Here is a 205,730-nt window from a genome sequence, read left to right on the forward strand (position 1 = left end):
TCCACACAAAGGGCCATGCCCTCCAATTGCCACCAACCTGCCCGATTAAATGCACTCCCCATCCCCATTGGGAATCATAGAATCATAGAAACATTCAGCGCAGAAGAGGCCCTTCAGCCCATCGAGTCTGCACTGACACACGAAAAACAAAACTCCCACCTAATCCCATCTTCCAGCACTTGGCCCATGGCCCTGAATGTTATGACGTGCCAAGTGCTCATCCAGGTACTTTTTAAAGGATGTGAGGCATCCCACCTCCACCACCCTCCCAGGCAGCGCATTCTAGACCCTCACCATCCTCTGGGTAAAAAACATTTTCCTCACATCCCCCCTGAACCTCCTGTCCCTCACCTTGAACCTCTGTCCCCTCATGACTGACCCTTCAACTAAGGGGAACAGCTGCTCCTTATCCACTCTGTCCATGGGAAAGGGCATTAAATTCCAACCCCCTGCCCTTGTCTGCACTCTTGGGTACCAGCTAATGGTAGAATTTAAACTTGATTTATAACATCTGGAATTGCAAGTGGGTATCAGTAAGATCGAACATTAAATTGTTGTCATTTGTCATAAAAGTCGATCTGGTTCACTAATATCCTAATATCACCGAGATAACAAGGACACCTATGTCAGAGTCCTATTTATTGACCACAGCTCAGCCTTCAACACCATTATTCCCAAGAAACTCATCTCCAAATTCCATGGCCTGGGGCTTGGCTCCTCCCTCTGCGACTGGATCCTGAACTTCCTAACTCACAGACCACAATCAGTAAGGATAGGCAACAACACCTCCTCCACGATCATCCTCAACACCAGTACCCCACAAGGCTGTGTTCTCAGCCCCCTACTATACTCCTTATACAGCTATGACTGTGTGGCCAAATTCCCCTCCAATTCAATTTTCAAGTTTGCTGGGTCGGATCACAAACAATGACGAGACAGAGTACAGAAATAAGATAGAGAATCTGGTGAACTGGTGCGGCAACAATAATCTCTCCCTCAATGTCAACAAAACAAAGGAGAATGTCAACGACTTTCCAGGAAGTGTAAAGGAGAACATGCCCCTGTCTACATCAATGGGGATGAAGTAGAAAGGGTCGAGAGCTTCAAGGTTTTAGGTGTCCAGATCACCAACAACCTGTCCTGGTCCCCCCGTGCCGATGCTATACTTAAGAAAGCCCACCAACACCTCTACTTTCTCAAAAGACTAAGGAAATTTGGCATGTCAGCTACAACTCTCACCAACTTTTACAATGCACCATAGAAAACATTCTTTCTGGTTGTATCACAGCTTGGTATGGCTCCTGCTCTGCCCAAGACTACAAGGAACTACAAAAGGTCGTGAATGTAGCCCAATCCATCACGCAAACCAGCCTCCTATCCATTGGCTCTGTCTACACTACACGCTGCCTCGGCAAAGCAGCCAGCATAATTAAAGACCCCGAGCACCCCTGGACATTCTCTCTTCCACCTTCTTCCATCGGGAAAATGGTACAAAAGTCTGAGGTCACGTATCAACCAAATCAAGAACAGCTTCTTCCCTGCTGCTGTCAGACTTTTGAATGGACTTACCTTGCATTAAGTTGATCTTTCTCTACACCCTAGCTATGACTGTAACATTACATTCTGCACCCTCTCGTTTCCTTCTCTATGAACGGTATGTTTGTCTGTATAGCGCGCAAGAAACAATACTTTTCACTGTATACTGATACATAGAACATAGAACATAGAAAGCCACAGCACAAACAGGCCCTTCGGCCCACAAGTTGCGCCGATCACATCCCCACCTCTAGGCCTATCTATAGCCCTCAATCCCATTAAATCCCATGTACTCATCCAGAAGTCTCTTAAAAGACCCCAACGAGTTTGCCTCCACCACCACCGACGTCAGCCGATTCCACTCACCCACCACCCTCTGAGTGAAAAACTTACCCCTGACATCTCCTCTGTACCTGCCCCCCAGCACCTTAAACTTGTGTCCTCTCGTAGCAACCATTTCAGCCCTTGGAAATAGCCTCTGAGAGTCTACCCTATCCAGACCTCTCAACATCTTGTAAACCTCTATCAGGTCACCTCTCATCCTTCGTCTCTCCAGGGAGAAGAGACCAAGCTCCCTCAACCTATCCTCATAAGGCATGCCCCCCAATCCAGGCAACATCCTTGTAAATCTCCTCTGCACCCTTTCAATGGCTTCAACATCTTTCCTGTAATGAGGTGACCAGAACTGCGCGCAGTACTCCAAGTGGGGTCTAACCAGGGTCCTATAAAGCTGCAGCATTATCTCCCGACTCCTAAACTCAATCCCTCGATTAATGAAGGCCAGTACGCCGTACGCCTTCTTGACCGCATCCTCCACCTGCGAGGCCGATTTAAGAGTCCTATGGACCCGGACCCCAAGGTCCTTCTGATCCTCTACACTGCTAAGAATGGTACCCTTCATATTATACTGCTGCTTCATCCCATTGGATCTGCCAAAATGGATCACCACACACTTATCCGGGTTGAAGTCCATCTGCCACTTCTCCGCCCAGTCTTGCATTCTATCTATGTCTCGCTGCAACTTCTGACATCCCTCCAAACTATCCACAACACCACCTACCTTGGTGTCGTCAGCAAACTTACCAACCCATCCCTCCACTTCCTCATCCAGGTCATTTATGAAAGTGACAAACAGCAAGGGTCCCAGAACAGATCCCTGGGGCACTCCACTGGTCACTGACCTCCATGCAGAGAAAGACTCCTCCACAGCCACTCTCTGCCTTCTGCAGGCAAGCCAGTTCTGGATCCACAAGGCAACAGCCCCTTGGATCCCATGCCCCCTCACTTTCTCAAGAAGTCTTGCATGGGGGACCTTATCGAACGCCTTGCTGAAGTCCATATAGACCACATCCACCGCTCTTCCTTCGTCAATGTGTTTGGTCACATTTTCAAAGAACTCAACCAGGCTCGTAAGGCACGACCTGCCCTTGACAAAGCCGTGCTGACGACTTTTGATCATACTAAACTTCTCTAGATGATCATAAATCCTGTCTCTCAGGATCCTCTCCATCAACTTACCAACCACTGAGGTTAGACTCACCGGTCGGTAATTTCCCGGGCTGTCCCTGTTCCCTTTCTTGAATATAGGGACCACATCTGCAATCCTCCAATCCTCCGGAACCTCTCCCGTCTCCATCGACGATGCAAAGATCATCGCCAAAGGCTCCGCAATCTCCTCCCTCGCCTCCCACAGTAACCTGGGGTACATCCCATCCGGTCCCGGCGACTTACCAACCTTGATGCCATTCAATAGTTCCAACACATCCTCTTTCTTTATGTCCACATGCTCGATCCTTTCTGTCCACCGCAAACCAGCAGTACAACCACCCAGATCCCTTTCCACCGTGAATACCGAGGTAAAGTATTCATTAAGCAGCTCCGCCATTTCTAACGGTTCCGCACAAACTTTTCCCCCTTCACCTTTTAAGGGTCCTATGCCTTCACATCTCATCCTTTTACTCTTGACATATTTGTAGAAAGCCTTGGGATTCTCCTTAATCTTACCCGCCAAGGTCTTCTCATGACCCCTTCTCGCTCTCCTAATTTCCTTCTTAAGCTCCTTCCTACATCCCGTATACTCCTCTAAATCCTTAACACCTCCTAGCTCTCTGAACCTTCTGTACGCCTCTCTTTTCTTATTCACCAGGTTCATCACAACCTTCGTGCACCACGGTTCCCGTACCCTACCAACACCCCCCTGTCTCATCGGAACGTTGTCATGCAGAGCTCCAGACAAACATTCCTTGAAAATCCTCCACTTTCCTTCGGTACTTTTTCCCAAGAATGCCTCCTTCCAATTTACCCGTCTAATTTCCTCCCTGATGACACTGTATTTCCCTTTACTCCAGAGAAACACTTTCCTAGCCTGCCTGATCCTATCTCTTTCCAATGGTATCGTGAAGGAGATAGAATTATGATCGCTATCCCCAAGATGCTCACCCACCGAGAGATCCTCCACCTGTCCAGGTTCATTAGCCAGCACCAGATCAAGTACAGCCTCTCCTCTAGTAGGCTTATCCACATACTGTGTCAGGAAACTCTCCTGGACACACCTAACAAACTCCTCTCCATCCAAACCCCTAGCCCTAGGGATATTCCAATCTATGTTTGGGAAATTAAAATCTCCCATCACGACAACTCTGTTATTCCTACATCTCTCCAGGATCTGTTTCCCCATCTGCTCCTCAACATCTCTGTTACTATTGGGCGGCCTATAGAAAACACCCAGCAACGTTACCGACCCCTTCCTGTTCCTAACCTCCACCCACAGAGACTCCGTAGTCAATCCCTCCACGGCGTCCACCTTCTCTACAGCCGTGACACTATCCCTGATCAACAGTGCCACTCCCCCCCCCTCTCTTGCCTCCCTCCCTGTCCTTCCTGAAACATCTAAAACCCGGCACCTGAAGCACCCAGTCCTGTCCCTGAGACATCCAAGTCTCCGTAATGGCCACCCCATCACAATTCGAAGCAGCAATCCACGCTCTAAGCTCATCCACTTTATTCACTACACTCCTGGCATTAAAATAGACACATCTCAGACCTTCAGCCTGAGCACTTCCCTTCTCCATCACTCGTCTAACCTCCCTCTTACCCTGTTTACATTCCTTATCTATTTGCGAGCTAACCTCCTCGCTCTCAGTCCCCTCATTTCGATTCCCTCCCCCCAACCTTTCTAGTTTAAAGTCTCTCCAGTAGCCTTAGCCAACCTTCCCGCCAGGATATTGGTCCCCCTGGGATTCAAGTGCCACCCGTCTTTTTTAAACAGGTCACACCTGCCCCTAAAGAGGTCCCAATGATCCAAGTACCCAAATCCTTGTCCCTTGCTCCAGTCCTTCAGCCACGCATTCATTCTCCACCGATTCCTGTTCTCACTCTCCCGCGGCACAGGCAGCAATCCCGAGATTACTACCTTTGCATTCCTCTTTCTCAGCTGTCTACCTAACTCCCTATATTCTCTTTTCATGACCCCTTCCCTCTTCCTACCTATGTCAGCAGTACCTATATGCATCACGACCTTCGGCTCCTCTCCCTCCCCCTTCAGGATTTCTGGGACTCGACCAGAGACATCCCGGACCCCTGCACCAGGGAGGCAAACCACCATCCGAGAGTCCCGTCTGTGTCCGCAAAAACGCCTATCTGACCCCCTCACCGTAGAGTCCCCAATTAGCACTACCCTCCTTTCCTTACCCTTTTGCACTACTGGGCCAGGCTCAGCTCCAGAGACACTGCCACCGCTGCTTCCCCCAGGTGGGCTGTCCACCCCAGTAGTACTCAGACAGGAGTACTTATTATTAAGGGGCACATCCACCGGGGTGCTCACCATCAACCGAGCTTTCTCCTTCCTCACTGTTACCCAGTTACCCTCCTCCCGTGGTCCCGGTGTGACCACCTGCCGATAGCTCCTGTCAATGACCTCCTCACTATCCCTAACCCGGCGAAGGTCCTCGAGCTGCAATTCCAGTTCCCTAACATGGTCCCTTAGGAACCGCAGCTCAACACACCCAGCACAGATATGGTCGTCCGGGAGGCTAGGAGCCTCCAGGACCTCCCACATCCTACATTGGGAACAACATACTGGCCTCACACTCATAATTGCCCCTTTAAACACACAGGGGGAAAAATAGTGAATGAAAATTTTAAACTTACCTTTCCTCCTCCTGTTTTCTCCAAAGCCCTGCTCTCACTGGGTCTTTTTTTTTAGGTTAGAGGAGGAGGGAGGGTGGGATACTCTACAAGTGTAGAGTATCGGGATTCCTCTCTGTTCCAATTTATTGGGGGAAAAAAAAAATCTCTCTCTCCCAGACCTCCCTGCGCGACCACATGTGACAATAATAAATCAAATCAAATCAATTTTACGGAAGGAAATCTGCCATACTTACCTGGTCTGACCTAGATGCGACTCCAGAGTGACAGCAATGTGGTTGTCCTCTGAAGTTCAAGGGTAATAAGGGATGGGCAACAAATGTTGGCCTTGCCAGTGATGCCTTTAAAGATTCCATGATACTATTTAAAGCTAAGAACAATGCGTTATCCGAGTGCACTGACCAATATTTATCTTTCAGCCATCACATAGGAGTAAGAGAAACATGGGTGGACCATTCAGTCCCTTCCAGTTAAATGGTTGCACCTCAACTCTATTCACTTTAACTTTGCGTCATTTCCATTCTTCTACCTTTTTTTATTCATTTGGGAAACATGGGCGTCGCTGGCTGGCCAGCATTTATTGCCCATCCCTAGTTGCCCTTGTTCAGAGAATAGTTGAGAGTCAACCACATTCTGGATCTGGAGTCACATGTAGACCAGACCAGGTAAGGACGGCAGATTTCCTTCCCTAAAGGACATTAGTGAACCAGTTGGGTTTTTCCGACAATCGACAATGGTTTCATGGTCATTGGTGGATTCTTAATTCCAGATATTTTGTTATTGAATTAAAATTCCATCGTCTGCTGTGGCGGGATACAAACCCGGGTCTGCAAAACATCAGCTGAGTTTTTGGATTAATTGCCGAGCGATAATACCACCAGGCCATCACCTCCCCGCGCTGAGAGACACATGAGGCAGACATGCTTACATCTGTCTCCATAGCTAACCTATCCCGGATCAAGCAGGTTTCTAGCTTGTTGCCATAGCTGTATCTTGAAGGAGTGCCATTCCAATCAAGCCTGGCTAACCAGGAGACTCTTACTGCCTGCATAGGCAGATTGAAAGGATCAACTCCTTTGGGCAGGTTGTGGATGCACCTTCTGTCAGCATCAAGTAATCAGATTCAGGGACGGCACGGTGGCACAGTGGTCAGCATTGCTGCCTCACAGTGCCAGGGACCTGGGTTCGATTCCCGGCTTGGTTCACTGTCTGTGTGGAGTTTGCACATTCTCTCCATGTCTGCGTGGGTTTCCTCCGGGTGCTCTGGTTTCCTCCCACAGTCCAAAGGTGTGCGGGTTAAGTGGATTGGCTATGTTAGTGTCAGTGGGACTAGCTAGGGTAAATGCATGGGGTTATGGGGATAGGGCCCGTGTGGGATTGTGGTCGGTGCAGACTCAACAGGCCGAATTCTTCTGCACTGTAGGATTCTAATCAAGAGTGGGACTCGAACCCAGAGCTCGTGGTGCAGAGGCAGGGACACTACCCACTGCGCCACAAGACCTCTCTTGATGCCATTACCCAACAACAATCCTATGGTCTCAGTTTTGAAAGTTCCAATTGAACCCCCTGCATTCACAGCCATTTGAGGCAGAGTTCTGGATTTCTACTATCCTTGGGATGGGAACGGTGCTTCCCGATTTTACTGCCTACACCAGGGATTGGCAATTCTTTTTTCAGTGAAGAATATTTTTTTTTCAAAAAAATTGCCCAAAATAAAAACCAGCAGGAAGGAGCCACAAGGCTCAAAAACCAAAAACCTGGCAAATTGCCAAGTGTCTCTCATAGCAAGCATTACTGTGACAAATGGAGAAATAAATCAAATTTGATAGATCTAATTTTGAACAAAGTAAAAAGTGTTTGTGCATAAAATTAGTTTTTCAGCAAAGCTGGACTTGGTTGAGGCGTTTTCATTGAATCATAGAATCCCTACAGTACAGAAGGAGGCCATTCGTCCCACTGAGTCTGCACCGGCCACAATCCCACCCAGGCCCTATTCCCGTAACCCCACATATTTACTCCACTGACACTTGGGTCAATTTAGCATGGCCCAATCGACCTAACTTGCACATCTTTGGACTGGCGGAGGAAATTGGAGCACCCGGAGGAAACCCACGCAGACACGGGGAGAACGTGCAAACTCCACACTGACAGATCAAGATAAAAGATGAAAGATAAAGTTTACTTATTAGTCACAAGTAAGGCTTACATTAACATTGCAATGAAGTTACTGTGAAATTCCCCGAGTGGCCACACTCCGGCGCCTGTTCGGGTCAATGCACCCTAGCCAGCACGCCTTTTGGAGTATGGGAGGAAACCGGAGCACCTGGAGGAAACCCACGCAGACACAGGGAGAACGTGCAAACTCCACACAGTCACCTGAAGCTGGAATTGAACCGACCAAGTCGAACATGACTCCTCATTGGAACAGCTCTGAAGAAGAGTCATGTTCAACTCTAAACACTGGGTGAGATTCTCTGACCTCCCCGCAGTGTTTCTCTCAGTGACGGGAGGTGGTGTGCCGTTCGCTGGCATCTTCTGGTCATGCTGCTCTCAATGGGACTTCCTACCGAAGCCACCCCATGCTGCCGGGAAACCCTGCGTTGCACTGCTGATGGGGCCAGAGGATCCTCCTGGCGTGAACAGCCAGAGAATTCTGACCATTAACTCTGTTTCTCCCTCCCACAGATGCTGCCAGAACTGCTGAGTGTTAATTTCAGATTGCCAACATCTGCAGCATTTTGCTCTTACTTAAGCGAATGTGATCTCCCAGGGTCCTGGACTCGAACCCCAGGGAATATTATGAAGCCCGACTAGATCACAACAATTCTTCTATTTTGCACAAATGTGAGGAAAGAATGCTTCATTCCAGGAGCAATTCTGCTGACAAATCAGGGATCTTTTATCAAAACAAGTTTTATTCATAACACAATTTAAATATAAATCTAACAAAATGAAGCAGCTGAGCCATAAACAGTTGAACAACATTTGAAAAAAATGAAATGGAACAACTTTAATTTCTAACTTATCACTGTTTCAGTTCCAAATAAGCAATATTTCTCTTACAGACTTACAATGTGACTTTAAATACAGTTAGCACCCATAAATACACTTGCTATGAAGAGTGTACACCATTTTGAAGCCTTCAAAAAGGCTTTTATTTTCAGAGCAGCTTGCAGACCTATCTTTAAACAAAACCCCAGCCAGAACTCAAAAGCTGTTCTCTCTGTTACAAACTTAGCTTATCTCATTGACCATATCATCACATGGCCCCCACATAGCTAAACCCACATTCCATTCATTTAATCAAAAAACCCGGAGACCTCTTTTTTTGTCAACAAAAGCCCATTCGCTCTTTCTTATTAAACATTACATGTCTAAAAGAAGTAATTATTCTGCTCTTCCAGCATCTGAGCTGTATGTTTTCCCAGACACACCGACTGCCTGCAGAACAGAGCTGAATGTGCAAACAGTCCCCTTAAACATAAATATACCTACAGCAATGGCACACTATCATCACAGATCCTATTGGTGCCCCTTCTTGGATGGGTGAGCTAAGATTACCTCTTTTATCTGTCATTATCAGTGAATGAGGGGTAATGGGCCGAATGGCCTCCTTTTGTACTTGTAGGCATTCTATGATTCAATGAAAATGCCTCAACCAAGTCCAACTTTGCTGAAAAACTAATTTTATGCACGAACACTTTTTACTTTATTCACTGAGGCACAGACACAGGATTAATGCAAGGAGCAAAAGGGAGAAGGGTCGAAGCAAGGTTTTAAGATAACAGGCCAGCAGGATGTGGAGTGATTTGCCTCAGGTGGCTATAAAAGTCTTGCCCATCACAAAATTTAAGGGGGAGTTTGACCGTGTAATAAAGTAAATAAGAAGCAAATCTGTCTGGAAGGTTGATAATCAGAAGACACAAAATTAGATTGACTGACAGAAGATCCATCAGGGAAGTAAGGAGGATTTTTATTTTTACATAGTGAGTCGTTATGATCTGAAACAGCGGTGGAAGACAATTCAACAATAATTTTCAAAACGGAATTAGACATCTGCAGGAGAAAGGGAAAATTTGCAAAGCACTGGGGAGAGAGCATGGGGTGGGGGTTGCGGGGGGGGAATGACTAATTGGAAAGCTCCTTCCATGAGCCATAACAAACACAATGGGCTGAATGGCCACCTTCTCTATGGTTCTATACCAAGTATATGTTTATACCACATCCACAATCTACTGTCCCTGGTGACCACAGAACTGATCCCACCCTGGTAGGACCGGGCTGGCTGTAAAACAGGTCCTCACTCTTGATGTTGTGACGATACTGTGCCTTGAAAAAATGTATCTGTGTCATGCTTCATATGAACAGACTGTTTTGTACTTCAGGTCTGATTTACTGTGCCAATTGTCTGCAACTGGCAGTCCACATACTGATAATGCAGAAGAGTAATTGCTCCTAACTATTGGGGTGTTTGTTTTAATCTGAGTTAATGCAGTTTTTGTTTTGGGTTGTCCCCTGAAGTTTCAGAGCAGGGTTTAATTTGGTTGACTGACAAGTCATGTGAATGGGTGGGGCCAGGCTTACGGAGAGGCAAGCTGGACCAAGGAGCGGCACAGGCTTGGAGGGCCGAAGGGCCTGTTTCCTGTGCTGTACTGTTCTATGTTCTTTGTTCTGGCAGTTGCTGCTTGAATTTGATCAGAGCAGTAGCTCTTTCTCTCTCTCTCTCTAGAAACTGAAGTCTGGGACCTGCTAGAAAATAAGTGTCTCTCTCCAGAGATCTGCACAAGGTAGGGGTTTTCTCCCTCTCTCCTTCTGTGGACTTCTAATGTGTGAAGACAAGTCTTTTTCTAGAGTTCTGCTGTTGAAGACAGGTCTTTCTCTGGAGGCTGCTGTTTGAGAGTCAGAAGGCAGGTGTCCTTCTCTGTATCCCTGTCCAAAGATGTTAAAAGGCTGGAAGATTAGCAACTCACAAAAGCCTGTGTGTTTTGCTAACTGATTCTGAAGAGGGGTTTACATCTGTGGGGATATTGCTTAAATTGGAACTAATAGAGATAGCTAGCAGTTAAGAATTACATTATCATGTTTAAGTATGTCAACTGGTAAAAGTTATGCTCGTTATTTTTGTTATAGTTGAACTGTATTGTTAAATGAAGTTTGTTTTAATAAATGCTTCCTAGTGGGTCAATAGAATCACACCTGGAGTTTAAAGTTTAAAGTTTATTTATTAGTGTCACAAGTAGGCTTGCATTAACACCGCAATGAAGTTACCGTGAAAATCCCCTAGCCGCCACACTCTGACGCTTGTTCAGGTACACTGAGGGAGAATTTAGCACGGCCAATGCACCTAACCAGTACATTTTTCGGACTGTGGAAGGAAACTGGAGCACCCGGAGGAAACCCACGCAGACACGGGAAGAACGTGCAGACTCCGCACAGACAGTGACCCAAGTTGGGAATCAAACCTGGGTCCCCTCGGCACTGTGAGGCAGCAGTGTTAACCACTGTGCCACCATGACAGTCTAATGTCTCATGCAAGTTGGCACATCCCACAGGGCAGCACCCCCTCAATACCCCACTGGAGTGGTCAGCCTAGATTTTGTGCTCCAGCATCTACCACTGAGTTGGGACCCTTAGCCTTCAGATTCTGAGACACGACTGCTACTCAATCCTGGTTAAAGAAAAATACAGTCACATGGAATTAACTGCGAAGACTGGGGAGAGGTAACTCCAGCACAGGCACCTCAAGGTGAATGGCCTTCTGTAATCGCAATGGTTTGAATTATATTCTGCGCAGTGTGCCTGGCTGTTAACAGTAGTTCCTGAATTTCCGAACACCTGGTGTAAGGTAAGCAGCTGCCAAAAGTTTCAACGAATGAGGGTTTATTAAATCAGACTGTGGTGGTGGAGCGGGGGACGGGGGGGAGGAGAGGGGGATGTTGGGGGGGGAACGCGGGGGGCGCGGGGGGACATGAGAGGAATTGTAAATATCGCCAGCATCAGTGGACAATGGAGTTGCTGCTTTGTTTGGCTCCAGGTTGTATGGGGTGGTATAATTTCACATCTGCTTTCGATTAACACAAATCTGCAGCAACTCACCAGAACGCTCCATCCCACCTACAACCAGAAACTCTACTAAAGTTAAATAGGGTCAATTCCCAAAACAAACATGCCTCTTGCAAACACTCTTTCTGTCGCTGCTGATGTTAACACTCCCAATTATTTGTGGGGGGTGCGTGTGGAATACAAACTTCATCGCTATTTATGTTGGCTGAGTGCCAACTCACAGCGCCGAGGACCCGGGTTCAATTCCAGCCTCGGGTCACAGTCTGTGTGGAGTTTGTACATTCTCCCCGTGTCTGCGTGGGTTTCCTCCGGGTGCTCCGGTTTCCTCCCGCACTCCAAAGATGTGAGGGATTGGCCATGCTAAATTGCCGCTTTGTGTCATGGGGACTAGTTAGGGTAAATACATGGGGTTACAGGGATAGGGCCTGGGTGAGATTGTTGTCTGTGCTGGCTCGATGGGCTGAATGGCCTCTTTCTTCACTGCAGGGATTCTAACTATTGAACCCCATGTAAATTAAGGAGCTGTTGGATTGTCGTAAAGCCACAACACCAATTGGTTCACTAAATGTCCCAGAGAGAAGGAAATCTGCTGTCCTTACCTGATCTGGTCAACAAGTGAGTTCAGTCTCACTGGGGTGGCTCTGCTATCTCCACCTCCACACATACTGCTGCAGTTCAGGAAGGCAGCACCTCACCATCTTCTCAAGGGTAACTGAGGATTGTCAGTAAATGCTGAGGAAGCACGGGTCCTAAAATGAATATAAAGAAATAGTACTTTGATATTGCGAAGCATTTTGAGATGTGATATGCTACGATATAAATATGAGTATTGTTAACTAGGGAATGTTTTGATGGTTGTATGTACGGACACTCAATGTAGTTGTGATGATTCCCACCCCTGTATACTCCCAGTGACATTGTCATCGATCTGGCTCCATGCTATCCTTGAAATCAAAACTGAGAAAGTTGGGAAGGGATTTTCACAATTAGAATCATAGAATCCCTACAGTGCAGAAGAGGCCATTCGGCCCATCGGGCCTGCACCGACTCCCTGACAAAGTATCTTACCCAGGCCCTTTCCCCCGCCCTTTCCCTGTATCCCTACACATTTACCAAGGCTCATCCATCTAACCCACACATCTTGGGACACTAAGGGAACAGTTTAGCCTGGCCAATGCACCTAATTGGTGAACGGTTGTGTCATATTTCATATGATATTTTATTGACCCCCCAGGTCTGCTCCCTCACTAAGATCATCCACTGCCGCCTCTGTAATATCACCTGTGTCTACTCCTTCCTCAGTCTTGCTGCTATTAAAACCTTCATTCCTGGCTGTGTTATCTCCAGACTCGACCATTCCAATGAACTCATGGTCAGCCTCCCAAATTCCGCCTTGCGTAAATCCTGAATTCATCCATGCGCTAAATCACCCTGAATCCCAGTCATCCTCCCTCCTCCCACACCTCCATGCTTCTGGACCATTTTGGCTCCCATTCCAGCAACACTGTGATTTTAACATTAACATCCTTGTGCTTAAATTCCTCCATGGCTTCACTGCTCTCCTATCTCTGCAACCTCCTTCAACCCCACGACCTTGTGCTCCTCCAATTCTGGTCTTCTGTACGGCTCCATTACTCCACCATTGGCAGCAAGGCCTTCGGCTGCCAGTCCTAACACCTCGGTGCCTGATAACACGCCCGGGAAGTGGCTTTGGGCATTTTATCATGCTCAAGGTGCTATAGAAATGCAGGTGGCTATTGCTGAATAAATTGCTGAATTTTTCTGTTGTTGTTGCCGAGTTTTGTTTTGAATTAAACAAAAGCATAGCAGACAACAGCTTTGTGGCACATTCCCCATGGCAACACCTCGCCCAATCAGAGTTAACTTGCCAACCAATCAGCACCCTTTTCTCAAGCAGTATAAATTGTTGCTCCCTTTGAAATTTGGAATTTTTGCATCTGTCCTGATGAATGCAAGATTAAAAACTTCGGCAGCATGTCTCCTTTTTTAGCAATGCTCAATTTCTGTACTACCAAGTGACAGGTCGATATTGCGGCATTAATTTAGGTTAAGAGTATCTCCATTTATATACCCGGTGTCAAAACAGCAGACAGCACATAGCTGAGTAAGCTGCTAATGTTGCCCACTGCCGTTTCACTATTGGTAAGGATGAAAGGAAACCTTCACCAAAAACTGACAATGTCATTGCACACAGCAACCAGAGGAATTCTAATGCATTACGTTAGATATTCAGAAATAACACAGGTATTGCAAACAAACAAACTTTAAGGACTGTAGCCTAGAAACAGTTAATAGTGATACCAGTGGGCCAGCATGTTCATCTGTTGCTATGACATTTCTTTTGCCTGCTATTTTAACACAGATGTTAAACTATTTTACTGACACATGTAAGATCTGTACACTTGCTTCCTTGTGTTTAGAGCTCTGTTGGGAACTCGGGTATATCTTAAGCATGAAAAGACAGCGCTCACCAGATCCCTCGATATCTTCTGTGTTCAGTGGGCACCACAATGGATTGGTAGTATTCTAGATCATCTGGGCAAATTAGAGACATAGAGATTGCTCATCCCCAAAGAGCAGTAAAGGTTATCTAGTTTTCCCTCTACCATCCTTCTAGTCACATGATAAGGGAAGGCAGTGGCGCAGTGGTATTGTCACTGAACTAGTAATCCAAAGACCCAGGGTAAGATCTGGGGAACTGGATTCAAATCCCACCACGGCAGATGGTGAAATCTGAATTCAATAAAAATCTGGAATTAAAAGTCTAATGATGACCGTGAAACCATTGTCGTAAACGTCTGATTCACGATTTGATTTATTATTGTCATTAACATACAGTGAAAAGTATTGTTTCTTGCGCGCAATACAGACAAAACATACCGTTCATAGAGAAGGAAACAAGAGAGTGCAGAATGGAGTGTTACAGTCATAGCTAGGGTGTAGAGAAAGATCCACTTTAATGCAAGGTAGGTCCATTCAAAAGTCTGACAGCAGCAGGGAAGAAGCTGTTCTTGAGTCGATGGTTATGTGACCTCAGACTTTTGTATCTTTTTCCTGACAGAAGGTGGAAGAAGAGAGAATGTCCGGGGTGCGTGGGGTCCTTAATTATGCTGGCTGCTTGGCCGAGGCAGCGGGAAGTGTAGACAGAGTCACTGGATGGGAGGCTGGTTTGCGTGATGGACTGGGCTACATCTTTCTCCCAAGCACACTACACCCAGCATGTGACACAGCTCAGTTACCTTCAATGCTCCTTCAGATTTTCACCTCCATTGGCTGTTTCTCTTTGTGAAGGTAGGTTCCACCCACAGCGCTGCCATCTCCGCCTCAAATGCAGCAAGGAGGCAGTGGCAGTCCTGACTCCACCCCAGCTTGAATGGGGATCAAACCCAACACTGATGGTGCCAATCTGATCCACACCCGCTGTGTAGCCAACTGACCCAACCGAGCCCCCACTCCCCCAAGGAGTCAGAGTTGCTTTGGCAACATGCAGTTCTACATACATGTCTTGGAGCTATGGAAGTGAAGATAGATATATAAACGATCTGGAAGAAGATGTAACTGGGGTGATCAGTAAGTTTGCGGACGACACAAAAATGGCTGGACTTGCAGATAGTGAGGAACATTGTCAGAGGCTACAGAAGGATATAGATAGGCTGGAAATTTGGGCAAAGAAATGGCAGATGGAGTTCAATCCAGATAATTGCGAAGTGCTGCATTTTGGTAGAATTAACATAGGGGGGATAAATGGCAGAACCATAAAGGGTGTAGATACGTAGAGGGACCTGGGTGTGCAAGTCCACAGATCCTTGAAGGTGACGTCACAGGTGAAGGTAGTGAATAAGGCATATGGCATGCTTGCCTTTATAGGACAGGGCATAGAGTATAAAAGTTGGGGTCTGATGTTGCAGCTGTATAGAACGTTGGTTCGGTCGCATTTGGAATACTGCGCCCAGTTCTGGTCGCCACACTACCAGAAGGACGTGGAGGCTTTAGAGAGAGTGCAGAGGAGGTTTACCAGGATGTTGCCGGGTGTGGAAGGGCTTAGTTATGAGGAGAGATTGGGTAAACTGGGGTTGTTCTCACTGGAAAGACGGAGGATGAGGGGTGACCTAATAGAGGTGTATAAAATTATGAAAGGCATAGATAGGGTGAACGGTGGAAAGCTTTTTCCCAGGTCAGTGGTGACGTTCACGAGGGGTCATAGGTTCAAGGTGAGGGGGGGGAGGTTTAACACGGATATCAGAAGGACGTATTTTACACAGAGGGTGGTGGGCCTGGAATGCGCTGCCGGGCAAGGTGGTGGAGGCGGACACACTGGGAACGTTTAAGACTTATCTAGATAGCCACATGAATGGAGTGGGAATGGAGGGATACAAAAGAATCATAGAATCATAGAATCATAGAAACCCTACAGTGCAGAAGGAGGCCATTCGGCCCATCGAGTCTGCACCGACCACAATCCCACCCAGGCCCTACCCCCACATATTTACCTGCTAATCCCTCTAACCTACGCATCTCAGGGGCAATTTTAACCTGGCCAATCAACCTAACCCGCACATCTTTGGACTGTGGGAGGAAACCGGAGCACCCGGAGGAAACCCACGCAAACACGAGGAGAATGTGCAAACTCCACACAGACAGTGACCCGAGCCGGGACTCGAACCCGGGACCCTGGAGCTGTGAAGCAGCAGTGCTAACCACTGTGCTACCGTGCCGCCATAAAATCAATCAATTTTCCCATACGCGACATGAGGAAGCTCAATGAGTGTTTCTGCCTGGTTTCGAACCAGGGACCTTTCGCGTGTTAGGCGAATGGTCTAGTTTGGACCAGGGAGCGGCGCGGGTTTGGAGGGCCGAAGGGCCTGTTCCTGTGCTGCATTGTTCTTTGTTCTTTATAGAGACTCCCATACTCTTTCCATCACATGGCTGACCAGAAATCTCTCCCACTCTTACCCTATGCCATTGGTGTGTGTTGCAAGGATTTGGAAGTTACCACTCACCCTTTTTGGCCACATTATGAACACAATTTCCTTGGCCATCAAGTCCTGCAGTCAGACTTGAACATGGAGCTTCTGTCTCAGAGGCAGAGACACTATCCACTGCATCACAAGACCTCCTTTCCCATTGACTGCTAGAGAATCAAAGATCAGAAGAGATGTATAAATGGCTGCTGAGCCACTTTCACCCATCTTATAGGAGCTGCCAAAGGCAAAGCTTTCCTCCAAAACCGTGGAAACATCTGCAAGTGATTTATCTTTAATATAAATCCAGTCAACAATTCCCCGAGGCCACTGGATGTTGATATTTGGCCCATCTAAAAGATAAAACCTCATCACTGCAAATGAGAGAAAAAGGCCGAACAAGATGGAACTTGGGCTAACATCACAAAATCAAATAGCTCAAAAGTGGCCACTCAGCCCATCACACTTATGCCAGCTCTCTGAAAGAGCTGTCCAATAGACCCTTCTCTTTCTGCCCAGCTCTTTGACATTTTCCCTTTCAACTCTTTATCCAATTCCCTTCTGAAGGTTTCCACCGTTCTTTCAGGCAGTCCTTCCCAGATCGTAACACATCTGATGTTGGCATGTTGCAGTTCACTCAGGGAGTATGGGTTGCTATGGTAACTTGTACTTTTACACGCATGTTGTAGTCTAGAGCTATGGATAGTGGTGGGAGAGGCTCCAATTTCCTTTCTTTCATGTGGGAGGAACTTGGGATCTCTCCCATTTTATTCCTGCCATTGGTGTGTGTTGGGAGGATTGACAAGTTGATACTGCTTAGCAATGTTGTAAAAATACGTTCCTTGGCCATCTAGTCCTGTCGTGGGCCTCATAACCAGGGCTCTTGGCTCAAAGGCAGAATGTTACCCACTGTACCTCAAGACTCATCCACAGCATGTGTAGCTCTTAATTTTAAAAGGGCAGAGTATTTGGAGGCAGTCTAGAGACGGTTCACTCGGTTGATCCCGGGTATGGAAGGATTTTCTTATGAAAGTTTATTTATTAGTCACAATTAAATCTTACATTAACACTGCAATGAAGTTACTATGCATTGAGGAGAGGTTCAGTTGGCTGGGCCTGTACTCATTGGAGTTAGAAGAATGAGAGGCCTCCTGAGGGGTTGTGAGTGTATTGGGATTGTGAGTGTATTGGGGTTGAGTGTATTGGGGTTGTGAGTGTATTGGGGTTGAGTGTATTGGGGTTGTGAGTGTATTGGGGTTGAGTGTATTGGGGTTGTGAGTGTATTGGGGTTGTGAGTGTATTGGGGTTGTGAGTGTATTGGGGTTGTGAGTGTATTGGGGTTGTGAGTGTATTGGGGTTGAGTGTATTGGAGTTGTGTGTATTGGAGTTGTGAGTGTATTGGGGTTGTAAGTGTATTGGGGTTGTGAGTGTATTGGGGTTGTGAGTGTATTGGGGCTGAGTGTATTGGGGTTGTGAGTGTATTGGAGTTGAGTGTATTGGGGTTGTGAGTGTATTGGAGTTGTGAATGTATTGGAGTTGTGAGTGTATTGGGGTTGTGAGTGTATTGGAGTTGTGAGTGTATTGGGGTTGTGAGTGTGTTGGGGTTGAGTGTATTGGAGTTGTGAGTGTATTGGAGTTGTGAGTGTATTGGGGTTGTGAGTGTATTGGGGATGTGACTGTATTGGGGTTGTGAGTGTATTGGGGTTGTAAGTGTATTGGGGTTGTGAGTGTATTGGGGTTGAGTGTATTGGAGTTGTGAGTGTATTGGGGTTGTGTGTGTATTGGGGTTGTGAGTGTATTGGGGTTGTGAGTGTATTGGGGTTGTGAGTTATTGGAGTTGTGAGTGTATTGGGGTTGTGAGTGTATTGGAGTTGTGAGTGTATTGGGGTTGAGTGTATTGGGGTTGTGAGTGTATTGGGGTTGAGTGTATTGGGGTTGTGAGTGTATTGGGGTTGTGAGTGTATTGGGGTTGTGAGTGTATTGGGGTTGAGTGTATTGGAGTTGTGAGTGTATTGGAGTTGTGAGTGTATTGGGGTTTTAAGTGTATTGGGGTTGTGAGTGTATTGGGGTTGTGAGTGTATTGGGGCTGAGTGTATTGGGGTTGTGAGTGTATTGGAGTTGTGAGTGTATTGGGGCTGAGTGTATTGGGGTTGTGAGTGTATTGGAGTTGTGAATGTATTGGAGTTGTGAGTGTATTGGGGTTGTGAGTGTATTGGAGTTGTGAGTGTATTGGGGTTGTGAGTGTGTTGGGGTTGAGTGTATTGGAGTTGTGAGTGTATTGGAGTTGTGAGTGTATTGGGGTTGTGAGTGTATTGGGGATGTGACTGTATTGGGGTTGTGAGTGTATTGGGGTTGTAAGTGTATTGGGGTTGTGAGTGTATTGGGGTTGAGTGTATTGGAGTTGTGAGTGTATTGGGGTTGTGCGTTATTGGGGTTGTGAGTTATTGGGGTTGTGAGTTATTGGAGTTGTGAGTGTATTGGGGTTGTGAGTGTATTGGGGTTGTAAGTGTATTGGGGTTGTGAGTGTATTGGGGTTGAGTGTATTGGAGTTGTGAGTGTATTGGAGTTGTGAGTGTATTGGTGTTTTGAGTTATTGGGGTTGTGAGTTATTGGGGTTGTGAGTGTATTGGGGTTGTGAGTGTATTGGGGTTGTGAGTGTATTGGGGTTGAGTGTATTGGAGTTGTGAGTGTATTGGAGTTGTGAGTGTATTGGGGTTGTGAGTTATTGGGGTTGTGAGTTATTGGAGTTGTGAGTGTATTGGAGTTGTGAGTGTATTGGGGTTGTGAGTGTATTGGAGTTGTGAGTGTATTGGGGTTGTGAGTGTATTGGGGTTGTGAGTGTATTGGGGTTGTGATGTGTATTGAAGTTGTGAGTGTATTGAGGTTGTGAGTGTATTGGAGTTGTGAGTGTATTGGAGCTGTGAGTGTATTGAGGTTGTGAGTGTATTGGGGTTGTGAGTGTATTGAGGTTGTGAGTGTATTGGGGATGTGAGTGTATTGGGGTTGTGAGTTATTGGGGGTGTGAGTGTATTGGGGTTGTGTGTGTATTGGGGTTGTGAGTGTATTGGGGTTGTGAGTTATTGGAGTTGTGAGTGTATTGGGGTTGTGAGTGTATTGGGGTTGTGAGTGTATTGGGGGTGTGAGTGTATTGAGGTTGTGAGTTATTGGGGTTGTGAGTTATTGGGGTTGTGAGTGTATTGGGGTTGTGAGTTATTGGGGTTGTGAGTGTATTGGGGGTGTGAGTTATTGGGGTTGTGAGTGTATTGGGGTTGTGAGTTATTGGGGTTGTGAGTGTATTGGGGGTGTGAGTTATTGGGGGTGTGAGTGTATTGGGGGTGTGAGTGTATTGGGGTTGTGAGTGTATTGGGGGTGTGAGTTATTGGGGGTGTGAGTGTATTGGGGGTGTGAGTGTATTGGGGTTGTGAGTTATTGGGGTTGTGAGTGTATTGGGGTTGTGAGTTATTGGGGGTGTGAGTGTATTGAGGTTGTGAGTGTATTGGGGGTGTGAGTGTATTGGGGTTGTGAGTTATTGGGGGTGTGTGTATTGGAGTTGTGAGTCTATTGGAATTGTGAGTGTATTGGAGTGGTTATCCCTCCCTCTCTCCGCTATTATTTAGGCAGCAGTAGGCTGTGTCTGTCCACACTGGCAGGAGCGAGTGGGGAAGTCAGAAAGTGCTGCGGGAAATCGATGAAAAGGCAACAGCTGAGCAAGCCATGCCCCGGATCGCATGGAATGCGGTAGACGGTGAGCGAACGGGACTTTTATGGAAACTTGCTACGGGGGGGAGACGTAATTTTACCCAAACGACATTGAGGGTGGTCAGTGGTTGAAGTCTACACAGCAGCTCCCGGCTCAGTGTAAAGAAATCCTTTGGATTATCCTCTCCAGTGCTGTCGAGAATCAAAACGCGCCTATATTGGAGAAGGTAAGTTCTCAACTTAAAACCAGATTGAAGAACAGAGAGAATGTGGATATCAATATCGGACTGTACAAGTGAAGGAATAAGTGAGTTTAGAATTCTAACCACACACATGTGGGTGAATCCTTCTGCTTCGAGTTATTTCTATATTTAAAACAGAGTAGGGTTGGATTGAGTGGATGGAAATCTCCTTGTGTCCCTCTCCGAGAATTTGTAATGTCCCCGAATATGGAGGAAGACAGCAGCTGTCGGTGTCAGCTCCCCTGCCCTGTCTGTGTGTGTCCTTCGTTAAAGATCGGATCAGCTCACAGACTGTGTAGCACCCCCGCACCCCCCGAAGCAGCTTAACAGAGTCCCCTTCCTAGAATCGCCTCTCTGCCTTGTGGCTAAGATCAGGGGGTCAGATCAGCCCAAGATCAGGTGGAATGCCTTATCTTGTCAGCTTGGATCTTGTTTGTCGCTCTTGTGGGGACCATGAACTGGATTCAATTTGAATTTGATTTTTTTTGGAGCTTGCAGTGAGATGGGTTCAGGGCTTGCTCTGTCCATTCTGTAACTTTGTGAAAGGAATAAATTAAAGTCCCATCCCAGCCTTTGCCTGATCCTTCTCCGCCCCCCAATGCCCCTGTTCCTTCTTTAGAAGCTATTACTAGGCATCGTGGCTTCATTGTTGAAGTCTGATCTTTAAGTATTTCATTTAATGGCGGCACGGTGGCACAGTGGGTTAGCGCTGCTGCCTCACGGCGCAAGGGACCTGGGTTCGATTCCCGTGCTTGGATCACTGTCTGTGCGGAGTCTGCACATTCTCCCAGTCTCTGCGTGGGTTTCCTCCGGGTGCTCCGGTTTCCTCCCACAGTCCAAAAGACGTGCTGGTTAAGCGCATTGGCCATGCTAAATTCTCCCTCAGTGTAACCCAAACAGGCGCCGGAGCCTGTCAACTAGTGGATTTTCACAGTAACTTCATTGCAGTGTTAATGGAAGCCTACTTGTGACACTAATAAATAGACTTAGACTTTGGAGCTTAACCCTTGCTGCAACTCCAAAACCCTTTTTCATCACCCCAGACACTTTTCACAAGACACACTAGGTGACTAGGTTTATTGTACAAAGTGTCCGTGACTAGGCTGGTATTGACATTCTCCCTGGGTGGGAAGGTGGGGGGAGGGTGCGGGGGGGGGGGGGGGGGGGGGGTGGGAGGGTGCGGGGGGGGTGGGGGTGGGAGGGTGCGGGGGTGGGGGGGTGCGGGGGGGGGGGGGGGAACCTGCCCTCAGATAGTGCCTACCACATCCCTAAGTGCTTTACAGTCAATCCACTGCTATTTTTTAAATAAATGCGAAATGCAGATGTCCAGCATCTGAAGTAAAAACAGAAAAAGCTGAATAAACTCAGCAGGTCTGACAGCATCTGTAGAGAGAGAAACAGAGTTAATGCTTCTGGTCCATAAGAATTTAAAAAAGCAATGTGGTTGACTGTTACAGTACCTCTCTGAAATGGCCTAACAAGCCACTCAGTTCAAGGGCAATTAGGGATGGGCAAAAAATGCTGACCCAGCCAGCGACGCCCACATCCCATGAAGGAATAAAAAAGGTAGAAATGTAAAGAATTATATCGTTGGACCGGGGATGGAGAAGGGAAGAAGCTATTTTTTGATGTTTAGTCACTGTTGCAATGTACAGAATGCGGAGGTCCAATCTGCCACAAACAGCAATGATACAATGAGCAGATGATTTGTTATTAGTCATGCCGATTGAGGGATAAGTGTTAAACCAAGACACCACATCGATTGCCCCAGCTCTACTTTGAAATTGGAATCATTCACATCTTTAGGGGAGGTGATGGCCTAGTGGCATCATCGCTAGACTATTAATCCAGAAACTCAGCTAATGTTCTGAGGACCCGGGTTCGAATCCCGCCATAGCAGATGGAGGAATTTGAATTCAATAAAAAATGTAGGAATCTACTGATTACCATGAAACTGTTGTTGATTGTCGGAAAAACCCATCTGGTTCACTAATATCCTTCAGGGAAGGAAATCTGACGTCCTTACCTGATCTGGCCCACATGTGACTCCAGAGCCACAGCAATGTGGTTGACTCTCAACTGCCCTCCAAGGGCAACTAGCGATGGGCAATAAATACTGGCCCAGCCAGCGACACCCATGTCCCATGAATGAATAAAAGAAAACATCCACACATGTGACACGGACAGGGCCTTGGTTTGACCCCACCTCCAACAACGTAAGCACTCCACCAGTACCGCACTGGCATGCCAGCCTGAGTGACGCGCTCAAATCCCTGAAGTGGGAAGTGGATTCACAACCAACTAACCTGGAGGTGAGAATGCTACCACAGAATTGTTATAGTGCAGAAGGAGGCCATTTGGCCCATCGTATCTGCACCGGCTCCCCAAAGAGCAATTCACCCACTACCATTACCCCACCCTCTTTGATTTGATTTAATTTTGATTTGATTTATTATTGTCACATGTATTAACATACAGTGAAAAGTATTGTTTCTTGCACGCTATGCAGAGAAAGCATACCGGTCATAGAGAAGGAAAGAAGAGAGCGCAGAATGTAGTGTTAAGTCATAGCTAGGGTTTAGAGAAAGAGCAACTTAATGCAAGGTAGGTCCATTCAAAAGTCTGACAGCAGCGGGGAAGAAGCTGTTCTTGAATCAGTTCGTACGTGACCTCAGACTTTTGTATCTTTTTCCCGACGGAAGAAGGTGGAAGAGAGAATGTCTGGGGTGCATGGAGTCTTTGATTATGCTGGCTGCTTTTCCGAAACAGCAGGAAATGTAAACAGAGTCAATGGATGGGAGGCTGGTTTGCGTGATGGACTGGGCTACATTTAGTAGTTCCTTGCGGTCTTGGGCAGAGCAGGAGCCATACCAAGCTGTGATTGATACAATGGTGCATCTGTAAAAGTTGGTGAGAGTCGTAGCGGACATGCCAAATTTCCTTCGTCTTCTGAGAAAGTAGAGGTGTTGGTGGGCTTTCTTAACTATAGTGTCAGCATGGGGGGACCAGGACAGGCTGTTGGTGATCTGGACACCTAAAAACTTGAAGCTCTCGACCCTTTCTACTTTGTCCTGATAACCCTGCACATTCTTCCTTTCCAGATAACAATATAATACCCATGCAACCAAGCAACATGTGCAGAGAATATCTTGCAGAATCCATGTGCAGATGAGGCAATTATCTCCGATTTAAAATCTTTCTGGAATATCAGGGCTATTTTTGGTTCATGGATTTCTTGAGATGTGTTTCGACCTGGGAGACCAGATTGAAAATAATATTCTTCATCATTTATTGAAAGCACTTCTGGGCCAAACCTCTTGCAAAATTCTTTAATTGATACAGTGCCTTTTTAAAATTCATTCATGGGACATGGGCGTCGCTGGCTGGCCAGCATTTATTGCCCATCTCTAGTTGCCCGAGGGCAGATGAGAGTCAACCACATTGCTGTGGCTCTGGGGTCACATGTAGGCCAGACCAGGTAAGGGCGGCAGATTTCCTTCCCTAAAGGACATTTACAGCAATATTTATTCATCCCCTTGTCATCATAACAGCGACTTGTCTTTACTTAGTGCCTTTAACAGGAATATACAAAATTGGCAGGCACGGAAAGGCCAGCTGGTCTATCTAACCTACCCTACACACTATGGTTGCTGGGCCATCATGGCTAAACACTCTTTGGCAAGGGAGAGGAGGTTGTGGAATGTGCACGAGAGTACAGATTGAAGGAGTGCTGAATTCTTGGAAAGTTCTGGGTGGCACAGTGGCACTGCTACCTCACAGTGCCAGGGACCCGGGTTCCATTCGGGCCTCAGGTGACTGTGTGGAGCCTACATGTTCTCCCCGTGTCTGCGTGGGTTTCTTCTAGGTGCTCCGGTTTCCTCCCACAGTCCAAAAATGTGTGGGTTAGGTGGTCTGGCCGTGGTAAATGCACAGGATTTCAGGGATAGGGAGGGTGGGCCTAGGTAAGAGGCTCTTTTGGAGAGTCCATGCAGACTTGGTGGACCTCCTTCTGCACTGTAGGGACTCTAAGGTTGTGCAGGGCCGGAGGAGGTTACAGGGTCAGGGAGGAAAGCCATGATCAAGATGAGATTTTTTAAAAATCAAGCTATTGTTGGACTCGGAGCCAATGTTGGTCGAGCGAGCACTGGGGTGATGGACAAACGAGGTCTGGTGTGAGTTAGAATGTGGGGTGGCAGGGTGACACAGTGATGAGCACTGCTGCCTTACAGCACCAGGGACCCGGGTTCGATTCCCGGCTTGGGTCACTGTGTGGAGTCTGCACGTTTCCCCGTGTCTGTGTGGGTTTCCTCCGGGTGCTCCGGTTTCCTCCCACAGTCAGAATGGTGTGCTGGTTAGGTGCATGGGCTATGCTAAATTCTCCCTTAGTGAACCCGAACAGGCACTGGAGTGTGGCGACTAGGGGATTTTCACGGTAACTTCAATGCAGTGTGAATGTAAGCCTACTTGTGACACTAATAAATAAGCTTTAAACTTTAGAATTTTGGGTAAATTCAAATCTGGAGTGTGGAAGATGGAAGTCCAACCAGGAGTGCATCGGAAAAATTTAGAGGGAACATAAACATAGATACTAGCGACAGAAAATGTTGGATAAACTCAGCAGGTCTGGCAGCGTCTGTGGAAAGAGGGACAGAGTTAACGGTTCAAGTCCAATATGACTTTTCTTCGTAACTGTGAGTTCTGAAGAAGTGTCGTACTGGACTCAAAGTTAACTTAGTTTCTCTCTCTCCACTGCTGGACCTGCTGAGTTTTTCCAGCATTTTCTGTTTTTATTTCAGATTTTCAACATCCGCTGTATTTTACTTTTATTAAAAACATAGGTTAGCATTTGGCAGCAAATGAGCCGAGGCAGGCAGGAGACAGGTGACGTGAGGGAGGAACAATACATTTCGGGAGGTCTGTATAAAACCATACTGGAGTTGGGAGATATCTTGGACATGTTTCTGTGATAAATTCTGCTTTTTAAATTGCTGCTTTATATCCATTCATTAGCAGGCGACCCGTGGCATTGCTCAGTTCATGGAAACAAACAGTAAGAGATGTTAGTCCATTTAATGCACAGAGTATTATCAGTCATGCTCATCTATAGGTCATAGGATCCCACAGTACAGCAGGAGGCCATTCGGCCCATTGAGTCTGTACCGACCACAATCCCACCCAGGCCCTATTCCCATAACCTCACACATTTACCCTGCTAATCCCCCCTGACACTACGGGGCAATTTAGCATGGTCAATCAATCTACCCGCACATCTTTGGACTGTGGGAGGAAACCGGGGCACCCAGAGGAAACCCACGCAGGCACGGGGAGAATATGCAGATTCCACACAGACAGTGACCCAAGGCCGGAATTGAACCCGGGTTCCTGGCGCTGTGAGGCAGCCGTGCTAACCACTGTGCCACCGTGCCATCCCACGATAGTGATCAAACAAGTAAACAAGGTGTGACAGAGAAACAAGTAGTAACTCTTCAGCAAGTGTCTGCTTTATGCAAGACTTTTAATATTTCACAGCAACATAATATGTGTTCTTCCAGAGCAGTGCAACTTCAGAAGACATAAGTGCGAGACGTGGTTAACATCTGCCATTCTTCACACTTTGACGTTTAAGTGGATGTTCCAGAGAAAAGGCTGTCTCGACTCGGGTATAATGGGGAAATCACTGGGAACTTAATTGGAGAAAGGAATTAGCAGAGGCTTAGCACTCAGCTAGCTGCAGTGTTTGGCAGTATGGGAATTGGAGGGAGCAAGATAGGCCCAAAAATCAAACTTGGACAATTTACCTCTGGTGGAGCTAGCGAATTGAATTTCTAAGATAAAATTCAAGTCTAATACAGATCAAGAACAGAAGTTTTGAGTGTAGATGACCCTTCGAAACACTGGCTCTATTCTCTCCCCACAGATGCTGTCAGACCTGCTGAGATTTTCCAGCATTTTCTGTTTTTGTTTGTAGTTGAATTTCTAATTGCCTTGTCCTCACAACCCAATCAGCAATGCCAATGTTCTGAAAGCTTACCCATTTATTTGTGAATGTCCCTGTATTCAGGATCTTATCCTGCAGTCTCTGAAGTTCCAGAGACAGATTGGCACCAACCCTCACTGTTACCGTGTGCCCCACTGTCCATACCTTACCCTTCGGCAGGCAGTGCAATCTGAAGCTTACTTCTCCCAGTAAACTGATCAATTTGGTCCTTCTGTAATGTACATCACTCTGCCTTCATCTGCACAAACCTTTTCATTAATAAATGCTCCCCAAATTAGATTTTGTAGTTTAAAAAATTCATTTATCGGATGTGGGTGTCGCTGGCTGGCCAACATTTATTGCTAATCCCTAGTTGCCCCTGAGAAGGTTGTGGTGAGTCACCTTCTTGAATAGCTGCAGTCCCTGTGGTGCAGGTACACCCACAATGCTGTTAGGGAGGGAGTGCCAGGATTTTGACCCATTGACAGTGAAGGAACGGTGATATATTTCCCAGTTAGGACGGTGAGTGACTTGGAGGGGAACTTCCAAGTGGTGGTGTTCCCATGTATCTGCTGCCTTCTAGATGGAAGTGGTCATGGGTTTGGAAGATGCTGTCTAAGAATCTTTGGTGAATTGCTGCAGTGTATCTTGTAGACGGTACACACTGCTGCCACTCTGCGTTGGCGGTGGAGGGGTTGAATGTTTGTGGAAGGGGTAGCAATCAAATGGTTCTGCATTCTCCTGGATGGGTGAGCAGAGTTTTTCACAATTCTATTGTAAATCTTATAGATGTGTTTGACTTGTATATTGAAGAGGAGGACTCTGTATTCAAGAACCTGACCTCTCACCAAATACAAGGCAAGCACAGTGCAGCTCTTAAAAAATATTCACATTTGGCAGTCCCTCTCTCAATGCTGTAGTTAAAGAAAGAAAGAACTAGCATTTATATAGCAACCATCACACTTCCTGGGGTGAACCTTATGGGCAACCATTTTGTCTGATCCCAAAACAGCAGTGGGATCAATGACGAGATAATCTGTTCTTGGTGGAGCTGATTTGAGCTATAAACATTGAACAGATAACCCTTTGGGATAAATATTGGCCAATACACTGGAGAGAGCTCCTCGTCTGTCTTTGAATAGTGGGGTGTGCTCTTTTGTGTCCACCTGACATTGGCAGGTGAGAACTCAATTTCAGTTTTTCACCCAAATGATAGTAGCCCTGATAGTGCTGCATTCCTGATGTGGAAATGCCGGCGTTGGACTGGGGTAAACACAGTAAGAAGTTTAACAACACCAGGTTAAAGTCCAACAGGTTTATTTGGTAGCAAAAGCCACACAAGCTTTCGGAGCCCCCAGTACTACCCTGCAGTGTCAGCCTGGATTCTGTACTCAAGACACTAGATTGTAGCTTCTATGCACGAAAGGCACATTTGTTGACCAACATAAAGTGGACAATTCCAGGTGTGATTGCAGGTCTGTGTTAAGTTAGCTAATCTCAAGAGTTGGCACGCAGGCTATAACTGGCTGCAGTGGGGCTGAACAAGGGAAAGGGAGGGGCTGCCACTGATCATTATCCAATGACATCCGACAGAAAGTGAGTCCAATAGGATATCAGTTGAGGATGTGACTGTAGTGGACAGTGATGCCCTCTCCAGTTGAGTAACTGACTGAAGCACAATGTCCAGGCTCACAGATGAAGAAAGTGGGGCTGGAGACTGCTGTAGAACTAACAAGCCCAGGAGAAGTCAGTCCAAATGGAAATCTCCAGGTTTGGATTGCTAACCACAAACTAATGGCCTTTTTGCAAAAATGGCATTGTTTACTCTCGACTTTAAGGGAGCCATTTGCAGAGATTTTGATTTGATTTGATTTATTATTGTCACATGTATTAGTATACAGTGAAAAGTATTGTTTCTTGTGCACTATACAGACAAAGCATACCATTCATAGAGAAGGAAAGGAGAGAGTGCAGAATGTAGTGTTACAGTCATAGCTAGGGTGTAGAGAAAGATCAACTTAATGCGAGGTAGGTCCATTCAAAAGTCTGACAGCAGCAGGGAAGAAGCTGTTCTTGAGTCGGTTGGTACGTGACCTCAGACTTTTGCATCTTTTTCCTAATGGAAAAAGCTGGAAGAGAGAATGTGCGGGGTGCATGGGGTCCTTGATTCTGCTGGCTGCTTTTCCGAGGCAGCGGGTAGTGTAGACAGAGCCAATAGATGGGAGGCTGGTTTGCGTGATAGATTGGGTAAAAAAGACTGCAACAACTTGCAATTATGTAATGCCTGAAATATAGTAAAACATCCCAGAATACTTCACTGGAGCGTAATCAGACAATATTCATTGCTACGCCACTTAAGATAATAGGACGGGTGAAAACAAAGTTTTGGTCAAAGATGTAGGTTTTGAGGAACATCATAAATGAGAGAGAGGGGGAGAGACATGGAGAGATTAGGGAGGGAATTCCAGAGCTGATAGCCCAGATGGCTGGAGCCATGGTGACCAATGGAGAGGAGGGATGCTCAGAATTGGAGGAATGCAGAGTTTCTGATAGGTTGTGGGACGGGAGGAGGCGACAGAGGCAGGGCAGGGCCGAGGCGAGGGAGGGATTTGAACGCGAGGATGAGAACTTTCAAGTTGAACCGTCACTGGATAGGGAGCCAAAGCAAACGTTACGTACCAGCAAACAAACATTTGTAAATAATCTGCTGACGTCCAATGACTTTGTTACTCATGAAGCGGATTGGTGTCCTGACAGAAATGAACAGCAGACGTGTCAGGCACCCATCTGTACCAGGCTCAACATTCCTGTCAGACACATGTCACTGCCCTTTTACATCAGCTTTCTAAAATAGCCCGTGCATCTGAATATCATTCCTTTGGACATGATCAATTACTCCACATCTTGACTTTCAGCTGTGCACGTTACTCTGATGCCCCATCGACATCAAGACTGTGACCAATTTAAATACCAGCTCATATTCCAATCAACTGTAAATCTAAAGAGAATATCAATGTGCGCTGGCAATGGGGTGATTTCAATATATTCCAGACAATCAGTTTGGCTAACAAGGTGGATCAAGATGACAGGGGAATTACCCTTGTGTTAAGCATGGGAATACAGTCCTTCTCTGGTTCATAATTGGCCCTGCTGCCTAGTCTGCATAATCAGTTCTTCATTTTTCTCTAAGTTTCAGAGAGTTAGAAGCTTTCTCACAGAAATAGGCCAGTCAAACTCTCCAGCCTGTTCTGCCATTCAGTTAGAACATACCTAATCAGCTTTACTCTGTATACATGTCTTGGTCCGTAACCATTAATAGCAAAAAATCTGCCAATCACAGTTTTGAAGTTTTCAACTAATGTCCGGCCTCCAAAGCCTTTTATTTTGAGGAGAAAGTTTCCAACTTTCACAAATTTTCCAAACCTTGTGTCAAGTATTTGTTGACATAAGCTCCGAACGGATTCGCCCTAAGGTTGAGATTATGGCCTCTTGTTCTGAATATTCTCCCAGAGGTTAACAATTCTTCTCCATCAACCCTAATCCTTTGATCAACTTAAACACCTCAATTATATCTTCTATACTCCAGGGAATATATACTGAAGAAATCATTATATATACACATACAAAATGTGCATTTTTTTTTTAACTTGCACCAATCTCATTTTATACACTGTATCAACTTTAAATATAGAAACACAGAAGCAGGAGGAGGCCATTCGCCCCTTCGAACCTGCTCTGCCATTCATTATGATCATGGCTGATCATCAAATTCAATATCATGATCCCCCCCTTCCTCCCATATCCCTTGATTCCTTTAGCCCCAAGAGCTACATTTAATTTCGTGTTGAAATCAGACAACGTTTTGGTCTCAACTACTTTCTGTGGTCGTGAATTCCACACATTCACCACCCTCTGGGTGAAGAAATTTCTCCTCACCTCAGTTCTAAAAGGTTTACCCCTTATCCTCAAACTATGACCCCCAGTTCTGGATTCCCTCACCATTGAGAACATTCTTTCTGAATCTACCCTGTCTAACCCTGTTAGAATTTAATAAGTTTCTCTGAGATCCTCTCTCACTCTTCTGAACTCCAGTGAATATATTTCTAACTGACTTTGTCTCTCCTCATATGACAGACCTGCCATCCCAGGAATCAGCCTGGTAAAGCTTCTTGTTCTGGATATTCGCCCATCAGAGGTTAACAATCCTTCTCCATCAACCCAATCAAATCCTTTGCTCAACTTAAATACCTGAATTATATCTTCTGTAGAGCTTCAATACTCCAGGGAATATACACAAAAGGAGGCACGTTAGCACAGTGGTTAGCACTGCTGCCTCACAGCACCAGGGACCTGGCCTTGGGTCACTGTATGTGTGGAGTCTGCACATTCTCCCTGTGTCTGCATGGGTTTCTTCCAGGTCCTCCAGTTTCTTCCCACACTCCAGGTCGTATGGCCATGCTAAATGTGTAGGTTTACAGGGATATTACAGGGAATACAGGGATTACTGGGTAAGACGTGCTGTCAGAGAGTCAGTGCAGACTCGATGGGCCGAACGATCTCTTCTGCACTGTAGGGATTCAAAAACAAATATTATGTTTACACATATAAAAAATGTGCATTTAACTCGCTCATTTCGCACACTGTTTCAACTTTAAATGATGCACTTATCAACATTGTAGAATCATCATTGGAAAATAAAGCATGTAAAATGTTAAAGATATGCCCACTTCCTCTCAGTTAATGTTTGGGTTTCTGATAACCGGCAGCCCATCCTCACCTGCAGGGAGAGGAGGCAGGAATTTATTTACAAGAGATCATTTATAACAAATCAATGGTGACTCGATGTGGCTCGAAGTAACAAGGGATTTATCGGCAATGATAAATGAGAATTTACAACAAAAGGTCAGATTGAATCCACAATGCGACTATACAACTAGATAACTCTCCTCCCAGGTTCGAACTGCGGGACCACCGTGCTGCCACAGTGTTTTTTTAGTTTATTTATTAGTGTAATGAAGTTACACTGCAATGAAGTTACTGTGAAAATCCCCTAGTCGCCACACTCGGGCGCCTGTTCGGGTATGCTGAGGGAGAATTTAGCACGGCCAATGCATCTAACCCGCACGTCTTTCGGACTGTGGGAGGAAACTGGAACGCCCGGAGGAAACCCACGCAGACACGGGGAGAACATGCAGACTCCGCACAGTGACCCAAGGCTGGAATTGAACTCGGTTCCCTGGTGTTGTGAGTTAACAGTGCTAACCACTGTGCCACCATGCCGCCCCACAGTGGAATGCTTACTGAATGCAAGCATTCTATAATGGAATGCTCACTCAAAGATCACAGAATCATTGTAGGGCAGGAGGAGGCCATTCAGCCCACCGAGTCTGCACTGGCTCTCCGAAAGAGCATTCTGCCGAGTCCCACTCCCTCGCCTTATCACCGTAACCTGTGCATTCTTTCAGATAGCAATCCAATTCCCTGTTGAACACCTCGATCGAACCTGCCTCCGCCACCCTCTCAGGAAATTCATTCCAGATTCCAACCACCCCCCTGAGTGAAAAGCTTTCCCCTCACTTCACTTTTCCTCCTTTTGCCAATTATATTTAATCTGCGCTCCCCAGTTTCTGATGCTCTCCTGATGCAATAGAAAAGTATCTATAAACTGAAAATATAACAAGTAGTCAGCGGGGATTCCAAAAGGAAAGGTTGTAGTTGACCAACTTTATCGAATTCTTTGGAGGAATAGCAGTGTGGCCTTTGAGAAAATGATGTACATGACTGAAAGTTTGGACACGTGGAGGCAGTGGACATGTAGCAGGGGGATAAAGCTGGCTACAAAGCAGACACCAGAAAATCGGGGTCACAGGTCATTACTTGGATGAACAAAATGTGGGAAGTGGTCTTTTACTAGGATGGATGTTGGTGCCACTGTTGTGGGCTAATTATATAAAGGGAATGGGGAGGCAATGGCCTGGCGGTATTATCGCTAATCCAGAAACTCAGCTAATGTTCTGGGGGACCTGGGTTCGAATCCTGCTACGCCAGATGGTGGAATTTGAATTCAATAAAACAATATCTGGAATTAAGAATCTACTGATGACCATGAAACCATTGTCGATTGTCGGAAAAACCCATCTGGTTCATTAATGTCCTTTTAGGGAAGGAAATCTGCTGTCCTTACCCCACCTGGCCTACACGTGACTCCAGAGCCACAGCAATGTGGTTGACTCTCAACTGCCCTCCAAGGGGCAGCTAGGGGTGGGCAATAAATGCTGGCTAGCCAGCGACGCCCATGTCCCATGAATGAATAAAACAAAAAATTTGGGCCTGTGAGTCAGAAGTACAATTTCAAAAAATTTGCGGAGTACACTAAATGTGAGGCTGCAGTTAATGGAGAGTGGGACAAGATACTGGAAGGCATTAATAAATCTGGAAGAATGAGGGTCACATTGGCCAATGAACGTTCCGATAGTCAAGTGTTAGGTAATACCTTTTTGGTAAAAACAACAAAGAGGTTACATACTCCTTGGAAAATAAATGTTTAAGTAGAATTGAGGGACTGGGGGTACAGATAATTAAATCATAATAGAAGTGGCAGGGATTGATAAGGTCATTTTCTGAAAGATGAAGAAAGCATTAGGGTTCATTTTGAAGCAATGTCTCCTTATTAGTAAAGATTAAACAGGACAGAAAAGACTGAGACCCTGATAGAGGTCTTCAAGAGTATAAAATAGTTTGATAGGGTAGCTAAGGAGGCGATGTTCTCACCTGCAGGTGAGGTCAGATTAGGGGCCGTAAGTACAAGATAATTCCGAATAAATTCAATCAGAAATTCAGGAGAAACGTACGTATCCAAAGAGTGGTTTGAATATGGGACCTGCAACCTCAAGTAGTATTTGAGGTGAATACTCCAGACCCATTTTTTAATTAATTCTTTCAATGGATGTGGGCGTCCCTGGCAAGGCCAGCATTTGGTGCCCAACCCTAATTATCCTTGAACTGTGTCTCTTCCTCAGCCAGTTCAGAGGGCAGTTAAGAGCGAGAGAATCCCTATAGTGCAGAAGTGGGCCATTTGGCCCATCAAGTCCACACTGACTCTCCAACAGAGCATCTTACCCAGGCTCACACATGCCCTATCTCCATAACTCCACATATTTACCGCCGCTAATCCCCTAACCTACACATCTTGGGAAACCAAGGGGCAATTTAGCACGGCCAATTCACCTAACCTGCACATCATTGAACTGTGGAGTTCATGGAGTCATCTTTGGAGTCAAACACATTGCTGTGGCTCTGGAGTCACGTGTAGGCTAGACCAGGTAAGGATGCCAGATATCCTTCCTGGGATTTTACAACAATCAATGATGGTTGTCATGGCAATCATCACCAAGGTAGCTTTATATTCCAGATTTATTTTTCATTTATAGTGAAGCTCGGTAAAGGCTTGAGGGGGAAAGGAATAGAATTATATTTTGATAGGGTTAAGCAGAGAGAATTGGGAACATAAATCAGCATAGACCTTTTTCTATTTCTTTCATGGGATGTGGCCATTGTTGGCAAGGCTAATATTTGTTACCCATTCCTAATCACCCTTGAGAAGGTAGAGGTGAACTGCCTTCTTGAACCGCTGCAGTCCTTCTGCTGTAGATACACCCACAGTGCTGTTAGGAAGGGAGTTCCAGAAGTTAGACCCAGCAGCGGTGAAGGAACAGTGATATTGTTCCAAGTCAGGATGGTGTGTGGCTTGGAGGGGAACTTGCAGGTGATGCTGTTATTGCATCTGCTGCCCTTGTCTTTCTAGTTGGTGGAGATCGCTGGTTTGGAAGGTGCTGTCGAAGGAGCCTTGGTGAGCTGCTGCAGTGCATCCTGTAGATGGGTACATACTGCTGCCACTGTGTGTCAGTGGTGGAGGGAGTGAATGTTCGTGGATGGGGTGCTGATTGAGAGGACTGCTTTGTCCTGGATGATGTTGAACTTGAGTGTTGTTGGTGCTACATTCAACCAGACAAGTGGAGAGTATCCATCACACTTGTGTCTTGTAGATGATGGACAGGCTTTGGGAAGTCAGAAGCTGAGTTACTCTCCAAAGAATGCCAAGCTTCTGACCTGCTCTTGTCGCCACAGTATTTATATGTCTAGTCCAGCTCAGTTCCTGGTCAATGACAAGTTCCCATGATGTTGACAATGGGGGATTCAGCAATGGTAATGATATTGAATGTCAAGAGGCGATGGTTAGATTCTCTTTTGCTGGAGATCATAGAATCATAGAATCATAGAATCATTGCCTCGAACTTGTGCGCACGACTGTTACTTGCCACTGGTCAGTCGAAGCCTGAATGTTGTCCAGGTCTTTCTGTGTATGGTTGTAGGCTGCTTCAGTATCTGAGGAGCCACGAATAGAGCTGAATGTTAGCAAACATTCCCAATTTGGAGCTTAAAATGGAAGGAAGGTCAGTGATGAAGTAACTGAAAGTGGTTGAGCCTCGGAGGAACTCATGCAATGAGGTCCTGTTACATCAAGCGCTGTATATTCAATGCAACTTTCTGTCATTCAGAGTATCATAGAATCCCAACAGTGCAGAATGAGGCCATTCGGCCCATTGAGTCTGCACTGACTCTCCGACAGAGCATCCAACCCAGGTCCTTTTCCCGTAACCCCATGTATTAGGGTGGCATGGTGGCACAGTGGTTAGCACCGCTGCCTCACAGCGCCAGGGACCCGCATTTGATTCCTGGCTTGGGGTCACTGTCTGTGCAGAGTTTGCACGTTCTCCCCGTGTCTGCGTGGGTTTCCTTCGGGTGCTCCGGTTTCCTCCGACAGCCCGAAAGATATGCTGGTTAGCTGCATTGGCCATGCTAAATTCTCCCTCAGTGTACCCGAACAGACTTCGGAGTGTGGCGACTGGGGAATTTTCACAGTAACTTCATTGCAGTGTTAATGCAAGCCTACTTGTGACACTAATAAATAAACTTAATTGATTTATTATTGTCACATGTATTAGTACACAGTGAAAAGTATTGTTTCTTGTGCACTATACAAAGCATACCGTTCATAGAGAAGGAAAGGAAAGAGTGCAGAATGTAGTGTTACAGTCATAGCGAGGATGTAGAGAAAGATCAACTTAATTTGAGGTAGATTCATTCAAGAGTCGAATGACAGCTGGGAAGAAGCTGTTCTTGAGTCGGTTGGTACGTGTCCTCAGACTTATGTATCTTTTTCCTGACGGAAGAAGGTGGAAGAGAGCATGTCTGGGGTACATGGGGTCCTGGCTAATTTATCCTGCTAATCCCCCTAACCAAAACATCTTGGGATACTAAGAGGCAATTTAGCATGGCCAATACACCTAACCTGCACATCTTTGGACTGTGGGAGGAAACCCACGCAGACCCGGGGAGAACGTGCAGACTCCACACCTGAGGCCGGGAATCGAACCCGGGTCCCTGGCGCTGTGAGGCAGCAGTGTTAACCACTGTGCCACCGTGCCAGCACATGATAGGTGTTTTTATGACAAAATGATTTGATAGGGTAGCTAGTTTATTTCCTCTGTTGGAGGAGTCCAGAGCAAGGGGACATTAGCTTTCAAATTTGAGCTTTACATTTAGGAGAGAAATCGGGCAGCATATCATTCAAAGGGAATTCTCTCCCACAAGGTTATCCAGGCCAGGATGTTTTATGGGGAGACGATGGCCTATTGGTATTATTGCTAGACTATTAATCCAGAAACTCAGCTAATTTTCTGGTGATCCAGAATTTGAACTCAGTAAAACAAATCTGGAATTAAGAATCTACTGATGACCATGAAACCATTGTCGATGGTCGGAAAAACCCATCTGGTTCACTAATGTCCTTTTAGGGAAAGAAATCTGCCATCCTTACCTGGTCTGGCCTACACGTGACTCCAGAGCCACAGCAATGTGGTTGACTCTCAACTGCCCTCAGGTAAGTAGGGATGGGCAATAAATGCTGGTCAGCCAGTGACACCCATGCCCCAATCATGAATAAAAGAAAGGTTTGATTGTTGCCCTGTTATAGTCATAGATGTGGAGATGCCGGCGTTGGACTGGGGTAAACACAGTAAGAAGTTTAACAACACCAGGTTAAAGTCCAACAGGTTTATTTGGTAGCAAAAGCCACACAAGCTTTCGAGGCTCTAAGCCCCTTCTTCAGGTGAGTGGGAATTCTGTTCACAAACAGAACTTATAAAGACACAGACTCAATTTACATGAATAATGGTTGGAATGCGAATACTTACAACTAATCCAGTCTTTAAGAAACAAAACAATGGGAGTGGAGAGAGCATCAAGACAGGCTAAAAAGATGTGTATTGTCTCCAGACAAGACAGCCAGTGAAACTCTGCAGGTCCACGCAACTGTGGGAGTTACAAATAGTGTGACATAAACCCAATATCCCGGTTGAGGCCGTCCTTGTGTGTGCGGAACTTGGCTATCAGTTTCTGCTCAGCGACTCTGCGCTGTCGTGTGTCGCGAAGGCCGCCTTGGAGAACGCTTACCCGAATATCAGACGCTGCGACAACGGATGAATGAACACCGCTCGACAATCACCAGGCAAGACTGTTCTCTTCCTGTTGGGGAGCACTTCAGCGGTCACGGGCATTCGGCCTCTGATATTCGGGTAAGCGTTCTCCAAGGCGGCCTTCGCGACACACGACAGCGCAGAGTCGCTGAGCAGAAACTGATAGCCAAGTTCCGCACACACAAGGACGGCCTCAACCGGGATATTGGGTTTATGTCACACTATTTGTAACTCCCACAGTTGCGTGGACCTGCAGAGTTTCACTGGCTGTCTTGTCTGGAGACAATACACATCTTTTTAGCCTGTCTTGATGCTCTCTCCACTCCCATTGTTTTGTTTCTTAAAGACTGGATTAGTTGTAAGTATTCGCATTCCAACCATTATTCATGTAAATTGAGTCTGTGTCTTTATAAGTTCTGTTTGTGAACAGAATTCCCACTCACCTGAAGAAGGGGCTTAGAGCCTCGAAAGCTTGTGTGGCTTTTGCTACCAAATAAACCTGTTGGACTTTAACCTGGTGTTGTTAAACTTCTTACTATAGTCATAGAATCAGAGAGGTTTACAGCATGGAAACAGGATTTCAGCCCAACTTGTCCATGCCGCCTTTTTTTTTAAACCCCTAAGCTAATCCTAATTGCCCGCGTTTGGCCCATATCCCTCTATACCCATCTTACCAATTGTAACTGTCTAAATACTTTTTAAAAGACAAAATTGTACCCGCCTCTACTACTACCTCTGTTGTTCCAGACACTCACCACCCTCTGCGTGAAAAAATTGCCCTCTGGACAGTTTTGTATCTCTCCCCTCTCACCTTAAACCTATGCCCTCTAATTTTAGCCTCCCCTACCTTTGGGAAAAGATATTGACTATCGAGCTGATCTATGCCCCTCATTATTTTATAGACCTCTATAAGATCACCCCTCAGCCTTCTACGCTCCAGAGATAAAATAGAACATAGAACAGTACAGCACAGAACAGGCCCTTCGGCCCACGATGTTGTGCCGAGCTTTATCTGAAACCCAGATCAAGCTATTTCCTCCCTATCATCCCGAAGTACTCCATGTGCCTATCCAATAGCTTCTTAAATGTTCCTAAAGTTTCTGACTCCACAATCCCTGCAGGCAGTCCATTCCACACCCCAACCACTCTCTGAGTAAAAAACCTACCTCGGACATCCTTCCTATATCTCCCACCATGAACCCTATAGTTATGCCCCCTAGTTACCGCTCCATTCACCCGAGGAAATAGTCTTTGAACGTTCACTCTATCTATCCCCCTCATCATCTTATAAACCTCTATCAAGTCTCCTCTCAACCTCCTCCGCTCCGAAGAGAAAAGCCCAAGTTCCCTCAACCTTTCCTCATAAGACCTACCCTCCAAACCAGGCAGCATCCTGGTAAATCTCCTTTGCACTCTTTCCAGTGTCTCCACATCCTTCTTGTAGTGAGGTGACCAGAACTGCACACAATATTCCAAATGTGGTCTCACCAAGGTCCTGTACAGTTGCAGCATAACCCCACGGCTCTTAAACTCAAACCCCCTGTTAATGAACACCAACACACTATAGGCCTTCTTCACGGCTCTATCCACTTGAGTGGCAACCTTCAGAGATCTATGGATATGAACTCCAAGATCTCTCTGTTCCTCCACATTCTTCAGAACCCTACCTTTGACCCTGTAATCCACATTTAAATTTGTCCTACCAAAATGAATCACCTCGCATTTGTCAGGGTTAAACTCCATTTGCCATTTTTCAGCCCAGCTCTGCATCCTATCTATATCTCTTTGCAGCCTACAACAGCCCTCCACCTCATCCACTACTCCACCAATCTTGGTGTCATCAGCAAATTTACTGATCCACCCTTCAGCCCCCTCCTCCAAGTCATTTATAAAAATTACAAATAGCAGAGGACCAAGCACTGATCCCTGTGGCACTCCGCTGGTAACCGGTTTCCAGTCCGAAAATTTTCCATCACCACCACCCTCTGTCTTCTGTTAGATAGCCAGTTACCTATCCAATCGGCCAAACTTCCCTCTATCCCACACATCCTTACTTTCTTCATAAGCCGACCGTGGGGTCTTTATCAAACGCCTTACTAAAATCCATGTATATGACATCAACTGCACTACCTTCATCAACACATCTACCTCCTCAAAAAATTCTATCAAATTTGTGAGGCAAGACTTGCCCTTCACAAATCCATGCTGACTATCCCGGATTAATCCGCATCTTTCTCAATGGTCGTAAATCCTATCCCTAGGGACCTTTTCCATCAACTTACCGACCACCGAAGTAAGACTAACCGGCCTATAATTACCAGGGTCATTTCTATTCCCTTTCTTAAACAGAGGAACAACATTCGCCACTCTCCAGTCCTCTGGCACCACCCCCGTGGACAGTGAGGACCCAAAGATCAATGCCAAAGGCTCTGCTATCTCACCCCTTGCCTCCCAAAGAATCCTAGGATATATTTCATTGGGCCCAGGGGACTTATCAACTTTCAGTTTATTCAAAATTGCTAGTACATCTTCCCTCCGAACATCTACTTCCTCCAGCCTATCAGCCTGTGACACCCTCTCTTCCTCAAAAACATGGCCCCTCTCCTTGGTGAACACCGAAGAAAAGTATTCATTCATCACCTCTCCTATCTCTTCTGACTCCATGCACAAATTCCCACTGCCGTCCTTGACCGGCCCCAACCTCACCCTGGTCATTCTTTTATTCCTCACATAAAAATCCCGGTCTATCAAATCATCAAGTCCCGGTAGCATCCTAGTAAATCTTTTCTGCACTCTATCTAATTTAATAATATCCTTTCTATAATAGGGTGACCAGAACTGCACACAGTATTCCAAGTGCGGCCTTACCAATGTCTTGTACAACTTCAACAAGACGTCCCAACTCCTGTATTCAATGTTCTGACCAATGAAACCAAGCATGTTGAATGCCTCCTTCACCACTCTGAGCACCTGTGACTCCACTTTCAAGGATCTATGAACCTGTACCCCTAGATCTCTTTGTTCTGTAACTCTCCCCAACGCCCTACCATTAACTGAGTAAGTCCTGCCCTGGTTCAATCTACCAAAATGCATCACCTCGCGTTTGTCTAAATTAAACTCCATCTGCCATTTGTCAGCCCACTGGCTTCATTCGGGTGAACAATCGGGTTATTCAAATTGACTTCACGAGTGCTTGAATTAGGGGGGAAATGAACTGACCTTTCTGCTCTGATCCACTGATCTCTACTGGAAAGTTTGCAAGTCTGGCTGAGGACAGCATTGGTGGTGATACCCCAACAGTCAAACAACCTGTCAAACCCATTGGGATTTCACAGTAGCTACAATCCCTACCCCATGTATTTGAAAAGGCCTTTTGTTGCTTTTGCTTTTATATAACACATTGCAAAATATCTTCAGACAGGATTATGGTCAAACAGAACTTGACACCAGCCTCACCTGGATATATCAGGACAGATGACTAAAAGATTGATCATAGAGTTAAGTTTTGAGGTGGGTTGCAAAGGGGGAGAGAGAAGGCTTAAGTTTTCAGTTTAAGTTTATTTATTAGTGTCACAAGTAGGTTTACATTAACACTGCAATGAAGTTACTGTGAAAATCCCCTAGCCGCCACATTCGAGCACCTGTTTGGGTACACTGAGGGAGAATTTAACATGGCCAATGCACCTAACCAGCACGTCTTTCAGACTGTGGGAGGAAACCGCAGCACCCGGAGGAAACCCACGCAGACACGGGGAGAACGTGCAGACTCCGCACAGGCAGTGACCCAAGTCGGGAATCAAACCCGGGTCCCTGGGGCTGTGAGACAGCAGTGCTAATCAGAGGATGGAGAGGATTCGGTTGAGAATTCCAGAGCTTTGAGCTGAGACAACTGAAAATATAAAATGGTAAAGTGAAGCAAATCAGGGGGCAGAATTGTGAGGTTGCAGGAGATGACAGAGATTGGGAGGGAGAAGGTGACTGAGGGACTTGCAAAGAAAGACAAAGGCGTTGCTTGAGCCAATGAAGGTCAGAGACGACATGGATGGTGGGTGAATGGGGTTTGGTCCCAAACCAGAAAACCTCTCCTGCACAGCTTGATGAAATAGCGAGCATGAACCAACATTTGATTTGATTTAATTTGATTTGCTTTATTATTGTCACATGTATTAGTATACAGTGAAAAGTATTGTTTCTTGCACGCTATACAGACAAAGCATACCGTTCATAGAGAAGGAAAGGAGAGAGTGCAGAATGTAGTGTTACAGACATAGCTAGGGTGTAAAGAAAGATCAAATTAAAGTTTTTTTTAAAGTTTTATTTTATTAGTGTCACAAGTGGTCTTACATTAACACTGCAATGAAGTTTACTGTGAAAATCCCCTTGATACGAGGTAAGTCCTTTCAAAAGTCTGATGGTAGCAGGGAAGAAGCTGTTTTTGGTTGCTATGTGACCTCAGACTTTTTATCTTTTTCCTGGCGGAAGAAGGTGGAAGAGAGTATGTCCGGGGTGCGGGGTGCTGGCTACTTTTCTGAAGCAGTGGGAAGTGTAGACAGAGTCAATGGGTGGGAGGCTGGTTTGTATGATGGATTGGGCTACATTCGCAATCCTTTATAGTTCCTTGTGGTCTTGGGCAGAGCAGGAGCCATACCAAGCTGTGATATGACTCTTGCTCTGCCGCAAGAAACTACAAAGGGTCGTGAATGAAGCCCAATCCATCACACAAACCAGTCTCCCACCCATTGACTCTGTCTACACTTCCCGCTGCCTCGGAAAAGCAGCCAGCATAATTAAGGACCCCATGCACCCCGGACATTCTCTCTTCCACCTTCTTCCATTAAAAGTAGTTGCCAGATTTTGGTACAAAGATACTTCTGAGAATCTAATGATCATGCGGAGTAGATGATGAAAAGACATTTGCTCTTGTGAGAAAATTGTTGGGAGTGGGTGGATGGTGGGGGAGAAAAGTTGGAGAAATAACATTCTGACGTGGTATCTCCAAGAAATCTTAACGAGCGGCAATGTACAATCATAAAACTGTGGATGAAGCAAAGCATCATCAGTCAAGTCGATCTGACTGAAGATTTAGTCCAGCGCCTTCCAGGAGTACTATTTTTAGAATTGAGCACTGACTAAAGGCATGTAGCGATATGTAGGGCAATGTGTAATATTAGCAATCATAGTTCAACAACTCTAATTAGGTATTATCTAAGGAGGTGCACAAGGATTCAGTTTCATCTGTGTCAGTCTAAAATTAATATGTCCAAAAATTAAATCAACGGCAAAAACTCACTCTGAATCCACAGAATGTAAACTCGGATCTGAAACGCTGGGATGACTTGGCCATGTTTGCCAGTCTACATTTTAATGTTAGCTGTTGTGAACGCTCTGAATCACAAGGTCCCGGCTTCAACCCCCCACTCCCGACACTTGAGCACGTGATGCAGTCGGACTCTCCGGTACACAACTCCTGTGGGGGTGCATGAATGGGAGGCGCCGCCTTCTAGCTGAGATATTAAACCGAGACCCCCACCGACTGTCCGGGTGGAATGTTGTAGATTATACAGCGTTAGACGAAGGATGGAGGGGGGGGGAGGGGGGGGAGTTTCTCTGGGGCCCTGGAAAACAGCCCTCCTTCCACCAAGAACAGATGAATTTGCCATTTATTTTGCTTGCTGCTACTGGAGCCTTGCTGTGTGCAAATTGGCAGCTGCTTTTAGAAACGTAGAAGATAGGAGCAGGAGGAGGCCATTCAGCCCTTCGAGCCTGCTCCGCCATTCATTATAATCATAGCTGACCAATTCAGTAGCCTGATCCTGCCTCCCGCCTTCCCCCCAATATCCTTTGAACCCCTTCACCCCAAGAGCTATATCTGACTGCTTCTTGAGAACATTCAATGTTTTGGCCTCAATTACTTTGTGGTAGCAATTGTTTGATTAAAGTTGATTTATTAGTGTCACAAGTAGGCTTACATTAACACTGCAATGAAGTTACTGTGAAAATCCCCTAGTCACCACACTTTGGCGCCTGCTCGGGTACACTGAGGGAGAATTTAGCATGGCCGATGCACCTAACCTGCACATCTTTGGAGCATGGGTGGAAACCGGAGCACCCGGGGGAAACCCACGCAGACATGGGGAGAATGCACAGACTCCACACAGACAGTGACCCAAGCCGAGAATCGAACCCGGGTCCCTGGCGCTGTGAGGCAGCAGTGCTAACTACTGTGCCACCGTGCCACCCCAACAATGGGTGACCACATTCAGAAACAATCCTCCGGCTGTTAACCACTTTGGGACATTTTGGAGATACGAGGAGGTGACGTGGAAATGTAAGTTTACCCCATCTTTCCTCTGTCCAATATCCCCAATAGAGAGATCGGGCGGGATTTTATGGGCGCTTGTCCTGAAACTGTAAAATCCTGCCCGAGATCAACGGACCTTTCCATGGTCCACACCTCGCCCGCTCCGATTCCTGTGATGGGCGGGATGGTAAAATGTACCCCATCAACTCATTTGCATTTTACAGGTTAAGATCAATGAAAATGAATGATGTACTCATGTGTTAATATCACAAACTTCACTCCTTGTTAATTCTTCTGTTGCAATTATTTCTTAATCTCAACTAAATGACGTGTCATTCTGGAAAATCTAAAGTTTTGATAAAGGGTCATCTGGACTCGAAACGTCAGCTCTTTTCTCTCCTTACAGATGTTGCCAGACCTGCTGAGATTTTCCAGCATTTTCTCTTTTGGTTTCAGATTCCAGCATCTGCAGTAATTTGCTTTTATTAAATGATGCATCATATTCCTGCTGCACAGTGCGCCTTATACAGTGTGGATGGTATATTGGGGATGGTGGTGTACATGGTGTTGTTGTAGGATGTACATGATATAATATTGATGGTGTCAGTGAAGACCTCAGTGGGTGGTCATTGCTGCCCTTTTACAAATTGCCCCAGGCCCAAATGAGGGGATCCCACGTTCATGGTGCTGAGTAACAGCCAACGGCAAAATCAAAGAACAAAGAACAAAGAACAGTACAGCACAGGAAACAGGCCCTTCGGGCCCTCCAAGCCTGTGTCGCTCCTTGGTCCAACTAGACCAATCGTTTGTATCCCTCCATTCCCAGGCTGCTCATGTGACTATCCAGGTAAGTCTTAAATGATGTCAGCGTGCCTGCCTCCACCACCCTACTTGGCAGCGCATTCCAGGCCCCCACCACCCTCTGTGTAAAAAACGTCCCTCTGATGTCTGAGTTATACTTCGCCCCTCTCAGCTTGAGCCCGTGACCCCTCGTGATCGTCACCTCCGACCTGGGAAAAAGCTTCCCACTGTTCACCCTATCTATGCCCTTCATAATCTTGTACACCTCTATTAGATCTCCCCTCATTCTCCGTCTTTCCAAGGAGAACAACCCCAGTCTACCCAATCTCTCCTCATAGCTAAGAATCACCAGATTCTCGGTGGTAATAGTGGAAGAGCTGGAACCTCATAGGACAACAGCTGCTGACAGGCACAGGATTTTGATTTTGATTTGATTTATTGTCACATGTATTAGTTTGCAGTGAAAAGTATTGTTTCTTGCGCGCTATACAGACAAAGCATACCGTTCATAGAGAAGGAAAGGAGAGAGCACAGAATGTAGTGTTACAGTCATAGCGAGGGTGTAGAGAAAGATGAACTTAATGCGAGAACCTTAGTCCTCGAGCACACATGAGGAAGGCGGGAATCCATCTCACCGATTCGTTTCCTAATCATATTACTCATTGAAATTGGAAAAGGGAGGCTCTTACGGGCATCTGGAGAAGAAAGCGTAGGACTGCACAGTGTGGAGAAATGAGCTCAAATCTTGCCTTTGGGCAGATCACCACCGCAGAGTAATAGAGCCGACATGGTATGGTGATCTAGTGTGTAATGTGTATGGTATAGTTCAGTAATGAGTCAGCTTTGCTCAGTGTGTATTGTTCTGCACCGACTCTGGTGATTGATTCCAGGGGTAACTTACATGGAAACATAGAAGATAGGAGCAGGAGGAGGCCATTTGGCCCATTGAGCCTGCTCAGCCAGTCATCACGACCATGGCTGATCATCCAACTCAATAGCCTAATCCTGCTTTCGCCCCATAACCTTTGATCCCATTCGGCCCAAGTGCTATATCAATGTAACTGTGGTACAAAGAGCTGGCATGGGCTCAATGGGCTCAATGGCCAACCTCTGTGCCATAAAATAGAAACACAGAAAGTAGGAGCAAGAGGAGGCCATTTCGAGCCTGCTCCACCATTCAATCTGATCTTGGCTGATCCTCTATTCCAATGCCACACTGCCTGGGGTCTCATTGTACCCCTTAGCACCTACAGAATCTAGAAATCCATGACTTATTACAGCTACTGTTCTGGTGTGGTGCGTTATGCTGCCCTGTGTCAATGCCCAGCAACTTTTGGATGTGTCACTTGAGGTTTTAGAACCATAGAATCCAATAGTGCAGGAAGAGGCCATTCAGCCCATCGGGTCTGCGTTGACTCTCTGAAAAAGCATCTTGCCAAGCCCTCCCCTCCACCCTATCCACATAATCCTGCACATTTAGAACAGCTAATCCACCTAACCTGCACATGTTTCGGACTGTGGGAGAAAACCCACGCAGGCATGGGGAGAACGTTTTGATGGATGGTGCAAGAAAAGAAAAGAGAGACTTGCATTTATTTAGCATCTTTCACAACCTTTACAGCCAATGATGTATAACCACTGTTGTAATGTGCGAAACCAAGCAGCTAATTTGCACACAGCAAACTCTGACAAAAAAGCAATGGGATAACGGCCAAATGATCTGTTTTTGGGACTTTGATTAAGGAATAAATGTTGGTCAAGACATCAGGAAAAACATCCACTTCTCTTGGTCGAAATAGCACCATGGGATCTCTTGTATCCAACTGAGAGAACAGAGACCTTTGCTCAACATCTCGCCTGAAAGACAGTGCCTCCAACAATGCAGCACTCCCTCAATACTGCACTGCAGTGTCACTCTACACTTTGTAGACTATGACTCAAAAACCGACTGTTATTCAGAGACAATGTGACTCACTGAGCCACGGTTGTGTTCAGTCTGCTATTTGCACAGCACCATAGTCAGAAAAGATCAGTAGTAAAGGATACAACTCAAACAAAAGGGAATTAACGAACACTGAAATGTTCTCAAAACACAGGACTAATTATCTTGCTGCTGATCAGTTGCAATATATGTTGGGTTGAGAACACTGCGCACCCATATGGGCTCCCAGGAATGTCAGTACATTTTGACTTTGCAAGCTTGTAGGATTTTCCTAGATGGCATTCCCACTTTTACAAAGTCCAGCACTGAATTGCAGTCGGCATCAGTCCCACTTCAGCCATCGTTCCTGTGCTCACTGACCTACTTTAGTTCCTGATCGAGCAACATCCAAGTTTAAAATTCTCATCCTTATCTCAAATCTACCCCCCCCCTCCCCCGCCACTCTCAACCTCTGACCTATAATCCTTGAAATTCTCTACACTCCTCCAATTCTGGCTTTTTGTGCACCACTGGTTTCCTTTGCCTCACTATATAGCGGCTGTGCCTTCAGCTGTTAACTCCGGTAATGATTTTGTGCCTTTAAGAAATGTATTTATGCCATGTTTCTTATAAGGGGTATGTTTAAAATTCAGCTCTGTTTATAGAGTGCTGATCTGTCTGCTCCAGGCTGAGAATGCAGGAGAATAATTGATCCTAGATGATGGGGTGTTTGTTTTCATTGGAGCTAATGCATTTGATTTATTTTTGGTTTTTCCCCTGGGGTTTCGGAGTAGGGTTTAATTAGGTTGATTGACAAGAGACAGAGTCACGTGATTTGCGGAGCTGGGCTGTGTTCATTTGGGGTTCAATGGAAGAATTCTCGCCTGCATGTGGGAGGCCCAGGTTTGATTCCTGGACAATTCAAAGCCCCTTCTTTTTGGGTGGTACGGTGGCACAGTGGTTTTTTAGTATTTGACTAAAGTTTAAAGTTTATTAGTCACAAGTAGTCTTACATTAACACTGCAATGAAGTTACTGTGAAAATTCCCTAGTGGCCACACTCCGGCACCTGTTCAGGTACACTGAGGGAGAATTTGGCATGGCCAATTCACCTAACCTGCACATCCTTGGACTGCTGCCTCACAGCGCCAGGGACCCGGGTTCGATTCCCGGCTTGGGTCACTGTCTATGCAGAGTCTACACGTTCTCCCCGTGTCTGCGTGGGTTTCCTCCGGGTGCTCCGGTTTCCTCCCACAGTTCGAAAGATGTGCTGGTTAGGTGCATTGGCCCATGCTAAATTCTCCCTTAGTGTACCCCAACAGGCGTCGGAGTGTGGCGACTAGGAGATTTTCTTCATTTCAATGCTAATGTAAGCCTACTTGTGACACTGATAAATAAACTTTAAAAGGCTAACAGGGAAAAACAGGCAGTTTCTGCTTGCATCTGAAAGAAGCTAGAAGTGTCTTTCTCTCTCTCTCTCTGGAGGCTGTTGGTTGAATGTCAGAAGACAGGTGTCTCTCTCTCTCTCTATCTCCGGGGTGATTAAGGCTCTCGGACTGTTAACAAGTAAAAACGCGCAAGTCTGTGTTGTTTGCTAACTGGTTTTGAAGAGGATTTTTAGTCTATGAGGAATATTGCTTAAATTGGAACTAATAGAGATAGGTTAGCAGTTATGAATTGTATCTTGTCATGCTTAAGTATTTCAATTGGTAAAAGTTAAGCTACTTCATCTGTTAGCGGCTCTTAAACTGTATTGTTAAATACAATTTGTTTTGATAAAGCTTCCTAGTGTGTCAATAGAACCTCACCTGGAGTGAAGCACCTTATCTTCATGCTAATGCCAAAATCAAACAATAGTTGAGGTCTAGTCTAAATAATGTATGTCAGATCTGGCCCCTAAAGCCCCAAGCTCTGGAATTTCATCCCTACCTCATGGACTGGATACAGCACAGCAGGTGGCCATTCAGTCCATTGTGTCCATGCTGGATCTCTACCAGAGTAACTCAACTCAACTTCTCGCAATCCCCCGTTCCCCTGCTCTTTCCCCAAAGCCTGGTAAATTTGTCCTCTCTGCTGATTGAATCTGTCTCCACCACACTTAGTGCATTTCAGATCCTGCACACTTTGATTTGATTTATTATTGTCACATGTATTAGAATACAGTGAAAAGTATTGTTTCTTGTGTGCTATACAAACAAAGCATACCGTTCATAGAGAAGGAAAGGAGAGAGTGCAGAATGTAGTGTTACAGCCATAGCTAGGGTGTGGAGAAAGATCAACTTAATATGAAGTAGGTCCATCCGAAAGTCTGATGGCAGCAGGGAAGAAGCTGTTCTTGGGTCAGTTGATACGTGACTTCAGACTTTTGTATCTTTTTCTGATGGAAGAAAGTGGAGGAGAGTATATCCGGGGTGCGTGGGGTCCTTGATTATGTTGGCTGCTTTTCTGAGGCAGCAGGAAGTGTAGACAGTATCAATGGATGGGAGGCTGATTTGAGTAATGGGTTGGGCTTCATTCACAATCCTTTGTAGTTCCTTGCGGTCTTGGGCAGAGCAGGAGCCATACCAAGCTGTGATACAACCAGAAAGAATGCTTTCTATGGTGCATCTACAAAGGTTGCTGAGAGTCATAGCTGACATTCCAAATTTCCTTAATCTTTTGAGAAAGTAGAGGCATTGGTGGGCTTTCTTAACTATAGTGTCAGCATGGAGGGACCAGAACAGGTTGCTGGTGATCTGGACACCCAAAACATGAAGCTCTCAACCATTTGCACTTCATCTCCGTTGATGTAGACGGGGCAAAAATGTAGATTTGTTGCGCAAAATTGCCATTGGTTCCTTGGCTTTCACTTTATATCAGTGTCCACCAATGGGAACAGTTTCTCTCTGTTGACTCTGTCTAGACCCATCATGGTTTTGAACAAATCTTCTTGCAACCTTCTCTTCTTAAAGGATAACAACTCCAGCTTCTCCAAACTAAACACAGAACCAAAATTCCTCAACCCTGGAACTATTCTCAGAAATCCTTTCTGCATCTTCTCTGAAGCCTTTGAATCTCTCCTGAAATGTGTTGCTCAGAAGTGAATACAATACACTGGTTGATGCTGAGCCAGTACACAAGAAATATTCATCATAAGCTCCTTGCTTTGGTACTCTCTATTTCTCAACCTGGACTGCCACCGTCAACAATGTATACACATATATTCCAAGCTCGCTCTGTGCCTGCACCCCCTTTATATCACTTTAGCTCATTCTTCCTACCAAAATGTATTACTTCTCTACATTAAATTTCATTTGCCACCTGTTTGCCCATCCCACCAGCCTGTCAATGTTCCTCTGAAGTCCATCATTGGACCCCCTCATGTTTCACAATACTTCCAAGTTTTGTATCATCTGCAAATTTTGAAATTTGTTTTACTTTATTTATTGTCATAAGTAGGCTTACATTAACACTGCAATGTGAAGTTAGTGTGAAAGTCCCCTAGTCGCCACACTCTGGCACCTGTTCAGGTACACCGAGGGAGAACTTAGCATGGCCAATGCGCCTAACCAGCACGCCTTTCGGACTGTGGGAGAAAACCGGAGCACCTGGAGGAAACCCACGCAGACATGGGGAGAACGCGCAGACTGCACACAGACAGTGACCCAAGCCGGGAATCAAACTGGCGCTGTGAGGCAGCAGTGCTAACCACTGTGCTAGGAATTAGTCACGTGAATTTTGCTGAACTGCTTCTAATGTCCTTTCTTAAAGGAGGAGGCCTGAAGTGTACACAGTGCTCTCAATGTGGTCTCACCAATGCCCTGTATAACTGTAGCAAAACCCCAACTTTTATATTTCACTCCCCTTGCAATAAACGTTTCATTTGTCTTCCTAGTCGCTTGTTGTACCTGTATACAAACTGTTCCTGATTCGTATACCAGGACATCCAGATGCCTCTGTACCTCAGGGTTTCTGCATTCTCTCCCCACCTAAATAATATTAGGATAGCACGGTGGCACAGTGGTTAGCACTGCTGCCTCACAGAGCCAGGGACTCGGGTTCAATTCCTGGCTTGGGTCACTATCTGTGTGAAGTTTGTACGTTCTCCCCGTGTCTGCGTGGGTTTCCTCCGGGTGATCCAGTTTCCTCCCACAGTCCAAAAGACGTGCTGGTTAGGTGCTAAATTCTCTCTCAGTGTACCCGAACAGGCGCCAGAATGTGGCAACGAGGGGATTTTCACAGTAACTTCATTGCAGTGTTAATGCAAGCCTACTTGTGAAACTAATAAATAAACATTAACTTAGAATGGGGATACTTTTCCCAATGAGAAAAGATTGGGAGAGGTTGGGCTTGTATCCATTGGAGTTTAGAAGAATGAGAGGTGATCTTATGAAACATGAATGACTGGGGGTGCTCCGGTTTCCTCCCACAGTCCAAAGGACGTGCAGGCTAGGTGCATGGGCCATGCTAAATTCTCCCTTAGTGTATCCAAACAGACGCCGGAGTGTGGTGACTAGGGGATTTTCACAGTAACTTCATTGCAGTGTTAATGTAAGCCTACTTGAGAGTAATAAATAAACTTTAATATATTTATTTTATTCTGGTTGTGGCTGAGGGTTGAAATGTTGTAAAAAGCCTCTGTTTCAGGATATCTTCACTAATATCATTTAATGTAGGAGTGTCTGCGGCTGTCTTCAAATGCTCAAAGCTGCTGTGACGCCTTTGAAAATGTAATTCACAGACTGGAATGAGATGGCGATCAGTTTGCAGGGCCTAACATTTTTCAGTGTTGCGTTGCAGAGGAATCTGAATTGCCTCTTAACCTTATCCTGGCTATTTCAATACCACACATACCACAGCCCAAAGAATTCTCTTGGACATGTGAGAAGAGACTGAGAGAAAGATGGGACAGGGAGACCGAGGGAGAGACCGAGACACAGACAGAGCCACAGACACAGAGGCAGAGCGGTTAAGTGCTGTAAGCCGGAAATAGATATTTTGTTGGACTCTTAATTCCTGACTGATGGACAATGACAGGACTTCTGAAATGCTGCACATCATTTCTAATATATTTACACAAAGGTTGTCATCTTGTACAATGAGCATGGTGTTACAACACAGGACATTTTGAGATTCACCACATGTAATCAGCCTCTTTCCCCTTATTCCAATCACCGTTGTTCTTTGCCTATCTAGAATCATAGAGACCCTACAGTGCAGAAGGAGACCATTCAGCCCATTGAACCTGCACCCACCCAGGCCCTATCCCACTAACCCCCTAACGGTCATAGAATCATAGAAACCCTACAGTGCAGAAAGAGGCCATTTGGCCCATCGAGTCTGCACCGACCACAATCCCACCCAGGCCCTACCCCCATATCCCTCCATATTTCACCCGTTAATCCACACATCTCAGGACACTAAGGGACAATTTTAGCATGGCCAATCAACCTAACCTGCACATCTTTGGACTGTGGGAGGAAACCGGAGCACCCGGAGGAAACCCACGCAGACACGGGGAAAACGCGCAAACTCCACACAGGCAGTGACCCGAGGCTGGAATTGAACCGGGTCCCTGGCACTATGAGGCAGCAATGCTAACACTGTGTCACCCGATATATTTTTTTATTGAATTCAAATGGCACCATCTGCTATGGTGGGATTCGAACCCGGGTCCCCAGAACATTAGCTGAGTTTCTGGATTAATAGTCGAGCGATAATACCACTAGGCCATCGCCTACCTTTGCTCCCTCGTAGCTTGCGCCTGCTGGATCTTGTTGATTACATTGCAGGCTGAGAATCGGGTGGACAATGTATTTATTATTCATAGAATGTGGGGTGGGGAAGGGTCATTGTCAAAGCTGCTGTTTATTGCCCATCCCAGGGCGCACAGAGATGGTGGTGGTGGTGGTGGTGATGGTGGGGGTGGTGGTGATTCCCCTCCACCCTCCCACCGCAGTATGACACTTTTTTTATTCATTCATGGGATGTGGGTATTGCTGATTGGGCCAGCATTTATTGCCCATCCTTGAGGACATTTATGAGTCAACCACATTGCTGTGGGCCTGGAGTCACATGGAGGTAAGGACAGCAGATTTCCTTCCCTGAAGGACATTAGATGGGTTTTTACGACAATCGATTCACGGTCATCATCAGACTTTTAATTCCAGATTTTTTTTTTAATTGAATTCAAATTTTGCCATCTGCAGTGGCAGGATTTGAACCTGGTTCCCAGAGTTGGATCTCTGGACTAACTAGTCCAACAACAATACCAATGCGCCACCACCTTCCCGGTCATAGAGAAGTTCAGAGTCCAGCGTATTGGTGTGGGGTCTGGAGCCACCTGCAGGCCAGACTGAATAAGGACGGCAGGTTTCCTTCCCAGGAGGGGAATGGTGGGCCAGTTGGATTTTTACAACAATACGATTGGTTCATTGTCACTTAAACCTTCCCTATTTCTAGATTTTGAAAACCGAGTTAAAATTCTCATTACCACAGGAAGTAGTTGATGCCAAAACATTGAATGTATTCAAGAGGCGGCTGGATATAGCACTTGGGGCGAATGGGATCAAAGGTTATGGGGAGAAAGCAGGATGAGGCTATTGTGTTGGACGATCAGCCGTGACCGTAATGAATGGTGGAGCAGGCTCGAAGGGCCGAATGGCCTCCTCCTGCTTCTATCTTCGATGTTTCTATGTAAAGAGGTGTGGTGGATTTTGAACTCAATCTCTAGATGACAGGTAATGTAGCCACGACACTCGCATGCCCTGTGGTCAGGGTCTCCTGGGTTCGTTGAATTGATTCATCTTCTGCAACTTGACGATGGGATCAAATGCTGAAGAACAATAAGTAACGTCTCATTTCTCTTTAGGTGTGAGGCAAAGCTGAAGGAGCTTAATCAGAAAACCAGGTCTGAGAAGAGCGAGAAGCAACCATGACAGACGTGGCGCAGAAAGCCCAGGTGAGTCCGGTGTGGCTGCGTGTGAACTAGTTCCCCCGGAGGCCATGTTCTGCTTCTTCTATGAATAAAGCTCCTTGCAAAAATCTGCTGGGGTTGAAGTTATACAATGGTGCATCGATATTGACCAAACTGCCCGCATCCGTGTGAAATTCCTCTCTCTACTAACTTAAGTCAATGGAATTCATTAACCCGTTTGTTATATATCGCACTCATATCGCACAGCTCAACTTCAACCTTTAACTCAACCATAATAGGCACATTGCTTAAGAACAAAGAACAAAGAAAATTACAGCACAGGAACAGGCCCTTCGGCCCTCCAAGCCTGCACCGACCGTGCTGCCCGACTGAATTAAAACCCCCGACCCTTCCGGGGACCATATCCCTCTATTCCCATCCTGTTCCTGTATTTGTCAAGATGCCCCTTATCGCTTGGAAGATGCAACAGAATAACTGGTGAGGTGCCCAAAGTGGTGGGGGTTGGCGGAAAACCACATTGGTGCAACAGGGCGGGGTACCCCACCCCTTCCAAAAGCTGTGACCAAGGAATCTGCTTTTGGAGCAGTGCAGCAAGAGGCCTTGGCTGTGTCCAGCTAAGGTCTCCACCCAGCCAGATCCTGAAAGTGAAGGCTACTGTTCCCCAACATCATCCAATGTCCCTGAACCTGAGCAGCAGAAAATGGACAAACACAGGCCACAAAAAGACATAGATAAAAATCTGTCGCCAAATAACGTTATATGGCTATAAACAATACAATAGAATCAGTTGAAATTAAAAGCAAATTACTGCGGATGCTGGAATCTGAAACCAAAAGAGAAAACGTTGGAAAATCTCAGCAGGTCTGGCAGCATCTGTAAGGAGAGAAAAGAGCTGATGTTTCGAGTCCAGATGACCCTTTGTCAAAGCTGTTGACCCTTTCTCAAAGACGCTTTGACAAAGGGTCACCTGGACTCGAAACGTCAGCTCTTTTCTCTCCTTACAGATGCTGCCAGACCTGCTGAGATTTTCCAGCATTTTCTCTTTTGGTTTCAGTTGAAATTAATTTCTCTCACTAATCCTGAAATGATTCGGCGTTCTATAGACAAGAGCCAGCTTCACGGTCTGAACACAGAACAATTATTTTCTAATCTTCGCCTGCCCATTAGCTGGCCTGAAGCCATTTAGCAGGTGCAGTGAAAGAATGTTTCTTGAGGTAACAATAATGATCTTTTTAAAAATGTATTCATGGGATGTGGGCATCATTGGCTGGGCCAACATTTATTGCCCATCCCTATTTTCCCTTGAATTGTGGACAGTTAAGAGTCAGCCACATTCATAGAATCCGATGTTGGTCTGAGGAATTGGGTGAGTCATAGAATCCCTACAGTGCAGAAGGAGACCATTCTGCCCATCGAGTCTGCACCGACCACAATCCCACCCAGGCCCTATTCCCGTAACCCCTCATATTTACCCTGCTAATCCCCCTGACACTAGGGTCAATTTATCATGGCCAATCAACCTAACCCGTGCATCTTTGGATTGTGGGAGGAAACCGGAGCACCCGGAGGAAACCCACGCAGACCCGGAGAGAAGTGCAAACTCCACACAGACAGTGACCCGAGGCTGGAATTGAACCCGGGTCCCTGGTGCTGTGAGGCAGCAATGCTAACCACTGTGCCACCATGCCATCCATTGCTGTGGCTCTGGAGTCACATGTAGGCCAGACTGGGTAAGGATGGCAGAATTCCTTCCCTAGAAGAGATCAGTGAACCAGATGGGTTTTTACAACAATCGACAATGGTTTCACAGTCATCATTAGACTTTTAATCCCAGATTTTTATTGAATTCAAATATCACCATCTGCCATGGTGGGATTCGAACCCGGATCCCCAGCGCATTGCCCTGAGTCTCTGCATTACTAGTCCAATGACAATACCACTACGCCACTACGTCCCCTGATATGTGGTGACAGATGGCTTGAATAACAGAGTAAGTGTGAAACTGTCCCTGGACCATCCAGACTAACTACAAGAATGTCATCATTGGCTCCCTCCATTGAATCCCGACAGTGAAGGAGGAGGCCGTTTGGCCCTTTGGACTTGCACCAACCCTCCAAAAGAGCACTCTACCTCAGCCCAGTCCCTCGCCCTATCTCCGTGATCCCATTGCGGCCAATCCACATAACTTGGACGTCTTTGGACACTAAGGGGCAATTTAGCATGGTCACTCCACCTAACCTGCAGGTCTTTGGACTGTGGGAGAAAACCGGAGCACCCGGAGGAAACCGGAGCACCCGGAGGAAACCCACGCTGACACGGGGAGAGCATGCAGACTCCACACTGACAATTACCCAAGGCCAGAATTGAACCCGGGTCCTTGGCGCTGTGAGGCAGCAGTGCTAACCACTGTCCCACCCATTTTGAGGGTAATGTCTACTCAGAGTTTCTGCTGTGGTTCATGTGACTGAACCGGACGCTTCTCAACCCACAACGATCTTTGGGCATGTGGGACAGGATTCCCATGAGGAAGTGGGATGCAGAGAGCAGGATTTACTCCATTTTCTTTCCCTCTCTGCTGCCGCTCTGCCTTCACCATTAAGATGTTGGGACTCAAAGTGATGGGCAAGTTTTAAAGTTCCAAAGTTTATTTATTATTGTCACAAGTCGGCTTCCATTAACACTGCAATGAAATTACTGTGAATATTCCCTAGTCGCCACACTCCGGCACCTGTTCGGGTACACTGAGAGAGAATTTCAGACTGTGGGAGGAAACTGGAGCACCCGGAGGAAACCCACGCAGACACGGGGAGAATGTGCAGATTTCACACAGACAGTGACCTGAGGCCGGGAATCGAACCCGGGTCCCTGGCGCTGTGAGGCAGCAGCACTAACCACTGTGCCACCGTGCCGCCCCATTTGTTAATGGGCATTTGTTGCCCATTCCTAATTGCCATGTCGCCCTTTTGAGTAATTGGTAGGTAGCAAGCTCCTCCCAGTCATTGTCAGTGCCAGCACACTTCAGAGCTTCAGAGCACCTTTGAAGCATTTTCTTTGTCCTCCCTTGGAAGACTGGCCATTTGAAAGGTGAGAAAACAGGACCTGGTGGGGAGGATGGTTTTTGGTCATCTGGACACAAGGTACACTCCAAAGTTGATTTTGTAGGCAATTTGCCTGAAATCTTGTGGCGTTGCCTTGAAGAAGGGAACTAACATTTGTGTGACAGTTCCTCTCCCCTTCCTCATTAAATCCAGAGAATGGGGCGGAGACGGTGCTGATGGAATTTCTCTCGTCCTGTGTCACTGCCACACTGACCAGGTCTCACCGCAGTACGGTGACAACAGCGGCTCTGTACATGAGCACTTTGGTTGACTTGTGGAGGTCTTTACATAGAATCACACATAGAATCATTTACATAGAAACGCTCGCTGCTGGGTCTTGTAGAAGGCAAAGCGAGCTCTGCTGGTCCTGTGTGGGATCTCCAGGTCAATCTTTTGAGAGGCAGTTATCAAGAAATCGGAAATGCTGGCAAGACTTACATTTATTCCCAAGTCTCTCCAGAAACGGGAAAGCAGAATATTTGGCCAACCAGACGTGAATCGATAATGAGTTTTGTTTCAGCAAAATTCAAGATCAGACTGAGTTTCCTGGAGGGGAAATTGCAGAGATGGAGGGAGGAATTACAAATCTGGTGCAGAGTGGACAACATAATAGCAGACTTCCACAAAGTGTGGATCATGTATATTTACGGAAGTCAGATTAGTTTTGACACAGAGACGAGTGAGGTTAAAGAGTTCTCCATCTGGACGATATTTAATCCTGACACCAACGAGCAGTTGATCTTTGATGAGATGAATAGCCAGTATCGGGCAGATTTCTAAATAGTTATGGGGTGCCTAAAACACAGCCTTGTTTGACACCAGTCTGGATTGTGAGGGTGTCTGTTTCAGATCTGCCACTCAAGACGGTTACAAATAGCAATGGAAGAACTCCAGAAACACCCCGCACTAAAACACACTATAGGGGTTCTGTGACTCTATGCAAGTGTGTTTTAGTGCGGGGTGTTCCTGGAGTTCTTCCATTGCTATTTGTAACCGTCTTGAGTGGCAGATCTGAAACAGACACCCTCACAATCCAGACTGGTGTCAAACAAGGCTGTGTTTTAGGCACCCCATAACTATTTAGAAATCTGCCCGATACTGGCTATTCATCTCGTCAAAGATCAACTGCACTGACAACAATCCCACCCAGGCCCTATCCCTGCAACCCCACGTATTTACCTGCTAAATCACCTTAGGCGGCACAGTGGTTAGCACTGCTGCCTCACAGCGCCAGGGACCCGGGTTCGATTCCCGGCTTCACTGTCTGGCGGAGTCTGCACGTTCTTCCCATGTCTGTGTGGGTTTCCTTCGGATGCTCCAGTTTCCTCCCACAGTCTGAAAGTTAGGTGCATTGACCTGAACAGACGCCGGAGTGTGGCGACTAGGGGATTTCCACAGTAACTTCATTGCAGTGTTAATGTAGGCCTATTTGTGACACTGATAAATAAACTTCTTTTACTTTGCTAATTTGCCTGACACTAAGGGTGAATTTAGCACGGCCACTGAGAACAAAGAAGAAATTGACTGAGTCTCAGTACTTTAGTCAGGTTGTAAAAAGAGGCAGCAGAACTATAAGTAAGTACAAAGCTTGCTTTTTTTGTTAAAACTCTGGGACAAAATGCAAACTTGATTTTTGGGACATGCAAGTCTTGCAGGCAAGGCTTACATCCCTAATTCCCCTGAGATTTGATAAACTCAGTAGGGCTTGCTAGGCCACTTCATTCATTAGTTAAGAGTCAGCCATGTTGGGTGTGGGACTGAATGCGGAGACCGGAGCTATGGCCAGGCAAAATTTCCTTCCATTAAAATCCTGTTAGTGGCTCCAGGGGTGAAGGACTTCAGTCATAAGAACATAAGAAATAGGAGCAGGAGTAGGCCATCTAGCCCCTCGAGCCTGCCCCACCATTCAATAAGATCATGGCTGATCTGAAGTGGATCAGTTCCACTTACCTGCCTGATCCCTATAACCCCTAATTCCCTTACCGATCAGGAATCCATCTATCCGTGATTTAAACATATTCAACGAGGTAGCCTCCGCCACTTCAGTGGGCAGAGAATTCCAGAGATTCACCACCCTCTGAGAGAAGAAGTTCCTCCTCAACTCTGTCCTAAACTGACCCCCCTTTATTTTGAGGCTGTGCCCTCTAGTTCTAGCTTCCTTTCTAAGAGGAAAGAATCTCTCCACCTCTACCCTATCCAGCCCCTTCATTATCTTATAGGTCTCTATAAGATCCCCCCTCAGCCTTCTAAATTCCAATGAGTACAAACCCAATCTGCTCAGTCTCTCCTCATAATCAACACTCCTCATCTCTGGTATCAACCTGGTGAACCTTCTCTGCACTCCCTCCAATGCCAATATATCCTTCCGGAAATAAGGGGACCAATACTGCACACAGTATTCCAGCTGCGGCCTCACCAATGCCCTGTACAGATGCAGCAAGACATCTCTGCTTTTATATTCTATCCCCCTTGCGATATAGGCCAACATCCCATTTGCCTTCTTGATCACCTGTTGCACCTGCAGACTGGGTTTTTGCGTCTCATGCACAAGGACCCCCAGGTCCCTCTGCACAGTAGCAGTCGTTCTCCTTGGAGAATCATAGAATTCCTACAGTGCAGGAGGAGACCGTTTGGCCCATCCAGTCTACACTGACTCTCCGACCGAGCGTCTTACCCAGGCCCTATCCCCATAACCCCATGTATTTACCCCCTCCCTATACCTACACATCTTGGCACACTCAGGAGCAATTTAGCCTGGCCAATCCACCTAACCCGCACAACTTTGGATTGTGGGAGGAAACCGGAGCATCGGGGTAAAACCCACGCAGGCACGGGGAGAACGTGCAGACTCCACACCGACAGTGACCTAAGGCCGGAATCGAACCCGGGTCCCTGGCGCTGTGAGGCAGCAATGCCACCATGAAAAGAGAAGGAAAAGATTTAATAGAGGTGTTCAAATCATGAGAGTCGGACAGAGCAGATCAAGAGAACCTGTTCCCTTTGGCAGAAGGATGGAGAACCCAAATTTAAGGTGATTAACGAAAGGACTGTGGGCAAAATCCTTTTTACAAAGTGAATGGTTAGGATTTGGAATGCACTGCCTGGGTGTGTAGTGGGGACAGACGCAGTTGTGGCTTTCAAGAGAAATTTGAATAAACAGTTGAAGGGAAACAATTGCAGAACTATGAGGGAGGGGCAGAGAGGAGGGATAACTGAGTTAGGTGGCATGGTGGCACAGTGGTTAGCACTACTGCCTCACAGCGCCAGGGACCCGGGTTCAATTCCCGGCTTGGCTTACTGTCTGTATGGAGTTTGCACATTCTCCCGTGTCTGCGTGGGTTTCCTCCGGGTGCTCCAGTTTCCACTCAGTCTAGAAGTGTACAAATTGGGTGGATTGGCCATATAAATTGCCCCTTAATGTCCCAATATGTGCAAATTAGGGGGATTAGTGAGGTTACGGGGATAGGGCCTGGGTAATGCAATGTCGGAGAGTCAATGCAGCCCTGATGGGCCGAATGGCCTCTTTCTGAACTGTAGGGATTGTATCGATTCTTTGGGTGGAATATTCCTGTCCCGCCCACTGCGGGAATCGTCCGGGCGGGACAGGACCGTGCAAAGGTCCGTTGACCTCGGGCGGGACTTTCCAGTCTTGGGGCGAACGTGCCGGAGAGTCGGTCTTGTGAGGAGCCAGCATGGACCCATTGGGCCGAAAGGCCTCCTATTGGGCTACAATTCCAGTGCCTGTTTTAAAAAGATCAACCAGTTAATTTCCATTATGTTGCAGACAGGGAGGGTAACCTTGATGCTAACTGGTTGGAATCTGGAGACGGTCTATATCATATCCACTGCACCTTACACATCTCTACCAATTATCGCTTTGAAGAACTCCAGGAGGACGTTTAACAAGCAGCTGATTTGATATTAATATTTTACATAATCCTGTAAAATCAAAATTGCCTCCAGGGAGTCAAGACCAAGTGTGATATTCCGGTGAGGTAGAATTGGTCTAACATTCAAGGCTATGGGCCAAGTGCTGGCAAGTGGGATTAGGTGGGCAAATCAGTGCCTTTCATGCATCGGTGCAGACTCGATGGGCCAAAGGGCCTCTCCTGCACTGTAGTATTCTGTGATTCTGGAGGTAATCATTACAGCTGGCCATGGCTTTTTTTGGGGCAGCATGATGGCGCAGTGGTTAGCACTGCTGCCCCGCAGCTCCAGGGGCCCGGGTTCAATTCTGACCGTGGGTCAGTGTGAGGAATTTGCACGTTCTCCCCGTGTCTGCGTGGGTTTCCTCCGGGTGCTCCCACAGTCCGAAAGATGTGCGAGCTAGGTGGATTGGCCGTGCTAAGTTGTCCCAAGATGTATAGGTTAGGGGGATTAGTGGGTGAAATATGTGGGGTTATGGGGTAAGAGTCAGTGCAGACTCGATGGGCTGCATTCATAGAATCCCCTACAGTGCAGAAGGAGGCCATTCGGCCCCATCAAGTCTGCACTGTAGGGATTCTATGATTCTATGAATTCAATCCCTACTTCAATAGCATGCATTTGTTTGCCCTTTTACTTTGAGATTATAGCCGAACGGATGACAGTTTTGGAAGCAGGGAAGTTAAGTTTCTCAGAGTATTGGAGTTTCACTGCAACACAGTCTAAAGGAGTCAATAGTTGGTGCAAGAGCGCCAACTTTGGTGGGAAGTTGTGGTTGCAGTTGAACAAGTTTGTTTGGCTGCACACAGAGACACCGCAAATATGAGACAGAAATAGTCAACACTGGTTAATTCACCCATCAGTCGTGCCTGGAGATCGCAGTGCTATGAATGACTGGCATTGATCGACACTCAATTTATATAATGAGTGAGATGTTTCCTAATATTCTCCAAAATCAACGATGTTGGTCCCGCTGACAGCACTGGTGGATTTTTACGCCACAAAGTGCGGGACGTGGTGCAGAAAGGAGGCAGGCAGGGGTTCCATGATGCATCGCTGGTGGGCGGCCTCTGGTTCACTCGCTCTGCCCACCTTCGAGGGTCTGGGTGCCATTTTTAAAGAGTGCCCCAGCACACAGTGAGCACACCAGGTAACATTCTTCACTCAGGTGCACCTCCGTCATCAAACTGGCATCACCATGGCACCCACTCACATGACCCCCCCCCCCCCCCCCCCACCCCTCCGAGTGCTGTGCTCGCTCCCAGAACTCCTCTTGGAGCAATGCTCACCAGGTGCATGGGAGCAATCGTGTGTTATACCATTGACAGGGGGAGGACAGCGGGGAATGAGGCCACTGACAGGGGGACAGCGGGAAACATGATCACTGACAAGAGGATGACAGCAGGAAACGCAGACACTGAGGGGGGGACAGTGGGAAACGCAATCACTGAGGGGAGGACAGCGGGAAACACGGTCACCGACAGGGGGAAGGGACAATCAATCCCTGCCTTTACCTTGCGTGAAACGCAACTTTGTCCTTCTCATGAGATTTCCGCTCTCATCGCCACCTGGTGTGAACGGGAGCGGAAAATCGCAGCCATATGTAACTATCCTCCACTTACTGCATTCCTGACAGCGTAAACAATCCCTGTGCTGTAGTTCTGCCCATGTTGCTGAATAAACAGACCATTAGCAATAAGTCCCACAACCAACACATTGACGCAGTGGTGCCAGCGATTTGATTTGAGTTTATGTGTCAGTTACCATTATAATCGTCGATATAGGAATTTAGAATAGGAGTGGGAAGGTGCAAGAGAGGTGAGCGGAAGAGGCTGACAGAAAAGTGTGAGGATGTTAGGTTTCAGAGACAGGAACAGGATGCAGTCATAAAGAATTCCTCAGTTGTAGTTATTGAAGTCTCTGTCACCACATGGTTAATCAGAGCCACCAAGCAGTGTCAGGATGTTGTTGTTCCAATGTTGCGTGCATCTATAGATGAATGAGTTAATCAGGTAACGTTCTTGCCACTAAGACGCCAAGTTGTGGGTTCAAGTCCCATGCCAGATATTTGAGCAGCAATATCAAGGCTGACACTCCAGTGATGGGCCACTGTACGGCCTCCCAGGCGAGATATTAAACTGAAGCCCTGACTTTCCCTCTTGGGTCAATTTTGGGGCGGCACAGTGGTTAGCACTGCTGCCTCACAGCGCCAGGGACCCGGGTTCGATTCCCGGCTAGGGTCACTGTCTGTGCGGAGTTTGCACATTCTCCTCGTGTCTGCGTGGGTTTCCTCCGGGTGCTCTGGTTTCCTCCCACAGTCCAAAGATGGGAGCTAAAGCTAAATTCTTCCTCAGTGCAGCCGAACAGGCGCCGGAGTGTGGCAACTACGGGATTTTCACAGTAACTTCATTGCAGTGTTAATGTGAGCCTACTTGTGACTAATAAATAAATTTTAACTTTACTTTTTAAGAAAATTACCCTCCAGCCTTTTGTATTTCACAGAGAGAGTTCTACCAGTTTCTGGCTAATCCTTATCCCTCGACCAAATCCATTTCAGCTAGAAATTGTTTTGCGCTGAGCTGCTCGATATGAAGCCTCCGGCATGGCCCCCAGGTGGCTCCTGGGTAAGGAGGAACAAGGGGAGAGCCAATCAGAGCGGCAAAGGTCCAAATGGGTTGTCCAATGAGCCAGATGGGTTTTTATGACAATCACTGATGGTTTCATGGTTACCGTTACTGCGAGTACTTTCCAAGATTTTACTCATTGAATTTAAATTCTACCAGCTGCCATGGTATGGCATAATGTTGGAAATGGCCTCTTTCTGCACTGTAGGGTTTTCTATGATTCTTTCTATCTCTCGCCAAAGGCACACCGTGGGACGGCACGGTGGCACAGTGGTTGGCACTGCTGCCTCACAATGCCAGGGACTCGGGTTCGATTCCTGGCTCGGGCCACTGTCTGTGCGGAGTCTGCACATTCTCCCTGTGTCCGCGTGCGTTTCCCTCAGGTGCTCCAGTTTCCTCCCACATTCCAAAAGACGTGCTGGTTAGGGTGCATTGGCCGTGCTAAATTCTCTCTCAGTGTACCCGAACAGATGCCGGAGTGTGACGACTGGGGGATTTTCACAGCAACTTCATTGCAGTGTTGATGTAAACCTGCTTGTGACATGAATAAAATAAACTTAAAAACTCAGTCTTAAAAGTTATTTACTTATGTAGGGACCACCCATAAATATGCCAAATCCCCTGGAGTAACTTCCTCAGCTTCAACTTTCTCAAAGATGAAACTTTCCTGTACCATCTCTTGACTCTGGATACCTCAGTTATTGTTCTGGTTATTTTTAATACTTCTGAGCTAATCTGCTTATTGCTTCTATTGGCACAAGACTCCGCAGGGGACCACTGTAGATTCTTCCACTACTTTCAAACAAAGCAATTTTCCAGCTTCTGTACTCTCACAAAATCCAAACTGAGATTAAGCTTCACCAGCATGAGGAATGGAGAATTTGTTTTTTTACTCTGCTTCCAGTCATCGCCCTCAACTATCTTCTCTTGGTGAGTTACAAGCTGTGCACACCGATTCCAAGTTGCAATTAATTCTCAGAAAATACCCAGATAAATTGAAACCAGAGAATTTCCCTCTAGCACCCATGTCCATGACAACATAGTAAGAGTTTTAACAACACCAAGTTAAAGTCCAACAGGTTTATTTGGTAGCAAATGCCATTAGCTTTCGGAGCGCTGCTCCTTCGTCAGATGGAGTGGAAATGTGCTCTCAAACAGTGCACACAGAGACACAAAATCAAGTTACAGAACACTGATTAGCATGCAAATCCCTACAACCAGCCAGATCTTAAAGATACAGACAATGTGGGTGGAGGGAGCATTAAGCACAGGTTAAAGAGATGTGTATTGTCTCCAGACAGGACAGCCAAGTTCCACACACATGAGGACGGCCTAAACCGGGATGTTGCATTTATGTCACATTATCAGTAACCCCCACAGCTTGCCTCCTGGACTTGCAGAATCTCACTGGCTGTCCTGTCTGGAGACAATACACATCTCTTTAACCTGTGCTTAATGCTCCCTCCACCCACATTGTCTGTATCTTTAAGACCTGGTTGGTTGTAGGGATTCGCATTCTAATCAGTATTCTGTAACTTGATTTTGTGTCTCTGTGCCCTGTTTGAGAGCACATTTGCACTCCATCTGACAAAGGAGCAGCGCTCCGAAAGCTAATGGCATTTGCTACCAAATAAACCTGTTGGACTTTAACTGGGTGTTGTTAAAACTCTTACTATGTTCACCCCAGTCCAATGCCGGCATCTCCACATCATGACAACATAGCCTCCTTTGAGCTGTCTTCAAACCGACCTTTAGATTAATTATCATATATGCTGTATGCTTTTAAACTAATTACGTTCTAACTCCCAAAACACCGACATCTCTCTGGAATGCCCTTCTTTACAAGCATTGCAGATGTCATGTTTCCAGTTCTTTAGCGAGGTCAGTTCACCCGTTTTTTGTACCTTTTATCTCTTCTATTCTGACTTTATGAAACAAAGCTGGATCACCTTTTGAACTGCCATTTCTTGAGGTGTTTTGGCAATCTCTAAAGCTCAACATTTTAATTCTCTCAGCTTTTACAACTTTATTCTTCATTCACATGAACAATGTTGACATGAACAATGAATTAGATTTTCACCACGCTGTTGAATGATTGCTTGAAGCAACAATGCAGGTTTGTGAATTGATTGACCCGGGAGCTGAATACAAAAACACCATTCAAATTCAGCGCAAGTGCACAGGCGGCACTGTGGCTGCAGGTGTCGTTTATGTCTGATGTTTTATAGTTTAATCCTATGGTTTTCACGGTTTCCTCCAGGTGCTCAAGTTTCCTCCCACAATCCAAAGATGTGCGGGTTAGGTGGATTGGCCATGCTAAATTGCCCCTTAGTGTCAGGGGGATTAGCCGGGTAAATACGTGTGGTTATGGGGATAGGCCTGGGCGGAATTGTTGTCAGGGCAGGCTCAATGGGCCGAATGGCCTCCTTCTGCAATGTAGGGATTCTATGAATCACCAAGAAACATGAATACCCTCTTGAGACCCGTGACAAATAGCAGCACACTTGCAAAAATGACTGCACTCATTTCATTAAGGTGATGTTGACTGTTTGACAGCTGATTATCACAGAATTTCTGGGGTATAGGATTCTTGAAGGACTGTGCTAGATTCCCTAGACAGGCAGGAAATTAAACACCCTTGTAAATATCCCTTGGGGTACCTCACGAATCCCAGTTTAAGGTGGCGTGGTGGCACAGTGGTTAGCACTGCTGCCTCACAGCTCCAGGAACCTGGGTTCGATCCTCAGTTTGGGTCACTGTCTGTGTGGAGTCTGCACGTTCTCCCCGTGTCTGCGTGGGTTTCCTCCGGGTGCTCCGGTTTCCTCCTACAGTCCAAAGACGTGCTGGTTAGGGTGCATTGGCCATGCTAAATTCTCCCTCAGTGTACCCGAACAGGTGCAAGAGTGTGGCAACTAGGGGATTTTCACAGTAACTTCACTGCAGTGTGAATGTAAGCCTACTTGTGACTAATAAATAAACTTTAATTTCGAAACTTTGTGGGGCGGATGAAACACTAACCGTGCATCCAAACGCCATTGTATGCCACTGTTGGACTCATGTAAATGTTTTCCCACCAATCTCCCAGTCTAATGCTGTTTGGCTAATTGACTTGTAACTGCCTGGGAGCTGATTAATTCCTTTGTGTGGGCTGCATGACATTGTAAACCTGCTTGTAGCCTCTCTTTTGCACCAGCTTTCCACGATTTAAGCTTGGATTTATAATTCAATAATTATTTAAAGAGGAGTGTAGTCATTTTTGGAATGAATGGAGGGCTTCTTGCTTCTGGCGCCAGCGGATTGACATGTTCCTTTGCAATAACAGCAACCAATGTATCGGAACATTTCTTTGCTATCTTATTTTCATTAAGGTCTTATTAATGCAACAAGAACCTAACGTACAAATTGTAGCCATTATTATAATAATGTGAAATCAAAATACTGCGGATGCTGGAATCTGAAACAGAAAATGCTGGAAAATCTCAGCAGGTCTGACAGCACCTGTGCAGAGAAACAAAGGATCATGCTGACTCGAAACGTTGGCTCTATTCTCTCTCCACAGATGCTGTCAGACCTTAAGTTCATAGGATCATAAGATATAGGAGCAGAATTAGGCCATTCGGCCCATGGAGTCCACTCCGCCATTCGATCATGGCTGATATGCTCCTCATCCCCATTTTCCTATGAGTTCACCTGCTAATATTTTCCAGCATTTTCCGTTTGCGTGCGAGCCATTATTATGTGAGATACACAAACCTTGGTGGAAAAAACATTAAGGCGATTTCAATTGATCAGTTGGAAATAATTGAAAACGTGAAATCTTAGCACTTCATTCCTTAAATCCTCTACCATCTCGTTAATAATTCTCATCGGCCTACATCTTTTTATTAAGCTCTGCCATTTATCTTTTTCTTTCCCCCTTCCTTTCTCTGTCTCTTTTTTTTTCTTCTTCTTCCTGACCCACGTAGATACTTCTCTCTACATCTAAATCCGTTCATAAATCATACGTGCCAAAGCTGACAAAGGGGGATGTTAAGACTAAGTTCGAAGCCATGCAAAAAGCACGGGAGGAGAGGAGCAAGAGGAGATCCGGTGAAGAGAGGAAGAGGAGAAACGAACAGTATAAGAAGGAGAAAGAATGGACAAAGATAAAACAGGAGGTCACTCAGCCTATAGATTGTATCCTCTTTACCCTCTGCCCTCCTTCTGATCGGTTAAAGATTGTTCCTTAGTTATACTTTCCAGATGGTCAGCAGATCTGAGGAAATTCCTTTTAATTAATCCTCAAGATGCATATATCATCGGCAAAGCTGATATTTAGTGCCCAACTCTAATTTTGATTTTGATTTGATTTGATTTATTATTGTCACACGTATTAGTATACAGTGAAAAGTATTGTTTCTTGCGCGCTGTACAGACAAAACATACCATTCATAGAGAAGGAAAGGAGAGGGTGCAGAATGTAGTGTTACAGTCATAGCTAGGGTGTAGAGAAAGATCAACTTAATGCAAGGTCGGCCCATTCAAAGGTCTGACAGCAGCAGGGAAGAAGCTGTTCTTGAGTCGGTTGGTACGTGACCTCAAACTTCTGTATCTTTCTCCTGACGGAAGAAGGTGGAAGAGAGAATGTCCGGGGTGCGTGGGATCCTTGATTATGCTGCTGCTTTGCTGAGGCAGGAAGTGTAGACAGAGTCAATGGATGGGAGGCTGGTTTGCGTGATGGATTGGGCTACATTCACGACCTTTTGTAGTTCCTTGCAGTCTTGGGTAGAGCAGGAGCCATACCAAGCTGTGATACAACCAGAAAGAATGCTTTCTATGGTGCATCTGTAAAGGTTGGTGAGAGTCATAGCTGACATGCCAAATTTCCTTAGTCTTCTGAGAGCCCTCACTGATGAGCTATCTGTAGTATTCAATTTTTCTGCGCTTGATTATGACAGTCTGTTTACTATTGACTTTCACGGTGTTTGATTAGTTAAGGCTGGTAAAAAAGTAAACAAACTATAGAAAGAACTGGGGGAGACATTTTAAAGCGTTGTCAATAAAACCTGTTCGTCAATTTTTCAGACTTGCCCGTCACTGGTAATTTGATAGACCAGCTGTACATGGTCCATTGCAATGGTCCATTGACTCTGGGTGGGAATTTCAAGTCCTGTCCAAAATCCTACCCAGAGAAACTAGTGTCATCTCAGCACGTTCCAGACACCCACCACTCTCTGCGTGAAAAACGTACCCCGCACGTCTCCCTTTAACTTCCCCCCTTCTCACTTTGAACCTGTGCCCCCTTGTAATTGACACTTTCCACGTCCTTCTGGTAGTATGGTGATGAGAACTGCATGCAATACTCCAAATGCAGCCTAACCAAGGTTTTATATAGCAGCAACATGATTTCCCAACTCCTGTACTCAATGCCCCAGATGATGAAGGCAAGCATGCCTTCTTAATCACCTTGGCCACCTTTGTTGCCACTTTTAGGGAACTGTGGACCTGCACGCCCAGATCCCTCTGTATGTTAATGTTCCTGAGGGTTCCGCCATGTTTAGTATAATTCACAGCTAAATTTGATCCTCCAAAATGCATCACCGTGGATTTGTCCGGATTAAACAGATAATTTGACGGACCAGCAACAGGTCCATTGACTTTGGGTGGGAATTTCACGTCCTGTCCAAAATCCTACCCAGAGAAACTAGTGTCATCTCTACATACTCTGAACATACAATACCACCTTCATGGTCGGCACGGTGGCACAGTGCATTTTGGAGGATTAGCTATGAATTATAATGTAAATGGCAGAACCCTTAGGAACATTAACATACAGAGGGATCTGGGCGTGCAGGTCCACAGTTCTTTAAAAGTGGCAACACAGATGGCCAAGGTGATTAAGAAGGCCTATGGCATGCTTGCCTTCCATCAGCCAGGGCATTGAGTGCAGGATTGGGAAATTATGTTGCAGCTATATAAAACCTTGCTCAGGCCGCATTTGGAGTATTGCATGCAGTTCTGGTCACCACGTTATCAGAAGGACGTGGAAGCTTTGGAGAGAGTGGAAAGAAGGTTCACCAGGATGTTGCCCAGTCTCGAGGGTGTTGACTATGAGAAGAGGTTGAATAAACTAGGATTGTTTTTACTGGAAAAGCACTGCTGCCTCACAGCGCCAGGAGCCCAGATTCAACTCCGGCTTTGGGTGACTATTAGGTGCGGAATTTGCACATTCTCTGCCTGGGTTTCCTCCGGGTGCACCAGTTTCCTCCCACCTTCCAAAAATGTGCGGGTTAGAGGGATTGGCCATGCTAAATTGCTCCTTAGTGTCCCAAGATGTGGACGTTAGATGGATTAGCCATAGCGAAAGTGCAGGGTTATGGGGATAGGGCAGGGGAGAGAGCCTGGGTAAGACACTGTCAGAGAGTCGGTGCAGATTCGATGGGCCAAATGGCCTCCTTCTGCACTGTAGAGGTTCTATGAGTCTTGAACTATGGCTGTCAGTGTGGTGAAGGCACTCCCACTGTGCTGTTAGGTAAAGACTTCCAGGATTGTGACCCACTGGCTTTCAAGGAACAGCGATATATTTACAAGTCTGCATGGTCAGCGAAATAAAGAACAAAGAAGTACAGTACAGCGCAGGAACAGGCCCTTTGGCCCTCCAAGCCTGTGCTGATCGTGATGCCCTAAATAAAAAATACCTTCTGCCCTCACTCGGTCCGTATCCCTCTATTCCCTCCCTATTCATGTACCCATCCAGATGCCTCTTAAATGTTGCTAATGTGCCTGCTTCCGCCACCTCCTCTGGCAGTGCATTCCAGGCACCGACCAGACTCTGCGTGAAAAATTTCCCCCGCACATCTCCCTTAAACTTTCCCCCTTCTCACCTTGAATCTCTGTCCCTTTGTAATTGACACTTCCACCCTGGGGAAATTCCTCTGACTATCCACTCTGTCTACGCCTCTCATAATTTTGCAGATCTCTATCCGGTCTCTCCTCAATCTCCGTCTTTCCAGTGAAAATAATCCTAATTTATTCAACCTCTTCTCATAGCCAACACCCTCGAGACCAGGCAACATCCTGGTGAACCATCTTTGCACTCTCCCCAAAGCTTCCACGTCCTTTGGGTAGTGTGGTGATGAGAACTGCACTCCAAATGTGGCCTAACCAAGGTTTTATATAGCTGCAACATGATTTCCCAACTCCTGTACTCAATGACCCGGCAGATGAAGATAAGCATGCCATATGCCTTCTTAATCACCTTGGCCACCTGTGTTGCCACTTTTAGGGAACTGTGGACCTGCACACCCAGATCTCTCTGTATGTTAATGTTCCGAAGGGTTCTGCCATGTATAGTATAATTCACACCTAAATTTGATCCTCCAAAACGCATCACCTCACATTTTTCCGGATTGAACTCCATCTGTCATTTCTGTGCCCAAGTCTCCAATCTATATCCTGTTGTATCCTCTGACAATCCTCAGCACTATCAGCAACTCTGCTAATCTTTGTGTCATCCACAAACTTATTAATCAGACCACCCACATTTTCCTCCAGATTATTTATATATATATTACAAACAACAGAGGTCCCAGCACTGATCCCTGTGGAACACCACTAGCTACAGGTCTCCATTCTGAATAACACCCTTCCACCACTACTCTCTATTATCTATAACCAAGCCAGTTCTGTATCCATCTAGCCAGCTCACTCCAAATCCCATGTGATTTTAGTTTTTGCACCAGTCTGCCATGTGCGACCTTATCAAACGCCTTGCTAAAGTCCATATAAGCTACATCCACAGCCCTTCCCTCATCGATTTTCTTTGTCACCTCTTCAAAAAACTCAATCAGGTTGGTGAGACATGACCTTCCCTGTACAAAACCGTGCTGCCTGTCACTCACTACTCCATTTTCCTCCAGATGTGCATATATCCTGTCCCTCAGTATCTTCTCCAAAAGCTTCCCCACCACTGATGCCAGGCTCACCGGCCTATAATTTGCTGGATTATCCCTGCTTCCTTTCTTAAACAAGGGAACAACACTGGTTATTGTCCAGTCCTCTGGAACCTCACCTGTGATCAAAGAGGATGTGACGATATCTGTTAAGACCCCAGCTATTCCTCCCTTGCCTCCTGTAGTAACCTGGAATAAATCCCATCCGGCCCCGGGGACTGGTCTACCTTAATTTAGGATATGCGACACTTCCTCCTTGGATATATTGGCGATGGAGGGAAACTTGGGAGTGGTGGTGTTCCCATGCATGTCTTTCTGAATGGTGGAGCTTGTGGCCTCAGGATGCGCAATTGGAGAAACTTTGGTGAGTTTCAGTAATGCATCCTGTAGATGTCTCACACTGCAGCCAGGGTGCACCGGTGGCGGTGGGAGTGGGTGTTTTGAGGTGGTAAAGATGGACTTTTGTCTTCCTGGGCAAACCAGTTTCACTTTGCTTTTGCCTCACATATTGCGATTCTGCAAATAACATTAACATTACAGGAAGAACAGCTTTTGGAGGAAGGGATTGGAGCACAAGAGTAAAGGATCCATTACACAGGGCATTGGTGAGGCCACACTTGGAGTATAGTGTGCAGTTTGGTCTCCTTACCTAAAGGACATATTACACTACAGGGACTTCAACAAGGGTTCAGTGGACCAGTCCATGGGAGGAGTTCTCTGAGAAGGGAGTAAGTAGACTAGGCTGAAGTATAATTCTGGGGAGTGTGAAGTTATTCACTTTGGTGGTAAAAATATAAAAACAGAATACCTATTGAAAAGGTGAGAAAGTTGATGCTTAGACAGACTTGGGCTGCTTGTACAAAGAACACAAAGTTACCACGCAGGTGAGGCAAGCAGTGAGGAAGGGAAGTGGTATGTATTACAAGGTGATTGGAGTACAGGAATAAATCATTCTTGCTGTGGTTGGACAGAGTTTTGGTGAGACCACGTCTGGAATACTGTGTATTTGCATTGGAGAAAGTACAGCAAAGGTTCACTAAATTGATGAGGGGGTGGTCTAAAATGGGAGACTGAGTAAATTGAGCTTATATATTTAGAATGAGAGGTGATCTCATTGAAATCTACAAAATTCTGAAGGGTTTTGCTAGGACAGACGCTGAGTGAATTTTTTCTGCTTGTCGGGGAGTCTAAACTATTTGGCGGGGGTGGGGCGTGGGGGTGGGGGGAGGGAGGGGGGGGGGGGGGTGGACACTGTCCCAGGATAACAGTGTGATCATTTAGGACTGAGATGAGGAGAAATTGCTTGACTCAAAGGGTTGGGAGTGTTTGGAATTCTTTACCCCAAGAGGGTTGTGGGTGCTCCATCTTTGACGATATTTAAGGCAAGGATAGTTGGATTTTTCGTGTCTTAGGGGGGATGATATGGGGAGCGGGTGGGAAAGTGGAGCTGAAGCCCAATATCAGCCATGATCCGATTGAATGGCGGAGCAAGTTCGATGTTCTACTCCTGCTCCTATTTCATGTGTTCACCCTTTGGTTTGCTTTGCCCAATTCTCTCTTTCCCAATTCTGTTTAATCAAATGCCAGAGAGCATTCAAGATCACCTGGCCCCTTACGTTGTGTTCCAGTGTTGTAATAGAGTCACCATATCATCATTCAGTGGTTAGCACGGCTGCCTCACAGCGCCAGGGACCCGGGTTTGATTCCCGGCTTGGGTCAATGTCTGTGGGGAATCTGCATGTTCTCCCCGTGTTTGCGTGGGTTTCCTCCGGGTGCTCCGGTTTCCTCCCACAGTCCAAAAGACATGCTGGTTAGGCGCATTGGCCATGCTAAATTCTCCCTCAGTGTGCCCGAACAGGCGCCGGAGTGTGGCGACGAGGGGATTTTCACAGTAACTTAGAGTCATAGAGGTTTACAGCATGGAAAACAGGCCCTTCGGCCCAACTTGTCCATGCCGCCCTTTTTTTTTAAACCCCTAAGCTAATCCCAATTGCCCACATTTGGCCCATATCCCTCTATACCCATCTTATCCATGTAACTATCTAAATGCTTTTTAAAAGACAAAATTGTACCCGCCTCTACTACTACCTCTGGCAGCTTGTTCCCGACACTCACCAGCCTCTGTGAAAAAATTGCCCCTCTGGACACTTTTGTATCTCTCCCCTCTCACTTAAACCTATGCCCTCTAGTTTTAGACTCCCGTGCCTTTGGGAAAAGATATTGACTATCCAGCTGATCTGTGCCCCTCATTATTTTATAGACCTCTATGGGATCACCCCTCAGCCTCCTACGCTCCAGAACAAAAAGTCCCAGTCTATCCAGCCTCTCCTTATAACTCAAACCATCAAGTCCCGGTAGTATCCTAGTAAATCTTTTCTGCGCTCTTTCTAGTTTAATAATATCATTTCTATAATAGGGTGACCAGAATTCCACACAGTATCCCAAGTGTGGCCTTACCAATGTCTTGTACAACTTCAACAAGATATTCCAATTCCTGTATTCAATGTTCTGACCGATGAAACCAAGCATGCCGAATGTCTTCTTCACCACTCTGTCCACCTGTGACTCCACTTTCAAGGAGCTATGAACATGTACCCCTAGATCTCTTTGTTCTGTAACTCTCCCCAGTGCCCTACCATTAACTGAGTAAGTCCTGCCCTTGTTCAATCTACCAAAATGCATCACCTCACATTTGTCTAAATTAAACTCCATCTGCCATTCGTCAGCCCACTGGCCCAATTGATCAAGATCCCGTTGCAATTGGAGATAACTTTCTTCACTGTCCACTATGCCACCAATCTTGGTGTCATCTGCAAACTTACTAACCATGCCCCCTATATTCTCATCCAAATCATTAATATAAATGGCGAATAACAGTGGACCCAGCACTGATCCCTGAGGCACACCGCTGGTCACAGGCCTCCAGTTTGAAAAACAACCCTCTACAACCAACCTCTGGCTTCTGTCAAGAAGCCAATTTTGTATCCATTTAGATACCTCACCCTGGATCCCGTGAGATTTAACCTTATGCAACAACCTACCATGCGGTACCTTATCAAAGGCCTTGCTAAAGTCCATGTAGACAACATCATTGCAGTGTTAATGTAAGCCTACTTGTGACACTAATAAATAAACTTTAAATGTTAGTACTGGACCTGAGTGGTTTGGACCGAGTGTTTTAACAAACGATACTGATCCTCTCGATCTATTACAGCTGAGAGAGCTTCTCGCCTCAGATGAAGATGATGAGAACAAAGCAAGTGAACTGAAGAAGGCGTACGTCCCCAAACTGACAGGTAATGAAGAGTGAAATCGCTCTGACCCAAAATTCAAGCAGCCACTTGTTGTGTAAAAACTGGGGACAGAAAGAGACGAACGACCCTTGTGCCTTCCTCTATCCACAGGGACAGTTAAGGGCAAGTTTGAGGAAATGGCAAAGGTAAGGCAGGAGGAGGAGAAGAAAAGAATGGAGGAAGAGCGGAAGAGAAGGATTCAGCAGGACATCCTGGAGAAGAGGAAGTTACAGCGTGAGCTCGCAAAAAAAGCTGCAGAGGTACTGAGACTTTCCAAATTTCCTTAGAACTCTGACCTGGAATCCACTTTGTGCAACATTATTATTGTGCAGTATTAGGGCGGCACGGTGGCACAGTGGTTAGCACTGTTGCCTCACAGTGCCAGGGACCTGGGTTCAATGCCCGGCTTGGGTCACTGTCTGTATGGAGTCTGCACGTTCTCCCCGTGTCTGCGTGGGTTTCCTCCGGTGCTACGGTTTCCTCCCACAATCTGAAAGACGTGCTGGTTAGGGTGCATTGGCCATGCTAAATTCTCCCTCAGTGTCCCTGAATAGGCGCCGGAGTGTGGCGACTAGGGGATTTTCACAGTAATTTCATTGCAGTGTTAACGTAAGCCTTGTGACACGAATAAATAAACTTAAACTTTTAATGGAATCCTGTCCCTATTTTGTTTATATTTGTGACATTCCAATAACATATTCATGTTTTGAAACCTGTTAGAACAGGTGTAGGCAATTCAGCCCCTTGATTCTATCCCATCTTTCCATGGCTAACCTGTATCTCAACTCCCATTTATCAACCCAGGTTCCATACCCCATAACCCACTTGCCAAGCAAAAATCTATCAAGCTCAAACTTTCCATTGACATCCAGGCTCAACTCCTGAGGTGCTGCATCCAGAAATGAACCCAAGATGGTGTTACAATAACAGTTTGCATTTATTTAGCCACTTAACACAACAGAATATCCCAAGGCACTTCAGAAAGGAGTGCAAATTCCAGGACATGGAAGAGAGAGATTGGGGGATATCTGGAGTGAGGGATTTTCAGAATATTCTTAAGGGAGAAAGAGTGTGTACGTGTGTGTGTGTGAGGGTTATTCAAGAGAATAGACCCTGAATTAGCTGAAGTCTGTGTTACCTCTGCTTGGGGGAAAGATGGGGACAGATCCATTAAAGACAGGGCCAAATGTTTCAAATTTAGTGACAGATTGAAAGGAAGACTTGCATTGACTTTTGATCAAGCGATTTACAGTCAATGAAACAAGAATGAAGGATAGTCATTATAGGAAAGTAGGAAGTCTGACAACCAGTTTGAACACAGTAAGATCCCACAAACAGCAATGTATCAAATAATTTGTTCTTTTAGTTTGAGCGTCAAACATTGACCAGGATACTGGAGAGAATTCTAGTTCTAAAATAGCCTGTTCCATGATGAGTTCCAAAATGCATTATTGATTTGATTTATTATTGTCACATATATTAGTATATAGTGAAAAGTATTGTTTCTTGCGCGCTATACAGACAAAGCATACCAAACATAGAGAAGGAAATGAGAGAGTGCAGAATGTAGAGTTACAGTCATAGCTAGGGTGTAGAGAAAGATCAACTTAATGCAAGGTAAGTCCATTCAAAAGCCTGACAGCAGCAGGGAAGAAGCTGTTCTTGAGTCGATTGGTACGTGACCTCAGACTTTTGTATCTTTTTCCCGACGGAAGAAGGTGGAAGAATGTCCAGGGTGCGTGGGGTCCTTAATTGGAAGAAACTGTTCCAAATACACTATGAACCCATCCTACAGGCTATTATTGCCAATTTGATTCATCCAATTTAGATGAAGATTAACATCTCCCATGATTATTGCAGTCCCTTTATGACTTCCTATTATTTCTTGATTTATACTCAGTCCTACAGGGGTAGCTGTTCGGGGGCCTAGAAACCATTCCCACTGGTGACTTCTTTCCCTTGCTATTTCTTATGTCCACCCAAACTAATTCTACATTTTGATCCTCTGAACCAAGATCATTTCTCACTGCTGTATGGATTTCATTTTTTATTAACAAAGCTACTACGCCCCCTTTACCTTTCTACCTCTCCTTCCAAAATAGCAAATAACTTTGACCATGGCTGGGACCTGAATATTCCATTTCGCTGTTGCTATCATATTATACTCTCTATCTGCGCCATGAATTCATGCATCTGGTTACAAATGGGTTCAGATAACGAACCTTTAAATTCTGTCCTTTTCGCATTTATCTCAATTGAATTCCATATGGGTTCGAACAAGGTGGCAAAAATATGGGTGAATCTTGACTGTCAATCAATCAAGTTACAACGAGGCTGTTTGCTTTCCAATTAGTGACACAAGGCGGGGCACCATGAGAATGGGCCAATGACAGGAGCTTGAGGGCAGGTCCTTAAGTGGGAGGTCATGTGGTAAAACCTTCCCGAACGCTATCCAGAGTTGGCAACGTGAATCTGGATGCGAGTCCTTTGCTGATGTTTTATAATCGCTCGTTCTAGAGCTAATTTGCTTACGTTCTGCATCAAAAGGATAAAGATGAGGCGCCGGAGAACTCAGCCGCCTGCAAGGGTGAAGTCCGTCCCGGGAAGTTAAAACTCAGCTTTGAAGAAATAGAAAGGCGGAGGCAGGATGACGGGAGGAGAAAAACAGAGGAGGAAGCAAAGCGACGCATCGAGGAGGAAAAGGCAGCTTTTGCTGAAGCGAGGAAGGTTGGAACTTAAAGCTACAGCTCGCACTCGTTATCCGTGTACAATGTGGCACAGTGGTTAGCATTGCTGCCTCACAACGCCAGGGACCCGGGTTCGATTCCCGGCTTGGGTCACTGTCTGTGTGGAGTTTGCACATTCTCCCCGTGTCTGCGTGGGTTTCCTCCCACAGTCTGAAAGATGTGCTGGTTAGGTGAATTGGCCATGCTAAATTCTCCAAATGTAAGCGAACAGACGCCGGAGTGTGGCACCTCGGAGATTTTCACAATAACTTCATTGCAGTGTTAATGTAAGCCCACTTGTGACTAATAGATAAACTTAAAAATCAGCTTCTCGCTTCCAGACTGAGCATCAAGCCTGCCTGAGATCATCAGTTTGAGGTTCCCCTAGATATTCTAACAGCCACAGAGCTCATTTATATCCTGCTGCTGAGGTGCCTGCCCAGTACAGATGGGAAGAGGCAGGAATGGGGACCAACTTTGAGCTGTATCGTCTCCCACGTGTTCCCAACTCTCCATCGAGGCGGCAGCTTCGTAGGTGGCAAGGTTCAGGGTTAATCTGGGGCATCAGAAGCGCAGTCTTTCCCCGTGGCTCCCAGGAGAACTCCCGTGCCTCCTGGACCTGCTCAAGATAAGGTTTTGGGCTCATCTTGGAGAACATAGGAACATGGGAATTAGAAGTGGGAGAAGGCAATTCAGCCCTTAAAGCCCACTCCAGCAATTTAACATGATCATGGCCGATCTTATCCTAGTCTCAGCTCCTCTTTCCTGCCTGCTTCCCATCGCTCTTTATCCCGCTTTTCTTCAGAAACATATCTATCTCTTTCTTGAGCAGTTCCTCTTCTTCCTCACCCAGGTTTTCTTAAGCAGGGTGTCAGGGCAGGTGCCCACATTGCGGGTCATTGGCGTCCTGATGAGATTAACATATTAACGAAGTTGCATCCTGAGTCAGCCAAAGGAAAAGGTTCAGTTAAGATAGCGGCAGGTGGGAATGGGACAGTAACACTTTGCATTTGTATTTGAACTGTGGGCTGTCTCAATTCCCACTGGGTAGGGTGGGTCAGAATATCCTCCTCTGCACAGTGGTTAACAATGTTGCCTCACAGCGCCAGGGATCTGGGTTCGATTCCTGGCTTGGATTGCTGTCTATGTGGAGTTTGCGTGTGCTCCCCGTGTCTGCGTGGGTTTCCTCCCACAGTCCAAAGATATGCAGGTTAGGTGGATTGGCCAAGCTAATTTGCCCCTACGTGTCAGGGGGATTAGCAGGGTTAAGATTTGGGGTGATGGGGATAGGGCCTGAGTGGGATTGTCAGTGATGGGCCCAATGGCCTCCTTCTGCACTGTAGGGAGTCTATCACTCAGTGAATGCATATTGGAATCTGGACAGTCTTAATTCAATAGCTGGTGGGCAAGGACAAAAAGCAGATCATGGATTCAAGTTCCATCTTCAGGGTCTGAAAGTCTGAACCAGAATGATACAACACAGGAGACCATTCTGCCCCTCATATCCATGTTGGCTCTTTGAAAGAGTTGTCCAATTACTCTCACCCTTCCCCCATTGACCCCGAAATCGTTTTGCTCCATTTATAAGATCTGGGATCTCCTTTGCATTTTAACAACGTTATCTTCTTGAGCTCTCTGACCACTTCCAAATTTTACTGCAAGATGTAAACAAGAAACTCTCACTTAGAGCGATATAGATCTGAAATAGTCTGCCAGGCGAAAGGCATTCAAAAATGGGGTTGGTGACTAAACGGGGAGTTTGGATGTTACGAGAATGACCTTCAGGGGGCTGAGTGGCCTAGTTACTTTTCTCCTGCCGTTGCCTTGTCGATCACCCTAATCTGATGATTCCTTTCTACTCAGTCTCTAGCTGAAGATGAAGACGATCTACCCAGTCTGAGTGTGGCTCAGAAGGACCCAATGCGGCCCGGGAAACTAAAGCTAAGTTTCGAGGAGCTGGAGAGGCAGCGGCGTGAGGAGGAGCAGCGCAAAGCAGAGGAGGAGGCTCGCAAGCGCTTGGAGGAAGAGAGGAAGCAATTTGCCGAAGCTCGGAGAAACATGGTAGGTACTTGCTTTGTATCTCACGTTGTATCGATCACTGAAAAGCAGCGAGTGATTACTGACATCTAGAAAGGTGTGAATTTCCTCAGTAACAAGTTCTCGCCGATAGACTGCAGCGGAAAATCTATGGAAAATGTGGTTTCGGATTAGGGTTAGGCCAAGCAATTTGGGTGGCGCAATGGTTAGCACTGCTGCCTCACAGTGCCAGGGACTCGGGTTCGATTCCTGGCTTGGGTCACTGTGCGGAATCTGCACGTTTTTCCCCGTGTCTGTGTGGGTTTCCTCCGGGCGCACTGGTTTCCTCCCACAGCATAAAGATGTGCGGATTGGATTGATTGATCATGCTAAATTGCCCCTTCGTGTCCAAAGATTTGTAGTTTAGGTGGGTTGGCCATGCTAAATTGTCCCTTATGTCAAAGGGATTAGCAGGGTAAATATGTGGGGTGACGGGGATAGGGCCGAGGTGGGATTGTCATGGGTGCAGGCCCGATGGGCCGAATGGCCTCTTTCTGCACTATGGGGATTCTTTCATTCTATAAACGAGGGACAGTACACCCTCCCAACCACCAGCCCAGTGGGTGTGACTGGATGGATACCAGGCAGGCTCACTGACCAGTGGGCAGCTTTCCCTGCCTAGTTTCTTACATGAGCAGATCCCAGGTGATCCAATTCTCTTACAGCAATACAGAGAGATCCACCCCTATTCAGTGCAACTGGCAAAGCAGGGTTGATCGGCATGGCAGACCATTGTGTGAGAGAGATTAACCTGACCTATCAACTTCCCAGGGGTTACCATTGATCAGAAACTGAACTGGACTAGCCTTTTAAATATTATGGCCAAAACAGCAGCTCAGAGGCTAGGAGTCCTATCCTGTGGAGATTAGCTCACCTCCTGACACTCCAAAATCTGCCCACCATCTACAAGGTACAAGTCAGGAGTGTGATGGAATATTCTCTACTTGCCTGGATGAGTGCAGCTCCAACGCTCAAAAAGCTCAACTCCATTCAGGATAAAGCAACCGGCTTGACTGGCTCCCCATACACAAGCATTCACTCTCTCCAACGCACAGTGGCAGCCCAGTGTGTACCATCTACAAGATGCACTGCAGCAACTTACCAAGGCTCCTTAGGCAGCACTTTCCGAACCCACGACCTCTAGCTACCATCCAGAAGGACAAGGGCAGCAGACGCTGGGGAACACCAGCACCTGGAGGTTCCCCTCCAAGTCACTCACCATCCTGACTTGGAAATGTGTCGCTGTTCCTTCACTGTCGCTGGGTCAAAATCCTGGAATTCCCTCCATAACAGCACTGTGGATGAACGGACACCACATGGACTGCAGCGATTCAAGAAGGCAGCTCCCTTCTCAAGGGCAGCTCAAGATGGACAATGAATGCTGTCCTAGCCAGCGATGCCCACATCCTATGAATGAATAATAATTTGAAAAATCCAGCATGGAAATGCTTATGCAAGGAGGAGTGTCTGGAATAGTAGCCGTTCCAGAGGAGTCACAAATATTTCTAATCATTCACTTTATTTATTCACAGCAACTTCATTGCAGTGTTAATGTAAGCCTACTTGTGACACTAATAAATAAACTTTCTCATTTTTATTTTAAATCCTTGAATATTGGTATTGCAACGAGACACCATTAATTACTTGGTCAGTAGACTCCGAGAGCTAAATATTACTGATGGACAGAATCAGTAATCCAGGGTCCATCATTAATCCACTTATTGCCATTATTATATCAATCCAAGCGTTGCAGATGGTCCTTGAATCGTAGAATCCCTACAGTGCAGAAGGAGGCCATTCGGCCCATCGAATCTACACCGACCACAATCCCACCCAGGCCCTATTCCCGTAACCCCACACATTTACCCTGCTAATCCCTTGACACTAGGGTCAATTTAGCATGGCCAATTCACCTAACCCGCACATCTTTGGAGTATGGGAGGAAACCCATGCAGACACAGGGAGAATGGGTAAACTCCACACAGATAGTAACCCAAGGTCGGTATCGAATACTGGTCCCTGGCGCTGTGAGGTAGCAGTGCTAACCACTGTGCCACCGTGCTACCCTTGAACTGCAACAAGCCCAAACGTAAAGGGGACCTCTGAAGAGCAAAGATGGGCCATGCTTAAGCTGTACAGTCTGAAAGGAAAGCAGCTAATGGGCTTCACTGAGATTATTGAACATTGAATGGCATGGATAAAATAAAACCGGATTATATTTCTATCAATACATTAAATGAAAAGCCAATGCAAAATGCACAATACAAAATTCCTTGATCAAAGAATGATTCTGTGATTTGTCAGAGACACAATATTGGAGGCAAAGGAGGAACCCATCTATGTAGAAGATAAAGTTTATTTATTAGTCACAAGTTGGCTTACGTTAACACTGCAATGAAGTTACTGTGAAAATCCCCTAGTCGCCACACTCCAGAGCCTATTTGGGACTTTTCATGAACCTTTCATAACCTCAGGACGTCTCAAACTACCTTGGGGTCCGGGTCCATAGGACTCTTAAATCGGCCTCGCAGGTGGAGGATGCGGTCAAGAAGGCGTACGGCGTACTAGCCTTCATTAATCGAGGGATTGAGTTTAGGAGTCGGGTGATAATGCTGCAGCTTTATAGGACCCTGGTTAGACCCCACTTGGAGTACTGCGCGCAGTTCTGGTCACCTCATTACAGGAAAGATGTTGAAGCCATTGAAAGGGTGCAGAGGAGATTTACAAGGATGTTGCCTGGATTGGGGGGCATGCCTTATGAGGATAGGTTGAGGGAGCTTGGTCTCTTCTCCCTGGAGAGACGAAGGATGAGAGGTGACCTGATAGAGGTTTACAAGATGTTGAGAGGTCTGGATAGGGTAGACTCTCAGAGGCTATTTCCAAGGGCTGAAATGGTTGCTACGAGAGGACACAGGTTTAAGGTGCTGGGGGGTAGGTACAGAGGAGATGTCAGGGGTAAGTTTTTCACTCAGAGGGTGGTGGGTGAGTGGAATCGGCTGACGCGGTGGTGGTGGAGGCAAACTCGTTGGGGTCTTTTAAGAGACTTCTGGATGAGTACATGGGATTTAATGGGATTGAGGGCTATAGATAGGCCTAGAGGTAGGGATATGATCAGCGCAACTTGTGGGCCGAAGGGCCTGTTTGTGATGTGGCTTTCTATGTTCTATGTTCTAAATACTTTTGATGTGTAGTTACTGTTATGATGTAAGGAAAGGTAGCAATCAATTTGCACTCAGCAAGCTCCCATAAACAGCAATAAGATATTGACCAGCTCATTCTGTGCAATCCCATTTGTAATGTTGAGGGATAAATATTGGATTTTCGAATCCTAGCTCTTCAAATTATAAAGAGCTGGATTCATGTCCTTTTTTGGAATTTTCACCATTTCAAATAAAGAGTCCTTCACATACCACCAGGATAAGGTCAGGATTTACCAAAAAAAAATTGCTTTAAATTTCTGTCAGGACACTACGGCGCAAATATTGTTGCATTTGTTTGAGATTCTGAGCTCCTATTTTAATGGGGACTTTATCCCATTTATTTTATGGAGAGATCATTAACATGACTGTGTCATTTAAGGAGTTGGAGTTAGGCTGGGATTTACAGAAGGACCTGTTGCAAATAGTCGATCTTGTCGAAAACAGAATCCATGACTGAAACTACAGAAAAGTTTCCCAATGAAAATAGAATTAGTCATTAGGTTGTACAGTACGAGTATTGCTGAAAAAGAGAGACATGTTGAAGCTTTCATCTTGCGCTCAATAGGACACTTCACAAGAATACCAGTACAAGGGATAAACAATAATTTATACTGTATGAGAAGAGAATGCTGATTGATTGGCAAGTGGACTCTGATTGGTCGAGGCATTGCCATGGAGAGTGCACCAGTTGATGGTGATTGATAGTTAACTGTCAAGCAATGTTTGACATTTAAACCAGGCAGTTTGACCCTATTGCTCCTGCAAAATGCAATAAGTGGATGATAGTTGTCTAATCTAAATTAACTATTTCTCCCAGAATACGCAGTGAGTGGAGGATAGTGACGTAACGGAAATTATTTCTCCCACAAAATGACGGGTGCGGAGGAACGTTTACATCATCAAAATTAATTATTTCTCCCACAAGATGCAGCGAGTGGTGGATAGTTACACACAAATTATCTACATAACATCTATCCCAGTCACAAAGCAGTGCAGTCTCCAGGTGTGTTTGACAGGGAAATTACCCAATTGTCTTGAGTCTCGCTGGTCATCCCTGCAAGGTGGTAACAGACGAAGCACAGGCACCTTCAGCATTCCCATGCTGTAATTTCATAACTTTCAGAACTGTGGGCCAAGTGCCGGCAGATGGGATTAGATGGGAGTTCAGGTGTTTCTAATGTGTTGGTGCAGACTTGACAGGTCAAAGGGTCTCTTCTGTGCTGTATGATTCTAGTTTCAAAGCCACGGATTTTTTTGACCTTTGGAGGCAGCCATGTGTTACGTTTCTCTGGCAGTGCCATGTACAAGACGGACCTCTCTCTGAGAAGTGCTCACTTTCCTTTGCTCCAGGAAGATTTGAGGAGGGTTTCTATTCAGACTTGGAAGGAAGGGATCATTGGGTGAGATCCAAGACAGGTAGTCTATTCACTGAAGCCTGTTTGATGCTTATGGCTAAAGATCATAGAAATCATAGAAACCCTACAGTACAGAAAGAGGCCATTCGGCCCATCGAGTCTGCACCGACCACAATCCCACCCAGGCCCTACCCCCATATCCCTACATATTTTACCCACTAATCCCTCTAATCTACGCATCCCAGGACACTAAGGGGCAATTTTAGCATGTCCAATCAACCTAACCCGCACATCTTTGGACTGTGGGAGGAAACCGGAGCACCCGGAGGAAACCCACGCAGACACGGGGAGAATGTGCAAACTCCACACAGACAGTGACCCAAGCCGGGAATCGAACCCAGGCTCCTGGAGCTGTGAAGCAGCAGTGCTAACCACTGTGCTACCGTGCCGCCCTCCAACTCCACCCCTTACTGAACCTTAACCTCAGTCCTTCCTCTTGGTCAGTATTTTAAGATATGGCACGCCATTTTAATGGATAGCAGAAAACACTATAGGCTCTACCTCACTGAGCAAATTATTTCAATTTATCATCTACCACTAATGGTAGCAGCCTAGAGTTTAAGTACTCTTGGCTGAAGAGTTGTACAGTACGAGTATTGCTGAAAAAGAGACATGTTGAAGCTTTTATCTTGCGCTCAATAACCACCGTTGACTTACAGGGAGAAGGAGCAAAAGCCTTTCCAAGACAGTTCATCATATTCATCTCTGATGAAGGGTCATCCAGACACGAAACATTGGCTCTATTCTCTCTCCACAGATGCTGTCAGACCTTCTGAGATTTGTTTTTGTTTCAGATTTCAGCATCTGCAGTAATTTGCTTTTATCAGATTCATCTGCTGCGCTGAGACAAGTCAACTTGGTGGATAGGTATTCAAAACCAGAATTCTCGTGAATCAAATGTCAGTTGGGGAGCATTTAGGGGACAGTGATCATTTTATCACAAGGTTCAGGCTAGCTATGGGAATGGAGGAGGGCCAACCTGGAGTAAGAATAATTAATTGGGGGAAGAAAAACAATATCAGTGGGCGGGGGGGGAGGTTGGGTGGGGGGGGTGGGGGGGGGCGGAATGATTCCAATTGATCTGGGCCCGATTCAAAGGTTGGCAACCAGAACAGTTTCCGAAGGCAAGACCAGAAGACATAGGAGCAGAAGTAGGCCATTTGGCCCATTGAGTTTAAGTTTATTTATTAGTGTCACAAGTAGGCTTACGTTAACACTGCAATGAAGTTACTGTGAAAATCCCCGAGTCGCCACACTCCAGCGCCTGTTCGGGTAACACTGAGGGAGAATTTAGCATGGCCAATGTACCCAAACCAACACGTCTTTCAGATTGTGGGAGGAAACTGGAGCACCCGGGGGAAACCCACGCAGACGTGCTGTTCAGACGGCACAGACAGTGACCCAAGCCGGGAATCGAACCCAGGTCCCTGGCGGTGTGAAGCAGCAGTGCTAACCACCGTGCCACCCCAGTCTGCTCTGCCATTCAATATCATTACGCATCTGATATAATCCTCAACTCCACTTTCCCACCTTAGCCCCCAACCCTTGGTCCCTTTACTGATTAAAAATCTGTCTCTCTCAGCCTCGAACATACTTAACGACCCAGCCTCTACAGTAAAGAATTCCACAGAGTCACCATCCTCAGGAGAAATTCCTCTTCATCACTGGCTTAAATGGACAACCCCTTACTCTGAGATTATGCTCCAAGACAGTCCCACAAGGGAAAACAACCTCTCAGCATCTACCCTGTCAAACCCCCTGAGAATCTGAAATGTCTCAGTAAGGTCGCCTCGCATCCCTTTAAACTCCAATGAGCACAGGCCCAATCTACTCAACCTCTACCCATAAGCAAACCTCTCCATTCCCAGAATCAACCTACTGAACCTTCTCTGGACTGCCTCCAACGCCAGTATATCTTTCCTTAGATGAGGGGACTAAAACTGTTCATAGTATTCCAGGTGTGGCCTAACTCATGCCTTATATAGATTCAGCAAGGCGCTGCTATTTTTATACTCCGTTCCCTTTGAAATAAAGGCCAACATTCCATTTGCCTTTTCTATTTGGGAGAATGTGTTGCTTTTTGGGCAGAAGACAAGGTATATTCCCACAAAGCTGGATAGACAGGACAAACAAATCCAGAGCTGCCTGCACGACACAAGAGATAGAGATTAAGATGAAGGAGAAAAAGTGAATTTATGACCAATCTCAGGTGGATAAGACAATTGAGAACCAAGCTGAATCTGGAAGGTTAAGAGGGGAACTGATAAAGTAAATTAGAGAAGCAAAGAGTGTAGGAGAAGAGACAGGCAGCTCACATCAAAGGCAACCCAGAAGTCTTCTATTGGCAATGGTGTTAAAGGTCTCAGACTCAAAGCATGTTAACAGAGTTAAGATACAGGCCAGTCATAATCTAATTCAATGATGAAGCAGGCTTGAGAGGTTAAGTTGACTAACTGGGATGAGGAACCAACATTATTAACCAAACTTGAGCCATGCTTCCTACAGTCCTAGCATTTCAGGAATGATATCGTGAGACCAGTTATCTTCATGCTTACATTCAGTGAAGCCAACATAACATTTTATCTTTTATTATAATTCCCCAACGTAACTCCTTTGACTTTAGTGGTTCCATTATTGAAGTGATATTTACAGCTGTTAAGAGTTATCCAATGTCCTAATTATTTTTTAAGAGTCCAGACCAGGATAGCATTCTGAAGGAGCATGCAAGTTCACACGAGGATGATTATGGACCTGGCGAAGTAAGGCATAATTTATTAAAAAGTACAAATACTGTGTAAGCAAGAATGTTAACGTTAAACCCAGCACCTCCTTATAGTGTATCTCACTTCCACATAAGGCACGCCTCACTTTTAGTACGGCTTAAACCTCACCTAGATTTTTGTTTGCCGTGAATGCCGATTGCGGACTGGTCCCACTGAGAGTCCGGACGGGGAAAATGGTAAAAGGCAAACTCATGCAGGCATTTGTGATCAAGAATTGGCCTTACAAGATGGCCGACAAAAAGATCAGCTGTCCCATCAAGTCTTGACGGTGGCTGGAGAATTGTGAATATATACATCCAACCGCAAAGACCTCCCACAACCATCCAATCTTCCGGGTGACCAAAAAAAAAGTTAAGCCTGGCGCCAATAAGCGAAAAAAAAATTGGAAAATTCCTCTTCAAATACCAGTTCACCCTCTTCAAGAGATCACATTTGCTGCTTAAATTCCGGTCCTGCTGCGCTGAAAAGTGTATGTTTAAAGTTTATTTGTTCATCACAAATAGGCTTACATTAACACTGCAATGAAGTTACTGTGAAAATCCCCGAGTCACCACACTCTGGCGCCTGTTCGGGTACACTGAGGGAGAATTTAGCATGGCCAATGCACCGAACCAGCAGGTCTTTCGGACTGTGGGAGGAAACCGGAGCACCTGGAGGAAACCCACGTAGACACGGGGAGAACATGCAAACTCCACACAGACAGTGACCCGAGCTGGGAATCGAACCCGGGTCCCTAGCGCTGTGAGGCAGCAGTGCTAACCACTGTGCCGCTGTGTTGCATGAGACCCAAGTTTGGTGCCTCTACTACAATCTAGTAAGATGCAGAAACTTACCACCTACATGGCCATTCACAGCACTGATGGCTCCAGGACCGTACAGCACTGAACATAACTATTCATGAAGGAGGGAGTAATATTTCTCAGTGTCCAACACTTCAAAACACTTTCAATATCGAACAGTCGATCCTTAATAATTATAGACCACCTACACTCACTAAATGCCAAACAAGAGTTTGCCTTTTGGCGGGCAGGGAAGTGTGTCTCAGATGAGTAAACATTACAAATTTGAAAAGATGTTTTCACACAAAGGTTGCTTTTTCCCGCCACCACTCCCCCTCCCTCCCCAAATAGGAATTTGATGATGAGCCAACCGATGCCAAAAGAACATCTTTAGATTCCGATGATGTGCACTGCCCACGCAAATTGGAAATCAACTTCGAAGAACTTTTGAAACAAAAGATGGAGGAAGAGAAAAGACGGACAGAAGAGGAGCGAAGGCAGAAACTAGAACAGGAGAAACAAGAATTTGAACAACAACGACAGGAAATGGGAGAGGTGGGTAGAGTAAAGTTTGCGGTGAGGTTGATTTGGCACGCGGTGAGTGGCAGGTGAGGGGCACATCGTACTTCGACTGCTGATTCAGCCGCGAACTCGCTCGCTTCCAAAGCAGAAGATCGTGAGCTCGAGTCCGGCTCATGAAACTTGAGCACAAAATCTCAGTTGACACTCCCAGTGTGGAACTGAGGGGGTGCTGCACTGCCAGAGGTGCCGTCTTTTGGGTGAGTTATTAAACCAAGACTCCTGTTGGCCCTCTTGTGGATATGGTGAATATTTTTCCCTCAGTTGAATGTATGGTGGTTTGTCAGTTATGTTAGATATAGCTCTTGGGGCTAAAGAGATCGAGGGACATGAGAGGAAGGCGGGATCAGGATATTGAATTCAATGATCAGCCATGATCAAAATGAATGGCGGAGCAGGCTTGAAGGGCCGAATGGCCTACTCCAGCTTCTATGTTTTTATGTTCCACCACCAATAATCCAGAACCCTGGACTAAAGAGGATGTGAATTTGAGAATTTGAATTCTGTTTACAAAGAATCTGGAAATAAAAAGCTGGGATCAGAAAAAGTGACTGAGAAACAATCAGATTATAATTAATCCTTAAGGGAAGAATTCCTGCCGTTTTTAACTAGTCTGGCCTATCTATGACTCCAGCCATACACAATGTGGTCAACTCTTAGCTATCCACTGAAATAGCCTTGGGGGAAAAAAAAGCCACGCGGTTGTGGACGATTGAAGACCAACATAAATATTAACCTTTATGCCATCCACACATTCCGAGAATGAGCAATTAATAGTGGGGATGAGGCGGGCGGAGATGTTAAAAGTCTCCAGTCATGTACCTCCAGCCCAATTCCTGAATCTCTGCCATTGACTCTCTTTCAGGATGAAGTCAACGAGAGCACGGAAGTTGTGAGCACAGAGTACGAAGAGTTAATTCGGCTAAAACGAACAGGCTCCATTCAAGCCAAGAACCTAAAGTCAAAGTTTGAAAAGATCGGTAAGCTCTCTGAGGAGGAAATACAGAAGAAGATCGAAGACGAAAGGGCCAAGAGGAGAGCCGAAGACCTGGAGATAAAGGAAAGAGAATCTGAGCGATTCAAAGAGGTAATCTTCCGTTTGGTAGAAAACGGATTTGACTCGATCACAGAGTCTTGTCCCTGATGTTTCGGGATGAATTCCATTTGTCACCAACTCTCTTGGCTCAGTTGTAGAGTCATAGAGGTTTACAGCATGGAAACAGACCCTTCGGCCCAATTTGTCCATGCCGCCCTCTTTTTAAAACTCCAAAGCTAATCCCAATTGCCCGCATTTGGTCCACATCCCTCTATACCCATCGTACCCACGTAACTGTCTAAATGGATTTTAAAAGACAAAATTGTACCTGCCTCTACTACTACCTCTGGCAACATGTTCCAGACACTCACCACCCTGTGTGTGAAAAAATTGCCCCTCTGGACATTTTTGTATCTCTCCCCTCTCACCTCAGCCTATGCCCTCTAGTTTTAGACTCCCCTACCTTTGGGAAAAGATGTTGACTATCTAGCTGATCTGTGCCCCTCATTATTTTATAGACCTCTATAAGATCACCCCTCAGCCTCTTATGCTCCAGAGAAAAAAGTCCCAGTCTATCCAGCCTCTCATTATAACTCAAATCATCAAGACCCGGTAGCATCCTAGTAAACCTTTTCTGCACTCTTTCTAGTTTAATAATATCCTTAAGTTGGTGGCACTTCTGCCTCTGTGTCAAGAGATTCTGGGCTTATCCTGACCCCAGGAATTAAGCTCGTTTAAAATGGGACACCATTGTGGTCGTGGAGCATTGTTGCGCACCAGAAAGATCGCATCCTAAAATGCGATGTCAAAGATAGATCTCATCTATGTTCCCAGGCAAGATCCCAGGATTCCATACAATGCAGAGAGGTCATCCGGGCCATTGAGTCTGCACCAACTCTCTGCTCTATCCCCGTAACCCCGCCTGTGGCTTATCCAGCTAACCTAGAATACTAGGGGACAATTTAGCATGGCCAATCCACCTAACCTACACATCTTTGGAGGGTGGGAAGGAACCATAGCACCCAGAGGAAACCCACGCAGACACGGGAGAACTGTGCAGACTCCACGCAGACAGTGGCCGAAGCCAAGAATCGAACCAGGGTCCCTGGCGCTGTGAGGCAGCAGTGCTAACCACTGCGCCACCGTGCAGTTGAGACTTTGGAATTGTCTGTCCCAGCCAATATTCGTCCCTCAGTTAACATAACCATAATCAGACTAACCTGTCACTTTCTTTTTGAGGATGGCTCTCACATTTGCCAACATGATATGCCACTGCATCATTCTTTTAAGGAATTGCATCATTTTGATAGAATAAGGAGCTGTTTAAAGGCGCTTCCCTTTTCTACATGAGCAGCCATAGAGTCAGAGGTTTACAGCATGGAAACAGGCCCTTCAACCCAACTTGTCCATGCCACCCTTTTTTTTAAAGTCCAAATTGCCTGCGTTTGGCCCATATCCCTCTATACCCATCTTACCCATAACTGTCTAAATGCTTTTTAAAAGACAAAATTGTACCCACCTCTAGTACTACCTCTGGCAGCTTGTTCCAGACACTCATAAGAACATAAGAACTAGGAGCAGGAGTAGGCCATCTGGCCCCTCGAGCCTGTTCCGCCATTCAATAAGAATCATGGCTGATCTTTTCGTGGACTCAGCTCCACTTACCCACCCGCTCACCATAACCCTTAATTCCTTTACTGTTCAAACATTTATCTATCCTTGCCTTAAAAACATTCAATGAGGTAGCCTCAACTGCTTCACTGGGCAGGGAATTCCACAGATTCACAACCCTTTGTGTGAAGAAGTTCCTCCCCAATTCAGTCCTAAATCGGCTTTCCCTTATTTTGAGGTTATGCCCCCTAGTTCTAGTTTCATCCGCCAGTGGAAACAACTTCCCTGCTTCCATCTTATCTATTCCCTCCATAATCTTATATGTTTCTATAAGATCTCCCCTCATTCTTCTGAATTCCAATGAGTATAGCCCCAGTCTACTCAGTCTCTCCTCATAAGCCAATCCGCTCAACTCCGGAATCAACCGAGTGAATCTCCTCTGCACCCCCTCCAGTGCCAGTATATCCTTTCTCAAGTAAGGAGACCAAAACTGTACACAGTACTCCAGGTGTGGCCTCACCAGCACCTGATACAGCTGCAATATAACCTCGCTGTTTTTAAACTCCATCCCTCTAGCAATAAAGGACAAAATTCCATTTGCCTTCTTAATTACCTGCTGCACCTGCAAACCAACTCCTTGAGATTCCTGCACAAGGACACCCAGGTCCCTTTGCACAGCAGCATGCTGCAATTTTTTACCATTTAAATAATGGTCCATTTTGCTGTTATTCCTACCAAAATGGATGACCTCACATTTACCAACATTGTACTCAATCTGCCAGACCATCGCCCAGTCACTTAGACTATCTATATACGTTGCAGACTTTCAGCGTCCTCTGCGCACTTTGCTCTGCCACCCATCTTAGTGTCATCTGTGAATTTTGACACACTACACTTGGTCCCCAACTCCAAATCATCTATGTTAATTGTAAATAATTGCGATCCTAACACTAACCCGTGTGAAAAAAACTGCCCCTCTGGACCCTTTTGTATCTCTCCCCTCTCACCTTAAACCTATGCCCTCTAGTTTTAGACTCCCCTACCTTTGGGAAAAGATGTTGACTATCTAGCTGATCTATGCCCCTCGTTATTTTATAGACCTATATAAGATCACCCCTCAGCCTTCTATGCTCCAGGGAAAAAAGTTCCATTCTATCCAGCCTCTTCTTATAACTCAAACCATCAAGTCCCGGTGGCATCCTGGTAAATCTTTTCTGCACTCTTTCTAGTTTAATAATATCCTGTATTCTATCATTTTAAAGTTGCAGCTTGCAACTTAGTGGGAAGCACTCCTGCTTCTGAGTCAGAACGTTGGACTTGAGCCCCACCTCAGACACTTGAGCACAAAACCTAGGCTGGCACATCAGTACAGGATGGAGAGAGTGCTGTACTGTCAGAGGTGCTGGGTTTCACGCAGAAGATTTTGAACAGCACAGTGGTTAACACTGCTGCCTCACAGTGCCAGGGACCCACGTTCGATTCCAGCCTTGGGTGACTGTGTGGAGTTTGCATGTTCTCTCCATGTCTGTGTGGGTTTCCTCCATGTGCTTCATTTTCCTCCAACAGTCCAAAGATGTGGTCAGGTGGATTGGCTATGCTAAATTGCACCGTTGTGTCTTAAGATGTGCAGGTTAGGTGGATTGTCCATGCTAAATTGCCCCTTAGTGTCCAAAGATGTGTAGGTTAGATGCCATAAGGTGGTTAAACGCCAAAACATTGAATGTGTTCAAGAGGCGGCTGGATATAGCACTTGGGGCGAATGGGATCAAAGGTTATGGGGAGAAAGCAGGATTAGGCTATTGAGTTGGATGATCAGCCATGATCGTATGGCGGAGCAGGCTTGAAGAGCCACTTTTTGCTCCTATCTTCTATGTTTCTATGGATTAGCCATGGTAAATGTGTGGGGTTACAGGGAGAGGGCCTGGATAAGATACCCTGTCAGAGAGTCGGTGCAGACTTGATGGACTGAATGGTCTCTTCTACACTGTTAGGATTCTATGATGATATGTGTGCCTTCTTAGATGGATGCAAAAGGTCCCACAGCACCAGGTTGGAGAAGGGGAGTTCACCCATGTCTTGGTCAATATATTTCCTTCAACCAACATCAATCATCTCCTATCTTATTGCTGTTTGTGGGGCCTTGCTGTGTGCAAATTGGCCACCTTATATCCTGATATTACAGCAGTGAGTCCGTTTGAAAAGTACTTTGTTGACGTCATTTTTGTTTTTGGGACATTGAGATTGAGAAAGATGCTACAGAAATGCAAATCTTTTATTCACACCCATTGAAAAATCCAACAGCACAGATCATCTGAGGAGTTTTGAATAAACTGAAGGTCGATAAGTCCCCTGGGCCTGATGAAATATATCCCAGGATTCTTTGGGAGGCAAGGGATGAGATTGCAGAGCCTTTGGCTTTGATCTTTGGGTCCTCACTGTCCACGGGGATGGTGCCAGAGGACTGGAGAGTGGCGAATGTTGTTCCTCTGTTTAAGAAAGGGAATAGAAATGACCCTGGTAATTATAGACCGGTTAGTCTTACTTCGGTGGTTGGTAAATTGATGGAAAAGGTCCTTAGGGATGGGATTTACGACCATTTAGAAAGATGCGGATTAATCCGGGATAGTCGGCACGGATTCGTGAAGGGCAAGTCGTGCCTCACAAATTTGATTGAATTTTTTGAGGAGGTAACTAAGTGTGTTGATGAAGGTAGGGCAGTTGATGTCATATACATGGATTTTAGTAAGGCGTTTGATAAGGTCCCCCATGGTCGGCTTATGATGAAAGTAAGGAGGTGTGGGATAGAGGGAAAGTTGGCCGATTGGATAGGTAACTGGCTATCTGATCGAAGACAGAGGGTGGTGGTGGATGGAAAATTTTCAGACTGGAGGCAGGTTGCTAGCGGAGTGCCACAGGGATCAGTGCTTGGTCCTCTGCTCTTTGTGATTTTTATTAATGACTTAGAGGAGGGGGCTGAAGGGTGGATCAGTAAATTTGCTGATGACACCAAGATTGGTGGAGTAGTGGATGAGGTGGAGGGCTGTTGTAGGCTGCAAAGAGACATAGATAGGATGCAAAGCTGGGCTGAAAAATGGCAAATGGAGTTTAACCCTGATAAATGTGAGGTGATTCATTTTGGTAGGACTAATTTAAATGAGGATTACAGGGTCAAAGGTAGGGTTCTGAAGACTGTGGAGGAACAGAGATCTTGGGGTCCATATCCACAGATCTCTAAAGGTTGCCACTCAAGTGGACAGAGCTGTGAAGAAGGCCTATAGTGTGTTAGCTTTTATTAACAGTGGGTTGGAGTTTAAGAGCCGTGGGGTTATGCTGCAACTGTACAGGACCTTGGTGAGACCACATTTGGAATATTGTGTGCAGTTCTGGTCACCTCACTATAAGAAGGATGTGGAAGCGCTGGAAAGAGTGCAGAGGAGATTTACCAGGATGCTGCCTGGTTTGGAGGGTAGGTCTTATGAGGAAAGGTTGAGGGAGCTAGGGCTGTTCTCTCTGGAGCGGAGGAGGCTGAGGGGAGACTTAATAGAGGTTTATAAAATGATGAAGGGATAGAGTGAACGTTCAAAGACTATTTCCTCGGGTGGATGGAGCTATTACAAGGGGGCATAACTATAGGGTTCATGGTGGGAGATATAGGAAGGATATCAGAGGTAGGTTCTTTGTGCAGAGAGTGGTTGGGGTGTGGAATGGACTGTCTGCAGTGATAGTGGAGTCAGACACTTTAGGAACATTTAAGCGGTTATTGGATAGGCACATGGAGCACACCAGGATGATAGGGAGTGGGATAGCTTGATCTTGGTTTCAGATAAAGCTCGGCACAACATCGTGGGCCGAAGGGCCTGTTCTGTGCTGTACTGTTCTATGTTCTATGAGTTAAGTTTCTGACAATCAAATCACTGATGATTTTGAAAAACAGACTTTTTGAGTCCTCAGTTAAGTTCAAAGAATGGCTCAGTTGGCTGTGGTTTTGTGGTAACGAGGACACAAGAAGGTAGCCAAGCACATTGTGATATTCAATCTTTATTTGCTTAAAAGAATATTGAAATACAATACAGCATAGTCTCAGAACTGGAGGCTGCCAGTTAACAGGTCCCTCCTGGTAAGACTAGACCTCTGAAAGCCAATGCAATTGATCATCTTGCATTCAGATAGCAAGATGGTGATCTATCACACTTTATACCAGGTTTCAATTCACATTCAGTCACTGTAGCCCGAATTTGCATGACCTTCTAATTATTCAGTTTATTTCAAAAGGCCAGTAAACACTGGCTCCAACATCCAGATCTTGGTGAATAGGAAACAGTGAATGAATTGTGTGTTCTGCCTGATGTGGGGTATACAGCAGTTCCCACTCCCTGCCACTGGATGGCACCATTCCTCAGGAAGAGGAAAAGGAAAGCTTTCAAACTCTGTTTTGTCACAACTCTAAAAAAAGGATGGAGTTGGTGTGACGAATGCACAACTTTCATGTTCTTACAGGAACTTTGACAACCTCACAGAATCCCTAGAGGGCAGAAAGAGGCCATTCAGCCCACGGAGTCTGCACTGACTCTCTGACAGAGCATCCCACCCAGGGCCCTATCCCCGTAACCTACACGCCTTTGGGCACTAAGAGGCAATTCACCATGGCCAATACATCCAAGATGTGGAGATGCCGGTGTTGGACTGGGGTGAACACAGTAAGAAGTCTCACAACACCAGGTTAACGTCCAACAGGTTTATTTGGTAGCAAATACCATAAGCTTTTGGAGTGCTGCTCCTTTGTCAGATGGAGTGGAAATGTGCTCTCAAACAGTGCACAGAGACACAAAATCAAGTTACAGAATACTGATTAGAATGCGAATCCCTACAGCCAGTCAGGTCTTAAAGGTACAATGTGGGTGGAGGGAGCATTAAACACAGGTTAAAGAGATGTGTATTGTCCCCAGACAGAACGGCTAGTGAGATTCTGCAAGTCCAGGAGGCACAGAATCTCACTGGCTGTCCTGTCTGGGGACAATACACATCTCTTTAACCTGTGCTTAATGCTCCCTCCACTCACATTGTCTGTATCTTTAAGACCTGGCTGGCTGTAGGGATTCGCATTCTAATCAGTATTCTGTACTTGATTTTGTGTCTCTGTGCCCTGTTTGAGAGCAGATTTCCACTCCACCTGACGAAGGAGCAGTGCTCCGAAAGCTTATGGTATTTGCTACCAAATAAACCTGTTGGACTTTAACCTGGTGTTGTGAGACTTCTTACTCAATACATCCAAGTCATTTATATGACTAAGTGGTGAAGCTAAAGTTTAACTTTACATTCCCTGATTTTTAAAAAAATTATTTGTTCATGGGATATAGTAAGGCCAGCAGTTATTGCTTCCCCTCCCCCCACTAATTGGCCTTGACGAGGTAGCGATGAGCTGAAGTCCATGCCGTGCAGGTGCATTCATCCTCCTGTTTGAGTCAAAATCCCGAGACTTTCGCCCTGAGACAGTGAAGCAACTGTGATGCAATTCCAAATCTGGATGGTGTACAGAATGGAGGGCCGGGGGGGGGTTAGTCATGGATGGTTGTGCTCCAAAGCTTTCACTGCCCTTGTCCTTCTAGGTGATAGTGCTCATCGGTTTGGAAGGTGCGGTCAAAGGAACCTTGGCAAGCTGCTGCAGAGCTTCTTGTAGATGGTAGACATGATGTGGAGATGCCGGGTTTGGACTGGGGTGGGCACAGTAAGAAGTCTCACAACACCAGGTTAAAGTCCAACAGGTTTATTTGGAATCACAAGCTTTCGGAGCGCTGCTCCTTCATCAGGACTCACCTGGTGACTTCTTGTAGATGGTACACACTGCTGAATGTGCCAGTGGTGGTAGGAATGAACATTCCAACTGGTGGAAGGGTGCCCATCAAGGCGACTGCTTTGTCCTCAACTGAATCTACTTCCACCACATTCTCAAGACAGAGCATTCCAGATCTTAACCACTTATTGAATATTGTCATCAGCCACTTTTAATTCGGTATCCTCTATTTCTCGATCCTTCCACCCAATGCAAAATATTTCTCATTACTATGTTCAGATCCTGAATACTTCGATCAGATGTCCTCCCCAATCTATGAAATTGAAGTTCTTCTGGACTGGAAATATTTTCCTGAATCTTTCCTGCACCCGCTCTAACATTTGTCACATCCTTCTACCAGTGTGCTGCCCAGAACTGACAAAATACTCCAGTTGAGGCCAAACTAGTTTCTTATAAAAGGTTTATCAGCTTTTTGCTTTTTTCCCCTCTATGCCCTTATTCATGGTCCAAGAACCCACAAGTCTTTATAACCATTTTCTCAACCTGCCCTGTTGCAGTCAATGATTTGTGTGTATATATTATATATATATGTAAAATCTCCATGTCACTGTTCCTGTACCCTCTTTAGAATTACCCTTTATTTGAACGTACTTCACACTTCACTGCCACATGTAGATCCACTCCGCCCTATGCCCACGTCCTCACTTTTATCCTCCTTACTGTTCACAATACTTTCAACTGCAAATTTTGTAATTGTATTCCATTGACACAAGTATAAATCAAGAACAGCGGTCCTAGAACCAACCTAAAGAACCTTCCTTCCCCCAAATCTAAAAAAGGTACTGATCAGAAATCTATTTCCTTAACTCAGCCAACTTTCTAAAAACCATGTTCATTCCCTGTTTACATTTCAGTGGAGGGACCATGAGATGGGATGAGAGCATTTACCCGAAAGGTACCGTCAAAACTGCGGTTCTTAAGACGTGGATTCAATTATATTTTACACTTGCAGGAAGAAATAGGAGAGGTCACAAAGGAGGCCAAAAGAGACGATGCTCCATTTACTCACAAGGTCGATATGCGAGCTCGCTTTGAGCAAATGGCTAAAGCAAGAGAGGATGAGGAAAAGAGAAGAATTGAAGAGCAGAAATTTCAACGGATGCAATTTGAGCAGAAGGAAATTGATGCAGCATTGCAAAAGGTATTTTTTATTTCAAAATAATTTCTGAAACACAAGCATTCTGTCAATGTTTCCTCCAAAATGTTACCTAATGAGAACTCAGGTGAAACTTTATCCTCAGGATATGGAACTTGATACCACATGGAGTAATTGAAGCAAATTGTAAAGATGGATTTATGGGGAAGCTTTGCAAGTACAAGGTGAAAATAGAATATAGGGATTTTGTTACATGCAGTGAGTGATGGGAATTGCGTAAGATGTAGGAGCAGTAATAGGCCATTCAGCCCATTGTGTTTGCTCTGCCATTCAAGGGGAGGGAGGGGGGGGCGGAAATGGAGGCACAGTGATGTCATGGGAATGCTAATCCTGAGGGTTATGCTTGGACGATATGGATTCAAATCCCATGGTGGCACTGGGAGGAATTTGAATTCCTTTCCCACCAGGATACTGACATCGGACAAGGCAATATGCTGTGGTACTCAAAACTCCTTGGGTCGGCACGGTGGCACTGTAGTTAGCACTGCTGCCTCACAGCGCCAGGGACACAGGTTCAATTCCCAGCTTGGGTCACTGCCTGTGTGCAGTTTGCACATCCTCCCCGTATCTGTGTGGGTTTCCTCTGGGTGCTCCAGTTTCCCCTCACGGTCCAAAGATGCGCGGGTTAGGTTGACTGGCTATGCTAAATTGACTCTAGTGTTAGAGGATTAGCAGGATAAATAAGTGGGGTTGTGGGAATAGGGCCTGGGTGGGATTGTAATTGGTGCAGACCCAATGGGCCAAATGGCTTCGTTCTGCACTGCAGGAATTCTATGATTCTAGATCATGACTGATCTGATAATCCTCAACTTCATTTTCCCACCGTATCCCCATAACCCTGGATTCCCTTACTGATTATAAATCTCGGCCTGGAACATGCTTAATGACCCAGCCTCTACAATTCCCTCTGTGGTAAAGAATTCCACAGATTCACTACCCGCTGGAAGAAATTCCATCTGTCGTAAATGGGTGAAACCCTTCATCTGGAATTATGCCCTCTGGTCTTAAGACTCTCCCACAGGGGAAACACTCAACAGCTACTGTCGAGCCCCTTGAGAATCCTGTGTGCTTCAATAAGGTCGCCTCTCATTCTTCTAGACTCCAATGATTACAGATCCAACCTACTCAACAGCTGGGATCAACCTAGTGAACCTTCTGTGGAATGCCTCCAATTCCAGTATATCTTTCCTGCGATAAGGGGACCAAAACTATTCGAGGTGTGATCCAACGACTGCCTTGGGTGGCACGGTAGCAGTGGTTAGCACTGCTGCCCACCCAGGTTCAATTCCTGGCTTGGGTCACTGTCTGTGCAGAGTCTGCACCTTCTCCCCATGTTTGCATGGGTTTCCTCTGGGTACTCCAGTTTCCTCCCACAGTCTGAAAGACGTGCTGGTTACATGCATTGGCTATGCTATATTCTCTCCGTGTACCCAAACAAGCGCCGGAGCGACTCTGGGATTTTCACAGTAACTTCATTGCTGTGTTAACGTAAGCCTACTTGTTTGACTAATAAATAAACAAGCTAATGTTGTGTAATTTTAAGCAAGATTTCACTGTTTTTAATGTTCCATTCCCTTTGAAACAAAGCCAGTGGCATTTTCTTTCCCTATCACCTGCTGAATGTGCACTGACATACATTAGTTCGGCCAAGCGGCCTATTCGTACCCTCGATGGGATAATCAAGGAAAAACCCGAAATGGCCGGAGGCTGAAAATAAATGTCAAAAGTAAATCAGGATGCAGTGATTCGATAATATCAAACTTATGTTATTTGAAAGAGAAAAGGACAGAATTAGTTTTATATAGTGCCATTTATTTCATGTCCCCAAAACCCTTAGAGCCAATTAACTATTTTTTGAGGCACACTTACTGTTGGAAAACAGGAAATGCAGCGTTCAATCTGTACACTATTAAGCTCCCACAAAAAGCAGTACAATTAGATAAAACATTTTTGAGGTTTAGATATTTGTGAGGAAACCACAAAAAACTCCTGTTCTTGTTCGATATAGCACCATGAAGGGGCAGGCGGGTCTTTGGTGCAACATCTCACCCTGAAAATCATTCTTATGCCGTGCAACACTGCCTCAGTATGGTCACTGCCTCTTTAACATTGTAGTTGTTTCCTGAAAAGTGCAGCTTTAAATGCAACAAGATTCAACAAATCAGATTTTCAGATTGTGGGGAAAAAATATACCCTGCATTTAAATATTGTACACTGTTAAATTACTACATGAAAGAAAGTATTTAAAATGAAAATTCTTAAATAAAGCAGCCCCCTTTCTACTTACCACCTGCTCACCGTCCCTACTGCTTCTCACCTCTCCCTGACCCCTCGGCTTACCAGCAATTGTACTTTCCGACCCACCTGCTGGCTGACACCCTCCCACAGGTCCCTTCTCATTCCCACAAGCACTGTTAGCAAGGGCTCGGGAGATGAGCCTCGAGACGTAGGATGCAACCTACAGATCGAGAGCAGCTTCGCATTGTGAGGTCAGCCAGTTTTGCGTTGAGGGGTCACGGAAGTAAGTCGCAAGCGAGAACGGCGAAGTGTGGGAGAGTCAGCCAGGAGGGTGGGTCGCCAGTGACTGGGAGAGGCCGCTCCAAAATGGCACTGAGCAGATCACAAGATCACACCCAGAGAGTGAAACATTAATGGAAATCCACACACTAGATGTAAATATCGGCCCCAGTGAAAAAATGGGACTTATAGCAGGGCTTGCTGCATTTCCATGAAATATTAGCCTAGATTTAGTGCCCAAATCTTCTGGATGTGCAATCTACCATCTGAGCCACATTGTTTTTGTTTGTTTCCTGGCGCTTGCTGGTGCTCCAGGAGCAAGCACATTACTTGCAGCAGAGTGGTTAGCACTGCAACCTCACAGTGGAGAGACCTGGGTTCGATTCTCGGCTTGGGTCACTGTCTGTATGGAGTCTGCACATTCTCCCCCGGTGTCGGGGGGGGGAAGGATCGTCCAACAGACGTGCTGGTTGGGTGCACTGGCCATGCTAAATTCTCCCTCAGTGTACCCGAACAGGCACTGGAGTGTGGCGACTGGGGGATTTCCACAGTAACTCCATTGCAGTGTTAATGTAAGCCTACTTGTGACACTGATAAACTTTAAACATTATAGCTGCATGTTTATGTTGATGATACAAAGCTAGTTCTCAACCACACACTCTGTACTCTATCCCCTCTTGAAACTTTCTTCAGCTTAATATAGGAAAGACTGAAGCCTTTGTTAAGTTCCCACCAAAAGCTTCCAATGGTTTAAGACATTTACAGACTGAATGAATTCATGATGGGGTCTGAATTCCAGATTCGCTAGTTCAGTAACATAGAATCATAGAAACCCTACAGTACAGAGAGGCCATTCGGCCCATCGAGTCTGCACCGACCACAATCCCACCCAAGCCCTCCCCCCATATCCCTACGTATTTTACCCGCTAATCCACGCATCCCAGGACACTAAGGGACAATTTTAGCATGGCCAATCAACCTAACCCGCACATCTTTGGACTGCGGGAAGAAACCGGAACATCTATTACTCTGCCCGTACTACAATCAGATTGTACTCCTATTAGATGGAGGCATTTATTTTTTTTTAAACTCAATTGTTTGCAGAAAGGGGATGAAGAGGAGGAAGAGGAAGGGAGCATTGTTAATGGTTCAGCCTGTGAGGATGACACGGATGAACTCATTCGGTCCGGCGCTCCATGGTTCAAGAAACCCCTCAAGAACACATCGGTCGTGGACGGCGAGCCTGTGAGGTTCACTGTAAAAGTCATGGGGGAACCCACACCGGGAGTCACGTGGTGGTTTGAGGGCGAAATGTTGCAGGACTGCGAGGACTATCAATACATTGAAAGAGGAGAAACTTACTGCCTTTACCTACCTGAAACCTTTCCTGAAGACGAAGGAGAATACATGTGCAAAGCTGTCAACACCAGAGGAACAGCTGCTAGCACCTGCATTCTCACCATTGAAAGTAAGAGTTAAATTTTGTATGGCACTCTCTCTAGAAGTAGGAGACCCGCGAACTCACCCACACTCACACCAAAACAAACTATACTTCAATTTTCAGCTCTTTTTGATGGCAACTAACCTCTTCAATTTTCTCTTCTCTTTTAGCTGATGACTACTAAATCTGCTGGAATTTCCTTTCTGTCCTCAACCTTTACTACATCCGTCTTTCCCCTCTGATGGGGCCAAAAAAAAATTAAATATCCTATTACCCTTGGAAAAATTGCAGTAGTGTTGATCATTATTCCTCTCACGGTTAACGCATAGCCTAGGAAAAATGCATGACGTTTACATACTGGTTTTATTTGGTCAGTTTTAATCATTTGAAATTATTTTGTGATGTTATTTAACAGATGCTATTATATCTGCACATGATTGTTAACAGTGGAGCCCATTTAAGAACCAATCTGTGAACCTGCGAATTCTTAAAAATTATAATCCAGGGTCACCCAATTTAGCAATCAAGCAAAATGCCGGTTTTGAAATAACTTGTTAGAATTGTCCATTGTGAAAGCCCACTAAACTTTGCGTACAGGAGTTTTAAAGGTTGTTTTTTTTATTAAATACAACAGGAAAATTACTTGTCGATCATAATCAATAAGCAACTCTGGGTTGTCTACATACAGAAAATAGCTCTTATTTAATCACTACAAATAACCATGAAGCCTTACATACAAATTGTCCACGGACAAAGATGTTCCTTCACGCAACTCGGAACAACGGGCCCAAGAGGCATGGCATATTTCATGTTGGACAGTCTGTGACCCTCAGAAATGCTCTTCATGCGGAATCTACTTTGTTTTTTGTAAACAGTTCAACTCCTGCTCAATTGTATTGAATTTTCAGATACCATTTAAAGTTTACTTTGAAAGAAAACTATGTGCTGCTTTTCCTTGCTCTGTTTCAATGTTGATGCCAGCGAGCTGACTTGCACCTTGGGTGGCGTGGATATGTTCCGACAGCATCTCCAGAAGCAACACAACCCAAAAGTTTTAGAGCCCCGTTCTGAATCAGTGTAACACACACACACGCAGCCATCAGTGTAATCACCAACGCTCACATTTGGCAAGGAAGTGTAGACGGCGACAGAGATGAACTTTTGATTTTTTCTGTAACTGCTAGTTTAATAAAATGTTGCAGAACATGTTTTTTTTAAAAAAAAGTTCTACTTTTGGAGACCTTTTCACTCCCCCTGCACCAAGCATCATACTTTAGTCAAGAGGCGATTCTCCTTTTGTGGTATCTGCAACCCATTTCAGAGTCTGCTTGGGTGCACTAGTGAAGCATAGGGATAACTCTGGCTTCCCTACTCAGTCACGAGTGCTTGTGTCTCCCTGATAACACAGCTTTAACGGACAGCACCATCAAATCTTGGAAGGATATGAGGATCAAGTGCATGGGGACACCCTCCTGCAAGCCATACACCATTCCGACTTGAACATTATATCATTATTCCTCCAACAGTGCTGGGTAGAAGTACTGGAACTCTGACCCAAGCTCTCTGCGGGTACACCACAGAGCTTGAAAACACACATTTAGAGAGCATCCGGATGGAATCTGAACTCATCCTCATCCAAGGATCACTGGATGAAAATCTAGAATGAGAAATCTGGCTAAATGTTTCTTTTCCCCTCAACTTTGAGCAGATTATCTTGCACCAGCTCACCCCCACCTTTTCAAAGTTAACTAGGTAAGAGCAGTAAATGCTGGCACTGGTAAGTGGTGCTCATAGCCCAGGTCTCCTGGGATAACTCCTCTCTTCATACAGTGCTATGGGATCTTTCATGCCTGAGAGGACATACACGGCCAGTTTTAATGTCACATCTGAAAGGCAGCTGCCTCTAAGAGTGTGGCACTCCCTCAGTACTGCACTGGAGTGTTAGCCCCGATTTGTGTTACTTATGAAATCATGACCAGATTTCTTTTTAGGGGAGTTGGTGGAGGATAACTATTGACCAGGACACCATCTTTAACTTTGCACAACAAAGCCAGATAAAGTGCTCAACTTTCTACACAACCTTTGACTTTGAGGTGAATGTGCTACCCACTGAGCCAAGGCTGCCAACCAATGCATCATTTTCTACATTACTAACTGGTACACAGCATATGGGTTTGCATTCTGCATCCAATGAGCTCATTTCAGGGGCCTTATCTGCCCCTGGAAAAAAAGTAGCCAGATTTCCCATTTCAGATCATCCAGTGATCCTTGAACACTTGAGGATGGGGTCAAAATTCAACAGATGCTCTCTAATCTTAACATTTTCCAAGTTCCTTTGATAAAAGGCCATAAAGGCCAGGTATTGGAGGGTTAGTGGTGTTAGCAAAATTGTCTTCGGGAGGGGGTTGAAAGTTGGAAAATAAACTAAAAGGCACAGTGTTATTTGATTTGCTGGAACATAATATTGAGATAAAGCTTCCTTCTCATAATCATTTACATATATAAACCTGAAATCCAATCTCACCAAACCCACATTTGATGGACACAGTAATAAAGAAAGCCATTATTATTTGTGCACCTCAAACTTTATTTATAATTTCAAAATCTTTACAGTTTAATTCACACTAAAATCAGATTACATTATCAGAAAAACAAAAAGTGAGTACGAATACATCTGGATCATTCTTAAACCGCTTTTTTCCATCAGATTGAAGTTACCTTATATTTCAGCTCCAAATCTGTATGATATCCCTTTCTCCAACCACAGCAAGCCCTTTATCTGCTTAGTAGTCTTCTCCAGCAATGCACATTTTCTGAAGAATATTTTTTTTCTTCGAGATAATAGCTAATCCATCTCAAAAAGCCATGTGTAAAAAAAAACATGCAAAAGAAATATGCAGGACACCTATTCTAGCAGTGTGCCGATATTAAATGTAAGGAACAGGGACAACAGCAAAAACTTTCAGTCAAAACCTGAAGTGTACCTTTCCTCTCTAATTAATTCTAACACAGATACCGTCTCTGCTTTAACATGTTACATTAGGTTAACTGATGCATCTCCCCACAAAATCTAACTACACAATTTGTGTACAGATTTTTTAAAAAACATTCGCTTCTGCAGATTTTTCTGAATTAAGAGCTTCTAACCATTTTGGAACAAAAAAGCAAAATAATTGCATCCTAAATGTGCATGTATACACATACATAAGATCCACAGACTGACTCACTAAAAGGGAAATCATTATCCCTTGGGGGGGGGGGTCATAGTTATATTAAACAAGAGGTCAGACAAATTAAACTATGTTTTGTACCTCAACACTATTCAAATATATGATGCATGTACATTTGAGATGTTAATAGTCAACAATTTAATTCAAGTTATATTTAAACTGTGGATTTTCTGTATAAACGTCAATAGCCAAAAAAACTTGACTTACTAGGGAAACCTCGCAAGGCAAACATTGAGTCTTGCAATACTAAACCGATGACCTAAAATTTGCAAAGCTCCAAAATTATCAGATTAATATGACTGAGCTATGACATTTTACAATATTGTTTCACCCTGCAGAAAGAAGTGTGCTTATTTTAACATTTGTATGCAAATGGTAAATAGAAACAAGTGCACAAACCAAAGATTTGGACAGCATGCCTCCTGGCCTAGACATTACAGTTCGTGGAAAATAGCCAAATTGCCTGCATTTGAATGATACGTTTCCCTCAAAAAGAGTTACCTTATACAGAGAGCCCTTGTATGGTTTATGTTCATCAGTTCAATAGGATGAACGCAAAGGAGTCCTCCATAGGGGTAGAAACTATCTCAGGACCTGATCCTATGACCTATGAATCGGGTACTGGCAGCTAGCTCTTCAGCACTGTACAAGAACGAGGGACCACCTTTTGAATACTTTGAAAAGAAAATTGCCAAGAGATAAGAAGGTTGGCTATTTGTAAAGAAACCCTAAGATTTTCTGATTAAAAGACAAACCTTTAGCATTGCAAGATTTACTCTTTAAAAAAAAACATACAAATTGCACTAAAGATGGAATTATAGCTCATTGAACACTTGGAATTCTAAACGCATCTCAAAGCAAGATATTTTATGCATTTTAAAACAGCAAACAGATCTCAAAACCGCCGAACACAATAATTCAGCATTAAAATCCCATACCAAAAATATCACACCTCATCGCCTTAAGATGCAATTAACTACCTGAAGTTAGAGCAGTGCAATTTATTGCAGATATTTTAACCCTCTTCCCTGGTTATTTCCCAAAAATGGCCTCCCAGGACATGAACAGCAAGAGCCAACTATCTAGCTCTCGTGCAGATGAACCAGCAAGAGCTGTAAGCTTTCTTTCATTGTTGTTACGCTCAAAGGTTTGATCTTTATTTGGTAGCAATAAAAACTATTTTTTGAAAATAGTGCACTGCTGCATTAGGTTAATTAAACAAGGACCTTCATCAACCAGAATGACAAGAGGGTTAAAATAAGACAATGTGAACCAATCCATGCCAACACAACCTACAGTTTATCCTACAAGTACAAACTGGACAGCTTTTTTCTTTCCCTATAGTACATGGATAGCTATACGGTAGGATTCTAACTATTTATCCAACAAAGATGTCTGCACAACAACTGATTCACATCATAGCTATATACATTTAAACTTGACTAAGAACGGTTTTAATGATAGAACATCAGATATCTAATATGAACAGAAATCTAAATAAACATTCGTTGGAACGGTTAAACTGTGCACGATATCCGAAAATAACTTTCCGTCAAAACTGAATGCTGCTGTAGTTTCTGCTGAAAACTAATAATGATCTTAAAACTGGCCCACCCAACATCCACAAAGAGGATGGTTGTATGCACAAAGCCCCGATCTTCATTCACAGTGAAAGCTAAAAACATATCACAAAGCTGAATGCACCTGGAAAGACAGGTTAACCCTTCAGGTGTAGGCCTAAAGTTTTAACGTGCCTTTTTTTCAGGTGCCGGCTGACCCTCTTGACATTTTTTAAAATTCAGATTTACAGCTGTTGAGTTTTTTTTTTGTTTTACTCATTCGACTTTATCATCTGGAAAAACAAATTATCGAACATTTGGCCGATCAGACTAACATTTAATTCCATACTTTGGTACGGGAATGTTGAGTTTCATTAAAATAATGCATACATAAAGAGGGCCATTGACTGATCCAAGATCTTTTTAAACCCTGAAAGAATACGCCTTCATTCTTGCTTACCTTTAGTGTACTGCAGCAGAACTTAAGGTTCAAGGTCTGGGTGGCACTGTGAAGTATAAAAATTGCACTTCATTTGCGATGAGCTGCGACTTCACATGGTACAAGAAAACTATACCAACAGCCTCCATTTTGAAACACTTCGTTATAAAGTCAGTATTACTAATATTTTGGTGGATAGTAGCAATGCAAGCTGAAAAAGACCCTCTTTCTGGAATTTTTGTTTAAAAGGTGAGGATGGTTTTCTCATTAAACAAAAATCGATTCTTAATAGAGGCAATTATATTCTGCAACATCTCTTCGAAAAAAATTCTTGCTATCTAATTACCCAAAATAAATAAGGCATGCTTCAGTTACTGACTGCAAAAAGTTTAATAAACCTTCAACATCTGCACTATTCAAACGGCATTTTCCTGTATGCTTCATTACTATATAAAAAAGTAGGTAAATTGATTCAGATTATCCTTTGCTACACAAGATGCAGGAGTTACAAGCTACACTGAACATTACCCCCCCCTCCCTGCCCAATAGATGTTTATTTTAAAGTATGATAGACCGGAGAAGTGCACTGCAAAGAAACCAAAATGTAGGATCTGACTTTCCAACAAACTTTTCTGACCAAACCAAAGCTGAGTGTACATCTCCAGCCCAGACATTAAAATAAGCATGCTTCATACAGCAGTAAAGTTACAAAATCCCTACCATACTCTCCAAAACTTGAAAGTGTAAACAAATAAAATATTCCAATTAACTTACATTTTTCATACACATATATATACATACACACGTTAGTGCATTCTCAGGAATTGACTGACCAAAAGGGTTTCAAAACAAGCAGCATTACTGTGTACCAGAAAGTGTAACATAGGCTCCCAATTAAACCACAGATTAAACTACTACCTCAGCGTACCTTTTAGTGCCCTCGTGGGGGTGGAAATTGAAGGGGAGGGAAAAAAAGGTGCATCAATTACCCATCACAAAGTGTGCAAATCTATGACAAGGTTAAGTGCAAAAGCACTGCTGGAAGTTGTTAAGAGGAGGGGGAGAGGCAGGGTTAGCACAGAGTACACAACTCAACTGCCCCGGACAAATTAAGAGCAGTAATGCTAGAAACATGGGAGCAAATTTTTATTGGGCATTTCTTTCATGTTGGCAACCCTTCTAACGTAACTGTATATTGCAAATAAACACAATTACCCCAAAAAGGTAAAATCTATCCAAGCATCACAACTTAACATAAATGGTCATGATTTCAGAATAATATTCTAGTAATCATGGAATAAAAAGTGAAAGGTACTTTGGTCTTGTAGGTATTAAATCTGAAAAGTGAGATTTAACTGAGGCACAGTCACCTGTGTAAATGCAGAAAATGAGAGCTCTGGCAGAGTAGAAATTCCACATGCACTACAAATCAATTTTGAATTAGTGGCAGTCTAAGGCAGATATCCAGAGCCGCCAACATATATGCAACAATTCTGATATAGAATTAGACTGTGGGAGGTGATGGTCATCCTCACCTTGGGATCCGGGACTGCTGCTGACCAATGTTAAGGAGTCTGGATCATCCAAACTTTTGAACAGGCACGTGTAATCCCGGTGAAGATTTTGTCATGACTAATTCAATTTGGCCTGGATTTTGTCTGCAAGGTCACACTGTCAGAAGTGCTTAGGTCTATAATCTGACAAAGAATAAAAGCCTAAATTTAAAAACGAACAGAAAAATAATCCTATACGGTACGAAATGTGACCACCACCCTACAGAACAGTAATCAAGAGAAATATCCCTGATCAATCATAACTCTCATTTTATCACATTGTTCACAATCATTTGAATTTTGGTATTCATCAGGCCTAGGGGGAGAAGGGTGGAGTGGCACTTGTGTATGAATCAAATCTAAGCATTTAGCTGCACATAGCTGTTTACAGCTACATCATGCCTTTAAATGATAAACTCCACCAGCAATAGGCAAATGCATTAACAGTTGAAAACATTGCACCTTGATCACCCCAAGACAGAATTACAAAGAAGTGCGACTTTCCTTTGGGGCACGTGAAACTATGTTATCATTTTAACTAGCCCCCACCCTCACCACTCAATTCCAGTTACAATGTAGAACACAAGTTGGAAGCCTCTCAATTAGTTGTGATCGCAAGAACAGGCTTCTTTGCCATAAGCACATCACTCATCATTCACTGAACCAATCAGGGCAGTAATGATGCAGAATCAGGTCTCATGGACAGTGCAATTCATTTAAGGTCAAGGAAAACATTCTCTGCATTAGATTAACACAAATCCTAGAATATCAAAGTCATCTCCCTGTAATGTGTAAGCCAGACCTACAGATACAAATTCAGTTTATCAGCAAAATCATGAAGTAAATGGTTATGCTTAAACAGAGCACTATTGAATAAAGTATCCAACATGAATTGACAGAAAGATATGCACACTTTTCTACTAAAGCTAAATGCACAGGTAAGCAAGTAATCAAACTTCTCCAGGTCAGCATTCCTATCAACATGGACTTGAAAAGTTTGCCATGATTGGAAGGGATGTTTTGAAAGGAGGTAGGGGATGGTGGTGAAAAGAGGGAAAGAAAATGTAAAACTACTGTGAAGCAACATCACAATAGAACATTTCCCATATTATATAGATGAGTCCAGTGCCTTGGTGCTAAATGTTATAGTCAAAGCAAAGTGATACAAGTCTGTAAGATTGTGTTTAGTTCGGAGTTTCCAGATCATCATCTAATTGGAATGATTCGATGCAATTGCCAGCCGACTTGGCCCCACTCTAACTCCTAATCCTCCGGTTTTATGTTGCTCCCATACTTTATAAAATTTCTCAAAACCTTGTCTTCTTGAACGTTAATTGATTAATTTCCAAAACTGCCAGTACCTGTCCCTCTCCCAGAAACGTTTATGGCACGATACAAATAAAAGTTGCTATAGCCCAGTTGCTGGGCATTACTTAAACTTCTGCTGACTACACATTTCATTCATGGAATGAAAACTAGTTGGAAATAAATTGTATGTTGAAATTTGACAAATGCGTAATAAAGGCATTTGGTACTTGGCAATTCACCCCAAAAGGCTAAAAGAACTGAAAAAACAGAAGTGATCTATTTCTTAAGTAGCAAAGCCAAAAGTTGAGATTTGATTGCAGAATCAAATCACTCATCAGCGACGATGACAGTATGGACAGTGAATGCTTTATAAGGGGAATTCAACATAAAATTTCAGCCTTTGAATTGAGGATATTTACATTAGGGAAGTTAATTTAGAAGTGTTGAAGATACAATTGCACTTCAGCTATTGCAGTTGGCAAATCCACAACACTAGGCTCTTAGCCATAGAGGCCAGTAAATTGTCAGTTGAATTGGCCGATTTCAAATGGGGACAGCAATAGATTGTGCTATATAATGAGTGTCATCACCATTGGTTATGTAAATGAAGGGATAAATAAAGACAACAGTCATTATCGCAGTTTGTGTTATCCAGGTGTCTGGACAGCGTTGCACAATCTCAGCTGTAATGTATTCCACTGTTCCAATAACTTGGCTTACCATCAATGCTGACACGAAGAATGGGTGCTTAGAGAGAAGGTAACTGGCACCTAAAGAATCCCACAAGTTAGTGATTTTGGGAGAGGAAAGAGGAATATGTGGGATCATAAAAATAAACTTTTACAGATAGTGAATTGATTTGTAAATAATCCCATCTTCTCTATTCACGGAGCACTTATTAGCACACTCATTTCCTAACAAGTTGAAGAGTGGAGATTTGTTTGCTACCCAAGTCTATATAGCTAAAGTTTCGAAAGTCAAGTTGCAGAATAGTCATATCACTACATTGAGCTCCAGGCCAAGATGCAAAGATAATTCACTCAACTAAGTGTTTCATGTCTACAGCACAAGCTGTCCTGTATTGAAAACCAAATTTGTATTAACTTGGCATTGAAAAGCTCTGGCAAAGCTGCAGTTTGTGATGAAACAAACCTGCTGCATAGAACTACCATTTGCACAAGTATACTGAGTGATTAACTCAGGCCAATATTTAGCTCATTACTGTCACGTTACAGGCAGAAGACTTTGCTTTGCTATACATTGGCTTAAATAAGGAAAAGGACTGCTTCATCTACCCACTTCTTTTGGGTGTCCCTTGGAACCCATATAATAGACCACTTCAAGCACTCTCAAATTCCCAGTTGTTCAGCCATGTTAAATTAGTGATAGCAATTGCTTATACATTATTACTAAATTCAAACTTCTGGACTGCACCATGATACCATTTTCAGACATTAAGCCATGACTAAACATGCAGTTTATCTTAAATCTGCTTGAGACCAAAGTCTTAAAACAAAAACTGCAGCAATGCAGGTACATTTATGCAAGTATTGTTCTGTTATGCACACACTGACAGCAAAACAAACAACACAAATCAATAATTAAGAACCTTAAAATATGGTCAATCTGAAGTTTTCAATTAAGAAACATAAACTCCAACATTTGGCTGAAACATAGATTTAGTTTTTAGCTGTAGCACAAGTTCGAATTTAATCCCAGCGAAACTACCAGTCATAAATGGATTCCTCAGTATAGAAATCACATAGCCACAATGTTCAAAGAGCATTTTGGCACTGCAGATATAAAATGTTTGGACTAGAATTAGGAGAAAAATATAAATTTCTGGAGAAATAAATTAAATTCAACTCAAATTAATACTTTATCCAATGTAACAATAAGATGAATGGTCTCCAATGCTGTAAATTTCTACAATACTTGGATATTGTTTTCAATGAAGGGAAATGCAACCTACAAACCAATCTGTAATAATTGGGATCCTGAAGGATAGAGACCAGGAAATGCATTGAAATGACAGAATCCTCCATCTCACTGCAGACCAAGGTATTCACACCAATAATAGTGAGTGGCCATCCTTAGGGTGAATATTTTAATAGTTCATCAGTTTAAAATTGAAAATCAAACCAGCATATCCAAACATTTAAATCATCCCCATTAAGTGCATTCAACTTTATTCCTATGGTCTTCCCATTTTTATTCCAGAATTTTAAATCTTTTACTTCATGGTAAGGTCTATAACAGAATTAGTAAGCACACCAGCCTGCAGTGAGACAAGAATACAACTTCAGAATTCAGTAACCCCAAGTAGGACATATTCTCTAAGTCACCCGGAACATTAAGAGGCATTTGGATTTCAAGTTAATGCACAGATATCTAGAAAAGTCAAAACCTACAAAACTTTTGAGGCAAACTGTTCTGGGTAATGACAATGAAAAAAGTCACAACATATTAAACAGAATTTCAATAAAATTCTCCCTCGAAGAATCAACTGCAATTTACTTCAGATGGGCTATTTAAACATGCACCAGTTTAAAAAAATCATTTTCCATTCAGTTAGAAAGATTTGAACAAATTATATCCTAAATTACAACTGAACTGGTTGCAATTGCTAAAAGCACTTTCTACCATTATACTCAGTGAATTGTATAATACATCAAAATTGTTACTGGCCACTCATGAACCTGCCCTCATAATTTGGATATGTGTCCATTTTCTTATCGGCTTTGATGCTTAAGTGGGTTCATGACCTATAGGACTATACAGAGCCAAAGCCAACCAAGGTATATTAGTAGGATGGCAATTCCACTGCTGCATTCTGGGACACCTGGGGCGGGCTTGGTAGGGGGTTGGATTGTGGTGTTGGAAGTTAAGAGAAGAAAGAAAAATGTTCCCTGCTCCTAACTGCAATCGAGTGCCTCTTGCTGAAAACATGAATGGGAAAATTATTGAGCTTGGCTTCAATGACTCCCACCCCAACTGTGGACCAACCTGCACCCTAGATCATTAATGAACAATGACTTCTTGGGAACAACATCAATCAGCCACCCGCATCCTGGAACTTCACCCGAGTATGAATCTCCCTTGTCAGGAAAGACAAAAATGGAGAAAAATGGAAAGGAAAACGGACTTCTCAATCTCTTTCATAGCCTTGAGAGCAGCAAGGCTGATCAAAGCAGTTTGAGTCAACAAACCCACTAAGACCAATAGAGCATTTAATTATAGGTAAGGCCTTCTGGCCAGTTTTCTATGAATTGCATGTCTTTTATTAGGATTCAGATTTGTCTTTAATATATAGAGGTTACATCATTCAGTGGTCATACGCTTTTTGGTCAGGTGTGATTACTCACCATGAGTTTTTGTCAACGTTAAACTCTCCATGTAACACAAGACATCAGCTTACGAATCCTTGTTGTTAAATGTTTAAAGCTTCTTGGGGTGTTCAATGAAATCCACAGCAAGACAACGTAATCTGCCCATTGTAAAAGTTTATTGTTGGGCACACTTCTAAAATTAAGTTGAGCTGAGATTGGCAGTTTGACTATGTGACAAAAGGACCTGAAATGGACAAGGACAGCAATGAAAACGGGAAAATGATTGTTGTACTGTTCTCCATTGTTGCAACTGTGAATAGTCTCTATTAGAGATAGCGAAAAAGGGTGAAGTGTAAATTTGAATGAGGTATGGGGAAAAATATTTTAAATGCTTCCCTGTTTCAATAACTATATATGCCTAAATAAAAAGACAGCGGTGCATATGGTTGTAAATGAAGTATGGAGATCATCTGTTTTTTTTAAAAAAATCTCTCCAATTAACAACATTGAATTCAAAATCTGCATTAGAAAATAACGTGCAATTGTAGATATATGGACTAACCACTTCAAAACTTACATCATTTACTCTATAGAAGTTCACAATTCTCTTCCCGCATTTTCGGCACAAATAGGATTCAAAAACTTTCAGTCTAGATTCTTAACATTAGACTTCAGCAAAGATTTTCATACATGAATAAGACTAACATTGAGATTTAACCTGCAGATGTCTTGTGGTTCTCGGTCATAGTACTCATTCGGCTCTCCACATCTAAAAACAAGCAGTCCGCAACACCTGGACTACTGAGCACTTTTTTTGTAGCTTTCCAGAGACAGAAGGCTTTCATTAATGCCTGCAAAATTCGATTCTGTGAATGTGTGCCAGCTGTGAAGCTAAGTTACAGTAACGGATACTATCTAAATGCACATCATACGAACAGAGCAATAATTCACTCTTTCAAATATCAGACAGGAATTATTTTCTTCCACTTGAATCAATCAAAAAGCATTCAAAACAGCATGTAGATGTTTATTACACAAGTCGTTTCTCTTAATTTCAGGTGTCTGCTCAGAACAATGGTATCCATGACAAAAACTGCATCGCTCCATTCTCACGCCTAGCAAAAATAAATGCAGCGCCCAAAAGGTTTACTCAGTTTACAACTTCAGTTAGCCATTTCTAATACAATTCACAGCAAAAAGACAACTTTGCCACTGAAACATAACGCGCTCATTTAAAAACCTGAAATAATTTCCACCATTCTAAGCATCAACATAAACAACAGATTTATTCATGTTCATTTATTAAGTTGAACATCAAGGCAGTTGAAATACAGCACACTCCTGGCCTACCTACCTTCAACCTAACAAAATTCCAAATGGTTTAATTAAATCTAAAACAAAAACTATCACAATATCACCTAAAATATCTTTCCATTCTGCATTCCTCAAACATTATTTACTACAATTTAGGAAATACTTACCCACAATAAAAGGTTGGTAAAATCAGCAAAACTGGCAGGTGATTAGTTTAATTTCTACAAGTATTACATTCTAAGTAGGCGATCAGGACACATTAATTTCTGCATTGTCAATCAAATTTCAATGTATATATTTTGAGAAATAAAGACACGGGCAAAAACAAGTTCAAGTGTTACTGCACAGTAAGTCATCTCTATTTCAGTCACACGGTTTAGTGTACTTACAGTGCAAAGCTCCTTGAAGGAACAGAATCAGGGATGGTGCATAGCATACGCCAGGTTACCCTTACAGAGCTAGTTTTACATTGGCTGGAACACACCTGTACTTCAATAAATACAGTGGCAAACAGAGACTGCAATTGCATTCGTCTTTTGCATAATTAAACTGAGCAACTATCAGAATATTCAAGTGCTAACATGGGGGAAAAAAAATCTAATTTGCACAGAAACAATCACTTTCAAATAGAGGGAAAAATATGCAGAAGCAATTCAGGTAATCTTTCGAGGTTTTAAAATGGCAAATTCCAACTAAATAACGTGAAAAATAATGCATCTAAAGCAGGTCAATAATGTATTAGAAAAACAATTCCATTGTCAATTTGAGGAACTACTTAATCATTAATGATACTTTGACTGATACCTTACCATCAGCTTTCCTAAACTCCTTCTGTCAGAAAAAAAAGTTATGGGGCACTATTTTACACGGCAAGAATTGCAGACCATAAAAACAAATTGACAAAATGCCTCCCAATAAGTCTGTCACAGACAATTAGAATAAAGTTGCAAACAAAAGCTAAGGATGCCAGCCACAAGATTAAATAGCATTTCACGTCCATATGTTTTGCTATAGAAAGATTATGCAAAAGATATACTGCTTTGCATTATGCATCATTACTGATGAGCTAAATTGCAGTCACGATGGCTTCAGGAACCTGGACTATAGCAGCTATTTGGATCTGAATTGAAATTATGCACATTTAAAGTCTCAGTTTGACCCAACAGAAAATTCCATAACGCATATGTGTCGTCATACCAGGTTACAATTCACTAGGTACAACACACAGTACTATGTATTTACCCATAGATCCAACTTACCCACAAACAAGGGTTTTCATATTATTTATTGTCAAGCACAAAACAAGCATTTTTAAAAGTGAACAGTATACAATGAAATTAATACATTTTACAACAGAAGCACATGTCACTATAGTGACTGAATAGAAATTGAAAATACATATGCTGGAATGTTCAAACTATTGTGTTCCACTAAAAGCAAACCAAATTTGCAATTCTACACAAAATAATGGTTATCAAGTTCGCTACCTCTTAAGTATGACAATAGCAACAAACACTATTTTTCTTAAACCAAAAACAAAATTAAGATCTTCATCAAGGCGTCTGTATCCATAAATTTTACAAAGGCTTTTCCCCAAATGACGCAAATATCTCCACTTCACATTACTGGGCCTGCACAGAAGAAATACATAGAAATACACAAGTGGTTACCAACATGAAACATTTCATGGACATCCGAGTGTGGGTAGGATCCTCTATCTGTGAAAGGAAAGGTTAAGCAGTGCTGGACAGCTGCTCTCACTTTTCGCATTGCCTGTTTGGGTCGGGGGGGGGGGGGAACTTCAAGTAAGAACAGCCATTCAAATAATATATCATTCATTCAATGCTCTTTAAATGTGTTTCTCTGAATTTAGTGTGTAGTTAACTTTCAAGAGTACATGGGTGTTGATATAAAGTGTGTTCTGAACATCATACAATCTTAATTTTGCCACCCCGAGCAATTTATCGATGAACCTCACAGAAGTTACCAGTAGGGCTACTTGAAGGTTTTCTGCATGCCGAATCTAAAACACACTCTCAATCATGAACCGAAGTACCCTTTGTTTACTGGAATTTACCTGTGGGGGTTGCTGTGCTGGCGGGTGCTGGGGAATTCCCTGGGAGTTTGTCTGACTGTAGTAAGCTGCTTGCTGCCTGTAATACTCAGCCCATGCCGCACTGTAGTCTGGCTGCCCACCGGGCTGAGCTGCTGTACTGGAAGCTTGAGCTGCTTGACCTGAAACAACAAGCAGGACCGAGTCACTGACCAAGTTCAGATCATTCAAACTTAACTGAATCATGCTTTCCAGAGACATACATACTTTGTTTCTTGTAGTATTCTTCCCAAGCTTTGGTGTAATCCTGTTGGGCTCCTTGTGGTTGTCCCTGTTGACCTAAACAAAACATGGGTAACATTTTTATGAAAAAAATCTAATTAAGCAAAGAATATGCAGATAAAACGTAGACAGTTTCAGTCTTTAAAGTAACGAATTAACACGCAGAATAACTAATTCCTTTGGGTCCACCTGGGTCTGAAACTCTTGGCTTTATCATCCAATACCTTCCTTAAAAACTCAGACTATTTAAAATCCCATTTATTTGGAATATCTAAAGATAAAACAATAAGTGAAATCAAGACGATTCAAAAATAGCTTTGAATTTGCAACTGCTAATGATTAGGCATTATATTGGTACAAATAATGCGTTTGAACATAAATGCTCAAAATACTAATACAATGTGCCTTTTGGGATTCCATGAGTTTTAACTTCAGGTGATTAGCACTAGCACAAAGACTTGTCATGCACCCCAGTTCAGTAGAAAAGTGGACCAGGTAATCATGCCTATTATAGGCCAAGGCCACTTTTAAATTGTACTCAATGCGCCCAGGATGAAACAAGAATACTTAACTCAGTAGTAATGAGAAGGGTTGAGCTTTATTCATGATTTATTACATCTTTAGCTTGACTGCACATTTTTTGTACATCATAGAATCCCTACAATACAGAAGGGGGTCATTCAGGCCATCAAGTCTGCACTAACTCTCTGACAGAGCATCTTATCCAGACCCACCCCCTGCCCTATCCCCGTAACCCCACACATTTAATCCCCCTAAGCTGCACATCTTGAGACACTAAGGGGCAATTTAGCATGACCAATCCACCTAACCTGCACATCTCCTTTCGTCGGTCAAAAATTTGAGAAGGCATGCTAACGTGTTTACCTAATTTCTTGTAATATTCTTCCCAGGCTTTGGTATAATCGGTCTGAGGAGCCTGGGCCGCATTGGGCTGGTTTGGGTCACCTGCTGATAAAAGTACAACACCGTCAATATCATATTAACACCAAGGTTGTCATTTTCCATGGAGGGAATAGAAGGAGAAGGCAGTTTTGTAACATAAGGAAAACCCAAAAGCTGCTACACTAATTGAGAAGAGCTTTTCTAACTCTCTGTGTAAAGTGATTTAGGCACATAATGCCACTGATTTAAGAAACAAGAATAATATAACAGCTAATACTGGTTTCCAAAAGAAATCAGAGCTTATGAAATTTCTTTTGGGGTAAGATGCAAGCTTAGTTCTTAAAAGATTTTAAAAACTGCAGCAATTAAATTTCTGTCAGTGTAGCCAGAAGATCTAATAAAAATACCCGATGATTTACCCTGTGCAGAATTTGGGGTATTGCCCTGACCAGTGCTTGAAGCTGCAGGTGGCTGCTGTGCTTGTTGCTGATAATACTGAGCGTAATATGCTGCCCATGCAGCTGTATTTGCATCTCCAGCTTTATCTACAATAGATTAAAAATATTTTATTACTGCTGGCATTCAAACACTGTAGATAAAAATGTTCAAGTTATTTAATACATTACAGTATTATAGCAAGGTCAGTGGATCACTTCTCTTTCCCTCTTCCTCCCCTGAAGGTGTCAACTCCTGCTCACGTATGATTCCACAAGTGCAAGCTACTCTCCAGTATCCCATCCGAGTGGTCAGTCTGCACGTTTCAGCCGCAACAGTGCAAAAGTTGTTCAGCTATTTAACTGGACAGGACATCCCAGTCAAAACTGACCCTGACCTCAACTGATGCTGGCGCACACATGCTTCTAGAGCAGGGGTCACTGAATAGTATATAGGGATGGGAACCCTAAATAATACCACCCCACCCACCCTGGCTGAGATAAGCCAACTCAGCACACACCAGGAATGAAACCTGGGCCCTGTGGGTCTGCGTGGCCCAATTACATACTGCAAGTGAGCCGTTGAGGAGCTCAGTGGATTGCTTTTAAAAGCTCTGATGCAAAATGTTAAGAAAGAAATTGTGTCTTACTTGGATCTGGTTGGCCCTGTTGCTGCCAGGGCTGGTAGGCATTCCCCCATCCTTGTGGAGCATACGGTGCTGGTGGACCACTGCAGAGGTTGAGAGATTAAGTAATGGCAACATACCTTACTCTGTAGTCAAGTTTAAAACAATTGTTCGATTTAAATCAGATTACTTACTGCTGAGGAGGACCAGGTGGCCCTGGATTATAGGGCCCCGGATTATAGGGTCCCATTGGAGTTCCAGGGCCTGGAGGACCAGGGGGCCCATGAGGGCCAGGAGGCAAGTGGGGTCCATGAGGACCATGGGGACCAGGTGGCCCAGGAGGACCAGTAGGAGCCTAAATACACAAACATACATTGTGAAATATAATCAAGCCTACAAATAGGGAGGTTCCTGTGGAGAGATCGCCAGCCCATATGAAAAGCAACATATTATTCTCATTGAGAGCTAAACTAGACATTTTAAAGAAGATATTAAAAATATTCCCCCATCAATGCATTTTCCAGACTCTCAGACTGGTCAACTCCATTATTTCCATACAGAAGTGGATTAAACTTTATGTTTCACATCAATATAGCAGCATTTCATCATGAAAAGGAAAATTTCACAATACTTGAGTCAGAAAGCTACAAATTTGATCCTAATTTTAGGACATTTCCTCTTGCTTTGGTTTGTGGCAAAAATGGAGGCTGCAGATTACAAACCCTAATTTAATTTGTTAATGATTTTGCAGCAGCCTGCCTTAAAATTAACAATGCACTGAGCAAACTGATTTGACTACCTGATTTGTCACGGGGACGCTATGAGGTATTGTTACATTATCGATCATTGGGACACTGTTAGAATCATGGACCCACTAAGGCTCACCCTATCTACTGGAGGACAGAACTTGTATTTATATAGGGCCTATAACTTTATCCCAAGGTGCTTTCAGAAGCATTTGAAGAAAAATTTGACACCGAACCACATAAGGAGATATTAAGATAATCAAAAGCTCAGCTAGAAAGGTAGGTTTTAAAGGGCATTTTAAAGAGGGAAAGAAGCAAACGGTTAGGGTAGGAATTCCAGTGCCGTGGCAACTATTGGTGCAACTATCGATTGTGGAACAATTAAAATCGGAATGTCCGATTCAGGGTTTCGCAGCTAAAAATTACAGAATAGGGAGGTCACGGAGAGATCTGAAAACAAGGATGAGTACTTCAACTGGTAGCCTACGTTGATTATTAATGGGTGAATTGAATTTGGTGCAAGTTAAACCACAGGCATCAGAGATTAGATAATCTCAAAGTTATGAAGGGTAGAATGAGTGGGACTGGTCAGCAGTGTGTTGGAATAATCAAGTCTAGAGATAAGAAAGGCACCAATGAGGGTTGCAGCAGGTGAGCAGTCACAGCAGAGTCAGGCAATGTTATGGAGGTTGAAATAAATGGTCCTACTGATGGTGTGGTAAGAAGCTCATCTTGGGGTTACACAAGACACCAAGATTCCAAACATTCTGGTTCAGCCTCAAGCAGAGATGAAGCTGATGGCTACTGAACTGAGTCTACAGTGGGGAGCAAAGACAAATGGATTCCACCTTCCCAATATTTAACTGGACAAAATTTCAGCTCATCTAAGTTTAATGATGCACTATATGTCTGATAGTTTGAAGACAGTGGAAGAGTCAAGCTTGGTGGTAGTGGTGAGTTGGAGGTGGGGATCACTGACATTGTCCTCAGATGGTCCTGCTACTTAAACTCATGTCTTTGGCAATAGGTAGGATTACATGAAATCACCTCTTGACTATTTACAACAATCAAATATGCTCCAGGAGATGAATGTCATCAATGATGTATCACTAGGCAAATTTAACAATTTGCTCCTTTATCACAAAACCCCCTATTAACATTCTTTGTACACAGGAGTCATCAAGATCCTTCTTTACAACTTCTCGGCCAATGCTGGTAATGGTCCCATCCACTTCATCTATCTGTCCATTATTTAACATAAGAACTTAAAACATAAGAAACAGGGCCAGGAGTAAATCTTCAGCTCCTCAAGCTTGCTTCGCCCTCCAAAACAATCACAAAATTCTGCCTCAACTGCACTTTCGCACCTGGTCCATACATCCTTTGCTTCCAACAGACCAAAAATCTGTACCTCAACCTTAAAAATCCTTAATGAATGAGTATTCACAACCCCTTGGGGTAGATAATTCCACACATTCTCAGAATTAAGAAATATCACCACCTCAGTCCCAAATGATCTACTCCTGAATCTGAGATTGTTTTAGGATCCCCAGCCAGGGGAAACAATCTCTATGTTTGCTCTGCTGAGCCCCTCCAGAATCTTGCATATTTCAATGAGACCCAAGCTCCAGGGAATATAAACCTACTTTTCACAGCCCATCATAAAAATCAATCCCCTCATCCCAGAATCAATTTGTGAACCTTTGCTGCACTACTTCCAATGCAAGTATATACTTACTTGAAATATGGAAACCAAAACTGCACACAGGACTGTGGGCAATGTCTTACAAAAGTCCCTTATAATTGCAGCATGATTTCCTTATTCTTATCCTCCAAGTTCCTTGCAATAAAGGTTATTTCTCTTCTAATTACTTGCTGTACCTACATGCCAACTTCTGTGTTCCTTGTACAAATACATCCAATTGTCACTGAAGAGCTAAAAGTCTTCATGCCTTTTAAAAGATACTATGGTTTTTATTCTTACCACCATGTGAGTAACCATGCACTCGATCACATTACACTCCATCTGCTACCTTGTTGCACACTCACCTAACCCAACTACATCTCTTTGCAGCCTCCTGGCCCTTATATTGCACTGCTATTCGAAATCAGCCATTACATCCCATTTTCACAAACTATTATCCAACATGTTAGCCACTACGTGCAGGAACTGTGGAATCCATACCTGGCAGACTGCATTTTCCATTGGCAAGTTTCAAAAATCAGTAATAAACACTGTTGGGATGATGATATTATTCAAAATTGCATAGCATCTGCACGTGTACTGGAACCGTTATGTATTTTTCGCAAAATAGTCAGATAAAAAGCAGAGTCTGCAAGTATATTTTTGATCAGCGTGCACTTCAGTTACTGCTTATTTGGTTATCTGCAAAATTGTTAGAGGTAAGACAGGTGAAACATCAGACTTCAGCATACATGGGAACACCAGCAACGATGTAAGGAGAGCCACCAGCATGGTCAAAATAACAAACTATTTACCATTCACTTGCTACTTGGTGTTCAGGTAAAACACGGAGATGTTCCTTTACATGTGGAATGCTACACAAACATTAGCTGCTCCATATGCTATGAAGTCCAATCAAGAACAAGAGAGTCTGCAGATCCTCCAACCATTTGATTCAAAGCAAGTTTTGATTATTTTATCAGTGACTTTCCTCCTACAATGATTGATCTACTTTAAGCAGCACTAAATTCCTTTTCTAAGTCCTAGAGATAGTGTCTGGCGACAGCCTGGAAACAAGCACACCATGGGGTATGAGAGCAATTAAACCACCAAGTGAATCATGGCAATCTGCTCATGTACTCAACAAAGTAGTGAAAGTTGTTAATCTGCGATAACTCATCCTAAAGGTCTCTCAGGAAGCTTCATCATAGGATTCATTTTGTCTCACAAAAATCTTATTAAATAACGTCTTCTTGAGCTTACCCCAATCTTTTCTTCAATAAGTTGTCTCGCATAATCAATCTGCTGAGTCGATCCACGAATAATAAACATTTTAAAGTTGGGATCAGCATTCGGAGGTGGGTTTCTCTGAAGCTCTATCCGTGCCCCTGACTGTTGGCTAATTGCCTTTACAGTCTCACCACCTAAGGCAGAGCAGATTGTCATCAAGAAAACTGGCGTTAATCTGTCAAACATGGATGTCATTCACATTTTCACTTGTTGATTAACTGACAATCAGTAATCAAACATTGTGTCGACACTTTTAGTCAAAGCCGAGAAAGTGGTGGGAAATTGAGTGCTTAGCCATTTTACACAACAGTATCAGTGGCATACGCTCTCAGATAAGGTACATCAGAGGTTAGCCGCAGGGTAAAGCCCCTAACACTTTGCCCCAATTATCTGCCTTCATTTTAAGCTCAAATGGCCATATTCTCTCTACTCCCCACAGGTTTCAGCCAAAGAAGACTAATACAAGCAAACAAATTAGTAACAGGAGCACCTCGAGCCTACACCGCCAATCAATAAGATCATGGCTGATCTGACTGTGGCCTCAACTCAACATTCCCACCCACTCCGAATAACCTCTGACCCCTTTTGTCAGTCAAGAATCTAATACAATCGCACAAAACAGGAGCATCTAGCCTCTCAAGCCAGCTAACCTGGTAAACCCCAGCCGGTCTGCCAGCATGTATTAGGAGAGTTAACATTTCCAATCCGTTGACTCTTTGGTCCTAATAGATGCTGATGGACCTGTTAGGTATTTCCAGCATTCTCTGCTCTTGTTTCGGATTCCAGCATCTGCAGTATTTTGCTTATTTTACCTCGAACTGTGCTTGGGTGAATTAAAAGTCTCTCAGGTAGAGCAGAACCGCACCCCCCGCACCCCAGGAAAATCTGTGATCAATATTTGCATCCAAAATGCCAACGTTTTGCTTGTGAACCACCTGAGAATATTGTATAATTATTCAACACTTTAACTCACTAAATAGCTGGCCTTTCGTATCACATCAGAATATTTTTGCCAGCAGGCTATTTCTACTCAAGTCATCACATGGCCCATTTTCAAATCCTCTCAGCAATGCCGAAAAACAGAACCCACATGCACTAATGGTTAGAATACGGAACTTGCTACACGTGGGGCAAACAGCACAGGTGCATTTAAGGGGTATCTAGATGACTACCACGAATGAAGAGAATGGAAAAAAATGCAGATAGGATTAGATGAACCACAAACAGCAACACACATTTTAGGTTGAATGGCCAGTTTGAGCTGTCAACATTATGCAATGCAATTAGAAAGGGTTAACTTCATTTCAGCAATTCTGTTCAATAGGAAAACACTACGCTGTCTTTAAAGGTATGTAATTATTTGCGCAGGTAATGCGAAACTAAAAAGGAACCAAGAGTAACTTTTTCATGACAACACATTACCTTTGCCAATGATTATGCCAGTCTTGCTGCTGGGTACTGTGAAAGTGAACTCTTGAAGTCCACCTGGAGGGCCCATATTCCAGTTCCCCTGGCCTCTCCCTCTTCCTCTGCCAGGTCCAGGGCCACCAGGACCTGGAGGCATGCCAGCCTAAAAGTGGGAGTGAAAAAACTTCTGAACCACTGCTTACAGAAAGGCCCCAAATGGCAAGCATCCTAAAGGTAATTTCTAGCTGCTACCAACAATCAATACAGCGTAGGTACGGTAATGAAAATTCTAGTCAAACACTCTTATGACAGACATTTAAATTGGCATGCTTAAAAAGAAAGCATTTGTAACCTAACCTCCACACTTCGTAGGAGGTCTGTAAGTATTTCTGCAGCATGCTGACATCTGTCTGGAGGGCCCAGGATCTGAGCTATTCTTTCTGGCGTCGTCCCATCATCTTGTGATAAAAAAATTGGCAAGTTTTTTTTTGCGAACAAGGCATTAAATCTTATTCCAATTGCAGAACAGTTAAGGTTGCATTAAATTCACCTGGTTTGAACTGAATCCTCACACCAGCATCGTTCTGTATCTTCTTGATCATTTCTCCACTTCTCCCTATTACAATACCAACAGCAAATCGAGGTACAGGGACCTAAGAGAAAATGTAATTAGTATCTACTACAACAAAGAGGCCCTTTGGACAAAACCAGTGGCAGTTATAAATAACACTGCCAGATTTGCCTGTAAAAGCAATATACCAAACATGTCAATACAGTAAAAATTAAATATAAGTCAATTGAAAATAACATGAAGATTGAAGCCGAATAATTCTTTGTTGCATGAATTACAGGCTGGAAAACATTATTTCATTTGATTGGTCAGTGTGCCTTGCACTTACATCCAATGCTTCATTGGTTCCTCCCAAACGGGATCCATATTCATTGCGCTGCTCCCTAAAACCACCTTGGTCTCGGTCACGAATTAGATCCATCACCATGTCCTTGGCTTGCTGAAGCACACAACAGAAAAACACAGAAGCTTGTACTCATATTCATTCATTGGTGACACTGTTTAAAAAAAGTGAGGAAGAAAAGCTGCATTGTACCTGTACTTTGAATGGATCTCCTGTTATGCGGAGGGGTTTGTCTGATCCTGTTGGCTGAGGTCCATCTTGAATCATCACCATCTTGACTCCTGCACGTTCCTATTTTGCAACAAAACAACTGCATGTACCCACCTTTGCGAGTTTAAATACCAGGTCTCAGCATTTATGAAGCAAAGCAAAGACAGTAAACAGAACTCTTACTTGCAACTGCTTGATTGTTTCTCCACCTTTCCCAATAACAAGTCCAGCCTTGCTTGCAGGAATCATGATCTCCTGTACTGAAGTACCTGGTCCATCTCCATGATGCGTACCTGGACCAATTCTGCCTCTTTCAACTATTTGATCAAGTAGCCTCTTTGCAGCTCTGCAACATCGAAAGTTTGAAGTTTGGGGTTGGTCAGTGAAAGGGGAAGTGAAAAATCTTCATGCAAGTTTTAACTACCTCCCAATCTACTGAGAGGTTTAAATGCAAGATCAGGGAGATAACTATAACTGGATGCATAACCACGTATGACCCTGAACACTATGCATTAAAATTATTCTGCAGACAACGATATTATGGTATAGAGAAATCACTGACTACTTGAAGTACACTTACAGAATGGAATCAGGACTTCCTGTTAACATGCAGGATCTTTCTGGTAAACCACCACTGTCTGAAAATGAAATGCACTTATGGTCAGAACACATGGAGCCAGAGCGCAAGTATAACAGAACAACTAGAAAATTGGTTGGAAAATAACACAGGGATTAATAGTTAGTTGCTTCGATGAGTGGAATATAGGAAAGATTTAGTTTAGTTATTAGTGTCACAAGTATGCTTACATTAACACTGCAATTAAGTCACTGTGAAAATCCCCTAGTCGCCACACTCCGGTGCCTGCACTGAGGGAGAATTTAGCATTGCCAGTGCAGCTAACCAGGACTGTGGGAGGAAACCGGAGCAGCTGGAGGAAACCCACGCAGACACGGGGAGAACGTGTAGACTCGCACAGACAGTGACGCAAGCTGAGAATCGAACCTGGGACCCTGGCATTATGAGGCAGCAGTGCTAACTACCATGCCGTCAAGAAGTATTTAGATGAGCACTTGAAACGCCATAGTATACAAAGCTATGGCCAAGTGCTGGAAAATGAGATTAGATAGGTGCTTGATGGCCGGTGTGGACATGATGGGCCGAAGGGCTTCTCCCTGTGCTGTAAAACTCTATGACTCTGCAGAGAACCATGGGCACAGATCTGGTCTCAATTTACATAAAGACTTGGCAAATCACAAAAAAGATTCACAAGGATGATACCACAATTAAGGGCAGATGCATTTAAAGGGATTATGGCAATTAGCTTAGATGCATTTAAGGGAAAGCTACATAAGTACATGGGAGAAAGGGAGAGGGGAACATGCCCTTCAATCAAGAGGAATTAAATTAAGATCTGGAGGACCAAGAACAAAATTAGCACGTTTGGAGTATGTAATTCTAATTCTGAATGTGTTAACTATTGCTCTCTGACAATTTGCCCAGACTACCGCAGTATATCGTAATAACAGCTCATTACAGCCCAAACAGTTTCTCAACTGTACATAGCAAAACTAAGCTTCTGATTCGATATTAACGCAAATGATTTAACCAAAAAAAATTCAAGACGAACAAACCCTTACCAGGCGCAATCTGAACTTTGCATCCAGACTCTTGCTGTATGCGCGAGATCTGTTCCCCACCTCGACCAATTACTAAAAGAAAAACACAGTTAAAACACCATTAGCTCCATCAAAGTGCAGTTTTAAACCCTAGACATTCCACACATTTAAGTCAAATTTTCTTGTGAACACAACTTTTCACATACACTATATTGCAACTGATTCCATGAAAAGCAAGTCGGTGATTCTCATCTCTTTCAATCTATCCTCTAGAGGAAAACCAGAAAACCTTCTGATACACCCAATGTTTGCAAACTCTATTCCCTAGTAAAAGATTGGATGGTGGAAGAGAAAGGAGGAAAGAGAATGCAGGAGATGGTAGCGGGAAACAGATAAGGAATGAAGATAGGTGTGAAGACTGCATAAACAGGGAGAGGCACAAGTGAGGCAGCAAAACAAAAAACCCTAACTCAAACCTCAAAATGAGGAATGGAGTCAGGGTAATGGTGGAGGTACTGGAGGGTGGTGAAGGGTCAGGGTAGTGGTGGAGATGCTGTGGGTTGGTTAAGGGTCAGGGTAGTGGTGGTTGGTGAAGAGATTGGATTTTCTCACTCTTATTCAGCATATATTTCGTATCAAGACACACGTGCCACACAAACTACTGAAACATTGAACATTTACTAAAGAGAGCAGTCTTTACTTTTCTGCATTGACTCAGGACCAATAGAATAACCTTTGATGAGCATACCTATCTGTCTCTAATGCTCCTTCATACACCAAGATTCAAAATGCCTATTAATTTATAGAAAGTTTCCATCAGGTTTTTTCCCTCAAGCATCCACAGAATTCTTAGTGCAGAAAGTGGCCATTCGGCCCATCGCGTCTGCACCGATTCTCCGACAGAGCATCTTATCCAGGGCCACCCCACATATTTAAAGTTTTATTTGTGTCACAAGTAGGCTTACATTAGCACTGCAATGAAGTTAATGTGAAAATCCCCCAGCACGTCTTTCAGACTGTGGGAGGAAACTGGAGCATCCGGAGGACAACCATGCAGACACGGGGAGAACGTGCAGACTCCACATAGACAGTGATCACAGTGCCAGGTACCTGGCGCTGTGAGACAGCAGTGCTAACCACTGTGCCACCGATGCCCCACTAATCCACCTAACCTACACATCTTTGGAGTGTGAGCACCCAGAGGAAACCCACACAGACACGGGGAGAATGTGCAAACTCCACATAGTCACTGAAGGCAGAATCGAACCTGGCTCCCTGGCGCTGCGAGGTAGCAATGCTAACCATTGTGCCGCCATTAAGGAATTTCCTTTGGAGGTCTGACTGACACTGAATTAACTGATCTCACTCATGACTATGCTGAACATGGGAAGATCACAACCAGATCTCATGAACCCTCGGAAACAGGATAGGCATACAAGTCATGGAAGAAAGGCATGAGGCTTGGGTGCAATTTGTCTCAGCCACCAACTCTGCCTGCTGTGTGTGTGGCAGGTCAGAAGTTTGTTCTTCTTTATATTCTGTCCAAAGAATGACCAAATGATTAATGATGATGGAGAAATTTACAAGTACATGGGAAAGCTAGCTAGAAATAAAGCAGATAGCAAGGTGTTTAAAAAGGAAATTATTAAGTAAAGTGAACGTCAGTCCTCTTAAATGAGAATGGGGGAGCTCATAATGGAAAAATAAGGAAATGGTGGATGAATTGAACAGATATTTTGCATCTGTCTTCACCATGGAAGATACAAATAACCCAGGATTAACCGTGAATCATGTGAAATGGAGGGAAGAACTTGTAATATCAACAATTATAAGGGAAAGGTACAAAGAAAATTATAACAACTGTCCTGATGGACTTCACTTTAGGGTCTTAAAAGGAGTGGATGCTAGAATAGTAGATGCATTGCTTTTAATTTTCCAAAATCCCAGAGATGCTGGAATTATTGCATCAGATTTGAAAATACTGAACGTGACTCTTCTATTCAAGAAAGGAGGGAGACAGAAAGCAGAAAATTACAAGCGAATTAGCTTAAGGTCTATTATTAAGGATGTTATAGGGGACACTTAGAAACTCTCAATACAATCAAGCAAAGTCAACATGGTTTTGTGAAAATGAAATCATCTTTGACTAATTTTTTGGAGTTCAAACCAATGCTTTTCAGGGGCTGTTGTGGAAAAGGTAGATGCTAAACTTGAACATCAGATGGGCAGAGGCAGGTGTTATTACGGAGGTAGATGTTGAGAGTCAAAGAGGAGAACCATAAGACATGGGAGCAGAATTGGGCCACTCGGCCTATCGAGTCTGCTCCACATTCAATCATGGCTGATATTTCTCTCATCCCCATTCTCCTGCCTTTTTCCCATAACCCCTGATTCCCTTATTAATCAAGAACCTATCTACCTCTGTCTTAAAGCACTCAATGACCTGACCTCCACAGCCTTCTGCGGCAAAGAGTTCCACAGATTCGCCACTCTCTGGCAGTGGAATCACATGTTCAGCCAAAGATACCAACCATCTGACTCAGCTGAAGACTGCGGCTGGTGATATTACTAGTCAGTATTAAAGGCAGGAAGTTTGCAGCAAGGGCCCTCAAAGATAGCGTCAGTCTTTCCCAAAGATAATTGAAGTTCAAAGGTTGGATGTCAGGTAAGCAGGATGACAGTGAAGCAGTGGAGGGGTCAAGAGATCGAGCCACTTATCATCAGTATATATGCGAGTATAAATCAACAATAAATAACTTATAAATTAACTTACTAAATCCAACCATGCCGTCAGGTACTTTGTATTCCTCTGTGGCTATTGACCTAAATTTTATAGAAAAATTCAGAAATTACCCAACAGTTTGTACAGCATTTAGTTGTTTTGCAGTTTACAGCAGTCACTCTCCAATGAGTTCTCGGCCACTGCATAGAATCATAGAATGCCTACAGTGCAGAAGGAGGCCATTCAGCCAAACGAGACCACACCGACCACAACCCCATCCAGGCCCTATCTCTGTAACCCCACCTATTTACCCTGCTAATCCCCCTGACACGAAGGGATAATTCAGCATAGCCAATCCACCTAACCTGCAATCTTTGGACTACAATTTTAGCAAAAATGGTTTCCCCAATTAATCAATTTGTTATAGCACCAAATATGAGGCAGAGAGATCAGCAACATCTCAGGTTTGCTTTATCTGATTTATATAGCTAGCATAGTAGGAACTGCAAGAGTACTGAAAAATCAAATTCAATCAGGTTAGCAACACAGTGACTGCTACCAGAAACGGGGCAAATGCAGATATCAATCTGAGCAGAATTTTACTCAGCCGTGATGTAGCCTTCCAACATTCCATACTCATACACCAAAGACTGTCATTTGGATAAAGGTATGCAAGGGCAACTCCATTTTAACCAAAATGTCCACTGCTGTTCTGCAACCTTTACTGATGAACATCTTCTAAAATCATTTGATTGAGTCAATTTATTTGAACTATGCAACAAATTAGATTGCAACAGGAATATTCTTGCCACCACCGGAGACTTCTTCAACCGGCTCCTTTTGCCCCACTTCAGTTTCCCTCTAAGCTCATAAAAACATCTCAAGTCCAGGGACTGTTACTTGCACCGAACAACTTCTGCCGCTAGATGGAACCCAGTCAATTCAAAACCAGGTGAGTGCATCTTTTAATATCATCTATATGTACCATCTATTGTATTTCTTTTATTACTTTTAAATTTATTTTAAACATCATTTAATACATGACTAAGTATTTAGGAATGTACAACTTGCGTTTTACCTCTTTTTGTTAAAAAGTCAAGTTTTATCTTATATTTAGTGATTTATTTTATTTTTCAAGCCTAGAAAAGAGGCCTTTTAGCCCATTGTATCTGTGTCAGTTCTCTGTAAGATCTCAGCCAGGCCCACTCCTTTGCCCTTACCTCATAGTCTTGCAAATTTTCTCTCTCAAAGTGCTTTTCCAATTCCCTTTTGAAAGCCACGATTATATGCACCCCCACCACTGTCTTAGCTAGTGCATTTTACATCTTAACCACTCACTGCTAAATAGGTTTTTTTCACTTATTATTTCTGGCTCAGTCAAATACCATTAATCAGTGCTCTCCTGGTCTCAACCCTTCTGCAAAAGGGAACAGCTTCTCCAATCTATCCTTTCTAGACCCTTCATGATTGAGTACCACCAATAAAATCTCCTCTCAACCTTCTCTTAAGAATAACTTCAGCTTTTCCAATCTACCCACTCAACTGAAATCCCTCATACCTGGAACCATTTTCTTAAATCTTTTCTGCACCCCCTTTAAAAGCCTTCATATTCTCCCAGAAATAAATGTCCAGAACAGAGCACAATCTTCCATCGAGGCTGTGTCAGTGCAAAAGAAGGTTGTTCATAAATTCCTTGCCTTTGTAGTCTCCTTGTCTCTACTTAAGCCTAAGATACTATATGGCTCCACAGAGTCATAGAATCTCTACAATACTGAAGGAGACCATTTGACACATCAAGTCTGCACTAACCTCTGAAAGCACACTCTATCAAGGCCCACTTCCCTGCTCTATCCCCAAAACCCCGCACTTTGACCATGGCCAATCCACCTAACCTGCACATCTTTGGACTGTGGGAGGAAACCCACAAAGACATGGGGAGAATGTGCACACTTCACACGGGCAGCCACCCAAGGCCAGAATTGATCCCCGGTCTCTGGCGCTGCCTCCTTAACTACTCTGAACCTGCCTTGCCACCTTCAACCTTTCTGCACAGAAACTCTCTATCCTCACATCAACCTTACAAATAGTACCCGTTATATTGCCTCACTTTATCCTTTCTATCAAAATGTACCACTTGATGCTTCTCTGTAATAAATGTAATAATTTTGTAGATATTTAACTTAAATAGTGATGAAACTACATCACACAGCACTGGTTTTAATAAATCGTATTAAGTCAATTATCTAAGACACATAAAATATCATACATCCACCAGTATGAAGCGATATCTTACGATCCACTGTGTAAAAAGATAATAAATTTATTTCCTACCTCTGTTGATGCATTGCAGCTAGCTGTGCTCCAAATGCTTTAAGGGGAAAAAAAATAAATATTAACCAATAATCTGTCAATCACTATAAAAACAGAGATAATTAAACACAAGAAAATGCATAGCATGAAACGGTCAGTCAGATAACATGAATTACACTTGTATCGGTTTTAAGGAGCACCCTGCATAGAATTTACATCAGGCCCATGCGACCTAACAGTTCTGTGGTTCTGTTTATGCTCCACACAAGCCTCTGCCCACCATATGTCAAACTTATGTTTGCATATCATTCTTTTTTGCTTCACATACTTGTCAAACTTCCCCATTCATGTATCTATTGTATTCATCTTCAGTACTCCATGTCGTAGGTTCCATACTGTAGCCACTATCTCGGCAACATTTTTCTTGAATACCTTATTGGATTCATTGGTTCTTAGACTCTAGTGGAGACATTATTTCATTACCAGTTTCTTAATCATGCCACTCTTTACCTGGCAAGTTTCCAACTGAGTGACAGTGCACGCTGCATTTATACACAAGCACCTTGCAAAGTAGACAACTAAATGCCAACATTTTTGCTCGTTAAACTTCCAACAACTCAGTGCCATTCATCTGCTCACAGGAAAAGGCAACAGAGTAGGTAAGGCAAGAATAGCCTGATATGACTGACCATTAAGTTAAAAAGCAAGGGAACTCTGGTCAGAGGGTGCGGGAAATTGAAATTCCACGATCTTCTCACTGTAAGAGCACATTGCTATCTGTGGGATGTTGCTGTGCACAAACTGGCTGCAGCACTTTCTACAATACTGATGGCACTTCAAAAGTATTTCATTAGCTGAAAAGCATTTTGGGATCCCCTGAAGTCATAAATGGTATTTGACAAGGACTTTTTTCTCTCAACTAAAATGGCAATTAATAAAGCATACAAAGATAGAAATTCAGATAAATTTTGTTCAAATTAGAAGACAAAGTAAGGCTCACAAAATGAGTTGAGCGCCTTACTTTGTAGAACACATTTATTCTCACTGAGGAAATGGGAATTCAGGTCAGATGAAAGACAAGACAGGCAGTCCACTATGTAATTGGAGAGAGTTTGCAGAACGCGTTGGTACAGAGGGATCTGGTAATCACAAAACATTAGTATGCAGGTACGTCAAGTGATTTAGGAGGCAAATCGAATGTTGGCATTTATTGCAAGGATAATGGTATATAAAAGTAGCAAAGTGTTGCTACAGTTGTACAGGGCGGTGGTGAGACCTCACATGCTGTACTGTGTACAGTTTTGATCTCCTTATTTGAAAACGGATGTAATTGCATTAGCAGTACACAGAAGGTTCGCTCGAGACATTTGAGATATGAATCCAATACCAACTGTTATTTCCAAACAGAAATCAAATTCTCAATCTGTAATGGTTGGATTCATATTTGCTGAACATCACTTTGGGGAAAAAAAGTAGTGGCCAACAAATATAATACTTTAATTATTTTTAACCTAAAATTACTTTTTAATGTTCATGTTATAATGACCGTGAGCTGGTTTCCAGGATTTCCAGTTTTTTTTCCCCCCAGCACGCTGCTATTACCTGGACATAGTTGTGATGCTATTTTGTAAACTAAACTGCATGCTCAATCAACTCAATCTATTTTGGGAGAATAGATATTCCAGAGCCTATGTCAAAAGACCTGCAAAAGGTTTTAACTAATTTAAAGTTTTAAGTACGTGATGCTCCCATAATAGAATCAAGAGAAGGCCACTACACCCTTGTATCTGTGCTGGCATCACTTCTTCAACAGCAGCAATCTAATCTAATGTGATTCTCTTAACTCAAGTGGTTTGTACATACTTTGCAAACATAAATCAGAATTAACTGAAGAGCACACCATAAATTTTGTTCCGAAAACAGAACAGAGGAGTAACCACGTAACATTCATAAAGAAAATGAGTGGGAAAGAATCCCATTCTGATGTGACTGACTAAGACAGAAGCTTTGCCGGAAAAGCACTACTTACGGTCATTCTGCGCGACCTTTTTGGTATCTGGCTGATCTGCAAAACAAATAATTTTTTCAACTGATGCAAATAGCTGCTCAACTGCACCACAGAAAACAGAATCATTGTGAAGGGGTCAATCAATTTTCATCTTTAAAACAATACATCAGCCAATAAATTAGATTAAGTGAAAATTAGTAGCTTTGAAATAAGAGAGCTGGAGATTTTAAATGGCTTTATATCCCAAGTAACAGAAAAAACATTTTTGCATTACAAATGAATAGGAACCAAGGAGTCATGAGAACCCTTAAAGGTGCAGGCAGCTTTAAAAGCAATTTAAATATGAGGGTACAAAAGATAGAAACTATATCCAAATGGTAGCCACATTTATATCCAAATGGTAGCAATGCACTTCGAGTTTATTTAAAAACTATGGGTCCTGCCCAAGGATCTGAGGGTCCAGCTTGGGGTTCACTGCAATCTCAAACCAGGTTTAGAAAAAAATGCTACAGGGTCAGGAGGCCCACAAACTTGGAAGTTTTTTTTTATTCTGAGAAAGCAAGCCCTTTTCCCCACACACAAAATTTAGCAGCCAGAAACAATGGTCCACCAAATACACTTAGCACATTCAGCTGGTGATCTCAGTGTAAATTGTAATCATCCCCATAAAGTGGATGTATACGGGCCGAGACACAAAATGGTGCACCATCAATCTCAAGACCAGCAACTCACTCTTGCTGTCCTAGGAGATTTTCCTTCTCCCTCCATCAGGTTTGAAGAGCAGCTTCAGTAACAAAACTGACAAAGAACTCAAAATTAATACCCCCCCAGCTCTGTAGTTTGATCGAGTTTCTGTAACAGGGGAAGGATGGTCCTACTGTGAGAATTCATCAGCAATCTTTCTCCAGCACAAAACGCGTTGCAAATTAGAATAAAATCTATTCCGATTCTTATACTTTGGGAAGTGTGGGTGGACTAAATCAGATTTATTGAAGAAAATTAATTATTTAACCACAGAATTGTAATATTCAATAAAATAATAAAAGCAAATTACTGCGGATGCTGGAATCTGAAACCAAAAGAGAAAATGCTGGAAAATCTCAGCAGGTCAGGCAGCATCTGTAAGGAGGGAAAAGAGCTGACGTTTCGAGTCCAGATGACCCTTTGTCAAAGCTTTGACAAGTTACTGTGAAAATCCCCTAACCCCTAGAACACAGCACCAATCATTAAAAATTAAGCACCATATTAGTCCAGTGCGCGAACTGGTGACTATATTTTTACACGTGTATTACCTGCTAGTATCAGAACACCATCAAGTAAAATTCTTGCTATCTCCATCAAAGCAAATCGTTTCCCGCCTTCAAAACAGAAAGTGCCCCTCCTAGTGCTCGCTCACCTTCACCTTTAGACTTGCCCAACAGTCATATCTACACATTCGACAACAAGTTACAATGACTGACTCGAGTGTCACCAAGACTCCTCCTTAGGTTAAAACTGTTATGTTGCCAAGCAAAAAAGGCACCGATCCTGAAAATGACCCCCCAAAAGCTCCAGAGCAAAGAATGAAGAGCTATTGTGACATGGAACAATTCGGTTCTATTTTGCCCTAATCCTCAAACTGACCCAAAACAGTCTTTAGAATCAAGAGTGAATAAGAGTTTTTGTGACATTACAAAGAAGTAGATCGCAGTGAAGACTCTCACAGCAGAATGAATGGTGCAGCCTAACTAATTATGGCAAAACTGAAAAAGCCCAGCATTGTTAACAGATTTCAGAACATTTGAAAGTAGAAAATTAATGCAAAGCAACAGAGCAACTGGCATCAATGTGGAAGATGTCTTTTCCACACAGCTAGAACAAAATCATTTAAAATGTTGACCTGTGTGGATCAGGCTATTTGTGCAAGTGTCACTGATGGGATAATCTGATTCGCTCCATTTTTATGAAACCGTAGACCTTTAAATGAATGCACCAAAACAAATTCTGTACAGTAACCCCTTCACCTCCTGCAGCAAGTAGAACTCTCAAAATAATGCAAGTCCTCATTCCGTCATAAAATGACTGAATTTTGACATAACTATCCATGATGCACTTTTTATTCTTAAAGGAGCTAGCTATTTGATGTCATTCCATCATTTGCATAAACACATCAAGTCAAATTTTAAAATTGCTTATATGGTAAATCAACAATGACTCTCCCCAAAAACTAACCCACGATACAATATCAGATTAAACCTACTGATGAATTTAAAGAGGATAAGATAATTTGCCAGGACTCACCTCCATCTTCCAGAGGCCTTTTTTGTCCACCGTATCCATAGTCAGACGTATTTATTGGCGTTCCTGTATCCCCTCCAATTTTTGCCGCAATCTGTAGTAAGAACACAATCAAAAAGTGTTTTTAAGATGACACAAAATAATTTCTTGCCAACTCACAGCACGGTTCTATGGGTGCCAGAAGCCATTTAGAGATGGTGAATCCCAAGTGTGGGTGCGCGAGTGGAGTAGGCTGGTAATCCAAAATATAGGAACTTTTTACTCCATTACTATGACACTGGCTCAGGGGTGAGGAATAAATGTTGGCCTTGCCAATGGCGCTCAGATCTAATGAATGAATTTTTAAAAAAACTCCAGTTGCACTGGTAGCAGGAAATAAGGGGAAGGGAAAGGAATAAATAATGGACACAAAGGAATTAATCTCCAGTCTTATTGCTTTCCCTTTTCACCAAATTTTGATACTTTTTTCTGTTAGAAAGGTTAATAATGGGCATTTTGTATTGCACTAATTCCACTTCCAATGCAAGCAATCATTGTAGTTTTTCCAAGTAATATTCCAAATGAAAGTTAGAAATATCCACCAGCACTACGGACTGTTTTGGGACTAAAAGATCCCCTTTCACAAGGAAAGAAACTTGAGTCTCAAAATTGAAAATCTATGCTTTTGATGTAGACCAAAAAAAATCTTATGAACCACAAACGATGCTTTAATGAAGGTCCACTGCAAATTGATACATCCACAAACAGGTGATATGCCTAGATTTCCTTGGTGATAATTAAGATAAATTCCTCTTTAGGACAATCACTTTCTGCTCAATAATGCTGCTGTATCAGATAAGATGTTGAGAATAGGCCATGCTCTCATATCAGCAAGCACAATGATATATGGAAAGACCACAGAACCATGACCGCGACTGCAATTTCATTAAACTGATGCAAGACGAACTTCTCATCTCCTACTGCATGTGTGACCATGGATCTACAGCTTCTAAAAGCACCATCTGTGACATGTGGCTAAACTGTACAGAATCTAAGCAGATATAGGCTACAATCTCAGTTTCTGAATGAATGAACTGAATGAATCATCCAATGCTAGCAAATGGTTTATCACACCACCTACTGGCTTGGAATGAACATGACAGCTCAAATCTGGACATTTTAGGAGGATTTAATGGATTATCTAGCTAAGTTATTGCATTAAAAGTAACTCAATCCAAATAACACGTTAAAACCCTATTTCCAAGTCAACATTTTGAACTCGACCACTGTTTTTATGAATGAAAACCTTTTATATTGCAGCACTGTACTTTAGTATGTTCTGGATTTCTTAGCTTGACTTCTTCCAGTGGTGTTTGCTGAAACTCTTTACATATAAAGGTGGTGGAAAAGAACAAATAACTACACTAAATGTAATGCAAGAACGAGTAGGTCATTCAGCCCCCTTGAGCCTTCAACAAGACTGTGGTCTCAACTCTACTTCCCAGTCTGCCCTGCAGAATCCTTGACTTTCTTGACTATCAAAAATCTATCAAACTCACCCTAATGAACCAACCTCCACTGCTCATTGGAAAGAGAATTCCACAGATTAGCAACCCTCAAGAGAAAATTCTCATCATGGGTCTTAAACGGGAGACCACATGGGATGGCGGGATTTTCCAGCTGCACTCGCCCCAAAACCAGAAAATCCGGCCTGAGGTCAGTCCAGACCTTTGTATGCCTCCCCCCCCCGCCTTATGATTCCCATGGCAGGTGAGACGGGAAACGCCCCCCCCCCCCATGATTCCCATGGCAGGTGAGACGCGAACCCCCCCCCCCCGCCTTATGATTCCCATGGCAGGTGAGACGGGAAACGCCCCCCCCCCCCATGATTCCCATGGCAGGTGAGACGCGAACCCCCCCCCCCCGCTATGATTCCCATGGTGGGTGAGACGGGGAACCCCCCCCCCCCAATTGTTTAAATTGTGTGTTATAGTTCTAGGCTGCCCCACAAAGGATAATGGTGCACCAATAAAAGTGCTTCTGGATGTTTTCCTTTCTTTCCATCTCCAGCACTTCACTTGCACGGACAGAGAATTAAACACCCTCAAATCAAAGGCTTACTTAAGGTGCTGAATACCTGCATACCTTTTCGTGGAAAAACTCTGATCATTTCTATTTTTCACTACATACGTGGAGCCGTCAACACCACAACGTCTGATTTCAGATGTGGTGTTAGCACACACTGGCCATTTCATAGCTAAAGCGACTCTCAAAAAAGTAGAAATGACTAATCTAATTATTGATTTGTGCTTGAATGCCAAAGTTGTTTCAATATCAATCTTTCAGGATTTTAATCGCAAAAATTCTTAAAATGCCAATTAAATTCATAAATCTCTCAGCTGTAAAGGCGCATGCTTTAGAAGGACGCACTTGAGGCAAAAATATAACTCAATGCAGTGCTGCTGTAAATCAGAGAATGTGACATGTTTGCACTTGTTAATGTGCTCACAGCAATTCCATTTCACCAGATAAATTTGAGCATATTTTTAGAAAAATTCTCATTGTTATAGTCACAGGCTAGATGCCAATACTTGGTTTGTACTGCAAAATCACTGGCCTCAAGATGAGCTGGGACAGTGGTATTGTCACTGGACTAGTAATCGAAAGACACACACATCATTCAAATTCAATAAAAATCTGTAATCAAAAGTCTGATGATGACTATGGTACCATTGCTTATTGTCATAAAAACCCAACTGGTTCGTTAATGTCCTTTAGGGGAGGAAACTTGCCATCCTTACCTGGTCTGGCCTACTTATGACTCCAGATCCACAACAATGTGGTTCACTCTTAAATGGCCTCACAAGCCACTCTGTTCAAGCGCAATTAGGGATAGACATGAATGAATAAACAAAAATTGATCCCAAATTTACATTTTCTCAAAGTAAAAACTTTGGATTTACCAAAGTGAAAACTTTAGGAACAATAACTTGGCTTTATATCAATGTCTTTGCCATCATAAAGCATCCCAAGACACTTCAAAGAATATTAAACAGAGTCATAACTAAAAATTAGAGCAGATGACCAAAAACCGGATTCAGAAAGTGGATTCGGGAAAAGAATTTGAGCTGAAGACCAATTTTGCCATCTGTAAACACAGTAACCATTAGTTTAAGTGGGAAATGCTCAAGAGGCTAGAACTGGAGAAGCACAGACATATGTGGGCTGTCGGGTTAGGGAGGAGCCATGGAGATATTTGAAAATAAAGATTACATTTCTTTTAAAATCGAGGCATTGCTTAACCAGGAGCCAATGTATGGTCAGTGAGCACAGGATTAACTGGTGACCAGGACTCAGTCAGTTAGGACCTGGGCAGCAGAGCCTGTGGAGGGTAGAAAGGGGGAGGCTGGCGAAGTAGCGTTGGAACAGTTATGTCTAGAGATAACAAAGAGCACAAGAAATAGAAGCAGGAGCAGGCCACCAGGCCCTTCATGCCTGCCCCGCCATTCAATAAGATCATGGCTGACCTATGCCAGCCTCAGCTCCTTTTCTGTGCCATTTCCCCAGAGCCCTCTATCTCTCGATCTATCAAATATTTATCCACCTCTACTTTAAATACATCTAATGTTCCAGCCTCCACCACTGTTTGGGGCAGAGAATTCCAGAGATTCACCAGCCCTTTATCTTGTAGTCATGTCCCCAGGTTCGTGACATAAATAAGGGTTTCAGCATTCGGTAATCTGAGGTAGGGCAGTATCAACTGATGTTACAAAGATAGAAACAGTCTTTTAGTGTTGGCATGATCATGCCTTGGGGTAAAAGTAACATCAAAGTTGCAAACAGTCTGGTTCAGCCTCTGATGATAATTTCCAGTAAATGTAAAGTGGTTGGGGAACAGAGCTTGTGGCAAGGTCCCAAGTCACTGGCTTTGGTCTTTCCTATATTCAGCTGGGTGAAATTTCAGCTCATTCAGTAGTGTTGGACAAGAGGTCTGACAGTTTTGAGATAGTGGAGGGGTAAAAGGAGCTGATAGTAAGGTAGAGCTGGGTACTGTCAGTGCACTGATGACACCAAGTGGGAGCATGTAGATGAGAAAAAGGGAGGTGTAAAGGATAGAACAAAAACAGAAAATGCTGGAAAATTCAGCAGGTCTGACAGCATCTGTGGGAAGAGAATAGATGTGGAGATGCCGGCGTTGGACTGGGGTAAACACAGTAAGAGGTCTTACAACACCAGGTTAAAGTCCAACAGGTTTATTTGGTAGCAAACGCCACTAGCTTTCGGAGCGTGCTGCTCCTTCGTCAGGTGGAGTGGGAGATCTGCTGGAGAGAATAGAGCCAACGTTTCAAGTCTAGATGACCCTTTGTCAGGACTGACAGCAAAGAGAATCAGCGGAGATTTATAGAATGAGGGTGGAATGGGGCAAAGAGAATGTAAATGAGGATACAGAAAGCTGAGAAAGGTGCTAAAAAATGTCCATTAAGTGATAAGAATGCTTGAATGGCAGAACAAAGGTGCAGATTGTGAAAGGACTGCCTGAGGAATGTGGCAGTTGCCCTGAAAGGGGGAGGGGGGAGAAAGGGAGGAGAGCTGGAATGGAAAGTGGAGGAGGTGAGAAAGAAGGACGATAAAATGGATGAATAAGATGAAACAGAATGAAATAAAATAAATGGAAATGGGGTGAAGGTGGAGGAGAGAGTTCATTCTCTGAAGTTGTTGAAGTCAATGTTCAGCATCCTCAGTATTTTGCTTTCATCTCAGAGTCAAAGATAGAACATGTTTCTAAGGGTATGGGAACCGGAAGTGAAGCCCAACCTGTCCAACTTTTCCTCATAGGGTAACCCATGCCCCTTCCCAGGAATGAGTCACGCAAACTGCATCTAAAGCAATTATATCCTTTGCAAAATAAGGACACCAAAATATACATGTTACTCCAGATGTGGTGCTACCAAAGGCCTTTTATAGCTACAGTAATACATGCCTTCTTTTATATTCCATATATATTCCAAAGGAGTCCATGAGCTCCGGTCACTTGCAGGTGAGGATGGAGACAACTATAATTGTCATCAGCATGTGTATGTCAATTGGGGAACTTTTCCCACACATCAATAAACAAATCACTGGGTCTGCTATCATGTTCACTTCACAGCCTCTTGTGTCAGGTATTTATTAAAAATTTTTGGAGATAATATAGTTTTTGAACACATCTATCGTACCAGGAATGAACTGAGAGAAACTGATTATTTCTGGTTGTTGAGCAGTGAAGTAGGGACAAGAAAAAAAACTACCAAGATGTGGAACAAGTTGCAGGAAAAAAATGTGAAACTGTAAAATCTAGTTCTAGGATTAGTAGTTAAGATAGGAATTGTTCACATTTAAGATGGAGGAAGGAACTAAAGGCACTGTTGCTAAGTTTGCAGATGATACAAAAGTATCATTGAGGAAGCAGCAGGGCTGCAGAAGGACTTGGACAGGTTAGGAGAGTAGGCAAAGAAGTGGCAGATTGAATACAATGTGGAAAAGTGTGAGGTTATGCACTTTAGAAGGAGGAATGGAGGCATAGACTATTTTCTAAATGGAAAAATGCTTAGGAAATCAGAAACACAAAGGGACTTGGGAGTCATTATTCAAGATTCTCTTACGGTTAACATGCAGGTTCAGTCGGCAGTTAGGGAGGTAAATGCAATGTTAGCATTCATGTCGAGAGGGCTACAATACAAGAGCAGGGATGTACTTCTGAGGCTGTATAAGGCTCTGGTCAGACCCCATTTGGAGTATTGTGTGCAGTTTTGGACCCCATATCCAAGGAAGGATGTGCTGGCCTTGGAAAGGGTCCAGAGGAGGTTCACAAGAATGATCCCTGGAATGCAGAGCTTGCCGTATCAGGAATGGTTGAGGACTCTGGGTCTGTACTCGTTGGAGTTTAGAAGGATGAGGGGGGGATCTTATTGAAACTTACAGGAGACGGCGAGGCCTGGATAGAGTGGATGTGGAGAGGATGTTTCCACTAGTAGGAAAAACTAGAACCAGAGGGCACAACCTCAGGCTAAAGGGATGGTCCTTGAAACCAGAGATGAGGAGGGATTTCTTCAGCCAGAGAGTGGAGAATCTGTGGAACTCTTTGCTGCAGAAGGCTGTGGAGGCCAGGTCATTGAGTATCTTTAAGACAGAGATAGATAGATTCTTGATTGATAAGGGGATCGGGGTTATGGGGAAAAGGCAGGAGAATGGGGATGAGAAAAAAAGTCACCCGTGATTGAATGGCGGAGCAGACTCGATGGGCCGAGTGGCCTAATTTTGCTCCTATGTCTTATGATCTAAGATCAATCAAGTATTTTGTTAGGTGGAGGATAAATATCAGTACACATATTTTGGGGTGCAAGTCAGTACCTTGTGCTGTAGCTTCCTCCATATTTCAAAGAGTTGACAAAGAGGAAATAACAGATCTGTAAGAGTAGCTTTGGGCTGGGAGTCTGGCTGTGCCTGAATAACCACATTCTAATTTCTACCATGCATCTAAGTTGAGAGTAAGCAGAGGAGCATGTGTCACCAAATGTCCCAGATTATAAAGAGGTGAGCTTTTTCTAGTTTACCGATTTAATTGGATCTGAAACGTTTTGCATCAGGTTGCCACATATCCAGCAAATTCACACTGCTGTGAAGTTGTACAGAAACAGAAGCTCCTTGAACTTGCTCCCCCATTCTTATCACAAGGGAAACAGAATGTACAAGTAGGGAAGCTTTGCTACAGTTGTATAGGGAGTTGGTAAGACCACATCTGGAATACTGTGTACAGTTTTGGTCGCCTTTTAAGTGGAGTTGAGAAGAATGAGCAGTGATCCTTTTGAAACAAAGATCCTGAATGAACTTGACAGGATGGATGCTGAAAGGATATTCCCTCTTATGAGAGGGACGAGAACTCAGGAACATAATAAGTTGTCTCTCATTTAAGACAGAGATGAGGAGAATTTTTTTCTCTGAGGATCGATCATTCTGTGAAATTCTCTCCCCAAGAGCAGTGGAGACAGAGTCACTAAATATTTTTACGGTTAAGATCCATTCTTGATTGACATGGAGGTTCAAAGATTATAGGGAAAAGGTAGCAATGTGGAGCTTAAACCACAATCCGATCAACTATGATTCTATCAAATGGCGGAGTAGGCTCAAGGGTCCAAAGGCCTATTCCTGCTCCTAAATCTGTGTTTCTGTACGTTTGCAAGTATTTGATGGCGGATCTGTACTCGAATCCCATTTACCAATCCTTGGTCAGCCTCTTTACTCGAAATAAAAACCGGTTGATCTGTTTTGAATAGACAAAGCAAAAGTACCCTTCGGAAAGTGAGGGTGGGGGTGAATTCCATCACCCTTTCTGAACAAATACTAAAGATCCTAACCAGGAAGAGCTATTCTGCATTCACTCCTTTTATCATTTAAGTGTTGAAGGCATCAAGGCGCTGGTGTTTTTTGTTTCTTTATGAGCCATAGAAACGGTTTCCTTGTTGAGATTGGATTGCCAAAATCACTAGGTGGTTGCATTCAAACTTGAAGATCAGACTTCATTCTCTCCGGGGGGTGGCGGGAGGGAAAGAGAGTGGGAAGGAGGGGGACTTTAAATAAAAAGATCAGCCCTGGATCCACCATTTCATTCCACGTGTAGGAAATCAGGGCAGAAATGCCTCCAGCCATCAGGTTTTTTGTGTAGGAGCCAGAGGCGGGCGGCTGCAGTTTAACAAAGAGGGAGTGAGGTGATTAAGTGGGGGGAGGGGTAGCATGTGCGTCCCTCCTGTAAAAGGCCCAGACAACACAGAAAGCGGGAATGGTGCAGCTCGGAGTTAATAAAGCAGCGGGGGAGGGATATCAAAGCCGCCCAGGGCTGAATGAGAGCCCGGCACGGTGCAGAGTGATGGGCAGCCGCGGCCTCGCGTTGAGCGGGAGGCCTACCTCTCTATTGTTGAAGCCGCAGCCACTTCCCCCCCCAGCCCGGGAACAGCAGGCCCCATCCCCGGCCGGAGCCCCGGTACCTGTCGGCGGAGCCCGGGCCTCTCCCACCCCTCCCCTGCACTCCGGCCGCTCTGACCCACCTGCCGGGCCCGCTGAAGGGCGTCGGCGAACGCGTCGTTCTTAAAGCCGCCGCCGCCGCCACCGCCGCCGGGGGCACCGCCGCCGCCACCTCCACCGCCCGCGCCGCCTCCTCCCGCTCCGCCGCCTGCGCCGCCTCCTCCTCCGCCGCCGCTGCCTAAGGCGTTGGGCGGCGCCACCGCTGAGTACTCGGCCATGTCCGGCTACTTGCTGAGGGAGAGAGTATAAGGATGAATCCGCTGTGGAGCCGCTGCTGCAAAATGGCCGACCCGTGCACAGAGAGAGAGAGAGAGAGAGGCGCGAGGGAGCCGCGGGGATACTCTCGCGAGAACTCCACGGGGTGGGCGTGGCCGCTTCAGTGTAGGCGTGGCTTCCCCCTCGAGATGGACGCGGCCTTTTCCTCAGGTGGGCGTGGCTGCCATCTGGTGGGAGTGGCCTCTTCCTCTGATGGACGGGGGTGGGGGGGGGTGCGGCCTCTTCCTCAGGGTGGGCGTGGCTTCCTCCTCAGAGCGTGCGTGCCAAAAGTAAAATCCTGCAGATGCTGGAAATCTGAAACAAAATCAGAGAATGGTGGAAAATCTCAGCAGGTCTGACAGCATCTGTGGAGAGAGAATAGATCTGACGTTTCGAGCCAGGATGACCCTTCATCAGAGCCTTCATGATGTTTGAATGTCTCCCTCCCTTTCCCACTCTTCGCCTTTCTCTTCAAGGAAAGCAGTGCTAACTTATGCAAGCTACCTCCATAACTGAACCTCCTTATCCTTGGAAACATTGAATCCCTACAGTACAGAAGGAGGTCATTCAGCCCATCAACTCTGCACCGGCTCTCAAAAGAACAGCTTACACAGGCCCATCTCCTGTCCTATCCCTGTAACCCTGCGCATTTACCATGGCTCTTTCCAATTACCTACACATCCTTGGACACGAAGGGGCAATTTTGCATGGCCAATCCACCTAACCTGCACACCTTTCAACACGAAGGGGCAATTTTGCATGGCCAATCCACCTAACCTGCACACCTTTCAACACGAAGGGGCAATTTTGCATAGCCAATCCACCTAACCTGCACACCTTTCAACACGAAGGGGCAATTTTGCATGGCCAATCCACCTAACCTGCACACCTTTCAACACTAAGGGGAAATTTACCATAGCCAAATCACCGAATATGCACTGACGAATTGTCATCCAGCCTCGAAACATTAGCTCTATTCTCTTTCTGCAGTCAGACCTGCTGAGATTTTCCAGTATTTCTGTTTTTGATGCACATCTTTGGGATGTGGGAGGAAACCGGAGCACCTGAAGGAAATCCATGCAAACACAAGGGGAACATGCAAACCATTCACGTGAATCTTTTGTGCACCCTCTCCAATGCCTTCAGCTCTTTTCCGTGATCAATGCGTTATATCAGCCAGTGAAGTGCATAAACTTTCACAAGCCCACATTCAAAGAACAAATTGCAATTTGAAATCAGTAATTCTAATTGGCATCTGACTTTGTACCATGATACTGTACACACATGATCTTGATTTTCCCCCACACACCACAACACTTCCCTTCTCCTCTAAACCCATAACGTTATCATTAAATTACCTGCCTACATATTGAAAAGAATATGAAACCACCATTTGCATATCCAAAATTAACTGTACCCATATCTTAGAATCTTAGAAACCCTACAGCACAGAAAGAGGCCATTCAGCTCATCGAGTCTGCACCGACCACAATCCCACCCAGGCCCTACCCCCATATTCCCCCACTAATCCCTTTAACCTACGCATCTCGGGACACTAAGGGCAATTTTAGCATAGCCAATCAACCTAACCCACACATCTTTGGACTGTGGGAGGAAACCGGAGCACCCGGAGGAAACCCACGCAGACACGAGGAGAATGTGCAAACTCCACACAGACAGTGACCCAAGCCGGGAATTGAACCCAGGTTCCTGGAGCTGTGAAGCAGCAGTGCTAACCACTGTGCTACCGTGCCGCCCCTTTCACCTTTCATAGAAACTCATTTTTGTAAATCTTTTTCTCTTTACATATCAATAGAAACTTTTACAGTCAGTTTTTATGTTCCTTGCTAGCTTACTTTCATACTCTATTTTTCCCTCTTAATCGATCCCTTTGTTCTCCTTTGCTGAATTTTAAATTGCTCCCAATCCTCAAACCTATTGCTTTTTCTTGCCAATTTGTATGCTTCTTCCTTGAATCTGAGCTCTAATTTCCCTTTAAGTTATGGTTTGGCCACAATTCCCTTACCACTCTTACGCCAAACAGGAATAAACAACTTCTGAAATTCACCTATTCATTCTTTAAATGCCTGCCATTGCCTGTCCACTGTCGTTCCTTTCAGTCATGTTTCCCACCAAGGCCCTTTCCACATAACCTCACGTATTTACCTTGCTAATCCCTCAACAGTAAGCGACAATATATCATGGCTAATCAACCTAACTCGCACATCTTTGGACTGTGGGAGGAAACTGGAGCACCCAAAGGAAACCCAACCAGGCACGGGGAGAACATTCAAACTCCACGCACAGTCATCCGAGGCCTGAGTTGATTTGATTTATTATTGTCACATGTATTAGTATATAATGAAAAGAACTGATTCTTGCGCGCTATACAAAGCATGCCATTCATAGAGAGGGAAAGGAGAGGGTGCAGAATGTAGTGTTACAGTCTTGGCTAGGGTGTAGAGAAAGGTAAGTCCATTCAAAAGTCTGATGGCAGCAGGGAAGAAGCTGTTCTTGAGTTGATTCAGTTGAACCCAGGTTCCTGGCACTGTGAGGCAGCAATACTTGCCACCATGCCATCCCTACTGAAATAACTCCACAGAGGCTGGTATCCCTTCACAATCCCCTTTATCTACAAACTCAATTCCATTTCTAAAAGTGCGTTAGGTACAAAGTCAGGATCCAGAGTGTCGGTAGCCCTGACACTCCTCAATATATATACAGGTGAGGCTCCCTGGTTGGACAGGCAATCATCACCAATATTTTCGGCCAACTAAATCAAATTAACAAGGGGACCAATTAAAAGCAGCAGCTCCCAGTAGGAAGGGAAGCACCGTAACAAAAGACAAAGTAGAAACATCAAGTCAAAATGTGACTAAAGGGGTCGACAATGCACCCCAGTCCCTGCGGTGCCCAGTGGGTACAGAAGGCATTAACGGTGCCCTCAGACACCGTATGCTCCCTCTCCAGGACAGAGGCAATCATTTCCTCAATCAAGGAGTTGAAGGGGTCAACCACTTGGGCCTCGTTGAGATCATTACACCAACCTTTGCTTTAAGGTCTGAGTTCAACAGTTCTGTGGTTACTGCACCTCGATTAGACAGACATACGTATAAAGACACACCCTGTCTTTTGATTCCTTGATCAAACTTTTGGTTTTCAGACCTAATATTTCCTTAAGTGGCTTTGGTGTCACATTTTGTTGAAGAATGACCTGGGATGAAAAAATACAGTGTACTTATAACTTCTGCTGAACAAAGGGCATGCAGCGAGGGTGAGATAAAGTAAGGTCGGAAGGTAGAATTGAAGCATATCAGACCCTGAGGGGACTTGACAAGGTGGATGCTGAAATGATATTCCCTCTTATGGGAGAGACTACAACAGGGGCACAATGTTTAAAACTAAAGGGAGTATCTGCAAGGAAAGGACAGGTCAAAATTTAAGATGGAGATGAGGAGAATTTGTTTCTCTTAGAGGGTCGTGAATCCGTGGAGCTCTTTTCCCCAGAGTGCGGTAGAGGCAGGGGCAATGAGTATGACATGGATAGAGATTACAGTGGGTAGGCAGGAAAGTGGCTACAAGCAGATTAGCGTTAATTGAGTGGTGGAGCATGCTTGAGGGGCTGAATGGCCTACTCTTGCTCCCACTTTGTATGTTCATATGTTTGGAAGAGTCTCGTGTGGAACATAAACGGGTGGTATAGAACATAGAACATAGAACAGTACAGCACAGAACAGGCCCTTCGGCCCACGATGTTGTGCCGAGCTTTATCTGAAACCAAGATCAAGCTATCCCACTCCCTATCATCCTGGTGTGCTCCATGTGCCTATCCAATAACCGCTTAAATGTTCCTAAAGTGTCTGACTCCACTATCACTGCAGGCAGTCCATTCCACACCCCAACCACTCTCTGCATAAAGAACCTACCTCTGATATCCTTCCTGTATCTCCCACCACGAACCCTATAGTTATGCCCCCTTGTAATAGCTCCATCCACCCGAGGAAATAGTCTTTGAACGTTCACTCTATCTATCCCCTTCATCATTTTATAAACCTCTATTTAGTCTCCCCTCAGCCTCCTCCGCTCCAGAGAGAACAGCCTTAGCTCCCTCAACCTTTCCTCATAAGACCTACCCTCCAAACCAGGCAGCATCCTGGTAAATCTCCTCTGCACTCTTTCCAGCGCTTCCACAGCCTTCTTATAGTGAGGTGGCACAGTGATTAGCAAATGGGGTTGGAATATGTATAAACCACAGTCTCACTGAAAGGGGGAAACAGGCTCAGCAGGAATTGTACCAAATGTTAGGGAACAAAGGATGGAGAAAAATTGCAGTGATGGGGATTGAGCAGGGGGAATGGGACCAACAGGATTGCTCTCTGAAAGAGTGGCACGGTGGCACAGTGGTTAGCACTGCTGCTTCATAGCACCAGGGTAGCAAGTTCAATTCCGGCCTCGGGTCACTGTCTGCATTCTCCCCGTGTCTGCATGGGTTTCCTCCAGGTGCTCCAGTTTCCTCCCACAGTCCAAAAATATGGAGGTTAAGTTGATTGGCCATGCTAAATTGACCCTAGTGTCAGGGGGATTAGCTAGGGTAAATGTGCGGGGTTACGGGAATAGGGCCTGGGAGGGATTGTGGTCGGTACAGACTCGATAGGCCAAATGGCCTCCTTCTGTATTGTAGGGATTCTATGATAAACACTGGCATTGACCAGTTGGGCCAAATGGCCTGTTTCTGAGCTGTAAATTCCAGGTAATGCAATGCGGTATCATTTGGTTGCTAGCTGTTAGAAAACTGTCTACAAATTACATGGGGTTATTATATTCTATCACAGCTTAAGTGAAGAGTGGAACTGTGTGTAAATTATCAATTCAGCTGGATCTTAAAATTGACAGAATATTTCTCCATCTCCACAAATTATACACAAGAGCCCATGGATGATATTCTCGCCTTCCACAGCAAGTTCCAAGGTGGGATGAGAAAGTGGTATAATTCCCATTTCAGAACAGAGTGGGCTTTTATGTGCAATTGTGCTCTGCCCATCTTATTAGTTATGCATGCATGCATCCCACATTGAGTCTCGTGGCATAGTGGGCAGGAAGTTAGACATCCCGCCCTCATGTCTGGATGCCATATTTAAGAGGCACCCAGATGGGGTGGCACAATGGAGGGGGCAGCTGCCTCACAGCATCAGGGAGCCGGGTTCGATTCCTGGCTTGGGTCATAGTCTGTGCGGAGTCTGCACGTTTTCCTCATGTCTGCGTGGGTTTTCTCCGGGTGCATGTGAGGGAGTGGGGTGAGGGAGAGTGTGTGTGGGAGGGGGTATCGGGGGGGGGGGGGGGGGGCGGAGGGGGTGACGGCAAGTGTAAGAAATTCGGAATCAAAGCTTTATATAAAAGGGAAGCTTGGATTTCATACAGGCATATTTCAACAAGTGAAGAAGCAGTGATCAGTAGATATATTTCCATGTCTTCCACCTTCAGGTTCTGGGGTGGGTGATTTCCAGTATTTTGCTATTACATCATTGAATAGCCCCTTGCTATTATTACTGTTACTGTTCTTGACTGACTGTGTTGTGAAGATTTGACACATGCCAATGCCTCAATCTTATTGGTCCCAGCAATTTGAATGTTGCAAGGCAATAGAACGCCAAACACAAAAGAATTTAATCTCATCAATCCCAGACCAGATCCACAGCGACCTGTGTGTAAGCTGATTACATGACAGCTTGTGTACTTTGGGGAAAGGATCTGATAAGAGGTCACGAACAAACATTTGTTACAGCTCCACTCATTATAACACCTAATTGGGTCAGTCAAATACCTGTATTGATCATAAATGAATCTATCTAGTGTATGGGCGGCACAGTGGTACAGTGGTTAGCACTGTTGCTTCACACACAGCACCAGGAACCCGTGTTCAATTCTGACCTTGGGTGACTGTGTGGAGTTTGCACGTTCTCCCCATGCCTGCATTGGTTTCCTCCGGGTGCTCCGGTTTCTTCCCACAGTCCAAAGATGTGCAGGTTACATTGATTAGCTGTGCTAAATTGCCCCTTAGTGTCCCAAGATATGTAGGTTAGGGGGATTAGCAGGGTAAATGCATTGGGGTTACGGGGATAGGGCAGAGGGTGAGCCTGGGCAGGATGCTCTGTCTGAAAGTCGGTACAAACACGATGGGCTGAATGGCCTCCTTCTGCATTATCAGATTCTATGAACTTGCGAACACACTGTAATACTAGACTTGCCAGTATTGTGCCATAGTGGCAGTGCTCCGACCTCTAGACTAGGGGCTCTGGGTTCAAGTCTCACTTCAGGTCTAAATGGCCATGGAAAGTGTGTTTATAATGTAGCCAAACAGGTTGATGATTTGCCTGTAAACCTTTCCATTGTGCCTGATGGCAGGTGTTACATTCCCAGTTGAAGTTACTACTGGACAAGTCAGATCTCAGAGTGGATCCTAACTTTTATTTTTTTGTTCAGATAAGTGGAAGATGACTACCAAGCAAAGTCACAGGAGTCAGCTGATGAACGTTTAACATAAGAATAAACATTTATTAAGCAAAAAAAATTAACTATAATACACTACTCCGTCACACCAACTATACCTTTTACAGATATATACAGATTCGTAAGAAAAGCACAAGTTACAAAATTTATCTTATACTCTAACACATCTCACAGCACCAGTGACCTGGGTTCGATTCCCGGCTTGGGTCATTGTCTGTGTGGAGTTTGTATGTTCTCCCCGTGTCTGCGTGGGTTTCCTCCGGGTGCACTGGTTTCCTCCCACAGTCAAAAAGACCCGCTGGTTAGGTGTACTGGCCGTGCTAAATTCTCCCTCAGTGTTCCCGAACAGGCGCCGGAGTGCGGTGACTCGGAGGTTTTCACAGCAACTTCATTGCAGTGTTAATGTAAGCCTATTTGTGACATAATAAATCAACATTTTAAAAAATGTTCTCAGTGTATACACAGTCCATGTAAACCAATGGGTGAAATGTAGTCAGACACCCCACACTCTGAAACCAAGTGGCAGATGCCACCCAAAAACAACTTCTCTGGATTTCTGACCAATTCCTCCCAGATGCTTGTCACCATGTGAGCCAGCTGGTCTCATCGGAACTCTCTCCTGCACGAGGATTTCCAATCTCCACCCTTGAAGAACACGCCTTGGAATCATCCCCTCCAAGCAAAGCCTTCTCTTCGTTGTCCTCAGTAAGGATCAACCTCTCCTGCTATTATTCCTCTGCTATGTATCGCCATGTGCATTCAAGCTTTGCCTTTCACACAGTCTCTCAGATACCCAGCTGTGCTAACAGAACACCACTGCTTCACGGGCCCGTAGGAAGGAGTCACCAAACTTCGGGTCATCTTGGGTCTCTGGCTTCTTGCATGCTCACATCCCTGGGTCTGCAGCTTGCAGCACAGTCGTTAACTGGGAGCTCCTCTGCTCCTCACTTTCAAATGCACTGAACAGGACTTTTCTTTTTCCAGATTCATGTTCTTTGTTCCTTTGGCCGAAAGCTCTTCTTGGGGTAGCACGATGGCACAGTGGTTAGCACTGCTGCCTCACAGCGCCAGCGACCCAGGTTCAATTCCGGCCTCGGGTCACTGTCTGTGTGGAGTTTGCACATTCTCCTCGTGTCTGTGTGGGTTTCTTCTGGGTGCTCCGGTTTCCATAATAGGGGGAATTTCTTCAGCCAGAGAATGGTGAATCTGTGGAACACTTTGCCGCAGAAGGCTGTGGAGGTCAGGTCATTGAGTATCTTTAAAACAGAGATAGATAGGTTCTTGATTAATAAGGGGATCAGGAGTTATGGGAAATAGGCAGGAGAATGGGGATAAGAAAAATATCAGCCATAATTGAATGGCGGAGCAGATTCGATGGGCCGAGTGGCCTAATTCTGCCAAATGTCTTATGGTAGATTTTTAATTCTGGATTTTTTTTATTGAATTCAAGTTCTACCATTTACTGTGGCAGGATTCGAACCCAGGTCCCCAGAACATTAGCTGAGTTTCTGGATTAATAGCTTAGTGATAATACCACTAGGCCATCACCTCCAGTTGGCTGAATAGTGATGCTGAGTGATATCAACAGTGTAGGTTCAGAACCCATAACTGGTTGAGGTTATTCATGAAAGGCCCGCCTTGTCAATCTTGCCTCTTTCGGTGTGGTGGCCCTTGGGTTAGAATCAGCACCAGTCAGCTCTCCCCCACTACTTTGAGGGGCAGAGTAGTCTAGCATTATAAAGTTTATTTATTAGTCACAAGTAGGCTTACATTAACACTGCAATGAAGTTACTGTGAAAATCCCCTAATCGCCACACTCCGGTGCCTGTTCGGGTACACTGAGGGAGAATTTAGCATGACCAATGCACCTAACCAGCACATCTTTCGGACTGCGGGAGGAAACCAGAGCACCCGGAGGAAACCCACGCAGACACGGGGAGAACGTGCAGACTCCACACAGACAGTGACCCAAGCCGAGAATCAAACCCGGGTCCCTGGCGCTGTGAGGCAGCAGTGCTAATCACTGTGCCACCGTGCCACCCACAGGTTCTGGGGTACCCACAGGTAGAGTACCCACAGGTACTCTAGCTGACTCAGTGAGGTGGAATCACTGGCAATAAAACTGCCCATTCTGGGTGTTGTCTGAGAATCATAGTTCTCATCCTTTGCATTTTTAAAATCCAGCAACAGTGTGACCTTCTGATCTTCTGGGGGGTGGGGGGCTTGGAAGGAATGCAATGAAGTTTGCGTCAGTGGTTAGTGGGCGGATGGGAAATGACGTGCTGGTGTGTGTTCTGGAAGGAGCTGGGCTTTTCCCTGGAGCCAGAGGGAATGGCTTTTATATAAAGTCCTGGTGCAGACAGACAGAGTGAGTGAGTTGCTGTGGGCACTGGGTGCGGGACGTACAGGCTACTATCCGCAGTAGCTGCCAGACAGATAGCCAGCCAGCATGGGGAAGGACTATTACAGCATTCTGGGCTTGCAGAAAGGAGCCTCGGGGGAAGAGATCAAGAAGGCTTATCGGAAGCAAGCTCTGAAATGGCACCCGGACAAGAACAAATCGGCCAACGCCGAGGACAAGTTCAAGGAGGTGGCCGAAGCCTACGAGGTGCTGAGCGACCCCAAGAAGAGGGAAATCTACGACCAATTTGGGGAAGAAGGTGAGTGCGGGCAAAATATAACCCCCGTCCGTTTTATTGTTGTAAAGTAGGGAAACTGAGGGCGGCACGGTAGCACAGTGGTTCGCACTGCTGCTTCACAGCTCCAGGGACCTGGGTTCGATTCCCGGCTTGGGTCACTGTCTGTGTGGAGTTTGCACGTTCTCCCCGTGTCTGCGTGGGTTTCCTCCGGGTGCTCCGGTTTCCCCCCACAGTCCAAAGATGTGCAGGTTCGGTTGATTGGCCATGCTAAATTGCCCTTAGTGTCCTGGGATTCGTAGGTTAGAGGGATTAGTTGGTTAAATATGTAGGGACATGGGGGTAGAGCCTGGGTGGGATTGTGGTCGGTGCAGACTCGATGGGCCGAATGGCCTCTTTCTGTGCTGTAGGGTTTCTAAGATTCTAAGAGTCTGTAAAAGCCTCCCGGAGTGAAGGATTTGAGAAATTAATATGCAATTGCTGCACTTCCATCTCCATTTGTCATTTACCCCAGATCTGTGACAAGGAGCCCAACCTGTCAATCCCTTTGGTTCAGTCACAGCAGGTGAAATAACACCCCCTTTGGATCTAATGTGTGAGCTTGCTGTGGCCAAAGCTGTCATTCTTTCAATTTTTCTCATGAAAACCCACCATTCCAGGTCTTTTGCTTATTCCCTCAACTTCTAGTCAATGTCAGCCAGTTGATTTAAGGTTAGGTGGGGGAAGGGGATTTGAGGAAAAACTTTTTTTTTGATCCAGAGGGTAGTGGGAGTCTGGAACTCACTGCCTGAAAGGGTAGTCGAGGCAGGAACCCTCAACATTTAAGAAGCATTTAGAATTTTTAAAAAAAGTTTATTTATTAGTGTCACAAGTAGGCTTACCTTAACACTGCAATGAAGTTACTGTGACAATCCCCTCATCGCCACACCGGGGCCTGTTCGGGTACACTGAGGGAGAATTTAGCATGGCCAATGCACCCTAACCAGCACATCTTTCAGACTGTGGGAGGAAACCAGAGAAAACCCATGCAGACCACAGGGAGAATGTGCAGAGTCTACACAGATAGTCACCCAAGCTGGGAATCGAACCTGGATCCCTGGCGCTGTGGGGCAGCAGTGCTTACCACTGCTGAGTACTTGGAATGCCATTGCATACAAGGCTATGGGCCAAATGCTGGAAAATGGGGTTAGAATAGATAGGTCTTTGCTGGCCAGTGCAGACACAATGGGCCAAAGGGCTCTAAGTGAGATTTTGATGAGCCACTGTGAAGGTGGATCTTTTAATACACTTGGATGTGTATGTTTTTTTTCAATGAATGGATTGCTTCTTTTAACTAAATGGATGTTTAACAGCTGCCTGTGTTTTATGGAATATGGGAATTCTGCTCCTCAAAGTCTGCCCTGCCTTTTGGTTAGATCATGATTGCTTTGTACCTCAACTCCATTTCACAGAATGATATCAAAGTACAACACTGAATGAGGCCATTCAGCCCCTCAGGAATGCACAGGCTCATAAAATCATAGAATCCCTACAGTACAGAAGGAGGTCATTTGGCCCATCGAGTCTGTACCGACCACAACCCCACCCAGGCCCAATTCATGTAACCCCACACATTTACCCCAGCTAATTCCCCTGACACTAGGGTCAATTTAGCATGGCCAATCAACCTAACCACATCTTTGGACTGTGGGAGGAAACCGGGGCACCCAGAGGAAACCCATGCAGACAGTGACCTGAGGCCAGAATTGAACCTGGGACCCTGGTGTTGTGAGGCAGCAGTGCTAACCACTGTGCCACCATGCCACCCTTTCAGAGAGCAATCCTGTTAGTTCCATTCTCCCTGCTCAATCCCCATCACTGCAATTTTTCTCCATCCTTTGTTCTCTAACATTTGATACAATTCCTGCTGAGCCTGTTTCTCCCATTCACTGAGACCGTGGTTTATACGTACTCCGACCCCATTTGTCTCATATCAGTTGAGGCCCTTATGGTGCAAAAGTCCTGTTGGATGCTAAAAGGATGTTTTCCCCCCTGTGAAGGAGACTAGAATTTGACGAGAACTAGGGGACACAGTTTAAAATAAGGGATCCTGCATTTAAGATTGAGCTGGGGAGGAGGTTTTTTTCTCTCGGGGTTGTCAGTCTACGGAATTCTCTCCCCCGGAGAGGGGTGGAGGCTGGGTCATTCAATATTTTTAAGGCAGAGTTAGATTGATTGATTGTCGAAGGGTATCGGGGGTGGGTAGGAAAGTGACATTCAGGCCACAATCTGATCCGCCATTATCTTATTGAATGGCGGAACAGGCTTGAGGGGCTGAGTGGCTTATGCCTTCTCTAAACTGGTCCGTTTGTATTACAGATTGGAAAGTTTCAAAATGACCCCTAGTGTTTAATTCCTTTTGTTGGCGTGGCCTAGGTGTTGAGGGGGGTTGGAAATTCTGTATTATAAATGTGTAATTGCATGGCAGAATAAGGCCTTTGCAGACCATAAAGGAATAGCCACGGGCTGGTCTTAAATGTCCTTTCTTTTTCTTTTGATAGGGCTCAAAGGAGGAGCTGGTGGTCCCGATGATCAGGGAGGAACATTCCGCTACACTTTCCATGGAGACCCCCATGCCACCTTTGCAGCATTCTTCGGGGGTGCCAACCCCTTTGAGATGTTCTTTGGGAGGAGGATGGCAAATGGCCATCAGGAAGAGGGCATGGACGTGGACTCTGACCCCTTTGCCCAGTTTGGAGGTTTCGGCATGAACGGCTTCCCCAGGGAAAGGCACGGGGGAGGGATGATGGGGCACATGCGGCGCAGGCAAGATCCCCCCATCATCCATGATCTCCGAGTGTCCCTGGAGGAGATCTACAATGGCTCCACCAAGAGGATGAAGATCTCCAGGAAGCGGCTGAATCCTGATGGTAGGACCGTCAGGACAGAGGACAAGATACTTACAATTGAAATTAAAAAGGGCTGGAAAGAAGGAACCAAAATCACATTCCCCAAAGAAGGGGACGAAACGCCCAACACTATTCCAGCTGATGTGGTTTTTGTACTGAAGGATAAACCGCATTCCCACTTTAAGAGGGACGGATCAAATATTGTCTACCATGCCCGTGTCAGCTTAAGAGAGGTACGTTTACTCCTAGGGGTGTTTGTTTTGTAACGTGTGCTTGTTTCCTTTTGCTTTTCCTGTCTATTGGATAAACTGCAGGTAAAATCAGAGATTACTTCCTCCATCCCTTCAATGATTCCCTTTCCTTCCCCCATCCCCAAGATCACTTCGCTCTTTTCAATTCTGACCTCTTTAGAATCCCCAATTTTCATTGCCTTCTGCTACCTTGGCCCTACGTTTGAAATTCAGTCATTAAGCCCCTCTACCTCTTCTCTCCTTAAAACCTCCCACTTTGTCCAAGCTTTTGATTTCATGTTCAGATATCCCTTCTTGTGGTTCCATATCACATCAATTAAAGGGCAGCACCTACCCCACAGCGCCAGGAATCTGGGTTTGAATCCCGGCCTGGGTCACTGTCTGCATAGTTTGCATGTTCTCTCTGTGTTTGTGTGGGTTTCCTCCGGGTGCTCCTGTTTCCTCTCACAGTCCAACAATGTGTGGATTAGGAGGACTGGAGGTTGTTACAAAAGTGTCCAGAGGGGCAATTTTTTTCACACAGAGGGTGGTGAGTGTCTGGAACAAGCTGCCAGAGGTAGTAGTAGAAACGGGTACAATATTGTCTTTTAAAAAAACATTTAGATAGTTACATGGGTACGATGGATATAGAGGGATATGGGCCAAATGCGGGCAATTGGGATTAGTTTAGGGGTTTTACAAAAGAAAGGGCGGCATGGACAAGTTGGGCCGAAGAGCCTGTTTCCATGCTGTAAACCTTGATGATTCTATGGCCATGGTAAATTCTCCCTCAGTGTACCCAAACAGGTGCCGGAGTGTGGTGACTAGGGGATTTTCACAGTAACTTCATTGCAGTGTTAATGGAAGCCTAATTGTGACTCATAAATAAATAAAAATTTTGTCTGATTGCTGCGGTGAAGAACCTTGCTATGTTTTTACCATGTTCAAGACTATACAAACGCGTGTTGTTGTTGTTGTTGCCACCAGTTTCAAGGACAAACCTGTTTAATGGTGTGAGTTGGCCAAACTCATTTTCAGTGGGTCAGACTCCATACGTACATGGAGCGTAATAGGATGGAGGGTTATAGGTAGGCCTAAAAGGTAGGGATGTGTTCGGCACAACTTGTGGGCCGAAGGGCCTGTTTGTGCTGTAGTTTTTCTATGTTTCTATGTATGACCATCCACAAGAGCCCCCTGCCCCTCCCTAATCAGCTGGAGAATACCGTCAGCATTGAGCAGACAGTCCATCCAAAAATCCCAAAGAGCATACCCAGTCCCTTTAAACTATAATAGTCACATTAATCTCTAGCTTACTCAAAGGCCTGTATGTGAAAAATCCACTCGGTGTTCAGCGTTGCTAAGACGAACGGGTTTTGGGAAGCTATAAATAATGCAAGCTGATTTTATTTTTGGAAATGTTTTCTATTACTACATAGCAGCAGCTATAACCCTTCTCAGAACAGACCTGGTTTTATATCTCGCCCTGACGGCTCATGTATCCAAGTGTATAAATGAATCATGCAGACCAGAATATCCTGAGGTTGATTTTTGCTGAACTAGCTAGGGGTAGTAGTCAAGACATGATGATATTTGGAGTTAGGAAGAGGAACGAGGGGTAATTGTGCTCAGATAAGAACTTGTTTGCCTGCCTTGGCCGTAAACTGGAAATTTGGAATTGCCACGTGTAATGTTTCTGATTGAGGGAAGTTATATTTAATTGTAATAGATCTGGGGAAGAAGGTTAATCCATGATTGACAGTAATATTTTTTTCTCTCCTGGTCGTGAGTCTGTGGAACTGCCCTCCCCAGAGAGCATTAGAGGCAGGCTCATTGAATATTTTTAAGGCAGTGGGACAGATAGACAGACATTCAGTCGAGGTCACAATCCGATCAGCCATGATCTTATTGAATGGCGGAGCAGGCTCGGGGATTGGAGGAGGAGAGAATGACCTATTTCTGCTCCTAATCTCGATGTACGTATTGAATGCCTGAACTGGAAGGAACGGGTTTGATGGGCTGAATGAACTTTCCTCCCTCCAAGCTTTTTCATGTTGGGAATATGCAAAGTGAAATGTGGGCAACATTCAAAACAAGAAAGGAAAAATGTAAGGAGTCAGCATCGGACTCCACTTGTCCCAATATCGGGAATAAGAATTATAAATTTATAATGGTCAATGTCTGAGGGAACATGAAAGGACAAACATGCATTTTTATAGTGCCTGTTAAGCTGCCCCTCCGCACTTTATGACCAATAAAGTACCCCTTGAAGTGAGGTCATTCTTGCAATGCAGGAACCATGGCAGTCAATTTGCGCACAGCAAGATCCCAATGACAGCACTTGGCCAATCTGATTATCTGTTTTTTTTTAATGATTGGTTGGGCCAGGAAGAATGCGAGATGTTGCTATGAGGCTTGATGATCCCTAAGCCGGGGTGAAACTCCATCGAGATGCCAAATGCAGTAAGATAGTAAATGTTTTTAAAACTTACAATTTTACCGCAAGTGCAGAACTCATTTCTGCAGAAAAGATTTACCAGGATGCGACCGGGACTTGATGGATTGAGTTATAAGGAGAGGCTGAATAGACTGGGACTTTTTCTCTGGAGCGTAGGAGGCTGAGGGGTGATCTTATAGAGGTCTATAAAATAATGAGGGGCACAGATCAGCTAGATAGTCAATATCTTTTCCCAAAGGTAGGGGAGTCTAACACTAGAGGGCATAGGTTTAAGGCGAGGGGGGAGAGATACAAAAGTGTCCAGAGGGGCATTTTTTTCACACACAGGGTGGTGAGTGTCTGGAACGAGCTGCCAGAGGTAGTAGTAGAGGCGGGTACAATTTTATCTTTTAAAAGCATTTAGATAGTTCCATGGGTACGATGGGAATAGAGGGATATGGGCCAAACACGGGCAATTGGGATTAACTTAGGGGTTTAAAATAAAAGGCGACGTGGACAATTTGGGCCGAAGGGCCTGTTTCCATGCTGTAAACCTCTATGACTCTATGAAGTGGTGCACAGAAAAATGTTCCTATCGGAAGGTCATGAAGATTACAGTAGAAAATAGTTTGGAAACTTAGTAACTCAGTCAGAGAGCAGAGGTGTGGGTATCCCTCTGAGGGGATGAGAGTCCAAGGATAATGAACACATCTGGATAAAAAGATGCACAGGATGCAAAAGCATGGAAGTTATCCAAAACATTTATGAACAATGTCTCAGCTGGACTGCTGTGTCCAATTTGGGGGACTACAGTTTTTAGGAAGAATATCCAGATTTTGCAAAGGGTTCAGATAAATAGGATGAAACTCTTCCACTAGCAGGTGAATCAGAAACACAGTAAGAAATCTCACAACACCAGGTTTATTTGGAATCACAAGCTTTCAGAGCACTGCTCCTTCATCAGGTGAGTGGAGTCACTTCTTACACTTCTTACAGTGCTCACCCCAGTCTAATATTGCAATCTCCACATCATGGCTACCATCAGAAAGAAGTCTCACAACACGAGGTTAAAGTCCAACAGGTTTATTTGGTAGCAAATACCATAAGCTTTCGGAGCACTGCTCCTTCGTCAGATGGAGTGGAAATGTGCTCTCAAACAGTGCAAACAGACAAAATCAAGTTGCAGAATACTGATTTAGAATGCGGATCCTACAGCCAGCCAGGTCTTAAAGGTACAGACAATGTGGGTGGAGGGAACATTAAACACAGGTTAAAGAGATGTGTATTGTCTCCAGACAGAACAGCTAGTGAGATTCTGCAAGCCCAGGAGGCAAGCTGTGGGGGTTACTGATAATGTGACATAAATCCAACATCCTGGTTTAGGCCGTCCTCATGTGTGCGGAACTTGGCTATCAGTTTCTGCTCAGCGACTCTGCGCTGTCGTGTGTCGTGAAGGCCGCCTTGGAGAACACTTACCTGAAGATCCAAGGCTGAATGCCCGTGACTGCTGAAGTGCTCCCCCACAGGAAGAGAACAGTCTTGCCTGGTGATTGTCGAGCGGTGTTCATTCATCCGTTGTTGTAGCGTCTGGATGGTTTCCCCAATGTACCATGCCTCGGGACATGCCGTCAACTGCCAGTTTCCAGATGCAATTTTACAACTCATCCGCTTCATCCTGGACCACAATGTCTTCACCTTCAACAACCAGTTCTTCATCCAGACACACGGAACAGCCATGGGGACCAAATTCGCACCTCAATATGCCAACATCTTCATGCACAGGTTCGAACAAGACTTCTTCACCGCACAGGACCTTCAACCGATGCTATACACTAGATACATCGATGATATTTTCTTCCTTTGGAGTCATGGTGAGCAATCACTGAAACAACTATATGATGACATCAACAAGTTCCATCCCACCATCAGACTCACCATGGACTACTCTCCAGAATCGGTTGCATTCTTGGACACACGCATCTCCATTAAGGACGGTCACCTCAGCACCTCACTGTACCGCAAGCCCACGGATAACCTCACGATGCTCCACTTCTCCAGCTTCCACCCTAAACACGTTAAAGAAGCCATCCCCTACGGACAAGCCCTCCGAATACACAGGATCTGCTCGGATGAGGAGGATCGCAACAGACACCTCCAGACGCTGAAAGACGCCCTCATAAGAACAGGATATGGCGCTCGACTCATCGATCAACAGTTCTGACGCGCCACAGCGAAAAACCACACCGACCTCCTCAGAAGACAAACACGGGACACGGTGGACAGAGTACCCTTCGTCGTCCAGTACTTCCCCGGAGTGGAGAAGCTACGGCATCTCCTCCGGAACCTTCAACATGTCATTGATGAAGACGAACATCTTGCCAAGGCCATCCCCACACCCCGACTTCTTGCCTTCAAACAACCACGCAACCTCAAACAGACCATTGTCTGCAGCAAACTACCCAGCCTTCAGGAGAACAGTGACCACGACACCACACAACCCTGCCACAGCAACCTCTGCAAGACGTGTCGGATCATCGACACGGATGCCATCATCTCACGTGAGAACACCATCTACCAGGTACACGGTATCTACTGTTGCAACTCGGCCAACATTGTCTACCTGATACACTGCAGGAAAGGATGTCCCGAGGTATGGTACTTTGGAGAAACCATGCAGACGCTACGACAACGGATGAATGAACACTGCTCAACAATCACCAGGCAAGACTGTTCTCTTCCTGTGGGGGAGCACTTCAGGAGTCTCGGGCATTCAGCCTTGGATCTTCAGGTAAGCGTTCTCCAAGGCGGCCTTCACGACACACGACAGCGCAGAGTCGCTGAGCAGAAACTGTGAAGAAGGCATATGGCATGCTTGCCTTTATAGGACGGGGCATAGAGTATAAAAGTTGGGGTCTGATGTTGCAGATGTATAGAACGTTGGTTCGGCCGCATTTGGAATACTGCGTCCAGTTCTGGTCGCCACTCTACCAGAAGGACGTGGAGGCTTTGGAGAGAGTACAGAGGAGGTTTACCAGGATGTTGCCTGGTATGGAGGGGCTTAGTTATGAGGAGAGATTGGGTAAACTGGGGTTGTTCTCCCTGGAAAGACGGAGGATGAGGGGAGACTTAATAGAGGTGTATAAAATTATGAAAGGCATAGATAGGGTGAACGGTGCGAAGCTTTTCCCCAGGTCGGTGGTGACGTTCACGAGGGGTCATAGGTTCAAGGTGAAGGGGGGGAGGTTTAACACAGATATCAGAAGGACATATTTTACACACAGGGTGGTGGGGGCCTGGAATGCGCTGCCAGGCAAGGTGGTGGAGGCGGACACACTGGGAACGTTTAAGACTTATCTAGACAGCCATATGAACGGAGTGGGAATGGAGGGATACAAAAGAATGATGTAGTGGACCAGGGAGCGGCACGGGCTTGGAGGGCCGAAGGGCCTGTTCCTGTGCTGTATTGTTCTTTGTTCTTTGTTCCGCACACATGAGGACGGCCTAAACCGGGATGTTGGATTTATGTCACATTATCAGTAACCCCCACAGCTTGCCTCCTGGGCTTGCTGAATCTCACTAGCTGTTCTGTCTGGAGACAATACACATCTCTTTAACCTGTGTTTAATGTTCCCTCCACCCACATTGTCTGTACCTTTTAAGACCTGGCTGGCTGTGGGATCTGCATTCTAATCAGTATTCTGCAACTTGATTTTGTCTGTTTGAGAGCACATTTCCACTCCATCTGACGAAGGAGCAGTGCTCCGAAAGCTTATGGTATTTGCTACCAAATAAACCTGTTGGACTTTAACCTCGTGTTGTGAGACTTCTTACTGTGTTCACCCCAGTCCAACGCCGGCATCTCCACATCATTACCATCAGAAACACAGATTTTAAGGTAATTGGTAAGAAAGAAAAACAGAATAGAGATGAGAATAATTTCTGGAATGCACTGCCTGAAAGGTTGGTTTTCAAAATTAAATTGGTCAAATACTTAAAAGGGAGAAAAACATCAGGGTGAAAGAGCGAGGGAAATGAGACTAACTGGATAGCTCTTACAACGAGCTGGGACAGGCATGATGAGCCAAATGGCGGCATCCTGTGCTGTATCATTCTATCGATTTGTAGCTGTTGCTTACAATAAAGTTTGTTTGCGATATTAGAGATGGGCAATAAATGCTGGTTTGTTAGCAATGCCGACACACTGAATACTCAAAAATGCATTTTCTTTGGATGTGGTTCAAACAGCAACTCACCAAGGCTCCTTCAACAGCACCTCTACCACTTAGAAGGACAAGAGCAGCAGATAGAAACATCGAAAATAGGTGCAGGAGTAGGTCCTTTGAGCTTGCACCACCATTCAATATGATCATGGTTGATCATGCACTCTCAGTATCCCACTTCCGCTTTCTCTCCATACCCCTTGATCCTTTTAGCCACAAGGGCCACGTCCAGCTCCCTCTTGAACATATCTAACAAACTGGCCCCAACAGCTTTCTGTAGGAGAGAATTCCACAGGTTCACAACTCTCTGAGTGAAGAAGTTCTTCCTCATCTCAGTCCTGAATGGCTTACCCCTTATTCTTAGACTGTAACCCCCAGTTCTGCACTTCCCCAACATCGGGAACATTCTTCCCTCATCTAGCCTGTCCAGTCCCATCAGGATTTTATATGTTTCTATGAGATCCCCCCTCATTCTTCTAAATTCCAGTGAGTACAAGCCCAGTTGATCCAGTGTCTCTTCATATGTCAGTCCTGCCATTCCAAGAATCAGTTTGGTGAACCTTTTGCTGGACTCCCTCGATAACAAGAATGTCCTTCCTCAGACTAGGAGACCAAAACTGCACATAATACTCAAGATGTGGCCTCACCAAGGCCCTGTATAACTGCAGCAAGACATCCTTACTCCTATACTCAAATCCTCTTGCTGTGAAGGCCAGCATGTCATTAGCTTTCCTCACCGCCTGCTGTACCTGCATGCCAACCTTCAGCGTCTGTTCCACCATGACACCCAGGTCATGTTGCACTTCCCCTTTTCCTAAACTGCCACCATTCAGATAATCTTCCTTCCTGTTTTTGTCACCAAAGTGAATAACCTTACATTTATCCACACTATATAATATTTGCCCATTCAGCCAGTCTGCCCATGTCACCCTGCAGCCTCTTAGCATCCTCCTCATAGCACATGAGATGCATGCTAACTCAGTTCCCCTCCAAACCACTCACCATCCTGACTTGAATTATATTGTCATTCCTTCATTGTCACTGGGTCAAAATCCTGGAACTCCCTCCCTCACAGCACTGTGGGTGTTGCTACCCTACATGGATTAAGCAGCTCACCACCACCTTCTCGAGGGCAATCAGGGATGGACAATAAATGCTGGCCCAGCCATTCCATGAATGAATTTTTTTTTAAAAGAGACAACTCTCTGGATGGATGAAGTTTTTAAAACAAATGTCTATCACCACACTCTACTAACTGAAGTTCCATATTTGTGCAGTGGAAACACGTGTACAAATACTCTTCAGAGATCTTCAACTGCTGGTGGAATGTTTGTTGCAAACACGCTAACTATCATGTGAGGCCTTGAAGTTTAGTTATAAAATTTGAGCTTGACTGAAGTTGAATTACTGACATTAATTCTTGCATCCTTTATGGATGCTTTCGAAATTCCCTGATATGGTTCAAATTTCCACATTGTGATGCCCAACTTGTCCAAAGGCCTTTCCATCACACCATGGAAATTGCCAAAATCAAGACACTTTAAGTTACATGATGATTCTCCGATTTTCCACTCGAAAGCCTAAACCATAAAGGACAAAGGCCCTACGATCCAGCTCCAAGCCTCATTGAACTAGTCGATCTCACATGAAGTGCCATATTGGCCTCAGCACCCCTCAGCTCAGGAAGGAAAATTGCATGCCCCAGCGCCCCCCACTCACCCACACCATATCCTTCTTTTTGTTTCATTCAAAGGATGTGGCTAGGCCAGCATTTATTGCCCATTCCTAATTTACCTTGAGACTGCCTTCTTGAACCACTGCAGTGCATGTAGTGTGGGCACACCCACAGTGCTGTTAGGGAGGGAGTTTCAGGATTTTGACCCAGCGACAGTGAAGGAACAGTGATATATTTCCAAGTCAGGATGGTGAGTGGCTTGGAGGGGAACTTCCAGCTGGTGATGTCCCCAGATATCTGCTGCCTTTGTTCTTCTGGATGATAGCAGTCCTGGGTTTTGAAGGTGCTATCTAAGGAGTCTTGGTGAGTTCCTGCAATGCATCTTGTAGGTGGTACAGACTGCTGCTACTGTGCCTCGGTGGTGGAGGTATTGAATGTATGTGGATGAGGTGCCAATCAAGCGGGCTGCTATGTCCTGGATGGTGCCAAGCTTCTTGGCTTCTTGAGTGTTGTTGGAGCTTAAATACGAAATGATTCGTATTTAATTCCTATTAAATACGAATCATTTAATAGATTCGTAGCACATGACTTCCCATTGGATTCAGCACCTGGCATTGCCAATGGCTTCCCGGCACAGAGATTTCCCTGGCGATCTGGGCCTTGGGCAGGGACTGTAAATATTTTGCAATGGACTTGTCAAAAAAATCCAAGGCGTTTGTTTCTCAGCAAAAGACTCAGGGGGTGAAAAATCACCCCTGTATGCTACTGGATGGAAGGGTCACATTAAAGGACTTTGGCAGTCTCAGTTCAGTTCTTCCTGGTATCCTATCCTTTGGGCGGCACGGTAGCACAGTGGTTAGCACTGCTGCTTCACAGCTCCAGGGACCTGGGTTCGATTCCCGGCTTGGGTCACTATGTGTGTGGAGTTTGCACATTCTCCTTGTGTCTGCGTGGGTTTCCTCCGGGTGCTCCGGTTTCCTCCCACAGTCCAAAGATGTGCGGGTTAGGTTGATTGGCCATGCTAAAATTGCCCCTTAGTGTCCTGGGATGTGTAGATTAGAGGGATTAGCGGGTAAAATATGTAGGGATATGGGGGTAGGGCCTGGGTGGGATTGTGGTCGGTGCAGACTCGATGGGTCGAATGGCCTCTTTCTGTACTGTAGGGTTTCTATGATTTCTATGATTTCTATAAGAGTCTGAACAATTAAATATCAACCAGCTATTCAACCATAATCAATGCTAAGCCTGAAACTATCTCGCCCTACAATATTAGCTAAGTTTATGGATTAACTCCATAAACTTCCCTATTTTTTGGACATAGAATCCCTACAGTGCAGAAAGAGGCCATTTGGCCCATCGAATCTGCACTGACCACAATCCCACCCAGGCCCTATCTCCAATACCTCATGCATTTACCCTAACTAGTTTCCCTGACACTAAGGGGCAATTTAGCATGGCCAATCCACCTAACCCACACATCTTTTGACTGAAAGAGGAAACCGGAGCATCCGGAGGAAACCCACGCAGACACTGGGAGAACGTGCAAACACCCTGAAGTGCTGAAGCTACAAATTTGTTTTGTTTTTCATTTGTATGTATTGGTCCAGGTGGGAGAGAGGAGGACAGGGTTTGGGAATGTACGCCGGTAGTAAGGTGGGATGTTCAGGTTGAGGAATTGGCCAGGATTAGAGAGCTGCAGGGTTGGGTGTCAGAGGGGGTTTAAGGCAGGGTTGGGGCTGATAGGCCAAGGCTTAGCGAAAGGGGGTTTGGGGTGGATTTGACCAGGATTTGAAGAAAAGATGGGGTGAGGGATTGAGGCAGGGTTAAGGCCAGGAGGGCGTGGGCCACAGTTTGGAGCAAGAATAAGGAGGCGGGGGGGAAGAGAAAGATGGTGGAAATGGGCAATGCTTAGGGAAAGGGGAATTTTGGGAGCGATTGGACAAGTGGGTGGGAGTTTAGATACTAATATTTCTGATCATTATCCAACAATCCAAAGATGTGCGGGTTAGATTTATTGGCCATGCTAAATTGCCCCTTAGTGCCCCAAGATGTGTAGATTAAGGGTAGGGTAAATATGTGGGGTTATGGGGATGAGAGGCTGGGTTGGATTGTTGTTGGTGCAGGCTCGAGGGGCCGAATGGCCACTTTTGGCACTGTAGGGATTCTATGAGTACATGGAAAGTTCACATGAGCCTCACACAGATTGCACTGCGTAGCCAAATAACTTTGCATGAAAAGGCGTGAATCTGCCTCTTGAAAGAAAATGAATTGAATGACCAAGCAGACAGAGTGTCAGAGTCCCATGTTGTCAATATTCTTTCAACTGCTTACATTTACCTCCTTTCTTTGTTGCAGGCTTTATGCGGTTGTGCTATTAATGTACCAACCATGGAAGGTCGGTCAATCCCATTAGCAACTCAGGACGTGATCAAACCAGGAGCAAGGAAGAGGATAAGCGGCAAAGGACTGCCATTCCCTAAAAACCCGGATCGCCGAGGCGACCTAATCGTGGAATTTGAAGTCATTTTCCCAGACTTTATAACCACATCGTCCAAAGAGGTGCTGAAGCGACATTTACCCATGTGATGAATGTGAGGGACTGGATTCTTCCACCGGAAAGGTCACACTACTGTGAAGTATCTGCTTTGCAGTATTGTGCGTGGGTCATGTCAGTGTTCTGGGATAAAGTATCCGTGCATGTTTTGGGAGGTGTCTCAAACAGCAATAACCTTTTGTCATGGTTCTTAAAGCAGAGGCCAGAGCTTTTTAACCGTCTTCTGTTCTGGGTGGCCATCGAAGTTTTGTACTTTTTTTAAAAATTTAGCCAATTTTTTCTTTCTTTTGTAAATATAAATGCTGCCCGACAAAAGCCAGTGCATTGTTAAAGATCATCGAAGGGAAGTTGATGCTCAGAGACTGAAGCGAATGTTGCACTTAAGGGCTAGTTCTCAGTAGAAATGTCCTGGGCTCAAATTGCACTGTGCGATATCCACACTGCGTTTTTACCAGATTAGCACTTTCATTGACGAATATCACACGACGTTAACACATTCAGCATTGTGCAATTCACCCCTCCATATCTATGCACTGTCAATTATTGTTTTGAACTACATTAGGATTTTCTGTTAAACATTATTGGTGGGATTGTAAAATCCACATGAACTGTGAAAAATGTCCAGCGTTATCATTGTTTTTATTCTCCATCCAAGTTTGGGTGGTAGCTAGAGAGAGCACTTTGAACTACAAGACTTTAGGGTAAAGTACTGTACTACCAGTCACATCTGTCGGATGAGATGGGAGCGATGTACAGCGATTTAATTAAATGCAACATCAGGGTATTCGCTAATGTGCAATCTTATTTTGTAGCTTCTTAATAGAAACTGAAGTACTTCCAACACTGACAGTAATTATTAAAACCTAAAATTGAAGCAGAAAAGGTTTGAAACATTTTGCTTGTATGATGTACTGTCTGAACGATAATGCTTTTATTTTATTAAAATGATGAATATATTAACAAAGTTGATACCTGATGTCTGGTGTCCTGTTCTGTAATGTCTATGGCTATATGATGTATCCTTTTTCACTTTTTCGACCAAACCCAGCTGATATGGAATTTAACGCAGACAAGTGTGAGATATTGCACTTTGGAAGGACAAATCAAAGTAGAACGTACAGGGTAAATGGTAGGACTCTGAAGAGTGCAGTTGAACAGAGGGATCTGGGAATACAGGTACAGAATTCCCTAAAAGTGACGTCACAGGTGGATAGGGTCGTAAAGAGTGCCTTTGGTACATTGGCCTTTATAAATCGGAGTATCAAGTATAAAAGTTGGAGTGTTATGGTAAGGTTATATAAGTCCAACAGGTTTATTTGGTAGCAAAAGCCACACAAGCTTTCGAAGCTCTAAGCCCCTTCTTCAGGTGAGTGGGAATTCTGTTCACAAACAGAGCTTATAAAGACACAGACTCAATTTACATGAATAATGGTTGGAATGCGAATACTTACAACTAATCAAGTCTTTAAGAGACAAAACAATGGGAGTGGAGAGAGCATCAAGACAGGCTAAAAAGATGTGTATTGTCTCCAGACAAGACAGCCAGTGAAACTCTGCAGGTCCACGCAACTGTGGGAGTTACAAATAGTGTGACATGAACCCAATATCCCGGTTGAGGCCGTCCTCGTGTGTGCGGAACTTGGCTATCAGTTTCTGCTCAGCGACTCTGCGCTGTCGTGTGTCGCGAAGGCCGCCTTGGAGAACGCTTACCCGAATATCAGAGGCCGAATGCCCGTGACCGCTGAAGTGCTCCCCAACAGGAAGAGAACAGTCTTGCCTGGTGATTGTCGAGCGGTGTTCATTCATCCGTTGTCGCAGCGTCTGCATAGTTTCCCCAATGTACCATGCCTCGGGACATCCTTTCTTGCAGCGTATCAGGTAGACAACGTTGGCCGAGTTGCAAGAGTATGTACCGTGTACCTGGTGGATGGTGTTCTCACGTGAGATGATGGCATCTGTGTCGATGATCCGGCACGTCTTGCAGAGGTTGCTGTGGCAGGGTTGTGTGGTGTCTTGGTCACTGTTCTCCTGAAGGCTGGGTAGTTTGCTGCGGACAATGGTCTGTTTGAGGTTGTGCGGTTGTTTGAAGGCAAGAAGTGGGGGTGTGGGGATGGCCTTGGCGAGATGTTCGTCTTCATCAATGACATGTTGAAGGCTCCGGAGGAGATGCCATGGCTTCTCCGCTCCGGGGAAGTACTGGACAACGAAGGGTACTCTGTCCACTGTGTCCCGTGTTTGTCTTCTGAGGAGGTCGGTGCGGTTTTTCGCTGTGGCGCGTTGGAACTGTTGATCAATGAGTCTAGCGCCATATCCTGTTCTTATGAGGGCATCTTTCAGCGTCTGGAGGTGTCTGTTGCGATCCTCCTCATCCGAGCAGATCCTGTGTAAGGACGGTCACCTCAGCACCTCACTGTACCGCAAGCCCACGGATAACCTCACGATGCTCCACTTCTCCAGCTTCCACCCTTAACACGTTAAAGAAGCCATCCCCTACGGACAAGCCCTCCGAATACACAGGATCTGCTCGGATGAGGAGGATCGCAACAGACACCTCCAGACGCTGAAAGATGCCCTCATAAGAACAGGATATGGCGCCAGACTCATTGATCAACAGTTCCAACGCGCCACAGCGAAAAACCGCACCGACCTCCTCAGAAGACAAACACGGGACACAGTGGACAGAGTACCCTTCATTGTCCAGTACTTCCCCGGAGCGGAGAAGCCATGGCATCTCCTCCGGAGCCTTCAACATGTCATTGATGAAGACGAACATCTCGCCAAGGCCATCCCCACACCCCCACTTCTTGCCTTCAAACAACCGCACAACCTCAAACAGACCATTGTCCGCAGCAAACTACCCAGCCTTCAGGAGAACAGTGACCAAGACACCACACAACCCTGCCACAGCAACCTCTGCAAGACGTGCCGGATCATCGACACAGATGCCATCATCTCACGTGAGAACACCATCCACCAGGTACACGGTACATACTCTTGCAACTCGGCCAACGTTGTCTACCTGATACGCTGCAAGAAAGGATGTCCCGAGGCATGGTACATTGGGGAAACTATGCAGACGCTGCGACAACGGATGAATGAACACCGCTCGACAATCACCAGGCAAGACTGTTCTCTTCCTGTTGGGGAGCACTTCAGCGGTCACGGGCATTCGGCCTCTGATATTCGGGTAAGCGTTCTCCAAAGCGGCCTTCGCGACACACGACAGCGCAGAGTCGCTGAGCAGAAACTGATAGCCAAGTTCCGCACACACAAGGACGGCCTCAACCGGGATATTGGGTTCATGTCACACTATTTGTAACTCCCACAGTTGCGTGGACCTGCAGAGTTTCACTGGCTGTCTTGTCTGGAGACAATACACATCTTTTTAGCCTGCCTTGATGCTCTCTCCACTCCCATTGTTTTGTCTCTTAAAGACTTGATTAGTTGTAAGTATTCGCATTCCAACCATTATTCATGTAAATTGAGTCTGTGTCTTTATAAGCTCTGTTTGTGAACAGAATTCCCACTCACCTGAAGAAGGGGCTTAGAGCTTCGAAAGCTTGTGTGGCTTTTGCTACCAAATAAACCTGTTGGACTTTAACCTGGTGTTGTTAAACTTCTTACTGTGTTTACCCCAGTCCAACGCCGGCATCTCCACATCAAGGTTATATAAGGCATTGGTGAGGCCGAATTTGGAGTATTGTGTACAGTTTTGGTCACCTAGTTACAGGAAGGATCTAAATAAGATTGAAAGAGTGCAGAGAAGGTTCACAAGGATGTTGCCGGGACTTGAGAAGCTGAGTTACAGAGAGAGATTGAGTAGGTTGGGACTTTATTCCCTGGAGCGTAGAAGATTGAGGGGAGATTTGATAGAGGTGTATAAGATTTTGATGGGTATAGATAGAGTGAATGCGAGCAGGCTTTTTCCGCTGAGGCTAGGGGAGAAAAAAACCAGAGGGCATGGGTTAAGGGTGAAAGGAGAAAAGTTTAAAGGGAATATTAGCGGGGGGCTTCTTCACGCAGAGAGTGGTGGGAGTGTGGAATGAGCTGCCAGATAAAGTGGTAAATGCGGGGTCACTTTTAACATTTAAGAAAAACTTGGACGGGTTCATGGATGAGAGGGGTGTGGAGGGATATGGTCCAAGTGCAGGTCAGTGGGACTAGGCATAAAATGGTTCGGCACAGACAAGAAGGGCCAAAAGGCCTGTTTCTGAGCTGTAATTTTCTATGGTTCTATGATAATGCTAGACAAATCAGATCCCAGAGTGAAACCTGGGTGGCACAGTGGTTAGCACTGCTGCCTCACAACACCAGGGATCCAGTTCAATTCTGGCCTTGGGTGATTGTCTGTCTGTGTGGAGTTTAAACATTCTTCCCATGTCATAGAAGGAGGCCATTCGGCCCATCGTGTATGCACCGACCACATTCCCACCCAGGCCCTATTCCCGTAACCCCACATATTTACCCTGCTAATCCCCCTGACACTAGGGTCAATTAGGGTTAAGGAGAATTAGTAGGGTAAATATGTGGGGTTATGGAGATTGGGTTGGGTGGGCCTGGGTAAGATGCTCTGTCAGAGAATTGATGCAGACTGCATGGGCTGAATGGAATTCTGCACTGTAGCGATTCTATGATAGATTTGTTAGAAACCATGGAGAAACATTACTGAACAAATTCTCAGGAGTCTGCTGAACCTTTAACACAAAGAATAAAAGAATTATTAAATATTTATACATGCCAATCATAACTTTGAAGCTTCTGGAAACAACTATTCAGAATTCATAATCACATGGAAAAATGTGCGTTGAAAGGGAAAATTGTGTTCAACTAACTTTGTGTTAGGTTTTTTGAAAAGGTAACAGAGAGGGTTGTTGAGGGCAATGCTGTTGATGTGGACTTTCAAAAGACATTTGATACAGTCCCCCCGGCAGACTTGGGAGAAAGCTCATGGAATGAAAGGGACAATCGGAACTGGATAGAGGATTGGCTGAGTAAGAGGAAATAGTGAGTAATGGTTATTTTTTTGAGCTGGAGGAAGATTTGTAATGGAGCTTCCCAGAGGTTGGTATTGGGACTCTTGCTTTTCCTGATACATATTAATTTGGATCTTGGTGGACAGGGGACAATTTCAAGTTTGCATTTAGAAGCATTGTAAACTGTGAGGAGGGCAGTATAGAACTTCAGAAGGACATAAGTAGGTGAGTGGGCAGATAGGTGGCAGATGGAATTCAATACGGAAAAGTGTGGGGTGATTAATTTTGGTAAAAAGAACTTTGAGAGATAACATAAAGGGTACAACTCTAAAGGGTGTGTAGATGCAGAGGGGGCTGGGTGTATATGCATATAAATCATTGAAGATGGAGAGAGCAGTAAATAAAGCAAACAGCTTCCTGAGCTTTATTTATAGAGCATAGACCTCAAGGGGAAGGAGATTATGCTGAACTTGTATCGGACACTAATTAGGCTTCAACTAGAATAGTGAGTACAATTCTGGGCACCCCACTATGGGAAGGATGTGAATGCATTAGAGAAAGTGCAATTATGAAGATAGATTGAAGACGTTGGGACTATTCTCCTTTAGAGAGAAGAAAGCTAAGAGGAGATTTGATAGAGATGTTCAAAAGCATGAAGGGGCTGAACAGAATAGATGGGGATGAACTGTTCCCACTCAAGAGGATCGAGTACAAGAGGGCACAAGTTTAAAGTGATTTGCAAAAGAAGCAAATGTGATGTGAGAAAGTGGTTGGGGTCTAGAATGCACTGTCTGGAAGTGTGGTGGAAGTGGTCCAATTGAGGAATTCAAGAGGGCGTTAGATAATTATTTGAATAGAAATGATATATTACAGGGAAAATATAGGAGAGTGGCACTAAGTCATAATACTCATTTGGAGAGCTGTGCAGGCATGATGGGGCAAATGGCTGCCTTGTGCACCATAACGATTCTGTAATTAAGCAAGAGAAAATGAACCAGATTACATCAGATTAAAAAGGTTAGAAAATCTCAATACGAACACAGTAAGATGCTTCAAATTCACACTATTCCTTTACTCCAGAAATGCCTTTACTGACACACAAACCAGTGAAGATTTACCACTAGCTTGATACAAAGGCTTCTTGCTTGGGACTGGCGCAGTTGCAAATGGTTTTCTTCTGGTGAATTGCTCAGAGTTCACTGGACACTTCTCACTCAACTCATATCTCTGAGACACTCAAAACACTACACTTGGTTACTGATGACTTTATTGAGTTCTATGACCGATCATTCAGTCAACTATTATTCCAATAGCCTTGTAATGTTTTAATCTGCCAGCTGGAAATCCCTGTCTTTGTGTTCTGACACATGCTGAACTCTCTTTTCTGTCTTTTTTCTGTGTTTGTATCCCTGGACTATTGTTGCTATGCAACAATATCTTTTTTTCACTTTGTGTTTTCCTCCTTATAATCACTAAACCTTTAACTCACCTCTTTACCTTCAGGGGTTGCAAAACCTCATTAAAATGTATATATACAAACAAACCCAAAAGACCTGACCTTTCAGTCAGGAATCCATACAGGCTTCCTGGCACCAAGGTTCAGAAACAAAACCTTAATAAAATAGGAACCGTTTTTACCTGAACACACACATATATACATTCAACCTTAAAATTATACGTGCTCAAAATACCACTGTTAGTGTAAAGGCCAATGGTGTGAGGGGATGGTTTTGATTCCATTAGAAGCTGCCTTCTTACTTCAGGTGCCCCCCCTCTTAAGGTCCAGTGCCCCTTGGACCTCCTTTCCCAGCCCCCGGCCACGCTCCTGACACCTCCATCACCCACTTTCCAACCCGCCATGCTTTCCCTGCCCTTCCCACCCTGGCACCACCAAATTCTACCTTGCTATCCAGTCTGGGACTTGGCCTGTCGAAGAACGTCCTTCTCTGTACACTGCAACTCCTGTTGTTGCAGAGACTGGAGAGCTGCCAGCTAATCGGAGTGGCCTACAACTCTTGAAGGCAGGACCACCTCCTGAGTGAACGGCGGAAGTCCAGTCTGAAGCCAATGACAATCAATTGAGCATGAAAGGACTGCAGGGCAGGCAGAGTTGTTGGGGATATGTTCCCCTCAGGCTCCTTGGGTGGCAGAAAGGGTAACCCGAAATGTTGGAAACTTGAAATGCACTGTAATTCCAAACTCGGAATACAGATTGCTCGGGCCTTTTACAAGTCTAAGATGTGTGTGCCGATTGAATCCTTTAATATATTTCTCCCAGTCTCTCTACCTGACAGTGTATATGTTTCTGCATCACACAATTATAGGAAGTTAGAGTCAAACTCCATATGAGAAGCTTTTATTGGACTTGTCTCTTATGAATAACTTCAGTTTCTAGGATGCCAATTTACCTTTTCATTGAGAGCAGAGGTTGGAAACTCCAAGTCCCAACAGACCTCTGAGTTTCCAGGCATGTGCAGACTAGGAGAGGACTGAGCCTGTGCAATTCAGCATCTGAAGTTCTTTGGGCTGAGGATGGGTTCAGTGTGCCTGTGCAGGAATGGAAAATAGTACAATAACCCAAGTCATGTTAAGAAGTCTCACAACACTCAGGGCCCACTCACCTGATGAAGGAGCAGCGCCCCAAAAGCTCGTGCTGCCAAATAAACCTGTTGGACTTTAACCTGGTGTTGTGAGACTTCTTACTGTGCCCACCCCAGTCCAACGCCGGCAAGGCCATATCATGGCTACCAAGTCATGTGATCAAGAGCTGAGCATCATTGTAGAAAAAAGTCCCGGGCAGGGGACAGGGTGAGGACCCAAAGAGGACTCCCCGACACTGGACAAGAGACAGACCCTGGGTAGGTGAAGGAAAAGAAAGAGGAGCAGAGAAAGAACAAAGAACAATACAGCACAGGAACAGGCCCTTCAGCCCTCCAAGCCTGCGCCGCTCATGTGCCCAACTAGACCATTCGTTTGTATCCCTCTATTCCCAGTCTGTTCATGTGGCTATCTAGATAAGTCTTAAACAATCCCAGCATGTCCGCCTCAATCACCTTGCTTGGCAGTGCATTCCAGGCCCCCACCACCCTCTGTGTAAAATACGTCCCCCTGACATCTGTGTTGAACCTTGCCCCCCTCACCTAGAACATGTGACCCCTTGTGTTTGTCACCTCTGACCTGGGAAAAAGCTTCCCACTGTTCACCCTATCTATGCCCCTCATAATTTTATACACCTCTATTAAGTCTCCCCTCATCCTCCCTCTTTCCAGGGAGAACAACCCCTGTTTACCCAATCTCTCCTCATAACTAAGACCCTCCATACCAGGCAACATCCTGGTAAACCTTTTCTGTACTCTCTCCAAATCCTCCACGTCCTTCTGGTAGTGTGGCGACCAGAACTGGACGCAGTATTCCAAATGTGGCCGAACCAACGTTCTATACAGCCGCAACATCATATGCCAACTTTTATATTCTATGCCAACTTCATTTGCCAACTTTTATATTCTCCCTGAATATGTGAGGGAAATAGAATAGTGCTCCAATCAGAGAAAGTGCTGTGGTTGGTACCTTTAAATGGTGGGGGCTCAAGAAGCCCTGGCAATCGAAGAGAGCACAGGAGAAGAGCAGAAGATCCAACAAGGCAGCAAAAGGTTGGTGAGTCTGTGCTGCAGGCTGTTGGAGCAGAGGGGCAAAGCAATAGCATTCTGCTTGGTGTGGCCAAAAAGCTAAAGTTGTGCTTGTGAGTTGGTGCTAAAGTGCATACTCGGGAATCCAGAGGAATCTCGAGATGAGATTGAAACCCTATGACGTGAACATCATTAACGCCATCTGAATTGCAGTGACTTTTGGAGGGAATTCCAAGTTAGATCTTCAAAGAGGAAGACTGGAATCCCTCCTGAGAGAGACAGAGTTTCAATGAGATTGGTTGACTCACTGAGTTACTGAGGTCTAAGTGGGTTCTTGAAAAATCCATGGGCTCTGCCTTGGTCACATCTGCTATTTATTGTGCAGTGTGGTATGTTTGACCACAGTTTGCTTGTTAATTTTCATATTAACCCTGAATAATAGAAACACAGAAACTAGAAGCAGGAGGAGGCCATTTGGCCCTTCATGGCTGCTCCACCATTTATTTTGATCATGGCTAATCATCAAAATAAGTTAAATATCCTGATACCACCTTCCCCCCATATCTCTTGATCCCTTTAGCCCAAAGGGCTAAATCTAATTTCTTCTTGAAATCAGACAATGTTTTGGCCTCAACTACATTCTGTGGTAGTGAATTCCACACATTCACCACCCTCTGGGTGAAGAAATTTCTCCTCACCTCAGTCCTAAAAGGAGAAATTATCCTCAAACAACAACCCCTGGTTCTAGACTCTCCCACCATCGGGAACATTCTTTCTGAATCTACCCTGTCTAATCCTGTTAGAATTTTCTAAGTTTCTATGAGATCCCCTCTCACTCTTCTAAATTCCAGTGAATACAATCCTAACCAACTTCGTCTCTCCTCAAATGACAGAGCTGCCATCCAAGGAATCAGCCTGGTGAACTTTTGCTGTACTCCCTCCAAAGCAAGGACATCCTTCTCAGATAAGGACACCAAAACTGCACACAATACTCCAGGTCTGGCCTCACCAATGCCGTATACAATTGTAGCAAAACATCCCTATCTCTATACTCAAATCCTCTTGCTATGAAGGCCAACATACCATTTGCCTTCTTTACTGCCTGCTGTACTTGTGTGCTTTTAGCAACTGATGCACAAGGACACCAAGGTATCGCTGAGTATCAACTTCTCTCAGTTTACATCTATTGAAATAATAATCTAAATATAAGATAGATATTGCAAATTGTTTTATCTTTCTGACCTTGTATTGTAAACTTAGAATCATAGAATTCCTACAGTGCAGAAGGAGGCCGTTCGGCCCATCGAGCCTTCACAGACAACAATCCCACCCAGCCCCTATCCCTGTATACCCACGTATTTACCCTGCTAACCTCCCTGATACCAAGGGTCAATTTACCACGGCCAATCAACCTGCACATCTTTGTGCAGGTTGTGAGGAAACCGGGGCACCCGGAGGAAACCCACACATGTGGAGACTCCACACAGACAGTGACCCAAGGTGGGAATCAAACCCGGGTCCCTCACGCTGTGAGGCAGCAGTGCTGACTACTGTGCTGGCCCACTTTATTTTTGCTTGTTCAAAACCCATGGAACCATCTGTCTGTGTTCTCTTAGTAAATGTCTTCAATCTCAAATTTTATCTACTTAAAACAAAATTTTATTAGTCCTGAACCAGTTCTCACCAAAATCCTTGGACTCTGAACTAGGATAGAACAATAGAACATCTCCTTCTGAGTTTTTCTCCATTAGGTTAATGGCGTCACTCAAACTTTCTTAATTGTGATTGTAAGATTGGTCTCTATCCTTGTAGGCTAGGGAATGGGGAAACTTCGGGTTTCTCATCACTGCCCATTGACCCGATTGGAAAATCTGTGTATATAGCTGAAATTGAGATTCGATTTAACTGTAATTTCCTTCCCTGCCTATCCCACAACCCACAATTGAAAAGCCAACAACAATTTTTAGTATTCTGTTCCTTCTAATATATAGAACACATTGAGGTTGTTACAGAGAAGAAGAATGATTTTGCAAGATGTTAGAATGCTTATTTGAAAAGATGTGTCAATTGAGATGCTTTCAAATTGGTTTGCAGATGAAGAATTGGGGCAATATTTCCAGTGCAAAAGAGCATCCAGTTTGAGTTGGCATCCTCTGGATCGAAGAGGGAGAAAAATAGTTAAAGATAAGAGTAGCTCCTGCCTTAGATGAACTCTTTAGTCTGCAGTTGAAAATTCCTTGATTGCAAAGCGCTTTGTTCCCTCTGGAACTTCTCAAAGTGATAAGTTTAGAGAAGCATCGTCCACAGGGTGAGGACAAGTGGGCAGGTATAAGGACCAAATCCTATACCTTAAAACTTAAATGACTCCTTGCACATCTACTAATGGTGGGATGAAGCAAGTTGGGGGCAATCACAGGAGGCCAGGATTTTGGGTTTGGTGACTGTTACTTTGGCAATAGAGGAACAAGGGCATAGGAGGGATTTGAACATGAGAATTGTGGTGGGGCCTCTGGCAATTGGTTGCATAGGTGCCGGGGAGATGGGGGAGCATCAAGCAGAAGAACTGAACAGCACCTCTGAGTCTGAGAAGTTAGGGAAAGAGAGGTGAGCAGAACTGCAGCCAGGAGCTGGGCAGCAGGACAAGCCTGAATACACCAGTTACGTGTTGTGCTGCGGAGCTGAGACCCTGACTAGGATAGAGCTGTGCAGCACGGTGGTGAATATTCTCTCTCGATTGGTGTTTTTTGAAGTTACACTTTCCATTGACAAGTTTTGATGCTGGTGGAATAAAATAAATTTGTTTTTTAATCTTCACTGTCTCTGTGTGCTTAAACCCCACATTCTAGAACAATATAAAATCTAAGTGTTGGTGGACTGGGAGTAGCAGTGATGACAAGTGAATGGAATTTGGTGAGTGTTAGGATATGGCAGCAGAGTTCATGCATAAGTTTACATTTAGCTGTTTGCAAATATGAATATAAATGGGAAAATTATGTTTTTATTAGAACGTAAGAACTAGGAGCCGGAGTGGGTAATTCAGCCCCTCGAGCCTGCTCCGCCATTCAATACAATCATGGCTGATCACATCTCAGCCTCATCTCTACCTTCCTGCCCGCTGCCCATAACCCTTCCTCCCGCGACTAATCAAAAAACTTTTCTCTCTCCTCCTTAAGTGACCCATTTAATGTCATCTGCAAATTTGGCAATAGTACATTCTATCCCTGCATCCAAATCAATAATATAGTTATTTAGTGTTCCAGCACCCACTGCATTCTGGGGTAGAGAATTCCACAGATTCACCTCCATTACTTACTTAAGGAAGTAATTCTTCCTTATTTCTGTTTTAAATCTATCAGCCCTTAGCCTAAAACTATGGCCTCTCATTCTAGAATGTCCAACAAGAGGAAACATCCACTCTATGTCTACCCTGTCAATCTCCTTTAGCATCTTATATACCTCAAGTCAATCTCCTCTCATCCTTCTAAACTCCAGTGAATTTAAGCCTAAAATGCTCAATCTCTCTTCATAAGACAAGTCCTCCATCCCTGGAATCAATATAGTGAATCTTCTCTTAACCTCCTTTAATGCATTAACATTAAGGGGATCAAAATTGTGCACGGTCCTCCAGATGTGGTCTCACCAATGCCCTAAAAGGTTGCAACAGCACTTCCCTATTTTTATAGTCTATTCCATTAGCAATGAATGCCAACATTTCATTTGCCTTCCTTATTACTTGCTGCACCTGCATACAAACTTTCTGTGATTCATGCACAAGGACGCCCAGATCCTCTACGCCAAAGCATTTTGAAGTTTCTTATAAGTTGTCTTTCTATTCCTCTGAACAAAATTGATAACCTCACATTTATCTGACGGCACGGTAGCACAGCTGTTAGCACTGCTGCTTCACAGCGCCAGGGACCCAGGTTCGATCCCAGCTTGGGTCACTGTCTGTGTGGAGTTTGCATATTCTCCCCGTGTCTGCGTGGGTTTCTTCTGGGTTCTCCGGCTTCCTCCCACATTCTGAAAGACGTGCTGGTTAGGTGCATTGACCCGAACAGGCGCCGGAGGGTGGCGACTAGGGGAATTTCACAGTAACTTCATTGCAGTGTTAATGTAAGCCTCACTTGTGACTAATAAATAAACTTTTAACTTTTATCCATGTTAAGTTTCATCTGCCAAATTTTGGCTCACTCACCTAACCTATCCATATCCATTTGTAAATTTCTTATTTCCTCACTGCAACTTGCTTTCCTACCCACTTTAGTGTCATGTACAAATTTGGCAAGAGTACATTCTATCCCTGCATCGAAGTCAATAATATAGATTGTAAATAGTTGGGGCTGGAGGATCGAACCCCACTAGTTACAGCTTGCCGACCAGAAAAAGATCCATTTATCTCCACTCTCTGCTTTCTATTGGCTAGCCAATTCCCTATCCAAGCCAATATATTACCCCAAACCATGGGATCTTATCTTGTGTATTAATCTTTTGTGTGGCACTTTATCAAATGCCTACTGATAGTTCAGATATACTACATCTACAGGACCCCCATTATCCATTTTGTTTGTTAAATCTTCAAGAAGCTCTAGTAAATTAGTCAAACATGACTCATCGTAAAACCATGTTGATTCTGATGCTACACTGTGAGATGTGGTCAGAATGTGAAAATTAGGTTTCACACTTTAAAGGAAAAAATGAAGAAAGAACTTGCGTTACTTTCACACTTTCCACACCCTCAGAATGTCGGAAAGTGCTTTATAGCTGATTAGGTACTTTATGAACTATAGTCTTTGTTGCACTGAAAGGAAACTCAGCAAGTCATTTTATTCAGAGCAAGGTTCCAGCGATAGCAATGGGATAATGAGTAAATTATCTGTTTTATTGATACTGATTGAGGGATAAATACTGGCCAGGAGACTGCGGGGGTAAATTCCCCTGCTCTGCTTCAACTAACGTCATGGGGATAGTTACAGCACAAACTATCTCAAAGCACAGAAATGAAATAAATGGTTAAACCAAGTTCTCAGGCTATGATTTTTTTCTGTATTCTTCTGTACTCATGTGTTTGAATGGAGCTGAGGTGGGTGAATTATATACCAAAGTCCAGTAATTTACCAACTTGCCTGAGTTGTCAGGTCATGCAGTCAACTGCATAGAAAATTCTACCTGTACTTTAATCAGACTTTTTTTTTTAACTGATCAATCCTGAAGAGCTAAAAGTAAACTAAGGTTAGAGCGGAGGCAGATAATGCAACACTTTCTACAGGATCTTTGAGATCCTGATGCGGATCTGTGTTGTGAAGTTGGACATTGGTATCAGTCATGGTCAAAAAGTCCGATACAGATATCCAAACGCATTTTAATTGAGGGGTGAGAATTTGTGTCAGGCATCACTTAGTGAGGTTTTGTTGGCACTGGACTTTACAATGAGTAATTCCAATTGTAAATGCAGGGGTGTTGGTTCTCCAGGTCACTCTGCCCTGAAATAAATCCAATCGCTCCTGAAGCCTGAAAGAGTAGAAGTTTCCTGCATTAAAATGCAGGTCACAATGTGAACAGATGTAACTTTGCAGCGATGGTGACCTTATCTGTTTTAGCTCTGATACCTTCTCACTTCTGCTGATCATTTGGCAGTTTTCAGGAAGATTAATTCTAACTGATTGTATTTGCTGTTCCACATTGTGTGTTAGATTCATAACTGTGTTAATCACACTTCAAAAGATATTAAAATAAAGAGAAATACACGCTGTTTTTATGACCAGGAACCATGAAATTTGTAAGTGCCTGCCAACATGCAAATTCCCCTCACCATTCAACATTCAAACTCCAATTAACCTCAAGACTCACTGAGACTACTTCTCTACAGGGATTGTCTGGGCACAAGTCTTAAAGAAATAGATTAGGTTAAAAATTATCTTCAGAGTACCAGTGAACAACTGATCAGCTGTTGAGTATGCAATATGTGTGCTACATATGTGTGCATGTGTAAATTGTGTGTGCACATGTGTTTTGTACCCGTGTGATAGGTGTGTGTATGTGCAGCATGTTTGTATGGTATATAATGTTGTGTGGATGTGTGTTGTTTGTGTGGTAATAAATGGTATTATAGTTCAGATTAGAAATTCCAAAGTGTTCTATGGAGCCCGCCTGAATCATAAGTTTTGCATCTTGAATTTAGCTAGAATAAGCATGATATGTTTCACTTCAGGTGTGATTGAAAAGACCCACGAGGGAGCTTTTATCAAACAAAGTTTATTTAAGAATATAGTTAACATGTATAGTAAGAAAATTAGCAAGAATTTTTATCAATCACAGAAAAGAAACAAAACAACCACTATAATATATAACCCTTAACAAAGATCTCGAATGTGTTCCAATCAAACCAAAACCCCTGCCATAGACAAGGCCCTTTAAACAGGTCCAATTCAGCAAAGTCTACTGCTCATGTGATAAGGGAATTTGGGTCCTTTGGGGTTGAGAAACTATCAGTCATGATAAAATGGCAAAGCAGACTCAATGGGCCAAATGGCCTGATTTTGCTCCTCTATCTTATGGTCTTATGGAGTAGGCAGGATTTAAAACCACCTGAATCCTCTGAGACTCAACAACCCAGCATTTGAGTTCTGTAGAAGGGTCATTTGGATTTGAAATGTTAACTGTGTTTCTCTCCCCACAGGTGCTGCCAGACCTGCAGTGTCTATCCAACGTTTTCTGTTTCAATCCAACATTTGAGGCAGGCAGATCTGTAATAGTCCAAGGTCCTGCGGATGATTAATATGTCAGGCTGGTTCATTGATAGGACCAGGAGGATTGAGCTCCCACCAAGGTTACACCACAGTTTTCCATAACTCTGCCATTCAAATCTGAACAGCACGGATGGTCCAGGCGGGAAAAGCAATGGTATGATTTACCAATCCTCCATGCTGCAAAGAAATGTTGGGGGTGAGAGGTGGGATTCTCCTTGCCCGCTGCGCTGACCAGTGTCTGGCTGATCGTGAGTCTTCCTGGCCATGTTTTTTGACGTAATCAGCCTCATGCTGGAAATTGACATTTCCATATCATTAGCGAGCTCGGGACAGTATTCTCCGGGCTCCCTAATGTCTCCCCCTCTCCCACCCCCGCCGGGAGAGGTTGCCACCAGCGGAGATTGCGGCTGGTCCCCGTCAAATGGGGACCAGACGAGATCACCCCACTGGTGGGGGCTGAGGCCCACCCCCAGGGAGGTCGGGGGCAGGGGTGTGCCTCTTGGGCACTGCTAGATTGGCATACTGGCAGTGCCCACTGAGCACCCTGGCAGTGCCCACCGGGTATGCTGGCACTGCCCACTGGGGACTGGGCAGTTCTAAGAGGGTGGGGCCAGCAGGCTGGGGGCTACTGGGGCAGAGCTGATCAGTGGTGCTGAGGGAGGGGGGGGGGGGGGGGGAACCCGCTGTGCACTCTGCATTAGGGATCAGTGGGAGAGGGTGGAAGGAAGGCGATCAGGGCTGAACCTGGAGGGGTGCGGGATAGGAGTTGCACATGGGGAGGGGGCGAATCGGGGCTTCACATTGGTCGGGGAGGGGGAAGAGCTCAGGGCTGGTGATTGGGGCTGTCCCTGGGGGTGGGTGGGGGGGGGGGGGGGGGTGGGGGGGGGGGGGGGGGATGGGGTGGCATGGGGGGGTGGGGGGGGGGGGGGGGTGGGGGTGGGAGTCGATTAGGCCAGCGATCGGGAGAGAGGTTTGGGGAGGTGGGCGATCGGGTGGGATTGCGGATTGGGAAGCCCATGACTGGGAGAAGGGGGCCTGGGAAGAAATTGGAAGGCCGGTGGTCAGGACGCCTGCGATATGGGGAGCTACTGTGCGTGCGCCGATCTCCCCACTGGCAGAATGATGCATGTGCTGTGGCCCACTCAGTGTGCTGACTCTGATCTCTCCAGTGGGATGAGCCCCCCCCCCCCACACCCCCCCTACTGATGTGAATCCCCCTGAGGCACTCTGTGGAGTACAGAGTGCCGAAGATTCGAGAAACTAAGTAGACTTTTTTTTGGGGAGAATCACGCCGTGGATTTAGCCAGCTAAAGCCATACCTGAGGATACATTGGTTTTGCAAACATGCACCTAAGTTCTCTTGGATTTGGGTAAATGGAAGAGATAGCACTCCACATCAGGCAAACAAAAGCTGCTCTCACACAATTCATGGCAACTGTTCTGATGGTGGTTAAAAATGGTGCAGGGTTTCTAAGTGCGTCAGGCAGCAAGCTGACCATGAAAAAAAAGTTCAAACTCAGCAACTGTCAATTCTAGAAAATTCCAAAGAGGATTTCCAGCATAACTATGATGTTTGTTTACTGATGGGTCACAGATTATTATTATCACAAGAGTAAATTTGTCTTATTATAAATAGTCCTTGAGTGAGTTTGATGTAATTTAGCGTCCGGTAACATGACCTTGTTTTTTCTTTCCGACCAGCCTTTGGGCTATTTCTGCTTTGAACGAATCAGTTACAGTTTGCAAAGAAATATGAATCAATACATTCTCCCCGTGTCTGCGTGGGTTTCCTCTGGGTGCTCCGGTTTCCTTCCATAGTCCAAAGATGTGCAGGTCAGGTGGATTGGCCACGCTAAATTGCCCTTAGTGTCCCAAAATGTGTAGGTTAGATGGATCAGCCATGTGTGCGAAAACAGAGACAGGGCCTGCATAAGATGCTCTCTTGGAGAGTCGGTTCAGAGTTGATGGGCTGAATGCGCTCTTCTGCACTGTAGGGATTCTATGATGCTATGAATGCTAAAGCCTCTTTGTTTTCTCATAACAACAACAACTTGCATTTACATTGCGTGATTAACAGAGAAGTCAAACATCCCAAAAGAGTTTCAGTGACACACAAAGGTTATAAAGGACAACAAGTCAAACAAGGGGAGATGAGGAGGGGAAATCCAAAAGACTGGTTGAAAGAGTTAGTTTTAAATGTAAAAAAAAAGTTTATTAGTATCACAATTAGGCTTACATTAACACTGCAATGAAGTCACTGTGAATATCCCCTCGTCGCCACACTCTAGTGCCTGTTTGGGTACACTGAGGGAGAATTTAGCATGGCCAATGCACCTCACCAATTCAGACTGTGGGAGGAAACTGAAGCACCAGGCGTGGGAGGTGTAGAGCTTTTCTGGACAGGATTCCATTCCATGATTCGAAAACAAACAGGGGATTCTTGTTTCTCATCCAAAATTCCTCCTCAACCGACATCACTTATATAACGGTCAGATCGACTGGCCATTCAACTCATGACCGTCAGTTGGCGGATCTTGCTGGCAGGCGATAGCATTTGAAAAAAAAATTCATTCTTGGGATTAATGGCATTGCAGGATGGCCACTATTTACTGCCTGTCCCGGTTGCCCTTGAGAAAGTGTTGGGGAGCCTGGATCTTGAACGACGACACTCCGTGTGGTGAAGGTTAAATGGGGAGTTCAGTGTTTTGATTCAACAATACTGAAGGAAGAGTGGGGCGTGTTTAAGCCAGGATACTGTGTAACGTAGAGGAGAGGTTGGAGCTGATGGTGTTCCCATGCATCTGCTACTCTTGATCTTCACATGGCTGAAGGGACTGTTTTGTCTTGAGTTCGGCCTCTAGATGGGGTTTCTTTATGGTTTGTAAAGTAAAGCAAAGTTTATTTATTCGTCACAAATAAGGCTTACATTAACACGGCAATGAAGTTACTGTGAAATTCCCCTAGTTGCCACAGTCCAGTGCCTGTTCATGTCAATGCCCCAAACCAGCACGTCTTTGAGAATGTGGGAGAAAATTGGAGCACCCGGAGGAAACCCACGCAGACACGGGAAGAACGTGCAAAATCCACACAGACAGTGACCCAAGCTGGGATTTGAACCTGGGTCCCTGGCGCTGTGAGAAGCAGCAGTGCTAACCACTGTGCTACCATGCTGCCCCGTTGCCTGTTACCCTTGGAATATTCCCATAGATTGTTAATTGTAAAAACTATTTTTGTTTAGATATAGATAGATATATAGTTCAGTAACCCACTTGAAGTTGTATAGAATCGTAGAATCCTACAGTGCAGAAGGAGGTCATTCGGCCCATTGAGTCTGCACCGACCACAATCCTACCCAGCCCCTATCCCCATAACCCCATGCATTTACCCTAGCTCGTCCCCCTGACACGAAGGGGCAATTTAGCATGGTCAATCCACCTAACCGGCACATCTTTGGACTGTGGGAGGAAACCGAAGCACCCGGAGGAAACCCACGCAGACATGGGGAGTTGTACAAACTCCACACAGACAGTGACTGAGGCCGTAAATTGAACCTGGGTCCCTGGGGCTGTGAGGCAGCAGTGCCAACCACTATGCCACTGTACTGCTGTTTCCACCAGATTTCAGCTTCTCAGTCATGTGACATTACATCATAGTTACATCAGTCATCACATTAGTCTCAGGTGCTCCTGATGTTAACCATTTATTCTACATCTCCCCCAAGTCTTTGCCTCATCTATATACATCCTCCCCCCAAAATCTCAGGCTTTACAGGATTAGTCTCTGTGGTGCCCTAACCAATCTGCCTGACCTCATTCTGATTTCATTTTGAGAAAGAGGACAACTGAACTCTCTTGTTGTTCGATAGGAATGTCTTCCATAAGACCAAAGGATATAGGAGCAGAATTAGGCCATTCAGCCCATCGAGCCTGCTCCACCATTCAATCATGGCTGATATGATTCTCATCCCCATTCTCCTGCCTTCTCCCCATAACCCTTGATCCCCTTATTGATCAAAAACCTATCTATCTCTGTCTTAAAGACACTCAATGACCTGGCCTCCACAGCCTTCTGCGGCAAAGAGTTCCACAGATTCACCACCATCTGGCTGAAGGAATTCCTCCCTCATCTCTGTTTTAAAGGAGCATCCCTTCAATCTGAAGTTGTGCCCTCGAGCTCTAGTCTCTCCCACTAGTGGAAGCATCCTCTCCATGTCCACTCTATCTAGGCCTCTCAGTATTCTGTAAGTTTCAATTAGATCCCCCCTCATCCTTCTAAACTCCATTGAGTATAGACCCAGACTTCTCAACCCCTCCTCATATGACAAACCCTTCATTCCTGGGATCATTCTTGTGAACCTCTTCTGGACTCTTTCCAAGGCCAGCACATCCTTCCTTAGGTATGGGGCCCAAAAACGCTCACAATATTCCAAATGGGGTCTGACCAGAGCCTTATACAGCCTCAGAAGTACATCCCTGCTCTTGTATTCTAGCCCTCTGGAAATGGGTGGCTGTAGAGCTTCTACTTGTTTCTGGTTCCTTGTCTCAATCCGGACCTAAATAGTATGTCCGAGGTTCCATTGGTTTCCAACCCAAAGATATCGCGGCTCTTTTGATCCTTCTGATATTTCCTGGTCTGTTTCAATTCTATAAGATCTTGGCTTTGGAGCTCTTTCTATTGCAATGCCTTTTTTCTGTTGATCTTGTATCTCTCTCCCTTGGCCGTAGCATTTTCACGTCCTGAGTTCTGTGCCTGGAGTTGAGGGGCGGCACGGTAGCACAGTGGTTAGCACTGCTGCTTCACAGCTCCAGGGACCTGGGTTCGATTCCCGGCTTGAGTCACTGTCTGTGTGGAGTTTGCACATTCTCCTCGTGTCTGCGTGGGTTTCCTCCGGTTGTCCGGTTTCCTCCCACAGTCCAAAGATGTGCGGGTTAGGTTAATTGGCCATGCTAAATTGCCCCTTAGTGTCCCGGGATGTGTAGGTTAGAAGGATTAGCGGGTAAAATATGTAGGGATATGGGGATAGGGCCTGGGTGGGATCGTGGTCGGTGCAGACTCGATGGGCCGAATGGCCTCTTTCTGCACTGTAGGGTTTCTATGAAATTCTTCTATGAAGTTGAAATTATGAACTTGACTGTCTCTTTGTTGCTCCTCACACTTCCTAACTTTCTCACCATCATCTGAGGGAATATTTAAGTTATTATGATCATTGTAGAACTGGGAGTAGTGTTCACACTCGCCTTCCCACCAATAGTTCTGATGGGGTGAACCTGTTTTTTTACTCATGATTTTCTGTAGTTAAGAAGGGCTATCTATGTTAATATTTTTGCTTTTTTTTAGCAGTTCCTTGATTGTTCAAACTCTTCTTTCTGCTTGTCTGTTTGATTGAAGATATTGTTACGATCCCAGTTAGTGTTATAACTGGACAGGAAGATCCCAGAATTGAACCCTGGCTCAAAAGACCGTAACTTTTCCTTTTTTCAATAAACCATGGAGAAATAGAGCCACAGGACAGCTAATTCGTTTTAACAAGAACAAATACATTTATTAAGCTGGGTTATGATACAATACTCCTTTACAACCCCTTTAATTTAACAAATACACACACAGATTTTAAGATTAACGCAGATTACAAAGTACATAAGCTACAATGGTTTCAACAACATAAAGTCCCTTTGAGCATACAGGTCAACTGTGGTCAAATACTCACACTCCACTATGAACCCAAGTTAGTGTCTATGGATTCCTTCTCAAAATTTGTCCAGATGATTGTCACATGAGAATTTACAAACTCCACTCTCTAAAACATACTTGAAAATGTTTTCCACAGTGCTTTCCATTAGTGGCTTGCATTCTGGAATCCAGTCCCGGTTTTCCAAATGACTCTTTTAAACAAAGCTTCTGCTTGACTTTTAACAGAGCATCCGGTCTCCAGGTTTCATACCACCCCTTTAGATTTCTTTGTCTTGACTGCTGTACAAACCATTCACAATTGATTTAACTCTTGATTCCCAAACTCTATTAAAATGGCATCAAATGTTTGATTTACCTCTGAGATCTGCTTTTCCACTTTAAATCTGATTGCTGCAATTGTCTCTTTAATACTTTGTTTACTCTAACCTTGAATTCTTCTGAACAATACCTTGGTCTCTGTTCTCTTGACTTCAGGTGATGTGATACTCTGTCTTCAGCTTTCCTGAGCCTTAAAATATTCATGGAATCATAGAATCCCTACAGTGCATAAGGAGGCCAGTCAACCCATCGAGTCTGCACTGACAACAATCCCACCCAGGCTCTATCCCCGCAACCCCACTAAATTCCTCTAGCCTACGCATCCCGGGACACTAAGGGGCAATTTAGCATGGCCAATGCACCTAACCTGCACATCTTTGGACTGTGGGAGGAACCTGGAGAACGCAGCCATGGGGAGAACATGCAAACTCCACACAGAGAGTGACTCAAGCCGGGAATCAAACCCAGGTCCCTGGAGCTGTGAGGCAGCTGTGTTAACCACTGTGCCACCGTGCCGCCCTTGTATTGATGATGCATTTTTGAATACATTATTGAAGAGTTCATTAGCAATGTCATCAACCTTGTAAATGAGCCTCAACTGCCAGCAAGTGTTTCTGCTCAGTAATGATGCTGCCTGGTTCTATATAATGTACAGGGGCTCAATAATGTTTTTAAGGATATAGGCTTCAGTGTAAGTGAAAAAGAGTTGTGGGAGGGGGCCCAAGTAGGAGTGCCATAAGGAATGTCCCACATTCCCCACAAAGTCAGGCATAACTGGAGCCCATGCAGGAACCAACAGCCACATCTTCTATTTGCAGGAAGTGAGACAAGTTAAAGGAGAAATTGTAAAGTGACAAAGAACAAGTTCAGCCATGTGGAGGAAAGTGGTGGTGGGTGGGGATTGTCCGGGTCTCTGCTCAAGGAAGAGGCGGAGATCCCTCAGACCCTCCTGGTGGGGGATGGAGATGTAGAGGGATTGAAAATCCACAGTGAAGATGAGACGGTTAGGGCTAGGAAACTGGAAATTGCGGATATGATGGACGGCATCAGAGGAATGTAGGTGGGGACAAGGATAGGAGGATGGAATCAAGATAGGAAGAAATTAGTTCCATAGGGCAGAAACAGACTGATGGGTCTACCAGAGTGACCCTGTTTGTGGAAGAAAGTGGAGGAAGGACTTAGGCAAAGGGTTACACCGATGGTGCCTTGGAGGTTGAAGGCATGGCCATCAATAGTGAAGGATGGGAGGGTGTGCAAAACATTACAGTTGGAGAAATGATAAGCTTGTCGAGTGGGGTGGGTGGGGATGGGGGGAAGCATAAACAGAAAATAGAAGCAGGGGTAGCCCTTTGAGCCTGTTCCACCATTCATTATGATCATGGTTCCTCATCCAACTCACTAACCTGTTCCTGCTTTCCACCTATATCCTTTGATCCTTGTAGCCCAAGTGCTATATCTAACTCCTTCTTGAAAACAAACGTTTTGGCCTCAACTGCTTTCTGTGGTAGAAGATTCCACAGTCTCACCACTCTCTGGGTGAAGAAATGTCTCCTCACCTCAGTCCTAAATGATCTACCCTGTATCTTCAGATTGTGACCCCTGGTTCTGGATTCCCCCACCATGAGGAACATCCTTCCTGTCTAGTCCAGTTAGAATTTTATAGGTTTCAGTGAGATCCCCCCTCATTCTTCTGAACTGCAGCAAATTTAATTTTAACTGACTAAATCTTTCATACTTCAGTCCCACCATCCCTCCACAGCAAGAATGTTCGTCCTCAGATAAGGAAACCAAAACTGCACACAATATTCCAGATGTGGTCTCACCGAGGCCCTTTATAACTGCAGCAAGACATCCCTGCTCCTATACTCAAATCCCCTCGCTAAGAGGCCAACATATCATTTGTCTTCTTCACCGCTTGCTACATCTGCATGCTTACTTTCAGCAACTTGGTGTATGAGTTTAAGTTTACTTCTAAGTGTCACAAGTAGGCTTACATTAAAACTGCAATGAAGTTACTGTGAAAATCCCCTAGTCACCACACTCCGGCGCCTGTTCTGGTATACTGAGGGAGAATTTAGCATAGCCAATGCACCTAACCAGCATGTCTTTCTGACTGTGGGAGGAAACCGGAGCATCTGGAGGAAACCCACAGAGACATGGGGAGAATATGCAGACTCCACACAGACAGTGATCCAAGCCAGGAATCTAACTTGGCACTGTGAGGCAGCAGTGCTAAGCAGTGTGTCACCGTGCTGCCCCCAAGGACACCAAGGTCTCATTACATATTGCCCTCTCCCAATCTATAGCCATTCAGATAATAATCTGCCTTCCTGTTTTTGCTACCAAGTTGGATAACCTCACATTTATCCACATCATACTGCATCTGCCATGCATTTGCCCACTCACTCAACTTGTTCAAATCGCACTGCATCGTCCTCACAGCTCACCCTCCCACCCAGCTTTGTGTCACCTGCAAATCTGGAGATATTACATTTACTTCCCTCATCTAAATCATTGATATATATAGTGTGTAGCTGGGGTCCCAGCACTGACCCCTGCCGTACCCCACTAGTTACTGCCTGCCATTTGGAAAAAGAACCACTTATTCTGACACCTTGTTTCCTGTCTGCCAACCAATTTTCTATCCATCACAATACATTATCCCCAATCCCATGCGCTTTAAATTTTACACGCTAACCTCTTATGCAGCACCTTGTCGAAAACCTTCTGAAAATCTAAATAACCCACATCCACTGGCGCCCCTTTATCAAGTCTACTAATTACATCCTCGACGAATTCCAGTAGATTTGTCAAGTATGATTTCCCTTTTGTAAACCCATGCTGACCTTGTCCGATCCTGCCATTGTTTTCCAAGTGCTCTGCTATTAAATCTTTGTACTAAACTCTTGCATTTTTCCCACTAGCGACATCAAGCTGACTGATTTATGATTCCCTGTTTTCTTTCTGTCTTGCAGAGGTAGAGTGATGCAGAACCATGAAGGGATTTAAATATAATGATGCGCATTTTAAATTGGAGGCACTGGGACACCAGGAGACATAGATTAGCAAGGACATAGCTGATTGGTGAGCAAGACTTGATGCCAGCTAGGATTTGAGCAGCAGGGTTTTGGATGAGTTTAAGTATACTCAGCATGGGGTGGAAAACTGGCCATAAAAGCATTAGGATAGTTGAAACTAGATCAAGGCATGGGTGAGAAATGAGCTGGGATGGAAGTGGGTGATGTTATGGAGGTAGAAATAGGCTGACTTTGTGATGGACAGAATCTGATGTCAGAAGCTCCATCTTGGGGCTAAATAGGATAATGAGGTTGTAAACAGCCTGGGTCAGCTTGTGCCAGTGTCCAGAGAGAGAGATGAAATTGCTGTTTATCCAAAACCAGATGTTCGACAAGATGTCTGATAATATTGAGGAAGGAGTTAGGTGATTGAGAGATGGAACTGAGTATCATCAGGTGACACGGTGGCACAGTGGTTAGCACTGCTGCTTCACAGCGTCAGGGACCCGGGTTCAGTTCAGGTCTTGAGTGACTGTCTTTGTGGAGTTTGCAAGTTCTCCCCGTGTCTGCTTGGGTTTCCTCCGGGTGCTCTGGTTTCCTCCCACAGTCCAAAGATGTGCAGTTTAAGTGGATTAGCCATGGTAAATTGACCCTTAGAGTCAGGGGGATTAGCAGGGTAAATACACGGGGTTACGGGGATAGGGCCTGACTGGGATTGCTGTTGATGCAGGCTCGATATGCAGAATAACCTCCTTCTGCGCTGTAGGGATTCCATGTTTCTATGATCAGTAAAGGTATCTGTGGACAATATCATAAAAGTGCAGCATGAAGATGAAGAGGAAGGGTCCGTATATACATGTATACAGTTGCGGAACTATTGAGTTCTGAGAGAGTGCTGCACTGTCAGAGGTGCTGTATTTGAGATGAGATGTTAAATCGAAGTGTACAATCCATCATAGTGTTCAAAAGACAGCATAGGATTTCTCACCAATGTATTGGAGCCAATATTTATCCCACAACCAGGATCATTGAGACAGATTATCCGGCCATTCCCATGTTCCTTCTTAGGAGAACCTGCTGTCCACCAATCGGCTGCCATGTTTCCTCCATTACAATAGTGACTAACTCCAAAAATACTTCACTGAAAGATCTTTGGTACAACCTGAGATCGTGAATAGTGCTGCATAAATGCATGCATTTCTCTCTATTAATAAACTACACACAGATACCAACAGCTGTTTGCAGAATCTATTTTTTCTACTTGTGCAACGAGTCCCACCCCAGGACTATTGACCTTAAAAGTCTAGCCTGATGCTCCAGTGCAGTGCTGAGGGAGTGCTGTGTTATGAGCGAGACATTAAACCGAGGCTTCACGTGCAATCTCAGGAGAATTATCCCTAGTGTTCTGACTAATGTTTGCCCCTCAATAAACTTCACAAAAAGAAGCCATCACACTGCTGTTTGTGGGAGCCTGTTTTGTGCAGTTTGGCTGCCACATTTCCGATGTTAAAATTGTGACAACACTTTAAAAGTGTTAATTGGCTGGAAAGCACTTTGGGGTGTCATGAGACCATGAACAGTGTTGTAAAAATACAAGTCTTTATTTTACTGTCAATAATCCAAATACCTTTTCTCTCATCACTTTCTCAGCTGTTTCAAGAGATGAAATCTGTTGTGGGGAGGAGCAATACTGACAACTAATGCCACATTTATTCCCTGCCCCATATTGTCCTTGGAAGATCCTTTCTAATCTTTATTTAAATTCATGTGACTACTTAAAAATTAGCCTTCAGAAAATATTAAGATAATAATAAGAAATGGATCAGCCTCTCAGTTGTTTTACAATCTTCCTGTGTTCAAAGGTCAGGTTTCAGAGAATAGAATCCCTACAGTGTAAAAGGAGGGCATTTGACCCATCGAGTCTGCACCGACCATAATCCCACCCAGGCCCGATTCCCAGAACCCCACATATTTACCCTGCTAATCCCGCTGACACTAGGGTCAATTTAGCATGGCCAATCAATCTAACCCGCACATCTTTCTTTGGAGGGTGGGAGAAAACCGGAGCACCCGGAGGAAACCCACGCAGATATGGGGAGAATGTGCAAACTCCACACAGACAGTGACCCGAAGCTGGAATTGAACTTGGATCCCTGGCACTGTGAGGCTGCAGTGCTAACCACTGTGCCACCGTGCCGCCCCTACCTCATTTCCTTACGTAACTTTGACCTTCTGCATCAAACCAGTGAGGTACATTTTGCACTGGCTCTTGCTTTATGTTCACAGAAAAGCACAACACCGCAGATGTTGGAAATCTGAAATAAAAATAGAAAATGATGGCAGTCTCATCTGGTCAGCTAGCATTTGTGGAAAATGAAACCTAGCTCGTGTTTCAGGTCGATGACCCAAGACTCCACCGATGCTGCCTGACCTGCTGAATATTTCAAGTATTTTCTGATTCTATTTCCAATTTGTCTTTTGTTATTTATGTGTCTGTGGAACATTTTACTATCCTTTCAATGTTTAATAATAAGCTAAGGGCAGCACGGTGGTTAGCATTGCTGCCTCACAGTGTCAGGGACCCGGGTTCATATCTGGCTCATTTCTCATTACTAGATCCAGCAGCAATTCCTCTCTTGCTGGGTTTCTTATATACAGTAACTTCTCACTGTAATGACTTCAATCAGGCCATTGAGGTTGGCCTATTAGAGTATGAACTCCCTGATTAAGAATCCAATTGATGGGCCAAACAGGGAGTCTTTGCCTAAAGCGGCATGGTAGCACAGTGGTTAGCACTGCTGCCTCACAGCTCCAAGGACCTGGGTTCGATTCCTAGCTTGGGTCACTGTCTGTGTGGAGTTTGCACATCCTTCCCGTGTCTGCGTGGGTTTCCTCCGGGTGCTCCGGTTTCCTCCCACATTCTGGAAGACATGCTGGTTAGGTGCATTGACCCGAACAGGTGACGGACTGTGGCGACTAGGGGAATTTGACAGTAACTTCATTGCAGTGTAAATGTAAGCCTTACGAAATAAACTTTAACTTTGTATTTAACTGGGAGTGTCAGTTCCTCTGGCACCCCTGGAGGTAGACTGCTAATTGCTAGCACTCTGTGTACTGCTGTTAGAGTTTGTAAATAAAGGGATTCTGGTGAAGGGACTTCTGCCTCTGAAGACTTATTACACTCACTTAAACTTGTAGTTGCCTTTCTGAAAAATGCAACTTTAAATGAAACCAATTTAAGTAAATCAAATTTTTCCATTACAACCAATGTAAAACCTGTGGTTTGGTTCTGTAGGATCTTTTTGTCAGAAACAAAAGCAAACCATTATACCCTGTAAGTTGAAATTCCCAATGCCATAAATAAAATAACTTCTAAAGTTTATTTATTAGTCACAAGTAAGGCTTACATTAACACTGCAATGAAGTTACTGTGAAATTCCCCTAGTCGCCACTCTCTGGTGCCTGTTTGGGTCAATGCACCTAACCAGCACGTCTTTCAGACTGTGAGAGGAAACCGGAGCACCCGGAGGAAACCCACGCAGACACAGGGAGAACGTGCAAACTCCACACAGACAGTGACCCAAGCCAGGAATCGAACCCGGGTCCCTGGCACTGTGAAGCAGCAGGGCTAGCCAAATGTTAAAATATAAAATATGGTAACTATGGCTGGAAGATAAATAATCTTCCAGCCATCAGTTCTCCTGCACGCTGCCTCCCTCCTGGGGCCAATTCTCTCCTGCTCTCTGGCTCTCTTCCAAGGGCACTCTATCTCCTGCTCGCCACTTTCCCTTCCTGAACCCTTGCTGTGAACAAGCTCTCAGGTGAGGGAGGAAGTCGGCGAGGGACTGAAAGGAACTGTGAGTGGGGGAATCTGGCAGGGAAGCAACGAGCGGCAGAAAGTCAATGAGAGCGCGTCAGGGAGTGGGAGTCTCGGGAGTGGTAAGGGTTTTGTGGCATGGGAAAGGCTGCTCTAAAATGGCACCAATCGGGTCAGGCTTGCATGCATGCTTGGCCCTGGCACTGAACAATGCTATAGCGAAAGTCCCAACACTAAGTGAACATACTGCCTCTATTATATCCACGTCATTAAAGGAGAGGCGATGGCCCAGTGGTATTATTGCTAGACTATTAATCCAGAAACTCAGCTAATGTTCTGGGGACCAGGGTTTAAATCCCACCATGGCAGCTGGTGGAATTTGAATTCAATTAAAAATATTCAATTCAATTAAGAATCTACTGATGACCATGAAACCATTGTTGATTGTCAGAAAAAGCCATCTGGTTCACTAATGTCTTTTAGGGAAGGAAATCTGCTGTCCTTATCTGGTCTGGCCTACATGTGGCTCCAGAGCCACAGCAATGTGGTTGACTCTCAACTGGCCTCGGGCAACTAGGGATGGGCAATAAATGCTGGCCCAGCCAGCGACACCCATGTCCCATGAATGAATAAAAATAAATGATGCTGAATGAGGCAACTTTGAGTGGGGACTTACTACACCAGTCAAAAAGGAGTATTGGACACACGGTTAAACCCCCATTTTCTTACTGCTTTCCAACTCTTCTTGCATGTTTATGCAGACATAATTGAAGTTATTATTCTCAATATTTTACTTATTTCATAATTTGCTTGCATATTTTGCCTCCACTTTACTTCTGTTAGATAATCTGTAAACCACCCAAATAGACTTTATTTGGAAACCAAGCGAGGCAAGAGGTTCTATCAAATCCACCAAAATAGCATTCCGAACTGAAACTAACTTTGCATTTAAAACCCTTAATTGTAACACAAAACGTTATCTTTAATTTTAAAATTCTGTGGCCTGAAAAAACGTTTTCCCTTACCTTTGTGTCCCGCCTGTACTGTTGTACAATATTTATTCACATTGGAAATTTAGAGCAAGTAGTTTTTACATATGTTATTTACCTTTCTTCAAAACCACATAAGTTGCAAAGTTTATTTTATTTGTCATAAGTAAGGCTTACATTAACACTGCAATGAAGTTACTGTGAAATCCCCCTATTTGCCACAGTCCGGCGCCTGTTCGGGTCAATGCACCTAACCAGCACATCTTTCAGAATGTGGGAGGAAACCGGAGCACCCGGTGGAAACCCCTGCAGACACATGCAAACTCCACATAGACAGTCAGCCAAGGCCAGAATTGAACCCGGGCCCCTGGTACTGTGAGGCAGCAGTGCTAACCACTGTGCCACCGTGCCACCTTTAAGTCAGAAGATTAGGGGTTCAAGTTCCACTCCAGAGTGTTGACCAGACTGGACATCTCATGGCAAATGAGTCTTGGCTCAGTGGTAATACTCTAGCTCTTAGTTGGAAGTCCCAGCAAGCAAAGACAGGAGTTCCAGTCTCTGAATACTGGGTTAACAGTCCATGGGTTGTACATATCTAATGCTAATGGAATAACCCTCCCATTGTAGCTCCAGAGACCATCCAACTATTTTATCCTGATAAGGAGTTGTGGGTCAGGTTCATGACCTGCCCATGCAAAACAATAGGATTTTGTTAGGGAAACTACTCAAATACAAAATGCTCGATGTAAAGAAGGAAATAGGGTGCCTCACAGGCCATCAGGCATGGAAGATAAGAATGTATACAAAGTAGATGTAAGATGGCAGTATGGAGATCATCTAGCTGTACAAGTGATCAATATTACAGACAGATCCAGGAAATCCTAATTTACTTATTTTAGAGAAGCCAATGTTTGGAGATAAACTTATGGGCATTTCCAGGAATGAGCTACTCATGTTATCCCAGCTCAAATGGTAGCGCTGAGTTAAAAATGGGAACACGAGTTAAAAATCCCACAGTGGACTTCTGAACATAGGTTGGAATTCTCCAACCTTGCCCGCGGCTGGGATTTTCCGGTCTCGCTGCAGTGAATGGAAATTTGGCTGAGTGTCAAGTTTTCCGTTCTCTCTGGCAGCGGTGGCGGGGCATACGACATTGGAGAACTCTGGCCATAATCGGGGCTGACATTTCTGTGCAGTATTGAGGGACGGTTGCATTATTTGAGCTGTTGACTCTCGGAGGAAAGATTAAATTGTGACGCCATCTACCTACTCATGTCGATCTAAAGGATCGGACGCACTATTCCAGGAAGAGTCAGGACTTCTGGTGACGACATTAACTTTCCTCCCTCACCCTCAGGATCAAAGAACAGATGATCCAGTTATTTGTCTTGTTTTTGTTGTTTGCAAATTGACTGCCTGGTCTGTTTACATAATAGGATTGTCCGTTAGAAATACTTCATTAGTTAAAAAGCACCTCGGTGCACCTTGAAGACACTCTTTCTGGAAATGCCTTCCAACTATTTAAGGTGGTTCATTGTTCTTATTTTTCAAACAAGTGTGTAGCTTTCACTCTGCACCAAAAGAGAGAACTTGCTCTTAAAAAGTGCATGCCTAACCTCAGGATATTCCAAACCTCTTTATAATCCATTTGCGTGTAGACAGGTAAACACAATAACCAATTTAGGCACAGCACAACTCTGCAGCAGCAAATATTATCAATGACCAGTTAGTCTGTTTTTAGTGTTATTGGTTGAGGGATGAATGTTGCTTGGACACTGGAAGAACTCCCTGATTCTGCTCAGAGACTGCTTGTGGATCTTTTCTGTTCACCTGAACAGGTATCAACACACAACCTCAACAATGTACTCAAGTCTCCGCCTAAGTTATATTATCAAATCCTAGATTGGAACTTGGACCCTCCACCTTCTGAGACAGGGATATGTACCAAGTGGAACTAGCTGACAACGTAACTGGCTCTGGAATATAAAGGCATGAGGCTGCCCCAAATTATTAACGTTTAACACCAATTTTGCCAATTGGCCAATTTTGATGGTATCAGGCAGGAACTTTCAAAAGTTAATTGGGGGAGTCTGTGGGAAGGAAAAGGGACGTCTGATAAGTGGCACGCTTTCAAAAGTGTGTTAACCAAGGTTCAGGGTAAACACATTCCTCTTAGAGTGAAGGGCAAGGCTGGCAGAAGTCGGGAACCCTGGATGACTCGGGATATTGAGGCCCTGGCCAAGAAAAAGAAAGAGGCACATGACGTGCATAGGCAGCTGGGATCAAGTGAGTCTCTTGAAGAGTATAGGGGGTGTAGGAGTAGAATTAAGAGAGAAATCAGGAGGGCAAAAAGGGGACACGAGATTGTTTTGGCAGATAAGGCAAAGGAGAATCCAAAGGGCTTCTACAAATACATAAAGGGCAAAAGAGTAACACGGGAGAGAGTAGGGCCTCTTAAGGATCAACAAGGTAATCTATGTGCGGATCCACAAGAGATGGGTGAGATCCTAAATGAATATTTCTCATCAGTATTTACTGTTGAGAAAAACATGAATGTTAGGGAACTTGGGGAATTAAATATTGATGTCTTGAGGAGTGTACATATTACAGAGAAGGAGGTGGTGGAAGTCTTAAAGCGCATCAAGGTAGATAAATCTGCGGGACCTGATGAGGTATATCCCAGGACGTTGTGGGAGGCTAGGGAGGAAATTGCAGGTCCCCTAGCCGAGATATTTGAATCATTGATAGTCACGGGTGAGGTGTCTGAAGATTGGAGAGTGGCAAATGTTGTGCCTTTGTTTAAAAAGGGCTGCAGGGATAAGCTTGGGAACTACAGGCCAGTGAGCCTCACATCTGTGGTGGGTAAATTGTTGGAAAGTATTTTGAGAGACAGGATCTACAGGCATTTAGAGATGCAAGGACTAATTAGGGACAGTCAGCATGGCTTTGTGAGTGGAAAATCATGTCTCACAAATTTGATTGAGTTTTTTGAAGGGGTAACCAAGAAGGTAGATGAGGACAGTGCAGTTGATGTTGTCTATGACGCACTATCAATCAAGTCAAGACTAGTTGTGAGCAAGACAAATAGGCTTTTATTAGCAAGAACTTGGAGCCATCCCTGTCGGAGATCTGGTCTGTACTGAAGGCTACGGGGAGGAGCCACTGCCTTTATACACGGACCGGGGGGAGGAGTCTTGGGTGGAGCCGACAGGGATGTGCCACATATACAGGTAATAATAAATACTAACTAACAGTGGTTAACCACAACAGATAACAGATAACAGTGGTTTACCACAGTCTACATGGACTTTAGCAAGGCCTTTGTCAAGGTACCGCATGGTAGGTTGTTGCATAAAGTTAAATCTCACGGGATCCAGGGTGAGGTATCTGAATGGATACAAAATTGGCTTCTTGACAGAATAAGAAGTCTCACAACACCAGGTTAAAGTCCAACAGGTTTATTTGGTAGCAAAAGCCACTAGCTTTCGGAGCGCTGCCCCTTCGTCAGGTGAGTGGGAGTTCTGTTCACAAACAGGGCATATAAAGACACAAACTCAATTTACAAAATAATGATTTGAATGCAAGTCTTAAAGGTACAGACAATGTGAGTGGAGAGAGCGTTAAGCACAGGTTAAAGAGATGAGTATTGTCTCCAGACAGGACAGTTAGTGAGATTTTGCAAGTCCAGGCAAGATGTGGGGGGTTATAGATAGTGTGACATGAACCCAAGATCCCGGTTGAGGCCGTCCTCATGTGTGCGGAACTTGGCTATCAGTCTCTGCTCAGCCGGGATCTTGGGTTCATGTCACACTACCTGTAACCCCCACGACTTGCCTGGACTTGCAAAATCTCACTAACTGTCCTGTCTGGAGACAATACACATCTCTTTAACCTGTGCTTAACGCTCTCTCCACTCACATTGTCTGTACCTTTAAGACTTGATTACCTGTAAAGACTTGCATTCAAATCATTATTTTGTAAATTGAGTTTGTGTCTTTATATGCCCTGTTTGTGATCAGAACTCCCACTCACCTGACGACGGGGCAGTGCTCCGAAAGCTCGTGGCTTTTGCTACCAAATAAATCTGTTGGACTTTAACCCCCTGGTGTTGTGAGACTTCTTACTGTGTTTACCCCAGTCCAACGCCAGCATCTCCACTTCTTGACAGAAGTCAGAGGGTGGTTGTAGAGAGTTGTTTTTCAAACTGGAGGCCTGTGACCAGCAGTGTGCCTCAGGGGTCAGTGCTGGGTCCACTGTTTATTGTAATTTATATTAATGATTTGGATGAGAATATAGGGGGCATGGTTAGTAAGTTTGCAGATGACACCAAGATTGGTGGCATGGTGGACAGTGAAGAAGGTTATCTCCAATTGCAGCGGGAACTTGATCAATTGGGCCAGTGGGCTGACGAATGGCAGATGGAGTTTAATTTAGACAAATGCGAGGTAATGCATTTTGGTAGATTGAACCAGGGCAGGACTTACTCAGTTAATGGTAGGGCGTTGGGGAGAGTTACAGAACAAAGAGATCTAGGGGTACATGTTCATAGCTCCTTGAAAGTGGAGTCACAGGTGGACAGACTGGTGAAGAAGACATTCGGCATGCTTGGTTTCATCGGTCAGAACATTGAATACAGGAGTTGGGACGTCTTGTTGAAGTTGTACAAGACATTGGTAAGGCCATACTTGGAATACTGTGTGCAATTCTGGTCACCCTATTATAGAAAGGACATTATTAAACTAAAAAGAGTGCAGAAAAGATTTACTAGGATGCTACCGGGACTTGATGGATTGAGTTATAAGGAGAGTCTGAATAGACTGGGACTTTTTTCTCTGGAGCGTAGGAGGCTGAGGGGTGAGTTTATAGAAGTCTATAAAATAATGAGGGGCATAGACAAGGTTGATAGTCAATATCTTTTCCCAAAGGTAGGGGAGTCTAAAACTAGAGGGCATAGGTTTAAGGTGAGAGGGGAGAGATACAAAAGTGTCCAGAGGGACAATTTTTTCACACAGAGGGTGGTGAGTGTCTGGAGCAAGTTGTCAGATGTAGTAGTAGAGGCGGGTACAATTTTGTCTTTTAAAAAGCATTTAGATAGTTACATGGGTACGATGGGTATAGAGGGATATGGGGCCAAATGCGGGCAATTGGGATTAGCTTAGCCTGGGATTAGCGGGTTTAAAAAAAAAAAAGGGCGTTTATGGACAAGTTGGGCTGAAGGACCTGTTTCCATGCTGTAAACCTCTATGACTCTAACACCATGTGAACTGGAGGTCCAGGAAGGGGGTCCAGCAGATGGACCCCAGGATGATATGCAAAACTTTGACCTGATTTGATTTATTATTGTCACATGTATTGGGATACAGTGAAAAGTACTGTTTCTTGCACATTTTACAGACAAAACATACCGTTCATAGAGGACATCGGTGAGAAAGAAAGGAGAGGGTGCAGAATATAGTGTCACCATTACAGATAGGATGAAGAGAAAGAGCAGTTTTCAGGGAGGTCCATTCAAAAGTCTGATGGCAGCAGGGAAGAAGCTGTTCTTGAGTTGGTTGGTACGAGACCTCAGACTTTTGTGTCTTTTTCCCGAGGGAAGATGGTGGAAGAAAGAATGCCCGGGGTGCTGAAACTGAAGCAGAACTTAATAAATAGTTAGATAAGTAGTTTGCGAGTGGATTCTCATTCCCTAGAAGTTATTAAAAATTTATCAACTGGAAATGGAGCTCTGTGTATGTATGTAATTGTGCAGAAACAGAGCCCCCTCATGGTGATGTGGATGCATAATTGACACCTTGGACACCTGTAATATAACTCCAATATTCCCAAACATTCTCTCCAACTATCAGTCTCAATCTGGTTATGTGATATAATCACAGTTTAATTGTGTAATATGGGTGTGATAATATGTGACAATAATGCAACAGCTGAAGGCTATTTTATGGCAACAAGGTGTGGAGATGAGTCAACAACAATGAAGAAACCCAAAAGAAAGACATGCATTTATAAAAGTCTTTCACAGCCTCACGACATTCCAAAGTGCTTTCCAATCAACAGAAGATTGTTTGATGTGTAGTTCCTGTTGTAATATAGGAAAGATGTGGAAATGCCATCTGACGAAGGAGCAGTGCTCCGAAAGCTAGTGGCGTTTGCTACCAAATAAACCTGTTGGACTTTAACCTGGTGTTGTTAGACTCCTTACTGTAATATAGGAAACGCAGCAGTCAAATTACACATATCAATCTCTCAAAAACGGCAATGTGATAGTGACTAGAACATTAGTGTTACTGACATTGGATTTTAATTTTTTTTTCCTCCATTCTTAAAGTTTTTCCATTCTTCAAGTTACAAAGCCAATGCGCAGAGCAAACCAGGTGGATCCAAATCCATCTCTTTGCTTGCTCCAAAAATCAAATTCAAATTGAATCCAAGCCATGGTCCCCACAATAGGGAGAAACAAGATCCGAGCTGACAAGGTAAGGCATTGCACCTGATTTTGGGTTGGATCTGACACGTGACCTAGCCAAAAGGCTGAGAAGCGCACTCCAGCCAGGGGATCATGGTTTCACCCCTGCCAGGAAAGTTGCTTTAGAGATAAATATTGACCAGAACACCTACGGTCTTTTTCAAAATTTTACATCCATTTACCTACAAGTGTGAGGTAATGCATTTCGGAAGGTCTAATGCGTGTAGGAATGAAACAGTAAATGGTAGAACCCTTAGGAGTATTGACAAGCAGAGAGATCTGGGCGTACATGTCCACCGATAATTGAAAGTGGCAATGCAGGTGGATAAGGTAGTCAAGAAGTCATACAGCATGCTTGCCTTCATTGGTTGTGTATAAAAATTGGCAGATCATGCTGCAGCTGTACAGAACCTTAGTTAGGCCTCAGTTAGAATATTGTGTCCAATTCTGGTCGCCACACTACCAGAAGGATGTGGATGCTTTGGCGAGAAGAGATTTACCAGGATGTTGTCTGGTCTGGAGGATATTAGCTTTGAGGAGAGGTTGGATAAACTTGGTATGTTCTCACTGGAACAACGGAGGTTGAGGGGTGACCTGATAGAGGTTTACAAGATTATGAGTGGCATGGACAGCGTGGACAGTCAGATGCTCCTTCCTCGGATAGAAAAGTCAAGTACTGACATAGGTTTAAGATGTGTGGGAAAAAGTTTAGAGGAGATGTGCGAGGCAAGTTTTTTACACAGAGGGTGGTGAATGTCTGGAACGTGCTGCCTGGGGAGGTGGTGGGAGCAGGTACGATAGCGGCAGTTAAGGGGCAACTAGACAAATACATGAATAGGATGGGAATGGAAGGATATGGACTCCGTTAAGTGCATATGGTTTTAGTTTAGGCAGGCATCATGATCGGCACAGGCTTGGAGGGCCGAAGGGCCTGTTCCTATGCTGTACTATTCTTTGTTCTTTTGTTCAACCAAGGCGCCAGAAAGACACTGGCTAACGTGTTACTCACTGGGCCACAGATGACACATATGTGTTTCCGGGAGATAATTCCATGAGTCTGCAAATCAAAAAGATTCCAAAGGGTCATATTGGAGTTCAAATATTAACTCTATTTCTTTCTCCACAGAAATTGCCAGACCTGCACTTTCTGTTTGATTTCAAATAGATTGCGAATGGCCTTGGGTCAATCCTGACCCTTATTGATCTTAGATTCCTCGGGCTAGGGAGGGAAGAACCGGTCAATGTTCCTGCTCCTTACTGTAATCATGTGACCTTGCTACTTATGGATGGTGATTGTACACCTTTAGTGCAGTTGTTAGGATCTGTAATACATTTGCCAAAATGTTTCATTTTTAAAAAAGTGCCACAAGTAGACTTACATTAACACTGCAATGAAGTTATTGTGAAAATCCCCTAATCGCCACACTCCGGCGCCTGTTCGCGTACACTGAGGGAGAATTTAATGTGGCCAATGCACCTAACCAGCATGTCTTTCAGACTGTGGGAGGAAACCGGAGCACCCAGTGGAAACCCACGCAGACATGGGAAGAACGTGCAGACTCCACACAGACAGTGACCCAAGCCAGGAATCGAACCCAGGTCCCTGGCGATGTGAGGCAGCAATGCTAACCACTGTGCCACTATGTTGCTTCAGTGTGAAGGAAGGAGATTCCTTCCAAACTGACAAAACAAAATTGTAAATATGTTTGGAAAAATAACCATTTGCAGGGCTCTTTCAAAAATCTGTCATACGTGCAATGGGCCGAATGGCTTCTTTCTTTGTTGCACAATTGTTTTGGTCTCCGGACCTACAGAAGGATATATTTGCCTTATAAGGGATGCAATGAAAAGTAAAAAGTAAAGTTTATTTATTAGTCACAAGTAGTCTTACACTGCAATCACATTACTATGAAAATCCCCTAGTTGCACAAAGTTGTTTCCCGATAAGGCTTACTAGAATATATACTTAGAGCCTTGCTTGAGAGCACAGCACTAGGAGACATAGTCTCAAGATCTTACTGAATGGAGAAGCAGGCTGTGAATGGGGCCAAATGACCTTCTTCAGCCCTTGTTTCTAGAACAAAGAAAATTATAGCATTGGAACAGGCCCTTTGGCCCTCCAAGCCTGCACCAACTATGCTGCCCGACTGAACTAAAACCCCCTACCTTTCCAGGGACCATATCCCTCTATTCCCATCCTATTCATGTATTTGTCCAGATCCCCTTAAAAGTCACTATCGTATCTGCTTCCACTACCTCTCCCGGCAGCGAGTTCCAGGCACCCACCACGCTCTGTGTAAAAGATCTGCCTCGTACATCTCCCTTAAACCTTGCCCCTCGCACCTTAAACCTATACCCCCTAGTAATTGACTCTCCCACCTTGGGAAAAAGCTTCTGACTATCCACTCTGCTAACCATTCATGCCCCTCATAATCTTGTAGATTTAAAGTACTTATGGGACTTAAGTACTTGCGGAAATTGTCTACATGGGCGGCATTGGGTTTCTTCCGGGTGCTTTCCTCCCACTGTCCCGCATGATTCTTAGGTGCATTGTCCATGCTAAATTCTCCCTCAGTGTACCCGAACAGGCGCCGGAGTGTGGCGACTGGGGGATTTTCACAGTAACTTCATTGCAGTGTTAACGTAAGCCTACTTGTGACACTAATAAATAAACTTTAACCAGTTCAAAAATTAAAAATTAATCTAATACTCTTTTAAGTAAAACCTGGAGTTTTCAATATTTTGCTATAGAAATGGGAAGGAAACAAAAACACCCTTGCCCAGGTAACAGTGTCAATGTGCATTCCTTTGCAATGACCACTGAAGTTCCACTGCGCCTGCCCGGTCCCCAGGTGTGCGCGCATGCGCAATTGCTCACCTGAACTGCCCCGCCCAGAGCCCTCGACATGAGCTTTCGGACTGCGCCTGCATCGCCAACCATTGCGTGGAACGCGATGTGACGGCATCACGGCAACTCCGGGCCGGCCGTCGCTAGCTGCGCGTGCGCAGCAGTTAGGTGCCAACTGGTGCTCGCTGTGCGTGCGCAGCAGGTAGGTGTCATCCGGTGCTCGCTGCGCGTGCGCTGCAGGTCGATGCCTGCTGGATCTGGTTGCGCGCGCGCGCGCTACAGCTGGGCGCCGGTTGCGCGCGTGCGGTAGACCCGCCTTCCGGGACGGGAGGACTCGCCTATTCCGGGAAAGCGCGCCTGCGCGGCCGAGGGAGACTCGCCTAATTCGAGAGAACGCGCCTGCGCGTCCTGTGAGGGGTGAGACCCCGCC

The 205,730-nt window shown here is 44.6% G+C and overlaps 3 protein-coding genes across 18 annotated transcripts; 2 read left to right on the plus strand and 1 right to left on the minus strand.

Annotated features, from left to right (window-relative positions):
• The first annotated feature begins 20,330 nt into the window (after nucleotides 1–20,330).
• Nucleotides 20,331–102,377, plus strand: nexn (nexilin (F actin binding protein)). Of its 5 annotated transcripts, none has more exons than XM_078218962.1 (13): nucleotides 20,331–20,472; nucleotides 53,056–53,145; nucleotides 66,733–66,924; nucleotides 73,913–73,994; nucleotides 74,103–74,251; nucleotides 76,539–76,718; nucleotides 78,581–78,778; nucleotides 86,099–86,167; nucleotides 87,322–87,525; nucleotides 88,415–88,636; nucleotides 97,000–97,188; nucleotides 100,825–101,188; nucleotides 101,332–102,368. In XM_078218962.1, the coding sequence occupies exons 2-13, from the start codon at nucleotides 53,119–53,121 to the stop codon at nucleotides 101,343–101,345; spliced, it is 1,890 nt and encodes a 629-aa protein (XP_078075088.1). In that variant the 5' UTR covers nucleotides 20,331–20,472; nucleotides 53,056–53,118; the 3' UTR covers nucleotides 101,346–102,368. The 5 variants fall into 5 exon arrangements, with proteins under 5 accessions (XP_078075088.1, XP_078075090.1, XP_078075087.1 ...); XM_078218961.1 differs by having other exon boundaries at nucleotides 20,344–20,653; nucleotides 101,332–102,377; XM_078218964.1 differs by lacking the exon at nucleotides 86,099–86,167 and having other exon boundaries at nucleotides 101,332–102,095.
• Nucleotides 102,378–103,733: 1,356 nt separating this feature from the next.
• On the minus strand, nucleotides 103,734–143,718 carry fubp1 (far upstream element (FUSE) binding protein 1). Of its 12 annotated transcripts, XR_013498556.1 has the most exons (24): nucleotides 143,437–143,718; nucleotides 135,380–135,470; nucleotides 133,121–133,156; nucleotides 131,113–131,149; nucleotides 128,833–128,882; nucleotides 126,081–126,152; nucleotides 125,023–125,080; nucleotides 124,626–124,788; nucleotides 124,425–124,523; nucleotides 124,218–124,328; nucleotides 123,869–123,971; nucleotides 123,676–123,776; nucleotides 123,334–123,481; nucleotides 121,885–122,045; nucleotides 118,386–118,546; nucleotides 118,216–118,295; nucleotides 117,551–117,676; nucleotides 117,114–117,197; nucleotides 116,214–116,285; nucleotides 115,971–116,128; nucleotides 112,616–112,823; nucleotides 107,925–108,086; nucleotides 106,411–106,456; nucleotides 103,734–105,065 (listed from the first exon to the last, which is right to left on the minus strand). XR_013498556.1 is itself a non-coding variant. In XM_078218953.1 (21 exons), the coding sequence occupies exons 1-21, from the start codon at nucleotides 143,629–143,631 to the stop codon at nucleotides 108,027–108,029; spliced, it is 2,163 nt and encodes a 720-aa protein (XP_078075079.1). In that variant the 5' UTR covers nucleotides 143,632–143,718; the 3' UTR covers nucleotides 106,231–108,026. The 12 variants fall into 12 exon arrangements, 8 of the variants coding, with proteins under 8 accessions (XP_078075079.1, XP_078075078.1, XP_078075084.1 ...); XR_013498558.1 differs by lacking the exon at nucleotides 117,551–117,676; XR_013498557.1 differs by lacking the exon at nucleotides 106,411–106,456.
• An 8,733-nt stretch (nucleotides 143,719–152,451) lies between these two features.
• dnajb4 (DnaJ heat shock protein family (Hsp40) member B4) lies at nucleotides 152,452–167,781 on the plus strand. The gene is made up of 3 exons (XM_078218969.1): nucleotides 152,452–152,835; nucleotides 155,352–155,932; nucleotides 166,614–167,781. Exons 1-3 carry the CDS (start codon nucleotides 152,625–152,627, stop codon nucleotides 166,842–166,844), a joined length of 1,023 nt encoding a protein of 340 aa, XP_078075095.1. The 5' UTR covers nucleotides 152,452–152,624; the 3' UTR covers nucleotides 166,845–167,781.
• Nucleotides 167,782–205,730: the final 37,949 nt, after the last annotated feature.

This window comes from Mustelus asterias, chromosome 8 (genome assembly GCF_964213995.1).
Source record: "Mustelus asterias chromosome 8, sMusAst1.hap1.1, whole genome shotgun sequence".
Classification (NCBI taxonomy): Eukaryota; Metazoa; Chordata; class Chondrichthyes; order Carcharhiniformes; family Triakidae; genus Mustelus; species Mustelus asterias.

What these genes read in the sequence shown, in the direction of transcription:
- dnajb4 (XM_078218969.1), top strand. Translation starts at nt 152,625, where the DNA reads ATGGGGAAGGACTATTACAGCATTCTGGGCTTGCAGAAAGGAGCCTCG. An exon ending in CGACCAATTTGGGGAAGAAG is followed by an intron (nt 152,836 to 155,351) that starts GTGAGTGCGGGC and finishes TTCTTTTGATAG; the next exon opens with GGCTCAAAGGAGGAGCTGGT. An exon ending in CCCGTGTCAGCTTAAGAGAG is followed by an intron (nt 155,933 to 166,613) that starts GTACGTTTACTC and finishes TCTTTGTTGCAG; the next exon opens with GCTTTATGCGGTTGTGCTAT.
- fubp1 (XM_078218952.1), bottom strand. Translation starts at nt 143,631, where the DNA reads ATGGCCGAGTACTCAGCGGTGGCGCCGCCCAACGCCTTAGGCAGCGGC. An exon ending in GAGGATTCAGTTCAAACCAG is followed by an intron (nt 123,777 to 123,868) that starts GTGAATTTAATG and finishes TTTTATCACAAG; the next exon opens with ATGATGGGACGACGCCAGAA. An exon ending in ACCTCCTACGAAGTGTGGAG is followed by an intron (nt 123,482 to 123,675) that starts GTTAGGTTACAA and finishes TCCCACTTTTAG; the next exon opens with GCTGGCATGCCTCCAGGTCC.
- nexn (XM_078218962.1), top strand. Translation starts at nt 53,119, where the DNA reads ATGACAGACGTGGCGCAGAAAGCCCAG. An exon ending in GGACAAAGATAAAACAGGAG is followed by an intron (nt 66,925 to 73,912) that starts GTCACTCAGCCT and finishes GATCTATTACAG; the next exon opens with CTGAGAGAGCTTCTCGCCTC. An exon ending in ATGATTATGGACCTGGCGAA is followed by an intron (nt 86,168 to 87,321) that starts GTAAGGCATAAT and finishes CTCCCCAAATAG; the next exon opens with GAATTTGATGATGAGCCAAC.